Genomic DNA, 239424 nt, shown 5'->3' with positions numbered 1-239424 from the left:
ATGGTCACATTGCATTATTTTGCATTACATCACATTTTGAATGGGTGGTGGTGGGCGGGTGACTATTCGAATAGTCGTGGACAACAAAAATATTTGTCATGCACATCCCTAATCCAAAGCCACTATCCATAGCAAACTCATCTGTAAAATCGGGTAACGTTAGTGTGACAGGTCAGCTGCTACTGACGTCCGCTGATGAGGTGCTCATGTGCCGCAGCTGTGTTGTCCGCTCCCTCGCTAACAGGCTGCGGACTCACGGCTGCGGGCAATGAGCACCGAGGCGACTGTGACGTCAGCGGCAGCTGTGCCCTGTCTATTTAACCCCTCTCCCTCCCCGACGGAGGCAGCTAACCACCGAGAAGGAGGACTGAGTCTATACCCCTGTCTGCCCGGGTTGTGTTCTCCCCACTTGAGAGCCTGAACTGAATAAAGCCCGGACACAACTGGAACCGGAGACTGTCTCTCACTCCCTGTGTTTGTGTCTGGCTTCCACAGTTAGATACCAGTAGCTATAAAATTGGGTGACGCTTTCGCTCAAACAACTACTTCATTTTGTCAAGCTTACTTGCGCTGTTCATTAACTTTGCAACAAGGAAAACAATATGGATGAATCAATGTCTCATTCATAATATACAGTAGACCTATAGAAAGTGTTTTCAAGCTAAATCCTACAGTAGGTGGATAGCTACCTTGTTCCACAGAATAGTGGTGCAGGAAACACTGCATTGCCATGTCAATCAATGCATACAATTAGGTTCATAAATATTTGGACAGTGACACAATTGTCATCATTTTGGCTCTGTATGCCACCACAACGGATTTGAAAGGAAACAATCAAGATATGCTTTAAGTGTAGACTTTCATCTTTCATCTGGGTGAACAGTGTAGGAATTACATCCATTTTTATATGTGGTCCTGTAATGTGGGTGATGTGGGCGCTCTTATGGTGTAAAAAAAACAACCTGGGAAGGCGGAGTGCAAGATGAGGCAGTACTTGTGCAAAATATAACTTTTTATTGCATCCAAAACAAAATGCAAAAGCCAATTACAAAAATAAAAAAGTAAATAATCAACTAAAGTCCAGAATAAAAACTTGCAACGTCCCTTATCTTTCCATTCAGAGTACATATGAGTGTATATCTATATACACATAACCATTCTAGTCTTATACAGATCACTAGCTGCAATGGTACAGGCACATTCTCCCAGCTCACCCATATTTGTTTATCCTATGCCCTGTTTTATAGCCTCCTCCTAGTTTGCCCCACCTATGGACTACTCCAAGCTTGACGTGGCGGTAGTATCAAATATGAAATTAACTATAACAAACTATATGAACAAAACTTTTAACTGTAAACAATCAGTTCCTAATAAAAAAAAAAGCATTGATACAAATAAATCCACTGTATGGTTTCACTATTCAGCATACACAAATCTATGCCCTGTTCAACATCAGGAACCAAATCCTTCCCACCCCTTTAACATAAGAGGACCCATGGCACACATATGAAGTCCACCATGTCTGCACGCACACCCACGTGCACACACACTAGCGGACTTTGCCGCATCATACAAGTTGCACACAAAATGGATCCCTACAAACCAAAAGAAAACTAAACAAACCAAAGACAGTTTAAATCAAACAATCTGCACAAAGCCTCCGTCAGGAATATGCGCACCTATTTCCTGACATCTAACTCCTAACAGGACTGCAACAGAAGTAAACACAGTTGTAAAAGGAAAACAAAAATACACAAAAACTCCCGCAGCGTCCCGCGTCGTAGCCCCCCCTTGTACAGGTATGTGGTTTTCATTTCACTAAACATAGGCATGTAGTAAGGCAATCTGCATTTCTTATGCATGTAATAACTGGGGTCTTAAGGTTATTCAAAGTTAACAGATCTGCGCAACTGTGATGACCTGCACAATCTCATTACAATGCACTTCATCACAGGTCCCCCCAATGTTAGGGGCTGAAAAGTAATTGGACAAACTAACAGAATCAGGAATTCAATTGTGAGTTTCAATACTTGGTTGTAAATTCTTTGCAGTCAATGACTGCCTGAAGTCTGGAACCCATAGACATCACCAGATGCTGTGTTTCTTCCCTGGTGATGCTCTACCAGGTCTATACTGCAGCTGTCTTTAGTTCCTGCTTATTCTTGGGGCGTTTTGCCTTCAGCTGTGCCTTAGAAATCAAAACAAACCTATCAGAGAGATAGCAAAAACATTAGGTGTGGCCAAATCAACTATTTGGTACATTCTTAAAAAGAAAGAACGCACTGGTGAGCTCAGGAACACCAAAAGGTCCGGAAGACAATGGAAAACAACTGTGGTGGATGACAGAAGAATTATTTCCCTTCACAACAGTTGGCCAATTTAAGAACACCCTCCAGGAGGTAGGTGTATCTGTGTCAAACTCAACAATCAAGAGAAGACTTCATCAGAGTAAATACAGAGGGTTTACCACAAGATGTAAGCCCCATTGGTAAGCCCCAAAAACAGGAAGACCAGAATGATGGGAAGAGTATGGAGATGGGAAGGAACTGTTCATTAACCGAAGCATACCACCTCATCTGTGAATCATGGTGGAGGTAGTGTTATGGCATTGGCATGTATGGCTGTGAAGGGAACTGGTTCCCTTGTATTCATTGATGATGTGACTGCTGACAAAAGCAGCATGATGAATTCTGAAGTGTTTAGGGCTATATTACCTGCTCAGACTCAGACAAATGCTTCAAAACTCATTGGACGGCGCTTCACAGTGCAGATGGTCAAGAAGTGGACAAGAAGGCGAAGAAGTGGAATGTTCTGCAATGGCCAAGTCGATCACCTGACCTGAATCCAATTGAGCATGCATTTCACTTGCTGAAGGCAAAACTGATGGCAAAATGCCCCAAGAACAAGCAGGAGCTAAAGACAGCTGCAGTACAGGCCTGGCAGAGCATCACCAGGGAAGAAACACAGCATCTGGTGATGTCTATGGGTTCCAGACTTCAGGCAGTCACTGACTGCAAAGGATTTGCAACCAAGTATTAAATTGCGAGTTTCAATTCATGATTATGTTAGTTAAATTTACTTTTGAGCCCTAAAAATTGGGGGGACCACATATAAAAACTGATATAATTCCTACACTGTTCACCCAATTTGGATGTAACTACCCTCAAATTAAAGATGAAAGTCTACACTTAAAGCACATCTTGATTGTTTACTTTCAAATCCATTGTGTAGGCATATAGAGAAAAAAAGATGACAATTGTGTCACTGTCCAAATATTTATTCACCTAACTGTATATGAGGATTTATAGTCAATGAACAGACAATCTGTGTCTCTTCCTAACTCAGGAAAACAAGCTGGAAAACAGCCACCTTCGTATTAGAAGGCAACTTTTACTGTAAATATGAAACCCTACCCTAGCCGGAACCCTAATCAAAGAAAAATCCCTTTGAAAACCATTACCATGTCACTCAATACCTATATGAGAATTTATTTTCACTCAACAACCATTCTGTGTCAGTTCCTAACTCCTAACCAAGCAGAAAAGCAGGCATCATCATATTCATCATATTAGAAGGCAACTCTTACTGTATGTATGAAACCCAAACCCTATCCAGAACCAGGGGCGTTACTAGACCCTATTTACGGGGGCTTCAGCCTGTATGTTCTCTCAGTCCCCCTAAAAATAATACGATATTAAGTAACAGCATGGTCAAACAATCCGACAAAAGACCATCAGCTGCCCGTGTATTTTCTCTTAGCCCCCCTAAAAATAATACAAAAAAAGAATCAAAGAATAAAGAAGTGACTAGCAGTTGTGCCCAGGGGCATCATGGAATCAAACATCATAATTTGTGCACTATAAACCTGCCATTGAACTGCGGCTGCATATCGTATGAGTCCTAATGGTTTGGGTGTGGCAGAAAAAAAAAAAATAGGATTGCAACCCAACCAAATGATGTCAGAAAAAAGACCAAGAACATAGCAATCTGGCACAAAAAAGCATGCAGAAAAAGACGCACAAGAGAAAGGTATTGTTATATAATTTGGTTATGTTTAGTTTGTATTGCTCCACATCTCAATAACTTGCTTGCATACTGGCTAAAGTAACTGGTTTAATGAACATGATGGCTCGCTGTATGTTTTTTTGTTCTTGTTACTTTAACTGGACAGTCCAAGTTCATTTTACCTGTCACCAAATAGCATTTTATTATAACATAGTGGCTGTGTATTTGCATTTTTAGTGAGTTTTACCTTGAATATTATTATTATTATTAATTTCTAAGCAGACGCCCTTGTCCAGGGCGACTTACAAAATATAAGAGCAATACAAAGTGCAATAATACAGTGCAGTTCAGGCATAATACATGTTACAAATTCCAATTTACACAAGTGTATATGAGATATACAGTAAACAATATAAAAGGTCTTACATCCTGATAAGCTGATAAGTGCAGACAAGATATTAAGTCACAGTCAAGGGCCAAGGGAAAGGGAGCATAAGGGAAATCAAAATAAACAATACGAGTACTAGTAATGTGAAAGCAAGAAGTTTGACAAAACGTGCAATCTTACAGGAGAATAAATGACTAAAGTACAGTCTGAAAAGATGTCTCTTGAGCAATCGCTGGAAGAAAATCAGAGACTCTGCTGTTTTGAAGGTTGTTCCACCACTTAGGGGCCAGGGATGAAATGGAGCGGGTTCTGGAGGAAGGGGAGTGGAGAGGAGGCAAGGTTAGTCTTCTGGCATCAGAAGACTGCAGTGGTCTGGAGGGGATGTATGGGGAGAGGAGGGTCTGCAGGTAACTCGGTGTAGTGTGGTCGAGACAGCGGTAGTGAGGGTCAGTGTCTTGAACTGAATGCATGCCTGGGAGTTTCATAGATTCCAAGTGGATTGAGATGGAGAGGTCAGCAGAAGGTGAGGAAGAGATCAGAGACCAGATTTGGAGAGGTTGAGCTTGAGGTGGTGTGAGTGCATCCAGGCAGAGATAGCAGACAATCAGGAAGAGATGCAGGGGATGAGAGTGTCAGGGAAAAGACATGAAGATCTGGGCATCATCTGTGTAAAAAGAGGTAAGAGAAACAAGTGTAGAGAGAGAACAGAAGCGAGTATAGAGAGGGGACTATATTAACATGACTATTATTTTTACAATTGTCTGTGGAACTGTGGAAACCCAAACTGAACTGAGATGCAGTTGGACCTTCGGTATGCAGACGGAACAGAAAACTGAATTAGTCATAATAATAACTAAAATAACACACAAGACAGGCAATGTTGCAAAACAGTGGAGAACGACACAATGGAGAAAAGCCAGCCAACTGACACAGACTCACATACACAGAGTCTGACGTATCTAGTCCAGCGAAGAGGCAAAAGAGAAAGATTCTGTGCAGACATCACCTTTTATACAAACAGGAAGTAAAAAGGGACCTGTTTGAGTGACGGGCACAGGGGCCAATGGCAGATTTAATGGAGTGACGTTTCGATCGGGTTCCTACGGAAGTACACAGATCCCTCTTGGCCAGTGCTTCCGACTTGAAAGATAACTACAAGAGATTATCTTTAAAGGATCAGGGGTTAGCACTTCGATAGGGTTTCTATAAAACTACATACATTTTGTTGCATCATCACATGATGCTGAAATCATAGGCGGAGTTTGACCTCACAATTTGGGAGGGCTGGGGTAGGGGTTGTCTACACATAGGGGGGATGCATTGCATAGAATTGCTGAACAACTTCCCAATTTTGTTTTTTAAAATACCGTCTGGGTGGCAACAATAGGCAAGGGGCTTAATCATATTTTAATCTCTACTTCTTGCATTGTGTATAATAAAATGTTCTATGCAATTGCACTTTTATCCTCACCAGTAGGCTTGCACACCACCTGGCCAGGATAATGCCAGGGGAAACACTGAAGACTTACTTTTCTATCTTTTGAATTTACCGCCTGTTAGTGTACAGTGTTAGAGTGTACTTGAAATCACAGATATGGTTTACGTTCATTATTGAATCACCCTTAATTGATTATTAACGCACCAGCTACCTTACCTACATTAGCATAGCAATTTTTTCAATAAACAAAAAAATTTGCACTTTATGAATCATGTCTCCCCGGTGTTACACATACAAAAACATTGTCTTAATATATAAATACTGCTCTTATCATAATGCAATTGAATTAAATCATTCGCCAGCATGAAGCAACTTTCACAAAACAAAATCTGAATATCCATATTTGCTAGTCTTTAGATGAACAACTCGAAGTGAAAATTTCAATAGCATAGTAGTTCACTTTTATATAAGCGTTCACTCTCATGTGTTACAACCGAACTTGAAAGATACTGCATCCAAAACAGGAATGTTGCATGTTACAAGAAAATATCATGAAACATATTGGGACTGAGGGGCAGACGTGCAGTTGGGTTCTGGTTTGCTTTGCCCCTCACATTAGGAATTAGTGGTGCACAAAATTTAATAATTTATGTTTATTCTTAATTGTAAACTACTGAAAATAAATTAATAAACATATCCAGTTTGGAGGGGCTTAAGCCAAACTCCGCCCATTGCTGAAATTAAAAGTAAAATGCTTTTACTTCAATTCACTTCAATTGTGTTGTTTATATTGATTTGCCCTATTTCCTCTTCCCTTTCGCTCTTAACTATGACTACACATCTTGTCTGCACTTGTTAGCACAATTTTTTTATTTACATTTTTTAATTTAACCTTTATTTAACCAGATAAGTCAATTGAGAACCCATTCTCATTTAAAATACGGTGTAACTGCAAAAAACAAAAACAACACACAATACCACTACAAATTTAAATAAACACAACACACTATATATACAGCAAATACATTAAAGTACAATAAAAATACAATTTGAGATTAAAATTAGATAAAAATGGAAAGTGTATGCTTGAAAATATTCAGCAAGTGCATTTGTCAGATAACAGCTCAGTTAAAGTGTTTTTGAAGGAATGTAGAGGAATTAATGTAACGAGTTTAAGGGGCTTTTGTCATTGGCAGCAGATAACTGGAAAGAGTGAAGGCCAAAGGAATTGGGTGTTTTGGGAATGACCAATTTAATATATCTACCACGTTGTTAATGTTGAAGGTAAAACTATTGTGAATCTGGTGACATGTATGCAATGAGGGCCAGCTGACCAAGGTATAAAGGTCACAGTGATGAGTGTTAAAAGGGGCACCAGTAACAAAGCGGATGTGAATGTGGTAGATTACGTCTAATTTGTTGAGGGAGGCTCTATGGACAAACCTATAAACTGTGTGACCATAGTCCAGGATTGGCAGAATAGTCAGATTTTTAAGAGTGTGCTTAGCAGAATGGGTGAAAGATGCTTTGCTACTATACAGGAAACCAATTCTACACTCACCTAAAGGATTATTAGGAACACCTGTTCAATTTCTCATTAATGCAATTATCTAACCAACCAATCACATGGCAGTTGCTTCAATGCATTTAGGGATGTGGTCCTGGTCAAGACAATCTCCTGAACTCCAAACTGAATGTCTGAATGGGAAAGAAAGGTGATTTAAGCAATTTTGAGCGTGGCATGGTTGTTGGTGCCAGACGGGCCGGTCTGAGTATTTCACAATCTGCTCAGTTACTGGGATTTTCACGCACAACCATTTCTAGGGTTTACAAAGAATGGTGTGAAAAGGGAAAAACATCCAGTATGCGGCAGTCCTGTGGGCGAAAATGCCTTGTTGATGCTAGAGGTCAGAGGAGAATGGGCAGACTGATTCAAGCTGATAGAAGAGCAACTTTGACTGAAATAACCACTCGTTACAACCGAGGTATGCAGCAAAGCATTTGTGAAGCCACAACACGTACAACCTTGAGGCGGATGGGCTACAACAGCAGAAGACCCCACCGGGTACCACTCATCTCCACTACAAATAGGAAAAAGAGGCTACAATTTGCACAAGCTCACAAAATTGGACAGTGTTGCCTGTCCTGATGAGTCTCGATTTCTGTTGAGACATTCAGATGGTAGAGTCAGAATTTGGCGTAAACAGAATGAGAACATGGATCCATCATGCCTTGTTACCACTGTGCAGGCTGGTGGTGGTGGTGTAATGGTGTGGGGGATGTTTTCTTGGCACAGTTTAGGCCCCTTAGTGCCAATTGGGCATCGTTTAAATGCCACGGCCTACCTGAGCATTGTTTCTGACCATGTCCATCCCTGTATGACCACCATGTACCCATCCTCTGATGGCTACTTCCAGCAGGATAATGCACCATGTCACAAAGGTCGAATCATTTGAAATTGGTTTCTTGAACATGACAATGAGTTCACTGTACTAAACTGGCCCCCACAGTCACCAGATCTCAACCCAATAGAGCATTTTTGGGATGTGGTGGAACGGGAGCTTCGTGCCCCCACAAATCTCCATCAACTGCAAGATGCTATCCTATCAATATGGGCCAACATTTCTAAAGAATGCTTTCAGCACCTTGTTGAATCAATGCCACGTAGAATTAAGGCAGTTCTGAAGGCGAAAGGGGGTCAAACACAGTATTAGTATGGTGTTCCTTTAGGTGAGTGTATATTTAACTTTAGATTGAAGATGGCTGATATGAGTATGAAATGAGAGTGAAGAGTCCAGTCATATCCCAGGGTATTTGTAAGTGTTGACCTATTGCTGACCCACTCAGGGCAATAATGTTAGGGAGGTAGGCAGGTAATTGCAAATTGCAATGTGCATTTAGTTTTTTTGGTGTTGAGGAGTAGACGAAGGTCAAATAGGCATGATGGATGTTGTTAAAGCTATATTGTAGAGTGGTCAGCACAGTGTTCAGACAGGGGCCAGATGTGTACAAGATAATGTCGTCAGCATAAAGGTGGAAGGGAGTCACCACCAGCATGTGCAACATTATTACTGTACACGGAAAGAAGGGTCGGCAACAGACTGCAACGCAGAAAGAATGGTAAGATAGAAATAGGTACAATCTAGGATGTAGGACTTTTGTATTAAATGCCTATTTTACCTATACACTTATTGTATTATATTTTGATCTGTAATTGTATAGTGTGTTATTGCACTTTTGTAATGCTTTATATTTTTCTAATCAATAAATAATATTATTATTATTATTATTATTATTAATAATAATAATAATAATAATAATACATCCATCCATCCATCCAACCATTTTCTAAACCTCTTACCCTGCTGAGGGTCGCCGGGAAGCCGGAGCCGATCCCGGCAGTCATAGCGAAAAAGCCAATAATAATAATATTAATAACAACAACAACAACAACAACAACAGTGGTTTTATTATTATTCGTTCCATATTAAGTGTATGCATAAAATGAGATCTAGGCTTGCCAATTGCTCCTTGATTTGGTTCTGAAAGCTGCTGATAAACTACTAGAACTTGATAAACTACAACATTGTCAAGTGTGTACTGTCTTTTTAAAAGCTTCTTTGTCACCGCACATGCGTTGTCCCGCCGCTTTGGCTCCAAATTAAGCCAGGGGGTGCATATAGCCAATCACGACATCGTTACATTAGGGTGGTATCCAATGCGAAGCCGTGTTACGGGCTTGTGCGGTTGCTAGGGCTGAGGAGCCCTTTTCCTTTCTTGTCAACGGGAGCCGCAGACACAGGGTGGCCAACAGCTGGGGAAGCCATAGCAACCGGGGATAAACATGAGTTACTACAGCATCAGGTAAGCAAATTTATTCGAATACCATTTTTACAACTTTGAGCAGCATGTTGTCTAAAGGGCTGCTTTATTTTGTTGAAAATGGAGCGCCAGGTATGTTTTCAAGAAGATAATTTGTATTGATTTAACTTAGATTTATGGCTATACTTCTACTGTGTCTATACCGATAGCCAATGCAAGTGAAATACGTGGTGCTATTATTGATGATAACGTAAACGATAGACATCTGGAATCGACCACAGGAAGCGCGTAAACGATAGGAGACACGGAACATTTATTTTTTAATTGTTTAAGAAATCAGTTTAACACGCCAGCCAATCGATGCCAAAAAAATAGCACCTAGTATATTAACATAGTACGGGTTTTCTTTTATTTATTTATTTTAAAGAAAGTGAAGTCAGTTCAGCATCTTTCGTAACCTATAGCCTATAGTTTGCTGTTTATGGAAATGCATTTCTTGTAATATTTTGTTTTCTTTGCATTAAACATTAAATTAATACGGCTATCTACTTTTATTTTCATTATTAATTAACTGCACTGTCGCTGTAGCTAGCTGTTTACGAAATCAATATAATCATTGTGACGTCGTCAGAGAGACCATAGATAGGCTATACCTCAGTGACCAAAACACCGCAGACCAGTCTCTGTCAAACTGTTAAATTAGTCTTATAGTTATCATATACAATATCATGATAACTGCAAGGTACAAATGTGAGATCTTCTGGTCAGGAAAGAGCAACCAAAGATAAATAGATTAACCATGGGCATTATCAAGCATTTGTTTGCCAAAACTGAATGGCCATAAGACATATGACTTATCATCCATACACAATCAGAAACGGTTTGTAATGGGCCTGCATAATAATATTACAATGTAAACACGTAGTCTACTCATTTCACTCCTGATTTGTCAGCACGTATGTCTGGTATTTAAAAGTCAGGGTTCAGTGCAATAATTCCCCTCAGAAGAAAACTACTGCAGCTCAGATGTTAGGGCATTAGGCCTGTGGTGATATTTGTGTAGTAGACTCTGACTGAGGTACATTCCCCATTCACCTCTCCCAGTTGCCCGCGAAGATTTCCTCATTTAGCTTAGGTTCTCAGTTCCGACTGATTGACACTATTTAATATACAGTATGTTGATTCAGTGAGTGTTAGTTAAGTTTTAGTGCCACAGCTGGTGTCCATACACTTAATGTGAGTAACCGATTCCTCCTTCATATTAAATATTAGAAATATCAATTATTATTGTGAACAGCTGTGCATTGTGTACAGAGATTTACAGTTGACCAAGGAACTGCTTTGTAGTTGATAACGAAAAACCAAAACATCTAATAAACCAATATTCTAGGACACAATTAAAATGTAATGTAAAACTGTAAAATCGAATTCAGATGACGCATAATGAAATGATTGTTTATTTTTTGTTAATTTCTTTCCCGACATCTGGCGTACCTGTCTGTAGTGCTGTGAGGCAATTGTTGGCAGTTTCGGAGATTAAATAAAATCAACCAAAAAACAGAAGTCAAAACAATCATTGTATGCCTTGCAGGGTGACACATTTTGTTTCAATGTGAAACAAACTTTTATTGGTTAAAACTTGTTAAATGACATTTAAACAAAAGTAAGTTTAATATGGAAATATAATCAATTATCCTTGTTATAATTATAATCTAATATTGTGTTGTCCGTTATTGTCTTTCGCAAGAAAAGCTGCATCATATATTTGTGTTTGAGAGTTTCCTTTGGTTCTGTTTTCTATCTTAAAAAAGTTCAAAATTTATGATTTAATAAATAGGTCTACATATTTTCAGCATCTATTATCTAGAATATAGCATAGACAAAAATGGTATGTTAAAACATTGTGGCATGATGATTGATCTATACTACATATGAGTTGCAACAGTGTTACCTATCTTCGACCCCAAACTATTTGAACATCTCATATAGTACAGTGCATGTAGTAGAAACACACGAATACAAATAGTAAGGTTTAAACTTAACTAAAGATGCCCATATTTAAGAGTTACTCTTTTTATAGTAAAGTTGCTATGCTGACCGATAGTAGGGTATCGGACTTAAGGAATTAAGGAATTATCTAAGTAGACTAGAACAACTTCCATCATCTGTATTGTGCAAATCAATGTTGGAAATGTAATCAGCTAAACAGAGTACACAGGAGGAGGGGGGGGGGGGCATGGGAGTACACAAATCTTCACAAGAATGATGGCAAGTTATATTGTACGGTCTGTAACATAGTTCTGGACCACACAAGGAACTCAACAATTGATGATCATCTCAAATCAAATCAGCACACAAAGCGAAAATCCTATAGCGCTGGTTAATCGCAGACTGAACTAGTTTGAAAATTCCAGAGACGTTGACAACAACCATACATACAACGTTGTGTTTTGGACTCAGAGAGAAAAGGTAGATTATGTGACGTGGTGTACACGCACACACAGCTACCTAACGTTAACATATTAACAAATGCAAACCGATTGCTTCCTAGACTAACTTTGCTAAATAAAGTGTTACGTGTTCTAGTTGATGATAAGTATTTCGGATTCAAAGCATTTCTGTGTAGACATAGCCTTTGCACTTTGTTTGCACTTATGTTGTAAGTCGCCATGGATAAGGGCGTCTGCCAAGAAATAATAATAATAATAATAATAATAATAATAATAATAATAATAATTATTATTATTATTATTATTATTATTATTATTATTATTATTATCTTGAAGTTATACTGGCATTTACAAACATAATGTTCATAATACATGTATCAAAGAAAACCATATCCATAGATGATTTGTATTTGTTTTATTATGTAGTCACAATAACCTGGTATATTTTATAATATACATTTAATAAAAACATTCAAAAAACATTTTTCATTCAAATTGGCAATCATAGTGTAACATAACATGTTAATTTTGAGACATGGAAATTGTATAAACTTTTAAGCAGACATCATTGCCTCATCATTGTATGAAGTTTATGCCTTCTAATTAGGCATGTAACGATTCACTCAACTCAGGATGCGATTCACGATACTGGTTTCACCATACGATTTTTTTTTTTTTTTTTTTTACTAAATTAGATTTAAGACAAATTATATTAAAAAACGGTCCTTTTATTATTTCTCACTCACACAAAATGCTGCACATTTCTTTGTGAAATTGAAATATCTTTTATGTCAAATAACAAAACTAAATTGAAATTTTAAAACAAATCCCAAATCAAATGAATAAATAAATAAATAAATGAATAATACAAATAAATCTCTTCATATAAACAAGGTATGCTTTTGCTAGACTGGAGGGCAGTGGGTACAGCCTAGCATTCTCTTTCCACCACTTGAGTGAACAGCCAGTGGCGTCGTTAGACCTGGGCTTCCGGGTCTTTAATAGCCCCGGGTCTTTTGATCCAATTCCAATAATATATTTGTACTCCGATTATGTACTATAACGGCATTGCTGCGCGATTATATACAGACATCTACTTGCGTGTCTTGCAATCAGTCGAACCCCCCGCTCTCACTGCAGAAAGCACCGTCAGCACCCAGGACATGTGCTCTGCATCTTGAAGTACCTTCTCTTTTCTACTCGCTAGCTTAAAACATGGACGAGAAACGTATTATCGCGGTGTCCGGTTTCCCCATTATTTATGATGCGTCTCTGGCTTCATACCGAGATATAATTCTAAAAATGCATGCAAGGAGGAATGTTTCAGTGATCGTTGGGGTCACGGATGAGTGATACATGCATAACGTAACTAAGTAAATTGCTATTTGAACATTGACAAATCATTGACTCGGCATCGTGTTGATATGTAATACATGTTTAGTAGTGGAGTTACAGAAATAACAAAAACTTATTAATAATTGCGGAGACTGATGTTTCCCCTATATTTTCAGGTAGTAGTGGAAACTATAACCATGAACAGTACATCCCTACTTGCTCCCTGCGTGTTATTGCACGAATAGGATGGTTAGACCACATGTGAATCAACGTGAAATTAATGAGTTGAGCTGCTAAACCATTTTATTATGTGATAGCATTTTAGTTTCCAAGAGAATGTTTAGCCCCTCTATATGCAGAACTACACAAACACTACTATATAGACATTACATACAGAAAGCAATCTATATACTGAGGTGCACAATGTTTTTGTTTATAAAAGTTGAGGAGAGCAAGAAAAGATGGAGCTCCAGTAGTGTTTATTTTTTGTGGGAATGCAACCCACTTGTGCGTTTAGGTTTGCCTTAATTTTACTGTTGACAATAATAAAATGCTCGTAGGGTAACACTACAACTTGCTCGCTCCTTAGTGCCTGTAAAGTGAGGTCAAAGTATACAGCTTCAGCGACCCTGCTGTTTAAAACGTTTAACATCTCAACCGACTTGAATCGTCACATATTTTCATCAATTTTCATCAGGCTCGGAGTGCATCGTTACATCCCTACTTCTAATTGTTCATTTAATTACACAAAACACATGTTTTCTGATCTTAATCACTGCCACAGAGTTCCCACAGAAAACACGTTTCTAAATCGCAGAATTTAAGAAAAATGTCAGCCGATTTTTGGGGGGACTAATGCCCCGTTTCCACTGGTGGACACTTAAACTTGTGTTTCCATTGGCTTAAGCGTCCTGATGTGTCCGGGAGTCATGTTGTGCCATTTAAAATACATATATACTAGGCCTAGCACAAATGATGATGATGATAATAATAATACTAAATAGTAGTTATTGTTGCACAGGGAAACGTATTCTTATGGGAACGTGCTTGTCTGAATATAATGTTGTCTATACACCTTTAGCTCTTCCTAATATCTCTTAACAGAAACATGTATTTATTACGCTGTTTACAATAATGTAAAGCAGAAAGAATAAAATAGACACAAAAGTGTTTTCCATGTCAGGCTGTATCGCTCATAGTGTTGTTCTCTGTCTCTGTTTTTAAAACGAAACACTAAACCAAACCCACAATCGCTCTGCTCCTCCCATAAGAGTGGATGGACTTCACAACGGCCTGGTTTTACAAGAAAAGCTCTGGGACGCGTCCGGTACGGCATGGACGCTTAAGCCAGTGGAACCGAGGCATGATATGCTTTCTTAGATAAGGAGTTAGCAGCCCTTATCCGGGAGAGCCACAGTCCTGCAGGTTTTGCAGACAATTTTAAAATTTCACGTATAATATTAAATTGTTTATTTTAGGATCCTCAAATGATTGAAAATTATTAGATCGTTTTCCAAAATGTGACATTCTGAATGGTCATTTTAAACAGTTCGTAAATGCACTTTTCACACTGAAGGCCTTTTCCAAAAGTACCAAATACATCATAGGCAGCACAGATGCAACAATATTTAAACAACACTAATAATACTAACATTGTAATTTATTTTAATTATGTAAATGTATGACCTTTTGTGTGCTATTTATTTGTATTGCTTCAATAACATCAGTTTAGCAGTTGAATCTAAACCTCGTATTAGTCGTTGTGTTGTGTGTTGTGCACTCTGTTGTTGCTTGTTATCTTTATTGAGAATGTGGGCCTATATTTTCCTTAAAGACTGTATAATTAGAATGCTTTCTTTGGTAGAGGTTACAAGGTCACATCTTTATTAATTATTTTGTGTTTCAGGAAGAGCAGGTCTCGATAACCTCAGAAGTGACAGGTTAATGTTTAAATTTATAAATGGTTTAAAATTGCCCTCCAAAACACAAATGTTTAGAAAAAAAACACAAATGGATTTTAAATCCGTTGGACCAATTGCCATGACCAATAAGGCATGCATTCAGGGGATTGTATACCAACTCTTTAAAACTTCTACAGTCCAACAGATAACACTTAAAAGCAGGTAAGATTTGTGTGTGAATTGGAAAACAGGATGCATCACATTTTATGTCATAGGTTGGTCATTGATACTGTGAATTACATTTTCTTTACATTTTAATAATAATAATATTAGGGTAAGCCATTAATGCTAAGCCACAGTTGTTATTATTTCCTGAGTTGCTGTGGGGAAGACATTTCATAGATTGCAGTCTGTTTAGCTATCTGGTAACTTAAGAAAAGTTGCATCCCGATTGGGCTTTTGACAGCAGCCATGGTTTTGGTGAAAAGGTGAAAATTTTCAGGTGTTAAATAAGTTATGTAGATACCTACACACCTTTGCCAATACACAATGACATATAAAAACATCATTTTAGAAAATGTGAAAGTCATCCAGTAACGCAAAAATTGTAAATTGTAAGTCTAAATACATATAAATACTATGTTATTTGCCCTATATTTGAGATTATAATAGCAACTTGCATAGTAAAGTTTAAATCCACTGCATTTTTCAAATTATAATAAACGCTGTCACCTGTTTCAATTCAGTAAAGCAGGCACAATTTTGTGCAATTTTGTGAAGCTTTGCCTCTTTCAAGTGATATCAGTTTCTTACAATTTTAAAGGGTTGATGCATAGCCCACCTTGTTAATGATCACAGTATGTCAATACATGTGGGGACCCTAACAAGCACATTTATTTAATATTATATTGAGAGTTTTGTATAAATTCCTGGAAAATCTGTTGACTTATATCAGGCTATCCAACTGGGACAGACAATATTAAAACCAAAAGAAAATGTGGTTCTTAAGGATCTGGGTTACACACACCTGGATTAATCCATTCTTAAAGTGACTCTTCAGTATTTTGGCATTTTAGCCTGATTGCTTACTCAACCAGTCATACGAATCCATGGAAACCTTTTTTTAATTCTGTACGTCCAGTTTGAAGAAATTTGAATTTCTCATTGTGTTAGCATAGTACAATTACTGGAAGCAAATGGTCGCAAATTGCTGACTCTCAAAAGCCGGCTAATAGATCTTTAGATATGTAGGACTGTAGATATGCTAAAACATTTATTTAAAGTGATTAGTTGTAAATGATTACTCAAAGGACTGTGTTATTGTAGTTAGTGTAGTTCTTCGATGCTGAAGTTCTCTTTTGGCTTTTCTTTTTGTTTTTAACAAAGAAAAATATAACCCATATGTTGAAGTAGATTCTGGATATGAAATAAGACCATGAAAACATGAGCAATAGATTTCTTACATGGCAATCTTTGGGTTAAGAATGCTCAGGAAATGCCTATGCAAAAGAGATCTACAATAACCAACACTGTTTATAACTGTAACATTAAACTACCTTGCAAAGATTCAGCTTTAAAACCTGTGATCAGCAGTTTTTTTGTTCCTCCAACTGTACATTTGTTTTTACGTCAATTCTTAATTCTCAGTATGATATTAACTATGATTAAAAATGCTAACATTACCCTGGCTAATGTTCTAGAGCTAACAATGTAGCTGTCACAGCAGCTGGGGAAAATTAAAAAAATATATAAATACATTTTATTTGTTTTTCTGAAACTTCTTCAGTAAGCATTATTTTTCTCTTTATTTCACAAAATAAGTTGCCTTTTAACTGAACATTTAATTAACACTAGCAATATCTTTTTTTATACAAAGCATCGGGATGCTCAGTGGTACTCTACACCCCTGCATTCCAGCGCTGTGTTTCCCTCATATTTGAACAATGGCTTGGCATGGCAACAAACCGTTAGTCCCACACTAAGAACAATGAGTGGATGCAAATACATCCCTCAAAGGTACGGAAATACAACTGAATCAAACGAAAATGTGCTTTATTGTTTGAATTTCATAAGGTTCCCTTCTTCTTATCCCAGACATAACAAATGACAAACTGCTTTATACTGTGTAAAACAGAAGACAGTATTACTCAATATTGTTAATTATTTTCTCTGAAATGTTTTTGTATTGTCTGTCTAACACCAGCAATTTGTAATGGGGGGAAAAGGTTACACATAAAATCTAATGTTGTAATTCAGCAGCTGCAATTTTCTGGGCAGTGGTGACCACAAAGAAAGATCCTTTCCTCTTATGATATGGGATTGGAATGTGTAGCTCTTTCAAATTGTGAGATGTTCTGGGTGGAAGATTTTATTAGTTGAGCCACTCAAGGGCCCCCATACATTTAGATCATTTAGTTACCAGGGCTTGAATTATTTTTAAAAAAAATTGGGGAATTTCCCTCTCTACCAAAAGTAAATGGGGGTGGGGGGATTTATACACATTGCTTGCTTTAAAAATGTATTGTGTATAAGTCACACAATACATTTTTAAAGCATGCAGATTTAATGATTTAATAATATTTGCACATAGACCTAATAATAAGAAAATATGTTATATCCCAGGGTGGATCCTTACTGTACTGTCAAGATCATACAATGTGCTTGCAATGGCTTAATGCATTTCTGATAAAGATTTGTCATGGGTATAGTAGCTCCTTCCCTCTTCTGCCTTAGTATTTTGCAAGACCATCAGTTTCCAAAACTTCAAAAGGGATATAAAACTAGATTGTATCAACAAAAAATCTTAAATGAAATAAGATGTTTTCAGGAGACCTGGAGGCTGTTATAACCATAATTTATGCATCAATTAAGTACAACTTCTCAATATTTCTGCATTCAGTCAGATTGAGCAAACATCTGTATTGTCTGATGAATTAGAAAAATAAAATAATTTCCAAAAAATGTTTTAAGTATAATGTGGATATCTAAAACAAAGTATTACAAATATATGGACGGGTGACAAATTAAAGGAAAAACCAACATAAAGTGTCTCAGTAAGGTGTTGGGCCACCACGAGCTGTCGGAACAGCTTCAATGAACCTTGGCATAGATTCTGCGAGTCTCTGGAACTCTACTGGAGGGATGGACCACCATTCTTCCAAAAGGTGTTCAACTGGGTTGAGATCTGGTGACTGCGAAGGCCATAGCATATGATTCTCATCATTTTCATTGAGCCCTGTGGATGGGTGCATTGTCATCCTGGAAGAGACCACTCCCATCAGGATAGAAATGTTTTACCGTATGATAAAGGTGATCACTCAGAATAACTTTGTAATGATTTGCAGTGACCCTTCCCTCTAAGGGGACAAGTGGACCCAAACCATGCCAGGACAATTCCCCCCACAGCATAACAGAGCCTCTGGACCCCCTCACTGTAGTGGTCAAGCAGTCAGGCCTGTACCATTCTCTTGGTGTTGCCACACATGCACTTGCCCACTTGTCGAGAACACTAGCCAGTTGAGCAGTCTTTGTGACTGAAGCTCCTGCCATTTGTGGCCCAATAATGACCCCTCTTTCAAAGTCACTTAGATCCTTTCCTCTTGCCATCTTGATCCAAAATCGAGGTCAACTGGGCCTGCTCAGCATTTTTATACATGCCACAGAGCATGATATGATGTTAATTGCTTAATTGTATCATGCAGTACACCTGTTTGGAGGCATCTGCATTCATTATGTTCCTCCACTCATTTATTCAGGTTTTTCCTTTAATTTGTCACCTGTCTGTATAACCCGCATTATAACATTTTTTATAATTATAAAAAAAATGTTTCAAATAAAATTATAACATCGGTTAGTTATCGGATCTGCACCGATGTAATTATAAATTATAATATCTTGATCTGTTTTTTGTATTTCTTGGCTGATAATGCTTAGAGATACTGAAGCTATGTATTTGCCTATAATCGTGTGATGCTTAAACTTTAGAAATCTATTATGTTGTGGTATACAACGTGTGGTATCTAAGCTGTAAACATTTCTCAAAGGAATGCTGTTTGGAATTTTTTTACATTGTCTGAACAGAATACCAGAAAAGCTGATTGCAAGCTATGCCCTGCAAATCCATTACATAGTGACAACACAAAGATTACAACATGACTAACTTAATACATCACCATGAGACACGTCATGCTGCTGACTACAGTGACTAATTAAAGGTGGCTATGGAGAAAAAAGAAGCAGGACAGACAAAAGCTGTGTCGAACCAACTGTTTCTTCACAAAACACTTAAATCATCACAGAAATTGGATATGTCAGTGTTAAAGAAATGACAAATCATTTGATAGAATTCTTAGTGCCGGTTGAAAACAATCTTTTTACTAGGCAGAATATAACAATGCTGAAGGCATTTCATGATATGGTGGAGTCCAGTATCATCAATCAAGGAAAATGGCCGATTATTAACAGCTGCTATTACTATATGCATAATTTTTGGTTTTGTATTTTTGTAATGTCGTTATGATGATTTCTTTCTGCACTTGTTTGACAGAATTTTGTTTGGTAACATTGACTCCACTAGAGGAGTCAAGGAGCTGCTGCAAAGGTGGTGTGTGGGATTGAGGAGGGATGCTAAGTGATGAATTCTGGGAAGTGTGTATGTTGCCAGATACTAATGCTTGGGATGATTGAAGTCAGGTGCGAGATTGTAGGTTGTCTTGCTCACAAATCTCAATTTAAAAACTCCATTATGCACAACACAAGCCAAATTGTAAACCACGTTCCAAAGTCAAAGTTCATTAAACCAAGTCCATTACCGGAATGAACTCCAGGTAACTTGCTCTTCTCTCTGACCCCGTTCACATTTGAGATTTGGGCCAGCCCAGAGCCGCCTTAACTCAAATGGGAATGGGGTCATAGTTTTAAAGCGGCTCTGGCCTAAATCTTTTGAGGTGGCTAAAAGGCGACCTAAAAGTGAATATGAACTCAAACGACGCCCCCAGAGACTCGCGTGTCTGATTCAAAAGAGACACCGCTTCTCGCTAACGCAAGAGTAAATACAGGCAAAGGCAAACAGTATTTTCTCTATATTGTTTGAATGTCATATCAATCTATATCCTTAAATGTTCTGAAGCATTTTACTACCTCACATCTTATATATATATAAAGTATAGGCTAAGTAATGAGTTATATTGGTTATAAACAGTTCAAACTACTCGTTCAATGAAAATAAAATGTGTATAGCTGGTTAACTTGCTATTGTTTTTCTTCTTCTAATTATGATTGAAGTCTGAAATTTAACAGGTATACAATGCATTGTGAAATTGTGAACGGGACCAGGTAACTTTATTCACTTATCCGAATTTTGCATTAAATTGATATACATTTAATTGAAGCAGGTTTCCATTAAAATCAGTGCATTTTAAAAGGAGACCAGCTGTTTACTGTCCAATCCGAAATGCGATTATATTGAGCCGAGCAGTACAATTACAAATGCTGGCGTTGGAAGTAACAACTGGAACGATGCAGAAATTAAAGCACTGTTTACAATGTGGATGGAAGATAAAGTTAAAAAACAAACCGAAGAAGTGTACGAGTGCTGTTTTCTGAGGGTATAACTATAGAAGCGATCACAGAAGGCTTCTTTCGATGGTTATCAATCACTCGCCCAACCAAGTTAAAAGGAAAATAATAATGCCAAGATCAGACTTTAAAAATGACAACAAATGTGGTGGAGTCCAGAGAAAAGTTTGCACGTTTTTCCGAGGAACTCTGAGAAGAAATACTGAGCAGCAGCTTGGATTGCATTAGACAGATTGACCTGCAGCAAACAGCACCGAAGAGACAGACACTTTTGAAGTACTACTACTATAATATATTATATGTACTGTATGTGTGTGTGTGTGTGTGTGTGTGTGTATGTAATAAACATTTTCAGATTATAAATCTCAATAGGCTATTGATAACTAATGCATACGATTTCTTGTGATTTAGTGTAGATGTCCTACTAATTGTGCTTCGCTTTCGGGTGAATTGTATTACGGCACTTTTAGAATTGCAGAACCGAAGATAGACATTTGAAAAGGGAAATATACAAATTCGATTCCGCATTGAACCAGCACATTTTCAATTATATTAAAAAGCTTCGGCTGCAAACGGTTAAGATTACTTTATGCATGTGATTGCCCCAAAATTGAAGCTCTGTGTTATATTAGAACCCCAAAAGTCCACTCTGCCCTCTATGTTTTGTCTAATTACAGAGGCTAATTGTACTGTCCTCTGTACACGTGCAGTGTGATTCGACAGTCAGCTAAACGCCTTTCGTTCGACTCTGAAGACAGGATGTCTATTTGTCCACAGGTTTATTGATTAAGAAAGGGTGAAACTTAAAATAAAAGGAAGACAATATAATAATCCAATTGTCTTATACATACATGCATACATAGTTTATACTGTAGGCTTACATATATTTGACCTATTAACAGAAATAGGCAATTCAAAAGGCTATACAGCTGTATATATGAACAACATTGATAAGGGAACACTTTAATCTCTAAATGACTGTACCCTAAATTAAGGAAGAGCACAGTGAATCCCTCTCACAAATAAGCTAACTAACCAACATCTTTCAATAAACTCTAAACTCATGAATACGTAATTTCCCCAAAATTATGACGTACAAACACAGGTAAGTATAAAATATACAGTATAGATACAGACAATGCTTCCAAGGCCATAAGATGCTTGCAGATGGATGCCGATTACAACAGGTATATTTTGAGTGTGGATAAACAACTCTCCATGAGGCAGAACACTAACTTCCTGAATAAGTCACATGACGAAACACATCACAACAAAGGGAAATACCGTAAATATCCACCAGCTGTCGATTAAACTAAGAACAGTACTTGCATAAATTACATAAATTAATAATACAACTGTAACGGCACACTAATGTCAGACTAACTGAAGGGCCTAAATTTCAGTGTGGGATTGCAAGAATCATTTGTTCTCTGCTTCCACAAAAATGTCAGGAAATTGTCATAGTTATGCGAGTATCAGTCGCCATCTTTAATGCTTTATAAAAACTTAAGAGTGAAGTTTTGAAAAACTAGGTGTTTCGTAAGCAGTGGATCTTGCTTGAAATGAACAAGATGCCGAGAATAGGGTAAATGCAGGGGTTTTGGTGAACAGTTGTAACATATTTGCATTAGTAGCCTAACCGTTACAGCTTTAGGCCTGTATATTTCTGCAAAATACTTTTTTGTCACTCTACCATAATATTTTGAAATCCCCCCCTATTTACAACAGCATGATTGGGGTGACATTCATTCAGTCAGTTATATTTCAATAACTAGCACATATTTTCAGTTAACTGAACTAAACATCTGCCATATTTTTTTTTCTTTCCAGAATGAATTGCGTGATTGACTAAGTAAGACTAGTCTAAGGAAAGACTGACTGTCTGTTGTTAGTAGGACTTAAAATTATACTAAGACAAAGACTTAGTCTATGCAACCGGACCCAGAACTTTTACTTTGACTTGAAAATTGAATGTACAGAATGAGAGTCTAGATTGGTCAATCATCGCCTTTAGGTGTGTTTACCATGATGGGCTAATTCCAAAATATTCAACTGAGCAATGAGATGGGAGAGAGCATAGCTATGATTTGATCTAATTCATTTAAATCTGTACACTCTATATGCAACATTTTAACAGTTGGATAAATTGTTTTGAAGGTAAAAGAATAGGAAAAATGTGCAACGTTTATCTGATGTCCATCCCAGTTGGTTATTTTGGCCTTGTTGTGGGTCTAGAATAGACTGCGGGCCTAGAGTGCCTTCACTTATGTTTGATCTCTCTGACTGTACAAACAGTGGGATATTTTGAATGGATTCTTTCTCATACGGTCAAGTGAGATGATCTAAACAGCCTGTTTCATGTTTGTGGTGTGACTCACACAGCTGCTAATGCCAACTTCAAATAGCTGCACATATGGATATATCTGTTTGAAAACTGAAATCAGAAGCCAAATTATGACCTTAGAATAAAGGTGGTGTGTGACACAAGACTGAAGATATCTTGCTGCAAGGCAGCAAACAAAATATTGCCACAGGCTGTAGGAAGGAAAGATTTAGCTGTTGTGGAAGAGCTTACCGATTTTCTTATGGAAACGATGTGGACAGTATGAGATTCCATGACACCAGGATGGGCAAGCACATATATAACCTCTTTGTAAAAATGTGTTTCTTTCTAATGTCTGTCATTCTCAATAATTTAATATTTAATGTAATTATTAAGAATTCTATTAGTTTGACTGGGGATTAGGCCTAGGCCATATCCATGTTTTAAAACCATTGACAGCACAATTACTTAAACTTCTGAAATTCTTTAAGAAGGAGGAAGACTCTTCAAATCTTCACTTTCCAATTATGTTTTATTGTTCAATCAAACAGCAGAACTACACAAATATTAACAAATACAGACAAATAGAATAAAATTAAGACTTACATTTTAAAAGAACAATGTGCAAATGACACCAATGCAATTTGTTTTTCTTAAATGTAATAGTTTCCAACTTAAAATCCAGACTTAAAAAGAAATAGCCTACATTTTTTGGATTCAAATATTTAAAAGAACGATATGTAAATTACTCCATTGCAAAAGTTATTTTTCTTTGAGTGTTGCAAATGTGTGCTCTCAGTTATGTTGTGTGTGGAGGTTCCTGCCAGAAATCCCAAAATATTTACTTTGTCTAGCTTAACGATGATCGCATAGGAGCTGCAATGTTTCAGTGTTAGTTTGAAAAACAATTCTTAAATGGTAGCTTAATGGTATTATTAGCAATAATCCGATCACATTATCAAAGTGTCCTGTCCTATCTTAATACTGAATACTGAACAAAAATCCCCAAATGTATTTTCCTGTTTAATTGGCTGTGGAACAGTCAGACTTACAATGACACTTTATTCACACAGCACTTGCTCATGGACCAACCGCAATTACACATCTCAATTAGTTTATTTGACAGAGAAAGCTTTTATATATTTTTCAATATGTTAAATAATAAGTAGCCTCAAGTCGTATTTTTGTTTTACTTTTAACATAAGAGGATCATGGGACAGCTCATTAAGCACATCTTTATATTTAAAAATCTCAGATATTGGTGATACATTATTTTCACTGTGGTGAGGTGGTATACCATTTACTGTCACAGCCCCCCTCAGGAACTGGTAGTGGCAGCCCCATCCCAATGCTCTGTAAATTTAAGCTAAGGTCACACTGATCTTTAGCCTGGTTTGTCCCTCCCGACAATTCTGCAGTGGTCGTCTTGACAAGCAGCTTGGTCGGGCCGCGTGCTAGCTACTGATGATCGTGTAGTGTGAGATGGTCCATGATGCAATCGCTTGCCCTCCAATACAATTGTAAGCTAGTCAGAGCCCCTATGATTTTACTAAACACTGTTTAACATTTACGACTCTCGATTGGCGCTGATTGTGTAGGGTGACATGATCAACATCACAAGGAGACTGGCAACCAATGAAAGAGCTGATTGAAGAAAAGTAAAGAAACAGGAAGAATAAACATGACTAGAGAATTTTATTTTGAATCAGGCTATTGCACTCGCCTCCCCAGCCATGTCTTCACCCACACTCTCTTTTCTCTGCACTTTTTGTGTTTGTCCACAAAGACGAATGCAAACAGCAACAGTGGCGAGCTTGTGGTCGCATTCTTGTTTCGCAGATTTCTGAAGTTCTGCACAGATCTACAGAAATCCACTGATCCCTTTAGTGGAGCAGTGCAGATCTACGCAGAACTGCGTACATCTCCGCTACATGAACGTGACATTCTCTGGATGGATCAAATGTGTTTCCAATAGATGTGGGAAGTTTAGAAGCAGTGTCGGAGATCCCCAAGACAAAGGATTTCAGATCAGTCAATAATTGTGTGACCCCCTGTACTTAAGCTATTGTGTAGTGTGCACTCCTTCACAACACAAAATATATACATTTAGTGAAAAATGCTCATTAAGTGTGAGCTGCCCACCGTTCTCCATCGGATTGGATTGTAGAAATCGTGTAGTGTGACCCTAGCATAAGTTAGCAGAATCTTATTGCCCAGTGTCATTCCCACCAATAGACAGAACCTTCTCAGCCCTAATGCGAACCCCACCATGGTTTGTCTGCAGAGAGAACGTTAAATTGTCCCCCCCCAGTATTGTATGCCCGACTGCAGATGTGTCCCCCCAATATTGACATTGTCCCCCCCAAGTGGATTGCAGGGAGTGTAAGAAATGTACAATGGTAGGCAAGAATCAAAATCTTGAACTAAGATTGAGATTGACTGAACTGAGACCGGCAGCTAGTGGAGAGAACGGTGTAGTGGACAAGCATGTGCGAATCAATGCAGAGAAAACATGGGAGTGGACGGCTAGCAGATACATGCAGGCCAGCCAGGAAAGAGTTGCAATAATCCAGGCAGGAGAAAACCAGGGTCTGGTCTTCAGCTGAGTCGAGTAGTTGGTAAGGAAGGGTCAGATTCTGTGTACAGTGCATTTTGACCCTCTCACAGTTTTCACATTTTGTTGCTTTAAAGCTAGCAGCCATGACACTTTGAAGAAGGAATTAATGTATGTTGTATACACAACGTACTCCACACATTCAAATCAAAAACAAAAAGAAAGACGTAAATAGTTAATTAATATGAAATAGAAATGGAAAAGTCATTATTGCATAAGTATTAGAAATTTGCTTAGGCAAGGCAGTTAGTTAGACGTTAATTCAACTGCATAAAATAACCTTAACAAGCCATACAATTAGTTGAATGGCCTCTGTCTGTGTGCAATAATGGTGATTCTTATGATTTCAGAAGAAACGGTTCCTTGCTCAGGTTGTACATTTCAAGAAAAGAGTCATGAAGAACTAGGAGCTTACAAAGCAAGTCAGGGTTAAAATCATTGAATAGCATGGGTCAGGAGAGGGGCACAAAAATGATCGAAGTCTTGGAATATCCCTGTGAGCATAGTCTACACAATCATCATGAAATGGAAGGTGCATTTTGCCACTGAGCAGCTGGGCAAGGAGGGAACTGGTGAGGGATGTCACTGTGATGCCAACGGCAACTTTTAAAGATCAAGTTCAATGGCTGAGTCTGGAGAAAATGCGCATCAGTCAACAATATCCAGAACACTTCACATTTAGTATAGAAGGAAACCAAAAATTAAAAGATCAAATTGAAACTTTCTGGTCTAAATCCCAAGCTATACCAATTTGGTATAGACCAATCCAGCACCTCTCCCAGTCAACACCATCCCTACAGTCAAGTTTGCTGGTGGCAGCATCATGCTATGGGAATGTTTCTCCTCAGCAGAGAATGGATAGCTTGTTATGATTGAAATAAAAATGGATGAAGCAAAGTAAAGAAAAATACTAGTTTAAAAAGAAAGAAAGAAAATACCTGTTTGTCTGATCAAGACTTAAAACTGGGGTACAAATTCTCTTTTCAACAGGACAGTGATCCATAGCACAAGGTCAAAGCCACCATGGAGTGAAACTGAATGTCCTTGAGTGTCCTTGTCAAAGCCCTAACTTGAATCATATGAAGAATCTGTGGAAGGAGTAGTGAACTGAAAGAGCTTGAGCAAATCAACCAAGCTGGTGTGCAAAGTTGAAAGAGACTGAAAGGAAAGGAGTTGAAAGGAGTGCGTTAATATGTAAACTAGCTCTACGTACAGCTCCGGTGCTGTTTTTGCAGGACAGTGCCAGACATGCATGGAGAACAATACTTGAGCACTTCCATCACGGAATCCATGGCTGTCATGTGACATCTATCCTAGTTAAAATTAAACTGTGCAGCTGTGGCTTGTGCCTTATGTCTAGTGGTTTAATACTTTGTTTTTACTGATCTTACCATTTCATGTCACTGATGGAGCTAGCAAGCCATGAATATAAGTGTTTTATAGAGTTAGGATTACAATATAATGAGCATAATGATAATGGGGGTGTCAGCTTTCCACATTACCATTAACATTAAAATACACCATTGCTAACCATGAAACGTCCATCAGCAACTTTCCCTTGAAACCTACAATAAACTAACCAGGTTTTACGTGGAGTATTTGGAATTGACCCTGTCCTTCACTGGCTGTTTTTTTACAAACGTGCACAAGCTGAAGTAGTTACATTTGTTTTATATAATATTATCTCATTGGTAACTTAAATATATATATTGGAATACTAAGTATGGTACAAATTACAAGATACACTATAAACGTAATATATGTAATGCAAAAACAAATACTGACCAAATTCGATATGGTCAACCATGACAAGTCAATTTCAATCAATCTATTTTATTTGTATAGCACCCTTCGCAGGTAGCCACAGAGCGCTTTACAGACTGATATACATACAACAAAAGTACATCAATATAACAGAATACATAAATAATACAATAAAGTGAAATAAAAATAAACCTTTAAACAGTTTACATGATCTAAAATAAAGTAAATTAACATTTAAATATATAAACCATTTAGAGACAGAGGAGAGAAAAACAAAAAAATCCTGTGGATGGCATGTAGGAGAAAATAAATCTTTGGGGGTCCACTGCTTAGGGCCTAGGCCTAATGGTGGCCTCCCCTCCAGGCAGTATAGTTGTTACAGCAGCAAGGAGATCAGAAAGTTCTTGATCGGTGCTGCTGGCTGTGGTCTTCCCTTTGGTGGGGGCCTCTCGCTGGCCTTTGTGGGTGGGGGGATTGGACCATCAACAGCCCTTGGGTGGCAATGGCTCGTCAGACCTTGGGTGTGGATACCCTGTTGGCCCTCCGTGGTGGGGTGCTTCAGAAGAGGGTTGTGCCTTGTCAGACTTCCATGGTGGGGGACGAGGTGCCTCGTCGGACCCTCAGAGGGGGCTGTTGCTGGAAGACAAAAAGACAGTTGTGCTCAGATACTGGTCATGCAATGCAGGACATCTCCAAAAACAAAAGCATTGCATGTGCATTGCATGTCCATGGGACACCGGCAGCACTATAGGCTAGAAAAACAGAGACTAAACAGATGAGTTTTCAGCTGTGATTTAAAGGCTAAGACAGAGGGGGCTGGAAGATCATTCCACAGTTTCGGGGCCCTATAACTAAATGCTCTACCACCTGCAGTTTTCTTCTCAATTTTAGGGACCACTAAATAACCGGCTTCCTTGGATCTCAATGGCCGACCTGGAGTTTATTCGATAAGGAGATCTTTTAAGTAGGGAGGTGCCAGTCACTTTAGTGCTTTAAATGCTAGTAAGAGAACTTTAAAGTCTTGGTTAGAATTCTTGCAGCAGCATTTTGGACTAACTGAAGTACAGAAATAGCTCTGTTTGTGCCACCTGACAGAATGGCATTACAGTAATCCAATCTAGATGTAACAAATGCGTGTATCAATTTCTCAGTGTCATGTAATGAGAGGAATTGTCTTAGCAATGTTTCTAAGCTGGAGGAAGGAAGATCTTGACACATTCTGAATGTGTGATTCAAGTTCTAGTGTAGGATTATAGCAACAAAACATTTTAAGATTAAGCATGCAGAATAACAGGATGAATAATCTGGATCTAAACAAGAATTTATGAATACCATGCCATTATGTGTGTACATTATAAGTAGTCTGTTCAGCATGTATTTTTTTGTTTTAATCGCATATGCTGTATAAGAGATACCTGAGATATACCAACATGCTGCAAAAAAGTGGATCATCCCATGACTGCTTATAACTTTAACAATATTGCTATGTAGCCTAATGTGGCACAAACTTAATTACTATACAATGTTTTATGTCCAAAAAACAAACACAAACTAGCAAGCACTCCAGAAAAGTAGGATACATTAGAACCTATATGTAAGATAAATAAACTCATTTTTACTTTTTATTGATTTTATTGTTTGTGCGATTGGCATAAATTACTAATTTATAAAATTGTTTCATAATACATATATAATTAGACTAATTAAAACATTGTTAGTAATTTCAAAATGTAACCAAATATTTTCTAGCAGATTTTGCCCAATATGTAAAGCACTAATTGGAAAAAAGTGTTTTTCTGTCAGCTTAAGGGGTTACATTTTGTTAAACAAAATGATCCCATGATTTATTTTTTTTATCTCCAATTGTTTATTTGTTCTATGCTTTAATGTCAGAGTACACCGAGACATTAAACTGTGTACATTTCAATACAAACTGGAAAAATTGAGGTGTAAAAGAAAAGAAGCATACCGTATTTGTCCTAAACCTTTTTCCATTATTTGTTTTTCGCGATATTCAATTTTGTTTAAATTTTTTTTTGTGATTTTCCATTTTTCAGGTGAATGACCCAAGGTTATTGTTGCTCATGTAATGTGAACAGATTCAATTAATGAATAAACACAATGTATTTGCTAAAATATGCTTTACTTAAACTTGTATTTAAAGTAAGAACATTAAATAAACAGGAATAATTAATCACCGACTATGAATTCATGAACTAGCCTACATATATCAGCACATTAAATGGACTAGAAAAACACTAATGTATTTAACATAAAATAGCACCGATTTCTGATTCCCAGGCTGTTTTGTAAATGTGAGATCCACATAGGCAAGAAATAAACTCAAATGCGGTTGCCATTTTCCTGTATAACAAGGTCAAGGATGAATGCACGTCGTCTTTTTGTGGTCTGTAAAGCGGCCAAATACTGTCATAACGTTCAAATGACACAATATAGGCTAGATAAAATGTGCCAAAATTGTGACGTTGTGCGAATTTTGGGATTTCGTACATAATAGACACACAAGTGACACTCATCATTGCGCATCTATTAGGATGAATACGGTAACCAAATAAGAAAAACATTCATCAACATAAATAAAACCCAAATTAGCAATTGAACCCAGTATTTAATGAAGCCCCATCTGTGACATTAATGTAGCTTGTACCACTTACAAGTTTTTCAGGTATGATTTATTTAATAACTCACACAAAGCATCAGCAACAAAATGATATGACATCAATGTTTGTATTATTATTATTATTATTATTATTATTATTATTATTAGTAGTAGTAGTAGTAGTAGTAGTATTGTAGTAATTCATATTATTAATGGATATATTTTTTCTACTGAAAAACATTAATGTTTTGTGTGTACCTTATAGATATATGAAATAAAATTATAAAGTTACTACTAGACATAATCATGTTTTTTAAAATCATCTACAAAATTATTTGAATGTTATTTAATATATTTTCTTTTTACTACTACTAATTTTATAGTTTTTCTAATTTTACTAATTGATTTTTTACAAGTTGCCACAGACAGACACAGGAGAGTACAGGTGAGAGGCAGCCATCTTGTTGTTTTCCTAGTTTCAGACCAGTCTTAGCATTCCTAATTTTAACTTTGCCTTAATTGAAGTTAATCTTGTCTGTAGTTTGAATTAATTGAAGTCAATTCAGTTTAGCTGCTGAGTTGGTGAAAGTAAATAGATTGTAGAAAGATGATTTAGTGAAGGACTAGCAGAAATTCTGTTCCAGGTGGAGCCAGGTAGAGCCAGTTAGGTGTGAACTGGTGGCAGGTAGACAAAAGCTACTTAAAGCAGCTGTTGAGAAAGAGCTGCGCTGTTTCTCTGTGACAAAAAGTTAAGCAATTGACTAGGGAATGGGAACCAAGAGACTGAAAAAACTGTAACATTTAGAAGCATGTGGCAACTACAGTGTCATGTTTGCAGAATGATTGCCTTCCTGGATGAACTCAATCTAAGTTCATTAGATTTGACACAGCGATTCGAATCTATCCCCTTCCCCATCCAGAAAAAGGGAACCAGTGAATCTGCTTGTTTTCAATATGAAATGGGTTTGTTTTGATACCTGGATATTTCTCAGGTCTTTTGTTCTTTTGATTTGTTCCCTGGAAAACTATCACTTAAACTATCGCTGCGTGATAAGTTTGATTAGGTCTAGGCCTTAGTTTCCGTTTTCAGATTTTGTCAGAGTAAATAAAACTCAATGAAGGAAATACAAATAAGAAAAACAATAGGCCCCTTTAAAAATATTAAATTTCAAATACAATACTTGACTGCTGCCTGTAAAACATGATTATAATTAATTTTAATTAATCACTTTACTGATTTTAAGATATAGCCTATGCCTTTGTTTAATAGCTTTTTTTGAGAACACCTACAGGAAAGCGCCAGGGAGCCTATTTATTTTGTTTCGTCAGCCTATAATTATTCCCCCATGATATATTCCTAGGTGATCCACAGCATATCCAAAAAATATGCTTTGTTCTCATCCCTCTCAACTGTAACAAGAATACAGTATTCAAAGTCCTTGTAACATAGCAACAGTATGGTATCTTTGGCACAGCAAATGTCTATGTTTGATAGATAAATATTATATTATGTGTAACTGGCTTAATTAGAGTGGGATTAAAAAGCACCAGTCATGTGTTCTCAGTCTAACATGAATGGAGGACTGCCAAATACCCAATGAAAAAACTGTAACAAAAAGGGGGCATTTCCTACTCTGGACTATTGAACTGCATTATGCATTACTTCTAGTCAATACGTTTTCTGCTTGAGGAAAGCATGATTTTAGACCAGTGCACAAAAGGCTTATGAAAATTGTTTGCAGTGTGAAAAAATAATGGGTGAAATGTTGTGAGGTTTATGTTTTAATAAGACAAATCTTACCTGTTAAAATGAGAAATACCTATTTTCTTCCTGTTTAGAGAAAAAAAAAACATTTACTTCATTGTGGTGTGTCACTGTTAAAATAATAATAATCATTAATACTTTTAAGATTGCTAAAGTAATTATGTAGAAATACATGGATTGTTATTGTAATGGGGGTGATGTGCAGCTGTAGCTGTAGTAATAGTTAAAATACTATTCTAAATGTGTGCTGACTATGTATTCCAGCCTCAAAATTGGTAGAAATGCTATCTTTCATGGCAAAAATTTTATCAAATCGGGAAGGCTGTATGGTCAGATGTATATTTCTTCCCAATTAGGTTAAGCTGATTTTTCCTGCTACACAATGGGTCAATTGCATTAATCAGAATCGGTGTGTTAACTCTGGAAGATCTTGTAGTTAGTCCTTCAGCAATAGAAAATAAGTACCAATTGCAATGAACCTCATCTTTCGAGAACCCAGCTGCATAATAAGAAGGTTCCACAATTTTCCCCATTGACACTTTGTGTCAACTAAGCAAAATTTGTATAAAGACATTTTTTTTTTTAAATGTTTCTACAATACTGTACTGGTAGTCATAATCTTTACAATACTAGTGTAAATGTATCATGCACATTTAAATCTACTGTATATATTTTTACAAAGCGGTTACTATTTACTGTATTATCATTAGCACATAGCATTGTTATCTTTCAAATCAGAAGAACTGCCCAAGGGGGAGGGGTTTCTGCGCACTTCCGTAGGAACCTGATCGAAAACATCATTGGCCCCTGAGCTCGTCACTCAGAACAAGTCTCTTCCCACTTCCTGTTCTATAAAACGTGACGTCAGTGCAGGCTCATCCTCTTTCGCCATTTTGCCTTGACCCGAGAACGTGAGATTTCTGTGTCTGTGTGTTGCATTAGACCTTAAAAACTGTGTATTTCGGCTGTCTGGCTTCACTAATAGTGTTGTTCACCACCGTTTCGCTACGTTTTCTCTGTCTCTATTGTTATTATTATTTTTTTTATTTCTTGGCAGACACCCTTATCCAGGGCGACTTACAACATAATGTGTGTCTTATTAGTTATATTTATAGCTAATTCTGATCCTGTCTGTACACGCATCTGAGCTCTGGCTGCGCTTTAGGTTTCAGTTCACATATAAAGCATTTAAAAATAATAATCGTGTTAATATAGTGCTATATATTATCTGATTACTTGCTGCATTGTTTCTTTGTCCACAGGGCTTTTTCCTCCACAGCAGGAGCGATAGCAGCAGCAGTAAAATCCGAGGCCTGGGTGCACAGCCTAAGGCCTTACGAGGCCGCCGTGTATATAGTTAGTTCCTTATTGATTGTGTTGCGGTGGTGCATGCGTCTGGTCTGTACCCCGCTCTGTATATATAATATGTGCTAAACAGAAGGACTGTGGCTCCGTTCTGGAATGTGTAGAACGGAGCAAGCAGCCAATGCTCTCATGTTATGTGAAGAGTGCATGAACGGTTTTCCTGCTTAGCACTGCCCAATGGGGAGGGGTTACTGTATAACAAAACCGTCACAAGGGAGGAGGCAGCGAGCTGATAAGGGAGCCTGCCCTGAGGCCCACTAGGGGACCTCGGCAACACAACTCCAGACAGGAGCCACAGAGGCCCCTTGGGGCCAACCTGGGCTATCCAGGAGTGAGGACCGCAGTCATGCTGTACCAGAAACTGTCTGCAATCAGCAACAAATGCTGAAGAGGTCAACTCTTACGCCCTCCGGTTACAACAACAAGGCCGGCTGCTCTACTAGTGCATCTAGGAGTGAAGGCCGTATGTCTACTTGCACAATATATGGCACGGGCAATCAAGCAACTTGTGTACACTCCTGCAGGAGCAGGGGCCACAGACCCACTGAATAACACACAGCTGGATAGTCAACTGAGTATCCACAGCTGGACATAACAGTGTGGCAGCAGGAACATTCATGCTGCCTCCACGCAGCACAGGAGAAATCACGTTCACTGAACGGTACAGAGCACCCAGCTCCACTGTGCTGTCATAACAACTATACACATTGCTGGGGGGAAGGAAGCAGATCATTCACCACCACATAACACAGGAGCAGCTGTCACCTATGAGCGCAGCTAATGCAGGACAACAGCAGGTTCTACCATGACAATCAAAACATAAACCTAAACCGCGGGAGTCCTAGCTCCCGGCAAAAGAGGATGAACCTGTGCTGACATGATGTTTTATAGAAGAAGAAGTGGGAAGGACCTGTTCTGAGTGATAAACGCAGGGACCAATGGCAGCTTTGATAGAGTGACGTTTTTGATCGGGTTCCTACGGAAGTGCGCAGAAATTCCTCCCCCTTGGGCAATGCTTCCTTTTTCAGATAACCGGGGTTTAAGTACAGTTCAATCAGAAATAAGAATAATAAACAATGTATTGTACTTCATATGCAAGCCTACATTCATGGCTTGGTATGGCTTGGGGAAGTTGGTGGACAGTGGGGGTGGCGGTATAACGGCTAACAATAACAGTTTTCATATTGGTAGACATTTGTCCAGAAGGAATAGCAGGCGGTAAATGAGGTTGGTGGTATAGTGCGGAAGCACTGTATAATGAATGCCATGTTGTTAAACAATCATCTACTACTGTTAGGAAAATATAGAATTGTGAGTATACCAACATTTATCAAAGGGTTTAACATTTTATGTGACATTACGGAAAATGTTATCTGAAAAATAAACGTATGTGAGTTCAAGATCCTTAAAATTAAATTCATTAAGTGAATGGTTTCAGTTATCCATGTGTTAATTTGGTAATGAAATTGTCCTTTAAAAGTTTTCCTCTTTGTTCATGCATGATATTTACAAATGTGGATTACTATGGCAACATTCTTTATACTCAAACAGTAGGTTATGCTCTGGAAGAATGATATCTAGACATTCACTGCTTTAAAGGATCCCTTTGTTGAATACAAGACTTTAAAATTGCACACTTAATATTTATGTTTTCATGTATTTTCATTGCAGTTTTACAAGTAATGTGCGGTTATGATTGGCATTTTCATATAATATTTGAGAATGTAGAATTTGTTTTGCATATTACTTTTTCAGATTATTTTCAGTGATTTTCATGTAAAAGACCATAATTAATTTATTGGCATTACCCTGTTTTTTGTTTTACTCCCACCTGATCAATTAATTAATTCCTGGAATACGCTTTTTTATTTAAATCTTTGTAAATGCAGGGGGTGTTGTCAGTGGTAGGGAATGTCAGGAGACAGTTTGTGTCTCTAATCTGTTTAAATTGTACGTAGCTGAAGATCAGCTGATCCCCCGAAGTTTGTTGCAATTGGAACTAATATAATATGCAGTCAAAGATGATCCTCAAGAAAGTACTGTAATAGTTATATTCAGGTTAGTCCATTAGGTTAATACTACATCTGAATGCAATTTACCCAATGTTCCTGCTCTAAGGTGTTACCAGGGTTTGTAATAACAACAATAACAGCAACATTACATAATGTTTTTCTGTGTACAATTATATTTGTACTTTATTCTATTATTGTCAAGGCTTTATTGAAAATCCACAATCCAGTTCTACTCAGTTCATTCCATAAACAAAGACATAAGGGCTGTTTTATCTTGAATTTGTTCTTGGCAAAGTCTTTTGAAACCATCCAAATCACTATTGTCTTTGTCTTTAGGATTATTAGAATTTGTTTAATTATCCAGGAAGCAGCATGTAGTCTTCTAGTGCACCAGCTTTCAACTCAGCACTTTATCCTGAGGTAAAAAAAAACAAAAAAAAAACATAACAGGTGATATTTGTTTTAACACTGAATGGTGGATGCAGCAATAATGACCACATAATTTAAGAAGTATTGGTTAAGGCTTTGTACAGTACCTGGATGTAAAAACCAAACCTAGAGGATGCATGTCCTGATGAAAGTGAAAGTTGTGGGGGGGGTGGGGGTGCTGATGAAGTGGCAGGGGGGAGGGGGGGACCAGGGAGGGTGTATATATCGTTGGTGGAGTGATTGTAATTGGTTGACTTTTGTTCAGTCTTAAAATTGATTTATAGTGAGATGCAGCTATTTGGATTTTAATTTAAATTTTTCCCTAATGACTTGTTTTCATAGTTTGAATTATACTGTTCTGTGACTTTTCAGCTTCAACAAGCACATATCAGAATCTAGGAAGGAAGCAATTAGAAGAACAAACATTTTTGCCGGTAGGAAATAACTTCCAAATTAACACGGCAGAATAACTAAGAATGCAGACTCTATTTCATAACATGAAAAATTGTACCACCAAAGCATTGGAACATTTGCACCCCACTTTATCACATAGCTTCAGCTTTAACAACTCCTCACTATGCTGAATATGACTAATAGTATAGTTGTAGCAAGGACTTGACATAAGTACAATATGTAGGTTGCAATGCAACCCTGGTTCTCTGAAAGAGAAAAACACTCATCAGTAAAGGAAATGGATTGGAGGTTCTGAGATTTTAAGTCAGAGCTGCTTATAGGCCCTTCTCTAGAGTGATGGAGAAGCAGCCCCCTTTTTCCCGATTCTTCACTGAACCCCACTAAAGTAACTTCCTCTTTAGTTTCTAGTCAAGTGATGAGTCTAGTCAAGTGATGACGCCTTCTCTGTAATGCAGCCCTGTTCTCTGTCAATTCAACGAGTAGTCATTCGTATGTAAACAATGTACACAACCTGTCACAAGGGAGAAAGTAAGGTGGCCAGAGTGCATGCTCAGAGCTAATTATGGAAGTTTATTATAGAAAGTACTGTAAACCCAGCGGAAGGATACAGGCCACACTGTGCCGTGGTGCCAAAGCCCTGTGAGTATTCTCAAAGCTGATAAGAAAAACAAAAAATGTTTATTAGAGTATCTAAGCACAATAACAAGAAATCGCTATTAAAGATCGCTGTCTAAGGATAAGGATCTAAAGAAAAGCCCAGCACCAATGTGCTGATGAATTAGGCAGAGGATCCCAGGTTGTTGACCCTGTAGAACAGGGGTAATCAATTGTTTTTTGTCAGTGTCCAAATTTGTTGCCCCCCCCGTCCCCGGTCATGTGTATGCACTTTTGTATTTTGGAGACGAGGTAGAAATATGTCCACGTGACAAACGATCCGCGATCCGCAGTTTATTTATAGAAATTGGGAAAATGAACTAAATACCTGTTTTTTTTACTAGTACAAAGTGACTCTTGTCCCAGTCCAGAACGTATATAGAGACACCCGTACCGGGAATCTGCGAGCAATCAGCTCACTGAGTAACGGGAACATGAGCTCTATAAAGGACATTCCATATTAATACATAACATTCTATTGGCTAATAACCAGGAAGGGCTGCTACTAGGTTTCACACAATAACAATCACTGAGTGATTTAGGTAGAAGAATCAAGACAATTCATGTCCTTTTAAAATACTGTGGCAATACTGTGCACGTAGAGATAGAAATAGAGAGGCAGGCTTTCTACAAGCCCTTATCTGAGTGTGACTGCAATGCTCACAGTGCTCTGTGCTCATGGTAACGTCACAGGACAGCTTGCCTACCTGCCTCCCTCGTGCCTATCCAGCTCTCTCTTGGCTCATAACAAGGCTGGGTCAGTAATGAGCTTTTAGATATTCTCTGCCAGCACTGCCAGGATGGATGGTATAAAGAATGGTTCTCAGCCCGTCTACAGCCGATGGACTTACAGCAGGTACTGATAAACTGATTGTATCTAACACTTAAACAAGGACAGAAAAAAAATACAAAATGTAAAGTATATGTTTGCCTTCTTTGAAAAGGAAATTATTTTTAAAGTGTTGTGAACAAAAGCACTAGCTAGTGTTACCAACTTATGGTACAATTTATGTTTGTGTGTTGGATGTTGTTCCTATGGGTGGATTTGAACTGAACTGGAGTGTTGAGTTTGAATGCTGGCAACAGCAAACAGTGCTTACAATTTTTATTATACAGTGTTAGTCAAACCGTAGGCGTATTTGTTTAATTTATGAATTATGGGTGCTTCCCCGTACTATCCCCTGTTGCTTGATCAAGGCTGTCATCTGTGTTTTCTTTTGGGGAAGTTAACTAAACAAAAACAAAAACTTCTTGATAGGAAGTACATTCACATTGTTGTTGTTAAATAATAATTTAATGAATATTTATTTCATTTAACCACCACCACCACCACTGTTATGTCCTGGATTGTTTAATCATTGTTATATCAATTTCAATTTCATGGCCCTCGTCCATTGACAGAGGTCTGCCTTCCACATTTCTTAAATCATTATATGACATTGTATTTTTTAATGTGTCTCATATTTATTCTATTTTAATCTTCGGTGATTAATTGGTGTTCACCCACTGCATTTAATTTTTCGTGTGGACTGTATCAGCGAGCCAATGTATTTTCTGTGAAGGGTTTCATAACTTTTTCAGTCACAAGTTTCATGGATTTAAAATAATAGAACATTCAGGTAAAGAAAATATGCATTAGTATCAGTAAGTTTTTAAATATATAAATTAGAATCTGCTATCTGAGTCTGAAGTTGGTATTGTCTTTTTTTTTTTTAATTATTATTATAATTATATACACTACCAGTCAAAAGATTTAGAACAGCTCCATTTTTTATTTTACGCAGTTTAATGTCTCAATGTACTGTGAAATTAAAACATAGAACAAATAAACAACTGGAGATAATGCCATGTGCACTCTTCACTGTTGTGTTGTTTGCCATGTTTTTGGTATCCCATGAAAGCAGAGACTCTCAGCTTTCTAACGATGTGAAGCATTCTCTGATTTTTACCCCCCCCTCCGCATTTACCCCCCCTTCCTGCATTCTAAAAAGGGGGGGGGGGTGGGGGGATACTTGGTCTGAGTAGGAATACAAAATCTCAGAAAATATTGAGAATTATGACATATTCTGGAACCCGACAGTCTACTGATCAAAACAAGACCGTTTTGGTAGAAGCAAGACACACCTATAGAGAGCTCAAAATGTCAAGATGGGAAACTCTATTTACAGTGTACTAATACACAACGATTTTACATAATTGGTTCTGAACTTCTCTGTGTTTGATAGAACATCAAATAATATATAATGCATTAATCGTTAGGTTGTTCTGAACAAAACAAGACTATTTGCAAAGAAATCCAAGAAAACTAAAGTGTGGTACTCAGTGAAGCTTGGAATACAACTGTGATTCAGTGGCATTCTTTATGTCAGAAATTCTGTTTTCAGCCGTGTGGTAGGAGAGTTGAAGAACCAAAATCGTTCTTTTCAGATTATCGTCTACTGGAACCATGATGGAAATAAAATCTGTGAGGCATTTATTTAACCAAACTAGCCTTTGCAGTGTGCTTTTTAACCACAAGCTATGTTCCAAGGGACTTCATAGGAGGCGTGTTTGACAGTGTTTGGTACATTTACTGAACACTTGAGTCTGTGCATTTATTTGGCTTTTCAGTGTTTGAGTTTGTGTGTGCGGAGTTCAGCACCTCTTGCAAATTCACGATCAATCTTGGCATGGTGTGTGGTGAAATGATGCGGGAGATAGACTTGATCTGCGCCAATGAAGTCTGGCATAGGAGACACAGTGGTTTCCCAATGATCTCAATTAAAAAAATCTGTTGTCCTCCACTCTAGTGAGAGTCCTGTTTTCATCGTCATATTTTCCGCTTGCGTTTATATTTTCCTTCCATCTTTAGCACAAGCCTATTTAATACTGCTGGACATTACAAAATGCAATTGTTTTATTTTTTTATTTTTCATTAGACCTATTAGGGATGTGGTTCGGTTTTCCCACAAAATGTAAATCGTGTTTAGTCCTTATGGGTCAACTACACCAAACTGAAAGTAGCACACTAACTGATGGTCCTGTACGCTGCTTTCAGTTCATTGCAGTTGACCCATATAGAGTAAACACGATATGCATTTTGTAAACATAAACACTCCCAGATCAGATCATGGTGGCAGACGCCGAGCTGAAACAAAAAACAAGGTAAAATTTGTTTTAATCAGTGTTTCATGTTTACACGTGTGCGTGTGTTTGTATGTGTGTGTGTGTATGGAGCTTATAAGGAAAGGAAAGGTTATATGATGTTCAAATACATCAGCAATAACTGTATGATGAGATGTAAGATTGATAAAGCGCACTAACTGTAGAGAGAAACTGCCACACTAAGATACTGCACTCATGTAAAACACCTGAACAAGTCACGGTGCTGTGAGTCTCAGGCAGGGGTGGAAAGTACAACTTTTTGTTCCTGTAATTGAGTAGCTTTTTCGTGTACTTATACTTTTTTATTTTTCAAATTTGGTAATTTTACTTTTACTTAAGTATGTTTTAAGTATTGTACTTTGCTACTTTTAAAATGGCATTGATTACAGAGTAAAATACCAATAAATGAAGGCGCAGTACATTAAAATGTCAAGCATTCTGCCCACAACACTCAACAGGCCAATCAAATTGTGTGTCGTGATGGTTATGATTGGTCAGTCAATTAAATATTTGAAGTCAGTCATCCAGTCCAGGAGCAGTAAGTTATCTAGCCACTAGTATTAGTCAGTAGGGGTGTACATTTTTCAATCGAAATCGAAGATCGATCGAAACGAGCGTTTCATTTCAACCATCAAATTTAAAGATGGGGTTGTGATTTATTTATTTGTCTTTGCCAAACCAATATTAATTCAAGTATCAGAAAAAAACAAAACGACAGCAGACAGTAAATATCTCTTCCACTTATCCGTTCTTCTGTCACTAAATATTTCAATTAAATACCTATATGGCGTTTCAACTTTTTTCAGATAAGGTTGAACTTGCAGTGTACATAAATGTAGATGACAGAACAAATATATATATATATATATATATATATATATATATATATATATATATATATACGCAGCCAAACCTATTTGTGCTATGTTTTCAATGCAGTTTCAATATTCCAGGCCTGTCATTCCATAGAAAACAGCTGTCATTCCATGTCATTCCACTTTTATGTTTTATATGAGGTTATTTTAAAGAAAGTGTATTCAGGATTTTAGAATCCCAGTCTAGGATTTGGAGATATAGGCCATCCTTCTGTTTTCCCCATTGCAGTCTATGGGCATTCCACTCCCTGTTATAATCAGTGGGCATTCTGTTTTGTCATTCGTTTTAGTCTGTCCCAGATATGGTTTCCTTCCTGACCTGTGATGTTCCCCACAATAAACTAACAATTAAGTTATATCAAAATTTCTTTGTGTTCTAGGTTAGTTGGTATTGCAATTTTATTTGTATATTATATATATTATCTATATTAATGATATGGACTCTGGGATAGTTAGCAAACTTTGCAGATGATACTAAAATAGGGGGCTCAGCAGATACAATCTTGGCAGCACAGGTTAGGGACTTCAAAGGGACTTGGATAATATTCAGTTGTTGGCTGACACCTGGCAGGTTAAAATAAAATACCAATAAATGAAGGCGCAGTACATTAAAATGTCAAGCATTCTGCCCACAACACTTTTAATCAGTGTTTCATGTTTACACGTGTGCGTGTGTTTGTATGTGTGTGTGTGTATGGAGCTTATAAGGAAAGGAAAGGTTATATGATGTTCAAATACATCAGCAATAACTGTATGATAACTGTATATATATATAAAGTGAGGGGAAAAAAGTATTTGATCCCCTGCTGATTTTGTACGTTTGCCCACTGACAAAGAAATGATCAGTCTATAATTTTAATGGTAGGTGTATTTTAACAGTGAGAGACAGAATAACAACAAAAAAATCCAGAAAAATGCATTTCAAAAAAGTTATAAATTGATTTGCATGTTAATGAGGGAAATAAGTATTTGACCCCTTCGACTTAGTACTTGGTGGCAAAACTCTTATTGGCAATCACAGAGGTTAGACGTTTCTTGTAGTTGGTCACCAGGTTTGCACACATCTCAGGAGGGATTTTGTCATGCTGGAATACCCATCCACGACCCATTTTCAATGCCCTGGCTGAGGGAAGGAGGTTCTCACCCAAGATTTGACGGTACATGGCCCCGTCCATCGTCCCTTTGATGCGGTGCAGTTGTCCTGTCCCCTTAGCAGAAAAACACCCCCAAAGCATAATGTTTCCACCTCCATGTTTGACGGTGGGGATGGTGTTCTTGGGGTCATTCCTCCTCCTCCAAACACGGCAGGGGAGTTGCAGGCGCTGCAGGATTTCAGTCCTTCACGGCGTAGTGTGTTACCAATTGTTTTCTTGGTGACTATGTTCCCAGCTGCCTTGAGATCATTAACAAGATCCTCCCGTGTAGTTCTGGGCTGATTCCTCACCGTTCTCATGATCATTGAAACTCCACGAGGTGAGATCTTGCATGGAGCCCCAGACCGAGGGAGACTGACAGTTATTTTGTGTTTCTTCCATTTGTGAATAATCGCACCAACTGTTGTCACCTTCTCACCAAGGTGCTTGGCGATGGTCTTGTAGCCCATTCCAGCCTTGTGTAGGTCTACAATCTTGTCCCTGACATCCTTGGACAGCTCTTTGGTCTTGGCCATGGTGGAGAGTTTGGAATGTGATTGATTGATTGCTTCTGTGGACAAGTGTCTTTTATACAGGTAACGAGCTGAGATTAGGAGCACTCCCTTTAAGAGAGTGCTCCTAATCTCAGCTCGTTACCTGTATAAAAGACACCTGGGAGCCAGAAATCTTGCTGATTGATAGGGGATCAAATACTTATTTCACTCATTAACATGCAAATCAATTTATAACTTTTTTGAAATGCGTTTTTCTGGATTTTTTTGTTGTTATTCTGTCTCTCACTGTTAAAATACACCTACCATTAAAATCAGCACGGGATCAAATACTTTTTTCCCTCACTGTATATATATATACACACTTATTTCTTATTATTTCCTAATTTATAAATGTATTTGTGACTAGTTGTACATGACTCCACCACTGGAATTAATCAAGACAGTTGGTTGTGGCGCTGTAGGTAAAATAGGTTTCATTCTGTAATACTAATCTCTGTTGGCACAGTGGTTATAGAACAGCGCTGCAAGCTGGGTATTGAGGGTTGAAATCCTGAAGTGGGGCTGTAATATATGTTTTTATTTTTTTCCCTTTTTTAAAATGTGTATATATAATTTCTTCCTGAAGTTAAATAACAATGAACAATTTAAAGGGGTCATGAACTGAGAAATCAAAATTCCCTTGATCTTTTGACATATAAGAGGTCATTGTACTATAAATACATCCTGTAAGTTTCAGAACTCAAAACTTTCAGGTTAGTCTAAAAACATCTTATATTGAAGCCAATCTGCAAAAACGACAGGATGTGGAATGTGCCACTTTATTACGTAATAGTGTGGCTAAACCCCGCCTCCGCAGAAGAAGAACAACGCCTGCTTCTACATTACTGCCTGTTTAGCCCCGACCACCGATTAACGCATATAGTAGGTAAATAACGAGAGAGGCAAACGCAGGTCTATGCAGAAACCAAACGATAAAGATGGCTCCGAAGACAACAAGACGCTGTGCATTGCCAAGTTGTGGAAAAACAGTCTTTCCATTCCCTTCCTTCTGATCCCAACATTAGGAAAGACTGGATGAACTTTATTTTTAATGAAGTTCCAGACTGCATCAGTAAGAACTTGGTCCTTTGATGGACAATGAATATAAAAATGACAGCTTGAGAAACGATGGTACATTCATTTATACTTCGTTTACATGAATCAGCACAAATTAGCCTTTGTCAGATATAACTGTATTAACGCCTAGTATCTAAACTTGATATGCAACAACCAATGAAATATAAAACATGTAATATTAAATAATTAATAATAAAAAAAGGCAGTTCATGACCCCTTTAAAGGCGATGAATAAGGCATTTACACAGCTTCTCTTAATTTGAATTGTGTTTCAATAAAACGGTTCAGGGAACGTTAACTTCTAGCAAACATAAGGCAAAGGAAAATGTATTCATTAATTTCGAGTTACAGTGGATCATGAATCGAATTCAGCCAAACTAAATGTAAGAAATAAAAAACATTAACATTATAGTAATAGGACATCCAAATATGCACTGATTTTCATAACGCTTTAGTTAAATACACAAACAAATCATCCCCTTTGTGCACTGTAAGCACTGTATTTTCAAAAGATATAAAGTTGTTGGTGCCCTAAAACAGTTTCTTGGTTCCCCAAGTCAGCTGCTTTGCTTTTTTGTTAACAAGAAACAGCACATCAGTTTCTGAACAGCAGCTTATGCACCTTTTAGCTATCTGCCACCAGCTGACACCTATCTACAGTGAGGGACACCTATCTACAACTACAAGAAACGTCTGACCTCTGTGATTGCCAACAAGGGTTTTGCCACCAAGTACTAAGTCGAAGGGGTCAAATACTTATTTCACTCATTAACATGCAAATCAATTTATTTTTTGTTATTCTGTCTCTCACTGTTAAAATACACCTACTATTAAAATTATAGACTGATCATTTCTTTGTCATGTTACACTGCTGAGTGATTGAAAATATTTGGTTAGTAGCCTAATTTAAAAAAATAAAGAAAAAAAACTAAATGATACATTTTGTTGACTATGGACTCCATAGTAACTTGAACAGCCTTACTCTAGACTTACCAGTGTCTTTTTCTACATTGTCACCCACACTGAGAACAGTAATAAAACATTAATTGGTGACTTCCAGTAAATGTGAGAGCAGATACATGGGTGTCAAATCATGGACTTAAATACGGATTTCTGTCGTGAGATTTTTGTCAGAGCTTGAATTGCTGTGTGGGTAGCAATTTTGTTTTGCACTTTCATTTTTGTTCACAACACTTGTTTATGGCAAGCCAAATTATCATTTAGAGATATTTCTAAATGCATTTAAAGATATCTTCAAATATTTAAAGATATCTCTAAATCATTTAAAGTTATCTGTAAATGATTTGCAGATATCTCTAAATCATTTAAAAATATCTGCAAATCATTTAGAGATATCTTCAAATAACATCCTGTTCATTTAGAGATATCTGCAAATGATTTAGATATATCTTCAAATGACTTCCCGTTCATTTAGAGATATCTGCAAATGATTTAGAGATATCTGCAAATTACTTCTTATTCATTTAGAGATATCTCAATCATTTCAAGATATCTTCAAATCACGTCCTGTTTCCTCATTCAGTTACATAGAAATGAATTAACAAGTTATCAGGAAGTGATAATCTTGGGCTACAAAAAGGGAGTGATTTGAAGATATCTCAAAATGATTTAGAGATATCTCTAAATAAACAGGAAGTCATTTGCAGATATCTGAATGATTTCAAGATATCTGGAAATCATTTGGAGATATCTATAAATCTACTTTTAAATGAGAGCTTTAAATTATTTGCAGATATCTTGAATTGATTTGCAGCTGTCTTTAAATGATTTAGAGATATCTTGAAATATTTGAAGATATCTGGAATGATTTGAAGATATCTTGAAATGAATTAAAAATATCTAGGTCAATAACGAATAAAGATTTTAAAATGGTAAAAAAAAAAGTTTAAAATACAAATTAAAGCTCTTTCTGCCTTCATTAGAATGTTATGCATATATTTCAAAAAGTTTTATTTCTGAAAATAATCATTTATACGTTTTTATTATAAAGCATATGATTTCTAGTATAAAAAAATGTCATACTGGATAACAATGGTAGATTTGCAAATTATTTTACTTTAGTTTTTTGTCAGTATAAAGTGGGTTATAAGTATTCATAGTTTGATCTCAACAATCACAATTAATCTCACAAATTTGGGCTTTTCTTTAAGTTAGTCACCCAAAACATAATGCTGAATAGTGAAAAATGATGGGAAATGTCTGAAAATGCTTTCTAGTTAAAAATATATGATTTACAATATGATTATTATATGACTTTTATGTTATGATTTTAACAAGAAAAATCTTTGTTGTCCTACCTGATTGATATTGTTACTTTTTTTTAATTAACAGTAAATAATCAGAAGTGAGCAGTCACTTTGATGTAATACATTTCCACTGATGGCATAAGCTATTTGATAAAACCATAGCAGTAAAACATTTTAAGATTTAGAAACATTAACTTAATCATTTTCAGCACATTCATTATTTTTTAGGTTATACAGGAAACATATAAACATATGCCATGTTGTAACTCATTTATGACATGAAGTCACTTCAATTAATTAACATTTCAATAGATTCAAAAGTATATTGAATGTTTTGATATCATAACATTTTAAATATATTGGAATTATGATATTTGTGAACTTAGATTTATATATTCTCTTAAATTTGGCTTCATGGCATAAACATAAATTAAAACAAAACTCATCTCATCTGTTATTTAAGGACATCCACACAGACTAAATGTCCCTTAAAACTACAGACATAATGTTATAAATATGTTGTTGTGTTGTTAAATATGATGCCTACTGCTTAAAAATACTCCTAAAAACAATAAAAGTATAAGCAAGTCACTCCAGATAACGAGTGACATTGTTGGATAACAGAAAGTGATCGTTTTCTGGTAGGACAAAATTGTTTTCTGGTATGACAAAATACAAGTTTTTACTTATGAATCAGGCACTTACTTAACCATTTATATAAATGTATTACTTTGACCTACAACTATTCAATGTTATCTTTCACATTAAATATATATATATATATATATATATATATATATATATATATATATATATATATATATATATATATATATATATAGTTTTAAAACAATATTATAAATGCTTTTTAAGTGTTGTCCAGTATGACACAGAATTTTGTACCCTAGTGCACCAGTGATCGAAATGGTCAAATTATCAACATTTTAGGAGAGACTTACTAAAATGTCTGCAAAGCCTGGGGGTCCTTCATAATCTTCTGAATGATGTAATGGCTAGCAAAAATGCATTCTGATGTAAAAGAAACATTGGGAGAAATCAATATACCAATATGGGGACAAAAGTTATTTTTCATGTAAAAATGAAATTAAGTCAAGAGTCTTTGCAATATTTGTATACATTAATGCAAACACTCACACAGTTATGCCCAACCGTTAGATCTAAGGTCGAGATCACAAAGTGTATATGTGTTTACTGAAACACGTTTGAACAAGCAGGGGGTGCGGTTAAATAATACTATCATTACTTTCACTTCAGGCAGTGGTCTCGGAAGAAAATATACAAATAATATACAGCGGCGGATTTAGGTATAGGCAACATGGGCAGGCGCCCAGGGCGGCATCTTGCCAGGGGCGGCACGGGGCACCCGCACAAACAAATTTGCAATGGTGACATTTGCAAGATCGTTTTTTTATGGCTCATTTGCACGTCACGCCAATAATATCATGTCACCGTGTGGGACTATGGGTCAATTAACCTTGTCGGAGTGGGTGCCCTGATTCTAGTTTGTGAGCTAGGCAGGCTACTGCCTGGGAAGGTCCCCCTCCTATGAGATGGGGAGGGGGTGGGGGTAGGTTGACCTCAGGTCTCCCCACTGGAAGCCCAAGGTAGGGGGAGCTGGGGAATCAAGTCAATAAAATCAAATAGCACACCTCTAACTTTGTACAGTAATAATGCAATTAGTAAAATCAGTCACACTATGAAATGCTACCAGATAAACCACAATTCATTTATAAAACTGTGAATATATAGTATCACAGACATATTGTTGCATTTTTTTCTGGTTTGTGTGAAATCATTAAGAATAATATTAAACCAGTCTGTTGTCCCCAAGAAATGTTGTATTGCTGGAAACAATTTTTTCTGTACTTTTCAAATCCAGCGTTTATAGTTGTTCACTCTCTGTGTAAATTTGCGATACTTTAAATTTTCTGGTTGAATTAGAACATAAGAAAGATTACAAACGAGAGGAGGCCATTCGACCCATCGTGCTTGTTTGGTGTCCATTAATAACGAAGTGATCCAAAGATACCATCCAGTCTATTTGTAAATGTTCCCAAATTTTCAGCTTCAACCACATTGCTGGGGAGTTTGTTCCAGATTGTGACTACTCTCTGTGTGAAGAAGTGTCTCCTGTTTTCTGTCTTGAATGCCTTGAAGCCCAATTTCCATTTGTGTCCCTGGGTCTGTGTGTCCCTGCTGATCTGGAAAAGCTCCTCTGGTTTGATGCAGTCGATGCCTTTCATGATTTTGAAGACTTGAATCAAGTCCCCATGTAGTCTCCTCTGTTCCAGGGTGAAAAGGTTCAGTTCCCTCAGTCTCTCCGAGTAGGACACTCCCTTCAGACCTGGAATAAGTCTGGTTGCTCTCCTCTGAACTGCCCCTAGAGCAGTGATATCCTTCTTGAAGTGTGAAGCCCAGAACTGTACACAGTATTCCAGATGAGGTCTAATTAGTGCATTGTACAGCCTTAACATTACTTCCCTTGTTCTAAATTCTACACGTTTGACAATATACCCTAACATTCTGTTTGCCTTTTTTTATTGCTTCCCCACATTGTTTGGATGGAGAAAGTGAGGAGTCCATGCAGACTCCTAGATCTTTCTCATGCGTTACTTCATCTAGTTCTATTCCTCCCATAGTGTAATTATAGTGGATATTTTTGTTACCTGCATGTATTACCTTGCATTTGTCCACTATTTTCAGATTAGGTCAGTATTTCCCCCTAAAAACAACTTTTACCTTTAGGGTTATACTGCTTGTTTTGGAAATGCATAAATAACGTAACAGAACATCTATAAGTTAATTCTTATGACTGAAACCAATTGTGTTATGCTCTCTGGGGACTGGGAGTTGTATCTATTATATATGATAACTATGACTATTGTCAAATAATTATTAAATATATTTTTAACTTAAATTGTCTTAAAACTAAAAACTTGTATTACTAGTGGAATCAGGACAGACCTTTTGAGTTGTTGTTTTTTGGTGTGGAAATCTTGTTTTATGGATTTTATAAATTATTATTTATGTGTGGCTGCCACTGCACCCAATAAAGGGTTAATGGGGTAAAGGTGATGCGGTGGGGAGGACCATAGGGAGAGGGGAGAAAAGGTGAAGGGAGGCGTAAAAACTAGTCAGTGTGTTCATGTCATGTGGGAATTACGGTAGAATCCACTTACTTGGTCAGAGCAACAACTTCCGAGAGTTCAGGCAATGACCTCAGCTGAACACGTTCAGACACCAAGATGTAGGTTTTCCGCATACTTAGTTTTGTGCTCGTAATAATTATCTTCAGATTTTTCACAGTTACAACAGACATACAACATTCAGATACACTGAAATACAGAAGGTATCGATAACTTATCAAAATGTGTGGTTTTAATGTCATAAAGTTAGTGGTATTGTAGCGGATGAGTTATAGCTAATGACACTTAACCATACTGTCATTAGCCCTGGTGAAAAAAGCAGTTGAAAAACATTATAAGAACGTTCATGGTACTTAAGGATTTACAACCTGGAATCTGATGTGGATGTTTTTTTAAAGTCGGGAGATTGTATTTACCAGGCTTATGTCAACCCAAATGTCAAGGTTACTGTGTTCCGGTGTCTTTAGAATTTACTACTTTTAACTGTGTCTTTTTTAATGTTACTGAACACTGGGGTATAGGCTTTTCAAGGGGTTCACACCAATTCGCTATTTCTGACACTTTTTCTGTATTGAATAAAATACAAATTAAAGTTAACATGCATACGTCACTGCGCATACAGTTTATTATGGTGCCTTGGAAGGTTAACATGTTTCATGCAAGTAAAATCAATATAAAATGTGTGTTTTATAGACTGTACTGTTTGAGAACTTATTTTAAATTACAAGGGGATCTTGTTTATATAGATTACCTGTAAAAAAAGAAAGTAGGCTATTCATTAAAATCTATACACTAGTAACTACTGTGATGTCATCTATAAATTATGCAAATTAGCACCAACTTCTTTTCCAAGTTTTTATCAAACCACCATTTTTATCCCTGATATGCTTTCAATCCATCTGCAAAGCTAAGGCTGAACTAATGCAGCTCACAATGATAATACTGCAGGTTCAGATATACCTGGTAAGCCATAGGGGTTGATTCTATGGCTGTAGCAGCCACATTTTTAACCAGCAATATCCAACAGTCCTGCCCAGTTGTCTTTGTACCAGGAGTAAAAATTCCTACTTTCTCATAGAAACAAGGCTCAAAGCTGAAATCTGACTTGATTTTTAAAGACCATCATATTCATATGTTTACTCTTAAAATAGTCCAAGCACTTTGATCTTGACTTTTGTTGACCCTCTCCTTAAAGGTTAATCAATGTTTAAAATGGTTTATTTTGTCTTAATTAGTATAGTATAGTATAGTATGTTGACCCTCTCCTTAAAGGTTAATCAATGTTTAAAATGGTTTATTTTGTCTTAATTAGTATAGCAAATTATTGATATAGAACTCTGATAGGAACTCATATGTGGTCTGTTAATAGTTGCACTACAGCTATTGTTGTACATTAAAGCTGAGGGGACACCAATCTACATTTTATAGAGAACATAGATAGAATGTTTATTGGTAGAAAATTATAAAATTAACAATAAAATATTTAATATACACTACTGTTAAAACGTTTGGGGTCACTTAGAAATGTCCTTGTTTTCCATGAAAACATACATGAAATGATTTGAATAGGAAATATAACAAAATTAATAGGAAATATAGTCATTGACAAGTTGAAATAATAAATGTGTCCTTCAAACTTTGCTTTCGTCAAAGAATCCTCCATTTGCAGCAATTACAGCCTTGCAGACCTTTGGCATTCTAGTTGTCAATTTGGTGAGGTAATCTGAAAAGATTTCACCCCATGCTTCCTGAAGCACCTCCCACATGTTGGATTGGCTTGATGGGCACTTCTTATGTACCATACGGTCTAGCCAGTGGCGGCTGGTGGAAAGTTTTCTAGGTAGGGCTGTGCCACATACAACAATTTCAGCAACCATCCCAGTATGATTTAATGCAAAACAGTGAAAGTTAAAGAAAAAGTTTAACAGTTAAAGGGATAGTTTGACAATTCTGTAATCATTCACTTATTCTTCTTCATTTTATTATTATAATTTTATTTTATTATATTTCTTGGCAGACGCCCTTATCCAGGGCGACTTACAACATAAGTGCAAAACAAAGTGCAAAAATACAGTTAAGTAAAGCATCAATCATTACAAATTCAAATTACATAAAACATAGCAATTCAAAATATAATACATATTACAACTTCAAATGTACACAGGCAAGTACAGTAAGTGAAGTCCTACATCCTGGATGGTAAAAGCTAAGTGCTGTCAAGATCTAGGGTCACAGTTAAGGGCTACAGGAAAGGGAGCAAGGAGGAAAACAATCAAAAGCGCAAGAAGCATAATAAAATATTTCCTTCTCTTAAAGAGACAGTTCACCCAAAAATGTCAATTCAGTCATCATTCACTCACCCTCATGTTGTTTTAAACCTGTATGACTTTCTTTCTTCTGTGGAACACAAAAGAAGATATTTTGAAGAATGTTGGTAACCAAACAACATTGGTGCCCATTGACTTCCATTATATGGACAAAAAAAAAAACATTGAGAAATAATAATGGAAGTCAATGGGCACCAATGTTGTTTGGTTTGGTTTTTGGGTGAACTGTCCCTTTAAGAGAAGGAAATATTTTATTATGCTTCTTGTGCTTTTGATTCGTTTCCTCCTTGCTCCCATTCCTGTAGCCCTTGATTGTGACCCTAGATCTTGACAGCACTTAGCTTTTACCATCCAGGATGTAGGACTTCACTTACTGTACTTGCCTGTGTAAATTGGAAGTTGTAAAATGCATTATATTTTGAATTGCTATGTTTTATGTAATTAGAATTTGTAATGATTGATGCCTTTACTTAACTGTATTTTTGCACTTTGTTTTGCACTTACGTTGTAAGTCGCCCTGGATAAGGGCATCTGCCAAGAAATAAAATAAAATAATATAAAAATAAAAGTTCCCAGAGTCTCTGATGGTCTGGAAACACTTTAGGAGGTCATCCTTGTGCTCGTACACAGTGTGGAAGTTCCACCGTGTTGTACAGGCTCTGGGGAGTCTATGTGCAACCACATAGTCAAGCAGTGATTCACTTGGGTGACCTGGACAAGAAGGCAGATCCAACAAGGTCAGAAAACAGAGTGCCAATCCTGGGGATGTGTGATGTTGCCTGCTGCATGATGAGGTTCAGCTGATGCGCATAGCAGTGGACATAGTGAACACTTTCGTAGATATCCATTATCTGACGTTGCACTCCGCCGGTGCCTCTCCTCATTACAGCAGCCCCATCATAAGCTTGGGCGATAAGTTTGGCCTTGTGTCCATTTGGGAGTATGGTGCTTAGCCTGTCCAGAAGCGCTGTAGCAATGGTGTGGGCGGTTGCGTTCTGGATGGTAATGAACTCAAAAAAACGCTCTTGGATGTTACTGTTGGCATCTGTTGGGATAAAATTAACGTTTTGGGCCGCTAGCCACTGTGTCTGGTAGACGGAAAAAACTTACCAGCCACTTGGTATTTTTATGAGCCACAGGCAAACACCACCAGCAATACATAAGGGTGTGTAAATGTGTGGTGAACATGACATTTATTTAGGTAATTAATGAATCAAAATAGCACTCCTGTATACACTGTTACGCAGGTGTGTATGAGGGAAAAGGATCTGGATTGAAAAAACATGCTCCCGCACACAGTTTCTACTTGCAAATGTTATAAGGTCTTTGACCAAAACATTGCATTCTATTGAATTATAACACTTGCTAGTAGAGATAGTGTGCGGGAGGATCTTTTTCAAATTAATCAATCACATATGCAATAATATTGCAGCTAATGGGGATCTGTATAAACACACTAAACTAACACAGAAGGGGTGTTAAATGGTGACACATTGTCGCTCTTCATACTCCTCTTCCTCTTCATTGCTGCTCCCTTCTCTGGGTTTCTGCACGGTCATTAAGGATTTACATTTAATTAAGTAATTACATTTCAAAGTATTTTCTTAAGGCCCTTAAAACTCATTAAAATTAATGTTGTCATTAAAGGTCATTGTTTATAAGCTACAATGTAAAAGTCTGTTTCTCTCTCTCATCTGCATTCTGACCACTGTTCAAGCGCTGAGAGAGCTCCTTTGGATTGGGTAAAAAATATAATCTCTAGGGATGATGACAGAGAGTAACGTCCTTTCCATTGGTCAATACCATGCCTATCTTCTGCAGTTGCGCAAACGCCAGCAAAGATGCAATGTAAGCAAACCGCACATTTCTCTTCAGCAGAATCTCCGCTACGCAGCAAAAAATGTACGTCTCTATCGCAAATCGTTTCAACATAAATTAATCTTCCTAATTGATGAATACTTATCTAACACAACAACGTTGTTAAATAAATATCTACGTAAATATACATCATTAGAAGCCGTATGGAAATGGCATAATAACAGCAGACCTGTCAACACGCATATTATTATTGTTGCCCGACATTATCACAACTTTTTATTGTCACAATTTCAAATTAACTATACAGGTTGTGACTATTTGTTTATAAAGGAATATTTTGCAATTACATGTGCAACTGGCCGACCAATATGTTTTTCTTTTTCAATTTGTATACATTTTCATTCAATTGCCAGTTTAGCAATGTCAGCTGCAACGACAATGCCTTAACATTAGCATCCTTTCGGGTCACAACAGCGAAATACAAAATGTGTAAGACCTATCTGTCTAGCAAATTTATATAATCGACTTGACTAAACGATTTACTTTTCCACATTTCCAAACACACTCAACACGTTCAGAAACACACCTGTGTGTTCGAGTTCCAGCGAATACATAATAAATAGCAACAGCTGGCTGTGTATGTATTATAAATGTGTTTGTTGCTCCTCTTTTTCTGTCATTGCCAGTTTCGCAGAAGGGTGTTTGGCTTTTAGGTGGGTTAACATATCAGCTGTAGATTGGTGGTAGTTTAATTGCACTGCACATATTACACACGTATGTGCTTCTCTGCAAGTAAGCCATGGAGCACGTTGTTGCACAGATTTCCAGATATGCACAGATCTGTAGAATTTCACAGATTGTGAATATATGAACTTTGTCTATGCAACTATTATAATTCGAAAACACTTTGATCCAGGTCATTAAAAAGTCAGTAATTATAACTATGAAAAGTAATTAACCTGCATGAACCTTGCTTCTGCTTCATTGCTTCATTGCTTCTCCATGAAATATGTCCTCCTGGACTGAAGGATATCCCGATGCCATACATATTCAAAAAACATGATATTGCAGTTGGGCAAATCAACTAAGATACCAACATTACAACGTCAACAAATGAATTAGTATTTTGAAACATATCGACCAATACGCTAGGAGAAATTAAAACAAGTTGAGTTCCCGTATACTTGTTGGCTACCTGCCAAAGTGGCTGGTAAAATTGACAGATTGACCGGCCACTGTCTAAATCTACCCGCATTTGGCGGGTGGTGGGTGTTAATTTTATTCCCTGACTGACAGCATGCAGTCCAGCAGCTCGTTTTGTACCGTCATTTAAAAACGTTAGCTGTCTTAAGCACAATGTCTAGGTAGGCAACAAAATCCACCAATCCCCTAAAAACGCCAGGGTTGTCAGAGGCGTCAGTCTCGTCATGTTCACGCAAGGCCAACTCAAAAGCCCAGCAAAACTTCACACAATAGATATTTTTTGATAAAATGTACCTGTTTTTATCCACCTCCTCATTGTGTTTCCTCATCGCAATACTGTGGCTGTCGTCGAGCTGCGTAGCGATGTTCACTCTTCTCAATATGGCTAGCTTGACAGAATTATCCATGTGTGCCCCGGTGTTCTCATGTTTCCTTACTTTCTCAGACACGTGCTTCATATTTCTTACTCCCATAGCTGTCCATGCTGGATCTGTCCCCGTTGTTTTAAACAGCAAGCACAGAAAGCAGAATAACGCATTAGCATAACCGCATCCACATAGCCAGGCCTTTTTGGTGTACCAACTACGAGAGAAGCCTTGCGTGTACAGCTTCCCTTTTTCGCTAACCTGCTGTCTGATTGCGAGGTCAGGTTGATCTAGGCCCAGCTCTAGTTTTTCCGCCAAAGTTCTCCTCTCAAACGGACTTTGGAAGAGTGGCGCCCTAGCTCTCTCTATTGGCCAGCCGCCACTGGGTCTAGCTGCTCCCACAACAACTCAATAGGGTTGAGATCTGGTGATTGTGCTGGATACACCATTATAGATAGAATTGCAGCTGACTGCTTCTTCCCTAAATAGTTCTTGCATAGTTTGGAGCTGTGCTTCGGGTCATTGTCCTGTTGTAGGAGGATATTGGCTCCAATCAAGTGCTGTCCACAGGGTATGGCATGGCATTGCAAAATGGAGTGATAGCCTTCCTTCTTCAAGATCCCTTTTACCCTGTACAAATCTCCCACTTTACCACCACCAAAGCACCCCCAGACCATCACATTGCCTCCACCATGCTTGACAGATGGCGTCAGGCACTCCTCCAGCATCTTTTCATTTGGTCTGCATCTCACGAATGTTCTTCTTTGTGATCCGAACATCTCAAACTTTGATTTGTTTGTCCATAACACTTTTTTCCAATCTTCCTCTGTCCAGTGTCTGTGTTCTTTTGCCCATCTTAATCTTTTCTTTTTATTGTCCAGTTTGAAATATGGCTTTTTCATTGCAACTCTGTCTAGAAGGCCAGCATCCTGGAGTTGCCTCTTCACTGTTGACATTGAGATTGGTGTTTTGTGGGTACTATTTAATGAAGCTGCCAGTTGAGGACCTGTGAGGTGTCTGTTTCTCAAACTAGACACTCGAATGTATTTGTCCTCTTGCTCAGTTGTGCACCGGAGCCTCCCACTCCTCTTTCTATTTTGCTTTGAGCCAGTTTGCGCTGTTCTATGAAGGGAGTTGTACACAGCATTGTATGAGATCTTCAGTTTCTTGGCAATTTCTCACATGGAATAGCCTTAATTTCTCAGAACAAGGATAGACTGATGAGTTTTAGAATAAAGTTATTTGTTTCTGGCCATTTTGAGCTTGTAATTGAACCCACAATTGCTGATGCTCCAGATACTCAACTAGTCTTGAAAGAACACCAGTTTTATTGCTTTTTTAATCAGCACAACATTTTCATCTGTGCTAACATAATTGCAAAAGGGTTTTCTAATGATCAATTTGCCTTTTAAAATGATAAACTTGGATTAGCAAACACAACGTGCCATTGGAACACAGGACTGATGGTTGCTGATAATGGGCCTCTGTACGCCTATGTAGATATTCCATTACAAATCAGCCATTTCCAGCTACAGTAGTAATTTACAACATTAACAATGCCTACACTGTATTTCTGATCAATTTGATGTTATTTTAATGTATACAAAATGTGCTTTTCTTTTGAAAACAAGGGACATTTCTAAGTGACCCCAAACTTTTGAACGGTAGTGTATATCAATATTTTTCATTATTTATTATTAGGTTATAATTATTATCATGATTAGTATTAATGAGTAAATCAATGTGTTAATGAACCTAAGTTTAAAAAGCAAGAAGTTTAAATGAGTTTATTCCATGTTTTCTACAGTACCATAATTAAACAAGGCAATTAAGTTATTGTTGTGCACCATATGTTCTAGGGATATACAACACCTTAAAATGTTTTTGACAAAATCAACAGTACAATGTAGGAACTTAAAATACATTTTATAGTATGATTAAACTAAAGTTTACTTTCCATAGACATAAAATGCAATAGAAATGTACACTCTTTCTTGTGCTGTTGCTGTTTAAAATGAATGTGTCAATACAAATCCCAGCTTCATACATACAAAATAGGCTACAATTTGTACAATCAGTGTCAGTTCAACATAATAAAATATTGTGCTTTGTACTGTGCTTTTGTTGCTTTTCCATGTGTGTGTGTGTGTGTGTATGGGGGAAGGGGCAGGGCTGAGATGGACCTGTGCCGTGTCATTCAACTCTCCTGATTTATTGCTATTTTCATAGGTAGGAGGACTATGACTGAATGAGGCCCTGGTCATTTACAAGATATTGAGTGAAGCAAAAATATTCATTTTTTTGTAACTTACATTACACATCTTTAAAGCCCAACCATCCACAAATTCAAAAAGATAAACAAAAGTAAGCTTTGTTCACTTAAATTTAAGAAGGCAAGGATTTGTATTGTTGTTCAGATAAATTCTACAGCTAATGGACTATCTCACTTAGAGACTTTTGTGTGGTATTGCTGATGGTGAAATTTTGTCTGTATAGCGGATGATTTTGACGAATAGGCATTTCAAAGGATACATCCTTTCTCTGAGTTACAGTGGTGGGCTATGTAAACTAAATGATAATGCAATGTTTGGTGGGGGAAAGAAATGGTAACAAATGCAAATAATTGATCTCTGCCCCTGTTAACCTCCTGTGTTCTTTTTCTCTTTTTTTCTTTTTTTCATGTGCTGTGCATATATGACATCTCTTGTGCATTGTGCTTGAATAATCTGACACATGAAGACCCTCCAGTTCAGCCAGTTTCTCCTCTCACTCATCTGCAAGGTAATTCAGAGACCTCTAGATTATTTCCATATTTTAAGTTTTCACTACACTGTGGTTTACATGTGTACGTTTGTATACCTTGTGTTGCTAAAGCTGTAACATGCTAGCAATATTTACTTTCACAATTCACATCCTGACAAGTTTTTAAGCTTAAATTCAGGACTGCTACATTTCAATATTTCCCCAACAAAGCACAACTTTTTAAAGTGGATTTATTGAAGCCAACTCTGATCTCAGTTTGATTGTGTTTCATCAGCTGCTGCTACTCTATTAAAGAAGATGGCAGCCTTGAGGTCACTGATCTGCACAATGCAAAGTAACATATTGAAAGTTAAAGCAGTGGACTTTAATTATAATCATAAACGTATGAATGTGAAAAAAATAAACACTATCAGTACATTGTCTAAACAGTACATTGTGGTTAGATTGTTTTGTGCAACACCATATATTCCAGAGCTCCTCTACTTTCCCTAAGAACAATGTTTTCTTTAATTGGTTGAGTATATTAAAATAAATTAGACTGTTGTTGAAGCTCATGAATAAGCAGAGCTTTTTTTTATGTATATGACTTTTTAAACAAGTTTTAACTTGTGTTTTGCTAGTTCGTTTGAATTGAAAGTATGACCGTCAAAATGTCTCAACAGTGTCTCTAGTTTTAGGATTTAAAATTTAAAATTAATTCCATGGAAAATGTTATAAGTAATTTTGCCTTTAATCAAGTCAACTTATATACTTTTCAAACACTAACATGCAATTTACTGACATCACCAAGGGGTTACATCACTGGAAAAATAAATTTGGCACACATTACAGTGAATAACATAAATATACAGTATATTAGCTTTCTATGACAGGATTACATCAAATGGTTTTAAACAAAACAAGTTAGAAAACAGCAGAGTGTGAACAGTAATTTTAAAAGGCAAAATGAGAGGAATTCAATGAGGTGCACTGGGTGAAAACATAAGGGGCCCAATATTAAAAAGGTTTGTGCACCATGCAGAGGAGTATTGCAGATGGCATTCACTCAAAAACTGGCATTATTTGCCATATTCAAAACCTTGTTATACGTGGCGCAATCCATTCTGTGCCGTTCACCAATTCATTGTATGCATGGCGCAATATGGGGGGAGTAGCTGAAATTATGCATGATCCGGATATATTCGTAAAACAGGTTTGCAAGGTACAAAATAAGTAATAAAAGGATGGCGTTAACTCCGCACATAGCACCATTCCAACAAACAGTCAACAATTGGATATGTGGGACTCTCTGTTTTTATATATGGTTGTATGTGTGCGGCACCAGAACAAAATCTTAACAGTTTGTTCTTGACTGAATTGAAGTAAATAAATAAATTAATATATATAAATAAATGGGAAACGTGGTTAGAGCATGCAGCATTTGTCAACATTTGGACAGTATTGCTGAGCTGTGCACCCAGCAACAGCAACCCCAACATAGATATGCTGAAAGAGTGTACCAGCCTCGGCACACATATGAGAAGCTCAGCAATGAGCAAATTGTGTCCCGGAATCCTCTCAACTGAGACATGTTGAATTATCTCTGTCACATGCTGCATGATGACCTGGCCAGAACAAACCTACGTAGTGCTGCATTATCTGAACAGCTGATAGTGTCTGTCTGTATATATGTCCTGGATACACACACAGTAGCAGGCGATGTGTCCCATCACCTTGAGTGGTTCTTAACCGTGTTGCTGCAACATGCTGAGAAATGTACATTAAATTCCCCAGTACCAGAGCAAATGGGGGAGATAATGTAGGGGTTTTATGGGGGTGGTGGATGAATGAAAGCAGTGTCCTGGATAGAGGCGAGTGCCATGTGTCTGCACCCATTTGTTAAATTTTAAACATTCTGTTATTTTGACTTTTGAATATCAGGGCCAAGAACTAATATGCTATTAAAGCAGATCAGTATTTGTGACTAATGTTATGTCTTCCAAGTTTAATTTGAGTCTCGTCAAGTACATTATCCAAGTCGAAATGCCAGTGGCAAATTAATACATTAACAATGCAGTTGTTCTTCCAGATTCAGTCTGATTGTAGACACCTAAAATAAATGAATCTGAAGTAGGGATCCTACTTTAATTACATAAGTGTGCAGTTAAGTTTACTAGTGAGTCTTTACATTGGCCCTAAACTATTATTGTTATTTTTTTAGTTTATTGATCTTTCTGATAAGGATCCTGTGGGGTCTTTGATAGTTTCTATTCATCCCAGGGGCCTCATGGAGCTCCCTCTTACCACTAAAGACCTCTTATCCAAAATCCCTTCACCATGAGAGTTCCCCCATTAAAGACTCAAAGAACCCACCCACTAGGACTGGTCTGTTTCTTCATCCTTTAACTGCACTACAGGAAGATCTCTAACCTTCACACAGTTGGGATCTCAATCCAAACAGCTGGTTTAATTAACAATTCCACAGTATCTGGCCTTTATAATTAGCATTTCTGTCAATTAATACGTGCATTGGGGTTTGAAAGACACCTTTGTATCTGCTTTTGTGTCTCTTCCTAGATCAGGGAGGATTTTTTTTTTTTTTCTTATTTTTTTTTTTTTTAATCGAAAGCAACAATCAGCCTGCTGCTAAAGAAGTAACCTTTGCGTTGTCACAAAGGTTACAGGAACTTGAGAGACCAGGTTCAGCATCCATAGGGCATAATTCCTAAACACACGGGCACTTACATCTTACTTTGATTATTACCTTTGATCTTATAGGAAAAAGATGAAGCCAATATCAATTGTAACTAAGTTCAATAGGGTTAATTAAGCTGAACTGAGTGTGATGTATATGTCATACATTTTAAACATTTACAAGAATGTATTTTCCAAATTTACTAGGCCTCTGAGTTCAAAAGGGCTAATAGCAAATAAAGTGATAACTTGTAGTCTACTTTTTGTATTGTAAAATAACATCTGTAAAATAAGTAAGCATCTTGCTTGGATTTGTAAAATATATATATATTTATATAATAGTATTCTAAAAATAAAGAACACATACCTTCAATAATAATTTGTACTGTGTGTGTTTAAACATTTGTTTGTGTGTGCAAATTTTCCTGTTTGAACAGGACACATCTCCCAGTTAAAACAAATCTGGCAGATCGGTGATTTATAAAGTTTAGGCTAAGGTATGAATGGGTGGGGAGACGGGAGATAAATTAATGATTATGAGAATGGTGAGGAATCAGCAATTGAGCAATTTAAGTCAATATGCCATATATGCAGTTCTAGCCTTTCCTGAATGCACCAATACTGTTGCTACTCTTTCAAACAGGGAAAGCAGTGTCCTCAATCTCATTATATGGCACCATTTTGGGCCCTTTCCAGTCTGACTTGACTAATAATGAATCTTTAGAAAAGGAAGGTATCTCATGTGGAGACTGCTGCTTATGCCACTGACTCATCTCCTCCTATAGTAACCCAAACTCGTGTTGGAAGTATTTACATCATTGCTCTTGGCGTTGTGGCTCCTTCTCCAGCTGTGCATCCTTGATTTTCTTCCCTTCAATCCTCATACACTTCTGAAGAAGATCTGAAAGCTCTAAATCATTTACATGAAAGTGTACAAGTGTAAGTGAATTGCCTGAGAGCGGGTGATTCGGTGCCATTCTACAAAAAGCAGGCATAATGGAAGCTGCTAGTCAGCATCCCAGCTAACACACAACATTCTACAACATTGTGGCAACATTGTGTGTTAGCATGGATTTAACTTGTGGAAGTACAGGCAGATAAAGGTTCAAATAAAGAAAATGGAACAAATATTAAAGTGCAAAGCAAGATGTGCCTAGCATGGGACAGTGCACTGTCTGCTTCCAAGGACTAAACTTCAAATACAAAAAATACACCTGGAGCTAAGATTTTATTTTTTAAATGTGTGCGCCGTAATACAAATATTGCTAACTAATATTTGCTATCGCAAAATGATAATAAATACCATTTAATTATTACATATTTTTATGAATGCATAATAATAAGCAAAATGGCACCACGCAGGCATAGGATAACCAAAAACGTTATCGATAGCACAGCTGCTTCTGTGACCTTAACAATGAAAGACTTAATATACCGTAAAACTTCAATTAAACCCTCCCGGTGTTTATTCCAAATAACTTTAAGAAGCCCCGGCATCAATTGGAGACCGGCATTTGTATTTGTATATTTTTATTCCATAAATAAAAAGACTTCGCGGACTCATGCAGGGTGAGCAGAGCATGGAAACATTGCTCAACTGTAGAAGTAGGCTAATAGGCCAGGCTTTTTTATTATAATTTTTTTTTAATAATTTGCTTTCCAAAGATGCAAACAAAACACATTCAATGTATGGTGAACACTGGATTGAAAACAAGATACCGGTAAATTGATATACTGTGAACTCTCGCTAAATAAACAAAAAGCACTTCAACAAAACTGTGGAAATACGCTTTAAACCAAACCATTAACATTATAATTCATTAGTGCATTGTTGATGTCGCAATTGACAATTAGTTCAATCACTACAATTAACAGCAATATAAATATACAGCTATGTGTGTGTGTGTGTGTATATATATATTTTTTATTTCACACCCAAAACTTCTGCACAGTACTGTGTATGTATATATATATATATATATATACACTCACCTAAAGGATTATTAGGAACACCATACTAATACTGTGTTTGACCCCCTTTCGCCTTCAGAACTGCCTTAATTCTACGTGGCATTGATTCAACAAGGTGCTGAAAGCATTCTTTAGAAATGTTGGCCCATATTGATAGGATAGCATCTTGCAGTTGATGGAGATTTGTGGGATGCACATCCAGGGCACGAAGCTCCCGTTCCACCACATCCCAAAGATGCTCTATTGGGTTGAGATCTGGTGACTGTGGGGGCCAGTTTATTACAGTGAACTCATTGTCATGTTCAAGAAACCAATTTGAAATGATTCGACCTTTGTGACATGGTGCATTATCCTGCTGGAAGTAGCCATCAGAGGATGGGTACATGGTGGTCATAAAGGGATGGACATGGTCAGAAACAATGCTCAGGTAGGCCGTGGCATTTAAACGATGCCCAATTGGCACTAAGGGGCCTAAAGTGTGCCAAGAAAACATCTCCCACACCATTACACCACCACCACCAGCCTGCACAGTGGTAACAAGGCATGATGGATCCATGTTCTCATTCTGTTTACGCCAAATTCTGACTCTACCATCTGAATGTCTCAACAGAAATCGAGACTCATCAGACCAGGCAACATTTTTCCAGTCTTCAACTGTCCAATTTTGGTGAGCTTGTGCAAATTGTAGCCTCTTTTTCCTATTTGAAGTGGAGATGAGTGGTACCCGGTGGGGTCTTCTGCTGTTGTAGCCCATCCGCCTCAAGGTTGTACGTGTTGTGGCTTCACAAATGCTTTGCTGCATACCTCGGTTGTAACGAGTGGTTATTTCAGTCAAAGTTGCTCTTCTATCAGCTTGAATCAGTCGGCCCATTCTCCTCTGACCTCTAGCATCAACAAGGCATTTTCGCCCACAGGACTGCCGCATACTGGATGTTTTTCCCTTTTCACACCATTCTTTGTAAACCCTAGAAATGGTTGTGCATGAAAATCCCAGTAACTGAGCAGATTGTGAAATACTCAGACCGGCCCGTCTGGCACCAACAACCATGCCACGCTCAAAATTGCTTAAATCACCTTTCTTTCCCATTCAGACATTCAGTTTGGAGTTCAGGAGATTGTCTTGACCAGGACCACACCCCTAAATGCATTGAAGCAACTGCCATGTGATTGGTTGGTTAGATAATTGCATTAATGAGAAATTGAACAGGTGTTCCTAATAATCCTTTAGGTGAGTGTATATATATATATATATATATACACACACACACACACATACAGTACTGTGCAAAAGTTTTAGGTGTGAAAAAATGCTGTAAACTAAGATTGCTTTCAAAAATAGACATGTTAATAGATTACATTTATCAATTAACTAAATGCAAAGTGGTGTGACTACCCTTTGCCTTTAAAAAAAGCTTCAATTCTTCTAGGTACACTTGCACACAGTTTTTGAAGGAACTTGGCAGGTAGGTTTGCCCAAACATCTTGGAGAACTAACCACAGTTCTGTGGATTTAGGCAGCCTCAGTTGCTTCTCTCTTCATGTAATCCCAGACAGACTCAATGATGTTGAGATCAGGGCTCTGTGGGGGCCATACCATCACTTCCAGGACTCCTTGTTCTTCTTCATGCTGGAGATAGTTCTTGATTGCTTTCACTGTATGTTTGGGGTCGTTGTCATGCTGCAGAATAAATTTGGATAAATCAGATGCCTCCCTGTTGGTATTTCATGAGGAATACAGTGAGGGGAAAAAAGTTTTTGATCCCCTGCTGATTTTGTACGTTTGCCCCCTGACAAATAAATGATCAGTGTATAATTTTAATGGTAGGTGTATTTTAAAAAATCCAGAAAAATGCATTTCAAAAAAGTTATAAATTGATTTGCATGTTAATGAGTGAAATAAGTATTTGATCCCCTATCAATCAGCAATATTTCTGGCTCTCAGGTGTCTTTTATACAGGTAATGAGCTGAGATTAGGAGCACTCTCTTAAAGGGAGTGCTCCTAATCTCATCTCGTTACCTGTATAAAAGACGCCTGTCCACAGAAGTAATCAATCAATCAGATTCCAAACTCTCCACCATGGCCAAGACCAAAGAGCTGTCCCAAGGATGTCAGGGACAAGATTGTAGACCTACACAAGGCTGGAATGGGCTGCAAGACCATCGCCAAGCAGCTTGGTGAGAAGGTGACAACAGTTGGTGCGATTATTCGCAAATGGAAGAAACACAAAATAACTGTCAGTCTCCCTCGGTCTGGGGCTCCATGCAAGATCTCACCTCGTGGAGTTTCAGTGATCATGAGAATGGTGAGTAATCAGCCCAGAACTACATGGGAGGATCTTAATGATCTCAAGGCAGCTGGGACCATAGTCACCAAGAAAACAATTGGTAACACACTACGCTGTGAAGGACTGAAATCCTGCAGCGCCCGCAAGGTCCCCCTGCTCAAGAAAGCACATGTACAGGCCCGTCTGAAGTTTGCCAATTAACAACTGAATGATTCAGAGGAGAACTGGGTGAAAGTGTTGTGGTCAGATGAGACCAAAATCGAGCTCTTTGGCATCAACTCAACTCGCCGTGTTTGGAGGAGGAGGAATGACCCCAAGAACATCATCCCCACCGTCAAACATGGAGGTGGAAACATTATGCTTTGGGGGTGTTTTTCTGCTAAGGGGACAGGACAACTGCACTGCATCAAAGGGACGATGGACGGGGCCATGTACCGTCAAATCTTGGGTGAGAACCTCCTTCCCTCAGCCAGGGCATTGAGAATGGGTCGTGGATGGGTATTCCAGCATGACAATGACCTAAAACATACAGCCAAGGCAACAAAGGAGTGTCTCAAGAAGAAGCACATTAAGGTCCTGGAGAGGCCTAGCCAGTCTCCAGACCTGAATCCCATAGAAAATCTGTTGAGGGAGCTGAAGGTTTGAGTTGCCAAACGTCAGCCTCGAAACCTTAATGACTTGGAGAGGATCTGCAAAGAGGAGTGGGACAAAATCCCTCCTGAGATGTGTGCAAACCTGGTTGCCAACTACAAGAAACGTCTAACCTCTGTGATTGCCAACAACTGTTTTGCCACCAAAAACTAAGTCGAAGGGGTCAAATACTTATTTCCCTCGTTAACATGCAAATCATTTTTTAACTTTTTTGAAATGTGTTTTTCTGGACTTTTTTGTTGTTATTCTGTCTCTCACTGTTAAAATACACCTACCATTAAAATTATAGACTGATAATTTCTTTGTCAGTGGGCAAACGTACAAAATCAGCAGGGGATCAAATACTTTTTTCCCTCACTGTACATAAAAAAAAATATATATAAATTATTTATTTTGTCACAAATTACCCTCCATATTTATTTACTGAAATTAATATGTATGTTCAGACTACAACTGCTGGACTAAAGGTTAGTGTAATTTGTAAATGACTATGCAGTTTGTTGATGAAAATAAGTGATCCTGTGACTATCGACCTCTCAATCGTGCTCAGACTCATGACTGTCGGAAAAACGACTACTGATATACTGGAAATATAGGTAACAACTGATTGCAGCAATTTATGCTTTTTTGAAACTATTTCAGCTTTAAAACTGTATTTACAGATGAAGTTCTCCAGAAATGTCCATTCTAGTTATTATTATTCTCGGTTTTGTAAACACATCTCCTCCTACAGTCTCCAAAACTGCTAACCATTTTCCAATTGGAGCTATTACGGGATATCGCAAAAAAACATCTCGACATTTCTATCAATCAATTTTTATTTGTAATCGCCCTTTGAAGGGTAGCCACAGAGCGCTTTACAAAGTGGTAAACATACAACAAACATACAGCAAAATAAAAGAATGCATAAAATAATACAATAAAATAAATAAAAATATACCTTTAACAGTTAAAGTGATCTAAAATAAAGTAAATTAACATTTCAGTAGATAAACCATTTGAAGGCTTATAACTCCTTATGGGTGGCATATACGATGATTGTTTCCTGGACACCAATAGAACATGTATAGGAAACCATATGGGCTGTATCCATGCATGACCTTGAACTTGACCTCTGAGCTCTCCTTCCAGGTCAATTCACATTTTCTTGCATTTCAGTATTACAGTTTGCAAAATCAATCAATCAATTTTTATTTGTTTAGTGCCCTTTGCAGGGTAGCCACAGAGTGCTTTACAAACTGGTAAACATACAACAAATGTACAGCAAAATAAAATAATAAATAATACAATAAAGTAAAATAAATATAGATCTTTAACAGTTTAAGTGATCTAAACACTTTATTTTTACTGCAGTAAATAACTGCACTTAGCGTCTTCTTATCATATTAACAACAAAAGCGCTTATGTACTTCATACAAATATTCTTGATTTTGTTGATTGTATTCTGTATTGTGTATAGTTTACATTTATGCTCATCATTTTAATTTAAATAAATAAACCATTTAGGCACGGAGGAGAAATCCACCACAGTCATCATGAATTATTATTATTATTATTATTATTATTATTATTATTATTTATTTTATTTTATTTTATTATTATTTCTTGGCAGACGCCCTTATCCAGGGCGACTTACAACATAAGTGCAAACAAAGTGCAAAAATACAGTTAAGTACAAGGCATCAATCATTACAAATTAAATTTAGCTAAAATATAGCAATTCAAAATAATACATTTTACAAATTCCAATTTACAATTTACACAAGTACAGTAAGTGACGGTGGCTGGACGGTGAAAGCTAAGTGCTGTCAAGATGTAGGGTCACAGTCAAGGGCTACGTACGGGAAAGGGAGCAAGGAGGAAAACAATCAAGAACGCGAGAAGCATAATAAAAACTGTGAAGTGCTATCTAGCAGGGATAGAGGACTAATATTACAAGTACTGTCGGAAAAGATGCGTCTTGAGTAAGCGCAAGGTCAAGGACTCATGTCATAGGGGCCCTAATGTGTCCTTTTGAAAAAAATTATGTTTGAACTTTGACCCTTCCTTTAGGGTTCAAAGGCCAATTAAATGCCTTGTGACTGCTTTCAGACTGAAGATAGTCACATTTGCTATTGGAAACCATAAGTGCTCTGTTTAAATACTTCATTGATTTTGACCTTTGATCCCTTGTTTCAGGTTATATGCAAGATTTTACCACTTTTACCTCACCTCACAGACAGGAGATAGACCCATGATCTGTATGGAACACATATAGGAAACCATATATGGGATTTCAAAATATGACCCTAAGTTTGACCTCTGACCTTTCTTACTAGGTCAAATGTGTATTAAAAAACTTTAGTTTTCTCCTAGAAGCAAGGCTCAAAGCTGCATTGCAATGAACATCATGTTTACTTCTAAAATAGTCCAAGCACCTTAATCTTGACCTTTGACCCCCCCTTAAAGTTCAATAAATGCTTAAAATGTTAGTGAGTATAGATAAGCTAATGATTGCTATAAAAGTCAGATAGGAACTTATATATGGTCTGTTCAAAAATGTCCTCCATTGTGACCTTTGACTTTCCTTAAGGTCAAATTGAGAACTGGCTCATACCTCCTTACAGAGTGCAGTTAGGCTTATACTTACTATGGAACACATATAGGAACGATAGGTTATTATCATAACCCCGGTTCCCTGAAAAAGAAAGACAGCCATTACCTAATGAGAAGAGCCTTCTGACCTGCCAATCATTGAAAACATGTACCAAAGCTGCCCAATAGGGGCCCTGCTGGCAGGAGGTAGACCCGCCCCCGGCGTCTTTGAAAAGTCTCCTCCTGACTGCAGCTCCCTGCCATTTCTTCATCAGGAAGGTCGTCTGGCCGAGCGACCCCTGAAGAGTAATGGCTGTCTTTCTTTTTCAGGGAACCGGGGTTATGATAATAACCTATCGTTCCCTTTCAAATCGAAAGACAGCTATTACCTAATGGGAAGACTATACCAGAGCTGTCGCAAGTCCTGACACCTGACTAAGCCTAGACCCATAATGACAAGGATAGCAGAGCCTCACGGCGCCTGAGGGCTAGCAGTTTGCAGTACCTGAGTGCCCAAGCCTGGGTGCAGCTGGTCCGCCATGTTGAGGCGGTAGAACCTTGCGAAGGTCTGTTGACCGGACCAGGTCGCAGCATTGCACAGTTCTTGTAGTGTGGCACCGTGAAAAAGAGCCCATGACGTGGCTTGTCCCCTCGTTGAGTGCGCTGAGATGTGTTCAGGCATGGGAACATTAGCAGTCTCATAGGTGAGCCGGATTGCATCCGCCACCCAGTGCGCCAGTCACTGTTTTGAAACCGCCCGCCCTCTGGTGGTGGAACCATAGCAGACAAACAGCTGGTCGGATTTGCGGCTCTGTGCAGTCCTCTGCATATAGCACCTCAAAGCCTGGACAGGGCAGAGTGTGTGTAGTCTGCGGTCCTCATCTGATTCGTGTGGAGGGGGATGGAAAGACTCCAGGACAATAGGTTGATTTATATGGAACGCCGACACAACCTTGGGCAGGAAGCCCGGGTTCGTCCTGAGACTCTGTCATTGCTTCCCGAGAAGATCAAACAGGCTTTATCGACAGACAAGGCGTGAGTTTCACTAATTCTCCTTGCTGATGTTATTGCTACAAGAAAAGCTACCTTGAGCGAGAGGAAGTGGAGCTCCGTTGTGGAGATGGGCTCAAAGGGAGCACCGCTCAGTCTTTTCAGCACTAATTCCAAGTCCCAGGCTGGAATTGTGTCCTTTATCGTTGGTCTCAAGCGTTTTGCCCCTTTCAGAAACTGGATCGCCAGGACATGCGTTCCTGAGGAGACATTGTCAATTTAATCGTGACATGCCGATATGGCAGCCAGATAAACTTTCAGCGTAGATGCGGATTTCCCGTCTTCAAGCAGTTGTTGCAGGAAGCACAGGATTGTCGATATGGGGCACAACACGGGATCCACATTCCTCTCTATACACCAGTTCTGAAAAACTGACCACTTGTAAGTATATTGGGCCCTGGTGGAGGGGGCCCTGGCCAATTGCAGCGTTTCCACGACATTCACAGGCAGCCCTAGAGACATCAGACGGTGCTTTTCAGGGGCCAGACCCACAGCTGCAGCTGTACTGGGTTGGGGTGCCACAACAGTCCCTCTGCTTTAGTCAGTACGTCCCATCGAATCGGAAGCTGCCATGGGTCCGCGCTGATCATCTGTGCCAGCATTGCGAACCACAATTGTCTCGGCCACCAGGGGGCAATCAGGAGAACTCGAGCTCCTTCCTGGCGAATCCTCTCCAGTGTCAGTAGAAGAAGTGGCAGTGGGGGGAAGGCATATAGCAGTTCCTGTGGCCATAGGTGAGCAAAAACGTCCACACCCAGGGGGGCGCCTCCCATCTCCAGGGAGAATCGCAGAGGACAGTGAGTCGTTACCTGTGTAGCAAAAAGGTCGACCCAAGCTCGTCCCAGCCTCTCCCAGATCTGTTCTACCACCTGAGGATTCAGTCTCCACTCTGAGCTGTCCGGACCTCCTCTGGAGAGGACGTCCGCCACTGTATTGGACACGTCCAGCAGGTGTATTGCCCGTATGGAGCAGAGATTGTCTTGCGCACACAGGAGAAGTCTGCAAGCCACACGATGTAGTCTGGGGGAGCATAAACCCCCCTGGTGGTTGATGTAGGCCACCACTGACGTGTTGTCCGTCCGGACCATGATGTGTTTGTCTGTCAGACCATGGTGAAAGTAGTGCAGCGCCAGCTGCACCCCGCTTGCAGCTCCTGTACGTTGATGTGTGTGGCTGATCAGAGGCCACTCCACACTCCTTGGACTCCCCTCCCATTCCAGACAGCGCCCCAGCCTGTTCCGGAGGCGTCCGTGGTGATGACTTCCCGTCTGTGCGGGCATCTGAGGGGGGATCCGAGGCACAGGTTGTTGCGGTTTTTCCACCAGGACAGTGCCCTGCAGCACACTGTGGTTGTAACAGTATTTGTACGTAAATGCTGGGGTGCCAGGCAAGGATTAACCCTTACCAATATAAGTTTTAATTTATCTTGTAAAGTACAAATCATTACAGGGACTCAGCAGCAAACCTAGATCTTTACCCACTGAACCCCAACACCAGAGAAATAAATAGGATTATAGAGAGGAAAACAACAACAAATACAGACATTTACAATTTTAATTACTTCCCCACCAGTTTTTCGTTGTTATTATTTTCTTCCAGACATATAACACAGTTTAACAATTACTATTCGCATATACCCGCTTCCCCACATCAGTTTACATTGATGATCACAAATTTCCATCCATCTAAAATCCATAAACATTACACTGGATCACTAATCATCATTCAGACGGTAATAAGTTAATATAATATACACAGCTACATAAATACATATAAATAACTTTTCAGTATATAACACCTTTCAGAAATGGACTGTTGTACCATCCGGTAAAAGTGCAAATTCATTATGTAAAGTGCATACGTGCTTCACCCTGCACAGCAATAGGGCAATGATACATCAAAAAGAAACAAAACTAGTGAACAAAACAAAAACACACAAACAATAAGAAAACAGGCCGGCATCAGCCCCAACAGTCTTTGAAATTTCACCAGCTGGAGAGTCGATGCCTTTCTGAAGGACGCCAGGCACTTCTCCAACGACTCTAGTCTGTATCTGGACAGGTAGGCAAGCATATTTCGAGAGTCTAGTCTTATTCCCAAGAAAATCACCCTCTGTGCGGGCTCAAAGGAGCTTTTCTATCTGAACTGTGAGACCCAGTGTAGTCACATGACGTATAACCTTCGCTATATGTTCCTCCGCCTGAAGCCTGGAGTCTACGCACACCAGCCAGTCGTCCAGGTAATTCAGGATCCTTATCCCTGAGGGGGGCCAAGGCCTTGCACTTTGAAAAGGTGCGTGGAGCCAGAGAGAGGCCGAACAGCAGCACAACTCGTATACCTGGCCCTGGAAGGCGAAGCACAGGTATTTCCTGTGCGTCGGGAATGGGGACGTGGAAGTAGGCGTCCCTGAGGTCTATTGACGTGAACCAGTCACCCGGCCGGACAGACTGTAGGCTACGCTGTACAGTCAACATGTGGAAGGGTCTTTTCTTCAAAAACATGTTGAGGCCCCTCAGATCGAGAATGGCTGGCCCCTGTGGCGCTGGTCAGGCTGCGAGCCACTAGGCTGTTGCGGTTTAGCTTGAGGCCTTCCCTGCCTCGGCCACGGCCTGTTAGGCTGCTGATGTCCCCATAGATGGTGTTGTGGCGGCCGTCTAGTCTGTTGGAGGTCAGCATATTTGGATGCTGACTCTTTGGCCTTCACTGTCCGCTCAATGGAGAGGTCCACTGACTCTCCAAATGTCTGGCCCGGGGTGATGGGAGCATCAAGGAGGACTGACTTCTCTTTGTCTTGGAGCTTCACCTGCGTCAGCCACAGATGGCGTCTGGCTGCCACCATAGCTGCGAGAGATCTCCCCATAGCATTCGCTCCCTCTCGCAGCAAATCCGTCATGTAGGTGTTGACGAGCTCCAACTCCTCCACATCCGCCATAGATTGGCGCTCCCTCAGGCGTCCCGTCAGGTGCCCCATGTACAGGATGAGGATAGCCTGTGCATTATTGGCTTGGACTGCTGAAGTTTCCGCAGCATATGCCTTTTTCAGCATTGCGTCCGTCGTCCTGCACTGTTTATTAGGGCAGAGCGGCTCCTTGCCCAAAACAGCACCCGCTTGGACCAGCCTGGACACCGAGTCCCCGATCGGTGGGAAAGATCCCAGTCCCTTTTGTTCCACTCCCGTCGTTGCATACATGGCTTCCTCCTGTCTAGAAGTTGCAGGGGCCGACGCCGGCTGGTTCCATGTGTACTATACAATGTCCATGTAGTCGTCAAGCAAGGGGAGAGTTTCTGCGGGCTTCGCGGTCTTCTCCCTGACAAATCGTTTTTTGTGAACCTGTTCCTGGGCACACCATGGGATGTCCACCACCGAAGCCGCCCGCCTCATCAGGGCCTTGAACTCCACACTCGGCCCTTGAAACGGTTCCGACACTGAGCTCGCTCTCTCGGTCTCCTCCGCAAAAGAAAGTGCATCCGAGATATCGGAATGAGAAGCCACATGAGATAGTGGCAGTGGCGGTGGTAGTCAGAGTGGCGGCTGGGGAAGACGAAGTCAGGGGGCTTTCTCTCCAGTTGGAAGACAGGCCACCACTGTGTTCAGTATTTGTTGTTGAGAGTCCAGCCTGTCCGCCAGCGGCACAACTGTTTTGATTAGAGACGCAATCCCCTCAGACTCTTGTCTCCTGCGGCGTGGAGGGGTTCGCAGAGTGGAGCGTCTTGCAGATCGGGAGCGGGAGCGTCTCGCTCTCGGGGATCTGCGTCTAGGGGAGCGTCTGCGAGGAGGTGGAGATGGAAGATGGGGAGGCCGACTGCACTCTCGCTGAGGCGCGAGATGAGGACGAGCGTCTCTGCCCTGGAGAAACGCTCGCTATGGTCCCTTGCGGAGCAGAGACCACAGAGGAGTGGTGAGCGGAGCTTCTGCTGCGACGGGTGGCAGATGGGGAGTTTCTAGCCCTCCTACGGCGCGTTGTCTCCGTAAAAGCTGCACAATGTATACAGCCTCCTTCTCCCATTAGCGACACACGCACAGATCGTGTCTATCGTCCAAGGGCAGCTTGCCCTGGCATCCGGAACAGCGATGGAAAGCCCCTTTTGGCTTCATGCCTGTGAGAAGGTCCGTCTCTAGATCGTCCATGTCCAGACCCTCCAAGTATATCGACAGCTCTCGTGGTAGAAGCACTTCACCAAACTCCTCTGCTCTGATACTGTCCCCCTTGATGATGAAGTCGAGGTTGTCGACGTCGAGGTCCGAGAGGTCGACACGGGTGTCCAGAGGTCGAGAGCGGGTCGACGAGCTTGTCGAGAGGTCGATGGTCGAGGAATCAATGAGGTTGGTCGATGTCGACAGAAAGGTTGAGGGATCACCGATGTCGGTCTATCACGATAGAAGGGTCGAGCGATCGATAAAGTTTGTCGATGTTGACAGAAGGGTTGAGGGATCGATGAGGTTGGACGATGTCGACAGCGGTCGAGGAATCAATGAGGTTGATCGATGTCAACAGCAGGGGTCGAGGGATCGACGAGGTTGATCGATGTCGAGCCGCAGGGGCGAGGGATCAGTGGGGTTGGTCGATGTCGACAAAAAGTCGAGGGATCGATGAGTCTCGGTGTGTCAAATGCTGTTTTCGGCGTGTCGAGCATGTTAAAATCCACCTACAGAGGTCAAGATCCCAGGATAGAGTGGCGCGGCACAACCGCAGGGAGACTGCTCCATGGAGACTCCTTCTCTACCCTCTCGTATGCCACTCGAATCTGTAAAAAATATAAAAAAAAAGGTAAAAGGTACAGAAAGGTAAAATCGTGCAGTAGATCTCAGAGGAGGGACCGAAGCCGGCTCCAAGCGAGACTCCTAATGCACACTTAACTCCAAGAGAAACTGAAAACGCAAAAGACAGTAATACACAAAGAAAAGAACGTAGTCTGAGTTCCGAAGGAAGCAATAATCAAAGGATATAATCCAATGAGGAAAACCTATCTCCGAAGTAATGGCTGTCTTTTGATTTGAAAGGGAACCCATGTATGACATATCTGAAAATACTCTTTCTGATTACCTTTGACCTTCCTGTAAGGTCAAATGCAATATGCTCTCATAAATCCTTCCCGAGAAAAGTAATCAAGCTGCTTTAAAGCTACAATTCTTTAAAATGTGTTTATACAGTATATTAACATGCATTATCTGCATGCATTCATCAGATACTCTTTAAAATGGTCTTAAAATGGCCGTTTTACAATGGAAATGAAGTTTCTAGAAACTTCTTAATCTAGTTGAAAATCATATGTGTTAACAGTAGGATAACAATGGCTATATAAGCCATAATAAGCAATAATGAAAGGTGGTTTCCTGGACGCCAAAGGCATGGTTTAAAATAGTATCAGACATGCCCTAGTCTTGATTTAAAAAGTCTGATTTCCAGAAGGAAGATTAGAGCTAGTCTAGATCTAAGTGAAAGCTTACATTAAACCTGACCAGAGGCAGGTTAAGATTAATTGATGTTGGCCTCCAGGTTGACCTTGGCAATAGAGGATAATTGATTACCTGGACTATTTCAATTATGATACAGACAGAAGAGTGATTATAGACAATAGCAACCCACTGAATGATTTTGATGAAATCAACTTCCGTGACCGTTTCTGTATGTACAAAGAAAATGCAGCTGACATCATTTGTTTACTTGAACCGAGGCTTCCATCTGACTCTTTTAGGGGAAAGCATATCCCTCCTTTCCTACATGTACTGATCACCTTGAGGTTTTTGGCATGTGGAACCTTCCATCGTGAAACGGGAGATTTGTGTGGTGTAAAACCAACTGTGTGCAACATAGTCCACAAAGTCTACAATGCTATATGTGCACTGAAAGTCAATTACATCAAGTTCCCAGATGCTGCTGCCCAAGCCAACTACAAGGTGGAGTTCTATGAATATGGGAACTTCCCTGCAGTCATTGGCTGTATTGATGGATGTCATATTCCCATAAAGTGTCCGTCTACATCAGATGCTGAGGAGTACAGGAATCGTTAAAACTGGTTCTCAATAAATGTACAAATTGTGTGCACTCCCACTATGCAGTTCTCCAACATTGTTGTACGTTGGAAAGGTTACCTCAAACAACATGGCTGCCCAGATCCTCAAATGGAAGATGAGGATGACCCAGATCTTCCCATGATTGAGGCAGACAATGACAGATATGGACTAGCCTGCAGGGATGCTTTAGCTTTGCAGCACTTCTTACAACAAAGATATCTCAAATGATTGAAGACAACAATTGCCATGGATTGGTAACAAAAAGTTTTTTTATTTCAGAAATTGAGATATCAGGACCCTGAACTGGTGCTGGCTTCAGTAGAAGATTGGTACTGCTGCTGCTTCATGTTTCTCTCCTCCTCCTTCATAGCTAACTCAACATGAAGGATATTCATCTTCATTTCATGTTCTTCTTTTAATTACTTTAATTTGTGCTCATGAAATTCCATGGCCAGTTTCTCATGTATGGTCAGCCTTGTCCTTGTCCTCCGGCCCGGATTAGTGACACCATCTTCCCTCCTGGCTGCTGCAGATGTAGTGGGCTGACCTTCATCCCGTCTAAGGCCCTCCATGCTCTGGTGATCATCTGAAAAATATTATATTGCTGCATTAGAGAACAATATTTCTTCAAGAGTTGAATTAATTACATATTTTTTGTTATGGGAGTGCAAGAGATAATGTTACTTATTCCCTGCAGTCTGAGTATGGCACATGTTGAATTAATGTGTTCTACCAAATGAGGATTGGAACAGTACCCCATCTGAACTGGATTATTATAGTCAAGTCAACCTCAATTTCGTTATTTGACAGTTTTGGGTATAAAAATACCAAGCCTATCTGAAGAGAAAGTTTATTATTTGTGGAGACTTGGGAAAAATAAGCATGAAAGGAGCAGATCTTAGTTAAAGAAGACGTGCTCTGTAACAAATACAAAATAATTTACATTTAAGTAGTTAGTTTATAGAAAGGACTAGACATGTGAATGTAAGCAAGTTAATGTTCTAAGGAAACCCTCAACTTTAAAATATTTGAAACACATCAAAAAGCATGCAGACATTTAAAATAATTTAATTAGCCTACCTGGGTGAGAGCACCACATTTTTCTCACTTATAAGAATTATGTTTTACAATGAAGACACACATTGTATAGGTTTTTAAGAAATTTTATTAAACCATTTTTTTATTACAAATCTTGTTATTTAGGGTGTGGCTTTTACTCACACTAGCAACCTGCAGTGGAACATTTTCACAATCTTTTTGGGGAAGATTGTAGCTAGTTTGATCCTAGTTTAAGAACTGATCTAAACATCTCATGTTTTTCTCCTTTCAGTGTCCTGGATGATGAAAACAACAGCCTCCGCCAACAGAAGCTGGAAAAACAGGTAAGATACAGCTACATTGCTATGGGATGGACTCACCAGTTATGTTGCTGAAGGAAATGAAGCTGTGATTGTGGATTGATTTTTATTTTATTTTATTTTATTTTATTGGGCTTCTTGTGACATTGATGTTTTACCATTTGTAATGGATTGAAGATCCATTTGAGGATTGCAGTTAATACCCTGATTCTTGAATCTTTACATTTGAGTATTATAATTCCTTACCATAGATGTGTTGCAATGTTCAGCATAGCCTGGGCCAAACATTGACGACTCCTGTCCCAGAACTCACTTGAACTCTCTTGCATGGCTTTATCATGACAGAACTGCATTGTCTTATTCACTTGTTTAATATTAGCTTCACTGAAATAATTTCTGTGAAACTGATTTTGGAGTCAAGTGGAAAACCAATAGAAATGGATGAGGATGCCACTGGGATGAGGGAATATAGAGATCAACAATGTTCTACATTGTCAAAATAACTGTACTGATAACTAAAGAGTGAAAACCATATCCAGTTGCCAGATTTATCAAGTGGAGTTACACTACTGGTCACCTCTATTTTTCCAGTTTTTATTGAAATTTACACAATTTAATGTCTCAATGTACAGAAATCATGGAATCATTTTGTTTAACAAAATGTAACCCCTTAAGCTGACAGACCCCTCTGGTAGCCTTAAAAGGGCAACAAACCAATGCGCTTTTCTTTAATCATATGTGTACTCTTCACTGTTGTGACTCTACTTTCTAACGATGTGAAGCATTCTCTGATGTAAAAAATTTACCACATTTATGAAAGAATGTTTGCAGACTGCCAACTAAAATATCGCGAGCTACAGGCAGTGTGAAATCCACCGTGAGCCAATCGGGACTATGACATTTCATCACCAATAATCCATCACAAACAATTCATCACCACGTACATTTAATCACCGGAGACAAATCATCACCAGGGAGTATATGACAATTGTAAAAATAACAATCCTAATATACATAATGTTGTGATAGTGGCATGATTTTACCACCTCCCCTAGGGTTTTGATTGAAACAAAGACACCAAACAGGTGTAAAAAATGTATATAAACAAATATCTTGTATTCTTGGTTGTCTTGTATGTTCATTTTAACATATCATCAAGGTCTGCATGCATCTGTGCGTGTTCATGAGAGTCTGAATGGGTGGATGTCACATTTTTAAAAAGGTGCATGCTGTGGCCATGTTTGGGTATGTGTTTCATTCTATGGCACACCCAGCATAACATTTTGCTATCTGTTTGGGTTATTATAATTTCTATTTCATGTTTTGCTGCTTTAGACTTGCACAAAAAGGTGTCACAGTGAACAGTGAGTTTATTTATTTATGTATTTATGTATCATGGACAATGCATTATACATTGTAACAGGTTAAAAAAAACAGGTTTATAACACAGGTTAAAAACATAGGTGAAAAACACAGAAGAGATGCACTGCATACAAGGTTTCTAGCCAAGACTAATTTGCAACCCCTGTCCATGGTCAGGCTTTAGTTATAAATACAAGTTAATCTATAAAAATAAAAAAAATCGTTACACAGTGAATTGATTTATAATCTTAATTTTCACAGAATGTATGCAGTGAATCAATTTGCATATCGCATGCATATATGTACATACATACATATTATAGGCCTATATATATATCCATATAGATAAATGGTTACAGTTCTGATTCTGTTTATGCCATGGGCGAAGTCCAGGGTGTCCTGAAGTGGATGTGTTAATTTCTTTGTAAATACTTTGTATAAGATGGGGACGTAGACCAATGGGCCTTTAGTTCCTCAGACCTTCTTTGTCTCCTTATTTGTGAAGGAGAATAATGGTTGCCCTGTTCTATTTATCTGGTATTTGTTTTGAGACACTTTGTGAAAGGTTTTGCAAGAATCTCAATTTTTTATCCAGCATCTTTTTGGGTCTCCACTGTGATTCCATAATCTACAGATGTTTTTCCATTTTTCATCTTTATGGCATCAAAATTCTGGTGCACATGAAAAATATATTTAGGAGCAGGTGTGCACCTATCTCAATAATACAAGGGTAAGATATATCAAAGATGCTCCAACACTGTGCCTGAAATCAACTATGGTCTTCTGCTGAAAGTTTGAACCAATGTTTGGTTCAACCTGTGTAGGAAAATAAAATCTTCAATCACAATTCAATTTACATGCACTGTGAGAATGTAGTTTATTACTGTCTGTAGCCAATGGCAACAACCCAATACAACAACATAGCCTATCTCTACTTCAGGTTCTGTCCGTCATCGCTACGAAAGGTGCTCGTTTAAAATGAAAAACGCCTGTGCAGATTGAATCAAATTACAAATTACTTACATACAGGATCAGGTTCTAGAAGTAAAGAGGAAATTCCAAATAAAGTAGTTTTGGACCATTGTGGAAAGGGTATTTCAAGGGGTGAAATTAAATAGTTGAAAAACATTACATCTAAGGTGTGAAATTAAAGAGATTTAATAAAAGTCTGTTTTAGAATCGTAGAACTTAAGAAATATTTGATCTAAAACAAAAGAGACTATCCGTGTGTAATTTGTATCTGAATATCCAAATTTTTGATGAATATGCTAATTGGTGATGAACTGGCACTGGTGATGAAATGTTTGTGATGAACTGTTGCTGGTGATGAAAAGTGCATGACGAAAAGACGGATCCCGGTTCAATCTACCTTGCGACCTGGCTTATATCAATGATAAGCAGAGGTGATCAGGCAAATTGCAGGCGATGTTTATAAGTGAACTGGCTCATGTTGTTCAGCACAATGCCTTGTACTTCTCTGTATTTTTGCACTTATGTTGTAAGTCGCCCTGGATAAGGGCGTCTGCCAAGAAATAAAAATAATAATAATAATAATAATAATAATAATAACAATACCTGTTGAGTTGACACTCATTGATGGCGACACACATTCATTTCCAGAGGAGTGAAATTACTTAAGTGTGACTGCTTGAGGATGGAAATCCTCCCAGCTGATACTAATGCATTCACATGCTGCTACATGATACTCTTTTCTAGTAGTTTAATATTTAAATTACTAATGTGATAATGTATCAAGAACAGAGACAATTAGATAATTATAATACATTAGGAAATATTCAGTTTCTTTCATGTTAATTCCTAAAGAATGATGTGTATTTCAAAGCAACTCAAAACTTCCTGATCAGATGTGATGAAACTTCTTCTACTAGTTGTAAAGTTTCATCACAGTCTTCACCAGGGTTGCCTCTAACAACTCCAAAGCAGCTACAGAAGCTTTACTTAATGCAGAAGGAGGATACTGGTCAATGGTTTATTACACCTGTTTGCTGGAACCTGGTGGATCTGCATGATTCCTTTTACAGTCTTCAGACTCTCCTTGGGTAGTTGCTTGTCAATAATATGGATGTTATCCTCAGTCACCAACATTAGGAGTATACTGGTTCGATCTTGTAGTTTCTGGATCATCATTTCAGCATCGGTGATGTCCTCTCCTTCTCTGGCTGCAAGATTTTGTACTGTTCCTCCTACTGTATCATATGGCCCTTTGCCATGGGCAGCCTCAGAAAAGTTCCAATAAACAGCTTTGAAACCATGAAGGAAAGGAATGGTGCTTATCAAATTACAATTTCCTTTTTTTTCGGTATTGGTTGCTTGGACCATCACTAATAAAATGTAGTGTTGTGACACAGGATAATTGTTTTTTAACCACCTAAGAACTGGGATCAAGTTCATCATGTCTCAAGCTGTCTGAAAGTGTGCATGACTTACACAAAGCACTAAAATGGTTAGACTGCACTTGAGAATTATTTTAACACTTGTAGTTCTCAGATAAGTCACCTAATATTAAAGCTTCATACGCTTTGAAGTTTTGTTTCAGATTTGTTCGGGTGGTAAATTGGTTGATTTATATTATAGAGATGTGTACACATCTTTGGTGCAACTTTCTTCACTTCTGCCACAAGCTGTTTCACAGTAGCATCCACAGTGTATATAAAAGTAACATTTATATTACATACAGTGAGGGAAAAAAGTATTTGATCCCCTGCTGATTTTGTACGTTTGCCCACTGACAAAGAAATGATCAGTCTATAATTTTAATGGTAGGTGTATTTTAACAGTGAGAGACACAATAACAACAAAAAAAACCTGAAAAACGCATTTCAAAAAAGTTATAAATTGATTTGCATGTTAATGAGGGAAATAAGTATTTGACCCCTTTGACTTAGTACTTGGTGGCAAAACCCTTGTTGGCAATCACAGAGGTCAGACGTTTCTTGTAGTTGGCCACCAGGTTTGCACACATCTCAGGAGGGATTTTGTCCCACTCCTCTTTGCAGATCCTCTCCAAGTTATTAAGGTTTCGAGGCTGACGTTTGGCAACTCGAACCTTCAGCTCCCTCCACAGATTTTCTATGGCATTAAGGTCTGGAGACTGGCTAGGCCACTCCAGGACCTTAATGTCCTTCTTCTTGAGCCACTCCTTTGTTGCCTTGGCTGTGTGTTTTGGGTCATTGTCATGCTGGAATACCCATCCACGACCAATTTTCAATGCCCTGGCTGAGGGAAGGAGGTTCTCACCCAAGATTTGATGGTACATGGCCCCATCCATCATCCCTTTGATGCGGTGCAGTTGTCCTGTCCCCATAGCAGAAAAACACTCCCAAAGCATAATGTTTCCACCTCCATGTTTGACGGTGGGGATGGTGTTCTTGGGGTCATTCCTCCTCCTCCAAACACGGCGAGTTGAGTTGATGCCAATGAGCTCGATTTTGGTCTCACCTGACCACAACACTTTCACCCAGTTCTCCTCTGAATCATTCAGATGTTCATTGGCAAACTTCAGACGGGCCTGTACATGTGCTTTCTTGAGCAGGGGGACCTTGTGTAGGTCTACAATCTTGTCCCTGACATCCTTGGACAGCTCTTTGGTCATGGCCATGGTGGAGAGTTTGGAATCTGATTGATTGATTGCTTCTGTGGACAGGTGTCTTTTATATAGGTAACGAGCTGATATTAAGAGCACTCCCTTTAAGAGAGTGCTCCTAATCTCAGCTCGTTACCTGTATAAAAGACACCTGGGAGCCAGGAACCTTGCTGATTGATAGGGGATCAAATACTTATTTCCCTCATTAACATGCAAATCAATTTATAACTTTTTTGAAATGCGTTTTTCTGGATTTGTTTGTTGTTATTCTGTCTCTCACTGTTAAAATACATCTACCATTAAACTTATAGACTGATCATTTCTTTGTCAGTGGGCAAACGTACAAAATCAGCAGGGGATCAAATACTTTTTTCCCTCACTGTACTATTCACTGTACTATTCCTTTTCTTGTTTTCCACTCCTTCCACTGGACATTTTTTGTTAGGATCATAGGACCATCAATTTTCTTCAGTGCACACCCAGAACATTCTCTTTACATGGAGGCTTTATCAGCAGGTGAACAAACTAGCATCTTTGTTACCTCTTCACAGTCATTATTTGTGATAACCTTGTGTCTAAAGAGTGTTTACTTTAAATTGGAGCTTTTCATGCCTTACACATTTGCAGGTGTCTCTGTCTTGCAATCTTGAAGACATGATCCAAAAAGGTTTGTATCTCCAAAACTGCCTAAATGACAATTTGGTTGTCTTGTTTTCTTCCTTGAACTTTAATAAAAGCTTACTTATTGGTTCACAAAGAAGCCTCTTGTGTTTCTGAATGTTCCTTAGTGTGATTGTGTCTTTTTTCTGGGACACACTCTGCTGTTGTCATCTCTAGATAAAAATGTTATGACCATTTGCCTTCTGATTTGTACATTTGTATTTCCACTCTCTTCTCCTGCTTTTTGTTTCTTAGCTGAAAGTTCTGTCATTTCTGTGCAAGATTTTTTATGTAAAACATAAGCCTGTACTTCTTCAGAGTGGATAATCTGGACATCACTTTTTGTTCTTCCACCATGATATTGTGCAAGAGTAGTTGTTTCCTTTATTGTTCACGTGACAGCCCTTCAAAAATGTCTTTGTTCTAGTTTCAGGTGAATCAATCAAATTTGGACGTTTGTTTTTATCTTGTGTAATACCAAACCCCAATAAAGAGAAGATGTTTGAGATCTGGGCAGACTGATAAATGAAACACATTACAACAAATTAATTGGTTTATTCAGCTCTGCAATACATCCAATACACACAAGAAAAAATAAATAATTTGCAGAACACAACACCAGCAATAAATAGTAGAAATCACAGCATCGATCACAATAAATAGTGCAATAAATAAATAAATACTGCTAACAGCAACTAAGTCATGGGGCAGTAGTGTGGAGTAGTGGTTAGGTCTCTGGACTCCAGTGTGCAGGGTGGTGGGCTCAATCCTGGGTGGGGGACATTGCTGTTCTACCCTTGAGCAAGGTAGTTTACCTAGATTGCTCCAGTCAATGCCCAGCTCTATAGGGTAAAATGTAAAAATAATGTGATATATTGTAACAATCACCCGAATCAAGCCAGCCCTAACAGTTGGCCAGCAGACACACTGTCCCCGTGTCCATAATTATACAATCACAACCACCCACGTATCCAAAGCAATTAACCCCCCACCGTGTGCTGGTAACCATCTTCTATACATATTCCAAGTCAGCACCAGCCTCTGACACGGCTCCTTCCGACATACCTGGCTCACTCCTCCTCTCGTCTCCAGTCGATCTCGTTGGCAGCACAACCACAGCAGCTCCACCTGCAATAACACCCTTATCTGCACCCAAACAAAGCACAATGAAAGGTTTTCCCAGCTCCCTGCACCATTTACATTTCACCTCTCTATATCAGCATAAAGGAGGAACCTTTATACACCTGCCATGTAACACAGAAACAGACAATCACACCCCCAAAGCCCCCTTTCACTCAAAGCAGTCCAAACAGAGTAACAGAGAAGCGGGAACAACAAAACACGGAAGTAACACTTGAATTCTGTAGTATCTCTTCTTCCGTTTTTAAAACAAACTTTCTCACATTTCTAAGTTGTTCCTCCAATGTATTCTCCTTTTTCCAGTGTCTTTTTATACTTGTATTTGGCATGCTTATCACTCTGGTGTCTCTGGTGATCTTTGCTGTTTAATGGGAGCTTGGTCTGGCATTTCAGGAGTAACTGTTCCTGAAGCTTTTTTTTTTCCATTCCTGTATTTTCTCTTCTGTAACCTCTATTTCTTTCGTAAATGCCTGTGTTCTCTGGATGTCACTTTGCTAATATCCCTGAAAGGCTTCCTACTTTCCTGTCTTTCTCTTTCATTCTTCCTTTTTTCTCGATACCTCCTGCATCTTTCTGCATTTGTAAAGCCCCATTCACACAGAAACAAATGCTGGCTATTTTTGGTGGTATTTTGTTGCTGGCAAGGTCTGTGTGAATGGGTTTATGCCTGCATTTCAACACCAGCAATTTTCCACCTCGGGATCTAGTCTAAATGCCAGCAATTTTCCATGTTAATGGAGCAGGAAAACGAATGCCGGCAAATGACGTGTCACATCCTAGCGTTGTCGACGCAGTGCATCAGCTAACTGATGTACCCAATCAGAATAGGGATGCATTTTCATGTTTTGACCACAACACAACAAGGTTAAGCCAGAGGTTCCCTTCATTGTCAAAATAAAGTCTAAAACCCCAGCCTGTCAGTGACATTTTACTTATTCAGAGCAATTTGTTTACAAATGTGTAATCATTGCACAATTGATAGCCAATGTGTTAATTGAGGCTGTGGCCATGGAGCTATCAAATAACCATTTCTTTGTTTAATGGATATTTAATATAATTTTTATTATTATTATTATTCACAAATTATCAAATTGGTCACACAGGGAGTTGTCACAATCTGGAAGAAACTCCCCAGTGATATGGTTGAAGCTGAAAATTTGGGAACACTTAAAAATAGACTGGATAGGGTCCTTGGATCATTAGTTATTAATGGACACCAAACGAGCACGATGGGTCGAATGGCCTCCTCTCGATTGTAAACTTTTGTATGTTCTTAAATGCATGTATATATCTACACCTCCTGTTTAAGATATTATGGAATATGGAACACTTATAAAAGCAGCCTTTAAATTATGTTGAGAAATATTGACATTCGTTTTTCAAACAGGAATAATAGGCTAATCCGGTTTTACAGTTCTTAAGTATGTTTTCTTAATAGCCTTACTTATAAAAAAAAAAGACCATTTGTCAGAAAAATTATTATTATTATTATTTTTTTTAAATAACGGTTTAACTATGTAAAAATTGTGTGTGAATTATCTTTATATGGCAGCATATCTGTTGAGCGGGATAAAAAAATGCAAGAAACAAAAGTTTCTGCCTGCATTGGCATAAAAAATTGGTGAGAACAAAAGAGATCCAAATTCCGTAATCTAACAAATTTCACATCAAGGTACTGCAAGACACTACGTATTTGATCTGTATACCTCATTTTGAAAAATTACAATATATCTTCTGTTTTCTGTGCATGTTGGATAAGACATTTATACGGTCCTCATACTGGGGTTTCATGTAAAACAGTAACATTTTATGAAAACCAAGACAGGTCTTACCTCAACAGATGAAAAATAAAAAAGAATACCAATTCATATGTAGCCTAGCTTGTTTTGTTCTCTGATATATTATACACTACCGGTCAAAAGTATGTGACTGCAAGCATATTGAAAACGATATATTTTAAATTAATCAGCCACTTACTGTATAAAAAAAATATATATATATATATATATATATATATACACACTCACCTAAAGGATTATTAGGAACACCTGTTCAATTTCTCATTAATGCAATTATCTAACCAACCAATCACATGGCAGTTGCTTCAATGCATTTAGGGGTGTGGTCCTGGTCAAGACAATCTCCTGAACTCCAAAATGAATGTCTGAATGGGAAAGAAAGGTGATTTAAGCAATTTTGAGCGTGGCATGGTTGTTGGTGCCAGACGGGCCGGTCTGAGTATTTCACAATCTGCTCAGTTACTGGGATTTTCACGCACAACCATTTCTAGGGTTTACAAAGAATGGTGTGAAAAGGGAAAAACATCCAGTATGCGGCAGTCCTGTGGGCGAAAATGCCTTGTTGATGCTAGAGGTCAGAGGAGAATGGGCCGACTGATTCAAGCTGATAGAAGAGCAACTTTGACTGAAATAACCACTCGTTACAACCGAGGTATGCAGCAAAGCATTTGTGAAGCCACAACACGTACAACCTTGAGGCGGATGGGCTACAACAGCAGAAGACCCCACCGGGTACCACTCATCTCCACTACAAATAGGAAAAAGAGGCTACAATTTGCACAAGCTCACCAAAATTGGACAGTTGAAGACTGGAAAAATGTTGCCTGGTCTGATGAGTCTTGATTTCTGTTGAGACATTCAGATGGTAGAGTCAGAATTTGGCGTAAACAGAATGAGAACATGGATCCATGGTGGTGGTGCAATGCTGTGGGGGATGTTTTCTTGGCACACTTTAGGCCCCTTAGTGCCAATTGGGCATCGTTTAAATGCCACGGCCTACCTGAGCATTGTTTCTGACCATGTCCATCCCTGTATGACCACCATGTACCCATCCTCTGATGGCTACTTCCAGCAGGATAATGCACCATGTCACAAAGGTCGAATCATTTCAAATTGGTTTCTTGAACATGACAATGAGTTCACTGTACTAAACTGGCCCCCACAGTCACCAGATCTCAACCCAATAGAGCATCTTTGGGATGTGGTGGAACGGGAGCTTCGTGCCCTGGATGTGCATCCCACAAATCTCCATCAACTGCAAGATGCTATCCTATCAATATGGGCCAACATTTCTAAAGAATGCTTTCAGCACCTTGTTGAATCAATGCCACGTAGAATTAAGGCAGTTCTGAAGGCGAAAGGGGGTCAAACACAGTATGAGTATGGTGTTCCTAATAATCCTTTAGGTGAGTGTATATATATATATATATAATTAAAGAGTATAGCATATATACAGCATAACAGAAGCATAAGCACACAATAATAACACTTAAATCACAGCATTTACCTTAAATACATTTAAGTACATAAATCTTATTATATCTACAACAATGCGACATCAATTATCCAAGTCCATCAAGACACTGACAAGATCAATATCTGCAATGGAGTAACTCAAGGAGACAATCTCTTTAAAACTCTTCACAGTGACACTTAAATCAATCAGTCAATCAATTTGTATTTGGTATAGCACCCTTCACAGAGTTGCCACAGACTGCTTTACACATTTGAATCATCACTTAGTTTTGTAATAATGTTCGATATACAGTTAGGTCCATGAATATTTGGACAGTGACACAATTGTCATCATTTTGGCTCTCTCCACCACAATTGTAGACTTTTATCTTTAATTTGAGGGTAGTTACATCCGAATTGGGTGAACGGTGTAGGAATTACACCCATGTTTATGTGGTCCCCCCAATTTTAGGGTCTCAAAAGTAATTGGACAAACTAACTTAATCATTCATTGAATTGTGAGTTTCAACACTTGGTTGCAAATTCTTTGCAGTCAATGACTGCCTGAAGTCTGGAACCCATAGACATCACCAGATGCTGGGTTTCTTCCCTGGTGATGCTCTGCCAGGCCTGTACTGCAGCTGTCTTTAGTTCCTGCTTGTTCTTGGGGCATTTTGCCTTCAGTTTTGCCTTCAGCAAGTGAAATGCATGCTCAATTGGATTCAGGTCAGGTGATTGACTTGACCATTGCAGAACATTCCACTTCTTCGCCTTCTTTTCCACTTCTTGTCCATCTGCACTGTGAAGTGCCGTCCAATGAGTTCTGAAGCATTTGGCTTAACCTGAGCAGATAATATAGCCCTAAACCAGGGATGGCTAACCCTGGTCCTGGAGAGCCGCAATCCTGCAGAATTTCCAGGTCTCTCTAAATTACCAATCAATGGATATCTTGAACACAGAGACATTTTGCCTAATTAAGACCCATAAATGGTTCAATTAAGCAGTTAACGATCTGGATAAAACAAAAACCTGCAGACCCTGCGGCTCTCCAGGACCAGGGTTAGCCACCCCTGCCCTAAACACTTCAGAATTCATCCTGCTGCTTTTGTCAGCAGTCACATCATCAATGAATACAAGGGAACCAGTTCCCTTCACAGTCATACATGCCCATGCCATAACACTACCTCCACCATGCTTCGTCCAGCCACTGGTCCTCTCCCGCCTGGACTACTGCAACTCCCTCCTGGCCGGCCTGCCTGCATCCACTACCCGCCCACTCCAGCTCATCCAGAACTCTGCAGCTCATCTGGTATTCTCTCTGCCACGATTCGCACACGCTACTCCACTGCTCCGCTCCCTCCACTGGCTCCCGATAGCGGCACGCATTCAGTTCAAGACTTTGACCCTCACCTACCGCTGTCTTGACCACACTGCACCAAGCTACCTTCAGTCACTCGTCTCTCCATACATCCCCTCCAGACCACTGCGCTCCTCCAGTGCCAGAAGGCTAACTCTGCCTCCTCTCCACTCTCCCTCCTCCAGAGCCGCTCCTTCTCATCCCTGGTCCCTAAGTGGTGGAACGACCTGCCCACTGAAGTCAAAACAGCAGAGTCCTTGACCTCATTCCGGCGCTTACTCAAGACGCATCTCTTCCGACAGCACTTGTAATATTAGTCCTCTATCCCTGAGCACTTCAGCTTATTATGCTCCTCGCGTTCTTGATTGTTTTCCTCCTTGCTCCCTTTCCCATAGCCCTAGCCTGTAACCCTACATCTTGACAGCACTTAGCTTTCACCGTCCAGGATGTAGGAAGTCTCTTACTGTACTTGTGTAAATTGTAAATTGGAATCTGTAAAATGTATTTTGAATTGTTATGTTTTAGCTAAGTTGAACTTGTAATGATTGATGCCTTGTACTTCTCTGTATTTTTGCACTTATGTTGTAAGTCGCCCTGGATAAGGGTGTCTGCCAAGAAATAATAATAATAATAATAATAATAATAATAATAATAATAATAATGCTTCACAGATGAGGTGGTATGCTTCGGATCATGAGCAGTTCCTTCCCATCTCTATACTCTTCCCATCATTCAGGTTCAAACTGTTGATCTTTGTCTCATATGTCCATAGGATGTTGTTCCAGAACTGTACAGGGTTCTTTAGATGTTTTTGGGCAAACTCTAATCTGGTCTTCCTGTTTTTGGGGCTTACTAATGGTTTACATCTTGTGGTAAACCCTCTGTATTTACTCTGGTGAAGTCTTCTCTTGATTGTTGATACGCCTACCTCCTGGAGGGTGTTCTTGATCTGGCCACATCCGCCGCAGTTGTTTTCCGTGGTCTTCTGGGTCTTTTGCGGTTCCTGAGCTCACTAGAGCATTCTTTCTTTTTAAGAATGTACCAAATAGTTGATATGGCCACACCTAATGTTTTTGCTATTTCTCTGATTGGTTTGTTTTGATTTCTCAGCCTAATGATGGCTTGATTCATTCGCAGTGGCAGCTTTTTGGACTTCATATTGAGGGTTAACAGCAACAGATTCCAAATGCAAATGCTACACTTGAAATAAAATCTAGGCCTTTCATTGTTTCCTTTCAAATTCATTGTGGTGGCATACAGAGCCAAAATGATGACAATTGTGTCACTGTCCAAATATTTATCGACCTAAATGTACATTGACACCTCTGAAAGTAGAAATTAGAAATTCATCAGGTTTGGCAGCTAGACTGTTGTGTGTTGTCATGGGCAATGCGACTATAAGATAGAATATGAATGGTTAGAAAAAAAAAATACATTTGAGTATGAATAGAACTATAGCCTAAATGGTAAGGTTATTTTAAGGTAATTGATACTTTGATTAGATTCACCTTTGCTGCTCTGATCAAGAGATGAACGATATTCTTTGAGAAGCCGGCTTCAAATAAACTATATTGCACATCAAATTAAGTGGGCAATAAAATAAATATTTTAAAAATACACTGTCAGAGTAGTTATCTCTACTCTCAACTCATTCCCATTTATCATCAAACTTAACAGTTCTGTGCCTGTCCAGAACCCACACAGATTGACAGATGTGTACTCCACCCAGCACAACAAAAGGCAAGGCCACTTGATGTAAGCAATATCCATTTGTGAATATTATTATTATTATTATTATTATTAATATTATTATTATTATTGGCAGACGCCCTTATCCAGGGCGACTTACAACATAAGTGCAAAACAAAGTGCAAAAATACAGTTAAGTACAAGGCATCAAACATTACAAATTCAATTTGCATAAAACATAGCAATTCAAAATATAATACATTTTACAACTTCCAATTTACACAGGCAAGTACAGTAAGTGAGGTCATACATCCTGGACGGTAAAGCAAAGTGCTGTCAAGATGTAGGGTCACAGTCAAGGGTTACAGGAAAGGGAACAAGGAGGAAAACAATCCAAAACGCAAGAAGCATAATAAAATCTGCTATCTAACAGGGATTAAAAGAACTAATATTATAAGTACTGTCTGAGTATTTGGAATATCATCAAATTGTTGACATTTTAAGATTTATTGGTATGCATAGTGTGAACGGTGTGTACGGCTGTGGGCATCAATGACTTGTAGCCAGTGAATAGATGCTAAAACCAGAGAAATATAATTATATATTAATTTTATTGAAATTCCTGGTTGCTGCATTTTGGACAATATGAAGATTACAGATGATTCAGTTAATACTGCCTATATACTTACAATAATCGTTTCTAGAAAACTTCTTAATTTAGAGATATTTTGGAGTTGAAGGAATTACATTCTTTTTTTTCTGCATAAGAGAGATGTCCAGATCAAAGTTATGTCCCTTTATTTTGGGACTGAGGTTAAACTAATCTACGTTGCCAGACAATATTGCATTGCCAGTAAGTTTTGTTGGCCCTAATAGTATTTTAATCCTAATTTTATCAGAATTGAACATAAAGACATTTATTGTCATGCAATATTTTATCTGAGAGAGACACTGAGACAGGCTATTAGATATAACTATCGTGTCATATAGGGTTCATGGATAAATAGTTGTGTATCATCAGCATAACAGTGAATGTTGATATTGTGCTGATGCATGATGTTGCCTAGTGGAAGCATATAGATTGAGAGCATTGGTCTGAGGACACAGCCCTGTGTCACCCTCCACTTACCCTCGGATACATATGACGAATGAAAGAGTGAAAATGGCAATGGGCTGGACCATTACAAGAAGAACATAACAAATATTGAAAAAATGTATTGTGAGAAATAGCGCTTGGGGGCTCTAAAAAAATGTCTGACAGGGTAAAAAAACTACACTTCCCAGTGTGCTTAGTGTTGTCTGAATAGGAAGGGTGGGGCCTTCTGGCTATATAAGGAAGACAGGTAGACAAAGGAAGGGAGTTGTGTTCGGTGAGTGGAGGGAGTGGAGAGTGAGTCTGGCTGTAAATAGTTGTTTAATGGGAGATAAGAATAAACTTGCTAGCACCTACACCAGAGGTCAATAAATTCCGTTTCTTGGTCCAGTATTTCAAGGGCCCTAGGGGATCCTGAACAGAAAGGGGCTTATAAGTTCACATTTGTTGTCAGAGTGGGATCGAGAGACGAGTCTAAACCCCTCACCCCGTTTCCAAGATCAGTACTGGACTGATTAAACGGCAGTATAATGGCTGACATAACCAAACTGATACAAGCTCTGGTAACAGCCACAGCAGCAACAACAAGAGCAAACCATGAAACAACAAGAGACCAACTGGCTGCAAGCACAACAGCTGGAGCAAGCTAGGCAAGGACGTCAAGCAATACTGAAGAGGTTGGAGAGTATGACAACTTCCAGTGTCACGCCAATAGGAATATGCTCCACCCATGTACTCCAGAAAATGACCAAAGATGATGATGTGGAAGCATTTCTGTTGGCATTTGAGAGGACAGCAAAACAAGAGGGCTGGCAAACTGAAAAATGGGCGGGAATACTGGCCCCCTTTCTTCTCGGGGAAGCACAAAAAGCCTACCACGACCTGGTCCCAGACATAGCCGATGACTACACACGTGTAAAAGCAGAAATCCTGGCATGGCCAGGAGTTACACCAGCAGTAAGGGCCCAAAAGTATCATGCTTGGGCTTATAAACCGGGGGTGCCTCCACGCTCTCAAATGTTTAATCTCATCCACCTTGCCACAAGGTGAACAATGCCAGGAAGGTGGTGGAGGTCATCGTGATGGACCAGTACCTACGCAGTCTTCCTACACCTCTGAGGGAATGTGTGGGGCAAGTCAACCCCACCACAGTTAATGAGTAATGAGCTAGCAGCAGAAGAACTGGCCAAACAGATTTCGTCTACAACCCCACAGAGCCCCACCCAGACTGGGGGGAAGCCACGTTCGCTGCTGAGGGCTGGTAAGACTTGGATACTACCAATGGGGGGCGAACAGTGGTCTCCGATCGTGAAGGGACAATATAACTGGACTGACCTAGACTTTAGCAGATATCAATGCTATAGATGTAAAAAAAACTGGGCCATATTGCAAAGTATTGTACAGAAGAAGAGCCTATGGATTGTAATCTGGGGAATCAGTTGTGTGGAAATATAATTGTCTGGGTTAGACAATGGAAAAAAGGGCCCTAGAGGATCCTGACCAGGCAAGGGGCTTATAAATTCACAGTATTAATCTAATTAATCTGAAGGAATTTGAAACAAGTGCATTTTATTAAATTATTGAAGAGAACATACTGAAAAGGATTTAACAATGATTCGGTTTTAGATAACCTTTTAATTTGGAGTGATACAAATGTAAAATTATGCAGTCTGGGCTTGAAAATTTAAATGTTAAATTCTATTATTTCACATCTTTACTATAATTTAGAATAATCCATACACAGCAATGAAATTAACTTTCAGTGTCTGGTTTTAAAAATAATATTACTACATGACTATAATTACAAGACTATCTGACTTTGATATGGTAATTGTGTGTGAAGGTAAGTAAAACTAAAACAAAAAAGTGTATTGATGTATTTTCCATTAGACTCATTTAAGTATGTTTTAGTCTTTTTATCATGTTGTTTTAAAAAGAGCCAAGGTCCATGATTAAGTGAATACATAAAGTACAGACCCCAAAAATGCCATCTAGATCTTAATGATTGTGTGAAGCAGTCAATTCAAATCTTTATTTAACCAGGTAAGGGCATTGAGAGCAAGTTCTCTAAAATGGTGAACTGGCCAAGAGGCAGCATAGATACAGCAAACAACAACAGATATAATTAAGAACATCACAATAGTAAATAATAATTAACAGGGGAACAGGGAAAGGTGCTTCAAGCTGGGAAAAGAAAGCACCTTCTGAAATAAAACCATGGAGTTTGAGCCTTGATTGCAACTCATTCCAACCAAGTGCAGCTGCATATTGGAAAGAGTTACACCCAACAGTAGACACACGAGGGGCAGTTGCTTGAGCTAAGATTGTAAGAGGGGACAGCTACTGTTAATAGAAGCAAACCATTAACAATAGCTGTCCCCTCTTACAGTCTTCACTGTTGTAGGTAGTGTGGTTATTTTCTGATTGTTTTATAGAGGAGTCCAGTGACATGATGTGATGGCCAGTTAGCCAGAGTGTAAAGATCACATTGATGAGAGCGGTAAGGAGCACCAGTGACAAATCGTATAGCAGAGTGATATACAACATCCAGCTTCTTGAGGGCCGAATTAGAAGCAGCTTTGTAAATAACATTCCCAAAATAGCTGGGCGTGTAAAGCAAGATTTATAGTGATAAAACAAGCTAAGTCTAGTCCAAACTTTCGACTGTAGTTTGGCGATATGGGGTTTAAATGTTAATGCACTGTCTAAACAAATACCAAGATACTTGTATATCTCAAGCTCAACATTGCTAAAAGTACCAATTCTATAAACTTGCTTAGAACCTGCAGGATTAGTAGAAATTGCATGATCATAAAAATACATTTTATTTTGATCTTTACAAATCAGATTGTACTGAAGAGAGAGTAGGGCCAAATTAATAAAGGATAGTGTCATCCGCATAAAGATGGATATGAGAGTTACCGTTACTCAGTTTTGAACCCAGTATCGAACCTTTGGCACAACTGGCAAGGTCGTGAGATAAAACTATATGATTTTACACACTGCATTCTGTTGAACAGGTAGTTCTGAAACCAGGCAGACGAGTCCCCATCAAAGCCAATGCTATGTAGCTTTTCCAATTGAATCAAGTGATCCACAGTATCCAAAGCCTTTGATAGATCAATAAAAATAGCAAAACTCTGTTTTTGTTTTTTGTCCAGACCCGTAGTAATGTAATTTTAAACTTTTAAAACTGCTGTAAAACGCCCGTGACCAGCACGAAAACTTGACTGTCAGTCAAAATGTAGTTACTTTCTAGAAAGAAACGTATACACAATTTATTCCATAATCTCAGAAAGACGAGGTAAAATGGCCTATAACAACTGGGATCTGTTCTGTCACCCCCTTTGAATAGAGACATGACAAAGACAGACTTCCAATCTCAGTGAATTTCTGCTGTTTTAAAAGAAAGATTAAATAGATAAGTTAAAGGTGAAGATATTAAATGAGCAGCTGGTTTTAGAAAAAAATGGATCAATACCATCAGATCAAGCAGACTTTTTAGAGTCAGTTTTGCACAACTCATCTAGAACTTCCAGGTCAGGAACCTGATGCAAAGATAATCTAAAGGGACTTTAAGGCCCATCCTTAATAAGATAAGAACTAGCAAAATTACTAAGAGTAGACCTATCAAATGCTTATGTTCTATGTCCAGCTTTAATAAAATGATAATTAAATTAATCTACCATAATATGTTTATCTGTTACTGCAGTATAGTCATAGTTGATTGAAACAGGTAGATTTAAGGTGAGGGATTTATTCTCTAACATACTCACTGACTTCCAGAAGTTTATGGGATTCTTAACATCAGAACATTTCATATTATAGTAACGGACTTTAGCCCTTCTAACGGTTTGTGTACACTTATTTCTAATTTGTCTGAAGGAGAGCCAGTCAGTGGGATCCTTAGAAGCTCTTGCCTTCCACCACACAAGATTATTTTGCTCTAGTAAAACAGTCAAATCAGGAGTAAACCATGGGAAGTTTCAATTTTTAATCCTGGATTTCTTAAAAGGACCATGATTATTAACAATAGTAAGATAACTAAAACCTTCAACATCTTTTAGACAAAATAAGAGGGGGAAGCTTATCTTTTAAACCACTACGGATACATGAAATAAAGCAATGTTCACTAAGGTCCTGACAAAAAACAGCGGCTTGATATTTATTAGGCTTGTTTATAAGAATAATTGTTGACTTCTCAGTTGACTTAAGGTCAGTTCTCATGGGTTCAGTTATAATTTGAGAAAGATTTAAACAATCCAATTGACATTTAACTGTGTCAGTGGGTTTTAACATATCCCAATTTAAATATCCAAGTAAAATGAACTCAGAATTCAAGTGAAGAGCAATAAGTTCACTTAGTCTAGTTAATGCAGCTGCAGGAGCAGCAGGTGGTCTATAGCAAACTGCCACCACAAGACCTAGATTGTTTGATAACTGAATGTTAACTAACATCAAATCCAGTTGTTTATTGATTTGGGCATAATGAGCTTCAAGACCAAATATAAACTTTGACCTGTCAAATATGCACCCTATCACAGTTTAATTTACCATTAGAAGCCACTTTCTACTATTTACAATTCAACATGCGATAGGATACATCTTCTTAATTTGCGATTCATGTGTGGATAAGAGTTTTTTGATTTTGTCTAGCCTAAACCATTTAATGTAGAGTGTTTTGTGTTAGGCCTATTTAAAAGTACAAACACTTACAATTTAAATATATTTGAACAAAAATAAGGAAAATAGGGCAAAATGGAGGTGTGGGTCTAACATAAAATACAATTAGTAACAGTGAAATTAAATTAATAATAAAATAAATCATAACCCTTAACGTTTACCATTGCAATTTTATTAAGTTAATTAATTTAGCTGTTCATGCATGGGACCTGGTATCTTTTAACTGGCGAGTGTGTCCTCCCCTGCCCTAAGTGCTGGCAGTGGTACGGTCTGTCTCCAGCACTATCATATTCTGTAGCTACAGTGCTGGAGTGCTGTTAATTAGCACATTTAGAAGCTGGTGGATTAGCAGACTGTGGAGCCCTCTAACACACATGCATGATCACACTCACACATGCAAAATACTCTAATTTTTAATTATCAAGCCATGCACTTTGGAATAAGGAGTTGCATGGAGGAATTGACTAAATCATGCTGAGTTGAATGGGCTAGAATACTCTGCCCCTGCCTTGTTTCTGTGCTTTGGGAACTCCTAAATCTCAGTGGGGATGTCTATTGAAAAGGTTGGTCTTTTTTGTTTGGTTTGTTTTCTTGTTGTGGTTGTTGTTGCTGTTTTTAGTTTTTAGTTTATGTTGTCGTCATTCTTAGTATTGGCATTCAATTCTGTGTGTACTGTTTTAATACAGCCTATCCGTGTGAGATTGTAGTTTTGACATCCTTTCTACTTTGATGCAGAGATTATATATTTTACTTTAAACACTTAGGGAAGACCCTTACTACCAGGAATCCCTTTGCTACAGGCATGCTATGTAACACTGTAGCCACCAATCATTTATGTAGAATTCTTGTTTTTTTTAATAGGCCTACATGTTTAATACTTTCTCTCTAGTTAGCCTACATGTTTTCTTGATTTTCCTCTGTAATTGTATCTGACCAATTGATTGCATAATTCAATATGTATTTATTTATGTCTAGTTTATTTAGCTTCATGGCAAAGGTTCTTGTTAATCTTACCATGGTATTTTAGTACAATTGTGATCTGTATTTCACAAAACCACTTACTGCACCGGCTTGTCATGCAGTTGGGATACTTGATAGTATAATGGCAAGTGTTTCTAGAATCCTGTTAGTAGTACAGTGAGGGAAAAAAGTATTTGATCCCCTGCTGATTTTGTACGTTTGACAACTGACAAAGAAATGATCAGTGTATAATTTTAATGGTAGGTGTATTTTAACAGTGATAGACAGAATAACAACAAAAAAATCCAGAAACCCTTGTTGGCAATCACAGAGGTCAGACTGTGTATACTTCTTGTAGTTGGCAACCAGGTTTGCACACATCTCAGGAGGGATTTTGTCCCACTCCTCTTTGCAGATCTTCTCCAAGTCATTAAGGTTTCGAGCCTGACGTATGGCAACTCGAACCTTCAGCTCCCTCCACAGATTTTCTATGGGATTAAGTTCTGGAGACTGGCTAGGCCACTCCAGGACCTTAATGTGCTTCTTCTTGAGCCACTCCTTTGTTGCCTTGGCTGTGTGTTTTGGGTCATTGTCATGCTGGAATACCCATCCACGACCCATTTTCAGTGCCCTGCCTGAGGAAGGAGGTTCTCACCCAAGATTTGACGGTACATGGCCCCGTCCATCGTCCCTTTGATGCGGTGCAGTTGTCCCCTTAGCAGAAAAACACCCCCAAAGCATAATGTTTCCACCTCCATGTTTGATGGTGGGGATGGTGTTCTTGTGGTCATTCCTCCTCCTCCAAACATGGCAAGTTGAATTGATGCCAAAGAGCTCGATTTTGGTCTCATCTGACCACAACACTTTCACCTAGTTCTCCTCTGAATCATTCAGATGTTCATTGGCAAACTTCAGACGGGCCTGTACATGTGCTTTCTTGAGCAGGGGGACCTTGCGGGCGCTGCAGGATTTCAGTCCTTCACGGCGTCGTGTGTTACCAATTGTTTTCTTGGTGACTGTGGTCCCAGCTGCCTTGAGATCATTAACAAGATCCTCCCGTGTAGTTCTGGGCTGATTCCTCACCATTCTCATGATCATTGAAACTCCACGAGGTGAGATCTTGCATGGAGCCCCAGACCGAGGGAGACTGACAGTTATTTTGTGTTTCTTCCATTTGCGAATAATCGCACCAACTGTTGTCACCTTCTCACCAAGCTGCTTGGCGATGGTCTTGTAGCCCATTCCAGCCTTGTGTAGGTCTACAATCTTGTCCCTGACATCCTTGGACAGCTCTTTGGTCTTGGCCATGGTGGAGAGTTTGGAATCTGATTGATTGATTGCTTCTGTGGACAGGTGTCTTTTATACAGGTAACGAGCTGAGATTAGCTCATTACCTGTATAAAAGACACCTGGGAGCCAGAAATCTTGCTGATTGATAGGGGATCAAATACTTATTTCACTCATTAACATGCAAATCAATAACTTTATAACTTTTTAGAAATGCGTTTTTCTGGATTTTTTTGTTGTTATTCTGTCTCTCACTGTTAAAATACACCTACCATTAAAATTATAGACTGATCATTTCTTTGTCAGTGGGCAAACGTACAAAATCAGCAGGGGATCAAATACTTTTTTCCCTCACTGTAGTAATGTTCAAGACATAGAATGTTCATACTTTGGCATAAAGCTTGTACAGTGGCATCCAGATATATTCATACCCTTGATAAACTGAAAAAAAGATGATTGCACTCAATACATGCAAGTATACAATTTTAATAACAACACAGTGCACAGCAACATCATGTTTTAAAAATAATGGCATATAAAAAAATCACATTACATCGGTGCAATCAATATCTTGTGCATTCTTCTCTGACATTGTATAGTCTTTTATAAAGTTCTGGTATTTCTCAGGATGGATTTTTGACCAGTCCTGCAGCAATGTTTAAAAGAACAATAACACAAAACTAACATTATATTACACCAATCAGTATCTTCAGTAATTCTGGAAAAAATTATGTACAGAAATTGTAGGGAAAGTTGGGTGATGGTTATAAAGAAACAAAACAAAACACTGAATCTACCAGTTTCCTTGATAGCCTTTATCATGAAAAAGGTGAAGACTATGGAACAGTCACTACCTTGCCAGGAAGAGGATGCAAGAAAATATTACCACTGTGCATTTTGAGGAAGACGCAAAGGCAACAGATTGGAAATATTACAAGAGAGTCTAGCATCATCAGGATAAAATGTCTACACAGCATCATTTGACACAATCTTCATGAATTAAATATTAATGTCAGATTTGCAAGAAATACACTTTTTCTGACAGCACAACACAAAAAGAAGCCAAATTTTACATCTCAATGACACATGCAACAATGTTTTATGGTCAGATTAATTAAAAACTCGAGCTTTAAGGACATTCTTATAAGTGTTATGTTTGGCGCACAAAAGATGATGCTCATTTTGAGAAGAGCAGCATCCTCTATGAAATATAGAAGTGGATCAGTTTTGCTTTAGAGTTGATGGATGGGAAAGATGGATTCAAGCATATACCAGGACATTTTGGCCAAAAACCTGGTTCCCTTTGCTAAGAGACTGAAGATTGGTTGAAAATGGATGAAGATTGGTTGAAAATGGATGCATGCTTTGGATTATTAATATGGTGGAATGTTTAAAAAGAAATGGGAAATTAACACAAAATCAATGCTCTCTAATAGCCGATACAATCTCCAGACTACAATCTGATTTAATATTTGCAGTTCTAATTCACAAAAGCAGTTCACAAACAAAAACCAAGATACATTGTGCCAGGAGGAGCAGTCATAAATAAATCCTGTGTCTTTTTAGTGTCATCAAAATCAGAGTAAGGGTGCACATGCCATTAATTGTAAAACATATGATGTTGCTATGTGCAGTGTTGATATTAACACAAGTTTAAATATCTGCATTTATTTGAGCAAACAAAAATCCCATTTATTTGTTTGCTCAATACTAATATTAATATCAATACTTGCACACAGCAACGTCATATGTTTTTCAATTAATGGCATGTTTAAAATACATATAAAAAAATCACAATGTACATCCTTGAACCTTGCATTTTGTGTTAATTTTTTTTTTAACAATTTTATCAAGGGTATGACTATATCTGGAGACCATTGTATTTGTTTTAAGTGCCTGCTTATCTTACATGATACATTGGGATGTACTGTGCATGAAGATAAGCACAATGCACACTACAATCAGCCAATTGTACGCCACCCCTTAGTTGTGGCCAACCACAGTTAGCAATGACACAGCCATCGAAGATATAATACATGCATTCCCTAGCACATGGGCGTGGGCTTAAATTGTCAAAAAGCTTACTCTTTGGTCTCGATATTATTTCAATAAATCTATAGTTTTTATGTGCTCTACCAAGCCATAGCCTAGTGTAATTATCAAAATAATTTAAAGTGGAGGTGAATAGCATGCATGACATGGTAGATAAAAGTACATGAATTGTAATAATTAAAATTATAGCAGGAGCAAAACAAACTTAAGGTTCCTGAAAAGTGCCATATCTAGTGTTTTCCATATGACCCATCAGGGTGCCTCAATATGTTCCTGGAAAGCGAGACAAGCCACTTCCCAATATATCAGGTATTTGCAAACCGGTAGTACCAAATGCAGTTCTCAGAGATTTTTCCACCATAACTTCAAAGGGCATGGTTGTGCCATAAGTGTTGAATAGTTGTACTTTTTTTTAAGGTATTTTCTTAATTGCATTATTGGATCAGAGTTGGACTTACATAAATGTCTTGATGCTTATAAAACTAGAATATGTCATTTTAAGATACAGACATTTTATGAGTTATTAATTATTGTCTTCTCTATGATCCTTTTCATACATAATCACACCTTTCTTCATAACGTTTCTTGGTTAATCAAAGTGTTCTAGTGTTCTAATGTCCCTTTCAAATGGCTGATGCTTAAATGCGTGTTTCCACTGGCTTAAGTGTCCTGACACATTTTCTGGATGCTTAACTATCTTCTGCCAGATGTGGCCACAAGCGTCCGTCATGCCCGCTAAGAAAATACTTTGTTTTCAGAAGGGGAGATGTGTGCTTGACTAGACAGACAGGGAAGAGAAACACATCAGAGTACACATCAGCTACATTATGTCATGAGTACAAGTGCCATGGGATCACAAAGAAAAAAACAATTACTGGTTACAGTTAATATCCAATGATATTAAAAACTTGCCAGAATTCCTCCCGAATGCTGATTTAACAGGACCCCGGTGCAGTGCTGTGACCAGCGCAGTACAAAAAATGAAGGACAATAATCTGGATGGTAGTGATTTTATGAACAATGTGACTGTGTTTTAGGCTGTCATCCTGTGAATGATGTGCAGGGTCTGCTGTACAACAGCTCTGCAAAGACCATCAGTACGAAGGAGAACACAATTTAGTTAACGTGTGCCCATTTACAAGTTAAATTAATAAAAAAATAAATACAGCAGACCTGGGTTTCCCTCTAAAACATTAAGGACTGGTTTCATAAATGTGTTAATTTGTTAAACTCAAAGTTCTTAAATATGCTCTTATTAGGACTCAAGGTGTAAGTAAATTTAAAATAACATGGAAAAAATGTAATTTACAGTTACAAATCTGAAGTAAGAGTAATAAGTTAAGGGAGTCAAGTTGTGCCGTTTAAAGGGCATATCTACTAGCACACATCCTAATGATGATAATAATAAATATTAAATAGTGCTACTTTATTGTTGCACATGAAGGAGTTCTTACAGTAACATAATGCTTGTCTGAATAAAATGTTGTGTATACATGTTTAGCTCTTCCTAATATTTCGTAACAGAAACCTGGGTATTTATTTTGCTGTCTCCAATCATGTAAATCAGAAAGAATAAAATAGCCACAGAAGTCCTTTCCACGTCAGACTTTATTGCTCATAGTGTTGTTTTCTGTCTGTGTTATTAAAAGGAAACCCAACACTATCCTACAATTGCTCTGGGACCTCCCACAATGGTGATGAACTTCCGACAATGGCCAGGTTTTACAAAAAGCTCAAGAACGAGTATGAGGCTAGACGCGTCCTGACTCTTCGGTAGTGGAAACGAGGCATAATAGTCCAAATTTTAGGCATAGCTCCAAGCAGGACAAAGACCCTGTCAAGGCCTGTTTTTCTTCAGTCTTTCTCTGTCTACAAGTCTTATACCCCATTCACATTGAAACAAATGCTGTGTGAATGGGTTTATGCCTGCATTTCGAAACCAGCAATTTTCCACCTTGGGACCTAGTCTAAATGCTACCAATTTTCCGGCAATGAGACTGTGTGAATGGAGCAGGAAAACGAATGCCAGCAAATGACGCATCATGTCCTTGCGTGGTCAACTGACATAACCAATTAGAATAGAATAGAACATTTACCTGTTTTGACCACAACACAACAAGGCTTTGACCAAGAACTTGTGACCATAACGAAAAACGGACCAGGTCATTAAAAATGGCGGTGGTTGAAAATAATGTAGTCGCAGCAATTCTGAGTGTTATCGATGAACCAATAGGTTGATGCCGTACAGTACTGTGCAAAAGTTTTAGGCAGGTGTGAAAAAATGCTGTAAAGTAAGAGACATGTTAATAGATTATATTTATCAATTAACTAAATGCAAAGTGAGTGAACAGAAGAAAATTCTACATCAAATCAATATTTGGTATGACCACCCTTTGCCTTCAAAACAGCATCAATTCTTCTAGGTACACTTGCACCAGTACACCAGTTTTTGAAGGAACTCGGCAGGTAGGTTGGCCTAAACATCTTGGAGAACTAACCACAGTTCTTCTGTGGATTTAGGCAGTCTCAGTTGCGTCTCTCTCTTCATGTAATCCCAGACAGACTCGATGATGTTGAGATCAGTGCTCTGTGGGGGCCATACCTTCACTTCCAGGACTCCTTGTTTTTCTTTAAGTTGAAGATAGTTCTTAATGACTTTTGTTGTATGTTTGGGGTCAGAATAAATTTGGGGCCAAACAGATGCCTCCCTGATGGTATTGCATGATGGATAAGTATTTGCCTGTACTTCTCAGCATTGAGGAGACCATTATTTCTGACCAAATCCCCAACTCCATTTGCAGAAATGCAGCCCCAAACTTGCAAGGAACCTCCACCATGCGTCACTTGTTGCCTGCAGACACTCATTTGTGTACCGCTCTGCAGCCCTTCGGCAAACAAACTGCCTTCTGCTACAGCCAAATATTTCAAATTTTGACTTATCAGTCCAGAGCAGTCCCTTCTGTCATTTTTCTGCACCCCAGTTCCTATGGTTTCGTGCATAGTTGAGTCACTTGGCCTTGTTGACACGTCAGAGGTATGGCATTTTGGCTACAAGTCTTCCATGAAGGCCACTTCTGACCAGACTTCTCCGGACAGTAGATGGGTGTACCAGGGTCCCACTGTTTTCTGCCAATTCTGAGCTGATGGCACTGCTGGACATCTTCAGATTTTGAAGGGAAGTAAGCATGATGTGTCTTTCATCTGCTGCAGTAAGTTTCCTTGGCCAACCACTGCATCTACGGTTCTCAATGTTGCCCATTTCTTTGTGCTTCTTCAGAGCTTGGACAGCACATCTGGAAACCCCTGTCTACCTTCAAATTTCTGCCTGGGAGAGACCTTGCTGATGCAGTATAACTACCTTGTGTCTTGTTGCTGTGCTCAGTATTGCCATGGTGTAAACTGTAAACTGTGTGTTCCTCACCCAGTTTTATTTCTCCTACACAGCTGTTTCTGTTTCAGTTAATGATTGTGTTTCAACCTACATATTGAATTGATGATCATTGGCACCCGTTTGGTTTAATTGTTTAATCATACACCTGACTATATGCCTACAAAAACCCTGACTGTAAATGTACCTAGAAGAATTGATGCTGTTTTGAAGGCAAAGGGTGGTCATACCAAATATTGATATGATGTAGAATTTTCTTCTGTTCACTCACTTTGCATTTAGTTAATTGATAAATATAATCTATTAACATGTCTATTTTTGAAAGCATTCTTACTTTACAGCATTTTTTCACACCTGCCTAAAACTTTTGCACAGTACCGTATGTAATGCTAACTATTGTCACACATATGTCATAGGTCCATAAATATTTTGACAGTGACACAAATGTAAACATTTTGGCTCTGTAAGCCACCACACAAAGCCTCTCGTTATGCAACCATGAACCGAGAGCCAAGTCTCATACTGGGTTCACTGGTTCATATGATCCAATGACCACACTGCAATAACACACAACCATATAATCTGATGAATTGGTCATAGTGCGAAAACACACCCTATCATTTGCTGTTCCATCCTGACTATTTGTTCTTGGATATTGAGTAAGAACCAAACTGCCACCCTGGTTTGAACCAATAGCCCAGTAAACACAATGGAAGGAAACTGGCAAAACAATGAAATTATCAAACTTTTATACCAGTATATTAGTTCGTGTCTCCTCTCCCGAATCCACAGGCTTCTGTAGTGTCTCCTTCCCAAGGCTAAAGCGCTACTGCCTACATTCTCTGTTTTCTGTGTGAATGAGTACATCCTGCAATTTGTGCAGTGCCAGTGTGAGTGGAGGTGCAACAGGAAAAAAGCAGGCAAATGTTGCCTTTCTGGCATTTCAATGTGAATTGTGCTTTATTGTTCTTGCACTCTCTCCAAATCAACCTTTACAATCACATTAGTTCTCTTTACGTAACATTTTTGCTACCATTTATTAACTGAGAAAATGTTTCAAAATATTGTATGCAGCAGATTAGAGGGACATCCTGCTCCAATAGCTTTGGAACTGGTGAGCTGTTCTCCTATGCTTATTATCGTAAGTACCATTGTGTGATTCTCAGTTTCCAGACTTTAAAGATACGATAACCCAGTTAGAATGAAAAATGTGAAACAGATGACAATCACTGACATGCATGTGCTAGAAAGCATAATTCATAAAAAGCTGAAGGAGGGATTGATTTTGACTGCAGAAAGATTTTTTTTTTTTTAATACCAAGAAAATACTATGAGATTGTTCAGTCTTAATATAAAATAGTAGCATTCTAAGTTTGTGTCAGTCTAGACACATTTCTGTTCTGCAGCACCTTTTATTTTTAGCACCAAAGTTGAGAAAATTAGAAGATCTAAGCCTATTAAAACATAAATAAATCTGACAGCCTGTGGCCATATAACTGAAATTCCAAAGATTTTGCATAAACATTAGTCATTGTTATGATCCATTTAAAGGTATGCTCTTCACCCTGTAGATAAACCCTTTGTTACTAGCCTAATTCTTTCACATTTAGGCATGGGAGCACCTACAAATTATGAGAAAATGTATGTAAGTTTACCAACCTAACCTTTCACAGTAGTTTGGCAGTTGTTCTATGGTTATAAAATGCATGTAATTTAGTTTACCATGATTTTCCATAAGCTTTGTATCATGGTTTACCTCTCAATGCTTTACCATGTTTTCACTTTGCTTTCCTATACTTTACTACGTTTACCATGAAATACTATAAATGTTATTTTGCGACAATAACAAAATATTGAGGACAACTCATAATAAGCAGGTGTTTCATTGACAGAAGTAAACCAGGAAAGGGACTTTGATAGTGATGCTAACATAGTTCGTGGCCTTCAGTTCTTTAGATGTGGGGGGGGGACTTTTTAATTACAAATTAACACAATGCAAGGTAAACAATGTAAATCAGAAATGGCAACAGAAGAATGTTTTGCTACAAAAAAAACTACACACTGTACTATATTTTGCAAATGTCTTGCATTTGTATCATTCACATAATGTTTATTGCCCTTTTGCTTTATTTTTGTAATCATTGCTTGTGTGTGCTCTTTTGACCAATGTTTTTTTTTCTAATTTTCCAAAACACATCTCATAGTCTTCTTGAAGCTATATCTACTCTTTCCTTTGATATGTAAATATTTAGATGTTAACTTATATATATATTTTTAACACACAAAGGTCTAGGGCTGGCAACAGCTACAGGATGGATGGGCAAGGCTATAATCGTAGTGGATAGGACAAACGAGTGGTCAGGCGATCGAGCAAATAGGCTATGGCAAGAAAACCAAGAATCAAAGCCGAAGAGACAGGCCAAAGTTAGTTACACTAGAACAATAGCGAGACAAGGCTTGGTGTTGACACTAGGGCGTAATCAATATTTTAGAAAGAAGTCTGGGAAGAGAGGGGTATATATGGTGACGGGAAGGGCAGGAATAACAGCAACATTGGATAGAATTGTAACATTTACGATCATCAGGACCCTATTCCTTGTAGCTGGTTTAATTCAGGTTAATTAGACGTTAGCTGGATTCAATTAACCTAATAATTAAAGTCCTCGATGTGGAATAGAGGCTAAAATTATCTAGTTGACTCGATTCTGACTTAAGAAATTCTGATAATTGTGTGTGATCTTGCTGCCTCAACAGGGAAACTCGTAGCACACTGAAACAATGATCTGCACCAAACATGATGTCAAAACAGCAGCTTTTTTCAGTCTGTCTGAGCAAGTCCTGAGTTTTGAGGAATATAAAGACATTATCACAGATAAATGCAACACTGCTGCGCATGCTAAGTCCAGAGGAAGCATGGCAAAAAAATTGTTTTGTTTTAAATATATATATTTTTTTATTACACAGGCTATGTATTTACCCCAGTATAATAATTTCACACATGTCCAATTAAAATGTACATGCTCATAGTAATGGAATGTAACATGGCCTGAGAGTTTGCTGTAGGAGAGTGGTTAGATCTATTGTTTTTTCATTATTTGCCTTTGTTTAAAAAAAAAAAAAAAAGTGAAATAGCCTATAAGAACATTATTCAAAGTGGTAAGTGTCTTGCAAAAGCCACATCGAAGCTTGAGGTCCTGGTGCTGGTTTTGGGTATGATGTCATGAAGAAAGTAGAATCCCATCATAATGACTTATGAGATGAACACTGTTAGATCACTTCATAAAACTAATATTTAAGGAATGATTTCTGACTGTGGCACAATGTAAAAAATCTGAATATTCTTGAGTCGTGGAGAGAACCTGGCCATTTGACTTCAATATTTGATCATCTGGAAGGTTAAGTCATTGAGGTTAAGTGATGGATGATGTACACTATTTTCCAAAGTCTGACACCGTACTGTGTAACACTGGCATTGTATAATTGTCATTATTCAAATGTTGCATTATTTGCATCAGTTGCTGAATTGTAGCTAATTTTTAATGTAGGCTAAGTGGTAAGATCATAAGTACATACATATTATCCTGAAAGTTATCTGGCTAACCAGCTACGGGGAACAGAGCCCAGATTTGATTTCTCAGAGATACTAACTTACTTACAGTATCCCCTACTCTTTTTCAAGCTCTTCCTATCATCTGCTGACTTGTCTGACATTTTCAAGTCTCTCTTGTTTAAATTAGACTTAGAAGCTGAATTATTAAGAGTGGATACACTACAGTAAAAGTTTGAATGGGCTGGATTTAAAGGAAGTAATGGGAAGTTAATATACTAGCAAAAATAGCTCCTATTTTGTTTGTTATTATCTATTTTCATAAAATATACACTCACCTAAAGGATTATTAGGAACACCATAGTAATACTGTGTTTGACCCCCTTTCGCCTTCAGAACTGCCTTAATTCTATGTGGCATTGATTCAACAAGGTGCTGAAAGCATTCTTTAGAAATGTTGGCCCATATTGATAGGATAGCATCTTGCAGTTGATGGAGATTTGTGGGATGCACATCCAGGGCACGAAGTTCCCGTTCCACCACATCCCAAAGATGCTCTATTGGGTTGAGATCTGGTGACTGTGGGGGCCAGTTTAGTACAGTGAACTCATTGTCATGTTCAAGAAACCAATTTGAAATGATTCGACCTTTGTGACATGGTGCATTATCCTGCTGGAAGTAGCCATCAGAGGATGGGTACATGGTGGTCATAAAGGGATGGACATGGTCAGAAACAATGCTCAGGTAGGCCGTGGCATTTAAACGATGCCCAATTGGCACTAAGGGGCCTAAAGTGTGCCAAGAAAACATCCCCCACACCATTACACCACCACCACCAGCCTGCACAGTGGTAACAAGGCATGATGGATCCATGTTCTCATTCTGTTTACGCCAAATTCTGACTCTACCATCTGAATGTCTCAACAGAAATCAAGACTCATCAGACCAGGCAACATTTTTCCAGTCTTCAACTGTCCAATTTTGGTGAGCTTGTGGAAATTGTAGCCTCTTTTTCCGATTTGTAGTGGAGATGAGTGGTACCCGGTGGGGTCTTCTGCTGTTGTAGCCCATCCGCCTCAAGGTTGTACGTGTTGTGCCTTCACAAATGCTTTGCTGCATACCTCGGTTGTAACGAGTGGTTATTTCAGTCAAAGTTGCTCTTCTATCAGCTTGAATCAGTCGGCCCATTCTCCTCTGACCTCTAGCATCAACAAGGCATTTTCGCCCACAGGACTGCCGCATACTGGATGTTTTTCCCTTTTCACACCATTCTTTGTAAACCCTAGAAATGGTTGTGCGTGAAAATCCCAGTAACTGAGCAGATTGTGAAATACTCAGACCGGCCCGTCTGGCACCAACAACCATGCCACGCTCAAAATTGCTTAAATCACCTTTCTTTCCCATTCAGACATTCAGTTTGGAGTTCAGGAGATTGTCTTGACCAGGACCACACCCCTAAATGCATTGAAGCAACTGCCATGTGATTGGATGGTTAGATAATTGCATTAATGAGAAATTGAACAGGTGTTCCTAATAATCCTTTAGGTGAGTGTATATGTTATGGTATTCATGGTATTGCCATTTATGTATTTATTTCTTCTAGAGTATATTTTTCTCTGACATTGAATCATATATAGAAAACAGAATATAGTGCACTCCAATCTATAAAAATATACTGAATAGAAAAAACATACTATAATAAAGTACATATTCAAAAACATACATTTTCAGAACAAAAAATAAATTTAAAAAAATAAAAAATTCTAAACAAAATAAATACAAGAAAAAATATGGAATCCCCCTAGTCATACACAAAGTAAGAGAATCGAAAACATTAACCACATCAATAAAATAAATCAAAATAGAACATAACATATTATCTCTCTTCCCACGTCTTTGCATTTCCCTCCCCAATAATCTGCAATGTGTAACTGTTCTACAACAGTTATAACACCAAACATGTACATACATCAAACAAATGTTTAGCTCACAGACTGCTATACAAGATCTCTTTTCTCACATTTGCTAAAGGAGTTTAAACAATGATTCATTAATATACAGTGAGGGAAAAAAGTATTTGATCCCCTGCTGATTTTGTACGTTTGCCCACTGACAAAGAAATTATCAGTCTATTATTTTAATGGTAGGTGTATTTTAACAGTGAGAGACACTAACAACAAAAAAATCCAGAAAAACGCATTTCAAAAAAGTTATAAATTGATTTGCATGTTAATGAGGGAAATAAGTATTTGACCCCTTCGACTTAGTAGTTGGTGGCAAAACCCTTGTTGGCGATCACAGAGGTCAGACGTTTCTTGTAGTTGGCCACCAGGTTTGCACACATCTCAGGAGGGATTTTGTCCCAATCCTCTTTGCAGATCCTCTCCAAGTCATTAAAGTTTCGAGGCTGACGTTTGTCAACTCGAACCTTCAGCTCCCTCCACAGAATTTCTATGGGATTAAGGTCTGGAGACTGGCTAGGCCACTCCAGGACCTTAATGTGTTTCTTCTTGAGCCACTCCTTTGTTGCCTTGGCTGTGTGTTTTGGGTCATTGTCATGCTGGAATACCCATCCACGACCCATTTTCAATGCCCTGGCTGAGGGAAGGAGGTTCTCACCCAAGATTTGACGGTACATGGCCCTGTCCATCGTCCCTTTGATGCGGTGCAGTTGTCCTGTCCCCTTAGCAGAAAAACACCCCCAAAGCTTAATGTTTCCACCTCCATGTTTGATGGTGGGGATGGTGTTCTTGGGGTCATAGGCAGCATTCCTCCTCCTCCAAACACGGCGAGTTGAGTTGATGCCAAAGAGCTCGATTTTGGTCTCATCTGACCACAACACTTTCACCCAGTTCTCCTCTGAATCATTCAGATGTTCATTGGCAAACTTCAGACGGGCCTGTACATGTGCTTTCTTGAGCAGGAGGGCGCTGCAGGATTTCAGTCCTTCACGGCGTAGTGTGTTACCAATTGTTTTCTTGGTGACTATGGTCCCAGCTGCCTTGAGATCATTAACAAGATCCTCCCGTGTAGTTCTGGGCTGATTCCTCACCATTCTCATGATTGAAACTCCACGAGGTGAGATCTTGCATGGAGCCCCTGACCGAGGGAGACTGATAGTTATTTTGTGTTTCTTCCATTTGCGAATAATCGCACCAACTGTTGTCACCTTCTCACCAAGCTGCTTGGCGATGGTCTTGTAGCCCATTCCAGTCTTGTGTAGGTCTACAATCTTGTCCCTGACATCCTTGGACAGCTCTTTGGTCTTGGCCATGGTGGAGAGTTTGGAATCTGATTGATTGATTGCTTCTGTGGACAGGTGTCTTTTATACAGGTAACGAGCTGAGATTTTACCTGTATAAAAGACACCTGGGAGCCAGAAATCTTGCTGATTGATAGGGGATCAAATACTTATTTCACTCATTAACATGCACATCAATTTATAACTTTTTTGAAATGCGTTTTTCTGGATTTTTTTGTTGTTATTCTGTCTCTCACTGTTAAAATACACCTACCATTAAAATTATAGACTGATAATTTCTTTGTCAGCGGGCAAATGTACAAAATCAGCAGGGGATCAAATACTTTTTTCCCTCACTGTAGATCATGAAAACAGAAACAAAAACATGAAATAAATACATTCAAAAATAATGAATGAAAGTCATTACCCAGACATAAAAATTTGACCTGTTATGTATAATGTTTTCTCCGGTGTCACTCCAATTGAGTATATTCAGATATTTAATCTCTTAAACTTAATTTGACAGTCTGACCACTGAAAACTTTAGACTTCAGAGTTCCTACACTAATTACACTACACTGTTTTACTCACTTATTACCATGGCTCATTTGGCTTTTTCTTTCTTCTGTATGGATAAAACCTGCAGATAACGTTTAGGTAACTAAAACCAGAACTCAAATTAATATTACTTATTTCAAACTCTGTGCCTCTTTTCTACCAGTCTTATTGGCAAAAGCCCGGGTTAATCTCCATATAATTTATCAAATGTAATCAAATTGTAAAGTTCTCCTCACTTTTAAAAGGAATTTAGTTAGTTAGTTGGTTATGTTCTCCTCCATTTCCCACCCATTGATTGTAACTAAAATAATTGTTCAGGAATGTTCTGGGATCAGTCTGGTTTGAACTGCTTCAGAAGATGTATGACAATCAATCCTGTTTCAAGAGGTCGTAGGATGATCAAAGTAGCTGTTCTATAAGAGAGAATTGAAAACAGCTTCAAGGACATGAGCCACTTTTGTATTTTATCCTCCTTACATCGTCACCAGCGTGTGGTTACCATGGAAATATTTTATTTTTTAAAAGCAAAGATGCTGGCAACCTCACAGAAACATTAATTTGAAGGAGGAAACCATTGTGTACTATTGAAATTCACTGCATTTCCCTTCTTGTTTAAATAATTATAGTCAGAGGATACAGAACTTGTCTTCTCTGACACAGAAAATAGTTGAAAACATATTTTCCATACAATAATAATCCAATAATGAATACACTCAGTATTTTTGTATAATGATTTAAGTGTATATGGCTTGACCATTAAGGTACAATAATTGCATATCTCTCATCTCAATGTTTTTTGTGTGTATGATTAGGCCAATGTATTATAATTATTATGATATTGATCCTCTGCTGGATGAAGGCCTACCCAAGATGTTTCCATTTGCTTCGACGTATAGCTTTCCTTTTCCATGTCACGCCTGCAAAGTTTATTATTTCATCTTCCGATCTTGTATATATCTATTTATTTATATATCTCTCATATATAGATAGAAACATGTATAAGATCAAAGAGCATTCTTGCACAAATAAAAACATTTATTACAATGAGATGCTTGCCGAAAATAAATAGTGTAATATGAATAATATGAATAATATTTTTTAACACGATTAATCTTGTTTCTCTATTTTGAGTGTTCTGTGCACCCATAGTTGAACCACAGGGAGAGCAGAGCTACCGGAGCACTTAGTGTGACAACATGTGTATAAAGCTTAACATCAATGTAACACACTTTCAATGCATTTTCGAGCCACCTCTCAGGACAATTTGTCGCCCCCTCCCAGGATTTCCTTAGAAACCGGTATACACCATTCCAAAAATGTATCAGTACAACCTTTGAAAATGGAGGTTAAACAAAGCAATCACGTCTCTGACTCTATGAAACTTAAGCTGCATAGACAAAATATAGACATCATTCTAATTTGGACAGACCAAACTCCCTCAAAGCATTCACCAGACGGCAAGAAAGCAACAGTATTCTTACCACAAATGAAGTTGATCCGCCTGGCTTTATTCCCTGCACATACAATCTCCGTTAAATCCAGCTGGCCAGTTGATGCTCGATAGATATTGCGCAAGTCCATTCAGTAATTGCTCAGTCATATCGGAGCAAAGGGAGTTCTTAATCAGCTGTAGTGAGGGAAACAATTAACACCCGCCATCCGCCAAATGTGAGTAGAATTAGCCTATGTAGGGGAACTCAACTTTTTTTTAGGTTCTCATAGAGTATTGGTCGATATGTTTAAAAATATGAATTTGTTGATGTTGTAGTATTGGTATCTTAGTTGATTTGGCCAAACTTAATATCATGTTTTTTGTAAAAACAAAATGGCATCAAAAAGTGTTTTAGGATTATAATAGTTGAATTGACAAAGTCCATATACACACAATCAGTGGAATTCTGCAGATCTGTGCATATCTGCGGAAATCTGCACTACAAGAACGCGACCAATGGCTTTCCTCACAGAGAAGTTCTGCATGGAAATACTTTGACAAAGTAAATAAAAACACAGTTTTACCACAAATCTACAACTGAAGCTCACATTGCTAAACTATTATGTAATTAACATTAAATAAAAATTGAAAAATAAAAACATTTTGATTGGTCAGTTACAGCTGTAATTGCATAATATTCCTTTATTAACAAATACACAACCTTTATAGTTCATTTGAAATTGTGACCAGTGTTAATTTTGGCAGCTATTTTAGATTTAGTTTTAGTCTTATTCTTTTGAGTAATGCTTATCAGTTTTTACTCACATTTTACTTTTAGTCATTTAATTTTTCATTAGTTTTAGTTAATATTAGTCGATGAAAAACTCATTTTTTTTAAATTGTCATTTTAGTCTAGTTTTAGTCAGTGTATATTTTATCACCATTATGCATTATGTCTGATGCCAGATGTTTACATCGATTAGTGGAAAAAGGCCTTTTTCAGGGAACAAGTAATGGGTTAACAACTTACAGCTGTTCTGCAGCAATGGAAGTAAATTAAGCCTTGAACGTTGATGCTAACAATTCCTACTGGTGTCCCAACTTGTGTTGATTACTTACAAACCCTCTGTCTGTATAAAAGCAGTGTTGCAATAGACTGTGTTACTACTCCCTCTTAACCCTCAGAGGACTTAGTTATCATGCCCAGGGGTGTAGCTAGAGGATTAGGCGTACGATTTTCGGCCCAAAATTCCACCCCAAAATTCCACCCCCTTTTTAGCCTTAAAATGTTTTTTATTGGACAAATCTGCATAGCAACAAATTGTTTTAAACAATAGCAGAGATGCTTATTGATTGAATGAAACATTCAAAAAACTTTTAAAACAAACCGAGGTTTTGTATTGGTTAAAAAAAATTACCTGTCTCTTAGAGAAGACTGGAAAAGATGGCGGCGCGCTGAAAATGCTTACTACATGAGAGCGCTTTTAAAGTCAAATGGGGGGTGTTTTGGACATTTTACTGCTTCCGAGACTGGTAAAACTAAATACAATAAACTTTTTAGTATTGTAAACTTTTAATTTGGCACGTTGATTAGTATTGTACACAGTTATGACAGCGATTTGGAAGAGGTAGAGGCAGAAGTTTATCATAAGAATAGATGCAAGGGGTGAAGATGCAGATTAAGACATTTCTAGTTTATTTCAACATAAATGTCAGAATCTACTTTTCAACATAAATAACAGATAAGACAAATTGACACAAAAGAAAACTGTTAAGATTAATAAATACACAGTAGTAATAGTCCAAGATGTATTTCAACACGGCAACCTCCGATTGGCCGATTTCTACGCAAAGAAGAAAGATCACATCTGCCCCGAGCCGAACACACATTTACAACCAATGCAAAGTAAGCAATGTACATTTATTATTATTATTATTATTATTATTATTATTATTATTATTATTATTATTATTAAATATTACTGGTAGTAATAATGAAAACAACAACAATAATCTGTACATTTTGAAGATGTTTTTATATTTATTCAATACACAGCACAAGCCGACCGTCCGATTAGTTTCATTTTTGTTGTTTTGCGTTGTAATTCTAATTTCTAGACAGATGCGCTACTTGCAAAACTTATTATATCTCTTGAACAAGTGTTTGTAAATATCTGCGTTTTTTTGTATTTTAAAAAGAACATTATGGGCATTAATATGACTATGATCTTTTAAGTGTTTATAAACCAGGTTAATTCTGAAAACGGTTGTTTTGAAAATAAAAATGGCATCTATAAGTTTTATTACTGTATTCATTCCAAAAATAAACGAATTATAGAAGAATGAAAAACGTCAGTGTCTTATGTTTCTTGTGATATATAGGTTTCATATGATGCTTATATGTATTTATGTAAAATTAAGTAATTCAACAGTAAGTAAAGTCAACAGGTTGTGTGATAGGCAAGTGTCAGTTTCAACTGTGAAGAGAAGACTTTGAGCTGCAGGTTTGACAGGTTGAGTGGTAGTAAGAAAGTCATTGCTAAGATGGCAAAATAAGAAAAAGAGGCTTGCCTGGGCCATGAAGCACCCCCAGTGTAGTATTGAAGACTGGAAGAAGGTCTTATGGACCGATTAATCAAAAATTGAAATCTTCGGTTCATCACGCAGGATATTTGTACGCCATCGAGTAGGTGAAAGGATGGTTCCTCAGTGTGTGACACCAACTGTCAAACATGGAGGAGGTGATGGTCTGGGGCTCTTTTGCTGGATCCAGAGTCAGTGACTTGTACAGAATGAGTGGCAACCGATGTTGTCTCCTCAAAATGTGTTCTGGACCGATGCTTGGCGAGTGTTGAGATGCGGGACTCAAGGGTAACATTTGCTGCTGAATGCGTGCTCTCATTCGTGTGCAAGGGAAGAGGAATAGGCTGACTGGCTGTGAATGAGAGGTGCTTTGCCAAAGCGACAATGCAAAGCACAAAGCGATCTTTTATGTTTATTATGAGAGTAAAAATATATTTTGGATAGAACCCCAGCTCTATTAATATCTAACCAATCCAAAGGACCTCTCTCAGCTCTGGGACTCTCAGCTGATAAGTCAGGTTTCAGATTACATGCTGCTGCAGAGCAATGGTCAGAGTGCAGATGAGAGAGAGAAACAGACTTTTATATTGTAGCTTATAAACAATTATGGTACAATGCCCCAAGAACAAGCAGGAACTAAAAACAGCTGCAGTACAGGCCTGGCAGAGCATCACCAGGGAAGAAACCCAGCATCTGGTGATGTCTATGGGTTCCAGACTTCAGGCAGTCATTGACTGCAAAGGATTTGCAACGAAGTATTGAAACTCACAATTTAATTAATGATTAGGTTACTTTGTCCAAATACTTTTGAGCCCTTAAAATGGGGGGACCACATATAAAAATTGGTGTAATTCCTACACCGTTCACCAAATTTGGATGTAACTACCCTCAAATTAAAGATGAAAGTCTACACTTAAAGCACATCTTTATTGTTTCCTTTCAAATCCATTGTGGTGGTGTACAGAGCCAAAATGATGCCAATTGTGTCACTGTCCAAATATTTATGGACCTAACTGTAGTATGGTGCTCTATGTGACTAGCGAGCATGTAGAAATAAAAGCAAGACAAAAAGACCTGAGAAAAGACTAATCTATTCCTCAATAATGGGCAGTTTTATAGTGGTGATTACATTTTATACTCATCAAAACAGAGGGATTGATTGATTGTATTTTTAATATATATATTTTTGCACAAGAAACACTTTTGTCCCCTTAACAGCAGGGATTTGGAGCAGCAATATTTTTTAACTGCTCCACATAATTATGATATGGTTCCTTGGTTGCTGAGCAACTATGTGATGTCAGTGAGGTATCCCAAACTTGCTATATGGCCTTGGATGAAAATGTTTTTCTAGAAATTAGCTACACAGAACTACTGCACCTGGCCTCTCCAGCAATAGAGTATAAGTGCAAATAGAATATGTTTGGCATCTACACAGGGCACTGTAATCTTTGAGATTAAATTTATAAAAATGAAGACCAGTCAAATTCTACAAAACCAGAAATTGGCAACATTTTCTATTTTCTATTTGTTTTTTCCCCAAATTTGTTTCCCAATATTCCCATCTAATTTGAGTCTTTCAGGGAAGCCGAGGGAGGAGGAGGAGGAGTTCAAACACTGCTGCGTCAAATAGTAGAGATGGCAGCAGCTATGGCCACCAAGCGCCAAATGCGACAAAATCTGGACAGAGAGGGAATTTACACAGGGCTAACGGAAGGCCCCTCCATCACCATGCCCCCCACCACTGCCCTTACAGGAGGAGACACTCTCCTAACAGCTGATCTTGGCCTACATGACTGACTTCCTGGAGATAAAGCGATAGGGAGATCACTGGTGGATATGGTGGTAGCCAGACGCCATCTGTGTCTGACACAGGCTAAGTTGCATGACTTGGATAAGTCCATCCTTCTCGACACACCGATTTACGCCTGGTCAAACTTTCGGGACCACTGTCGACTTAAAAGAGATGAAAGACAATGAGCCACGGATACGCCCTCCATTTCCACTCTGGCCCTCCCCCCCTCAGGGAAGAGCTGACCACTACTGTCAGATGCCCAGAAAGGGCAAGAACTCTGTCTCAGGAGGTTGAAGTAATGCGAGAACTGTATGACTGGTGGACTTTGCCTTCCAGGAGCAAGTGTACGAATTATGCATGATTCATTTCGGCCTCTCACTGGTTGCCAGCACATTTTCAAAGTGCATGGACACAGCCCTGGCCCCCCTCAGGTCAAAGGGGATCAGAACTACCTGGATGACTGGCTAATTTGTGTGGACTCCAGGATACTGGCGGAGGAACACATGACAGAGGTCATACGATATGTGACTACACTGGGTTTTTCAGTTCACATGAAGCAGAGCTCTCTCAAACCCACGCAATCGGTGGTGTTCTTGGGAATGCAATTCGACTCCATAGCGATACTTGCCCACCTGTCAGAGACAAGATCTACTTTTGGCGGCCACCTCCTTCCACCTCATGAGAATTCGTCCGCTACAACATTGGGAAAATGCCTACGGGGTGCACCCAGCACTGCCGACTGACCGTGACTCCAGTGTGCAGGAGGACACTGGATTGGTGGCAGAATAACAGCAATTTACACCTCAGATCTCCCATTGGCTGCTCTCACTCAGGTAATGACTCAGTGCCCCTGTGCTGAAAGCAGGAGGGTGTCCCCTGGGTAAGGATGCCTTGCTCACCCATGGCCTCGGGAATTGCTATACGCCTTCCCCCCACTGCCACTTCCTCCAGATCGCCCCCCGGTGGCCAACACAGTTATGGTTCACAACACTAGCGAAGATGCTCAGTTGAGAACCCTGACAGCTCTCGCTATGCAGACTAGTTGAGTCAAGTGGACAGACTCCTGTGGCACCCATACCCAGCACAGCTGCAGTTGTGGGTCTGGCCCCTGAAAGGCTCCATCTGCTGTCACTGGGACTGCCAAAAAACATTGTGAAGACACTGTAGACGGCCAGAGCCCCTACTACCAGAGCTCAATATGCTTGAAAGTGGTCAGCTTTCCAGAACTGGTGCCTAACCAGAAATATGGATCCAGTGTTGTGCCCCATGACGACTATACTGTGCTTCCTGCAGCAGCTGCTGGAGGAAGGGAAATCTGCATCCATGCTGAAGGTTATCTGGCTGCTATTTCAGCATACCATGATAAGATTGACACTGTCTCGCCAGGAGCCCACTTCCTGGTGACTCAATTCCTGATGGAAAGCAAGCCACCTGAGACTGCCATTGATGGTCACAATTCCAGTCTGGGACTTGGAACTGGTCCTTCAGGGGCTTAGCAGAGCTCCTTTTGAGCTCATTTCCACAATGTAACTACGCTTTCTCTCACTTAAGGTTTCCTTCCTTTTATTGATAACTTCGGCAAGGAGAATCAGTGATTCATGCCTTGTCTGTGGATAAAGCCTATCTGATCTTCTCTGGAAGCAACGACAGGGGTTGTGTCGGTGTTTCCAATCAATCAACTCTCGTCCTGGAGTCATTCCACCCCCTTTACACATGTTGGAAGAGGACCGCAGACTTCACACACTGTGTCCGATCAGGACCTTGAGGTGTTATATGGAGAGGACTCCGCACTTCGCAACTTTTTGTCTGCTATGGGTCAGAGCAGGCAGTGACAAAACAAGGACTGGCTCATTGGGTGGCAGATGCAATCCGTCTCTCATCTATGAAAATGCAAAGGTTCCTATGCCAGAGCACATCTCGGCACACTCCACAAGGGGACAGGCCACGTCGTGGGCTCTTTTTCATGGCACTTCACTGGAGGACCTGTGTAACTCAGTGACATGCTCCAGTTGTCAATCTTTCACAAGGTTCTACTGCCTGAATGTTGCAGACCGAATGCAAGATACGCTGGGCACTCAGGTACTGCAGGTGGCTTGCCCTTGGGCGCCGTGAGGCTCTGCTGTGCTTGCCATGGATGGGATTGGGCTTAAATCAGGTGTCCGGACTTTGCGACAGCTCTGGTATAACCTTCCCATTCGGTAATGGTGGTCGATCCCCTTGAAAGGGAACGTTAGGTTATTATCATAACTAGTGGTGTCAATCGATTAAAAAATGTAATCGAGTTAATCACAATAATAGGCTGTGATTAATCGTGATTAATCACAAGTTTAAAATACTTTATTTACTTGTATTTTGGGGGGGAGATAAAACAAATGTGTGGTGTTGCAATAAAGAAATGCATAACAAACTAGATTAGAAGAATCAGAGATTTTTTACTTTATTATAACATCTCACCTAAGTTTTGATGATTTCTGAATTAGAATCTATAAATTTGGCATTGCCATAATGAATTGCAGACTTAATTAGCAGACAACCACATAAAGAACAATTAACGTCAACAATTCAATTCACGTCAACGTTAACAATTAAAGTGAATGTAAACAGCTTGCCTGTAAACTTTTGCAAAGTAACATCTCACCCAAATGAATGCTAGTGAGTAGGCCTATTTAAGAAACTGCCATAGTGTCTTTGAAGAGGCAAAGTGAACAGTCCCTTATCACACTCTTAGTTGAATAAGATTACTTGAAACAGTGTGAACTTGTGTTACATTACTCCAGTCAACCAGTTAATCATATCCCTCTGAGGTCACCCCCCATTTTCGCCTGATTTTACTGTTGTCATATTCTGTAACTCTGTAACTACAAGGGCTAGAGGCAAGTATCTTATATGGAAACACTCAGCACAAACTGGAGATTCAGAAAATAACATAAATAATTGTGTTTGCCCCACCAGAGTTAATACAGAAATCAAAAACATGAAGAAAAACAAAAGCACTTATAAGAAAAAATATATATATATTGTCAATATAATACTTTTTTGGGGCTCCAGGCAGACTTTTGACACTGGACAGTGAAACTTCAAAGTCTTATGAACTTGTGTAACAAAGAAAAACTCAAATCTGACCTCCAGAACTGAAATTGTCAGCCATTTATATTAGACTACCACCAGCCGGAATAACTAGTAAAGAAGAATACTAAACGGAAACAGAATTCCGAACATCTGGCTTTTGAATATTGTCACTTTAGGCATTACATAGACACATGCTATTCTTTACTGTTGATGCAGTAACTCATCCCAGCCACCACGCTGCCATGGCGTTCTATTCCAGCACAAATCACACTGTCAATGGCTTTCATAGTACTGTAAACTGACTCAGCATTTATGATTTGTTTTTGAAGGCCGAGGTGTTTTAATTTTTGTGTCAGATTCCATTTTTCTACATTGTTTTTGGTTGTCTTGCTATATCGCGTCTTTCTGCTCTGTCTGTAAATCACGTACACTCTGTATGACACCTGCCTTCCGTATGTGCGTTCTGTGAGCTTTCACACAAACACACAGTCGAGCGCAGCGGAGCCTTCTCGGATATGCCTGTGTTTGGTATCATTGGAAAGCTACAGCCCCGCCCTGTAAGCAAATGACAGACCCGTTTCAATGAGGGATAGGATTCGGGTAACAGGGCATGGAATGTGACCCCCCTTTCTCCTCACAAAAAAAAAACACCCGTTTTTTAAAGGGCCGGTATCTCAGCACTGCTTATACGGAAATAGCCGTGACTAGGCTCATTCGAAAGCTAGAGACCTGCGGTTTTCGGGAGTGACAGCTTTGAGCACCTATGGGAGACAGGATTTGGGTAATATGACGTAAACGTTTGTACCGCCCCCGGGACAATTTGCATAGGGCGGACCCCAAAGAGCTTAATTTGCTTTATTTTTTTTTTCTTTTATCGCGTTAATGTTTCCAGATTAATCGCTAGTGTTAACGCGTTAACATTGACAGCTCTAGTAATAATATAGACACAAATATCCTTTCCACGTCAGGCTCTACCACTCGTGTTGTTTTCTGTCTTTGTTTTTAAAACGAAACAAACCAAACCCACAATCGCTCTGCTCCTCCCATAAGAGGGGATGGACTTCACAACGGCCTGGTTTTACAAAAAGCTATGGGACGCGTCTGAGGACGACATGGCACAGCTGCTTAAACCAGTGGAACCGAGGCGTTAGTCGAGCCATAAACTATCTGTGTTGTAGAGGCTGCTTCAACAAGTATTCTTCAAGAAGCAGCTTGATAAGGTTCCTGGATGAATACACTACTGGCAACCAAACGAATTAATTCTTTAATTCATTAATTGCCCTTCTTATGTGATCATTTCAATTGTAATTCAAATGCTATCCACTAGATAGCCCTGCAACCACTTCAATTATAGTACAGTAATCACTTGCCAACCCCGGGTTTCCCTAACACGGTTTCCAGTATCCATGCAAAAATAATGATAGACCATTTTTGCTACCGTATTGTGAAGTTTCGCATATCCACAGTTTTGTGTTTCTTTGAGATTACTGTAATCTAAATTAACACTACACTTTGAATAATTTGAAAAATAAAAATAATTTATAATGAATAAAAATGGTTGTTACATTGATGGGTTAAACATTAAGAGACCTAAACATGGAGTCAAAGACATCACACAAGCATTTCATTTAGATGATTACAGGAACTAAGACATTATTACAAGTACTGGTGAAACATCTAGTAGTATCATTCAGTTTCATTGTTATGGAACATGATCTGAAATTAAATGCAGTTGCAAACCCCAGTTGTCCTGACCCAACCCTGTCTAGTTATAGCATATTCTGTACAGCACTTTCATGCAGTTCCACTGACACATATTTGGAAATAAGGGCTTTCAAGATTCTAGAATGCAGTTGACAATATAACAGTTTCCTCATAATTCCTGTAACAAAGAGAGAGGATGTTTCAATCTCATCCTAAAATGAAAGACCTTTGATAAAAAGTAACATATGCTCAGTTATACTGGGCAAGGTAGCTTGACAATACAATAAACAACTTTTTATTTTATTTTCCATCACATAGGCCTACATTTTTATTTCAGTTACAAATACATTAAGGCTCCTGATCATCCTCTGTTACTTTATTAGCACTTAATTTAATTATTAGCACTTATTAAGTGATACTGACTCAGATATGTAGGTATTGTGAACAGCTTGAACACAATTTATGTCATATTTCTCTTAAAACAACAACAAAAAAAACATAATACATAATAAGGCCAAAAGGTCGGGACACACCAGCATGACGCTTCACTTCTAATTTGATGCAGGTAGACGGTGCTGAACCAGTCCAGTTATAGAACTATATCTATGTCTGTGTTTTGGGAAAACTCAACTGAATCAATAGAAGAGGAGGAGGGGAAAGAAGAAGAAAAATAAGAGATTTTGTGTTCATGTGAAAACTTGTACCAAAGCTGAGTCCGACCACTGTGCCTGTGAAGTGTCTCCTCCTCACAGTAGCAACCTGCCATTTCTTCTGCATGAAGGTCGTCTGGCAGAGTGACCCCTGAAGGGTAATGGTTGTCTTTCTTTTTCAGGGAACCAGGGTTATAATGATGGGTTATGATTAGTGCTGTCAACGTTAACGCGTTAACGCTAGTGATTAATCTGGAAACATGAACGTGATAAAAAAAATGACTGCAAATTAAATATGATTAACTGGTTGACTGGAATCATGTCACACAAGTTCACACTGTTTCAAGTAATCTTATTCAACTAAGCATGTGATAAGGGACTGTTCACTTTGTCTCTTCAAAGACTCTTAAATAGGCCTACTCACTAGCATTCATTTGGGTGAGATGTTACTTTGCAAAAGTTTACAGGCAAGCTGTTTACATTCACTTTAATTGTTAACGTTGACGTGAATTGAATTGTTGACGTTAATTGTTCTTTATGTGGTTGTCTGCTAATTAAGTCTGCAATTCATTATGGCAATGCCAAATTAATAGATTCTAATTCAGAAATCATCAAAACTTAGGTGAGATGTTATAATAAAGTAAAAAATCTCTGATTCTTCTAATCTAGTTTGTTATGCATTTCTTTATTGCAACACCACACATTTGTTTTATCTCCCCCCCAAAATACAAGTAAATAAAGTATTTTAAACTTGTGATGAATCGTGATTAATCACAGCCTATTATTGTGATTAACTCGATTACATTTTTTTAATCCATTGACACCACTAATTATTACTTATGCTTTACATCAAGGATTCCCAAAGTGCGGCCTGGGGGCCAAATGCGGCCCTCGAGGATGTTTGGTGCGGCCCCCAAAGCCAGCCTTCAACCACCCCATTTCTGAACCTTTACTATATTTTTACATTTCTGAAAATGTTCTGATACAAATTGCACATGTAATTTGTGGAAAAATAATAAAATAATAAAACAATAAAACAACAATTACAGTTCATAAAAGTTCCCTAACAGATATATATATATATATATATATATATATATATCAGAAATAAAAACGTATGATTTGGGACATATTTTGTTTTCATCTGTGGTTAAGTTTGTACTGCGGCCCTTCATCACCAGACATTGGGAACCTCTGCTGTACATGATTGGAGACAGCATAATAAATACACGTTGCGGTTCAGAGATATTAATTATAAAGTATTAGAAATATTTGATATTTATTATTTTTATTGTTATTATTGTGATCATCATCATGTGCTAGTAGATATGTATTTTAAATGGCACAACTTGACTCCCTTAACTTATTACTCTTACTACAGATTCGTCAGGACCTTGCAAAAAAACATTTTTGCCGTATTATTTATAATTTACTTAGCAGACGTCCTTAACCAGGGCAAGTTACAGTTGAAACAAAATGCACACATTTCACGATTAATCGTACAGTAACAGCAGCTACATTGTATCAGGTTATAATTTAACTAAAGTGTGCACATCAGTCATGGCGTTTATGGACTTATGGACACATTTATTAAACCAGTCCTTAATGTTTTAGAGGGAAACCCAGATCTGCTGTATTTATTTATTTATTTATTTATTCATTTAACTTGTAAATAGGCACACGTTAACTAAATCGTCTTCACCTTCATACAGATTGTCTCTGTGGGGCTGTTATACAACAGACCTGCAAACCATTCACAGGACAACAGCCTGAAAAACCGTCCAGTTAATAAAATATTAATAATATTGGCTGCTACTGCTCCGATTATCATCCTTCAGTTTATTTTAACTAGTCACGGCACTGCACCGGTCCTGTGAAATCCAAGTTTTTAATGCACTCGGATATTAACTGTAAGCAGTCATTGTTTCTGTATGTGGATTTCACTCCATGCTGCTAATAAAACTGTAATTTATTCGTGATCCCACACGGCACTTGATATTATATCTTCAGACACAATGTAGCTGATCTCTTCCCTGTCTATCTACAAGTCAAGCTCACATCTCCACTTCTGAAAGCAAAGTATATCCTTTGTGGGCACGTCCAAATGCTTAAGCCAGTGGAAACACCCGTTTAAGCGTCCGGGGCACGTCCGCCATTGGAAACTCTTCATACTCTTGCCAACCCAGTGTGTGTATTGTCCTAGGGGCTTTTGACCCTTTGACCCTTTTGACCCTTGTGTAGTGTACTTTGTGGCAAATATCAGCAAATTTCTGTGTTCTTCCTTATTTCAGTCATAAAGACACATAGGGCTAGATTGGAGTGCTTTATAACAATGCCATTTTTAAAGCAGCTGATTGTATTCCTCTGATGAACAAATCATTTAAATTACTCATGCTCTCATGAGTCACCATTATTTACATTAGCGGTTCTTTCCTTCAGACACAGTTATACCAAAATCCATTTTTTTACAGTTCAAACATGTGGAAAAATATGTTTCATAAGTGTGAGTTAGAAATTGTCTTGCCATATGAGCATATGTCTATCTTCTGCCATTTAATTTGAAGTGATGCCTTCTATTTTCAATCATTTATGTTTTAAGTTTCAGTCCAAGGGTTATTCTAGTCACATTTGTTCAAAACCTTTCCAGATCAGCTACACATTTTCTGTTGTAGCTGTATAGAGCAAAGAGTAAGGGAAAATATGGTTGCTGTGACATACATGAGACCTTCATTCCTGTGTTTTCCTATTGTTTTCAGCGGGCTCTACTGGAGCAAAAGCAGAGGAGGAAGCGGCAGGAACCTCTGATGGTGCAGCCCAACCCCGAAGCCAAGCCCCGGCGCTCTAAACCTCGCCGTAGTGAAGAGCAGGCCCCACTGGTGGAGTCTCGCCTTAGCATCACCAGTGACGTTATTCTTGATGGTAAGAGAGAGATATAGGTGTGCATGGTGAACTTAATAAACATGGAGAACTTCAGTGTTCATCTTTGTTGATTGTAGTCTTGAGTCTCCAGTTCCATATAAGAACACGACTACTGAACTCTTCAAATACAGGAACTACTGATCCAGCTTCCCAAGCTAAGAGCAGGATTAAATAAAAAATGGTCACGCTGCGAGTCACATTAGCGGCATGTCTACGAATGGATATCGCGCTGCTAAACTTTAGTGGTATTAAATCTAACACCATTTGCGCCGCAAAACAACCTTCTCGCACCTCTTTTCTTGCACAACGCGAGGGAATTTCACACAGCCGCTACTAGAAAACTACACAAGTGTACTCAGTCGCAGTTTCATACAATACAGTGGGAGTGGTCCCATTTTAGCTTAATTAAATCAAGAAAATATCTTGAAAATGCTCTCGCAGCTCCTCTAGTTTTAGACAACTTTGAAGTTGTCTAAAGGCTCTCGCGGTTATGGCAAAGTGTAAAGAAAACCTGTTTGGCACAGGGTTGCACAGGCGCTGCTCTGTGGGTTTATTCACAGCCTTACTCTGTGTGGAAATAACTGCTTATTGCTACAGTAACCGCAATACAGGTGTACAGTGTGGGTAACAAATTACATGTTGCGCCCAACATCCATACAAACGAAATGTTGCTTATTGTTTGTGGACAGAGAGAAAATATGATGATATGCAATGCCATTTTATATGTTTTGTTCTACAATGTGTAAGGATTCGTTTCGGTTATGCTTTTTTTATGTATTTGTTCACGACTGACTTGTTTAATTCACTTGGCCATTTATTCTGCTATTGCTTTTGTTTGTTGTTCTGAAAACAATTTAATGTCTTAAAAATGGTTTCCTTCTAAACGGATCTTTCGTGTGAGTAGTTACTACTATTGAGTAAATATTAAACCTCATTCATCACTACAACGTTATGTATATTCAGCCTATGTCCTATATAAGGGGGATGTTTTGCATAATACATTTGGCATTAGTTTCAAGTTTTACACGTAACAGAAAAGGTGGGCTGTGTTCCTTTCAGTTTTAAAATGAGAAAATGCACTCACCAGTGAGCAAACAGCTTATTCCAGACGGGTATATCCAAGAGAAGGGCAAAAGTATCTGTTTATATTAGCATATATATTCTTGTTAAAATATATCAGCGTAACAGCAGTTCTCAAGATGAGCATCCACATCCAGATACTGCCTAGAAATCCAAGTCTCCTTTCTTACAGTGTATCTGTATAGTAGAACCCGTGCAGTAACGTACTCACCTCAGATTGAATGTGTATATAATGTGTATCTAATGCGTATCTGATGTACGCATTTTGTAATCGAAGTTCGGACATATCAGGTTTTCAATATTTCATACATCTCTCTCACTATAGGACTGAAGGCGACTAGATGAACACTGCTTCAAATTACACTGCTGTCAAAGCGGTTGTAGCGTACAATATAATTGCTACTATGAATATTTACATGAATAAGTAAAGCATATGGAGACGTCCCAGCTAACACACAATGTTGCCACGACATTGTGGCAACGTAAATTATGTTGCTATAACGTTGTGGCAACATTGTGTGTTAGCAGGGGTCTGGATGATATTTATGGAATATTGTTACATGTATATATGCTTGCCTTACTTTCAAGCCAACATATCGAGTGCACTGCACACTGGGTAGACTTTTCGCGTTCGCAGCTTGCAAACATTTATTTAATCCTGCACCAAGGACATATTTTTACAGGTTGCTTTTACACTGCTATTTCTGATACAGATCAAATGCATCGGTAGCATTTGATCCTGCTCAGAAATGGCATTGTAAACGCTTGGCGATCGGATCAAATGCGCGACCGGCTCATGTTCCGGCATGCACTGCAGCAGCGTTTTTTTTAGAAGCAAGGAGGGCAGACAAACAGCCTTCACATCAGTGGCGCAAATAGGAGAACACTTCCGTACTGCCCATATTATAAATTAAATATTGTTGAAATTAACAGTAAATGGTTAGTTATTTTGTTAACAGAAATGTATAATTGTGTGGAATCTCTGGATTGGTGTGAAATAACCAGTCAGGGTTAGCAAGTAAGTCCCTTTTATTTTCACACTGTGCGCTCGACCACCTCCAGCCTCTGTACCCGGAAATCCTCCACCGCCCTCTCTCTAGCACTACCGGTGCACCGGTTGCCATGCAACCATAAGACAACATACTATATTCTACAAATTATATTTTAATTTAAAATGCTTTGGTTGTAAAAAAAAAAAAAAAAAAAAAAAAAAAGTGCATTGGGTTTGTTTGTAATACGTAACGAGATAAATACAATTTTCGATATAGCTCTGTTCTAAAAGACTAATTTAATATATACAATACATATCATTAAATTTGGACTGATGTTCTAATGCGGTGGCGTTTTAAAGGCAGGCAGCAGACATGCATCAGTGGAGCAGATAAGAGACCCTTCCCTTATTACAAATAAAATATTGTTAAAATTAACACTAAATGGCTTGTTACTTGTATTTTAATTTAAAATGCTTCGGCTGCGAAAAGTAATTTATTTTATGTTTGCAAAACATTTTTCTATATTTATTTAAAATGCTTCGGCTACGGAACAATTACATTGGTTTTACTTGTTAGAATAATTCACAATGAGATAAAACAACGGTTTTTGATATAGATCTGTGTTCTAAAAGAGATATATCCATATATTGAAGTTTGGACTTGGCAGTGTAGACGCGACACCACTGATCCTGATCAAATGTTCCAATGCATTTGATCCTTATCAGAAATGGCAGCTATGGATACACCTGTCCTTCAAATGGCCAAAAAGTGCTATGTGTTGATGAAAATTGTGTGCCTGTAATGAACTTTTTATTGGCAGAGTTTGCATGGAGAAGCCATAACCATTTTTCTTGCAATATTATGAACATGTATTTCAGGAAATGCATTGCTATGCAGGGAGAAGTTGCATATGCTGATTAACGTAACTGATTAAATAACTTATATAACTATTGGGGTGTTATTGAAAACTCCCCAATAACTCAAGCACAGTAGTGACCTAACATTACTGGTATTGTTTATTTTGATTTCCTATGCCTCATTTCCCTTAGCTCTTAACAATGCCTAAAATTACTAGCTTTTACTTTCTAGGATGTAGGACTTGTATTGTTTACTGTATATTTCCTATACACTTGTGTAAATTGGAATTTGTAACTGTATTGAAGATTGTAGCAAATTACAAGGATAAGCTTGGCAATTAATAAAATCCAGCATAAATGTACCACCATATTTACTACAATTTGCTAGTGATTAAATTATTTTAAAATTGACATTAACACAATAGACAACAGTGAAACCTTATTGCCATGAATACAATAGACCAGGGATGTAGGACCCCCTACCCTGCTGGTTTTTGTTCCAACCGAGCTCTCAATTGCATAACTGAACCTTAATTTAAGTAACAATCTGCTTAGATATGTCTTTTTAAATTTGGTAATAAGAGTTGGTTCTTTAATAAGTTATTTATACAATTCTATACTTAATTTAAAACTTCTACTGTTTAATGAAAAGACTCTGATTTAGCAAATGATTAGTTCAGTTAAGGATTCAATTAAGGAATACTAGTATTATTTAAAAATATATATTTTGCATATATTTAGTTAATAAATGAATGAATATAAAGAAGTATTTATTTACTTTTCAGAAACAAAATGTGATTATATGAAAATACATTTTAACACTATAACAAGGAAATATAGTACAAATATAAAACAATGAAGAAACAGAAACAACAACTACAACAACAACACTAGTGATTTGAGAAGGTTTGGGTGTGACTAGCGTATATCACTGCTGTCGCCGTTTCTTCAAAGAAAAACTCTGACATCCTGTTGATTTTCTATTCATAATAGTCTTATCACTGTCACCTTACACATCATCATTCATGTCTGATCGAACTATAGCGGAAGCGGAAGGGTTAAACACGCACCCTGGAACCATAGTTCAGTGTTGGGATAACACGATCAAGGCAAATCCCAGACATTTTTAGATATTTTAAAAATCCGGACAGACGGAGATTAAAGGACTGAAAAGGACCGAAAAAGACTGAAAAGTCTGATAAAAACAGGATGTATGGTAACCCTAACCTATTGTAGCTTATCTATCACCATTCATCAAATTGTCAATGTCGTAGCAGAAATAAAATTCTGCACAGCAAGAGTATTTCAACAATTGATTTACCATAAACTGTATTGTCTTGAACTACCGTGCAGTCTGGCAGTGCATGTGCTGAGCGAAGAACAGAGCGCAACAGAAGCAACACAGGTGTGTTAAATTCTGTCGCTTGGATTCTTGCAGGGCGGTGTACACATAAAAATTACAACTTTGGCAAAATAAAGTAATGTACCCCATTGTCCAGAATATGGACACGGGAACCTGACTATGAATTTTACGAAAAGTTTGGAGTGACGGGGGAAGGGGCACTCGGGGCAAATCAGATTTCAGCAGGGGCTCTTTATGTTTTGTAAGTCGCGCTGGATAAGGCCATCTGCCAATAAATACATAATAATAATAATAATAATAATAATAATAATAATAATAATAATAATAATAATAATATAAGTTTAAGCAGCCATCATACACGAAACCGCAGAAACTGCTGCAGAATTCCACAGAAAATACCCTTGGAGCTTCTTAGATGCGCAAGTGCTTAATATGGACATTATAAGGAGTACAGGTATGTGACACCTATCAAATGAAATTAGACAACCTGTACTAATATTCTGCATGGGCCAGATTAAATGAAAACTTTGACCCACCCGTTAATAGAAAATTACAAATCTGTCCATAGTAGCGGTTACATTTATGATTAGAAGAAAGTGGCATCTTACTAAAAATGAAGCCGCAACTGAGTACAGTTGTGTAGTTTTCTATTAGCGGGTGGGTCAAAGTTTTGATTTAATCTAAGCCCCATGATTAGACAAACTATATTACAATACTACCAAGTTATTTCTCAAAAAATATTTTCCTCCATTAAAGTCTATGGGAAGTTGTTTGGTGCAAATAGCATACAAAATTAAGGAATACTGTGATTTTGAAAAAACCTAGCCTATGCGGACAATTTTGTACCACAAAATACTCACAAGAGGGCCATTTCTCCATTATAAGGGCCACAAGCATGAAGCACCACTCAAATGAAGCATACAAACTACAGAATGATTAGACACACTATATTGCAATACTACCACCCTTTTTTCCAAGATAAGTAATAGCATAATTATTAATTATGATATTTTGGATTTCATTAAAAAAATTTAAATGTAAACAATTTTCCCTTAAAGTACTAGTCAAAATATAACGTTTAAGACAAACTGGGTGAAAATTTGATACAAACTGAAGGAGTTAAAATTGACCCAAAGTTGATTGGGTTTGAGCATTGTTATATTGTTTCCCTACTTTGCACAGTCAATATCTCCTCACAGCAACGCCAGCTCTTAACAATCTTGGTATCATTTGAAAGCCTAATGCCAGTGTTATTAATAGATGTATCTCAACCCGCGGGCGTTTTGAAAACAATGGGACTGTGTAATGGGTTAAATTGCAGAATTTAAGTAACAAGTGTTAGATGGCAACATATCCACACACCTCTGTGGCTGCTTGTGTGTACAGTGAAAATATATAATGTTTTTACAATATGTAGTGTAAGGTGTACACTGTATGTAACAAATTAGATGTTACGCCAAACAACCATACAAGCAAAATTTATAATTTGTGCAGAGAAAATATGATGATATTGCAGTGAAAGCAGCATACTGGAGATGATCCCGTGGTTAGTACGCAGCTTTGTACTAACGCATAGAATTTATTATGAGTAAGGTGCTTTTACTGGAAAATTAACATGTTTCATGCAAGTAAAATCAATACCTATACATAAACTGTGTGCTTGTAAAAATAAATAAAATCATGGTTACTGTTTGAGATTATTTTAAATTACAAGGGGATGTTTTATCTTGTTTATATGGATTACCTGTTAAAAAAATCTATACACTAGTAGCTAATGTGACATCATCAATAAAATATGCAAATTAGCACCTACTTTTCCAAGTTTTTTTCAAACCACCATTCTCATCCCTGTAAGTGGCAATTTACAGTCAAAGATATATTTGAGTCAAAGATATATTTTTTTCTGATAATTATTAAGTGGTTAAATTAAGCACACTATTATGACCATCTTGCAACAGAAGGTATGAAATGTAGCCTAAGAAAGCAGGTCACATAAAACACAGGGCCCTACTAATAATGCTTAAGGGGTGGAAAACTTAATTTGTGAAGGATTAAGGGCTGAAAGATTAAATTTACAAAATTAAAAAGTGAGAAGTGGTTCACCAATACTGGAACATTAAAAATGGGAACCAGCTTTCACAATTGAAACAATCCAATGATTAATCCATTATAAATGATTTGATGTTCTATCAAACACAGATAAGTTCAGATCCAATTATGTAAAATCGTTGTGTATTAAGTTTATTAAGAGTTTTCCATCTTGACATTTTGAGCTCTCTACGGTTGTGTTGCTTCTACCAAAACGTGGATGGTCTTGTTTTGATCAGTGGACAGTATATGTCATAACTGTCAATATTTTCTGAGATTTTGTATTCCTACTCAGACCAAGTATCCCCTGTAAATCATTTAATGAAATAAAAGGAAAATTAAATGAAAGTATCTGATCAGATACAGGCAAAATGGTGCAATGGACAAATTGTTTTCATTTATCATTACAGTTATTGTTTTATTAGTAAGTACTTTCGATTGGCCTAGTACTTTAAACTGGAGTTTTCATTTTATCTGGTATCAAATATCAGAAGAAATAATAATTGCTGAATAAAGTCCTATTATCTAGTGACCCCCACACATATAACGCACAGCGGTCAAGTTATCTGAAAATGAGACCGGGTTGATACGCAAGTTACCACAATACTTTACTAATACGAATTCAGATTAGTGGTGAGGTTGATCTGCATGAATTAACCTTGGGGCTGTTTCGTTTTAAGATACAGGTTTATTAAATATGTAAATAGACAACATGTATTTGCAAAGATAGGATAGAGACAAGCAGGGTGGATAATATAAAGTGAGAGTGAAAGGAGATCTATCTAATACTTGAGTTTTGACTCGAGGCACAAAACATGTAAAATAACAAATAACTAAACCTGAAATGACCCCAGTTTTTGAGCTAGATCCCTAGAGAAGGCTTGAGCCACATAAACCACTGGTCTATTCTAAATGTTAGATCTAACTCTGAAATACTGTGGCAACAGAGAGACATAGAAAGAGGTCGTATTTTAACCTTCTTATTTCAGTTTTGTGTACAATGTTTTCTGTAAATTGCCTTCATTGTGTGTTTCTAATACTTGGGCCTTGGGGCAACCTTTGTCTTCTATCTTTGGTTTCAGTTCAGCTCTTAATTACCTACATTTATGGAACATTACAATTATCTGTTTAACCTAATTAGGCCATTGTAAACATTATCTACTCTGTGCTATTCTCCACTATTTTGAGGATGTTTGCTTCCTTAGAGCTTCCTTAGGCTACAAATTTATATACAGACTTAATTAACCAATCCTATAATAAGCACTTTTAGTTCTATATGAACTCAACACTTGAAAAATGCTAATTTTGAACTTTAAAAATAATTAACTTAATAAGTAAAAGAAAGTACATCTGACCTACAGACTTTTATGATAATAATAATAATCATAATGTGCACAAATACACTTAATAAGAGCTGTTGTCTGAGTTAAAAGATATCCCCGAAGTCTGTCACTATACAGCATTATTTTATTATATTTCTAAAGAAGCAAAGCACCTTATGTGTTGTAAATTGTTATTATAAATGTATTTTCAGTGTAAAATATATGACATACTTGGTTAGTCACATAATTTGATGCAGAATATTAAAAAAGAAATATCAAGAAATTGGTTGACCAAACCAATGCATTTCCCCTATTTGTCAACAAAGTAGAGATGGAGTCCTCTCTCCCACACAGGTATTGATGGTCCTGCAGCATTTATGAGCCCTGAGATTCCTGACTTGGGCCCCAAGACCCAGATCCTGTCAGTGAGCCAGTCTCCCCCAGCAGAGGAAGTAGACAGAGATGGTGATACTGAGACCTTGCTAGAACCCTCAACCAAAACTGACATCCAGGACATCCTACAGAAACGAGGTGAGCATCCCCAGGCCAACATCACACAATAGGACTGTAGTGTTTCACTAAAAAGTAAAAAAAAAAAAAGTAAAAGAGGACGCACACCCAAAAGTTTCAGAGATGCAAGTCAACGGAACAACATCCAAATCAACAAAATAAAAAAGAAAGCCACACACTCATTTTGCACTCCAAAATAAAATTGATTAATTTTTTAAAGCAAGAGCCACACAGAAGGACACCAACGTTTTGGCCAAAAAGCCTTCTTCAGGGTGTAGTGAGTCAAAGACCATTCAATATAGATAATGGCAGGTGAATTCAATTTATCACTATATAATTAAATAACTTTAATGCATGGGATCAGTTAAAAGGAAACTGTTGAGTAGACATGACTGTTGCAGTATACAAAGCAGCATATAATAGTATCAAATTAAGCCAAAATAAAATATTAAAAAAGTACTTAATGATAATAATAAATAATCCTTACACTCACTCAAAGCACTTTACATGTTAGGGGGTCCCACCTCCACCACCACCAATGTATAGCACCCACCTGGATGATGTGACGGCAGCCATAGTACACTGGGCAGAGAGATTAATGCCAATTACATCAGGGAATTGATTAGGGCTGTAGTAGGAAATTTGGCCAGGACATCGGGGTAATACCCTTACTCTTTACAAGAAATTCCCTGGGATTCCCTGGGGAGGCCACAGAGAGTCAGGACCTTGGTTTTACATCTCTTCCAAAGGACGGCACTTATTCACAGCACATTGTCCCCATCACTGTACTGGTGCATTGGGATACACACAGACCACAGGGTGAGTACCCCCTACTGGTCTCACCAACACCTCTTCCATGAGCAACCTTAGTTTTTCTTCTTACTGCAGCATAGGGGTCATTTGGGGTATTCTTTTGTGATGCCATGTCCTGTTCATAGTTTTCTTAAAGTGAAATTACATACACCGATCAGTCATAACATTATGCCTAATATTGTGTAGGTCCCCCTTTTGCCACCAAAACAGCCCTGACCCGTCGAGGCATGGACTCCACTAGACCTCTGAAGGCGTGCTGTGGTATCTGGCACCAAGACATTAGCAGCAGATCCTTTAAGTCCTGTAAGTTGCGAGGTGGGGCCTCCATGGATCGGACTTGTTTGTCCAGCACATCCCACAGATGCTCGATTGGATTGAGATCTGGGGAATTTGGAGGCCAATTCAACACCTTGAACTCGTGATTCATCAGACCAGGCCACCTTCTTCCATTGCTCCTTGGTCCAGTTCTGATGCTCACGTGCCCATTGTAGCTGCTTTCGACAGTGGACAGGGGTCAGCATGGGCACCCTGACTGGTCTGCAGCTACGCAGCCCCATACGCAACAAACTGCGATGCACTGTGTGTTCTGACACCTTTCCATCAGAACCAGCATTCACTTTTTCATTTGAGCTACAGTAGCTCGTCTGTTGGATCGGACCACACGAGCCAGCCTTCACTCCTCACTTGCATCAGTGAGCCTTGGCTGCCCATGACCCTGATGCCAGTTCACTGCTTTTCCTTCCTTGGACCACTTTTGATAGGTACTGACCACTGCAGACTTTGAACACCCCACAAGAGCTGCAGTTTTGGAGATGCTCTGACCCAGTCGTCTAGCCATCACAATTTGTCCCTTGTCAAAGTCGCTCAGATCTTTACGCATGACCACATCAACTTTGAGGACAAAATGTTCACTTGCTGCCTAATATATCCCACCCACTGACAGGTGCCATGATAACAAGATTATCAGTGTTATTCACTTCACCTGTCAGTGGTCATAATGTTATGGCTGATCGGTGTAAATATGCTTTTTTTTAATGGGTTGGGCCATTTGACATTTGGAGAAATGTATTTGATGGACAGAAGTTTATTTTTTATTTTTAAGAATACATTTAACATAGCACTGTTTCACAACTTTTAATAATGTACACACAATTTAACTTACAATTATGCCACACAGTTTGATTAAGAATTTAATTGAGTAAAATCACCTTTTTGCTACAAATTTGTTCTCTGCATATATGTTTGGACGGATGCACCACCTGAGATTTTGGAGCTCTGGAACACCAAAACTAAAAAAATGTATTATATTTAAATAAAATTAAGTTCATAAAGTATATAAAGTAGATATCATAGAATCATTTTATATATTAAATGTATTTATTTAAAAAATGTTTAGGAAAATAATGGCTTCGGACACAAAAAATGCACGTCATGTCATTGACCCAGTTACCATCAGGTATAGGTGCTAGTAATGATTGTGCAAAAGGAGGAGGTTAATCCGATTGAACAAATTGACAAGAACAAGTGTGTCAAGTTGCTGTCTGATTGAAGAATATACCAATATTTATTCAAAATTATTTTGATTCGTTCTGAAAATGTAGTGTATTTGGTAACACAAATACCCAAATTATTTTTAATTTAATTTTAATTTCTTAGATTATTTTTTACATTGAGACACCTGTCATTTTAACCCCATTCCTGAAATATTTATTTCATTTTAGAAACATTATCAAACATTATCAAAAGCAGAATGTTGTTTACAAATCTGTTTAATTCTACAGAACTGGCTATCAGATTTGGGGAGTAACGGAATACAAGTAGCAGCGTTACGTAGTCAGATTTCAGAATTTTAACTGTATTTCGGTTACAGTTACTCGTGTCAGATGAGTTCTGATTACCGATACTTTTTAGAAGAGTAAGAGATTACTGAATACTTCTAGATCATTTACATTAAAGTGTACAAGTGTAAGGGAATTGCCTGAATCTGAAGGGGCCCACGTGTAGTATTTTTACGTGTAGTATGTGTAGTAGCCAAATTTACGAGCAGGTGATTCGGCGCCATTCTACAGAAAACAGGCATAATGGAAGCTGCTAGTCAGCATCCCAGCTAACACACAATGTTCTACAATGTTGTGACAATGTAAATTACGTTGGTACAACGTTGTGGCAACATTGTGTGTAAGCAAGGATTTAAATTGTGGAAGTACAGGCAATTGTTAACTTTCAAATAAAGAAAATGGAACACTGCAATGCAAGATGTACCTACCACGGGACAATGCACTGTCTGCTTCCAGAGACTCAAATCTAAAAAATACATCTGGAGTTAAGATTAAAAAAATTTAAATGTGTGCAGACATAATACAATTATGCTAAGACAATATGCATTTTAATTAAAGTTATAATAAATACGATTTAATAATTCAATATAATAACAAGCAAAACGGCAGCACAGGCATAGGATAACCAAAAACATTATCGATAGTTTGTATTTGCAGTAATAATTTATCCTATCTAAATTTATTATAAATCCATGTAAATTACAACTAGTTCCTGTGCATCCTAGCTGCTTCTGTGACCTTAACAATGACAGACTTAATGTAATACCAAAATAACAACATACAACGTGTTTATAGTCTAAGACAAAACAAATCACACTGAATAAACTAGTCCTAACCAGTGGTGTGGTGTGGTCTTTAACAGAATATGCGTTTAGGGTATACACTCACCTAAAGGATTATTGGGAACACCATACTAATACTGTGTTTGACCCCCTTTCGCCTTCAGAACTGCCTTAATTCTACGTGGCATTGATTCAACAAGGTGCTGAAAGTATTCTTTAGAAATGTTGGCCCATATTGATAGGATAGCATCTTGCAGTTGATGGAGATTTGTGGGATGCACATCCAGGGCACGAAGCTCCCGTTCCACCACATCCCAAAGATGCTCTATTGGGTTGAGATCTGGTGACTGTGGGGGCCAGTTTAGTACAGTGAACTCATTGTCATGTTCAAGAAACCAATTTGAAATGATTCGACCTTTGTGACATGGTGCATTATCCTGCTGGAAGTAGCCATCAGAGGATGGGTACATGGTGGTCATAAAGGGATGGACATGGTCAGAAACAATGCTCAGGTAGGCCGTGGCATTTAAACGATGCCCAGTTGGCACTAAGGGGCCTAAAGTGTGCCAAAAAACATCCCCCACACCATTACACCACCACCACCAGCCTGCACAGTGGTAACAAGGCATGATGGATCCATGTTCTCATTCTGTTTACGCCAAATTCTGACTCTACCATCTGAATGTCTCAGCAGAAATCGAGACTCATCAGACCAGGCAACATTTTTCCAGTCTTCAACTGTCCAATTTTGGTGAGCTTGTGCAAATTGTAGCCTCTTTTTCCTATTTGTAGTGGAGATGAGTGGTACCCGGTGGGGTCTTCTGCTGTTGTAGCCCATCCGCCTCAAGGTTGTACGTGTTGTGGCTTCACAAATGCTTTGCTGCATACCTCGGTTGTAACGAGTGGTTATTTCAGTCAAAGTTGCTCTTCTATCAGCTTGAATCAGTCGGCCCATTCTCCTCTGACCTCTAGCATCAACAAGGCATTTTCGCCCACAGGACTGCCGCATACTGGATGTTTTTCCCTTTTCACACCATTCTTTGTAAACCCTAGAAATGGTTGTGCGTGAAAATCCCAGTAACTGAGCAGATTGTGAAATACTCAGACCGGCCCGTCTGGCACCAACAACCATGCCACGCTCAAAATTGCTTAAATCACCTTTCTTTCCCATTCAGACATTCAGTTTGGAGTTCAGGAGATTGTCTTGACCAGGACCACACCCCTAAATGCATTGAAGCAACTGCCATGTGATTGGTTGGTTAGATAATTGCATTAATGAGAAATTGAACAGGTGTTCCTAATAATCCTTTAGGTGAGAGTATATCAAACCTTTAAAGTTTTACAAACCAATAGATATCATTTTAAAGAAGGTAAGAAATACTGTACTTTTAAAAAACAAGGACCAAGTCTAAAACAATGGTCTACAATTTTAGAAAAGCAAACCTTGAAGGTATGAGGTGGCACTTAGAAGAGTTAGACTGGAGCACACTGGGTACTGATTTAGTTGAAAATGAATGGTTAAAATTTAAGAATAGACTACTTGAGGCTCAGGAGAAATTTGTACCAAAACGTAGCAAATTGAAAGTGGCAAAATCAGTGGCCAAAATGGCCAAAACTGAGCCAGGAAATTATAGACCAATCAGTCTCATCTACATTACTTGTGAAATGTTGGAAAAAATGATTAGACAGAAAATAGAGGAGCATCTTAATGAAAGCCATGTTCTTGGAGATGGTCAACATGGGTTTAGACAAGGCAGATCATGTCTTACTAATGTATTCACATTTTTTGAAAATGCAACTGCAGCTGTAGATCATGTGAAAGCATGTAATATGATATACTTATATTTTCAAAAAGCTCTTGATAAGGTTCCACACCAAAGACTGATCCTCAAATTGGAAGCTGTAGGCATTAAGGGTAATATAAGTAGATGGATTATGAACTGGTTGATGTATAGGAAACAGGGTGTCGATACGAGTAGTTGCTTCTAACTGGAGTGAGGTTGTTAGTGGAGTTCCACAGGGATCAGTACTAGGGCCTTTGCTTTTTCTAATCTATATTCATGATCTGGACTCAGCTCAGCAGATACAATCTCGGCAGCACAGGTTATTCAAAGTGACTTAGATAATATTCAGTTGTGGGCCAACACCTGGCAGTTTTCCTCCCAGTTCTGAGCTCCTGATATTTTAGATTTAATACAGTCAGAATTGGCACTGTGATCTTTAGAGTTGCGACTATTACTCAACTTTGCGCGTTAGCAACATGCAAACATTTATTTTATTTAATCGGGCCCTATGTGATTCCATTTTGCATTTATCAAATTACCCATGATTGTTATTTTAATTGTACTTTTCATTGTGTGTTTTTAAGTCGAGGATTAATGGTACTAGCAAGGTCATAATATGACATTTTCAAACCCAAATTAGGATTCTCAGCTAGAAATAATATAACAATATTTAAGAATCATTATTTCACTTGATTGGTCTTTTATTTTAAATAAATCCAATCCAGATACTTTTTTAAATAATTAAATAATTAAAAAAGTGTAACATACAGATGCTTTCACAATTCATAAACTCCAATCATATTGCTTTCAGTGTACCTTCTTCCCGATGAGAAAGAAAGTCATCAGTGTAACATTTGGTCTTTCATTGGTTCAGTGCCCACAGGTGTCAGGCTAACACTGACCATTGAAATGTGAAACTCTGTCCACAGTAGCATGGTCTTATGGCAAAGCCCTGGATGAAAGCTCTCCCTCACTCTCTCTAGTGGAGAAACACCTAGAAAAGGTAGTCAGTGTGGGAGCCAAAGCTGATGACGAAACAAATGAGGAAAGGTCCCTAGATGGGGCCCCTGTGGGGCCACACCACCCCCTATCTGCCAGAGAGAAATTGATTCAATCAGGTAGTATGGGACATCACTAACCATAAATTGCACACTGCGGCAGGGCTGGAGGCAAAGAGTTATCCCTTTTCACAGGCTCAGAACCACAGTTTATTGGATTCTACTTCAAGGAGTGTTTAATAGGAAGGGAAAATAACAGAAATGTTCAATATACAGTATGGTGAATTAGAATTTACTCTGCATTAAAGTTGTCAAATGCATTACCAAGAAACCAAGTGAAATTAAGGGTTATTTCTGTGACGAGACTTATCGTAAAAATATGTCTTTATGAATAAGCATACCTATTGCATGTTTAAACTTTGCAATATACCTATACCTTTAGGAAGTATTCACCACCCTTGGACTTTTTCACATTTTGTGTTACAATCTGACATTTTGATGCATTTAAATTGTATATACACCTAGTTAGACTATGGTCTGCAAGATAATTGTTTACTTTTACTATAGTGCTCCTCTACATAGTAAATACACCTGGCTTTCATTTTAATTTCCTAAAGTTTTAAAATCCTTTCACTTTGTATTACTATACTAATCTATGGAAATACCATGATCTACCATAATAAATGCTTTTAATGACACATCCTCTTTAATATTTAATATGAAATAGTAACTGGAAACCTCACCCTCACCATTGATGATATCACTGTCTCTCCCTCCCCCCATGCACGCAACCTTGACATCATCCTGGACTCCACCCTCTCTTTTGACCACCACATAAGACACTGTCAAATCCTCATTCAACCCTCCACAACATTGCTAAAGTCAGGTCCTTTCTCCCGTCCTGCCGCTGAAGCTCTCATTCATGCATTAATTTCCTCCCATTATTGCAACGCATTACTCTCTGGTAGTAACTCAAGCTCCCTCCATAAGCTCCAAATCATCCAAAAATCTGCAGTCCAACTTCTCAGCCACACTAAGTGCTGGCATCACCTCTGTCATCTGTGAACTCCACTGTCTCCCTGTCTCCCAACATATTGATTACAGGATCCTCCTTCCGACTTACAAATCCCTACACCACCTTGCCCCCCTTACCTCTCACACCTTCTACCTCCTATAGACCCACTCACTCACTCATATATACAGTGAGTGAAAAAAGTATTTGATCCCCTGCTGATTTTGTACGTTTGCCCACTGACAAAGAAATGATCAGTCTATAATTTTAATGGTAGGTGTATTTTAACAGTGAGAGACAAAAAAGTTATACATTGATTTGCATGTTAATCCCCTATCAATCAGCAAGATTTCTGGCTCCCAGGTGTCTTTTATACAGGTAACGAGCTGAGATTAGGAGCACTCTCTTAAAGGGAGTGCTCCTAATCTCAGCTCGTTACCTGTATAAAAGACACCTGTCCACAGAAGCAATCAATCAATCAGATTCCAAACTCTCCACCATGGCCAAGACCAAAGAGCTGTCCAAGGATGTCAGGGACAAGATTGTAGACCTACACAAGGCTGGAATGGGCTACAAGACCATCGCCAAGCAGCTTGGTGAGAAGGTGACAACAGTTGGTGCGATTATTCGCAAATGGAAGAAACACAAAATAACTGTCAGTCTCCCTCGGTCTGGGGCTCCATGCTAGATCTCACCTCGTGGAGTTTCAATGATCATGAGAATGGTGCGGAATCAGCCCAGAACTACATGGGAGGATCTTGTTAATGATCTCAAGGCTGCTGGGACCATAGTCACCAAGAAAACAATTGGTAACACACTACGCCGTGAAGGACTGAAATCCTGCAGCGCCCGCAAGGTCCCCCTGCTCACGAAAGCACATGTACAGGCCCGTCTGAAGTTTGCCAATGAACATCTGAATGATTCAGAGGAGAACTGGGTGAAAGTGTTGTGGTCAGATGAGACCAAAATCGAGCTCTTTGGCATCAACTCAACTCGCCCTGTTTGGAGGAGGAGGAATGACCCCAAGAACACCATCCCCACCGTCAAACATGGAGGTGGAAACATTATGCTTTGGGGGTGTTTTTCTGCTAAGGGGACAGGACAACTGCACCGCATCATAGGAACGATGGACGGGGCCATGTACCATCAAATCTTGGGTGAGAACCTCCTTCCCTCAGCCAGGGCATTGAAAATGGGTCGTGGATGGGTATTCCAACATGACAATGACCCAAAACCCACAGCCAAGGCAACAAAGGAGTGGCTCAAGAAGAAGCACATTAAGGTCCTGGAGTGGCCTAGCCAGTCTCCAGACCTTAATCCCATAGAAAATCTGTGGAGGGAGCTGAAGGTTCGAGTTGCCAAACGTCAGCCTCGAAACCTTAATGACTTGGAGATGATCTGCAAAGAGCAGTGGGACAAAATCCCTCCTGAGATGTGTGCAAACCTGGTGGCCAACTACAAGAAACGTCTGACCTCTGTGATTGCCAACAAGGGTTTTGCCACCAAGTACTAAGTCGAAGGGGTCAAATACTTATTTCCCTCATTAACATGCAAATCAATTTATAACTTTTTTGAAATGCATTTTTCTGGATTTTTTTGTTGTTATTCTGTCTCTCACTGTTAAAATACACCTACCATTAAAATTATAGACTGATCATTTCTTTGTCAGTGGGCAAACGTACAAAATCAGCAGGGGATCAAATACAAATATATCCTTGTGGTCTGATCCTGCACACAGTGAAATACTTCACACAAAGAAAGCCAGAACAATTTCTGTTAATTGTAGAATTGTAGAATTTCATAGATAAAAGATTAAACTGCAAAGCAAACCTATTGTGAGAGCTTAAAGTGACTACATCTTAAAAGCAGCATACTTAAAAACAACAAAATTAGCTTATACTTGTACTTTGTGATTTCTGCCTCATGGTTACCCTAACAGTGAGGTGCTACCCAGAGCTGTTTTTAAAGAGCCTCTGCTCAGGATGAAAACCATGCTAGCATCTTCTGACCGGATTTAACATCTTGATCTTAATGGGGCATTATTTTTATTAGTTCTACTTCATTCAATTTCCACTTACTTTTAGAGGTTGCCTTGTGAAAAAGGATACTCTAGCCTCCAGCCTGGGTGACTGGGCTATTCTTGGTGATACAGTGGAAGGGTAAACCCTCTGAGGAGCTTGAGTCTAAAAGAAAACTTTTAATCAGCAGCACTTCCTTTCTTTGCTGACTTATCTGACAGCTAGAGTTATTATTAACTCACTGTACTTCTGCAAGTGGTTCATTTTCTTTTGCCTGCAAACAGAATGATAATGTTATCTTTTTAATAATAACTTTTTCTCACATGCATGCCCTGCTGTGGCAACCAGAACGAAAGAGTGCAAAGTGTTTTCTTGTTTCATGTACACAACAGGGTTGCTCAGCATCTGCCAATTTCATGTCATTTGAGATCTTCATGACATTATTGAATTATTGAAAATAATTGGTTTTATTGACACATTTTCCCATGTTTTAAGGTGTTGATGATTTAAAGAGACCTATAGACCCTACTGGAATATGGGTCTCCGGGACAGGACCTGGGAGACAGTAATCTAAATGTTATCATATATTTTTTGTATTAGGATCATACCACTATTAATATGCATATACACACTCTGGACAAAATAAATATGTTTATGTATGTGAAACAGGAATGCACATGATTGTACCAAGATACCACAGTGCTGCACAGGTGTAAGCATGCTGTACCCTTCACAGTATTTCTCCTAAGCTTAAATCTTATAAGTATAAAAGCCATGGATCCATGCAATGAAAAATGAGGATGCAGTGTGGTAGAGAGTTATGTCTACTGTTTAGGGATCTGTGTTATTTAGCATGGACTCTGTGAACAAGCAGGCAGTCATTGACCAGCATGGACAACTTTTCCACCAAAACAATACCAGGTGGGCTCTTTTTTCTATGATTCGGCAGTCATGTCCCTCGCCAGAAATTGTCCCTCAAAAATTGGCTTCATGCAATGCCTTGAATGGACAACTTCCTACATTATGTAAAAGGAATATTATTTTTTTGGGCCAGTGAATGCATGTAATTTATGTTCAGGACACAAAGGAGGTAATAGTTGCAATGAGTTTGTGTTAAATTGTAGCTTCATTTTAATGAGTGTGATCCTAATGACATGAATATGGATTCTTCTTTCTAGTGATCTGATCAACAAAATATGTACTCTGAAATGTAACATTTGATCTTTGCTGATTAATCGATTGTATGAACACCCTAATGAAAGCAGATATGATGCATGCAACTTACTGTCCAAATTATATATATATTTATTTTTCCTAAATTAAGCATGATGTAGTTAAAATTAGTCTTGATCAAATATCTATCAGAATAAGTATAATCAGGTGGAACTTGCTTTTGGTTCTCTGATATTGTTGCTTCAATCATTCCTTAGAAAGAGGTGGTGGCAGTGATGCTAATATAATGACACCCTATGTCCTGTCAGGGATCTCTGGTAGTCTGAACTTTGATGAGGATAGTGATGAGGAAGCAGAGGAAGAGGAAAACGCCAGATCACATTCTCCACCAGCTGATATCCCCCGGCCAGCCTCTGCTTCCAGCACCAAGTCCAACACAGTGAGTGTCCTTCTTTACCAACTCTGATACAGATTTCCTCTAGGAACTGCTTTAAATGTTTTCAAATTCCATGCCAACCATAAAATACTACATATCTGTGTACTTACCTTTTCTTCCAAACACCATTATATACTACAATAAAGTGTGTATAAACCTTGTGAGTAATTCTGTGTGTAGAACACAAAATGTATTTGTCCATATAATTAGCTATGTAAATAGAGTGACACTGCTTAATTTGTGCATGCATTATGACTTCCCCATGCCACACATGATGATCATTCACACCTGTAGTTAATGAGGCCATGAATGGGGCTAACAGACCTGAGTTATTAATTTAAAATACCACTAGAAGGTTCTTAATGAATGATGTTTCATTTTCAGGAGAGAGCAGCCCCTGGGTCCCCCCAGGCCGATGGCCCCTCCATTGAGGTGGACAACCTGGAAGAATTTGCACTGCAACCGGCACCTCGTGGAGTAACTGTTAAATGTCGCATTACCAGGGACAAAAAGGGCATGGACCGGGGGCTTTATCCCACCTACTTCATGCACCTGGAGAAGGATGATAGCAGGAAGGTAAAATGTTATTAAAATGGTGAAGAAATATATTATTTTATACTTAGATACTTAGATGCTCCCTGTGCTCCAAAGAAAAACAAGTCTCAATTCTTGCATATAAAAAACCTAACTGTATGAAATATGAACAATGGAAACAATAATTACAGGCATGTTTGTGTTTTAAAACACATAGTAATGTATATTATTTGTTTGTGGCACTTACACCTTAAATCCTTTGTTTCTTCTCCAACAGAGAAATAGGTAATACATGATCTTCAGGCTTGTCTCTAATCTCTGGTACTGCTAATAATCCAGCCTCAGCATTGTCATTGCAACGTACCTGGGAAGTAATTTTCAATAAGCATAATGCAGTCTTAAAGTCCTTATATTTTTAAGAAAACAGGTAATCCTCAAACAATGTGGCAGTTACCTTCCTGGAAATCACCACGTTAAATGAAATTGCGTTATTTGAAACACATATTCCCATAGAAACACATGTAAATATCCAACACATCACAAAGTTAATATAGGGCATATAGGGATGATCATAGCACTTAAGTTTGAAATATGTCTAAAACACAAAACAGATGTATGGATCGTGGTTTGTTGAAACTAGAGACCCATAGATTTTAAAAAGTCTTACTCATGAATGTACAGCCTTCCTAGCCTGAGCTACAGTATTGCACACTCACCCTCAGTTTAAATGGCATGTTTGCTTTTGTGTTTATTAGTCAATCAGCTTGGGGTGTAGCTGTGGTGGGTAGCACTGAAAAGCTTAAATTCTCAGCTTTTCAGCAGTACCAGACACTTCTGTGTACTTAATCAGACGGGAGGAGTTACAACTTCAAAAATACGTTAAGTCCTCTGATTGGTTAAGTGTGCTTCACAACTCAAAACAGGTGTACAGAATCAAGCACACAGCCGTGCTCTCTCAATAAGCAAACATTGACAGTAGAATGGGCTGTACTGAAGAGCTCAGTGACTTAGGATGCAACCTTTCCAACAAGTCAGTTCCTAAAATTTCTGCCCTGATAGAGCTGCCCTGGTCAAATGTAAGTGCTGTTATTGTGGAGTGGAAACATCTAGGAGCTACAACAGCTCAGCTGTGAATTGGTAGGCCACACAAACTCACAGAACGGGAATGCAGAGTGCTGAAACTCATAAAAATCATCTGTCCTTGGTTGCAACAATCACTACTGAGTTCCAGTCTGCCTCAGGAAGCAATGTCAGCACTGTTTGTCGGGAGCTTAATAAAATGGGTTTCCATGGCCGAGCAGCCACACACAAACCATGCACCATGCACAATGCTAAGCATCAGCTGGAGTGGTGTAAAGCTTGCCGCCACTGGACTTTGAAGCAGTGGAAAATGGAGTGATTAATCATGCTTCACCATCTGGCAGTCCGACGGACGAATGTGGTTTTGGCGGATGCCAGGAGAATGCTACCTGCCCAATGCATAGTGCCATCTGTAAAGTTTGGTGGAGGAGGAAGTACAGTGAGAAGCCTCCTCCTACGTTCACAGAGCGGGCTTAGCGCTCTACTGGCTGGAGCTGCTGTGGTGCAGAGTGCCTATGATGCTCAAGAGAAGACTTCACCAGAGTAAATACAGAGGGTTTACCACAAGATGTAAACCATTGGTAAGCCCCAAAAACAGGAAGACCAGATTAGAGTTTTCCAAAACACATCTAAAGAACCCTGTACCGTTCTGGAACAACATCCTATGGACAGATAAGACAAAGATTAACTTGTACCAGAATGATGGGAAGAGAAGAGTATGGAGTATGGAGTATGATCCGAAGCATACCACCTCATCTGTGAAGCATGTTATGGCATGGGCATGTATGGTTGCCAAGGGAACTGGTTATTGATGATTTGACTGCTGACAAAAGCAGGAGAATGAATTCTGAAGTGTTTAGGGCTATATTATATGCTCAGATTCAGCCAAATGCTTCAAAACTAATTGGACGGTGCTTCACAGTGCAGATGGACAATGACCCGAAGCGAAAGCAACCCAAGACTTTTTTAAGGCGAAGAAGTGGCATGTTCTGCAATGGTCAAGTCAGTCACCTGACCTGAATCCAACTGAGCATGTATTTCACTTGCTGAAGGCAAATCTGAAGGCAAAACTTCCCAAGAACAAGCAGGAACTAAAGACAGCTGCAGTACAGGCCTGGCAGAGCATCACCGGTACAGAAACCCAGGATCTGGTGATGTCTATGGGTTCCAGACTTTAGGCTGTCATTGACTACAAAGGATTTGCAACCAAGTATTGAAACTCACAATTTAATTAATGATTAGGTTAGTTTGTCCATATACTTTTGAGCCCCTAAAACTGGGGGGACCACATATAAAAATGGGTGTAATTCCTACACCGTTCACCCAATTTGGGTGTATTTCAAATGCTCCTGTTCAATTCGCGATTTTAAGTCAAGTTTATAACACTTTAATAAAAACAATTTGCAGTCACTTAATTCTTTTAACACTAGCACTGCCATAGCCACATTTTAAGAGGTTTTTGCAATTCAAATATCAATATCAAAGTCAATATCTCTGTGTGTGAATTTCTCCCGCATTTCCATCTTATGTTACTAAATATTTGAATTAAATACAAATATGGTGTTTCAGCTGTAAACACTTCAAAATTAATAAGTTATTTTACTGCCAGACCCACAGTTTATGTGGTAGGCTAGATTGAATATAAATAGCCTACAATCTGGGCTTTGATCAAATCAAATCTTTAATTGTGAAATACTTATAATCATGTTGAATGCTGAAACACATGTATCAATCACATATTAATATATTTTTATAATTATAAATGTTATTAACAGATGTCACAAAATATACACAATTCAAGAATCACAGGTGATATAACTCTCCTCTGCCTGTCCTCTAATCGGCTCTACCTTTCCTTTGGAATTCAATCTTGATCACGTTACAAACCCAAGTCTTTAGCTCACTACCTTGATCAGTCACCTGTTTGATCATGTATGCTAATTATTTTGTATTAGGTGTAGGACTGGTGACAGGCTGGCTGGTGTTAGCATTTTGCCACTGCTGTTGGCACTAAAATTCAGTATCTTCAGGACTGAAGATGCCCCTCACCCTTCAGTCAGCGCTGCCCACTGGCACACAGAATAAAGACAATGCCAGGTTGCTAATGTAACACAAACAGCCCTGCTGATGTAAGTCTGTGGCAAATGCCAGGGTTGCCAGACTCTTCTCTCTAAATTCCCCTATTGGTTAAAACAAAATCCCCCATATGCAACTGTTTTCAGCAATTGTACCCTATGCTGTACCATAATCGATTTGTGGGGTGGGTGCTGAATCCTTCCATTTGAAAAATACTTTCATTCATAAAGTCCCCCATCTGGCAACCCTGGCAAATGTTTTTTTACTGCATTGATATATACCGAACAGAAATAACATTATGACCACCTGCCTAATATTGTGTAGGTCCCCCTTTTGCTGCCAAAACAGCCCTGACCCGTTGAGGCATGGACTCTCTGAAGGTGTGCTGTGGTATCTGGCACCAAGACGCTAGCAGCAGATCCTTTAAGTCCTGTAAGTTGCGAGGTGGGGCCTCCATGGATCCCACAGATGCTCGATTGGATTGAGATCTGGGGAATTTGGAGGCCAATTCAACACCTTGAACTCGTGATTCATCAGACCAGGCCACCTTCCTCCATTGGTCTGTGGTCCAGTTCTGATGCTCACGTGCCCATTGTAGGTGCTTTCGGCAGTGGACAGGGGTCAGCATGGGCACCCTGACTGGTCTGCGGCTACGCAGCCCCATACGCGACAAACTGCGCTGCACTGTGTGTTCTGACACCTTTCTATCATAACCAGCATTAACTTTTTCAGCAATTTGAGCTACAGTAGCTTGTCTGTTGGATTGGACCACACGGGCCAGCCTTCGCTCCCCACGTGCATCAATGGGCCTTGGCCGCCCATGACCCTGTCGCTGGTTCACTGCTTTTCCTTCCTTGGACCACTTTTGATAGGTACTGACCACTGCAGACCAGGAACACCCCACAGGAGCTGCAGTTTTGGAGATGCTCTGACCCAGTCATCTAGCCATCACAATTTGGCCCTTGTCAAAGTCGCTCAGATCCTTACGCTTGCCCATTTTTCCTGCTTCTAACACATCAACTTTGAAGACAAAATGTTCACTTGCTGCCTAATATATCCCACCCACTGACAGATGCCATGATAATGAGATTATCAGTGTTATTCACTTCACCTGTCAGTGGTCATAATGATCGACCTGATCAGTGTGTATATATATATATATATATATATACACTCACCTAAAGGATTATTAGGAACACCTGTTCAATTTCTCATTAATGCAATTATCTAACCAACCAATCACATGGCAGTTGCTTCAATGCATTTAGGGGTGTGGTCCTGGTCAAGACAATCTCCTGAACTCCAAACTGAATGTCTGAATGGGAAAGAAAGGTGATTTAAGCAATTTTGAGCGTGGCATGGTTGTTGGTGCCAGACGGGCCGGTCTGAGTATTTCACAATCTGCTCAGTTACTGGGATTTTCACGCACAACCATTTCTAGGGTTTACAAAGAATGGTGTGAGAAGGGAAAAACATCCAGTATGCGGCAGTCCTGTGGGCGAAAATGCCTTGTTGATGCTAGAGGTCAGAGGAGAATGGGCCGACTGATTCAAGCTGATAGAAGAGCAACTTTGACTGAAATAACCACTCGTTACAACCGAGGTATGCAGCAAAGCATTTGTGAAGCCACAACAGGTACAACCTTGAGGCGGATGGGCTACAACAGCAGAAGACCCCACCGGGTACCACTCATCTCCACTACAAATAGGAAAAAGAGGCTACAATTTGCACAAGCTCACCAAAATTGGACAGTTGAAGACTGGAAAAATGTTGCCTGGTCTGATGAGTCTCGATTTCTGTTGAGACATTCAGATGGTAGAGTCAGAATTTGGCGTAAACAGAATGAGAACATGGATCCATCATGCCTTGTTACCACTGTGCAGGCTGGTGGTGGTGGTGTAATGGTGTGGGGGATGTTTTCTTGGCACACTTTAGGCCCCTTAGTGCCAATTGGGCATCGTTTAAATGCCACGGCCTACCTGAGCATTGTTTCTGACCATGTCCATCCCTTTATGACCACCATGTACCCATCCTCTGATGGCTACTTCCAGCAGGATAATGCACCATGTCACAAAGGTCGAATCATTTCAAATTGGTTTCTTGAACATGACAATGAGTTCACTGTACTAAACTGGCCCCCACAGTCACCAGATCTCAACCCAATAGAGCATCTTTGGGATGTGGTGGAACGGGAGCTTCGTGCCCTGGATGTGCATCCCACAAATCTCCATCAACTGCAAGATGCTATCCTATCAATATGGGCCAACATTTCTAAAGAATGCTTTCAGCACCTTGTTGAATCAATGCCACGTAGAATTAAGGCAGTTCTGAAGGCGAAAGGGGGTCAAACACAGTATTAGTATGGTGTTCCTAATAATCCTTTAGGTGAGTGTATATATATACAGTGAGGGAAAAAAGTATTTGATCCCCTGCTGATTTTGTACGTTTGCCCGCTGACAAAGAAATGATCAGTCTATAATTTTAATGGTAGGTGTATTTTAACAGTGAGAGACAGAATAACAACAAAAAAATACAGAAAAACGCATTTCAAAAAAGTTATAAATTGATTTGCATGTTAATGAGTGAAATAAGTATTTGATCCCCTATCAATCAGCAAGATTTCTGGCTCCCAGGTGTCTTTTATACAGGTAACGAGCTGAGATTAGGAGCACTCTCTTAAGGGAGTGCTCCTAATCTGAGCTCGTTACCTGTATAAAAGACACCTGTCCACAGAAGCAATCAATCAATCAGATTCCAAACTCTCCACCATGGCCAAGACCAAAGAGCTGTCCAAGGATGTCAGGGACAAGATTGTAGACCTACACAAGGCTGGAATGGGCTACAAGACCATCGCCAAGCAGCTTGGTGAGAAGGTGACAACAGTTGGTGCGATTATTCGCAAATGGAAGAAACACAAAATAACTGTCAGTCTCCCTCGGTCTGGGGCTCCATGCAAGATCTCACCTCGTGGAGTTTCAATGATCATGAGAATGGTGAGGAATCAGCCCAGAACTACACGGGAGGATCATGTTAATGATCTCAAGGCAGCTGGGGCCATAGTCACCAAGAAAACAATTGGTAACGCACTACGCCGTGAAGGACTGAAATCCTGCAGCGCCCGCAAGGTCCCCCTGCTCACGAAAGCACATGTACAGGCCCGTCTGAAGTTTGCCAATGAACATCTGAATGATTCAGAGGAGAACTGGGTGAAAGTGTTGTGGTCAGATGAGACCAAATTCAAGCTCTTTGGCATCAACTCAACTCGCCGTGTTTGGAGGAGGAAGAATGCTGCCTATGACCCCAAGAACACCATCCCCACCGTCAAACATGGAGGTGGAATCATTATGCTTTGGGGTTGTTTTCCTGCTAAGGGGACAGGACAACTGCACCGCATTAAAGGAACGATGGACGGGGCCATTTACCATCAAATCTTGGGTGAGAACCTCCTTCCCTCAGCCAGGGCATTGAAAATGGGTCGTGGATGGGTATTCCAACATGACAATGACCCAAAACCCACAGCCAAGGCAACAAAGGAGTGGCTCAAGAAGAAGGACATTAAGGTCCTGGAGTGGCCTAGCCAGTCTCCAGACCTTAATCCCATAGAAAATCTGTGGAGGGAGCTGAAGGTTCGAGTTGCCAAACGTCAGCCTCGAAACCTTAATAACTTGGAGAGGATCTGCAAAGAGGAGTGGGACAAAATCCCTCCTGAGATGTGTGCAAACCTGGTGGCCAACTACAAGAAACATCAAATACTTATTTCACTCATTAACATGCAAATCAATTCATAACTTTTTTGAAATGTGTTTTTCTGGATTTTTTTGTTGTTATTCTGTCTCTCACTGTTAAAATACACCTCTACCATTAAAATTATAGATTCTTTGTCAGTGGGCAAACATACAAAATCAGCAGGGGATCAAATACATTTTTCCCTCACTATATATATATATATATATATATATATATACAATGCCTTGTAAAAATATCCCCTACCAAAAATGTCACCATTTTGATGAATTAGTAAAATTGTACATTTTTTTAAATTTAAAATTAAACTTTTGTTCATTAAAAACTCAAATGATCAAACACTGTTTGAATTGGCTGAATGTCATAATAACCCCCAAAGGAAATATATACATTGAAATTTACTGATTGTATAAGTATTCAATGGGGACTAAGTGTCACAAGGTGAATTGACGGACGAATTGACATTATTTTTATTTATTTATTTATTTATTTATTTATTTATTTATTTATCTATCTATTTATTAGCAGACACCCTTATCCAGGGTGACTTATAAAACATAAGAGCATAATAAAAGTGTAATACAGTCTATAAATACAGGTCAAAACATAGTACAAATGACAAGTTCAAAATTACATAAGTGCATAAGAAAATATACAGTTAATACCTACATCCTAGATTTGTGAGCTAATTGCAGACGAGATGTGAATTCATAGTTAAGAGCTAAGGGAAAGGCACATTGGGGCCATCAACATAAAGAACACGAGTACTAGTAATATAAAAGCAAGTTCGATTAAAACTAGATATAAAGTGCATTTTAACAGGAGAGCTGAGCCCTGCAGGTGAATTACAGCTAAGTTACAGGTGCAGTCTTAGGTGTGTCTTGAGTTATCAGCAGAAGGTGGTCAGGGACTCTGCTCCTGATTTCAGTGGGAAATATGTGGGAAATACATGCTCCCTGTATTTTGTGATATCTGTATCACAGAATATTTGACCCAACCAAAATTGTCTGGACACTTAATGTGAAAATATCACTGTAATGTAGGCGTTTTTATATCCACAAAACTGTTTAATCTGATCATTGATGTTAAATACTGTGAAAGTGACACTAAATTCTCCCTCTTTTAAACAGTTTACATCTGTTGCTTGCAGTATTATATATTAAACTTAAGTTCCTCTTCTACATTCAAGTTCAATAGTGACTGATATTTACAGGAGTCTTGTGAATGTTTTTTTCCTCAGATTTTTTTACTTGCTGGAAGAAAGCGGAAGAAGAGCAAGACATCTAACTATCTGATTTCAGTAGACCCCACAGACCTCTCCAGGGAAGGGGAGAGTTTTGCAGGCAAACTGAGGTACTCCATTTTGGGTTTTAATCATTGTGCTCTTCTTTGGGTGAAACTTTGCAATACTCTTACATGATATAGATAGAAATGTCATAATTGTACATCTTGTTTTATTGATTTTTTGCTAACAAATGGTGCATGTACACATTTGTCCTGATTTCAAAACACAGCCATTCGTGGTGTGATGCAGTAGTTTGAAAATGTAATTAATACATTATTTGATTTTGTCAATCAGTATTATTTGCCACTATTTGCAGATTTTGTAAATGTATTTAAAGATATGAATTGTATTATATAACATCCCTTTATTTTCTGTTAGTAATTCATTGTAGAACAAAAGACATTGAATTGAAGTGATGAACTGAAGAATTCTATACTTTAGAGTGATATTTCTTGTGCCAATGTCTTCTGGAATGCAAAACATCTGTATTTCATAATCCATAAATTACCATTCCCATCCACAAGAACGTTAGACAATTCAGCTATGCTAAATATTGTTTTCACTAGTACATGATATTAGAATACATCAGTCAGTTTTATATTTTTCTATTGATTTAATTGAATGTATTATTATTAGTAGTAGTAGTAGTCTTAATTGTTATTTTTTTCTTGATAGATGCCTTTACCCTGGAAGAAGTTGTCACAAAATATACACATTTCACAATATAGGCCTAAACTACAATAAGTGCAAAGAATTAAATAAAATATAAACTTATATATATACATATTAGTCCAGACTGGTGTAAATCTAAACTATTAACTATTAAATTATCTATTCTGAATGGAAACATGGTAATAGTTTTATCAGTGCTTAGTGTAGTTGTGTCAAAATAATTATCAATAGTGGAGAAGCAGTTTGGTGTAAACGTGAGGGATTGGATTAGTGCAAGTTAGAAAGTGCATTAAAGTTTGATTCCTATAATGTCCAAAAGGGTGAGGCTGAGCTATTACATATGCAGTTTGAATTGATGTGTCTTTAATAGTCACCAGAAGGTGGGCAGGGACTGGGTGGTCCTGATCTAAGTGGGTAGGTAATTCCAACACTTGGGGGTTTGAGTATAGAAAGAGCAAGCTCTGGAGCGAAGGGGGTGGTACTCTTACAGCACAAGACTGGAGTGGGCTGCAGCGAGTGTAGGGAGAGATGAGAATCTGGTGGTAGCTGGGTGCAGACTGGTTGAGACACTGGCAAGTAAGAACAAAATAATATTTAACTGGATGGGAGCCAATGGAGAGAGTGTAGTAGTGGGGTAGCATGAGCATATTGGGACAGAGTGAGCATTTCTGGATGACCTTGAACAGGCAGGTGCCCAATTTCTGGACAAACACCGTCTTCTACTTAAGAAACAGCTTTTGTTTTCCCTACCGATATTATTAACCTATTTACATTTATGTTTTTATGCATTAGAGAAAACAAACAACCTTCAGACTAAATTTGTATTAATAGTAACATATCAGTTACTGAATAGATATAATTGTCCCTATTTATTAAAGGATAATTCATATTTAAACAGCTTATGTGATGACCTAATAGTTGCTCTTATCTGTTTCATATTGATTTAAATATTGACTTAAAACTAGGTTTTCGACTGACAACCTTGGCAGGGTTGTATGTGCAGTGTAGCTCAGTATAGCTAGATCCAGTCACTATATATATATATATATATATATATATATATATATATATATATATACACACTCACCTAAATGATTATTAGGAACACCTGTTCAATTTCTCATTAATGCAATTATCTAACCAACCAATCACATGGCAGTTGCTTCAATGCATTTAGAGGTGTGGTCCTGGTCAAGACAATCTCCTGAACTCCAAACTGAATGTCTGAATGGGAAAGAAAGGTGATTTAAGCAATTTTGAGTGTGGCATGGTTGTTGGTGCCAGACGGGCCAGTCTGAGTATTTCACAATCTGCTCAGTTACTGGGATTTTCACGCACAACCATTTGTAGGGTTTACAAAGAATGGTGTGAAAAGGGAAAAACATCCAGTATGCGGCAGTCCTGTGGGCGAAAATGCCTTGTTCATGCTACAGGTCAGAGGAGAATGGGCCGACTGATTCAAGCTGATAGAAGAGCAACTTTGACTGAAATAACCACTCGTTACAACCGAGGTATGCAGCAAAGCATTTGTGAAGCCACAACACGTACGTCAGAATTTGGCGTAAACAGAATGAGAACATGGATCCATCATGCCTTGTTACCACTGTGCAGGCTGGTGGTGGTGGTGTAATGGTGTGGGGGATGTTTTCTTGGCACACTTTAGGCCCCTTAGTGCCAATTGAGCATCGTTTAAATGCCACGGCCTACCTGAGCATTGTTTCTGACCTTGTCCATCCCTTTATGACCACCATGTACCCATCCTCTGATGGCTACTTCCAGCAGGATAATGCACCATGTCACAAAGGTCGAATCATTTCAAATTGGTTTCTTGAACATGACAGTGAGTTCACTGTACTAAACTGGCCCCCACAGTCACCAGATCTCAACCCAATAGAGCATCTTTGGGATGTGTTGGAACGGGAGCTTCATGCCCTGGATGTGCATCCCACAAATCTCCATCAACTGCAAGATGCTATCCTATCAATATGGGCCAACATTTCTAAAGAATGCTTTCAGCACCTTGTTGAATCAATGCCACGTAGAATTAAGGCAGTTCTGAAGGCGAAAGGGGGTCAAACACAGTATTAGTATGGTGTTCCTAATAATCCTTTAGGTGAGTGTGTATATATATATATATATATATATATATATATATATATATATATATTATTTATTTATTTATTTTCTAGGTCGAACCTTATGGGGACAAAGTTTACTGTCTATGATAATGGAACAAATCCAAGCAAAGCTCAGGGTCTCCTAGAAGAAAGCAAGACACGCCAGGAGCTGGCAGCAATCTGTTATGTGAGTATCACCTGTTTGAAATCCATGTTGTTATCCATGTTTCACATGATTCAGACCAGGCCTGGATTGGCTCACTGGCATACTGGGCAAATGCCCGGTCGGCCGATGGGCCATTGGTCCGTCAAACAGTTTGGTGGGCTGGCCCCCACCCCAATTCGCACCTTCTTTCTGAAACATGAAATGCTTTGGCACATTGAACGTTATTACTACAGGTTAAAATTTGCAAACCCAAATATTGCAGGCCTATTCCAGTACCTCCCAGGTAATACACGGGAGGGTTAGCCCTGCTTGTTATGTGATATTCATTTAAACAGCACAAGTTTGGAAGTAAATAAAGATCAGAAGAGAAGGTACACTTTAACACAGAATTTAATTAAAAGCGCAATGTCAAGTTTTCCAAACATTGAATTCAAAGAGGCATGGTTTCAGTCTTAATCATAGACTAAAAGATACAAGAGTTAGCCATAAAATAAAAAGCAACTGTAGTGCATTTAATTTATTGACAATTGATGTATTCTTTTTTTAAAGATAGATTCATATGAAATAAAGTGAATAAATATATACATGCTGAAAAAGCAATCACTCATCAGGGTACAGCCAGATGCACAAGATGTACAAATGTTTTTACACTTTCTTGGCATTCCAAAACTGTGTTTTGCAAAAACATAAAAATAAATGTACAGCTATAAGATTGGGAAAGAGCTTCTAAATATACAATTCCTGTTTGTGTTCTTTGCAGGAGACCAATGTTCTGGGTTTCAAAGGTCCCCGGAAGATGACCGTAATAATTCCAGGGATGAACATGAACTTTGAGAGGGTGCCAGTTCGACCACAAAACGTGAGAAGCATTAAATCAATGTTATGGAAAAGTGTAGTAGAGGGAGGCCAGGTCTCCATGTTTTCCACAGATTTGCATGTGTACATATGGGAGAAAATCTCCAAACGATTTGTCTGCAGCAATAAAATGGGTGAATCTGATTCACAGTTGTAAAACAAGTCACAGTCACAGAAACAGCAATTTACTTTTGAAGCAGCTCATGAAAGTCTTTCAATTTCTAAAAGTTACAAAGTTACATTTGGTAGTAAGTTATTTCTGTTACTGTATTTTTATCATTAAAATAATGTTCAATCCTAATTTAAAGAAAGTACAAATGTGAAGCAGTGCTCATCAGATTAAGGATTTGAATGTGTTTGTAAATTAGCATGCACATAGTGTCAGTTTATTTATATTTTGACACATTCATTCTTTGAAGTCACCTTTTCAAACTGTCTACTTTCAGACTTCAGAAAATGTATTTCAGTGCAGAATTTTAAGAAGCTTTAAGAAAACTTTCCTGACTGATGTTGTTTCCTTTTTCAGGAGCAGGAGAGCTTGTTGACAAAGTGGCAGAACCACTCCTTAGATAATCTTATCGAGCTGCACAACAAGGCACCTGTGTGGAATGACGACACACAGTCATATGTGCTCAATTTCCACGGCAGGGTCACGCAGGCCTCAGTGAAGAACTTCCAGATTGTCCATGATAATGACCGTGAGTGCTTCTTTTATAAATATATATATTTCAGTACCAGTAAAATAGGCTTATATTTCTCATCTTGGGTACCCAACAACTGGTTAATTTTGTCTTTTATAGTTCCTGTTTGTTGGTGTGATAAAATAACCTTCAGTCAACAGGAATTCTTATTGAAATGCTAAGAGATTGTAGGGTTCTTTACAAGGCAGAGTATGGTTCAATTCCAATTCAGTTCTGAAATTGGAATTTACGCTGAAACATTTATATGGCTAACTGAGTCCAGTGGCATTACAATTATGTGTGGCCCCCTCATAACATACCATAACATAACATAACATAACATAACATAATATAAGCCAGTAAAATCCCCCAGTGAATGGGTAGTGTCTGCGCTGGTCATATATGCTGTACTTCCTATGATAAGCCAAGCAGTGTCTCTGTGGGACATCCGTGGGTTTCTTAGCTTTGCATTTTGAAACTACAAAAGGTCGAGCAGCAGGTATTGCAATCAGTTTCTGGTGACATGATTTTTTCTCCTATGTGAAAGAGAGTTTTGTGAGAGTTGTGTACAGAATGTATGTATCATTTTCTATAATTGACCTACTGTGGCCTTCCATAAGAGTAAGACTGAAGAGTGAAGCTGAAAGTTTGGGGATCCCTGCACTTATTTGAAGAAATATCAAGATTTAATGTGATGAATTGGATAGATGGCTGTTTAATACTATATATTTTAGTACTAAAGCATTACTGTTACATTTGGAAAGTGTGTTAGGGCAAGTTGTAGCTTTTGACATGCCTTTCTCCTATGTTGGCTTATGGCAAGCCGTTGTGACATTTAATCCATAATTGCTGATATCAAAAATTAAATTGCTGCTATCAAGAATTGTATTTTTGATATAAGAAATTGTAGTTTTGATATCAAAAATGCATACTATTAACATTCGGTTCTTATTTTGTTAATCAAAAATGCAATTCTTGATAGCAGCAATTTAATTTTTGTAACAAAAGTAAATTTGAAACATAACCAAGATTTAATTCATAAGGAAAGTTAGAAACTTGCTGAGCCCATCAGACGAGAGCTTTATCAGGTGCAAATCTAATACAATAAATATATGACGTGTAGAAAATCGCGTTTCACCAATCAACATGATTATAAATATTTCAACAATTACTAATTTGATTACAAAGCCCATATTGTCGGGCTATATTTATTATATTCAGCAGGCTATAGCCTATCAGAGTTTAACAGCTGAAACGCGTATGTATTTAATTCAGATATTTAGTAACATATAAGAAAGGAGAAATTCACATACGCAGAGATGTATGTATATTTTAGTGTTAAGTCTCTAGCCAACTATAGCATGACAATAGAGATCTGCACATACAGGATGCAATTTGTATTTGTGTGTGTGCGTGTAGTCTCTGTAACATGTAATTAACAGTATGTGCTAATTTACATCCATACAATCGTAGGTGCACCGTAGAAATCGGGTTTGGTTTTCTGAAGATTGCAATGTGCTAATACGACGCTGCTCCCTATGGACGCGTCACTCTTACGTGCAAGTATGTTGGCAGACAGCTATGCGACAGTCTGTGTACGACGCCCGGCATTTATGTAGAGACGCAGACGCAGAAGTATAAATCAGCCTTAATCGGCTGACTGTAAAAACAAAAACTCGAGCATATGCAAATTAGTCCTGTACACTATTAGAAATGGCCGATTTCACAAGCCTGTAGCTTCAGGAAGACCCTACATACGCGAGTAAGACATTGTTTGAAAGCTCGCGGTCTCTAGTTTCTCTAGTATATTTTGAAGTTTTGACAAACGTACAATTTATTTCTACGATGATCTGAAAATAACTACATTTCACATCACCGGATGCTAATTATTATGTATTTTTGATATAAAACATTTAATTTCTGATATCAAAAATACAATTGTTGATATCAACAATTGACAGTTAATTCTTGATAATATCAATTGTATTCTTGATATCAACAATTGTATTCTTGATATCAAAAATGCATACTAATTAACATTAACATTTGTATTAGTTAATTTATTATTAATAATAATAAAGGATAATATTACAACTTTACAGGTAATGTACTGTATTACATATTTTCCCAAGGCAGATATGCCAAATATAGTTTTTTTACTATAAGAAATAGTACCACCTAGAGGTCTACCAGACTTTTTATTTTGTTTTCAGTTTTGTTTAAACTATACACGTGCATCTCCAATCTTGTATACAAAGCTTCACTTGATCTAGGGAATCCAACACTTTTTCTTTTTCTCCCCATTACAGCGGACTACATAGTGATGCAGTTTGGACGAGTAGCAGAAGATGTTTTTACTCTGGATTACAACTACCCTATGTGTGCTCTGCAGGCTTTTGCCATTGGGCTGTCAAGTTTTGATGGCAAACTGGCCTGTGAGTAAGGGAGTGAAGCATCCAGAGGACACACAGACACTACCCTGTCTCAGACTGGAAAAAGTGGATTTTATTTATTCTGCTGCGGTGTGCTTTGTCACAATAAGTTTGACTTTGTGGTATCTAATAAAATATGCTGAGATAAATACATTTGAATCCTGTGAGCAAAGACAAAAAAATCAGTTGTGGCACCTTCATATTATTAATGATTTTCATGATTCTGTTTTTCTTTGTTTTAAAAAGCTGATGCAATCATTAAACATTACTACCCAACTTCAACTAAAGAGAATGACAGCATTTTAACAGCCCTTATGTACTGTGCCTGTCCCTCATATCTTTGAGTTAGTACAGAAAAGGGAATTTCTTTAGCAAACGGAAACAAACATGATTCATGATCTTCAGTGTCTTGACACTAAGGAAAACAAAATGTTCTTTTACACTCTCTCTCTTTATATATAGAGCTGTTCTCACACTGCACCATCTTATCCCATCTGATCACAGTACACCATCTAATCCCGGTTTGAGTCGACCCAGGACTGACCCCTGATTTCAGCCCTGCTTGCATTCACATTTGCCTTGCACTACAATATACAGGTTATGATTCACCCCGGGGTTCAACATGACTGTTTCACACCACATATTATCAACCCAGGTCAAACACAGTGTCAGGGAGAAAAATTACAGGTTGTTTTGTTCACCGCCCAATTGATTACGATTGTAATCTTTTAATAATATTTGTTTAGCAATTTAATTTTCACGCAGCACTGAGACGCTTGATTTCCAAACTGTCTAGTGTGAAAGCAGCTATACACCGATCAGCCATAACATTATGACCACCTGCCTAATATTGTGTAGGTCCCCCTTTTATTACCACCAAAACAGCCCTGACCCGTTGAGGCATGGACTCCACTAGACCTCTGAAGGTGTGCTGTGGTATCTGGCACCAAGATGTTAGCAGCAGATCCTTTAGGTCCTGTAAGTTGCGAGGTGGGGCCTAAATGGATCGGACTTGTTTGTCCAGCACATCCCACAGATGCTCGATTAGATTGAGATCTGGGGAATTTGGAGGCCAAGTCAACACCTTGAACTCGTGATTCATCAGACCAGGCCACCTTCTTCCATTGCTCCGTGGTCCAGTTCTGATGCTCATGTGCCCATTGTAGGCGCTTTCGGCAGTGGACAGGAGTCAGCATGAGCACCCTGACTGGTCTGTGGCTACGCAGCCCCATACGCAACAAACTGCGATGCACTGTGTGTTCTGACACCATTCTATCAGAACCAGCATTCACTTTTTCATTTGAGCTACAGTAGCTCGTCTGTTGGATTGGACCACACGGGCCAGCCTTTACTCCCCACGTGCATCAATGAGCCTTGGCCACCCATGACCCTGTTGCCGGTTCACCGCTTTTCCTTCCTTGGACCACTTTTGATAGGTACTGGCCACTGCAGACCGGGAACACCCCACAAGAGCTGCAGTTTTGGAGATGCTCTGACCCAGTCGTCTAGCCATCATAATTTGTCCCTTGTCAAAGTCGCTCAGATCCTTGCGCTTGCCCATTTTTCCTGCTTCTAACACATCAACTTTGAGGACAAAATGTTCACTTGCTGCCTAATATATCCCACCCACTGACAGGTGCCATGTAAACGAGATTATCAGTGTTATTCACTTCACCTGTCAGTGGTCATAATGTTATGGCTGATGGGTATATATATATATATATATATATATATATATATATACCAATGTTATATGTTTTACATATATAGATATAAAGAATGCATTAATTAAATGCATGCAGAGGGGCAAGGCATGGAAACAAACAAAAAATGTGATCTTGTTTCCAATAATGAAAGATGAACAGAGGCTGTTTAATTTTTGTTGTTGTTGTGATGGAATTCCTCTATTATGGGTACAAACATTTGATCCTTTGTTTTTATTTTCCAACCCATGTGCATTTCAGACTGACCAAAGGAGTTTTTGTATACCAAATTCCTGATCATTTCAATATCAATATCTCTCTTTTAAATGAGTGAAACAGCAGGCAAGATAGAGCTTAGCTATATTCTTCTTGTAATGTAAGACCCTATCGTACAGTTCAGTGTTTTGAAGGTGTACATAACCTTGTAGTCAGTTTTGTGTGGTTCTTTTCTATCCAGTATTTATCAGTTCTAGTTTGACACTTTGAAACACTTTTGTAGACATGTTTATATTAGTGTAACTTGGGTCCATCACATTACAGGGAGGAAAAAATAAACTTGCACAGCCCTACACCTGTTTTGATAGAATACTTTGTTAATATACTAAGGGCTGGATTAAATCAAAACTTTGACCCATCTGCTAATAGCAAACTTCAAACCTGTGCATCATAGCGGTTACATTTATGATTAGAAGAAAGTGTCATCTTACTGAAAATGAAGCCGCAACTGAGTACAGTTGTGTAGTTTTCTATTAGTGGGTGGGTCAAAGTTTTGATTTAATCCGGCCCTAAATCACTGAAGCAGACATGAGAGAATCATGAAACTAAAACATGATGTCACTGCAATGCAGTGAGTCTTTGCTGGTCAAGTAAAATCCGTTATCTGGAGGCCGGGGGCAAGGGGTAACAGAATTTTAATGTGAAGTTTCCTCTTTTATAAGTGATTAATAGTTAATATCAACTTTGAATTTTTGAAGTTTCCTAAATCTGCACCTCCCTGAGAACTAGTTTTTCTCTTCTGCTGGCTTTTCAGCTTTTCAGTTTTACTGGCAAATTTAAGTTGAGGGGGAGATGCATATCAGAAAGGATTTTGTGACTTAGGGGAAGACTGGGAGCTAATGTGGAATGACATTCTGATATCACTGGGGGTCAGCTAATAGTAAGACTAAAGATCTGATGGAAAAGTACATCTATTGAAGTAAAAATATCTAAAAAGGTTATTCGAAGCTGTTAATGGTGTTACAAAAGAATACTATGACATTAGAAGATATACATATTTATAATGGTCAATAAGCCAAGATAATGATGACGTTTTTGACTAACTGCCTTAGCTGTTGCACAGTGTACAGTGGTATTTTTAATATTTTTGGGGTCCACTGCAAATTAAAGATAACTAGTCTGAATCTTCTCCCTAGTTTGGCATATAGCTCTACAGGTGCTGGATGTTAATAGCTGTAATGGCTTCACCACGAAACAGGCATGCTCCTATTAGTATTTGGTTCATTCTTAAGTTTAGTAAATCAGTAATTGTCTTTAAAGTCCAGTTCCCAACATAATTTCCTGTTTTTAATAGTATACATGAACTAATGCCAGTACAATGTACTAAATACACTAACTGATAAGATCCCTGTCCAGCATGATTACAGCATTACAATGTATCAGGTTCAGGGTTCCCTAGTGGTAGTAAAAAATACAAGCAAGTGGAGCCACATAAGACATTGCACACAAGGTACGAGCATTGGGGTCCTTGAATCAGCAACGTCGGCAGAATGCACTACATTCTAAAACTGGATTAGAATTGCTTCATCTTTTAGGTGCTTTATATGAAAAGGCAGGTTAGATCGTTATGTTGTCTGTCTTTCTGTAATCAGAAGTGTAACCTGAACCAGATCAAGAAGGAGTCTGAGCATTAATATCATAATTCTGATATACACTACAGTTTAAAATTACATCTCAGTAATATGAGTGATTCGAACCAATTAGGCGACAAAAGGATTGTGCTTTAGAAAATGCAAATGCCACAGGGGGTTGTCTTTTGCTTTATACCACTGTATAGAACATTTGTTGTGACTTGTGTGATGTTTGAGCCTTTGTTTCTGCTTGTATTGTTTAAATTAACTGTGATATACAAACACCAATAGAAATATATTTGGCCTCCATATTAGAAGTTTGTCTTATGAAATCCCTACTTCAGCAAATTAAGCAGCAGCTTGTGTATATACCTAAAGACAGCAATGTAACATTACATATTACATTTGTTGGACTTGCTATACATGTAAAACTTATCAGGAAAAGCACACACTAAAGATAAATAATTATGTTTTGATTCAATTCAAGATTAAAAATAACTTTTTTTTTTTTACATTATTGAAAATATTCTGTTAACAGACCCCAAAAGATGTATTTGGAATAATGTATTTTCTTACAAATTGCTGTCCTATTGATGCATAGTTTTTATTTTACTGTTTGTTAATTTTTCCGTCAATAAATTATAATGTTGTCTGTGGTGTATCTTTGATTTCTTGTGTTTCAGATAAACTGTGAGCACTCTGAGACCGTAGTCTATTTTTTAGTCTGAGAGCAATTATGACAATACTTGCAGAGACATTCTATATTATATATATATATATATATATATATAGAGAGAGAGATTTTCTATAAAATATGTGTTAAGAGGATAGCAGCTGTCTCTCACAGTAAAGGACTATCAAGAACCAAACCCTAATGATCAAAGCTATTGCAGATACAACATAAAACATAATATTTCAAAATGGGAATGTGAACAACATTTTTATTATTAGCAAGTGGAGTAGTGGTTAGGGTTTTAGACTCTGGAGAGGAGGGTTGATGGTTCAGTCCCAGATTGCTCCAGTTAAAAATCCATGTTAAAAAAAAAAGAAGTGTGATATAACAAAGTGACCCTGTATAAGGGTGCCTGCTAAGAAAAATAATCATATTTAGCAGATACCTTTATCCAAAGCAACTTACATGGTTTTACAACCACTAACAAACTGGTCAACCTAAGAAGGGTAATAATAATGTAATGACCTCAGGGACAAGGATGGTGGATCCAATTGCAGGCTCACTAATAAGATGGGAGAAAGGCAAACAATCCAATAAGGGGAAATCCAAAAGGCAAAAACAGGAACAGTCCAAGTGTCAATCAATTGAGCAAACAGGCTAGACAAGGAGATACTAGAGAGGTTGTTGAGAACGAGAAGGCAAAGATCAAAACACAGCTAAGCTACAAAGATAGAATAAATGCTTCTAAAGAGAATGCAAGACTTCAGGAAGTGCCGGAGGCACAGAGGGGAATATATACTGCATGGCAGGGAGCAGATAAATGAGTGCTGGACCAATGGGAAGAGGAGAAAGATGGAACAAGTGCACATGGGTGAAAGGCATGTTAAGTGACTGATTGATCCTGGTGCTAGGGAATGTGAGAGACAGGATTTAGTATTTGGGAGAGAGGGACCTCTGGTGGTAAACTGAGGTAGGATCAGGTGAAGCCGTGACAATAACACTATATATGCAATCTACAGATGCATATTATAGAGGTGCCAAAAAGCACCTCTTGTTCAACACTGAGCAATCCTAATACTCATAGGCATCTCATTCCACCACTGGCACAAGCAATTAGAATGAGAGAGCTTGGGCACTCAAGCAGTCATGCCTGATGTAAAGCATGATTAAATGATCTGGGGGAAATGAAAAATTGGGCAAGAGACTTGAGGTAGGAAGGAATAACATTGTGAAGAAAATGGCATGCAAGGACAATAGATTTAGCAAAATCTGTTCTCACTTGTTTCAAAAACCTGCCACTTTAATTGCAGAGATCATGCTTCATGTTGAGAAGACAGCAAAGCATTCTGTTCCCCAGCTTCACTTACAATTTTGAGATTATGTACAACCCTAATTTGGGAAGATTTACATTTATTTGTATTATTTAAAATACAACTAATGCATATATATAAACAAATAATGAATAAATAAATAAATAAATAAATAGTACTAACAAGCTGAAGTTGCCACAATAGCAAGTGAATTAATTTAATTTGTAGACAGAAAATAACCTTCACACAAAATATTAAGTTAGTATCCCATTTATCCAATTTGATTCACATTCAGAAATTAACTGTAAGAACACCATAGAAGCTATATATTGTGGTTAATGGATTAACATTTTTTTATATGGTATATGGGTATGACTAGGGGTGTTTTATGCGAGTGTAATTCAACTGCTATGCCCTAGATGTCCATGCAGCCTCTCCAGTTATATCAGTCGATATCACAATTAAGAATCAACACATTACGCTTTGACTAATTCGAAAAATAAAAACAGTGATAATTGAATAAATTGATGCATTATAAGAAACATCAAGAAAAATTTAGTAATTCTAAATTTGACTCCTCATAGCCAATTAAACAGGAAAATAACTTTGGGCATTTTTTTCAGATTATAAAAATAAGATTAATATAATTATAGGCTATTTTAGTTTTTAGTATTTAGTATTGTTATGAAATGCTGGAGGATGCTTTTTGGGCTCCAGAGCTTTGATGATGTGATTGGGTATTAGGCTAACATTTAAATCATGGTTGAACTTTTTAGTGTCTGTTTTTCTAGCCAATAGTGCTGCAGGTGTGCCATGGACATGCAATACACAATTGTATTTGGAGATGTCCTGCATTGCATGACCAGTATCTGAGCACAATTTTATTTTTGTCTTCCAGCAATAGCCCCCTCAGGGTCCGATGAGGCACCTTGTCACCCACCATGGAAGCCCGAAGCGGCACAACCCATGCATGTTTTTTTAGGCACTACACCACAGTTGACTAACAGTGATGAGCCATTGCCACCCAACCATACCACTCGCGAGGGCAGGCGAGAGGCCCCCACCAGAGGGAAGACCACAGCCAGCGGCACTGTTTAAGAACATTCTGATCTCCTTGCTGCTGTAACAACTATACTGCCTGGAGGAAAGGCAACCATTGGGCTTAGGTCTTAAGCCGTGGACCCCCAGAGATGTATTTTCTCCTACATGCCATCCATACTAGTTTTTGATTCTCTCTCCTCCATGCCTAATGGTTTATTTATTATTTTACTTTTTTTTTCATTTAAACTGTTAAAGGTCTATTTTTATTTATTGTTTTATTTTTCTGTACATTTGTTGTATGTTTACCACTCTATAAAGCGCTCTGTTGCTACCCTGCAAAGGGTGCTATACAAATAAAAATGTATTTGATTGATTTTTTTGCACAGAACCTCCACACACAACATAACTGAAAATGTAATTTACACATAGTTCTTTTAAATATAAAATGTAATCTAAAGTGTATTTCAAATGCTCCAGTTCAATTTGCGATTTTAAGTCAAGTTTATAACACTTTAAAAAAACAATTTGCAGTCACTTAATTATTTTAACACTAGCACTGCCATTAAGAGGCATTTCCATCTTGTGTTACTAAATATTTGAATTAAATACATATATGGTGTTTCAGCTGTAAACACTTCAAGTTATTTAACTGCCAGTTATTTAACCGCAGTTTATGTGGTAGGCTAGACTGAATATAATATAGCCTACAATCTGGGCTTTAATCAAATCAAATCTTTAATTGTGAAAGAATTATAATCATGTTGAATGCTGAAACACATGCATTTCATATATTAGCATCAATCACATATTAATATATTTTTATAATTATTAATTTTATTAACAGATGTCACAAAATATACACAATTCAAGAATCACAGGTGATATAACTCTCCTCTGCCTGTCCTCTAATCGGCTCTACCTTTCCTTTGGAATTTCAATCTTGATCACATTACAAACCCAAGTCTTTAGCTCACTACCTTGATCAGTAACCTGTTTGATCATGTATGCTAATTATTTTGTATTAGGTGTAGGACTGGTGACAGGCTGGCTGGTGTTAGCATTTTTCCACTGCTGTTGGCACTAAAATTCAGTATCTTCAGGACTGAAGATGCCCCTCACCCTTCAGTCAGCGCTGCCCACTGGCACACAGAATAAAGACAATGCCAGGTTGCTAATGTAACACAAACAGCCCTGTTGATGTAAGTCTGTGGCAAATGCCAGGGTTGCCAGACACTTCTCTCTAAATTCCCCTATTGGTTAAAACAATATCCCCCATATGCAACTGTTTTCAGCTATTTTACCCCATGCTGTACCATAATCGATTTGTGGGGTGGGTGCTGAATCCTTCCATTTGAAAAATACTTTCATTCATAAAGTCCCCCATCTGGCAACCCTGGCAAATGATTTTTAACATTATGACCACCTGCCTAATATTGTGTAGGTCACCCTTTTGCTGCCAAAACAGCCATGACCCGTTGAGGCATGGACTCCACTAGACCTCTGAAGGTGTGCTGTGGTATCTGGCACCAAGACGTTAGCAGCAGATCCTTTAAGTCCTGTAAGTTGTGAGGTGGGGCCTCCATGGATCAGACTTGTTTGTCCAGCACATCCCACAGATGCTGGATGGAGATCTGGGGAATTTGGAGGCCAAGTCAACACCTTGAACTCGTTGTTGTGTTCCTCAAATTCCTGAAGCATTTTTGCTTTTTGGCAGGGCACAATATCCTGCTGAAAGAGGCCAATGCCATCAGGCAATACCATGTCCATGAAAGGGTGTACATGGTCTGCAACAATGCTTAGGTAGGTGGTACGTGTCAAAGTAACATCCACATGAATGGCAGGACCCAAGGTTTCCCAGCATCACACTGCCTCCGCCGGCTTGCCTTCTTCCCATAGTGCTTCATGGTGCCATGTGTCCTCCAGGTAAGCGACACACAGGCACCCGGCCATCCACGTGATGTAAAAGAAAATGCGATTCATCAGACCAGGCCACCTTCTTCCATTGCTCCGTGGTCCAGTTCTGATGCTCACGTGCCCATTGTATGCACTTTCGGCAGTGGACAGGGGTCAGCATGGGCACCCTGACTGGTCTGCGGCTACGCAGCCCCATACGCAACAAACTGCGATGCACTGTGTGGTCTAACACCTTTCTATCAGAACCAGCATTAACTTTTTCAGCAATTTGAGCTACAGTAGCTCATCTGTTGGATCAGACCACACGAGACAGCCTTCCCTCCCCACGTGCATCAATGAGCCTTGGCCGCCCATGACCCTGTCGCTGGTTCACCGCTTTTCCTTCCTTGGACGACTTTTGATAGGTACTGACCAGACCGGGAACACCCCACAAGAGCTGCAGTTTTGGAGATGCTCTGACCCAGTCGTCTAGCCATCACAATTTGGCCCTTGTCAAAGTCGCTCAGATCCTTACGTTTGCCCATTTTACCTGCTTCCAACACATCAACTTTGAGGACAAAATGTTCACTTGCTGCCTAATATATCCCACCCACTGACAGGTGCCATGATAACAAGATTATCAGTGTTATTCACTTCACCTGTCAGTGGTCATAATGTTATGGCTGGCTGGTTATGGGTGTATGCAGCTGTAATAGACAGACAGCCATTTCAAAGTGCTTTCACAGTGCATAAGATGTTATATTTTTGCTTTATGCCATTTTTATAACTGGTTATTTATGTTTAATACTTTTTATGCAGGCATAACAAAAGAAACTGCACATTTCAGCAAAAAAAAATGAGTTAACGGAAATCCAGAAATCTCAATTCTCCCCAATTCCGAAGCATGACAAGATCCTTTTGGATCTGATTCAGTGGTTTGAAAGACATGATGTGAGAGTCCACCAAACATATAATACATTTAATAATAATAGTTTGTATCTGGAAGCCCTCACATTATTTCCTATTCCAGGATTAGATGCTGACTATAAATCAGAAATGGACAAATACCTATCACATGCAAAAGCAAATGGCAGCAGAAAGACTTTGAATACATTTTGGATTAAAGATTAAGAATTATTTCCCGATTTAAGATGACAGGCAAAATATATTTGTCAGTTGTACCAGTTCTGTACATGCTGAAATCCAACATCAATCTATGAAAGAAGGCAGGGTTAACAAACTGATGATGCTGAAATTACAGCTTAACATAATGTAAGGGACAGTTTCTTTCAGTAGAACTGTAAGTGAAATTTAACGTGCTGCTTGTGAACAACTTAAAATTGTTATCTTTGCAATACATATGTATTATAATATAGCACTGAAGGAATCTGTGCAGTTTTATGTTAGACTTTTGATGAGAAATGATGTGTTCCTTTTATTTTTATTTTTTCTCAGGAATTCTCCTGGGGGGGATTGTCACACTTTTTTTGTTGTGTTCATTAATTAATTAAAGTTCATTAATGTAATGACTAATTGATGATACTATGGGCGATTAATCAATGAGTGGTTTAATTCTACATGACTGCACTGTGCTGGGAGGAATGAAGTGAAGCCTAATACATTTTGTCACATAAAACACAGGGTCCTAGGACAGAAATTATACAGTGCAGCAAAATCAAAGTGCAGGAATAGAGAACATAAAATAAAATAAAAACAGTGCCTATGATGTGATATTCCTTTCTTCCAAAAAACATAACAGAACAGATAACATACTTATAAGAGACAATTAGAAAGTATTTAGTTTGAGTGCAGTTGATGATCTGCCAGTAACAGGATGGTAACTTTTACATTACTGTTACACCACCTAAAAGCCTGATTTAATCAGATCTCAAACACTAAGACTAATGCCTGGTCAGTACAGGGTCAAAGCAAAATCAAGTTGCTGCTGGAAGTGGTGACACAGCCACTAGACACACAGGTAACTCCCCATTATTTTATTCAGCTATGCATGAGGATATAGTTCTTGTATCACTATCCATATACTTCCGCCACCAAAGCAGAGACTGCATGAATCATCCTACAGCTAGCTAATAGGCACTTACAGAACACAATAGCACTGAAAACCTCTTAAATAAAAACAATTAATTTAAACTGAATAACACATTCATATTTTTTAACACAATTAATCGCAATTCTCTATTTTGAGCATTCTTTGCACCCGTAGTTTAATGGAGAAGAAAGGTGGATTAATGAGTATGGTTCAACAGACAAAAACAAAGTGATATGTAATCTCTGTGAAGGTGACTTTCAATATCATAGACGCATCAGGTTCGAGCTATAAAGCCAAACATGCTAATATTCAAAGTGCTAGTCAAGGCGGTGTATGGTGTCAGTTATAATAATGTAGACAAGAGCAACATTATCTGAAAATGTGAAGACTAATTTGTATGAGCAACAGGCTCAGTGAGAAGAAATAGGTGACCTGCAGTACTATGGTTTTAGTTCCTATATTGAGCATTTAAAAGTCTATAAGATGCAGTGTAGATTTTTTCGGTGTGGGGAGGTATCACTTAACACAGTAGATGAGTTTCTGAAAACAAAACCCATTTGTCCAGAGGAATACAGGTTATAAAATTAAACATACTAGCCTTATATATAATAAATTAATAATAAACAAATGTTGTCAGGTCATTCTGAATATATGTCCCAGATTATCATAGCCATAATCATTCAACTTCTGCACTCCCTAGCATATGCTGGGTAGTCCATGACTTAATGAGAGATCCATCCTATATCACGCTGTCAGGCTTCTTCTGCTACTGTGAACCAGAATACACAGCATATTGATGTTATTCAAAGACATTGACAACATCAGACAAAGCCCTGTACTTAATCATGTAGTAAGGGTAGCACTGACAGCTATCGAACACAACAAAAATTGATGGATCTAACCGCTGATTAACACAGGCATCATATAAATCGCTTCCAGCTTTTTTTGGACAAACAGGAGGAGGTCTGTAGTATTTCCGCTTTCCCAAGTTTGTTTTGCCTACAAGCACTTTAGCGAGGAACATGTACTGATATCCGTTGGGAGCAGCAGGTGCAAAACCATTGGAGTAGCTGGCATCCCTTGCAAAGTAGCTTCCTCGACCATAAGAAATCCCATTCTTCCCTGCCACACGGGGGTCAAAGTTCATCTTGCAAATTACATCCACTGCGGCTTCTGTGGTTCCATGGAATAAATGGCGCTCAATGTTCAAGCTGTCGGAATGCTTGAACAACATATAATCCTTTTGTCTGGAAAATACACAACAAGAAAGAACATTGAATTGAGTCTATCCATAGTCTAATTTTTCTGCAAATACCATATCAAATCCTATTTTTTCAGTAATAAAAATAAAATAAAAATGTGTTAGAAGACAAAAGTTTTTTCCTGATCCCTGAGGTGTTAATCTCCATTTAAAAAAATAGACTGAAAGACAGTGAATACTATATTACATTATATAACATTAAGGTATGATCAAAAGTACGACAACCAATAATAAAAAATATCCTACCTTTAATTTTTAATTAAGTAATATTTGATTACCCTAACACTATTTCAGAGCTTTTAATTACCACTTTGGAAATGCAATAATTATAATACAGATATATCTTTAATCCCCCCAAAATGGTTGATATCAACTAAAAGCAAATACCATGGAATGAACCGTTGTTCCTAGGATTATAGATTCTCGGTGGAGTTCCCCTTTAAAAGTGGTTAGGAGATCAGTTTAAATATAAATAAATAAATAATAAATGTGCAGATATACAGAGAATAAAATGTATAGGATTACATTTAATCCAAGAAGTGATTCTGTAAATACATACTCTTAAATCATATTTACTAACAACATAACCAGAGCCGTTTCTAGGCATAAGTGACATAAGCAGCCGCTTAGGGCCCCCCGTCATTAGGGGCCCCCTAGAAAAATCTAAAAATTAATAAACATATATATTTTATGTAAAATATATTTTCAATTATTGTCTATAATTGATCACAGTGATCAGTTTTCAGATTGAATAGGATCTGCAAGAGCTTTGTTATTTTTTAATTTTTTTATCCCTCTGAAAATCTATGCTATAACACTGCAACCTAGTTCCGCAGTATCAATTATCAGGTTAGCTAATTATCTAGTGTGTTAAAATCAGCAAATGGGATTTGGCAATTGTAGCTTGGTCTAAGTCAAACTGTGTGTTGTGCCTTCCAAGGCGGGTGTCAAGGAAGGCTTGAGGTAGTTACAGTTAAAAAGAAAGTGTATAAAATGTAAATATATATATTAAACATGTTCCAAAGCAACAGTAATGTTTTTGTACAGTGTCCTGGGGTACCCTGAAAGTATTTTTATATGGTATTATATAACGTAACTATATATAAGTATATCAATAAATTCAGCAGCGTGCTTTGAGAGAACTTGTGAGAAATTGATCGTTTTGTGAGAAAGGGAGAAAAACGTCCAATACAAGCCGAAATGAGGGCAGCAGCAAAGGTTCCAGCAAAACCCAAAAGATGGAGCGGCTTCTCAGCATTAACTGCAATTCAAACAAAATATTGCCCCCGGCTTTCTTTGGAAGATGACTTACAGTGGGGGAAAAAAGTATTTGATCCCCTGCTGATTTTGTATGTTTGCCCACTGACAAAGAAATTATCAGTCTATAATTTTAATGGTAGGTGTATTTTAACAGTGAGAGACAGAATAACAACAAAAAAATCCAGAAAAATGCATTTAAAAAAAGTTATAAATTGATTTGCATGTTAATGAGGGAAATAAGTATTTGACCCCTTCGACTTGGTGGCAAAACCCTTGTTGGCAATCACAGAGGTCAGACGTTTCTTGTAGTTGGCCACCAGGTTTGCACACATCTCAGGAGGGATTTTGTCCCATTCCTCTTTGTAGATCCTCTCCAAGTCATTAAGGTTTCGAGGCTGACGTTTGGCAACTCGAACCTTCAGCTCCCTCCACAGATTTTCTATGGGATTAAGGTCTGGAGGCTGGCTAGGCCACTCCAGGACCTTAATGTGCTTCTTCTTGAGCCACTCCTTTGTTGCCTTGGCTGTGTGTTTTGGGTTATTGTCATGCTGGAATACCCATCCACGACCCATTTTCAATGCCCTGGCTGAGGGAAGGAGGTTCTCACCCAAGATTTGATGGTGCATGGCCCCGTCCATCGTCTCTTTGATGTGGTGCAGTTGTCCTGTCCCCTTAGCAGAAAAACACCCCCAAAGCATAATGTTTCCACCTCCATGTTTGACGGTGGGGATGGTGTTCTTGGGGTCATTCCTCCTCCTCCAAACACGGCGAGATGAGTTGATGCTAAAGAACTCGATTTTGGTCTCATCTGACCACAACACTTTCACCCAGTTCTCCTCTGAATCATTCAGATGTTCATTGGCAAACTTCAGATGGGCCTGTACATGTTCTTTCTTGAGCAGGGGGGCCTTGCGGGCACTGCAGGATTTCAGTCCTTCACGGCGTAGTGTTACCAATTGTTTTTTTGGTGACTATGGTCCCAGCTGCCTTGAGATCATTAACAAGATCCTCCCGTGTAGTTCTGGGCTGATTCCTCACCATTCTCATGATCATTGAAACTCCACGAGGTGAGATCTTGCATGGAGCCCCAGACAGACCGAGGGAGACTGACAGTTATTTTGTGTTTCTTCCATTTGCGAATAATCTCACCAACTGTTGTCACCTTCTCACCAAGCTGCTTGGCGATGGTCTTGTAGCCCATTCCAGCCTTGTGTAGGTCTACAATCTTGTCCCTGACATCCTTGGACAGCTCTTTGGTCTTGGCCATGGTGGAGAGTTTGGAATCTGATTGATTGATTGCTTCTGTGGACAGGTGTCTTTTATACAGGTAACGAGCTGAGATTAGGAGCACTCCCTTTAAGAGAGTGCTCCTAATCTCAGCTCGTTACCTGTATAAAAGACACCTGGGAGCCAGAAATCTTGCTGATTGATAGGAGATCAAATACTTATTTCCCTCATTAACATGCAAATCAATTTATAACTTTTTTGAAATGTGTTTTTCTGGATTTTGTTGTTTTAATCTGTCTCTCACTGTTAAAATACACCTACCATTAAAATTATAGACTGATCATTTCTTTGTCAGTGGGCAAACGTACAAAATCAGCAGGGGATCAAATACTTTTTTCCCTCACTGTATAAGTAAAAAAATACATAATACAAATACATATATATTCACCCTGAAAACATCATAATGTTTCAGCAATTAAAGTGCTCAAAAATGTCGAATCCACGTAATTTCTACAAGAAAAAAACACACTTTCTACATTTTTCTAGAATTGCTGAAATATTATCAAATGAGTTTTAATTTTGTAGAAGCAAACTTACATATTAGAATTTATAGCCAGCAGAGTTGTGTGAAAAGTCACAAGAAAATATTAATAAAAATGGATGAAATCAGTGTGGCACATTTGTCAGCGAGACTCTCCTTATCGATGTTTTCAGGGTGAATATATATGTATTTGTATTATGTATTTTTTTATTTATATGTAGTAGAGGTCAGTCAATAAGTATTAAAATTACGTGATTTTAATTCAACTAGATTAAATATTGTCACTAATCATGTATTTTGGGATATGTTAATTGTGAGTTAAGTGTTAAACTGACACTGATTATGTAATAATTAAGTGTGCCGTTTTACCACCAATCATATTAAACAGCAACAGCACAAGAAACAGCACACATTTCTAGAAATTAAACTAGTAATGAAACATACTATTAAACTTATTTTAAATTCCTACGATGCACTGTTGATTTTGTGTCTGATTTTTTTTTTAAGTTGTTGTATATCTTAGGACAGGAGTTCCCAATCCTACCCTGCTGTTTTTTGTTCCAACTGAGATCTCAAGTACTTAATTGAATCCTTAATTGAAATAACAATCTGCTTAGATTTGACTTTTTAAAATGTATAATAAAATAGTTGGTTCTTTAATACGTTATTTATACAATTCTATACTTATTACCCCTACTGCAAAAAAAATGCGGCTTGGCCAAAAAAATAGATATTCAAACATGCTGCAAATCTCTGTGTGACACTGGAATATAGCATTTGTGCCTCACAAACCCACTTGCGCCACTCCACAGTGCGTATATTCAGTCTAATTAGTGCTTTCACACAATTCAATTTTGTTTGCACTATGCGCATGTTTAATGACCTCTAAAGAATACATAGTGTAGCCTAGTGTTCATATTCTGAACTTCACAGAGATAGTGGCATAACCATTAACATCTATTAGCCTTGTAATCCTGTAAAGGACATTCAATTTACAAACTGTCAAATTATAGGACTTAAACAGGTTCTCTGTGAACACAATAAAGTACCTTCAAAGTAATGAAGTTACACAAAATAACCAACTACTGTACACATTCTTGTAAAACCACTGCACTTAAAACTCAATGGATTTTGTAAATGTAAGATAATTTCTCACCTTCTATATTTGTCCCACTGGAAGATGTTCTGGATTTGCTGGATACTGACAATCTCTACCATTGTCTCAGACATAGTTTTGTGGAAAAGCCCATAGATCTTCTGGTAGGCTTCTTCACAGGGTTTCACTTCCACTCTTGTGAATTCTTCTTGTGCAGGCATCATTGTCCACACTGGGGGATACCAGCTGCTGAATTCTGCTAAGGGGTCAACAGAGCAGTTCCTCTGTAGTTGGTTACTTTTCAGTGGCAATTCATTCAGGATAACAGTCCTAGATGGAGAAAAAGAGCAGCAAAATAGAATTCAGTAAAGCTTTCCTGTTTGACTTGCTAGTCATTTGGAAGTGAGATCAGTGCCATATTCATAAAACATCTCAGAATTACTCCTAGAAATCACGCTAAAAATTAGTTTAGGAGTAAAATTACTCCTCGCTCAAGAAGGAGGTAGGAGTTAGATATAAAGTCTCTTACACCTATGCCAGGAGTAGGATCCAATAGTAGGAAAAACTTTTAGCTAATTTACACTAAAGCTCACTGTGACATATTTTCTTCATTTTGCCACCCCCCAAAAAAACACAATACAACTATACGAATATGCTAAGCTAACTCAGCCTTTTATTTGTTTATAATTTGACTCAAAATAATACGTGTTTCCCCCTCATTACGAGAATGTTAAAGTGCTACATTAAATAAAAATGCTAGATTTACATCACATTCATAACAATTATTAAATATACATAAGACTATTCCACAGATTCACTATTTCAGATACTTTGTATTGAATAAAATACAAATTAAAATTAACATCCATTTTTCACCATGCATACAGTATATGGTTTGTATGAGTGGATAATTTTTCATTCATTTTGTGGCATATTTTAACTTTTATTTGTATTAGAAAAATAGACAGATATAGAATTGGTATAATGTAAAGCCCTATAGGCTAGCTTACTGATTATGAATGCAGCTTGGTTTTGGGATATTTGCTATGCTGTACTGGGGAAATCAAACTGTCGAACAATCTTGTGGTTCTGTTAATGCCATTATGGTCTGATGGAAAATTGTTCTTATTGAAGGCTGTGTGATGGTCCTAAATCATCACTGCTAAATTGCTGCATTTTCCCTGTGGCCAGACACCCAAACATTGTCACCACCTTTACTCTGCTGACAATGGTGCATTTCCGACAGTGACAGAAGAAACTGCAATTCTGTTACTTGTTCAGTAACAAACAATATTCCATTCCTGTTCAATATACAACATCTCTTTCCTTTCATTGGTAGGTGCGCTGACTCGATCTTCTTATTGCTGCCATTTCTGAACTTCTAACTAGTTAAGGAACCTCGTAAGGCCTCCTAAAAATTGGTCGAATTAGGAGTACTTTTAATTCTAAAGAATTTTTTCAGGTAGGACCAAATTGACATCACTCTCAGATACTTCAGGCACTTAGGACCAATTTCTCAGTCTCAGAAGCTTTATAAATACGGGCACAGTTGGTAAAACTGTATCTAGACTTTACTTCAAATAAGGCTTCAGGAAGTGTAATGAACGGAAGGTGGGTCGTCGGCGAATTCTGCGCTCAAAGCCTGTTCTGAGGTTCTTCTGGGTTAAGCTGCTAAAGTCCAGCTCATACTCCTGTACCCCAATGGTGAAAGTACACTTGTTTTTTCCAGCTTCCATTTTAGACTCCAGAATCTCTGAAATAGACTAGAAAATATTGTTAAAATATTATTGATTTGGGAAAATGATAGCCTTAAGACAATTTAAGACCAAGTGGCAGTAGATGGGGCCTTGCTTGACTACGTTACTGTAGGTAAGGATTTATCAATATAGGATTTTTTTTTATTCATTTTTTCATTAACTGTATTTCAACAGTTATAAACTATGGTTACACGTCATTGCAGTGAGACCAAGACTGAAAAGACATCACCACATCTAGACTATTACAACATAGATTATTATAGCACCTATAAACTATTCAGCAAAGCACTGTGTTCCCATCACTGATCAGACTATTACAGCATCTTCCCAGAACAGTACTAACCATTAAAGCATAATCTCATTAAGGCCTAATAACCCACTATTTATTAAGGAATATTATTATTGTTGTACTGTTGTGGGGCAGTGTGGTTGTTAAGATACATGTTATGGAAATGTATGCTTTAATGTCTTAGCTTGCATGGCATTGAGTGATAAGTCTTAGTGGTAACCTGAATTCATTTTACATAGTTAGATGTTAGGTAGCAAAGCAATGACACCTTGCTATCTGTGTTCTAAATTAATAAAATACTTGTATGGTTGGTATTCTTTGAAGTGTCCTTTATTGTGACACTGTATAGAAAATATCACAAATTAAATGGTTGTTATATGCAGAAACTCAGTATTTGTCTGCTGGGTTTTGTCATGATACAACAAAATACAACTGCTGTAATCATCTGGTAGTTTAATTTCACAATTTCCTAATTTAAAATCAATATAATTGATTATAATGAATTATCTCTGCTTTTTGAAGAACTAAACCTGTTCAGGATTATACTGTACTGAATCATTCACAGAAGGCCTAATTTCTCACACTAAATAGCCATTCTGTACTTAAGTCATAAAAGATAGGATTTCTACCTACTTTTTTGTATTTCTCCCAGTCAAAGTCATTCCACCAATAAATCTGCCACACTGTAGGGAAATACGGGTTCCATTCTGGATTGGTTGTGTTAGAAAGTCTTCTAACTTTATCATAAATTTCTGAATTTTGTACTGTCATGCTCTCAAAATCAAGGGTGAATGTGTGGTTCCTGAAGAATAAAACAAATAATCCATGTATTACTATGAGAATTAAAAAATATCTGCATTATACAGATGGCATTTATGCAATTTATACAGAGAAAATGTGACCCATCCATCCCATTCTTTTTCAGACTTTATTTTTTCCATGTAGCTTGGACTAATTCAACATCAAGCTCACTAATCACAAATGCAAGAAAACTGAGGATACCTGGGTGAACTAATAACTACTATCAGAACTTTATGCTTTACCAGTAGGTGATTATATAATTTGTTTGATGTACATAAATCATACCATGGCTAAAACAAATACTATAAAGTAGGCCTATTTCTTCATATTAAGATCAACCTGGTCATATTTTCCCACAGTGGTATTGGTTTTGTTTTTAGATGTTGCTAAAATAATGTATGGAAAGCCTGAAATATAATTACAGGAAGAAATAGTTTAATGGTGGATATCTTTGCAATAATCTCTATGGTGGTACCCTGGAACATGCCATGTGGAATGTGACAAATTTTTGTAGTAAAATCTTAGAAAATACTAATAAAATCAAGCATTTAATCACATTATATACATTTTAAAGTATTCACCTTGCACACCAAATGCATAATCTTGTAATTGTACAGTATCAAACATTGAACTAAAAAATAATCTATTTAAAGTCACTGGAGTTAAAAACGTATTAGATGTTATATGCTCCGCTCCTATTTTTATTTTCTCCAAGAACATAGCAATATATGGCTGCTGTAAGTACTGAACTGAAGATTATTTAAGTAAATGTTCACAAAATTGCACAAAATGCTAAATATACTTTTAAACCTGCAGTGGGTATAAATATGGCTCATCCATGAGCCTCTTGGAATAAACCATTTATCCTGGGCATTGCAGACACTAATATTTATTCCTTCCATAGGTACTTAATAAAGTCAGGAAAAAGTATTGAACCTACATTTCTTTCAAAGTAGCCTGTTCTTTTTCCTTGTTGCAGTACAGCTTCTCCAGCTTGATCTGTGCAGAATACGAGACACTGACCCACTGATATGTGTCCTCTCTGCGAAGCTGCCAGTGGAAGGGATAAGGTGTGTGATGTTGGTTGCACTCAAAGCCAAATCTACAGTTTCCTAGAAGGAATTTGTCACAGATCTTAATATTGTCATATGGCTTGGTATAAAAAGAAGCCTGTTCCACCCACATGGCCTTTGGGACAGGCTGATAAACGATTGAAGCTAGATCAGTATCCAACTCATCCTCTGCAAGGTAAGCACTGCAGTCTTGGTCAGCTTTAGACAGAACTTGGGGCTGGGGGAGAGTCATTGTGTAGGAGTGTAAAGGAACAATGCAGATATCAATTTTATATGGTGTAACATTCCATAGTACTTCCACCTTGCTTGCCCGTAGCAATTCCCAAATGGGAAAGCTTGTATTGGCATTCTGAGGTATTTGAAGAGACAGTTCAGCTGTACTGAGCAAAGATGCCATGTATTGCTCTGATGAGGCTAACTTCGTCTGAAAGCCACATTTCCTTTTCTTTAGGGGAACATCACATAAATTGTTCAGAAGATCAGCCATCTCAGTGGTCCTCAGTGGGGTGTTCAAGGGACATGCATCTCATCCCTGCTTACAGAAAAATCAGTATTAACGTATGGCATATAATTTCCTCCCTGAACAGTCAGACCTGGGGAATTCCTTGATTCAGGGCTGACACATAAAGGTACAGTTTAAAATCATAAACACCACTAACTAACATTATCCCTAAGAAGATGTCGTGTTTCAATAACAGGGTTTTATATAATTAAAGACGATGCTATTCTCAGAAGTGAAGAGAACTTTAGAGTCTCTGATTTAAGACGTCTTTATATATAACAACTGACAATTAAGTGAATGTGTAAAGTACCATAAATCGACAAATGTGAGCTCTACTATTATTCGATTTAAAACATTAAGCAGACTGTTGAACAATAAAATGCAAAGCGCCATTTAGAGGCAATGCATTGGTTAGGTTTTAGTTTCGCTTTTAATCCATTTAAAAATAAATAATGAAATACATAAATACATTTTTTTTAAACTACAATACTTTACCTCGTTTGCATTGGCAGTAAACAAGAACATGCATGTATTCGATAAGGTCTAAATTACTTTGTATATGCATATATTTAATTGCTGTTCTGTTTAAAACCCGACTCAAAAGCTTTATAAACAATGAATGGACACATTGAACAATTTCTCAATACGAATTCAGAAAGCATCAAGTAATAAAAATGAAATTGTTTATATTCCTATAGCATGTATAGAAATTCCTATAAGTTCTACGGTGTAAACTGGGAGTTTTCCAAAATACCACACATGCTTCCTTAGTTATCTGCAGTTTCATTTTATTTTATTTTTAAGATCAATCTATAGTTTACTTAGTTGTCATACATGTTAATCTTGAATTTCGACAGCAGTATGTCTGAATATATAGCATAACTTACTACTTTTCTCTACTTTCAACTTTTGAAGGTGTTGTATTTAAAACAGGAAGCAAACCCGTACTGCAGTGTTCGTATAAGTAACTCGCAAAAATTAAACCTAGATTGCTGTATATTTGTATTGTTTCTTGAAGGGAGAAATTAGACTGCTTTGAAGTTAATTGTTGTTAATGAATCTTTATAAATAATTATTTTACCTTCGCTGTACAGGTGCGTACCAAAAACCGTCAGTCAGAAAAGCAACAGTAACCAAAACAAGGAGCATGCGCAAAAGAATTCGCATGCGCGTTAACTATAAATGTATCACTTCTGCTGGTCATTATACATGGAATATGACTGGTATAATGACTGTAAGCGAGGCAGATATTACATTAAACAATAACTATCAAAAATTGTATTATTCGTTACAATGAAATATAGCAGAATTGTCCTTTTTTGTAATGAATTCCTGAGTAAACAATAAGTAAATACATCAATAAATACATTTAATACATTTTTTTCTCCGTCATTTGAATGTTATACTACTAATCTATTTAGGTTACTTTTGAATAATGAAAACATACAAAACAAACACACATACACAGTGCTATAATAAACATTAGTAATTTAACTAAGTAATTTAATGTAAAATGTTATAAGAATTTGCCTAGCTTACAATTTGCCATACAAAATAATGTCTGCCATGTTATGTAATATTCATTTAAGGCTGGACATGCTTGATACTGGGTGCTGTTTAAAAGGTGAGAAACTAACAGGAAGTTCATGGTAATATTTAAAAAACAAAACAAAAACATAATCGACAGAAAACATTTGAGATTGCTGTTGGGACAATTCCTATAGCAATCTGATCCTTAATTAACTGCACATTATTACAGTATACATTAAGCCTCTGTCCTCCAGCCCCAAAGTACCACCAACTGGTACTTGTTTGGTATTTACACTCATCTGCAGCACCAATACTATATCCACCTACAAACCAATTATATGAATATAGAGCCTATTGCTGAATGTTATGTGATTTCTCCTAGAAAAGGTCAGAGGTCATTATCACAAATGTATTCTGAGAGGGGAATTGAATGATGCTGAGATTACTGGCACTTGAAGTTGAAAACTAGCTGCAAGGAAATGTTGTAAGTAATCAGAGAAGTGGAAGAAATTAGATAAACTTTTTTCAACTATTGAGAGACGGAGAGAGAATAAGACAGAGACTATAAAGATATGAAAAAGCATTCTCCTCTTTTGCCAGGAAATTCATTTTTCATCATTTCTCTACATTGGCAATTAATAAATTAACTATTACAACTTTTCTTCAATTAGAATTGTCAATTCTTCTCCCAGAAAAACATTTAATTTACATTTGAATTTTCCAACTCACCTCCAGGCGTTCATAAATTGGTGATAGAAGGTTGACCACAAAACCATGCTGGATAGGTAGTGTTTCAATTCAATACTACAAACATAATGACATGGACCAACAAAATCCAGAATTATACTTCACTCCCTGCAAACAGCCCAATGTAATTTTTATTCACTGTGTCTATTCAACTGTATAGCAGTAAGCAAAAGGTGCAATATATATATATATATATATATATATATATATATATATATATATATATATATATATATATACACTCACCTAAAGGATTATTAGGAACACCATACTAATACTGTGTTTGACCCCCTTTCGCCTTCAGAACTGCCTTAATTCTACGTGGCATTGATTCAACAAGGTGCTGAAAGCATTCTTTAGAAATGTTGGCCCATATTGATAGGATAGCATCTTGCAGTTGATGGAGATTTGTGGGATGCACATCCAGGGCACGAAGCTCCCGTTCCACCACATCTCGAAGATGCTCTATTGGGTTGAGATCTGGTGACTGTGGGGGCCAGTTTAGTACAGTGAACTCATTGTCATGTTCAAGAAACCAATTTGAAATGATTCGACCTTTGTGACATGGTGCATTATCCTGCTGGAAGTAGCCATCAGAGGATGGGTACATGGTGGTCATAAAGGGATGGACATGGTCAGAAACAATGCTCAGGTAGGCCGTGGCATTTAAACGATGCCCAATTGGCACTAAGGGGCCTAAAGTGTGCCAAGAAAACATCCCCCACACCATTACACCACCACCACCAGCCTGCACAGTGGTAACAAGGCATGATGGATCCATGTTCTCATTCTGTTTACGCCAAATTCTGACTCTACCATCTGAATGTCTCAACAGAAATCGAGACTCATCAGACCAGGCAACATTTTTCCAGTCTTCAACTGTCCAATTTTGGTGAGCTTGTGCAAATTGTAGCCTCTTTTTCCTATTTGTAGTGGAGATGAGTGGTACCCGGTGGGGTCTTCTGCTGTTGTAGCCCATCCGCCTCAAGGTTGTACGTGTTGTGGCTTCACAAATGCTTTGCTGCATACCTCGGTTGTAACGAGTGGTTATTTCAGTCAAAGTTGCTCTTCTATCAGCTTGAATCAGACAAGGCATTTTCGCCCACAGGACTGCCGCATACTGGATGTTTTTCCCTTTTCACACCATTCTTTGTAAACCCTAGAAATGGTTGTGCGTGAAAATCCCAGTAACTGAGCAGATTGTGAAATACTCAGACCGGCCCGTCTGGCACCAACAACCATGCCACGCTCAAAATTGCTTAAATCACCTTTCTTTCCCATTCAGACATTCAGTGTGGAGTTCAGGAGATTGTCTTGACCAGGACCACACCCCTAAATGCATTGAAGCAACTGCCATGTGATTGGTTGGTTAGATAATTGCATTAATGAGAAATTGAACAGGTGTTCCTAATAATCCTTTAGGTGAGTGTATATATATATATATATATATATATATATATATATATATATATATATATAGAGAGAGAGAGAGAGAGAGAGAGAGAGAGAGAGAGAGAGAGAGAGAGGAAGAGTAACAGATCTTAAACTTAGTGATTATTGCCTCAACGTTGTGCTTATCCAAAGGCTTAAAGTGCTTAAATACATTTTTAAATATACAGGTAATGTAATATATGTAAATGTATTTTACCAAAATATTTTATGCATTGTATTTTACAGTTAAGCAATATATTTTTAATATACAATAATTTAACTTTTGATATCAGTAATTATGGAGTAAATGTCACAATGGTTTGCCATACGAGCCTCTCTGATTGTCAAACACTGAGCAAATCTAGCAAAGCTCCACTATCAGGGCCCCCGAGATGGCGCCAGTGGCACCGCCAAGGGGGAAAACACTGTCAGCACTATCCACCCCCCTCCAGGACTGTGGACAACACACCATCAGCACCCCAACCCCCCTCCCAGCACTGCCTACAAAACACTGTCTGCACCAACCCCCCCCAGGTTGGGCTGCGGACAAAACACCATCAGCACCCACCACCCCGCTAGCATCGCAGACAATACACCCCCCTACTCCAGCACTGTGGAGAATTTGATGGGCCCCCCAGCTGAAATGGTCTAGAACCGCCACTGTCCTCCCCCCTCCCTGGAAAGGAACTTCCTCACAGCAGAATATCCTTAATTGTGAAACCAGAGGTTAGCTGGGGACAACCTCAACCGGTAATGGTGTTCATGCCTTTCAGTGAACCAGGGTTATGACTATAACCTAACGTTAATTTTAAAGTGGCAATAATCAACCATTGTGTGACTCTGGAGTACTTAAGTGCTTAATGATACAATATTAATGTCTATAGCTACCAGAACCCAAGATGCCTAAGGGCATGCTGTCTACAAAATTCAAGACATCCCACAGAGGGGATTCTGGTTTGTAACATCAGACTTCTGCATGTTTTTACTACCCTGATTTCTAAGAGGCTCCATGAAGCCATGAAGCCCACAAAGTTCTTGCTGAATGGGCTGTGACATCTCTCTGCTCATATTATAGACATGGTGCGCGCAGTTGGTGAGAGACGAGAGCGGATCCTTTGCAGGTCACAGGCATGAGAGCCGAGTGAGGGACACATCGATGTGGACATTAAACATTACAGGTGTACAGTCTGAGGCTAGTGTATACGTTGTTCGCTATGTTTTATTGTATGCTGTATTTTATAATTAATAAGCTATGCTTTTATCATGTTGTTTTCAGAAGAATGGTCATTATTACCCAAGGTGGCGGACTCAACATCTCACTCGCAGCGAATTAAAGATGTATGAGGAAGTCTAGAGCATCAATGTGTTCATTTCTGTGGAGTAGGGCCAGTCCCTGAGCCATGATACTGACACGCCATTCAATACAGAGCAGCTGTGTCAGCGTCATTAATTCCATTATCAGTGTCGCTTCTACTCTGATACCGTCACACACTGGGATATATATTCAAACAATGTAATAAAACAATCTGTATAAGAAATACCATCCACACTCCAGCTGCATACCCGCCGCGCAGAGGAGGATCATCCCACACTGGAGCCCGAAACGAAAAATAACATTAACATACTGTATATGCACAAATGGTGTGGCAGACAATTAATTGACAGTTTGATCAAACACGTATGTAAGGGCAGTACTGAGCCGTCATGAGTGTAGATCATTTTCACTTCTCTTTATTAGCCGGTATGTTCTGTCAAAGTGATGCAGCCTCCGTTTGTTATAAACTTGAACAGCATCACATTGGTCACCACCAAATTACATTAAAAAAAGGTATTAATACATAACAAACAACAAATACAGTAGCAGTACAAACTGTTATAACTGTAATATATGTATATTAATGTATATGTACAGTCAGCGATAATGATCCTCTCCTGCTCGTTATCGATCGATGTGTCCCTCACTCGGCTCTCATGCCTGTGACCTGCGAAGGATCCGCTCTCGTCTCTCACCACCTGCGCGCACTGCGCATGTCCAACCCAGCATCTACACCACGTGACTTTGGTATATGTTTTTTTCTGCTATGTGAAATGTTTTTTCTGGTATATGATATATCCACTTTGGTATACGATTTGTTTTTCAAGCTATGTGAAATATCCACTCTGGTATATGATATATCCATTTTGATATATGATTTTTAGTTTTTCTGCTATATGATATATCCACTTTGGTATATGATATATCCATTCTGGTATATGAATTATTTTTTCTGTTATATGATATATCCACCTTGGTATATGATATATCCATTTTGGTATACGATTTATTTTTTCTGTTAATTTTGAATTGAACAGCCCCTCATAGAATTGTACTCTCTGATACATCTGACAAGATTGAGTTACTAGTAAGAAAGAAATAAATGTAAGAGAATGTTTTGTGAACAGGGGAAAAGTATATATATTCTTTGATTAATCGATGTTGCAATCGCCAACTATCACAGAGACCAAGATCATTACTATACTGCCTGTTCCACAGAGCGCCACACTCTGGAATGATTAATAGTATTTGAGCAATCTATTTGGCTAGTGGTTGTATTAAAGTCCCCTCCAATTACAATGATTGAATCTGAGAAATCTAGTAGTTTTGTGAACAAATTATGAAAAAAAGATGGGTCATCATTATTTGGCCCATAAATACTTGCAGTTGTGATATTGTTATTGTTAAGCATAGCATTGATTATAATATAACACCCCTCAGGGTCTGCCACAGTGGTTTTCTAAATGAATGGAATGTTAAATGTTAAAGGTTTCTGAGAATACTTGGTTAAAGAGATTAGATTTTAACTTTAGACAATCAGATTCTGAGAGATGGGTCTCCTGCAAAAGGCATATATCCGCTTGCAGTTTATTCAAGTGATTTAAATCTGTTATTTCTCTTTGCCTGTGAACTAATGCCTCCCCGGATGCTCAGAGATTTAAATGCTGACATTGTGTATGTGTAGTAAGTTTATTTGGGTAGATGTGAATGATAATGATGTAATGTGGTAAGTGCAAAATGCATAACATAATGACAACTACACACATAGAAACATAGAAACATAGAACATAAAAAAATGAAACTATAACTAGACCTAGATAGTATAGAGAAATAGTAGTAGAGAGATAAACAGAGAGCGAGAGAGTGATAAGAAAAATAATTAGTGAGCGCAAGTGTGGGTGTGTACATGTATGGTTTTGTTTTTGTTTTTTTTAACATGTGCGTGCACGTATGTGTTTGTCCACTTCAGAGTCTCTGGGGCCCCACACACAACCATTGAAAAATTGGTCATTCAGTCCGAATTTTGTCTGGTTGTTTTAATTTGTGAGCGTGAGGATTTCTGCTTGGCTGAATTCCAAACTCCCCCTCAACGCTACCACTGTCTCGATTAACTTTTCAAGAGCAACATGGATCGCCGCAAGTGCACTAACCTCCACTTCTACCAGTAGGTCATCTGTATCCATGGCAGAGTCTTTCTTTCTTTTCTTGGAGAGATGGTTGTCCTGTTGTCTGAATGTCTCTGCAATCACCCCATCAACAACAATGATTATTAAATTATTCTGCATCAGAGCTATTGAGTGTGCTGCTTGTATTTTCTTCTCTACGTGTGTGTCTTCTGGCCTGAACCTCACTAATCCAGGTGTGTGTGTCTGTTTTCCGCTTGTTTGAGTGTTTGAAGGCTAACACCATGTTGTTGTGTATCCAAAGTCATGGAAGTTCTCCTCTTCCTCCTCTGTGAATACTATGGGCTTCTGAGGCGAAGTCAGGACTGGGATATTTTCTGAGACATATGCATTGCTGAAATTCCTGGCATCCTTGCGCCCTCTGATTGTAGGGATGAAAGGAGGCTTCACCTTCCTTTCCAGCAGCCCATTCAAAATCACTCTCTGAAACAAGAAAGAAGAATAAAAGGATGGTCGGGATAAGGTGGTGCCACCTTCATGTGAAAGAGTGGCTGTAAAACGGATGTGTGCGCCAACGTACTGAGAAGAAAGGATGCTTCTTTACTTCTTTAGCATCCCCTTCACCAGACCCAAGGCGCTCGGCTGGAATTTTATTCAGAATCTGCAGATGATTCGAAACAAGAAGGAGAGAGCATGTTTTTTTTCATCAATGTACTTCAAGTTGAAACATGATGTTAAAAATAAGTTCCAGTAGTTGGAAGTACAGATGAGTGAGTGTACGTTGTTGTTTGGAACCTCACTCCACTGCAACACAGTCACTGGGTATTTCTCAAATTCCGTAACATTTACATTAACATTTAGGATACAGAGGGACAAACTGGAGGCAAGAACTTAAAAAAAGAACCCTGGCATACAGACCTCTTTCATTATGGAGGTGGCTTTTGAGGAGACGAACCAAGGATATTGCACTTGTGCCTCAACAATATTGCGAAACAACTGGTCTCCACCGTCACCATGGAAAGGGTTACTCCAGACCAAACCTTTGAATATTCACATTCTGAGCCCAGGAATGCAAAAGCCACACAGACACAAATATTGTATACTGCGCTACAAAATAGTAAATTCACACCTTAGACATGACTTAATAAAGCAGATAAATTCATTGCTGCAATAACCAGAATCCTATCGAGAACCTAATCTGGTTAACAAAATGTCCTGAAGGGGTTGCCATCATAATCTGGCAATAAAGGCATGTGCTTTTGGTTCTGTATGCATGAGAGATCTGGTTTTGGAGCTATAATAGTCTAATTAAGTCATCAAGGATTTAATTAAATCCTAACTGGGCCTCGGTGGTATAGATTTAACTTTGCTTTGGTGGCGTTCAATTAAATGGTTTTAACCATAATGAAACCACGCGAGGATTTGATCTTACTTCAACAGAGGCCCTCTGCTCTCACTTTAATACTGCATTACCTTATATTTTTCAACTATTTTGAGCTCGTGCAGAAACTGCAAGCCATGCACAACACAAGCAGCATAAAATCTGTTCAAGAAAAAAGATCAACAACAAAAGGAGTTAAAATAGTTTTCCTCATTGGCTTTTAAGCTTGGATTGCACTCAAATGTCAATAAGCCAAACCAGACAATTTCCTGTCAATGCAATCTCCAGCAATCTACTGTATGTTACCAGATCTAACAGAAAGTACAAACAGAAAGTACAAAAGTACATCTGCATTCCTTTTTTGATACTTATCATATTATTTAGTTGTACTTAGTTTAGTTATTTGGAGGTTGTGTGCTGATAGTTAGGAATCATAATAATTCTGACCATATAGGTACACAGTCCTGAAACACACCTCAGGCATGACATAATTACTGCTGGCAGAGCGAGCTTATCTACTGAGATGGACAATTCTCCACACGTCACACAACTCAAAGTTTCACTTACACGGCCTTGGACTCCTTAAACCTGGCTGCCTGCATGTGCGTTGAGAGGTCTCCCCCGCCGCATACTCCATAACAAATGTGAACCTGCGTGTGAAATCAGGACAGGAGGTTCAGCAAAAAGGGGTGCCGGACACTGCTGACAGTCTCCAAAATCCTCCTTTCACACATGACACTGAGGTGAGACAAAAGACAGACAGCATGTGAATATACATTTATAAAAAGCGTTGGTGAATAATTCTGCAGCTGCAACAAAATGGTGACTTTCCTGCAGAGTAAGAAAGTCAAAAAGTCAAAGAAGAGCTTGCTAATGCAGTGCATTGGTGTATTAGATAACTAGACTAGACTAGATGTACAAACCCAGAAGCTTCACTAGAGTCAAAATGAAGTCTTGCCTCTCAACATTACCAAGGATTACGATATCTCCTTTTTTTCAGCGCCTATATGGCCACAATTTATGCTCTGTCTTTGTCCTTGGCAAGCAGCACCTATCAGAGCAACACAGAATCAAGATGGCAAATTCCACTCTCAAACCCAGGATCTACATTCACAACACAAGCATTTAGTAACACATCCTTCCTAATGCTGCACTTTAATAAGTCACAGACAATGCTTTTTTAAAGGTTCAACATTGTCCATAGATATTTCTTAGGAAAACAAGTGTTCTCCACATTTCCTATTAAATTACTGATTGTTGGTTCTGCCCCACATTATAACCATGATGACTCTGTTTCAAATTTAGTCCTACTTTTTTTAGAGACCCCGTTCACATTTGCTGTTTGAGGAGGCCTAAGTGCGTTCATGTATGCGGGTGAAAAGGAGGCCTAAACAAAATGCATGTTACAAAATGCAAAACCAGTTACGCATGAGATTAGGTCTGCTTACAGGTGTATGCGATGTATTTATAATCACAATTTATTAATATTGGCAAATTTATAGGCTATTGATCGGTTCTATATTTTCTTTGAAAGTAATCTTAACCCTTTGCAGTCAAAGCTTTCTAATATAATTAAAAAATGTGCTGGTTCAATGGGGAATGGAATTTATATATTTCCCTTTTCAAATGTCTATCTTCGGTTCTGCAAGTCTAAAAGTGCTGTTATACAATTCACCTGAAAGCAAAGCACATTTAGTAGGACATCTAAATCTAAGGTAAAGTGGCCCTGGGCCGGCCTAAATCTCAAATGTGAACGGGGTCATAGTTTTAAGGTGGGCCGGGTGAAAACTAGTCCAGCTTTTTGACCTGTACTGTCTTTTGAGGCGGCCGAAAGGCGACCTAAATGTGAATATGAACGCTCATAAACATATAGTGTTCTGTTTTTTATTTATTTATTTATTTATTTTGAAAATTAGTGCAAAAATCATCGTTGAACAAAAAAAAGGTTTTACTATAGCCTACATCAGTGGTTTTGAAATAATAAAATGTAATTTGTTGAATAGAACAATAAGTATTGAAATTATTTACTTGATTTTAAATAAATATGCATAGATACATTTGTTGCGAAACAGTAGTGGTCTTTTTTTTTCTTTTTACTTTGGGCATGGACAATAATGTTTATTTAATGCACAACGCTGATGCACAACTTTATTTTCTTTATTTAAAAAGGCACATTCGTTTTCTTATTGAATTAAATGTACACACATTTACATTATCTAAATATAATCACACCATAAGCATGTTTAATGAAGTTATATATATATATTCAAATAATATTTCTAGATAATTAAGAGCACTGTTGTGGTATTTGTTACAAATGTTTAATACGTCTTGTTATTCTAGCAAAAGAAGTGCAAAAAAAGTTTGAGGGATGCTTATGCCAGACATAAAAACGGCTCTGGAGCGGATGGGCCAAAAATAAAGTGGGCATATTATGCCCAAATGTCATTCCTGGACCCTTTTAGAAAAACAGGAAATTGAATATAGATTAATAGTATGATTACAGTTAGAGAATATTAATTAGCCAATCAGAAGTCTGAAGAAAATAGAAGTCTACAAGAACCTTAATTGATGTAAGTCCAATTTAAATCAGTGCAAATGCAAAACATTTATAATATGTCTAATGTAAATTGCATCGCAATCATTCAGGCTTAGCCAGTCTGAAGAACGCCGTATGGAAATCTGAAGAAGCCGGGTGGTCAGGAGATGTGATCAAGGATAATATTTTGTTACACTATCTTGTATGTTTTAATATTTTAACCACTTTGGTGCAGTGGAAAACATAAAGCCAAGTGTCTGAGTGGTACACAGAGAAATCTGGACCCCAGAGTTGGACGTCAGAGTCAGAGTTAAGTATAAAAGTTCTGAAAAAATATTGACAATATCACTGAAATACTGACACTTTTGAGTATAGAGCTCACGGTTCATAAACCCATCTTTTTTATAATAGACCCTACACAAATTAACATCCTTCCACATAGCTGTTACATAGCTTCCTAATTATATATATATATATATACACACACACACACACACACACACACACATACACACACCATGATCGCCTCTGGTTATCTGTGATTCAGCAGGTTTCACAGTGCCTATGGGCATATTTTAGACATCAATATTTTTTCCTATTAATCAGGACACATGGAAACGTGCAACTAGAATAGCTGGAGCATCGCTGCGTGTTTATAGTTCTGAACAACAGTCTCTGGTTTGCAAACCTCCCTATATTATCTTAACAGTAATAAAGCCCCTCTGAGAATTGCAACAAAACCTATTGCAAATTATTTAGAGTTAATTGGAATTTTAAATGCATTTAAGAATTCTGAGAAATTACATTATCTATTTTAATTTAGTAATTGTCCCACCAATAAAATAGTTTTCATACCTTTTTGAAAAATTAAGTTTTTTTATATTTGATATCTTTATTTCAAATAGTATATCTATGTGGGGGGGAAATTATGTTTATATATTCATGTCCAAATCAACTGTACCTGTTTATGAAAAGTAGCAAGTTTAACAGGGATTTTATTCACATCAAATTCACATGACATCACATTTCAAAAAGAATTCAATACCACCAACCTTCCAAAAGATAAATCTAGGGAATACATTCCACATACAACCTTTATTTTTAAGAAGATTTTATATCCAATTAGTATTAAAAATAATATTTGAAATTTTATATTCCAATATGTTGTCTACCTTGTTCTTGTGTGTTTCTTTATATAATGAGGTTTGTTTTTCCATATGAAATAGGAATGTCACAGATGTTGCTTAACTCCCAATCATTCAAATTCTTTAACATTTAATGATAATCCAGATACAGAAGAAATATATTTTGATACTATCAATAGCCTCCAAATAACTTGTAGTGTTTTAAACATAAACTCATGCTTAACCGTGACAAAGGCTTTATACAAATCCACAAACAAAATTAAGCTGTCTTCATGAATAAGGTCACTTATATATTGTATATTGTATATTGTTACATATGTGCCTACTCCTCATGAAGCCAGATTATGATTCATCAATAATTTGATTCAGTCCTTTCTTCGTTCAGTCTGCAAATATTAAATCTAACAGTTTGGCATCACTATATATTCAAGTTATTGGTCTCCAGTTTTCTAATACGAGAGTATCTTTATTAGGTTTGGGTTTGAGAGAAATTAAGCCTTGTTTTAGAGATGTAGGTAATTCTCCTCATTTAATAGCTTCATAAAACACCAAAATTAAGACATCTATAATGCATTTCAATATTAAAAAACTCACTTTGTTTCAGTAGCTAGACAACACCAATTTGCGTGGGGGCTAGGGTAGTGATTTAATTGGTTTGGCTTGTTCTCTTGGCTACGGGAATGACTATCTGAAGCCGGGTCCAGACCGTCAAACCCCCAAAAGGTGAAGCTCCCTGTAACGCCTCCGCAGATTTATGAGCAAATACTAGTGTGAGCTAGTTGAATGTCTTGGATATTGGATCGAATGTAGGTTTGGTATGGTTCGGAAGACCAACATCTGAGAGACTTAATGAGGTGATCTGGTATACCTTTGTGTGCTGCGGAAGAGGCGGCTCCGAAAAGAAATGAATGGACAGAATATTGTTTGGCGGCAAACCCGGTTTGGGTCAGAACCTGGCAGAGATGGAAGAGGAACCATGTCCTTTCTCATCTATGAATAACGGGTCAATGGGTGTGGCTCCTTGGGAATGACGGAGTTGAAATAGGGAGGTGATTTGTTCGTAGGGGCTGATGGCGGATGAGAGTCTGAACAGATAAATGAATGCACCGTGACCTAGTTGATCCGTTTTGCTTCGTTTGAGGTGAAAAATGAAGCAGTCAATGGAATGAAGAAAGAGGTCTGCGATGCAAGAGTTTGAAGTGGTGAATTCTGAGCATCTCAGAAAACCGAAAAAAACAATAACGAACATGGCGTGGAGTGTCAGGTCCACGGCAGATGAGTGATAACAATTTTTTTAAGTAAAAATGCAGTGCGTGAACATGTCAGTTGTGATGGGAAGGCGAGAGCGCGGAAGAGGAGTTTCGTTCTTCTGTAGTCCTTTGAGAAGGAGGATGATGTGGGGGTGAGACATGAGTGGGCTGGTTGTTCCAGTTAACATTTTGTGAAAGAATTGTATGCCTGAAAGGTGCACTTTGATGGAGGAGACTCTGAGATGCGAGTTGCAGTGTAGAAAACTGATGTGGGAAGAAATGGTTAGTAAGTCAGAAGTGGGGAAAAGAATATTGAATGAAACATGAAAATAGGTTTCCAGGCAGACCAGTAGGATTGGGAGGTATCAAATCCTGGGAAGAGGTCTGCTTCTGGGGCCAATGTTCTGAATTTCTGAAATTGGAAACGAGAAAGAGAATCAGCAATAGAGTTGAAACGACTAGGGATGTGTTGCGCACAAATTATGAATTGGTTAGTGATGGATGGCCACATGAGTTGTTTTAAAAGTTTCATGATGTGTAGTGATTGTGAATGTCCTTTATTGATGATGTGTACGATTGCTAAACTGTCTGAATGTACAAGAACTTAGTTGCGGGACCAGGAAGAACCCCAAAGAAATGCGGCCACGATGAGAGGGTATAATTCACATAACGCGGAGGAGAGGACCGAGGGGGGAAGCAAGGGGGCAGCGAACCATTTTCCCTGATAATAGGCGCCGAACGCGATGGAGGGGGCAGCATCTGTGAAAAGCTGCAAATCTTCCGGTAACAGGAAGCAAAAAGGTGATGCCGTTCCATTGCTGCAGGAACAGCTGCCACATGCAGAGTTCCGCGATGCAATTAACCATGAAATTGACGTGGTGATGGAGGGAACGGACAGAAGAAGAGAGGGTGAGCATGTGGGAAATAAAAGCGCGACCCTGGGGAATGATGCGCATGGCGTAATTTAAATGCCCGAGGAGGGAAAGCAGCTCTTGTTTAGTGCAGTGGCGAGACCGGGAGTAAGTGGACAGGTATAGAGATATGCCATCGATTTTCTCACGTGGGAGGGAAGTGCTGAAAGTGTGCGAATCCAGGACGATGCCCAGGAATTCCAAGCGCGTGGCTGGTCTGAGGGTCTTTTCAGGGCTGAGGGGCATGCCGAGGGCAGAGAAGACAGATGTGAGGGTGGAGATGGAATGAGCAGGTGGGGAGGAAGGGGGGTCAATAAGAAGGAAATCATTGAGTAAGTGCAAAACAGAAGGGAGTGCATAGTTGTTGAGGAGGTTCCAGCATAGCACTACAGCGAGAGTGTTGAAAATCTTTGGCCTGCCGCAGCAACCGAAAGGCAAACAAACTGAAAAATTGAATTGGCGTCCACCAGCATATGCTGAAAAGTTGCCAGGGGTAAAACTTTAAATGCATTTGAGATATCGGCCTTTGCTAGCCAGGAGTTGCGGCCGGAGTCTTTGATGAGGGAAATGGCGTAATTGATTGTAGCATATTGGAGAGAAAAATCAGTGCTGGGAATGAGACTGTTAATACTGGGGACTGTGGAGTTATGGGGAGCGGAAAGGTCAATTAAAAGCCACTTTTTTGGTGAATATTTGCGCGTGGCGACACCGAGGGGTTTGATACGGTAGGAGCTGAAAGGGGGATATTTGAAAGGGCCAATGAGGATCCCTGAAGCGAGTCTACGGAATCGGGAGCTAGGATGGCTGATTGCAGGTTTCGACAGAACAAGGAGGAAGAGAGAATGGAAACGAAGCCAGGTGAAAACCGGAAGGAGAGACCGTGCAGGAGGTAGTTACAGAACGAGAGGTTGGGATGGACAAGGAGTTCAGATGCGAGAGTGGGGATGTTAATGGGAGTGGACAGATGTCGTAGCAGTCAACTGGGGAAGGAGGTTTTCTGGATGGGAGCGGGATGGCGGGGACACACGAGATGAGCATGGGCTTCACCACAGTGGCTGCAGATATGGAGGAAGCGGCAAGAGGAAGCGCGACAACCTGCGGAGTTGAAGTTATTGCAAACCTGCCTGCCTCAGGCGAAAAGTATGGGGTGACCGTGGATGTTGGCGCACTTGGCAGAAGATTGGGAAATGGGGGGAGCGGGAGACGACTAGGAAAATGAAAGAACAGTGGAAGCCGCAGGCTCGGTGAAGGGACAGTGCAAAGAGGCATGTGAGAAAGAATTGCAAATAATACATGTAATTGGGTGTAGAACCCATCTTGGAAATAAGTGGAGAAGTCGTCGAGATAAAGCAAGTAGAACTTTAATCAAGCCGGCTCGGAAGCCCCACGTCAGGAAAATTACTTCAGTGAGGACTTAATGTTTACAAACATGAGTGCAACTTTTATAGGAAAAAGTCATCACTTTTTGTCGTCATTTACCTAGTGTCAATCGCTCATTAACAGAAACAATTCCTGCCTATCTGGGGAAACGATTAAGTCACAATCAAATTTTCAGCAAACAGCTGTAGGCTATTTCGGCACTGTGTGATCTTTTATTACTGACAGGAGTTTCTAACAAATGAACCTTGTTGACCTTTTACTTAGCCTGCTAAAGCTAATCTGCTCAGTCTGTATACAAGCTACTTCTAATTCTAGTATTAATATAAAACATTATATAATTATCACAAAACACTTTCTTTAACTTTCCTATACAGAGTCTTCAGTGGACGAAAACCAGTATAGTTCTGTGTGTTCCACTGCTGCAGGCGGGCCACTGCCTTGGCTGAAAACTGCTTGTGGTACATGTAAAATGTATAACCGCCAAAGCAAACAGAGAGATCCAGAATGATGGACATGTAGTCATCTAATTCACAGCAGCGGTCAGGGAAATTGGAACACAGGATGTCGCGATAGGTGGAAAAAGACAGGCAGAATTCAGAAATGGTTAGAGGTTTAAAAGCTCTGGGGTCAGGATTTTTTTAAGTGACTGAAACGGGGCCACAATCCTATTAAGTATGGGGTCGTGTGCAGCGAGGCTGAGGAGGGTAGAAAGATTAACGTCAGTACCTTGTATGATTTGCTGGCAGAGGGAGAGCGGGACGGTAGGTGTAGAGTACAGCAAAGCATTTTGGGGAGGGGGTAGAGGGGCGGCGGTGGAAATCGTGTAGTCCCGAGGTGGAGGAAGAAGAGCAGGGAGAGAAGGAAGGAAGCCGGATGCTGGGTTTGCTGCAGGGAGAACGGGGAGAGCAGGGGAGGGGAGAAGAGAACTGTAAGGGGCAGCAGGTGGCACTGCGGGTGGAACAGGGATGTAACCGTACGGTGCAGCTGGGTGGGGGGGGGGGCAAAGGGTGACGAAACGAATCTAGGGGTGGAACAGAGGAACAGCCGCCTGGGGCTGGGGTCACTTGGAGCAAGGCAAGTGTCGGGGGCCGCGGAAAAGGAAACCGGGGCCTGGGGTGGGACATGGCCCACGCCGAGCGGCGCTTCAGTCGGGACATCAGAAAGTGTGGAGACAGGAGGTGGGACAGAGGAAAAGGACATAGCTATGGAAGAAGGCGCTGGGCCCGGGGGAGGGAGCAGGAGGGCCATCCGGGGTGGAAGGCGGGTGGAAGCCAGGATCAAGAAGGGAGGACAGGAACAGAGAAAGCAAAGGAACTGCGGCATTGGCGGTGGGGGTCGGGGGGGGACAGGATTGGAAGGTGGAATGGCAGAAGAAGGAGGAAGAAAAACTAGTGGGGCGGAAGATGGAACAAGTGAAGGAGGGGGGGGGGTGTCGATGAAGGGGTATTTATACCCTTTGGCCGGTGAAATGAGTGGAGACATCGGAGTTGTCTTGCTCCCGAAATTGATTTATAAATTCCACTAAGCCATCATTTCCTGGGGATTTGTTGTGTTTAAGTTTAACCACAATGTGTTTTTAATTTGATCACTTTTCTTTTTAGCTATTTAATTCTAGAGCCCGACCAATACAGGTTTTTTGGGTCTGATACCGATACAATACTTGGAAGCTAATATCCTGATAATATCTGCCGATATTTAAGTTTTTGTGTTAGCATGCAAAATGGACATTTTCTAGTATGGATCCCTCAAATCTCTCCCTGTCAGAGCAATTGTGTCAAATATGCATTGAAGGCAGGATTTTAACATTTTACATAATAAACTTAACCTTCATTTTCATAATAAATAACAACCACAAATTAAACATTGTAAAAATTATAACTTATTTAATGTATAAGGGAGAATAAAGGAAAAATATAAAAATATGCATGTTCTGTAGATTACTAATGTAACTGATGTTGGTGAATTAGGAAGTTACTTTCCTTTCTGGACCAGCAAACCAAGCCTTTTGTGCCATGATTGGAGGGTACTGTGCTGTAGGTGGCTATTTGTTGTTGTGGTAAAAACCTGTGCATTACGTTTGCACATTAATAGCACCTTTCTTGTTGTAAATTTGGCCTTCTATTTTGGTGATGGTCTGTTTCCAGTGTCCCACCACCCTAATCTACTGTTGATTCTACTGGAGTTTTATTGTAATGAACATAAGGATCCTAGATTACAATGAAAGATACATATGTAAGTGTAAATGGCAAAGTAATTGCTCAGACATCTGCTATTTTCATTTTGTGATTTGCGCTTACAGTATTATTCCAGTAATTCCACTTGCTGACTACATTACTTCAGTTCCCCACTTAAGTGCCAGCCACCTTTATGTGATTAACCTTTTATTCTTCATACTAAATAGCACATTTCTGATATCAGCCCAAATCCAAAGTGCACAAGGATAAGTCACCATAATATGGTACAGATGTCCTCACACACTTGCACAGCACATGAAGTGTGAGTATTTGCTGCCCTCCAGTGGATAATTATTTGAATGCAAAAATACAAGAAAAGAGCTTTTCCAAATAAAGACAGATATACTCTATGGATGTTATAGGCATCAGTTAGATATTTATTATGTGTTTCTAACTACAAATCTCACCAAAGTAACAGGTTAATTAATCCCTGACCTCTGATGTATGATATTAATAACATATTAATTGGTTATACAGTAAACAACAGTAACAATATTTATGTATATTGCCTTGCCTATAGTATCCCATTTTGTGAAATAAAAACATTTTACATACACATTTTTTTTTTTTTTTACTTTATTCTCAGAACTTCAATGCTCAGACTGAAGGTGTTTAATGGTAAGATAGGTTACAGTAAATGTCAGCAAGAGCTAAATAGGGGGGTGGAAATGTGGATTGCATAAGTATTTGGACCCGTAGACTTACCTTTGGCAACAATTACAGCCGCAAGTCTTTTGTGGTAAGTCTCTACCAATTTTGCAAACTGGCTTGTTGCAATTTGTGCCCATTCTTCTTGGCAGATTTGCTCAAGCTCTCTCACTTGTGGACAGCAGTTTAAGATTTTCCACAGATTCTCAATAGAGTCAGAACATTTACTCGGCCACTCAAGAACATTCACTTACAGGACTTTCTTATTTTTTAGGACATTCTTATTCTTAAGCCACTCCAGTGTAGCCTTGGATCATTGTCCTGCTGAAAGGTGATTTCCCAAAGGGGACTATAGGAGCAACGCTGTGTACACTGTAACCTACTGGAAAATTATAAAAACTTAGAAAGGGGTCAGGAACAGGTAGCTAATACAGGTCCCAGAGACGCAATGTAACAACCGCATGATGGGAGTCAGGATCAGTGAGCCACAACAGCCCCAGAGACTCAACTGAAGGGAAGCCATGACTGGAGCAGGGAGCCATCAAGGATACTTGCACACAACTGAATGGGTTAAAGGCAAGGGTGTCCTAGGAACCTAGAAGCAGGGCTAGTGTAGAGCACCAAGACTCTGAACCAAGGATACCAGAAGGGGAGTTGGAAGTGATACCAAGACAAAGACCGAGTCGGGCCTGGCACACAGAGTCTGTAAATCCTAAATGTGTGCAGGGAAACCCAGCTTGCCGCATCACAAATCTCTGGCAAAGGTGCCCCATGAAACAGGACCAAGGTTGAAGCCATGCCTCGAGTACAGTGCGACACCATCTGCTCATGCACTGGGAATGCTGTGGCACGATAGGCCATAGCAATTGTATCCATAATCCAGTGGGAGAGGCGTTACCTGAACAAGGTCTGCCCCAATGATTGTGCAGCATAGCACAGCAACAATTGATCTATGCAATGAACACCTGTGGTACAATCTATGTACAGTGGCTCTCAAAAGACTGGAAATCATGACATGAAATCAGAATGGATTTATTCAGGAGTTTTTGCCAATGATCAACACAGAACATGACCATAATGTCACAGTGAAAAATATAATCTGCAAATTGTTCTAAATGAATTACAAATGCAAAGCAGAACATTATTGAATGCATAAATAATCACCCCCTTCAGTCAATATTTGGTAGAGGCACCTTTGGCAGCAATTACAACCATGAGTCTATGTGGATAAGTCTCTACCAGCTTTGGACATTTGGACACAGCAATTTTTGACCATTCTTCTTTGCTGTTCACCAAAGGTCTCCATCCAACTTGATGGAGCTTGAGCAATTGTGCAATTTTCAATTCTTTCCACATATTCTCAATTGGATTGAGGTCTGGGCTTTGGCTGGGCCACTGTAGGACATTGACCTTTTTATTTTTAAGCCACTCCAGTGTGGCTTTGGCTGTATGTTTGGGGTCATTGTCCTGCTGAAAGATTAATCTTCTCCCAAGTCTCAGGTCTATTGCAGACTTCAGCTGGTTTTCTTCCAGGATATCTCTGTACTTTGCTGCATCACTTTTCCACTCTATCTTAACAAGGTTTCCAGGTCCTGATGCAGAGAAGAATCCCCATAGCATGATGCTGCCACCACCATGCCTCATGGCAGGCTTGTGCCAAAGGTAGCGCTTAACATTGAGGCCAAAAAGCTCTATTTTGGTCTCATCAGACCATAGAATCTTCCTCCACTTGGTCTCAGAGTCTCCCACATGCCTTCTGGCAAACTCTAGCCGAGATTTGATGTGAGTTTTTTTCAACAATGGCTTTCGTTTTGCCACTCTCCCACTTTTGTGAAGAACCTGGGCTATGGGTTGCAGTATGCACAGTGTCTCCCAGCTTAGCCATGGAAGACTGTAACTCTTTTAGAGTTGCCATATGCCTCTTGGTGGCCTCCCTGACTAGTGCCCTCTCACCCAGATACTCAGTTTTTGAGGACAGCCTGATCTAGGCAGATTCACAGTTGTGCCATATTCTCTCCATTTCTTAATAATGGACTTTACTCTGCTCCAGGGGATAATTCATTGCCTTGTATCCTACCCCTGATTAGTGCTTTTGAAGAACCTTATTCCGGATTTGCATTGAATGTTCCTTCGTCTTCATTATGTTTTTGTTAGGAATTGTACTAACCAACAGTGGGATTTAAATACAGGTGTATTTAAACTGAAATCATGTGGCACACCTTCACTGCAAAGAGGTGGATTCAACTCCATTCAACTAATTATATGACTTCTAAAGACAATTGTTTTTGCCATGGCTCAATCAGATGTGTTATAGCAAACGGGGTGATTACTTATGCATTCAATTATTTTCTGTTTTGTATTTGTGATTAATTTAGAACAATTTGCAGATTATATTTTTCACTTTGACAGTATGTACATTTTCTGTGTTGATCAATGACAGAAACTCCTTATTGAATCCATTCTAATTTAATGTTGTAACACAATGAAATGTGGAAAAGTGCAATGAGGGTGAATACTTTTGAGAGCCACTGTAGCACCACAATGCCCGTACTGGGCAAATAAATATAAACGGCTCTCCGGTCAGAATGGGGGAGGATGGAAAGCCACTGTCCGATTAACTTGGAAGGGGAGATAACCTGTGGCAGTAAAGCAGGGTTTGGCCAAAGTGAAACCTTGGAGCCATCACCAGTAAAGGATGCACACAAAGCATGCACAGACACAATGCCAGCAGAAATGCAGTCCCTGCAACATATGCAGAATTTATCCCTTCCTCACCAAATACTCGACTAGGCTGCTCATCTAGACCCTGGTTCCCTCCCACCTAGATTACTCTAACTCCTCCAGCGCCAGAAGACTCACTGTACATACTCTCTGCACCCCTTACTCTAGAGCCTGCTCCTCTTCCACCCTCTCCCCTAAGTGGTGGAACAACCTTCCCACTGAGGTCAGGACAGCAGAGTCCCATCTGTTCAGACTGTACCTGTAATACAGCAGTGTGGCAGGGAGTGGGTTAATTGTGCCTCCCTGCCAGCTCATGGACTGCAGGTGGCTGGGGTGATTGATCAGTTAAGGTCAATCAACCCCAGCCACCTGCTATATAAGGAGGCCTCAGCCTCCCATTAGGGGTGGAGGGTTGGAAATTTGGGTGTGGGAGGAAACTTGCCTTGTGTTGCCTTGTGTTGCCTTGTGTTGCCTTGTGTTGCCTTATGTAGTCCTTTTACACAGTGAAGACCAGGTCCATCCTGTGTATTATTGTTTGAGTTTGGTGTATCTTTTTGGTTGGCCCTCGTGCCAGTTTATTTTGTTTATTTAATAAAAGTCTTGTTTTGTTTACCTGTGGTCTGTTTCCGAGCCTCCATTACTGGCCACCCTGCCATACATGGTGTCAGAAGAGGGATAGCGCCACCAGGAGGCTTGGAGCAGTACCACCGGTTTAGTTGGGGTGGGAAAGAGGAGCAGGCAGCGATGGCTGCAAAGGCAGCAACAGCAGCTGTCACCCCCACCTCTGGAGGATCAAGCTAGCCTCTTTCCCTGGTGCTCCTGGTGTGGGGTGCTGGACCACCGCTGGTGATCCTGTCCTGACCAGCCACCGGTGGACTGGTGTGGCCGCTGTGAGGTGGACGGCCACAGCTGGAAAGGATGCCCCCACAATCAAGCCAGAAAAGATCGGCCACCCCAGACACCAGTAGCCCCCTCTCTTCCTCCGCCACGACCCAGTTCTCCATCATCCTGGGAGATGTGGGACTGGTTTGTACACCCTGAGGGCAATTTTTTCGACAACCTTCCCCTAGCCATCAACGCGTTGTCGTGCCGAGATGGGGGGAGGTGGGATACCTGGGGACAATGCCATCAAACAGACTGCCCTCATGGTGCTGCAGTACCTGGCGGAGGATATGGGGGGGGTGCCATCCCCAGAGCCAGAGGGGGAGGAGCTGCAGCTGCCGTCCCCGTCCGTGGAGCCAGAGGGGAAAGGGCTGCCGTCCCCGTCCACGGAGCCAGAGGGGGAGGAGCTGGAGCTGCCGTCCCCGTCCACGGAGCCAGAGGGGGAGGAGCTGGAGCTGCCGTCCCTGTCCATGGAGCCAGAGGGGGAGGAGCTGGAGGCCCAACCCCCTGCATTTTTTTGGGGGGGACGGGGGCAGGCACGAGCTCCTCCTCAGCAGCCTGGTGCCCGGTTGCCCTGGCTGAAGCCGTCCCCAGCAACTGAGGGGGACATTCTGCCCGCTCTGCTGACTGCAGGGGACATCCTGCCGCTTCCACCTCTGCCTTCTGAGGTGGAACTCCGGTTGCTCCTGCCACGGCAGCCTGAGGGGGGTGACTTTCCTGAGCTCGAGAGGGAAGTCAGCCTGCTGCTGCCGCCGTCCGGGGAAGACACGCCCGCGCCCGCTGGTTGGTCCAGCAGAGAAGACAGGAAGTAGACGAGAGAAACCAGAGTACAGACTAGAGACACACAGTGGCGCAGTGGCACATGAGGCACAGTGGCGCATGAGGCGAGGGCAGGGAGGAGAGTCGACCAGAGAAGGGGGTGAGTGACCAGGCGCCCTGGGGGCCGGGAGGATAGGTGGGACAGCAAAGGTGGGTGCATGTCCTGGCCGTCTGTGTGGAAGCTCCCGAATCCCTGACCATCTGCTCGGGTTCATATACATTTGAATATTTATGCAGAGCTGATATGTCATTTATTGTATTTAAATTTCTGACAAGACCTCAGGTCTTTCAGAGTGTGACATCAAAAAACAGGTGAGAGGCAGCCATCTTGTTGTTTTCCTAGTTTCAGACCAGTCTTTGTTTTAGCATTCCTGATTTTGTTTGAACTTTACCTTAATTGAAGTTAATCTTGTCTGTAGTTTGCCTTAATTGACGTCAGTTCAGCTGCTGAGTTGGTGAAAGTGAATAGGTTGTAGAAAGGTGATTTAGCTAAGGACTAGCAGGAATTCTGTTCCAGGTGGAGCCAGTTAGGTGTGAATTGGTGGCATGTAGACAAAAGCTACTTAAAGCAGTTGTTGAGAAAGAGCTGCACTGTTTCTTGGTGACAAAAAGTTAAGCAGTTGACTAGGGAACAGGAACCAAGAGACTGTAAATAATGTAACATTTAGAAGCACTACACTGTCAGGTTTGCAGAATGATTGCCTTACTGGATGAACTCATCCAAGAAGATTTCATATGTGAACACTCTCAGTGTAAGAAAATGGAACCTCCTGTAGCAGTGACTGGAACTAAGACACTTCAGGTTCAATGTGATTTATTACAGAGTCCAGAATATAGATCACGGTATACAAGTATAGCAATACAGCAAGGCAAAACTAATACAAAGACTTTATGGACAAGTCAGCTTTGATGAGTTTAACCCCTGTCCAACTCCACCTTCCAGAGTGACCACCCCACCCACCAGAGTATCCAATGGCAGCTGCAGCAGCATATCAAGTGACAATGGAGCCCTCACCCCGCTCTCCCACATTCCAGGGTAACGGCTCACCCGTTCCCCTCACCCATACCTTTCTCGGAGATGATTAACTCACTCCTCCCAACAGAGAAAGACTGTCTCCTTACTCGTCCTTATCAACCTTATGTTCCTATTGATACCAGGGACCCCACCTTTGCTCAGCCATCTGTGTTTACCTTCTGTGAATTTGGAGTCGACTTTAAACTGTGGAATTTTATCATGGTGGAATTTCCCCAGCTTCAGCAGTTACATTATTCCTTACATCGGCATGTTGAAGTCCTAGAGATCAAGGTCCGTGATCTTGATGCTCAGCTTGTTGATCTGCGCTGTATTAGTGATATAGAAGAATTAGTCAATCAGCCCATGAGAGAGATGGTGTGCACTCCAAAACCTAGGAGAGTTGAGACCTTAGAGCAGGACAGTGTAGAGAACTGCTGGGTTACAGTAGGTTGTAACCACAGAAAAGGGCACACACATCCCTTAGAGACATCCCAAGAGCTAGAAATGCCCAATAGGTTCCAACTGCTGGACACCGAGTTGGACAGTGACAGCTCAGAGGGTGATGGGAGGACAGTTGAGCACCAGAGCACCATGGTGCCCACTCCCCCCCAGAAGAGGGAGGTAGTTATAGCAGGAGACTCAATTCTTAGAGGTGTAGATCACACAGTGTGTTCTAGTGATAAGCAGACCCGCATGGTATCTTGCCTGGCTGGTGCTCAGGTTCCAGATCTCCCTAGTAGACGGGCTACTGGCCAAAGCCTGGGAGAATCCACTGGTCATGGTACACATTGGAACCAGTGACATAGGAAAAGGTAGGGCAGAGGTTCTGCAAGACAAATTTAAAAGAATTTTGAGTTAGGAAAGAAACTAAAGAGCAGAAGGTAGTTTTCTCCAAAATACTTCCGATATCACGTGCATGGCCTTGGAGACAGTCAGAGATTAGAAAGTTTAACACATAGTTGAAATCTTGGTGTAGGGAAGAGGGTTTTAGATTTATGGAGCATTGGTCTTTCTTCTGGGATAGATGGGACAAACCGGACGGTCTACATCTAAACAGAAGGGGAGCTAATGTATTGGGAGAGTGTATGTGCAGAGTAATTGAGAATCTTTTAAACTAGGGACCAGGGGGGGCAGGAAGTTCTGACAATGGGAGATGTTCCACTAAGGAAAGAAAACAAAGGGAAACTACTAGTAGGAAAGTCCTGAAATGTTTGTACCTCAATGCCAGGACAATAAGGAACAAGATGTTAGACCTGGAAGCCACAGTGCTGGCGTGTGACTAGGATGTTGTAGGAGTGACAGAAACATGGCTTACAGAAAATAATAGGGATGAATACAATTTGAAAGGATACACACAGTTTAGGAGAGACAGGCATAATCGAAGAGGGGGTGGGGTAGCATTATATATGAAAAATGACATTGAGGCAGAAGAACTTGTATTAGATCCCAGTAACGGAACAGAATCTTTGTGGGTGAAACTTTTGAACAAGAGATCTGGAGGATTAGTGGTAGGAGTGTGTTACAGACCACCCGACTCAGATATTCAAAAAGATGTTGCATTGTACAATGTAATCAGGACTGCATGTAGCAAGGATGTGGCTGTTATAATGGGGGATTTCAATTTCCCAAAAATAGATTGGTAGTTGGGACTACAGAAGCAGAAATAGAAATGGCTGAGATGGTAAATTACTGCTTTCTAACTCAATTTGTTTACCAAAACTTGAGGACCAAAAAACATTGACCAAAACGGTTTAATAGAAGTATGCAAAAAAATATCAAGAGAAAGAAAATGTTGTATAGTGCATACAAAACAGATATAGACAAAACAAAATACAAAGAATATGTTGAATATGATCTTAAGAAAGGGATCAGGAAAGCAATGAGGGAAATAGAAAGAAACATAGCTCTTGGAGCTAAACCTAATGTAAAGAGCTTTTTTCAATACTACAACAGCAAGAGGTCAATAGAGGAGGAAGTGAAACAAATAAAGGGCAAAAATTGAAGTATCTTAGAAAATGAACAAGTGTTCTAAATTAGTAGTTCACAGAGATTTTTACAAAAGACAAAACAGATAACATGCCACAGGTTAACAACCAGTCCAATCAAACCCGATCAGGATAAACGAGGAGGAGGTACTAAATGGACTAGCAGAATTAAAAACAAACAAATCACCTGGGCCAGATGGTATGTTTCCAACAGTACTTAAAGAAATGAGGGAAATTATTAATTATTATTATTATTATTATTATTATTATTATTATTATTATTATTATTATTATTATTATTATTAACTGAGCCAAGAAACTACAGACCAATCAATCTCACCTGCATTACTTGTAAAATGTTGGAAAAAAGTATTAGCCAAAAAATAGAGGAGCATCTTAATGGAAACCATATTCTTGGAGATAGTCAGCATGGGTTCAGATGAGGCAGATCATGTCTTTTTTTTGTGAGCAGGCAACTGCAGCTGTAAATCACGTGAAAGCATATGATATGATATACTTAGATTTTCAAGAAACTTTTGGTAAGGTTCCACACCATAGACTGATCCTCAAATTGGAAGCTGTAGGCATTCAGGGTAATGTAAGTAGATGGATATGAACTGGTTGATGTATAGGAAACAGAAGGTTTTGATTAGAGGAGGTGCTTCTAACTGGAGTGAGGTTTTTAGTGGAGTTCCACAGGGATCAGTATTAGGGCCTTTGCTTTTTCTAATCTATATTAATGATCTGGACTCTGGGATAGTTAGCAATCTTGTCAAATTTGTAGATGATACTAAAATAGGTGGTTCAGCAGGTACAATCTCGGCAGCACAGGTTATTCAAAGGGACTTAGATAATATTCAGTTGTGGGGTGAGATGAAATTCAATGTGGACAAGTGCAAGGTATTACATGCAATTAACAAAAATGTCCACTATAATTACACTATGGGAGGAATAGAACTAGATGAAATAATGCATGAGAGACCTAGGAGTCTATGTGGACTCCTCACTGTCTCCATCCAAACTATGTGGGAAAGCAATAAAAAAGGCAAACAATGTTAGGGTATATTGTCAAAAGTGTAGAATTTAGAACAAGGGAAGTAATGTTAAGACTGTACAATGCGCTAGTTAGACCTCATCTGGATAATGTGGACAGTTCTGGGCTCCACACTTCAAGAAGGATATCGCTGTTCTAGAAGCAGTTCAGAGGAGAGCAACCAGACTTATTCCAGGTTTGAAGGGAATGTCCTACTCGGAGAGACTGAGGGAACTGAACCTTTTCACCCTGGAACAGAGGAGACTATTTGGGGACTGGATTCAAGTCTTCAAAATCATGAAAAGCGTTGACCACATCAAACCAGAGGAGCTTTTCCAGATCAGTAGGGACACACACCCCCCGGGGCCACAAATGGAAATTGGGCTTCAAGGCATTCAAGACGGAAAACAGGAGACATTTCTTCACACAGAGAGTCTTCACAATCTAGAACAAACTCCCCAGCGATGTGGTTGGAGCTGAAAATTTGGGAAGATTTAAGAATAGACTAGACAGGATCCTTGGATCACTTAGTTATTAATGGACACCAAATGAGCACCATGGGTCAAATGGGCTGCTCTCAATCGTAAACTTTCTTATGCTTTTCTTATGTTCTATTTCAGGGGGCAGCGACTGGAAAGCGACATTCCAACACACAGTCAACAATGAGGCTGTTTTTATTGATGGTTGTATGTGTGCTGCACCAGAACAAGTTCCTAACATTTTTTTTTTTTTTTTTTTTGACAGAATGACAATACATGTGTCACGGCTACAGACCAGCACTCTTCACCCTGTCCAAGCACTTCCACTTTCCCCACTAAATGCCACCATTGCCCTTCCCTGTCAGTGAATCCTCCAAGCTCCAATTCATTCAATCAGCATCCCTGAAACCCCTGTGCACTTCTGCGATCACCCTCTGCTCCCATTCGTACTGCACCTCCCCACTTAGTTCTCTACTACACATTTAAACCCCTCACTATCTCTAAGTCATTGCAAAGTTTTGTCAGTTTACCTGCATCTCCAAGCATTCTCTCCCTGTGCCTTGTTATATCTTTGATTTCTCGACCACTCGCTTTTCCTCCCGACCACGATTTTGGACTTCCCCTGATTGCCTGTTTGTCTGATCGCCCGACCCTTGCCTGTTACCACGGCCACGTCTTTGCCCTTGTTTGCCCTGTCCTGACGGTATTCGACCCACGCCTGTCTGACCACCTCTACCATGTATCGCAACTGGGTCCCCTGTTCCCGTGTCCCGGACCGTGACAGCATACATGCATGCATACATAAATACATACATATGAAAGATAGTTGGTAGTATGCAGCGTGTCAGTGGTCATTGCTAGTACTCGTGTACTTGTGCTGTTTATATTGATTGCCCCTATATGTCCGTTTCCCCTTAGCTATTAACTATGACTATATCTTGTGTACAATTATTAGCTCACAAATCTAGGAAGTAAGACTGTATTAACTGTATATTTTCTTACGCACTGTAATTTTGAACTTGTAATTTGTACTGTTTTGATATGTATTGCACTTTTATAATGCTCTTATGTTTTGTACGTCACCCTGGATAAGGTCATCTGCTAAGAAACAATAATAATAACAATAAGGTTCCAGTAACTTTGTTGCTTGGCCCCCTAATTATTACTTGATTTCTTAGCAGACACCTTATCCAGGGTGACATACAATTGTTACAACATATCATGTTCTTTTTACATGTTTCCTATTTATACACCTGGAGCAATCTAGGTAAAGTACCTGGCTCAAAAGCACAACAGCAGTGCTCTTACCTGGGGATTGAACCCACAAACCTCTACTCCATAGTCTAAAGCCCTAACCACTACTCCACACTGCTGACCCAATAATAATTTGGACAGTAATGTTACACTGTACACCTGACAGCAGCAACCCCAACACAGGCTGCAGGTGACCTGGCTCACATAGACACAATTCACCCCCTCATACGTTCTCCACATGTAACCATGAGTGCATTCACGTATCATAGAGCCGTAGAACATACATACACACACACACACTCACTCACATTTGTTCTAATTTCTTATTTCCAAATTTATTGATTTTGACTGAAGAGCCGGTATAATGTTTTATATAAACTGTATAATGTTTTATATTAATAATAGCATGCAGACCGAGCAAATTAGATTTATCGAGCTAGTGACAGCCACCAAGGCAGCTGTTCAGGGGATACCCTCTAGACATTCCTCTCTCCACTATGACTTCTGTTTATTATGATAAGAGGATGACCCAAACAGTTTGCCAGTTTGCTTAGTATCTGTTTGTAGATTTGTTGTTTATCCAGACAGGCAGGAGCTGTCTTTGATAATGATTGATTGACAGTTGCTGAGATCAGACCTCTCACAGTACATCAAACCATCTGGTTTCCACATCCCACACCTTCCCCCAAGAAGACAACCACAAACAATCCAAAGGCCAGAGACCTGACCTCAAAGCAACACTTCTTGGGAGCATGTGACTGGACCCTGCCCACAGAACCACATCATGTTTTCTATAAAGGCTGTTACATTTTGTTGTTCAGTGAGACTCCACTCAGGTGGAGAGCTTCCATGTCGGGGCCTTCCAGGCTGGGCATGTTAACTAAATACATTATCCTCTGTGCTCCAAAGACTTCAATTCTTTACTGGGTTCTTCATGACTAATTCCAATAGTGGAGTCATATACAACTAATTAAGACAGTTATTTGTGGTGGCTGTAGGCAATTTAAAACAGATTTCACAGTACTCATCTCTGTTGGCACAGTGATTAAGGAACAGTCACAGTGCTTTAAACCAGGTATGCTGGGATTGAATCCTGAAGTGGGCTAGAATTTATTTGATTTTGTTTTAATTTTGTAATTATATATAATATCTCTATCTATCTATCTATCTATCTATCTATCTATATATATATATATATATATATACACTCACCTAAAGGATTATTAGGAACACCATACTAATACTGTGTTTGACCCCCTTTCGCCATCAGAACTGCCTTAATTCTACATGGCATTGATTCAACAAGGTGCTGAAAGCATTCTTTAGAAATGTTGGCCCATATTGATAGGATAGCATCTTGCAGTTGATGGAGATTTGTGGGATGCACATCCAGGGCACGAAGCTCCCGTTCCACCACATCCCAAAGATGCTCTATTGGGTTGAGATCTGGCGACTGTGGGGCCAGTTTAGTACAGTGAACTCATTGTCATGTTCAAGAAACCAATTTGAAATGATTCGACCTTTGTGACATGGTGCATTATCCTGCTGGAAGTAGCCATCAGAGGATGGGTACATGGTGGTCATAAAGGGATGGACATGGTCAGAAACAATGCTCAGGTAGGCCGTGGCATTTAAACGATGCCCAATTGGCACTAAGGGGCCTAAAGTGTGCCAAGAAAACATCCCCCACACTATTACAACACCACCACCAGCCTGCACAGTGGTAACAAGGCATGATGGATCCATGTTCTCATTCTGTTTACGCCAAATTCTGACTCTACCATCTGAATGTCTCAACAGAAATCGAGACTCATCAGACCAGGCAACATTTTTCCAGTCTTCAACTGTCCAATTTTGGTGAGCTTGTGCAAATTGTAGCCTCTTTTTCCTATTTGTAGTGGAGATGAGTGGTACCCGGTGGGGTCTTCTGCTGTTGTAGCCCATCCGCCTCAAGGTTGTACGTGTTGTGGCTTCACAAATGCTTTGCTGCATACCTCGGTTGTAACGAGTGGTTATTTCAGTCAAAGTTGCTCTTCTATCAGCTTGAATCAGTCGGCCCATTCTCCTCTGACCTCTAGCATCAACAAGACATTTTCGCCCACAGGACTGCCGCATACTGGATGTTTTTCCCTTTTCACACCATACTTTGTAAACCCTAGAAATGGTTGTGCGTGAAAATCCCAGTAACTGTGCAGATTGTGAAATACTCAGACCGGCCCGTCTGGCACCAACAACCATGCCACGCTCAAAATTGCTTAAATCACCTTTCTTTCCCATTCAGACATTCAGTTTGGAGTTCAGGAGATTGTCTTGACCAGGACCACACCCCTAAATGCATTGAAGCAACTGCCATGTGATTGGTTGGTTAGATAATTGCATTAATGAGAAATTGAACAGGTGTTCCTAATAATCCTTTAGGTGAGTGTATATATATATACTGCAGTGTGGACTGATGCCAGATGTGATTTCTAAAGAATTATATGTGTGTGTGAGTGTGTGTGAGTGTGTGTGAGTGTGTGTGAGTGTGTGTGTGTGAGTGTGTGTGAGTGTGTGTGAGTGTGTGTGAATACAAATAACAGAACATAAAACATGGCATTCACCTCTGTCCAGCTCACTGCCTTCATTCATCCACCTGCAGAGTCCTGATCCTTTAATGCCGTGGCTTATTAAAATATGGTAATGACTCAGTAATTGGAAACATGAGAGGTATTGCGGGCTGATATTAAACATGCACATAGAACAATCGAATTTGAATTGAGTGAAAGCCTTAATTAGACTGAATATACCAGTTTTTGCAAATATTAGCACGGCGCATTCATTGCGTGACACAGGAAAACAATACTATATTCCAATGTTGCACAAAGATCTGTGCCATGTTTGAATATCTCTCCAAGTCGCATTTTTCTTGCGCGGCACTCATTTTGCGCAGAAATTGCGCAATGTTTGAATATCTAGCCTACATCATTATAATCAGCAAACTAAATTATAATGGCTAAAACAATGTTTTGCTCACAAACGATGCAAGTCCGTGTATGAAATAAGTGCCTTTGCCGCAAGACCCATTTTACCACCATTACAAGCCACAAATGCTACATTTTACATAGCAATGTCATTAAATAAATACATATCAACAATGTAATAAGGGAGTAACACGTTGATACAAAATAAGCAGTTGTCATAAATATACTACTTTATTGTTATTTGGGGGGTGGGGGGGAGTGGTTGTGGGCTTTAAGAGGATGCCCTGTTACAGAATGTTGCTTCTATGTCAATTTCAATGCATGTAGTAGACCAGTTACTGATGACCTCATTAAACTTAGACTCAACTTGGTCATGGCTGATTTAACATGGCGCTTTGTTGTGTCACAGAGTCTAGCCAGTAAGATAGTTTGTATCTATTTTTCATTGGTCTCATGGCTGAAGAGTGCAAACCCCTTGTTCCATGGCACCATCTGCTCCACCATGCCACAGGCATTTAAGGCATTTTGTATCATTGTATCATTCTAGTGGTCCCCCCAGAGCCTGGCCCCAATGGGAATCTAGAGGGTCCCCAGACCCCTATATGTGAATGCCATCAGTGCTGCATTCCTACTTCTTCAAAAGGTTCTTCAGGTACATTAAAAAATAAATCTCTCTTGAATTAACTGATGAGTGCCCTCTCCAAGACCCCTTAAGAGTTTTCAGCTGCTGTTCTAAAGCACCCTTTATTCCTGAAGATGAAGTCAGATAGAAGTTCCTTATTTACTTACCATTTTATGTGAATCACTATTCATCACTGTACCATAGTAAAATGCATTACACTAATAATGAAAGCAGCTTACTCATAAGGGCAGCAATAACATTCTCTCACGACAATATTTTTACATAGATACACAAAAGCAGACAGCATCAGCTGGTGCTGGAGCTCCGAGCAGGGCTAATGCAATGTTTATCTGGGTAGCAGTACATTTATTAAACTGTCATATCAGCCACGGCTGGACGAACACTGTACAAACTTTCCATTCCCATTAACAGCATTTATTATCATGTGGCATGGGTCTCTGACTGTGTCTCCCGTAGAGATTTATTGTGGTGGATTTTTTCATGCCACTGTCACTGTGTTTATTCCAAGGACTTTGAGTTGTAATTTGTGTTTTGCCAGTGTTGTCTCTTTTGTATTTGAGTGAATATGTGCAGATAATGAATGTGCCATATGTGATTTTCATAAGATTAGGAACAAAGAAGCGGGGTGTGGGGAATACATGTTTAATGTGCTGCTTATTGCTTTTTAAAGATGACTTTGGTTTAGAAAAGTGTCTTATTATGTTATACATCTCAAAGTGTTTCAGAGCTGGAAGCACAGCCCCCCACTCCCTATTCCTACACTATATATAGAAAAAAGAGACAGGATTACAATTTTATATACAGTTAGGCCCATAAATATTTGGACAATGACACAATTGTCATCATTTTGGCTCTGTACACCACCACAATGGATTTGAAAGGAAACAATCAAGATATGCTTTAAGTGTAGACTTTCATCTTTAATTTGAGGGTAGTTAGATCCAAATTGGGTGAACAGTGTAGGAATTACACCCATTTTTATATGTGGTCCCCCCAATTTTAGGGGCTCAAAAGAATTTGGACAAACTAACATAATCATTAATTAAATTGTGAGTTTCAATACTTGGTTGCAAATCCTCAAGTCTGGGACCCATAGACATCATCAGATGCTGTGTTTCTTCCCCGGTGATGCTCTGCCAGGCCTGTACTGCAGCTGTCTTTAGTTCCTGCTTGTTCTGCGTTTTGCCTTCAGTTCAAATACACTGCTTACAGTGGACAAAGGGGGTGATTTGTTTATTTATTTTACTTAAGCGTTGTTATTAAATTCAGTGCACATTTGGATGTCCTATTATTATGATTATTATGATTATGATTATTATGATTATTATTATTATTATTATTATTATTATTATTATTATTATTATTAAGTTATTGTTTTAGATTTCTTAAATTTAGCTGAATTTGATTAATGATCCATTCTAACTGGATATCAATGAGTTCATTTTCCTTGCATTGTCATACATTTGCTAGGAGTTAACATTCCCTGAATCGTGTTATTGAAATTCAAATTACTCTAATTAAGAGAAGCTGTGTAAAAGTCTTATTAATCACCTTATAATTGTTTGTTCTCGATTAAGTTCAGGACAAAAAAATATATATTATATATAATTAAAAAAAATATACAAATAAATTACAGCCTACTTCAAACCCACAACACCTGGTTCACAGTCCTGTTCCTTAACCACCAACAAAGAGCCAATGAAGATTAGTGTGAAAGTGTGAAACCTGATTTAAGTAGGCTACAGCTGCCACAACCAATTAGTTGATTAGTTGTATATGACTCCACTACAGTACTGGAATTAGTCGCAAATTATTTTATAAATTAGGAAATAATAAGAAATAAGAACAAATGTGTGTATGTGTGTGTGTGTGTGTGTGTATATATATATACACCGATCAGCCATAACATTATGACCACCTGCCTAATATTGTGTAGGTCCCCCTTTTGCCGCCAAAACAGCCCTGACCCGTCGAGGCATGGACTCCATTAGACCTCTGAAGGTGTGTTGTGGTATCTGGCACCAAGACGTTAGCAGCAGATCCTTTAAGTCCGAGGTGGGGCCTCGATCGGACTTGTTTGTCCAGCACATCCCACAGATGCTCGATTGGATTGAGATCTGGGGAATTTGGAGGCCAAGTCAACACCTTCAACTCATGATTCATCAGACCAGGCCACCTACTTCCATTGTTCCGTGGTCCAGTTCTGATGCTCATGTGCCCATTGTAGGCGCTTTCAGTAGTGGACAGGGGTCAGCATGGGCACCCTGACTGGTCTGTAGCTACGCAGCCCCATACGCAACAAACTGCGATGCACTGTGTATTCTGACACCTTTCTATCAGAAGCAGCATTATCTTTTTCAGCAATTTGAGCTACAGTAGCTCATCTGTTGGATTGGACCAACACGGGCCAGCCTTCGCTCCCCACGTGCATCAATGAGCCTTGGCTTTTCCTTCCACTTTTGATAGGTACTGACCACTGCAGACCGGGAACACCCCACAAGAGCTGCAGTTTTGGAGATGCTCTGACCCAGTCATCTAGCCATCACTATTTGGCCCTTGTCAAAGTCGCTCAGATCCCATTTTTCCTGCTTCTAACACATCAACTTTGAGGACAAAATGTTCATAATGTTATGGCTGATCGGTGTATATATATACACACACACATCTATATATGTATATGTGTATGTTCTATTGCTCTATGATAAGTGAATGCACTCATGGTAACATTAGCTCATGTGGAGAACGTATGAGGGGGCGATGTGAGGCAGCAAATAATGTATTTAATTAAGTCATTCAGAGTTTGACTGCAACAAAAAAATAGAAGGCACTGTGGCTCTCCAGAACTAGGGTTGCTCCCTATTATAGTATTAGTCTGTATTCATTCCCCTAAGTAAGAACATAAGAAAGTTTACAAACCGGAGGATGCCATTTGACCCATCATGCTCATTTGGTGTCCATTAATAACTGAGTGATCCAAGGGTCCTATCCAGTCTATTTTTAAATGTTCCCAAATTTTCAGCGTCTCTTGTTTTCCATCCTGAATGCCTTGAAGCCCAATTTCCATTTGTGTCCCCAGGTCCATGTTTCCCTGCTGATCTGGAAAAGCTCCTCTGGTTCGATGTGGTCGATGCCTTTCATGATGTTGAAGACCTGAATCAAGTCTTCACTTAGTCTTCTCTGTTTCAGGTTCAGTTCCCTCAGTCTCTCCAAGTAGGACATTCCCTTCAAACCTGGAATAAGTCTGGTTGCTCTCCTCTGAACTGCTTCTAGAACAGCGATATCCTTCTTGAAGTGTGGAGCCCAGAACTGTCCACATTATCCAGATGAGGTCTAACTAGCGCATTGTACAGTCTTAACATTACTTCCCTTGTTCTAAATTCTACACTTTTGACAATATACCCTAACATTCTGTTTGCATTGTTTATTGCTTCCCCACATTGTGTGGCTGGAGAAAGTGAGGAGTCCACATAGACTCCTAGGTTACTCCTACATTACTTCTTCTAGTTCTATTCCTCCCATAGTGTAATTATAGGGGACATTTTTGTTACTTGCATGTAATACCTTACACTTGTCCACATTGAATTTCATCTGCCAGGTATCAGCCCACAACTGAATATTATCTAAGTCCCTTTGAATAAGCTGTGCTGCCGAGATGGTATCTGCTGAGCCACCTATTTTAGTATCATCTGCAAATTTGACAAGTTTACTAACTATCCCAGAGTCCAGATCATTAATATAGGTTAGAAAAAGTAACGGCCCTAGTACTGATCCCTGTGAAACTCCACTAACAATCTCTTACTCCAGTTAGAAGCAACACCTCTAATCGACACCCTCTGTTTCCTATACATCAACCAGTTCATAATCCATCTACCTACATTACCCTGAATGCCTACAGCTTCCAATTTGAGGATCAGTCTTTGGTGTGGAACCATATCAAAAGCTTTTTGAAAATCTAAGTATATCATATCATATGCCTTCACGTGATTTACAGATGCAGTTGCATGTTAACAAAAATTCTAATAAATGAGTAAGACATGATCTGCCTCATCTAAACCCATATTGACTATCTCCAAGAATATGGTTTTCATTAAGATGCTCCTCTATTTTCTGTCTAATCATGTTTTCCAACAGTTTACAAGTAATGCAGGTGAGACTGATTGGCCTGTAATTTCCTGGCTCGGTTTTGGTCCCTTTCTTGTGGATTGGTATGACATTTGCCGTCTTCCAGTCAGTTGGCACATCCCCTGTTCTAAGTGACATTTGGAATATTTGAGATAGCAGCCTATAAATAATTTCCCTCATTTCTTTAAGTACTATTGGAAATATACCATCTGGCCCAGGTGATTTGTTTGTTTTTAATTCTGCTAGTCCCTTTAGTACCTCCTCCTCATTTATCCTGATCTGTCTTAGGGTTTGACTCTACTGATTGTTAACCTGTGGCATGTTATCCATTTTTTCTTTTGTAAAAACCTCTGTGAAATACTCGTTTAGAACATTTGTTCGTTTTCCAAGATATTTCAATTTTTGCCCCTTATCTGTTTCACTTCCTCCTTTATTGACCTCTTGCTTTTGTGGTATTGAACTAAACTCATTGCATTAGTTTTAGCTCCAAGAGCTATATTTTTCTATTTCCTTCTTTGCTTTCCTGATCCCTTTCTTAATATCTCTTTGCAGTTCAACATATTCTATGTATTTTGTTTAGTCTTAATCTCTTTTGTATGCGCTATACAACATTTTCTCTTTCTCTTGATATTTTTTTGCAAACTTCTATTAAACCATTTTGGCCAATGTTTTTTGGTCCTCAATTTGCTAAGTTTTGGTACAAATTTCTCCTGAGCCTCAAGTAGTATATTCTTAAAATATAACCATCCATTTTCAACTGAATCTGTATCTAGTGTGCTCCAGTCTAACTCTTCTAAGTGTCGCTCCATAGGACACAAACAATTGGTCTGGGTGACTAATGTCCTTCCAAATAGCACCTGAGGGCCCGCACAGGGCAGAGCAGGTGAAGCCGACTCTCTTGCTCCGAAGAGGAGAGAGGAGGATGAAAATCCATGAACTCAATAAGCCTGTTGACATGAAATGGAGACAGCACTTTTGGGAGGAACCCAGGGTTATGCCGTAGCGTGAGCCTGCAACCATCTCCCGCAAAACGGACACACGATGCGGGCAGTGAAGGGGTGCGAGGAGGCTGCAGCTGTCGAGCTCCCTTCAGAAACTGCGCAGCCAGGAAATTAATCCGGACATGACATGCGGAGATGGCTGTCAGATACACTTTGAGCATGGACGGGGACTTACGCTAGTCCAACAGCTCTTGTAAAAATTATAATATGACCCCAATGGAATGTCACAGGGCCGAAGCACACATTTTACAATGTGGATTTCGATCCAATTGAAAATGTGTGGCATGACTTGAAGTTTGCTGTCCATCAATGCTCCCCAAAGAACTTGACAGGGCTTGAATAGTTTTTAACAGTTTGACCAAGAAGAATAGTCAATTATTGCTAAATCTAATGTCATGCAAATTTGGTATAGACCTATCCCAACATACTCACAGCTGTAATTTCTGCCAAAGGTGCTTCCACCTAGTATTAACTCAGGGGGGTGGAGTCATATCCAATTATGATATTTCAGTTGTGTATTTTTAATATATATTTTTTTTATAGTACAAATTTGATTCCTCTTAACAGTATGGAGTATAGTGAGTAGATAAGTGAAAATAAATCATAATTTAAATGCATGAATTTCAGAAGCCCTGACACAACAAAATGTGAAAAACGTTGAAGGAGGTAAAGACTTTCCATCTCTATATCACACATTCTGAATGTTTAAAAGCAGCTCTTTAAATGTTATGTTAAAGGGTAGGATTGGCATTATAGTCTGAAATCTAAACACACTGCAAACAGTGATTCTTTAAATTTACTTGTGAATTAACTTACCCTGTCTGCACTCACAGACACTAGCCACCCCCTTCCCTCCTTTCCACTTTTTCCCAAGACTCACCATTCACACTACATACAAACAAAGGCCTGTATTGAGTGCCAGACTGTGGACACTCAACATTCTCCAACATGTTTTCATTAAGACCCAGTGATTAGAACAGAGAAGCATAAACCAAAACAAATTAGTCTGCCAAATAAGTGGCATGAAAACAGAAGTATTAAATAGAATGCAACAAAATACTAAGGAAAATGTCTGGAATTCTTCTGAGTGGCACATTTGGAGATAAATAAAGATAATGCTGTATTATACTGTATGGTACAGTTCAGTAAATTCCACTTTTGTTGGTGTAATTGGTGTTTTGCAGCTATGTTTACTATTTAACAATATCTATGGCAGAGGTATTACCCATTTTGATATTTCAAATGTAATTCCAGTTCTAAAATAGATTACAGAACTGAGCTAAGTAATTACAGATGACTGAGTTTTACTTCTGTTATATATCATTATTAAAGTATTAATTACATTTAAATGAAGTATATCTGTGAGTGGGATATTCAACATATATTTATAATTAAGAGCATACATTTATTTATTTATTGAAACTTTGAAGTAAAAAGATGCCTTTCCTGATAATCTAAGGATATATGCAAAAACTCACATACTACTAAAAATAACATTTTCATTGAACTTCCTCAAACTCTGCCATCCTAGTTGATGTCGTTGATGAGCTTTCCTAGCTATACTTCCCTAGCCATGCATTACAGACTGGTAAAAGGCAACTGCTGTTAAACAAAACAAAATGCATCTAACATGAAACTTTTACTTGAAAATTATTATTGTAGTGATATAGATGTTTTTCTATGTGGATTCACCACCAAAACAACAAAGGAGTGAGTTGGAGGTAAAGCAACAGATTTATTTCAAATAGCAACAGCTTTTCAACGAAGCAACACTTTACACTGTTCTCTGAAATACATCTCACTATTTCTGCACTACTTCTCCCCAGTGGGAACCAGGGCACCCCTATATATCAGCTCACCCCCAGTAACTGGCTCCCCCAATCACGGGGCTTCCCCTTTTCACATGTGGGATTAACCCATGACACTGGAACCCACAACAACCAACAATGAAGTGCCCCATCCTTAACAGACAGAACAGATAGACACATGTTGATGTCCTTACACATACATAATAGTAATATTCAATAAAAAATGAGTAAATATAGTTGTTGGGTCTTAACAGTTTTAATGCACTGTGACTAGAATGTTCTTTATATAACAGGCTCTGTTTTTCAGTCTCAGGTAGAGAGCAAATAGTTGTACAGAGAATAATAAGCAAGTGAATTGCTTTTATGAGTTGAAGCTGGCCAAAATGAATTACACACATTCCCTGGGGCTGATGATGAGCTAGTAAGGCATGAGTTTCAATGGACTATATGGCCTTTGTTGCTTGTAATAGTTCTAATGTATTTCCGTCCTATAAACTTTGTTTTCATTAAAAGATATGGACACAAAACTTGGAGTGGTATATTTTGTAGTCCTGTATATCTCTGGACAAGTGGGAACTGCAGCAAGAATCTGTAATACTCCAAACTTGCCTTTGTAAACAGTTAGGGGCTGTAAGACTGTGGGGATTGGGAGAATATGATTAAAGCCAAGGACGTGGTACTTAGTGTAAATTCACTTGTGACTGATAAAGTAGATTAAACCTTAGACTGGAGTTATGTTCAGGGCTTTGGCGAATGTTAAAACGAGGCTCTTGATAACAAAACAGTATCATTAGGACTGTATCTGCAATTTGTATTCCACAGAAAACAATATAATGGATTCTCAATTGATTAATGCATAGTGGGGAAATTGCACCTCCATATAGTTTGTAGCACAAACCTTTCAAATTAAAGTGTAACTTTTGATAGATTGTAAAAGGAAAACTTTAACAAATGAAACATTGCAGCAAAGTGGTACTCTTTATGTCTCTTGGGTTACCTATTTGCTTCCCTGTGTCATGATTGTCAACCTTTTCAGTTGAGTGGGACAATGCAGCTGAGATATAGTAACTGACCTTGAAACAGAGGTACTATATCATCACTGTGAATCGTTATCTAGTGTTAGTGAAAAGGTGTGTCCAACTTTAAACATTTAAACAATATTATTAACCATAAAAGTGTTGTGCTCTTGTTTTCTGTGCAGTAGCTATGTTTTACTTTTGAATCAAAGAGACAGACTGATTTATAAGACAATGTCATTTTTACATAGTACAAATCAATCAATCTGTCTGGCCACCTCTACCCCACACCGCAACTGGGTCCCCTGTTCCCGTGCCCCGCGGTACGTCACAGAAAACTTCAACTCCAATGGATCCAGCGATGCTGACCACTCTCGCCACCCAGAGGACCATGCCAGCGGATGCTCCAGGGGATTGTGACTGCCTTGGACCAGCTTCTTGAGCACCTACCTGAACAGTAGTCAGAGGCTAAGATCGCCTTCATCGTTACCCTACTGACTGGGAAAGCCCTCGGGTGGGCTGTCGCTGTCTGGGAGCAACAGGGTGAGGTGACATGGTCCCATACTGCCTTCCTGAAGCTCTTCCTGGACATCTTCCATCACCCAGCGGAGGGGAGAGACGCCGGGGAACTGCTCGTCATGCTGCGCCAGGGCTCCTCGTCCGCCGCGGATTATGCCCTGAGGTTCCGGACCCTGGCAGCGAGCAGCGGATGGTGTGACCGTTCTCTGCTCACCGTGTTCTGCCGGGGACTGGACCAGGAGCTGCAAGCTGAGCTCACCTGCTGAGACGAGGCCCTCACGCTGGAGCAATTCATCCAGCTGGCGGTCAGGCTGGACAAGCTAATGAAGACGAGGGGAACCTGGTCCACTTCTACTGTGTCTCATCTGCCAACCAGCCTCGGCCCTGCACCCAGCCCTGTGTGTGAGACGCAGCTTATGCAGCTGGGCAGAACACACCTGTCCCCCGATGAGATACAGAGGAGAGTCCAGCAACGCCACTGCCTCTACTGCGGACAGTCGGGGCACTTCTGGGTTGCATATCCGACTTGTCCTGGCACCTCCGTCACTCCCCCTGACGACCCTGTGAGTGCCACCCTGTGCCCGCTCGTCACTCCGGCTCAGTGCCATGTTTGAGCTCGGCTCCAGCTCGGCGGCAAACATGTCTTTGTTCATGTGCTGCTGGACTCTGGGTCTGCGGGTAATTTCATCAACTGAGCGACAGTCACCAAACACCACATCCCTCTCTCGCCGTGTGTGCCCCCTCTCCGCGTCCGGGCTGTCAACAACCAGCCCATTGGTTCCTGCCCGGTGTCCCAGAAGACGAGCCCCCTCACCATGTCCATTGGTCTGCTTCACTCAGAGAAATTGCCTTTTCTTGTCATTGACTCTCCTGGAGCGGACATCATCCTCGGACTGCCGTGGCTCGCTCACCACAACCAGTCATTTCATGGACTGATGGGGACAAACTCTACTGGGGGCAGAGCTGTTTCTCCCGGTGCCTGTCTCACACCTACAGGGTGACAGACGTAGAGAGCCCCCTTTGCTCTGCTCCGACACAGATCCCTCTGAATATGCAGACCTGGCGGCGGTGTTCAGTAAGACCCAGGCTTCCGGTTTGCCACCGCACCAACCCGGAGACTGTGCCATTGACCTCCTTTCGGGCACCTCTCCTCCCAGAGGGCGCATTTACCCTCTCTCTCTCCCAGAGACCCAGGCCATGGAGGAGTACATCAGGGAGGCTCTAGACCTGGAAATAATCCGTCCGTCCACGTCACCAGCCGCCGCCAGTTTCTTTTTCATCTCCAAGAAGGACGGCGGTCTCCGGCCCTGCATTGACTACAGGGGGCTCAATGTAGTCATGGTGAAGTACCGGCACCCACTGCCCTTAGTGCCAGCCGCCCTGGAGCAACTGAGAGGAGCCCGCTACTTCACCAAACTAGACCTGCGTAGTGCCTACAACCTCATCCGGATTAGAGAGGGGGATGAGTGGAACATGGTGTTCATTACACACTCCAGCCATTATGAGTACCTCGTCATGCCATTCGGTCTCGCTAACGCCCCTTCTGTGTTCCAGGCGTTCGTCAATGAGGACCTGAGATCTGTCCTGCACCGCTTCATCATCGTCTACATTGACAACATCCTGATCTACTCCTCCTCCATCTCCGAGCATGTCTCCCAGGTGCTCCAGTGTCTGCTGTGCAACAGACTCTACATGAAGGTGGAGAAGTGCAAATTCCACCGCCAGCGTGTGGGCTTCCTTGGCTACATCATTGATGCCAGTGGCGTGCATATGGACGTGGAGAAAGTGAGCGCGGTCACCAACTGGCCGCAGCCCCGCACTGTGAAGGAGCTGCAGCGCTCCCTGGGCTTTGCGAACTTATATAGGCGGTTTATCTGCAATTTCAGTTCTGTCGCCTCCCCGCTGACCTCTCTGTTAAAGGGATTCCCCCGGATATTCACCTGGACAGACTCCGCCACTGACACATTCGCCCGCCTGAAGACCGTGTTCACGACAGCCCCCATCCTCGGGCACCCGGACCCCTCTCTCCTGTTCATCGTGGAGGTGGACGCCTCTGAATCCGGGGGCTGTGCTCTCCCAGCGCCACGGACAGCCGCCCAAGCTGCACCCCTGCACTTTCTTCTCCCGCAATCCATCCTGTCTTCCTCCTGCATTCTGGCTCTGATTCACCTCTGATCCGGCTGATTCACTGGGATCCGAAGGGTTGCTTCGATTCGTTGTATGATAACAGGGGCTTTTGCTGGAAGACAAAGAAAATTGTGCTAAGGTACTGGCAATAAAATGCAGGACATCTCCAAATACAATTGTGCATTGCATGTTCATGGCAGTATGGGCTAGAAAAACAGATACTAAAAAGATGAGTCTTCAGCCGTGATTTAAAGGCTAAGACAGAGAGGCCATCTCTTACAGATTATGTGGTGCCCTAGAACTGTACACAGTATTCCAGATGAGGTCTAACTAGTGCATTGTACCGTCTTAACATTACTTCCCTTGTTCTCAATTCTACACTTTTGACAATATACCCTAACATTCTGTTTGTCTTTTTTATTGCTTCCCCACATTGTTTGGATGGAGAAAGTGAGGAGTCCAGGTAGATTCCTAGATCTTTCTCATGCATTACTTCTTCTAGTTCTATTCCTTCCATAGTGTAATTATAGTGGACATTTTTGTTACCTGCATGTAATACCTTGCACTTGTCCACATTGAATTTCATCTGCCAGGTGTCGGCCCACAACTGAATATTATCTAAGTCCCATTGAATAAACTGTGCTGCCGAGATTTTATCTGCTGAGCCATCTATTTTAGTATCATCTGCAAATAGTTTGCTAACTATCCCAGAGTCCAGATCATTAATACAGATTAGTGTATGATGAACAATTTCTGTCCCCTAAAATTAGGACTTCTGTTTTATCAGAATTAAGCATAAGAAAATTACTTGTCACCCAGGTTTTAATCTCAAACAGATAGCAGATTAGTGTTTCTGTCTATGGCATTGTTAGGATTTACTGACAAATATAATTGTGTATCGTTTAATATTATATTGTGAAAGTTAATATTATGACATTGAATGATATCACTGTAAGAAAATGGAACCTCCTGTAGCATTGACTGGAACTAAAACAATTCAGGTTCAATGTGATTTATTACAGAGTCCAGAATATAGATATACAGCATACAAGTATACCGGGTACAGCAAGGCAAAACTAATACAAAGACTTTATGGACAAGTCAGCTTTTATGAGTTGAACCCCTGTCCAACTCCACCTTCCAGAGTGACCACCCCACCTACCAGAGTATCCAATGGCAGCTGGCTATTAGCATACCAAGTGACAATGGGGCCCTCACCCCGCTCTCCCACATTCCAGGGTAACGGCTCACCCGTTCCCCTCACCCATTCCTTTCTCAGCAGTGATTAACTCATCCCTCCCAACAGAGACAGACTGTCTCCTTATTCGTCCTTATCAATAGCTTTTGATATGCTATTGATACAGGACTGGTAAGCAAACTGTGTCCTTATCAACCTTCTGTTCCTATTGATATCAGGGACCCCACCTTTGCTCAGCCATCTGCGTTTACCTTCTGTGAATTAGGACAATACCCAAGAACATCATGGTGGCATTTGCCCAGCTTCAGCAGTTGCATTTTTCCTTACATCACCTAAAGGGAGCATGTACAATTAAAAAGTATAGGTCCGAGGTCTGAGCCCTGTGGTACTCTGTACTTAACCTCAGTTAAATTTGAGTGGTTTTCATTAATCTGTATATATTGGAGTCTGTTTGACAGACATTTGAGTTACACCATGATAGAAAGTTGTGAGATAGGCCAACAAGGTTTTCTAAGTAGTGTATTAAGACTTAGTGGTCAATTGTGTCAAAAGCTGCATCTTAAATCTAATAAAATAATAACAGTGGCGTGCCCTAAATTGGAGGACTGAAACATGTCGTTTAATACTTTTATCAGGGTAATTTCTGTACTGTAGCTGGAGTGGAAGCCTGATTGAAATTTGTCACGAATATGATTATCAATTAAAAAAGCTTCTTTCTCTAGAACCTGAGAAAGGAAGGGAAGGGAGGCTTTGAAATAGGTCAGTAGTATTTAAGTGAGTTAGGGTCGGCACCAGATTTCTTAAGAAGTGGTTTAATTACAGCTATTTTAAACGATTCGGGAACAGATCCTGAGGATAAAGAGGCATTAATAATATTGTGTATTAGGTGAATAATTAATGGAAGATATTGTTTTAGCAGTTTAGTGGGTATAGGGTCTAGTGTGCAGGTTGTAGTTTTCATTTTTGTAATTAAGGACTGATTCTTGGTGATTTACTGTGTTAAATGAGTCTATGGTAGGCAGGGACTGTGAAAGACTGCATACATCGGCTATAGTATTTGTGTATGTTTCCAGTTCTATCTGTTTTCCGTGGACTTTGCTATAGAAATTATCCATTAAGTCATTGCAGGTAATATTGGGAGGGATAACCTCTGAAGGATTTACCTGCTGATTAGTAAGTGTGGCTACTGTGTTAAAAAGAAAATGCAGGTTATTCTTATGCATCTCTATTAAATGAGAGTAGTAGGCAGACGTAACAGAGGAAAGGGCCTTCTTGTATCTTATTATACTGTCATTACATGCCATGTGGAAGACCTCTAATTTTGTTGCTCTCCATTTACGTTCATATCTACAGCATTCTGTTTTAAGTGAGTGAGTGAGCAAGTTATACTATGGTGGTTTAATTAATCTTGTCCTTACTGGAGCTACTGTATTTAAAGCAGTGCTTAACGTATTGTTGAAGTTACTTAATAATTAATCTACAGATCCTGTTTTGATAAAGCTAGCATTAGGCAACAGAGTAGTAAATGTATTAATAGTATTAGGATTTAGGCAATGAGATTTTATGTTCCTCTCCTGTGTGTCTGTTGCTACTCCAAGCAGCTCAAATAAGGCAGTGGTCAGAAATTGCTTGGTTTTGGGGTGATATTATTAGGTTGTGAATCTCTACCCCATGGGTAATAACTAGATCTAGTGTGTGATTTGATGATTTGTGGGTCCTGACATATGCTGAGTGAGGCCTACAGACTCCAATAGGGACAAGAAACTAACAGTAAGGGGGTCCTCTTTAATGTCAATATGTTAATATTGTCAATATGTATGTTAAAGTCCCACAAAGTAATGAGTTTATCATGGTGTATGGTTAGATAAAAGATTGCTAAATTCGTTCATAAAAATGGGCAGGTGGTCTATAAACAGCTATAAGCTGAAGAGGAGGATCAAGCCTGCCTGCCAGAAAGGCATTGACGAAGGTCGGCAGGAGGGCGGTGCTGTTGCCTGGGCTGTTGCCTGGGCTTGTGAGCCAAGGTCAGGGGGCCTCTCCGCTGTCGAGCTCCTACAGGCTGCCTGCGCTGCTGGGCCAACTGCAGGGATTGCTCTCTCTCCCCTGGAGGTTGCGCGACAGTATCTCCTCCATGGAGGGGCCAAAAGTGAAGCCCGGTGAAATGTGGCGTGTCTATTAGGCGTGTCCCGTCCATCTCAGGGATGACGGCATTCCACCACAATGGCTGCCATGGAGCCTCCACCGCTATCTCTGCGATAGGGGGCCTGCAAGCTTTCCATATTACGTAGGTGAGCCACTTGGGCTCTTGCCTCGTAAGCCCTTCAGAGCAGGGTCTCCATTACGTGACACTGCCTGTTGGGGTAGACCAGGTTGCGAGGCTCCGTAGACAGCGGCGATAGGGAGATGAGTGCGGCGATGGTGGATCCACACCCTGGGTCCTGGCATAAGCCTCCCCTGCACGTTCCTGAGCTGTTGCCGGGTGGTCCCAAGTCACTCCGAGGCCAAACACACGGATGATGAAGCGTAACAGAGCTCAATCCCAGCAAGCTGAGAGAGAGAGACCTCCTCTAGCCACAGTCACAGGCTGTAGTGCAGGCGTACGTGGGTGAGGTCTCTTACGGCAGGATTTTACTGCTTCTGTTGAGTAAAAACTAGCTGCTAGGGTGCTTCTTCACTCTGATCACAGCAGCAGTTACCCAATTCACAGACGTCTTTAGCTGGGAGTGCAGGACATAGCACCCCTGCTGGTGAGCGTCAACCACGCGGGGGAGTGCAGGACTTAGCGCCCCTGTTTGTCTTTCAGTCACACACATTTACCGCAGCAAAGTAAATAAAACAAACACAAACAATCCTCATAAACAGTTCATAAACACAACCTTAACCCCTCACCTCTAAAGTTTCAAATTGAACATGGGGTTGTGTCTCTAACCCCTAGCAATGTTGGTTGGAACTTAGGAAATTGAGGACCACAAATCTTTGGCCAAAATACAAGTATGCAAAAAAATATCGAGAAAGAAAATGTTGTATAGTGCTTACAGAAGGTATAGAGACAAAAAATAAAAAATATGTTGAACTGCAAAGAGATCTTAAGAAAGGGATCAGGAAAGCAATGAGGGAAATAGAAACAAACATAGCTCTTGGAGCTAAAACTAATGCAAATAGCATTTTCAATACTACAATAGCAAGAGGTCAATAAAGGAGGAAGTGAAACAGATAAAGGGCAAAAATTGAAGTATCTTGGAAAAAGAACAAGATGTGGCAAATGTTCTAAATGAGTATTTCACAGAGGTTTTTGGATGGATAACATGCCACAGGTTAACATTCAGTCTAGTCAAACCCTAAGAGAGATCAGGATAAATGAGGAGGAGGTACTAAAGGGACTAGCAATATTAAAAACAAACAAATCACCTGGGCCAGATGGTATATTTCCAACAGTACTTATTATTATTTATAGGCCGCTAACTCAAATATTCCAAATGACACTTAGAACAGGTGATGTGCCAGCTGACTGGAAGATGGCAAATGTCATACCAATCCACAAGAAAGGGACCAAAACTGAGCCAGGAAATTACAGGCCAATCAGTCTCATCTGCATTACTTGTAAACTGTTGGAAAACATGATTAGACAGAAAATAGAGGAGCATCTTAATGAAAACCATATTCTTGGAGATAGTCAATATGGGTTCAGATGAGGCAGATCATGTCTAACTAATTTATTAGAATTTTTTGAATATGCATCTGAAGCTGAAAGCATATATGATATACTTAGATTTTCAAAAAGCTTTTGATAAGGTTCCACACCAAAGACTGATCCTCAAATTGGAAGCTGTAGGTATTCAGGGTAATGTAAGTAGATGGATTATGAACTGGTTGATGTATAGGAAATAGATGGTGTCAATTAGAGGAGTTGCTTCTAACTTTAGTGAGTTCATTAGTGGAGTTCCATAGGGATCAGTACTAAGGCCTTTGCCTTTTGTAATCTATATTAATGATCTGGACTTTGGGATAGTTAGCAAACTTGTCAAATTTACAGATGATACTAAAATAGGTGGCTCAGCAGATACAATCTGAACAGGTCATTCAAAGGGACTCTGCCGACACCTGGCAGATGAAATTCAATGTGGACAAGTGCAAGGTATTACATGCAGGTAACAAAAATGACCACTATAATTACACTATGGGAGGAATAGAACTAGATAAAGTAACGCATGAGAAAGACCTAAGAGTCTATGTGAACTCCTCACTTTCTCCAGCCACACAATGTGGGAAAGCAATAAACAAGGCAAAACAGAATGTTAGGGTATATTGTCAAAAGTGTAGAATTTAAACAAGGAAAGTAATGTTAAGACTGTACAATGCACTAGTTAGAGCTCATCTGGAATACTGTGTACAATTCTGGGCTCCACACTTCAAGAAAGATATCGCTGCTCTAGAGGCAGTTTAGAGGAGAGCAACCAGACTTATTCCAGGTCTGAAGGGAATGTCCTACTGAGAGACTGAGGGACCTGAACATTTTATCCCTGGAACAGAGAACTACTTGGGGACTTGATTCAAGTCTTCAAAATCAGGAGTCAGAGCCGGCTAACAGTTGTATAGATTGAATTAGAAAACGTGGTCAGGTAACCAAGCAAGGGGCCAATAAACTAGCTAACACTGCAATGAAGGAGATCTAAGAATCAGTCAAGAAAAAGAAGCAAGGGTCAAAACACGGGATTACAGGACTGGAAATAGAGGGCTTGGAAATGTAACAGGGACAATACAAGACTTGGCAAAGCACTCAGGAAACAAAGGAAAATATAAAGGTAACACTGATGAGGTAGGGCAATGGGGAGCAGGTGAGTGAACTTAATTAGATATCAAGGATCAATTAACTTAACTATGTGGATTGACCACCAAGGGGAAAACTGAACTAAAACTCAGGAGACTGTGATCTCTGGAGGTGGACAGCAGCAGTATGAGGCACAGACATGACACATACACAGAGATATTTACATTTGAATTGCAACATCCATTCAAAACTATTTTAGGGAAAAAAGGCTAGAATTTTTGTTAGTTATTTGTGTGAAATGTGCCTGATGAGCTGCATACAGTCTGTCTACTCTTGGTGATATGGTGGTGGAAAGAGACAGTCTCATATCACCTTCTGGCTCAAGACTGGCCCTATATTTGCTCTTCAAGTATACCAGTGTGGAGAATCCACTGTCATAGAGATATGTGGTTGCAAAAGGCAAAATACATTTTATTGCCTTTGTGGTCAGACCTCTGTCTGACAACCTATCCAGAACTCGACAAGGGGTTGGGACTCATATCTGTGTCTATGAACAGTGTCTGTAGATAACTCAACCATCTGATCCTCTTCTGTAGCAGTTACGTGTGACTCCTCTGTTGCATTATTACTAAAAGGTAGCATAATCCATTTGCTCTCACAGTGCCAGTGCTCAGCGACAAACACAAAGTTGGCCTCTGGTGGTGAACTGGGATGGTCAGACCAGGGACGTGATTTTGTGGGGATCCCATCCTTTCGTCACACACTTTTCATCACAGACATTTAATCACCGGCGTCAATTCATTACCAATTTGCATACTCATCAGCAAATTGCATATTCAGTTAAAAATTCAGTTACAAACAGTTACAAATCAAAAGTCTCTTTTGATTTAGATCATTCGATCATTCCTTAATATCCTATGATTCCAGAACAGTCTTTTAAAACAGCACTGCTCACAGCAATTGTCTCCACTGCATATTTAAGCTTCAAAAGGGACTTGTGCATTGATACACTGGCATTCTCCTTATAATCCCTATAACTTTCCGGCCAAATCCGGACCACCAGACACCTTTGAAGGACCGCAAGAATAATTTTAATTATCATGATAATTTTTTTTTCTTGTATGTATTGTTATAGAGGTTTGTTGCACTCAGTGTTTGTTATTGTGTGGAACCTAGTAGCAGTCCTTCCTGGTTATTAGGCGACGGGATGTGACATGTTCATATGGGATGTCCTGTATAGAGTCTGTGTTCAGTTAGTCAGTGAGTTGTGCGCAGATTCTCAGGTGTCTGTACACGGTCTGGACTGGGACAAGAGCCTCACTTTGTATTTGTCAGAAACACAGGTATTCGCTTTGTTTTCCTGATTTCTATAAATAAACAGCTAAACTGCGGATTGTTTGACGTGTGGACATATTTCAACCTCGCGTCCAAAATATAAAAGTACACATGACCACGGAGGGGGGGGGCTCACGGTGCCATGGCTTGTATTCACATAGAAACTCCTACATCAGCGGCGGAAACAGCTGATTTCCAATGCAGATGTATATTTCTAGCAGGTGCACAAATCAAGAGTTGTGCATCCTCACCCGTTTCAATTACAGAGACCCACTGAAATAGATCTGTGATTAAAAAGCACCAGAACCGCATCTAGTTTGCTGCATAATGTCAGTTGATGTGTGATTTTTCGCTGGTGATGTGTGGTTGTGAAGCAAAGATATGGTTGAGTCCAAATCTGCCTGATTTCATGAAGATTTTGAGCTATGTTTTTTGACTTAGAAAAAGCTATGCACCCCCCCCACCCCTCATGTCTGGACCGTGCCTCTACCATGACCAAGTAATTTAGACCCTGACACAAAATTGACCACCCCTGTGCTAGAACATGCTAGTAAGCAAGAGTACCTGAGAAAAAATTGTTCAGAAGACCTAGGGGTCAAGTTCCAAATTTCGTGATTTATTTTCACGAATAAAAACATTTCAAAAGCATAGGCTTTTGCTTCACAAATCTCACCCTATAGCAACAAACAGGTAGCCTACTGTACATCTTAAGTAGTGACTCAGTAGTGACTAACGCAGACCTAGCCTACCTTTTGAAGTAGTCTTTAAGCTTCCTCCTCTTTGCCTCACTCATATCTTTTACCTCTGAAACTTTGAGATCGGATCATCGGGAGGAAACGAACTTGCAACTTACAGTCTTGTATAATACGAGTGCAAACAAAAATAAAAAATTTATGAAACCTTACGTACACTTCACACCAAAGTGGCTGGAGCATAAACCATCACTCCGATTGCCCTGTGAATGACACTATCGAAGATTTTTTGAAGCTCTGATGTAATCTTGTACACTTTAGGGGTGGACCTCGTTGTTAAGGCAACGCTTTTGAATCATTGTTTGAATTAGTAAGAACAAGAAAGGTGTAAAAAAAATATATAGCCTAGTATATTGTTGAAAATGCACGAGGAAAGTCGTAAGCCTATGTGCCGGGGCTCAGCCCCGGACGGCCCCGGCCCAATTTAACCCCTGGTCACAATGTGTATTAACTTGCTGAACTGAATACGGTAATACTGGAGTAAATAAAAAAATTTAACAGGACACTCACTAACAGATAGATTACTTTATAATAAACTAAATAAATCTTTGACCACTAATCGCAAATTACAAATCAGACCAGGGTGTGTGTTTTATCAGTATGAAGCTTGTAACGATATGCAAGTTTTTTTATTACTTGATTTTTAATGTTGTTGAGTGAGTCTAAAACATCGAAGGGTCCAAAATAACGAGACAAAGATTTAAGTAAATGAATTACAGTAAGGTATAGTTGTCAAATTGTCAAAACAGTTGTTGCCAGTCCAGGTGAATGTGTGTCTTAGCGAAGCGTGCTCGTGCAAACATTAATCAAACAATTACATTGAAAACCACAGTGATGTCAGACTAGAAATATAGTGTTTCGACCCATTGCTATACACATCTATATCAAAATGACAAAGTCATGTGACTAGGCTGAACGGGGTATCATTGCATCATACTGTTTTGAAATGTTTCAAATTTGTTGCTGCGTTTCGGCATAGGAGAAATTAATAATGATAATCTGGGATCAGAACATTTGGACCCAAAATACACCTAAATCAAAGATACAAAATCCAATCTCTGACCCAGATCTGTGATTGTGGGCTACCGTACATCACCTGATTTGTCACTCCCTTGAAAACTTTAAAAGTGACCATAAATGATGGGCGATTAATTTAGAGTATTTCAGATGCAGCGCTAAAATGTTGAGAAGCTGCTCCATTTGTAGAAGTGTTTGCACTTCTTATCCCTGTCTATACCAGGTTGATAAAGCATATTATAAAGAAAAGCAAAAAAGAAAAAAGGTTGGACATTGAATGCTTTTCAAATACGTCTTTTCCCCTCACAAGTGACAGTTTTTAAGCATGCATATTTATTGGCGCTTAATGTAATTGCATTGTCTTTTGATATAACCATTATGCATTCAAATTGAATAAGTTAAAGAGGGTGTAGGAATGAGGTAATAATTTAGGTCATTCAAATTAAATACAAAAAACATACAATGAATATATGCCCACTGTAAAATGCATCACAGTTATTCAGGTTTAAGTCTGTCTGAAGACGCTCATGTGGAAATCTGAAGATGACGGGTGAGGAGAGGTGATAAAATGTTACACTATCTTTATAGTGAGGACATTTTTTTTGTGGTTACAACAGCACATTAAATAGGCCTACCGACAGTTTTGAGTATAGAGCCTACAGTTTGCAGACCCATTATTTTTATATATACATTTAAACTATGATTACTTCTGGTCATCTCTGTTTCAGCAGGTTTCACAGTGTGTTTCTGTGCATATTATACACATATGAATCAACGATAAATTATACATTTTCCTATTAATTAAGACACATAAAAAGCTGCAAGTAAAAGTAATTGAACTGCTCTAATCAGTTTGGGGTCAAGTCGAACAGCTGGAGCGTCACTGCACGTTTATAGAGCGGATGGATGACACTGGCGACTTGATCAGGTGACAATCGCTGGACAGCTCGCTATCAATGAATTTTAGGTCAGGCGACTGTCGACCGACAGAGTGTAAACCTCTAATAAATAAGGCTATAATAATAGCTTTTAATAAAAACACTCAATCATTCCCCAAGCCCAGTTGCACAAACACTACAAATCATGATTCTATAATACAAATCTTTCAACACACTGACAAATGTATACATTTCAAGTCAAACAACATCAGATTAGAAGTACATACCAACACAATATAATTAATATTTAAACAAAGCCGTCATTCTGTTCTTTGTGCAATGATGTATGTGTAGCGTAAGGTACACTTATAAATTTCAATTAAAGATTAAAATTAAACTAAATGATATTACACATTCTAGAGTTATGAATCACAGATTAACATTTCTAATTGATTTCTCAAATGTCATGAATCACAAACTCCAAACTGTTTAACTTATCTGAACTTCGTCGCAGAGAGGCCTCTCTGTCTTCAGGCTCAGATAACAGTACACGGCACGAGGTCCGTGTGGTTGGAACAAAGGCAGTCCGGTTCGGCTTTGTCCAATAACTTCCACTCAGTCGATGCACCTGGAAGTTGGGGTTTCGCGAAAGTAGAGTCTTTTCCAAACAGATTTTCCACTGGTTTGAAGGCTCCAAGGTTGTGCACAAAATCTTCTTTGTAAGCAGGGTTCCACCATAGTTACTTGAAGACAAAGTCTTTGAGGAAAGCAGGGCCCTGTTTGTTCCAAGGGTCAAGTTTCTTAAGACTCAAATAGCTATTTAAATGACAGAACACTTTCGTATACAGTCGACTTGTCAATTGTCCAGCTGTAAAACTCCACTGATCAGGTGGGCACAGGTGGGCATGCGCAGTCTGTAAAGTTCTTTATTTAATAAAGTCCTTTAAAAGAATTCTTCGTACGGCTCAATCTCCTTCTCCCAGTTTAACTCTTCTGTTGCAAAGACTTGGTTGGTTTCTGGTTCCGGTTCGGGCAACAGAGCTACAGTTTGAGCTGTGGCAGCGAGTTTCTGGTTCAGGTGAGAGAGAGAGAAAAAGAGGCCGTGCGCTGTTCTTTATACGTCTGTCAGATCAATAGGTGATTGGTTCTTGAGTTTTTGAGATTGGATTTTGGTTTCAGCCCCCAGTGTCCTATTGGAGGGGGGCTTGATTTATGACTGATGTCAATCCATGCCATCTTTTGGAAATGCCGGTTGGCCTGGGTTCGTAGCTCTGTGTCTGGATTTCGGCTCTCGTCCATTTCAAAGAGTTTTTTATTACCTGCAGGCCCCTTTCTCCAGACATCTCATAGCAGGATTCCAAACTATTTGGCCTATTCTCGGTGCCATCCTCCCCAAAACTGTCACTTTGATGTAAACCAGTTCCAAGCTGATGAGTTAAGGAAATCTGATAACTTTGGGGGGGAGATGTCTTCTTTAGATCAGTGCTTCAGCTCAGAGCTAAAATGCTGTTATCAAAATACACCCAACATAACACTACATATGTTTCTCCTAGATATATGAAATCAGACAGAGACAGGGGCACAGGTGAAGACAATTGACAAGGGAGAGTTCAGGTAAGTCCAAGTGAGAATGCTGCTTGGTGGCATGTATCAGGCAAATGAACAATAATTTAATCCAATCACCATAATTAAGAGAAATTATAATAAAACCAGACAAAAAGAAATTGAAGGAAGTAACTGCTTCAATAGAAATAAATTACCAGTGAAAACAAATGTGTATATATTGAAAAATAAAAAGTGCAAAGAACCAAAATAAACAATTAAAGAATCAAGTGCAATTAAGGCCCATCACACCCCGTCTGTGACATTAACAAAGATATTTAATGTTATTTCATAAGATCATTACATTCATCTTACATCTAAGATACGTCATCCTTGAAATGTTTATTCATGTTAACCAAGTAATTGGTAATATTCAGACTTGAAAAAGACAAACAATACATGAATTCATGCAGTACTTAGTTACCATTAAAAAATTACTTTTCATGACTTGTTGATGCATTAGTTACTGGTTTGTTCATATTAACTAACATATTAATGTTTGATAAGGGGTGCTTATTGTAAAGTGTTACCACATAACTTGACAGGCTGGGGTGATGTACAGTAGTTGACTTACTGATTTTGGGTTTAGCTTCAAAACATGTGCACTGGGCAGCTGTGTATTTTTTATATAGGCTACTCCTTTAATTTACATGTAGGCCTAGGTTTCAGCTATCAAGCAAATTAAATGTAGCCTAACTGGTCTACTTTGTGATCATTTGTGCCTTCCACTCTAGCCATAGTGTGTACCGATAGTAGTACCTACATGAACTGCTTACACTGACTGGTTTAGCACGTGTGTGTGACGATGACAAAGGGGGGGGGGGGAAACAATTGCCACCGTCACGTCAAGTTTATTACAGTGGTTTCCAGGTGGGGCACAAAGTCTGCCGGGCTAGAGGCCCAATTACCAAACAATAAAAGTAACTAAAAACACCTTTAATAGGCGATTGCACTAGCAATCATTTAAAAAAATGAACTATAAAAAACTATACTAAAAGCTCAGCCTGTCCTGGCCCCCCCAAAGTCAAAGTCCCGGAAATACGGTGCAAATACGCAAAAGGGAGTCTTAGCCATCAGTGTCCAATCATAGTTGTAGCTAGTAGGTCTTTAAGGCTTGGCAGCACAGTATCAGCCTCTGGACCAGGCTTTGCCGTGCCACCAATGCTGGGAAGGGAGAGAGAAACAAGAAAAGGAAATTCAGGAGAGAAGTGTCGTTGAGGTCGGGTAAGTAAAACCACACACTACAGATGTGATCTTCTCATTCACATCCCTCTGCTATCCTTTTCCCCAGTGTGTCTCTCTCCACAGGGGCACTACTTTCCACCTCAGGCCCAGCTGACTACAGGATAAGTAGAAATAGTACAAAATCAGTCCAGTATCTATACTTAGATTGTTTATTTCTCTTTTGCCACACACCCTCCTGCCTTGCTCCCTGCAGTACTATCCTGTTCCCTTCTGAGTTCTAGTCATGACTGCCTATTGCTCTCTGCACTGATCTTTTTAAAGCAGGTTTTCCTCGTTATAGGTGAGGAGATAAAAGAAACAGGTGTGCTAGCTGAAGGGGCGGGGGACATTGCCCAATCAGACGAGTGTGTCCTTAATTTAGTACCTGGAGTACCTGTCTTCATTTGAAAATATAATTAAAGTGAAGAAAAAGAAGTAATAAAATAAATGAAAATATAACAGAATAAAACAAGTGAAAATATAAACCCACAACAAAACACTCCATAATAAAAAAACATAATAAATAAACACACCAATTATTAGGCAACACCAATCACCCCTCCCAGCTTTTCTTGTAACATGTGTGTCCAAACCTATTATTATTTAAAGTAGAATTGTTTTTTTGTGTAGGCTCAAATGAGTAAGGCTATAATATAATACTAATTCATAAATGTTACATTAATTGAAAATCATTTATCAAATGTATTGATGGTGGCACTTTGCAGTAATTTAATAGAAAATATTACAAATATAAAATATTTGCTAAATCATTAATTCAGGTCATGCTGTGTTATATGTGTCATGCTGTGTTTTCTACAGAAGTGAGGGAGGATATCATGTCAGGAAGGCAGTGCAAATTCAAAGTTGAGTGGAAAGAACATCCCCAATTATGGGACTGGCTAGGGGTAGTATCAGTAGATGTACGCAGAGCGTATTGCAAATTTTGCAGGATGTCCTTTGATGTCAGTAATATGGGCATCTTGGCACTCAACAGTCATGCATGAGCCATCTCGAGATAGCAGGACAGTTGCAAAATGGGCCCCATATGACAGATTTCATGAGGGAGACAACTGAGAGAGCACCTCCCATAACCAGTGCAGAAGAGGCAAGTGTCAGTTAGTGAAGAACAGAGCTGCAAGCGTCAAATGCAGATTGTGGTGAGGGTACAAGCTCAGGACCACAGGGCCACTCCACAGTTGCATATCATTTTTCAAGCCAAGCTGTATTAGAAGCTGAAATTCAGTGGGTTATGAAGATGGTCATGTCACATTTTTCATTCAATTCATGGCAAAGATGTGTCTGACATTTTTTCACAAATGTTTCCAGACAGTGAAATTGCAAACACATTTTCATGTGGTGCAACAAAAGCAGTTTACCTTGTATGTATTATCTTAGTGCCAAAGAGCAGCTTATCAAGGATATTACACAGTCAAAGTGCCATGTAATCTCTTTTGATGAAGGCCTTAACAAAGTGACTCAGACAGAGCAGATGGATTAGTTGTACGATACTGGTGTGAATGTGAGGAGAAGGTAGTAGTACATTACCTACACAGAGAAGCTTCTTGAGAAAATAAAGAATAGCCTATCACTACTTGATCCAAAAAAGCTTCTCCAAATATCCATGGATGGCCCAAATTTAAATTTGAAATTTTTGGAGAATTGTCCAAGCTGTGATCTGCATATTGTGCATGGCAGTTTTCAACAGGGTGAGAAAGAGACAGTTTGGAAGCTGGGAGAAACACTGAGAGCCCTTTGGCAACTATTCATTCACACACCAGCCAGGTGACATGACTTAGGAGCTTGCTCTCATGATTCATGAAGAGGGAGGTCCTAGAGAACAACAAGACACCCTTCCAAATGCTCAATCTTGACCCGCTCAACAAAGCACTGCATCTACCACTCAAACAGCTTGACATGGGCTTTGCCCCTAAGTAAGGTTTGGACAAAGCATCAGAGAAACTTCAGGACAATCAACTGCATGGACAGCAGTTCAAGAAGGAATGCATTACCTTCCTTTCAACAACTACCAAGAAACTTATTGAAAAATGCTGCTGTAAGACTCATGAGTTCCCTTGACCCAGTGGCCATGGTCAATGAAGAGGAGCTTGCCATATCCAAATTCGAAAAGCTCCTCCACCTGCTACTCACCGCATCGTCAGTAAATGCAAACGTTTCCTCACTCTGGTTCAATGCCACAAAGAAGAATTCCAACATTTTGTCTACAAAAGTGACACCTCCAAGGTTGACACATTTCTTGGTAGATTTGCAGGTGGTAAAGCAGAGTATGCAAATCTATGGGAATTGCTGAAATATCTAATCACACTGTCACATGAGCAACCAACAGTTGAAGGAGGACACTCCATCAACAAAGACATGCTGGCCAAAAACCTGAAAGAGAGGACTATGTTATCCCTAAATATGGTGCAAGATTCCCTGATTGGCTGCCCCCTGGAAGGAGCACTACCAAAGGCCCTCATGCAGCAATGCAAAGCAGCCAGGAAACGATATGTTCAGTACATGGAACATTTTAAAAAGAAAAAAGAGGAATCTGAATATAATTAAAGAATGAAAGGAACTCATCTTTGAGAGGCAGAAAATAATGCACAGCATAGAGACAATGCAAAAAGAAGCAGATGAAACGGCAGATTGGGCTGATAAAAAACAAGACTTCACACTGCTCACTAAAAGGTGACAGCTCTGGATACACAAACACTGACCTCTACTTGTGGGTAGGCCTATACCAGGGATGGCGAACATGTGTGAGCGACTATCGGCATTTTTTTTTTTTAGTTTATTGCCAGCCCACCCCTCAATTGTCTAAACTGATTGGCATTTTAGAAAAACAGTCAGTATGCTTGGCAGTGATGGGACCGCCCCAAAGTACTGGGCAGTGCTCATGTTATTTTCTGAATGTTCATGTTTTAGGTCGGGTTCTTGTGTGCAGATTTTCGCTGTTATGCACAGAATAGCAGAATTCTCCTCTCCCATTGGTGGAGCTGTGTAGATCTGCGCCGAACTGCGTAAATCTGCACTTCACGAACAAGATGTTGTGATTAATTGTGCTCAGCAATGGATGTGTTTGTTGAACATGCGGGGAAGAAGCATTTTGTTAACTGTTATCTCCTGTATCAAATGGAGAAATGGCCACAATCATTCATATTTAAAACTCAGACAATTTAAAAACTTCATGAAGTTGGCGAAAGAAAGCTGTAAATTATCAAAATGAATTAAATTATGCCTTTGATTTGTAGATTACATATGTGCACACTCATACTCATGGTAGATTGATACTACTGTATTATTTTTTTCTTAAAAGATAAGTGCCACACAGTGTATATTAATCTACCAGTTTTAGTTGTTTTACAAATTGTAAAATAATACACTGAAAAAAACGAAGGCACACAATCCGGCTTCTGCACAGCTCACTTCACTGAGACTGCATTCCTGGCAGTCACTGACTCCCTCAGATGTGCTCGGGCGACCTCCCTCTCCTCAGTCCTCATCCTCATCCTCCTCCGCAGCATTTGACACCGTCGATCACTGCATCCTCCTCTCCCGCATCGCTGACCTTGGAATCTCTGGGACTGCTCTTACCTGGTTCTCCTCCTACCTCAGCGACCGGACCTACCACGTGACATGGCGAGGTTCCTCATCCACCCCCCAACCTCTCCTCACAGGCGTACCCTAAGGCTCCGTCCTGGGCCCCCTCCTGTTCTCTCTCTACACTCGCTCCCTGGGCCCCCTCATCGCATCCCATGGTTTCTCCTACCACTTCTATGCTGAGGTTGCCCAGATCTTCCTGTCTTTTCCCTCTTCTGACCCTCTCATCCCCTCTCATATCTCTTCCTGCTTGTCTGCTATCTCCGCCTGGATGCACTCGCACCACCTCAAGCTCAACCTCTCCAAATTGGATCTCCTTTTTTTCCCCCACTCTTCCTCACCTTCTGCTGACCTCTCCATCTCGATCCCCTTGGAATCCACTACACTCTCTCCTTCTTCCGCTAAAAATCTAGGAGTCACCCTTGATCCTGCGCTCTCCTACACCCAGCACATCACCACGCTGACACACACCTGTAGATTCTTCCTGAGCAACATACGCCGAATCCGTCCCTTCCTCACTGTCTACTCGACTCAGCTGCTCGTCCAGTCACTGGTCCTCTCCCGCCTAGACTACTGCAACTCCCTCCTGGCCAGCCTGCCTGCAACTACTACCCACCCACTCCAGCTCATCCAGAACTCTGCGGCTCGTCTGGTATTCTCTCTGCCCCGATTCGCACACGCTACTCCACTGCTCCGCTCCCTCCATTGGCTCCCGATACCGGCACACATTCAAGACATTGACCCTCACCTACCGCTGTCTCGACCACACTGCACCAAGTTACCTTCAGACACTCATCTCTCCATACATTCCCTCCAGACCACTGCG

At 39.2% G+C, this 239424-nt stretch overlaps 2 protein-coding genes and 1 long non-coding RNA gene across 5 annotated transcripts; 1 reads left to right on the top strand and 2 right to left on the bottom strand.

The window, feature by feature from the left end:
• Positions 1 to 4017: 4017 nt before the first annotated feature.
• On the bottom strand, positions 4018 to 5399 carry LOC136771520 (uncharacterized). Its single transcript, XR_010822335.1, has 2 exons — positions 5337 to 5399; positions 4018 to 5057 (listed from the first exon to the last, which is right to left on the bottom strand). It is a non-coding gene; the product is annotated as an uncharacterized LOC136771520 (long non-coding RNA).
• Positions 5400 to 9440: 4041 nt separating this feature from the next.
• On the top strand, positions 9441 to 163137 carry tulp3 (TUB like protein 3). 3 transcript variants are annotated; one of them, XM_066724630.1, is made up of 13 exons: positions 9441 to 9695; positions 57546 to 57587; positions 76121 to 76172; positions 124013 to 124175; positions 132232 to 132408; positions 138588 to 138722; positions 143114 to 143244; positions 143626 to 143817; positions 151916 to 152028; positions 154822 to 154936; positions 155676 to 155774; positions 156297 to 156468; positions 158760 to 163137. In XM_066724630.1, the coding sequence occupies exons 1-13, from the start codon at positions 9676 to 9678 to the stop codon at positions 158891 to 158893; spliced, it is 1545 nt and encodes a 514-aa protein (XP_066580727.1). In that variant the 5' UTR covers positions 9441 to 9675; the 3' UTR covers positions 158894 to 163137. The 3 variants fall into 3 exon arrangements, with proteins under 3 accessions (XP_066580727.1, XP_066580726.1, XP_066580728.1); XM_066724629.1 differs by having other exon boundaries at positions 138534 to 138722; XM_066724631.1 differs by lacking the exon at positions 138588 to 138722 and having other exon boundaries at positions 9446 to 9695.
• Positions 163138 to 168313: 5176 nt separating this feature from the next.
• LOC136771995 (protein mono-ADP-ribosyltransferase TIPARP) lies at positions 168314 to 180364 on the bottom strand. Its single transcript, XM_066724620.1, has 6 exons — positions 180288 to 180364; positions 178572 to 179236; positions 177464 to 177632; positions 176360 to 176547; positions 174845 to 175114; positions 168314 to 170646 (listed from the first exon to the last, which is right to left on the bottom strand). Exons 2-6 carry the CDS (start codon positions 179189 to 179191, stop codon positions 170199 to 170201), a joined length of 1695 nt encoding a protein of 564 aa, XP_066580717.1. The 5' UTR covers positions 179192 to 179236; positions 180288 to 180364; the 3' UTR covers positions 168314 to 170198.
• Positions 180365 to 239424: the final 59060 nt, after the last annotated feature.

The sequence above is a fragment of the Amia ocellicauda genome, chromosome 15 (genome assembly GCF_036373705.1).
Source record: "Amia ocellicauda isolate fAmiCal2 chromosome 15, fAmiCal2.hap1, whole genome shotgun sequence".
Taxonomy (NCBI): domain Eukaryota; kingdom Metazoa; phylum Chordata; class Actinopteri; order Amiiformes; family Amiidae; genus Amia; species Amia ocellicauda.
The sequence above is the reverse complement of the archived record's forward strand: the minus strand, read 5'-3'. Positions and strand labels throughout refer to the sequence as shown.

What these genes read in the sequence shown, in the direction of transcription:
- tulp3 (XM_066724629.1), top strand. Translation starts at nt 9,676, where the DNA reads ATGAGTTACTACAGCATCAG. An exon ending in ATGAGTTACTACAGCATCAG is followed by an intron (nt 9,696 to 57,545) that starts GTAAGCAAATTT and finishes TGACACATGAAG; the next exon opens with ACCCTCCAGTTCAGCCAGTT. An exon ending in GGACATCCTACAGAAACGAG is followed by an intron (nt 132,409 to 138,533) that starts GTGAGCATCCCC and finishes CTCTGTCCACAG; the next exon opens with TAGCATGGTCTTATGGCAAA.
- LOC136771995 (XM_066724620.1), bottom strand. Translation starts at nt 179,191, where the DNA reads ATGGCTGATCTTCTGAACAATTTATGTGATGTTCCCCTAAAGAAAAGG. An exon ending in ACTGGGAGAAATACAAAAAA is followed by an intron (nt 176,548 to 177,463) that starts GTAGGTAGAAAT and finishes AATATTTTCTAG; the next exon opens with TCTATTTCAGAGATTCTGGA. An exon ending in TTCCTGAAGCCTTATTTGAA is followed by an intron (nt 175,115 to 176,359) that starts GTAAAGTCTAGA and finishes TTCTCCATCTAG; the next exon opens with GACTGTTATCCTGAATGAAT.